Here is a 279,343-nt window from a genome sequence, read left to right as displayed (position 1 = left end):
TGTTGCTCAGGCTCATAGCTCTTGGGATGGAGTTTTTGTAAAAATATTGGGAGCTCCAGCACGTTCTCTGCCTGCACAGCCGGACACCAGGGCACAGCCCCCTCAGGCCCAGAGAAAGCCCTCTGGGCCCCTGGAGGCAGGGACGTGCTCCCTGTGAAGTGAGCGGGACCCTCGGCGCTGGGTGTCCTGCTGGGCCCGCGCTGGGACGCGTGGGACTCGAGAGGTTTCCCAGCAGCCCGTGACTCAGGGGGGAGAAGCTGACAGAAAGGGCACGGAGGGTCGCAGTGCTGACGGATGGCGGGGAGGTACCATGCTCCAGGGGAGACGTCCAGAGAGGGTCGGAGGCAGGGGGCTGCGCCAGTCTCCCCTGTGGTCCCTCCCACCCCCAGCACCTTCCAGGCCGTCCCCTGATTGGATGAGGCCCACCCTTGGGCGGGGGTGGGGGCCACGTGCTTGACTGATTTCCACTGACGTCACAGGCAGCCTCATCCAGAAACAGCCACAGGAACATCGACCGCATGTCTGGGCACACAGCCCCGCCAGGTCGACACGTGAACTGTCCACCAAGACCCTCGCCCGGGTCTGCAGAGGCCACCGCGTCTCAACTCTCTGCCGGGGAGTCCGCACCTGACGGGAAGCACAGGACCGGGAGTCCGGCAGGACGCAGAGGGCACGGCTGCTCCCGGCTCAGGCTGCGGCAGAGCCAGGTCCCGGCAGAGCCATGTCCCCGCGGAGGCCGGCCCCGTGTAGACACGGCTGTAGATGGTGGCGGGAGCCGTGTGGTCGTGTCCCCTGTGGCAGCCCAGCCAGGGCCCTGCTCTCAGCTCAGGGCGGCCCTGGGCCTGCACGTCCACTCACCCCGGGGCACTCAGGTGTGAGCAGTGCGGGCTCCTCCTCCCCCACGAGGACGGCCTCGGGCGTGGGCAGCTGCGTGTCGTTGAAGTAAGCGTCGCTCTCGCGCCTGGAATATAACCTCCGGGAGGGCTGGAGCTTGTCGTTGGGTCACGGCGATGCTCCCAGGGAGGCCACGGTGCCGGCCCAGGTGGGTCCACAGATCCAGATCCAGAGGCTGAATCAACGAGCGAGTGACCGAAGGAACACGTTCCCCTCCCTCCCCTGCCCTCTGCCTGCCTCATGCTGGCGTCACCGGTTCGTGCGCTGCCCCAGCCAGAGCCAGGGCCCGGGCCGGGGCCGGGAGCCGCGCAGCAGGTGCGGTCGGGCTGCCCTGGGCGCGAGGAGCCGCGGCGGGCCGGGTGCCAGGTGCTCAGCGACCCCCGAGCGCGGCCCTAAGGAAACGGGCCGAATCCCCCCAGCACGGACGTGTCCGCACACCTGCAGGGGCGCCGAGGAGCCGCCAGTGAGGTCCGAGCTCGGGAGCCGCCTCTGGCCTCTGCATGTCCAAGGTTTGTGTTAGACGCGGACTGTCCAGCAGGCGCGGCCGGCAGGGGCGGCGATGCCTGAGGCAGGTTCCCCATGAGCGGCAGGAGCGCGCCCCGTGGGGGGCAGGTCCTGACCCCCGGATGTCCACCGGGCAACCCCGGGTCGCTCAGAGCCTCCCGGCGCCGGAGCAGCTGGTGCTTGTTGTAAAGTTTGTGCGACTGCCAGGCGGGTGGGAGCCCTGGAGGGTCAGCCCCAGTGCCCGAGGCCCGCGGCCCGCGGTCACGTGACTGGCAGGTGCAGGTGCCCTCTGCCGGCCCCGGCGTCTGTCCCCGTGTCGGAGCCTCTCCCCCCCTCCTGCGCTGTCCTCATCCGGGTGGACGGGCCCTCCCGGTGCAAGTGTCCATGACGGCGCCGGACGCACCTGCCCTCCCCGCCACCTTCCCCCGGCCCTGATCCTGGAATCCCATCTGCCAGGCCCACCTGGGAGGGTCCCCACCCTGAGCCCCTCCTGTGACCAAGACGTGGAGCACAGGGACTGGCCGGGTGTGGGGTCCCCTGGGGTCCTGGCTGCAGGCCTGGGTGTGCAGACTCCACCCCCTCCTCACCCCCCCGAATGCCTGAGAGTCAGGTGGGAGGGGCTCCTCCCCGGGCGGAGGTGAACCCAGGGAGTCAGCAGATCGGGGGACGGCGGCTGCCCCCCAGTCCCGGGCCAGCAAACAGGGCTGCGCATGGGGCCCAGGCTGGCGGGAAGCAGAGCCAGTCCTCACAGGGCTGCCCGTCTGCCCATCTGCCTGCCCATGTGTCTGCCTGTCTGCCTGCCTGTCTGTCTGCCTGTCTGCCCATCTGCCCGTGTGCCCAATTGCTCATCCTGTCCACCTGTCTGGCTGTCTGGCTGTTTGCCTGTCTGTCTGCCTGTCTGTCCTCCTGTAGGCCCGTCTGCCCATCTGTCTGCCTGTCCACCTGCCTGTCTTGCTGTACACCTGTCTGGCTGTCTGCCCATCTGTCTGTCCGCCAATCCAGCTCTCTGTCTCCCTGTCTGCCTGTCTGTCCATGTGCCTGTCCATCTGCCCATCTGACCACTTGCCCACATGCTCGTCAGCCCTTCTGTCTACCCGTCTGCCCAACTGCCCGCCTGTCCTTCTGCTCGTCTGCCCGTCTGCCCGTCTTTCTGTCCATCTGTCTTCTTGTCTGCCCATCTGCCCGTCTGCCCATCTGTCTGCCAGTCTGCCCGTCTGTCTGTCTGTCTGTCTGTAGGGCCCCCTCCTCACCCCCTGGATGCAGTGGCAGCAGCCGCTCCCCGCGGGGGCCCCGGTGTCCTACTTACTCACTGACATGGAGGCAAAGTCCCGGTACCCTGGTGCGTGCCGGTGCCAGTGAGCACGTCACAGATTAGGAGGAGCCTTGTCTGCAGCTCAGAGACGGTGGCTCCACCTCTGGCCCCGGGGGCAGCGGACGCTCGGCGCCTGGGATGGTGTCGGACCAAGGGCCCGTCCCTCTGTCCCAGCCGGCCCCCTCCCCTCCCTGTCCCCCGTCCTCTCTGGGGAGCCTGCCTCCGAGGGGACACGGTCGTGCAGGAAAGGGTCCCAGCGTGAGGGAGTCGGGAAGCCAGAGCATCTGGAAGCCCTGGATGCCGGGGACGAGGTGCAGACTGAGGACGGGGCAGGAAGGTAAAGGCACAGAGGAATTCCAGACCACACAACGCGCAACAGAGCAGCTACACCAGTACTCACCGAGGGTCGCCCCCACGCGTCCACACTGCTCCCTGGGCGTCACCCAGGTCGTCAGGGCTACCCAGCGTGTGGCTGTGTCCGTGGCTCGGGGGGGCAGGCTGAGAGCCCAGCGCTGGCCTCGTTGCCCGGGGTCCCAGGGCCACCGACCCCTGAGCCTCGCTGTTGGCCTCCTCCTGCCCCAGGCCCGGAGAGGGAAGATGAGGGCCTGCCCCGCCTGCCGCCCCTCGGATTGGGCCCTGCGTGCCAGTGCCCGGGACACACAGAAGCTCCATCAGGAACCGCCCAGGAGCCGCCCCTCCACCCCCACGTCCTCCTGCAGGAAAGGCCTCAGCTGTGGCTCGGGCACCAGGTAGACCAGGGCTCCCAGGTCCTGCCAGGGCGCGCGCTGGAGGATGCTGTTCACGGGCTCCCCACATTCTCTCCTGGGCCAGCGAGGGTCTGAGGATCCCAGAGAGGTCATGCGGGGGTGGGGTGCAGCAGGAGGCCCTGAGTGCCAGGCAGCCTCAGGAAAGGTCACTCTCCACAGCTGGTATTTGAGCTCTTCCTTTTCAGCACTCCTGTCCCTTCTAGTGATAGCCTTCCGTTTGGGGGTGAACCCCTCCCTGCTGTGGGTCCCTCTGGTCTAGGGAGGGCCCTTGCTGTTTCCTACATGTGAATTTTGTGACCTGGATCACAGAATAATTCATAGCAGTCCTGACCACAGTATGGTTTGGGTTTGGGCACATGACCTAATGTGGACCCAGAGTCCTACTAGGGCACTGGCAGGAGCTATTGAAGATGCCCGTGCTTTTTCTTGAGAGCATGTGAGGTTGGAGGTCCTGCAGTCCTGGTGAGGGCACAGTGCGGGGTGGGGGTGTGCGGGGAGGGGGGCCCTGTGTGGCCTGAGGCAGAGGCCCATGCAGAGGAGGGCGAAGCAAAGAAGGAGAGCGGGCAGCTTCCTGATGGCTCACCCAGGCCAGCCAGAGCATGTAGATCCTTCGCAGTGTGCAGCCAGTCCCCTTCACATGCGGACAGGGAGCCAGCCCAACACACTATCCGTGAAGTGCCAACCAGGAGCCTCAGGATGGTGGCACTCCCCGCCCCCGCTCTGCGTCTGACCCCCACAGTCACCGCAGGAATGAAGTCACCAAGAGCAACTACCCCAGCAAATCCCCTCACTTGTCAAAAACCCGAAGTTCCCAAACTTTCCCACTTGGCGATTTATAAATAATTGCTCATGAGACCCCCACATTGGGTCTGAGCAGCAGGACAGAGCCAGGTCCATGTGGGCCTGCCCCTGCCCAGCACAGCCCACCTGTGGGAGGCAGCAGTGTCCCCGGGGGAAGGGCTGGCTCTGCCACAGGCTAAGTTTTGGGTGGGAGCGTAAGTGAGAAGTCTCTTCCCTGAAGGAGGGGTCTTCCCTGGGAGGATCCTGTGCCAAGTCCTCTGTCCTGCTGCCAATGACAAGAGGGAACTCCGTGGGGTGGTGGCGATGACATCACAGCCTGCAGGCAGAGGGGGGCGGGTTCCTGTGTGACCTGGCCGGGCCCTCTTGTAGGTAGATGTGTGCCTGCCAGTTGGCCTGTGCCCGTTTCTAGCACTTTTCACTGAGGAAGCTTGATGGATGCACCCGGGCTTAATCACCGGGAGGCAGGCCACGTGCTCCTGCATGGAGACCACCGGGTAGGCAGCAGGAGGGTCAGTGCGTGAGAGCGCCAACAGGAACAGTTAAGTCCTCGGGTTCACTAAAACCCGCAAACTACATCTATCAACGTGGGTCATCGGGAAGGGAGTCTCCTCCGTCCCTGCAAAGGGGAACACAGGAAACCCCACACCTGGGCATGTCCTCCAGGTCCTTGCTGCCTGGTGAGCATGGAAGCCATGGTCACCTACAGTGCACTTGAAATATAGCTTAGAATGTGTCCAATTGGGAAAATATTTATCCATGATCAAAGAAATGTCACATAAAAATCTGTTCAATCCCAGAAAATGGCTCTGTCCTTGGCACTGACCCCAGAAGGCAGGAGGGCCTGCCCAGAGCAATGGAGCTGTTAGTCTCCATCCTGCTCACTGGTCATTTATTGCTTCCTCCCCTGCCTTTGAGGTCATGTCCTGGTGGGTGGAGGGTGGGGGGTGCTTCCTCCCCTCTGTGTAGAGTCCCTGCCAAGTGATGGCAGAGAGGAGCAGTTTGGGGAGGCGTGGCCACAACCCTACGGGGCCCCATGCCCTTGAACATCAGCACACTGGCCACAGAGGACAGCACAGACAGGGTGGGTGTTCTCTGGAGGGACCTGACAGGGAAGGGTGGAGGGCGGGTCTGGGGACAAGTGGGGTATTTGGGGAGGAGGAGCCTTTCCCTCTGCCTATGCTCAGGCATTGAGCCACTCAGGAGAAGGCCCTGTGACCTCCCCGAGACGGCTCCCCCCTAGGCATGCTGTGACACCCAGAGCCTGGTCTGTGTCCACATCTCATGGTGAGCTAGACACCTCGACCCCCGCCCCACCGTGTCCAGAGGCTGAGGCAGCTCTCACTGGGCGCCCACAGGCAGAGGACACAGAGAGGCACCTGTGGGAGGAGTGGGTGCTGTGGATCTCCCAGGACTCCAGGGAGGCCGGAGGGAACAAGAGGAGAGGTGGGGGGTGGAGCCTGGATGCCCGAAGCAACTGGGAATTAGGACAAGCCATCCCTGGAGGGAACTCAATCCAGAGTTGGAGATCTAAGGCTCATCTGATCTTCTATAAACTCATTAAACTTCCATTTTAGCCACATACAGCAAGTGGTGCTCATGGGCCAGCGTGCTGTGTCCTAGTCCTCCTCCACATTGTCATGCGGCCTCACATCCAGAAACCCACTCACAGGGGACAGAGCAGGGCTTGGCCTCAGTCTCTCTGACCCCAAAGTCACTGATGTGCCACCTCCCTCACGGGGCAGAAAGGAGGGACTGGGCACATGTGTCCATCAGCCCATGAGGACAAGCAGCCAGGGCTCCTGGAGGAACGGCCAACTTGAGGCCTGGGCGGGAAACAGGTGAGTGGGGTGTATCTTGTGGGCCTGGCCGGGCTGGTCGTGTACCCAGGAGGTCAAGATGTGCTCCCCCCATTATGTTTGTATGTTAGCTTATGTTGGGTTTGCTTCCTCCCCAAGTTAAGTCTCCTGGTTATAGAGTCCACGGGACCTGGAGCAGGGACTTTAGCCACCAACCAGCAGTGGTCTGAACATGAACACGCTTACACATCCTCATGTGCATGTGCACATCGTGTTTCTACAGAAGCTGCACGCTTCTAGACATTTCATAAACCTCTCAGTGCCCTTGCTACGGGGGGACAGCAGAGTCCCACTGCACAGACGCCCCACGATTCAGGTGCTTATTTATCAGCCTTTTGTTACAACAAATAAGCCTACGATGGATGTCCTTGCACAGACGTCCTTGTGCACATTGCAGCACTACTTGTAAAGCACGCTTGGAATGCTCTGAGAATACTGCACAACAATTTACTTAAAGGATCCCTATTTTTAAAAATTATCTCCGATTTTTCCACCATTATAAACAACATGGCTATGATCATAAATCTTGCACACACTCCTGGTTACTTCCCTGGGATGAATTTCTAGAAGGAAGCCCTGGAGTGCTTTCAACCTGAAGCTGCTTCCAAACCATATCGCAAGGGATGAGTCAGGGCTGCCCTGCCTGGTAGCACAGGTTGTGCACTGCTCAGGATGCCCCAGGCAGGGGGGTGTGGTGAGGAGGAGCCCATGGCACCCTTGGCAGGTATCTAGGTCCCCTGGAGCAGGTCCTTTTCCTAGTCTGCATGGAGGTGCTGGCAGGGCCCAAGCTGAGTTGTCAGAGGCAGAGTCTGAGGTTACAGGACCCCCCTGACAGAGACCACCCCCCTCGGGCACCAGAGAGCCAGGGGGTGGGTCAGCTCCAAGGACTGTCCAGTCTCATTCAGGTGACTCTGTGCACTGCCCAGGGTGAGAGCAGTGTCACCTCCCCTCTGTCACCATCCCATGGACTGTCCCCCACCAGTCACCAGCTAACTCTTACGCTTCACCGTGAAGGCAGGGCCCATTGGTAGTGACAGTGATCACACGGGCCCACGGAGCAGGTCCTGGTGGGTGAAGACAGGCTTTAGGCAGGGGCTCTTCCAGGACGATGCTCTGGACCCAGGGGCTGCCCAGTCTGCGGGACCGTGGACAAGGCGGTGGAGGCACCCAGAGCCCTGGGCCCCTGTGTTTGGAGACTGGGCGTGCCGACCTCGTGCAACCTCACAGCCCCGTTTGGGTCCGAGGTGGCTCTTTTGAGATGATGGGCTTTTAATGATCACCTTTGGCCCTGACAGCTCAGTGACTAAATCTATGAGCAAGAGAGAGACAGAGACAGACAAGAGAGAGACAGAGATAGAGATGGAGACAGAGAGAAGAGCCAGCACCAGGATTGTCCTCAGGAGGCTCAGGGGGACCTGCCAGTGCCTCTGGCCTGGGGAGGTGGGGCCTGGCAGGCAGATGATCTTGCATTTTCGTACTTCCTTCCTCTGCACAGAGACCAAGGCCAAAGCCAGAGAGAAGGGAGGAGGGAGGGAGGAGAAGCCGCTGGGGGTCTGCTCTAGGGACTCTGAGGCCCTTGGACCAAATGAGGGCATCAGACCCGTGAGAGGTCAGAGTGAGAACCGCTGAGGGGGTAGGCCTGGGATGCAGTCTGCTACCCCCACCACGGACCCCCCCTACACCCAGCTTCCCCAGGGGCTCTGAGCTATCACAGTGGTTAGAGTATAAAGACCTGAAGTATGCCTCTAGCATTTGATAATGGGCACTGCCCCTTGCCCCCTAAGTGCCGTGCACCTGACCTCTCCTGGACTCCTCCAGAGACCCCTCAGGACTTGGCCCAGCAATGCTGAGTGGGGTGACAGGGGGTGGGGGGTAGAGCTGCAGTGTCCACAGGGATAGCCACACCGCTGCCCAGAACAATATCTCCATGCCAGATTCCTATTCTTCAACATAAGTTTCCAAATACGTAAATATTGCTTCAGATTTTTTTTTAAATTCTGTATGGCCTTTGAGCCATCCTAGACTGAATACAAAATTCAGGGAGTTTACAAGTAGACATCTCTACTCTCAAATCCACCCATGTCCATGCCCACAAAATTCTGCAGACCTCCCTTAGAGCTTTGTCAGGTCCCTGGATCCACCAATTTTCTCTATTTACACATCAGGTACCCTGGGGGTTCTGGGTGGGCTGGGTGGAGCCCAGGCACATGAGGACCTGGACCAGGGAGTGCTCAGGTGGGTTTTGTCCCAGTAAATCCCCACTTGCTCAGATGACCCTGACGCCCAGCTTATAGGGAGGCGGGCAGAGCCGTACCAGCCCCGGAGGGGAGGTTTACCCCCAGCATGTAGAAAAAAATGGGATCCAGAGAAGGCTCAACTCTCCGTGAAGAGTGTTTCCTGGGTACTGGTGCAGGAAACAACCCCTATCAGCCATCATTTACATGGTAATCAGCCTCTCAAAGGCGGACACTCTCAGTCCTGCCAGGACCAGCCCCTGCACACCTGCGTCTAGTTCCAGGACAGGAATCCTGCAGGCCCTTGGCAGCCAGATTTTCCTGATTCTGGCCCCGGCCCCATTGCCTCTTTATCTCTTAGGTGGGAGTTGGCCTGTGGTGGGGGATGGGACACCCCTCTTACTGTGGAGCACATCCCTGCAAGGACGCCCTTCTCAGGGGACACCCCAGGACTGTGAGAGGGGCGGGTGCTCAGGTTTTCCTTGGGGTCTGAGAAGTGCAGAGCTCCCCCAGGTCTCTCTGCCAGAGCCCCCACTCTGAAATGCTATTCTGTGGGCTCAACCCCCTTAAAGCACTCAGAGCAGAGGCTGCAAAGTGCTGGCCTGGGGGAAAGGTGCTTTATTTGGTCTACTTCTTCCAACTTAAAAAAAGGTGGGGGGGGGGGTCGCATAAAAACCAGACTTTCGGCTTCTCCCAGAGCTTATGGGCATGACGAGGGTCGTCTTCTAGAGGAAGGCACCATCCGCTCCCAATCCCCCTTCCAGCACCAAGATGTCCCCACGTTCATTGTAGGCCTGGCCCCTGCAGGCCTCTCGGTTTAATACCCCTGACTGAGGGGAGAGGACAATTTGCTGGACTTTAAAAACAATCGGGTTGTTTCAGGAAGATGTAAGGACATAGAGCTCGTCCACAACTGGGCTGTCACATCTGCTCCCTATGGAAGGAAACCGTTCAAGTGTTGGGCTCAGTGTTTCAATGCTTTATTTGTCCCTGGTTTGGAGGAGGGTTTTTTGTGTAGTACGGGCTTGTCTGAGGATGCCCCCAATCACATGCAGTTTGAGGCCACCAAAATTTCAACTGGTCCCCTTCAGGGTCCATTGACAGCAAAGATTGTAACCTGCTACCATGCCATTCTACAAATGTCTTGATTCCCCACACGCTGAGATGGTACTCTGTGGCCCTAAAGTAAACTCCCCAGCAGCATCTGAGGCCAGATGCTCTCTGCAATGGGGCTGCACCCAGAGTCGGCACCGTCATCTCTACACCGACCCTGGGTCTCACCCCATCCCCGGTCCTAGTTTCTGATCTTGACACTTGCCTATGCCGCCACAGCTCCAAGATGACCATGTCAGCTGCCCTGTTCAGCAGCAGGGGCACCTGGGTGCAGCTCCCAACATGTGACTAGGAAGTGCCCAGTGACAGAACAACCTGGTCCAGAACCATGGAAAAGTCTGGCGGTATCTATTCCAGCTGACCACCCTACAGCCCATCCATCCATCTGGAGGCGAATACCAGTATAGCTCTGTGCACCAAAACGCAGGCATAAGCACGGCCATAGCAACGGTACCTGTAATAGCCCCCAAGCGAAAACCAATCAGATGCCCATAAGCAGCACTGTGGATGAATAAAATGACGCTATTATCACAATCAGATATTATTCAGTGGTGAGAATGAATCAACTGGAAAGGAACCTGATATGGATGACACACAAATGTCATAATGAACAAGACACCAGATACGGAAGAGCACATGCTCTTCTATGAATCTATGAATAAGATAATTCCACTTATCTAAAGTATAAAAACAGGCAAAACTTCGCTACCATGAGAAAAACCATGGGAATAATTAACTTTAGGAAGGAAACAAATCAGTATACCACGGTATGTGGAAAATACCATATAATCTTTAAAAGATTTTAATAAATACTTCACCAGAAAATACATCTGGAGGCCTACTAAGCACAGAAAAGATGCTCAGCATCATTCGTCATCGAGGAAACACAAAACAAATCCACAGCACAATACACACCCACTAAAATGGCTAAAACCACCAGGACTGGCCACCGCGCCTGCCATGGGAACGGATGACAGTACAGCCATTTGGAGAGCAGTTTGGCAGTTCCCCAGAAAGTTAAACATGGGGTTACCACACGGATTCATTTTCTAAGGCTGCTGTAACGAATGACCACAAACTCAGTGGCTTAATGCAACACTTAATGCAATATATTTTCTTATAGTTCTGGAGACCAGAGGTCCAAAGTGAGTCCTAAAGGGGCTAAAATCCAGTGTGAGCAGGGCTAGTTCCATCGGGGCCTCTTCTTCTAGAGGCCACGGCATTACCCCAACCTGTTTGCATATTCCCAGGGTCTGCTCCCCTGACTTGGACATTCCCGCCTTCCTTTTTTTTTTTTTTTTCTTAATTTTTTTTATTTGAGAGAGAGAGAGAGCATGCACATGAGCATAAGCAGGGGGAGCAGCAGAGGGAGAAGACGACTTCCCACTCAGTAGGGAGCCCAACACGGGACAGGGCTCAATCCCAGGACCCTGGGATCATGACCTGAGCTGAAGGCAGACACCTCATCGACTGAGCCCCCCAGGTGCCCCTGCCTCCCTATTCTGAGGACCCTTGTGATCACATTGATCCCACCCATATAATCCAGGCTCGTCTCCCCATCTCTAGACCTAACTTCATCACGTCTGCCAAGTCCCCTTGGTGGTCTGAGGCCATGGTCACAGCGCACATGTGCACACCAATACACCAGCATGTTTAACGGGAAAAGATGCAGCAGGAGCTCACAATAGAAGACATGGGGCAGTGATAACCAGGAATCTGTGGACCACACAGAGGTAACCTGAAGTCCCACAGGGCACCTCAGGCCCAGGTAACATCTGACCCCAAATTTATCACGATGGTTCAACTGAAATGCTGGCTCACAAACGATGCCTCAGGTTCAACCCAGATACAAGACCAACACCAACTGGTAGGTGAAATGATGACTGCAACAATTTGGTGAGTAAAATAGTCTCCTATCTTTAAATGGTGAATTTGTGCAGAAGGTGACCAAGGTCTCGGGCGTAACATGGCTGAGCCACACGAAGCCCCAGAGCCACCTACCTGCCACACACCCGAGCCAAGCACCAGCCCAAGCAGGGAAGGGTATGTCTCCTGATCCGCTTATCCACAATGGTCCAGAGACTCTCACTCCAAAAACTAGATTTCAGGAGAACAGAAATCCTAGACCAGGGATACATTAGGGATGAAATGGGCCATTGCGGGGGAAATCGGAGCCTATGATGCTGACCTCGTGGTGGTTTCTGAACTGAGCAAACAGTACTAGTGGAGAGAGAAAAACAGAAAAGAAGGGCGTGTGTTTGGACTTCGGGGTGTTGTCATTCTTGTTTTGAAACAGTCCTTATTCTTCCTGAGCTTTCAAAGCTTCTGGAAAGAACATGAAGGGAGAAGGCTGGGCAAGACAAGCATTGGTTATTAAGGGCTGAGCATGTGACACGTTCTTTGTCTTGACAACAAAACGTCGCCAGCTGATGCACACGCTGCCGTATCGGGCACAACCCTATTCCATCTTCATTCTCGGTGGTTACAATACCTGCTTGAAGATGAGGCTGGATCACACTGCGACCAAGACTCTCCATGCCGCGGTCGTAATGACAGTTTCGGAAGGAGAAAACGTCCTCCGAGAAAGCCCTCCCTCTGCGGTGCGGGTCTCCCAGCTCCATGCCTCCCAGACAGGGCCCCCCTGCTCCCAGCGCCAAGCCTGGCAGCCAAGGCTCGCCACTGTGGGCAGGAGCAAGGCTCGGGGAGGCCGCCCGCAATCTGCAGTGGTGGATGCTCACGAGCGCCATGTGGCACCTCCTTCGTGAGGAGGCTGCTAACAAAATTCAACTGACCAAATTCTTAAAGTCTTTCTGGCTTTACTCAACGATCCATGAATCAGGCAGCATCCCTCCAGCAGACAGGAGCTCGGAGGAGCTTCCACAGGAGCAGGGAGCAGGAACAGGCCATTACACCACACAGAGAAGTGGGTTGGTGGGGCGCCTGGACACTCAGTGGGTTAAGCATCTGACTCTTGATTTCAGTTCAGGTCATGATCTCCCCACGGCAGGCTGTGCACTCAGTGCAGTCTGCTGGGATTTTCTCTGCCCCTGCCGCTCATGTACTCACTCTAAATAAGTAAAATTTTAAAAATATATAAAAACAAATAAAAGTGGGTTGGCTATTGTGACGTCACTCCCCCTCGGGGGCAGGCAGGGGTCTGTGAGACAGATGACCTAACTACAGCCGACCAGATGGGGCCTGACTCACTGGTTGACGATTCCATTTCTGGAGATCTGTCATTGTCCTGGTTTGGGGACCTGAGGCTTAGTGTACATGGCTGTACCCGAGGCCTGTCACCTTCTTTGTAACGGGGCCTCGTAAGGACCAGCTGGGGGACACATGTGCGGGGCAGTTAGTGGGGTGAGGGTGCTGGGGGGTGATGGTGGTGGTGGTGTGCCTACCGGCCTTGGGGTCAGGTTACAAAGGGTACTGCCTGAAGGCTGTCTCCAGGCCCCTATTCCAGCCAATGGAGGCCCTGCGTGGGTGCCGGAGGGTGGGAGGGGGACTGGCTACTGTGTCTCTCCCGCAGGTGTTGAAAGCACCTCTGGGTCCCAGCGTTCCGGAGCCCTCTCTCTCTGTGGTCCCAGCCTCGGGTCCCTGCTAGTGCCCCCACAGACCTGTTCCTCTCCCACAGAGCGTGGCTGGGGCTCTGGGCTGCCTGGGCCAGCTGTTTGCAGCTCTCCCCAGGACTTTATTATTTGTTCAGGTTACTGACTTCTGCTTTCCCGATTGAAACCTGATTGACAAAGAGGCTCCTCAATAATAGGAGCCTCTATTTTTTTAAAAGATTTTATGTATTTATTAGAGACGGGGGTGGGGCGCAGAGAGAGAGAAGCAGGCTCCAAGCAGGGAGCCTGAGAGAGAGAGAGAGAGAGAGAGAGAGGCAGAGACACAGGCAGAGGGAGAAGCAGGCTCCATGCAGGGAGCCCGATGTGGGACTCGATCCCGGGACTCCAGGATCACACCCTGGGCTGAAGGTGATGCTAAACCGCTAAGCCACCGGGACTGCCCAGGAGCCTATATTTTTAAACTGAGCATTTTCAGATTTGCAGATTTAATGCCCCTTTACAGTAATTCTATGTTTATGTGTGTTCTCCTCCCATTTGATTACATATTGAGCAGGAATAATGTAAAACATGGCTGCAGGGGCTCGTTGGGCCTCCCAATACCCATTCTTTGTTAGTAAGAGAATCTTCCTTTTATTCAAGGAGGCAATGCATCTCACTAAAAACACAGCTCTCCACTCCATCCGGCTCCTGGAGGATGCCATGTTTTTTGCCACTGAACAAAATTTCCAACTGACAAAGGGTCATTCATTCTTGTGGACGTTGGGATACAAATCCATGTTTTCTATTACCCAGGAGTTTGGTCCTGCAAAAGGCACGCATGAGCCTGACACATAGTGGGTGCTCAGGCAAGATGGAGTGAGGGATTCACTTTTCATAACCCTGGATCCCAACTGGGACCCATTGCCCATCACCTTGATTTACTGCATTATTCACAGGAACTCAACAAATGTAGAAGATCAGATCACATATAGTTGAAAAGAACAAAACTGCAAGAAAATGGACCTGGAAATCTAGACATATAGACCCGTTTCCTGTAACTATTCACTCCCTGCCTCTGCCTATCACTACAGGTGGTTTTAGGTCAGAGGCATGTGACTAGCTGGCACGCAGACAGGAACTCTACTACCTAGATTCTTAGTCCCACTTGACAGATGAGTAACTGGAGATCAAAGAGCTCATTTGACTGGACGGAGCCAACGTCCACAGCAATGGAAAGGGCTGCTATCCTTCTGCCATCACCTCTGCCAAAACCCACCCTCCCTGTATGACTCTGGGCCAAGCAACGTAGTCCTCGGTAGGTGGGAGGCAGACAGAGAAAATCTCAAGTAGATACCCTGCTAAGCGTAGGGCTCAATCTCACGACCCTGAGATCATGACCTGAGCCAAAACCAAGACTCTGACACTTAACAGAGCCACCCAGGTGCCCCTCATCCATTTTAAAATTATTTTTCTTATTGATTCGTACAAGCTCCTTAAATATTCTGCACTTCTCCCACTATCAACAAGAAAGAATCCTACACAAAATGTTAGCAAATCAAATCCAGCAATGTATATATAGAAAAAAAATCTATGACCAAGGTGAGATGATCTGAGAAATCCAAGGTTATTTTAACATTAGAAAATCAATGTAGGGGTGCCTGGGTGGCTCAGTCAGTGAAGCATCTGCCTTGGCTAAAGTTGTGATTCCAGGGTCCTGGGATCGAGCCCTGCATTAGGCTCCCTGCTCAGCAGGGAGCCTGCTTCTCCCTCTCCCTTTGCTGTTCCCCCTACTTGTGAGCTCTGTGAAAGAACAAATAAATAAAATTTTTTTTGAAAAAGGGAAATCAATGTTAATTCACTTATCAGATTAAAAGAAAAATCAGGGATCCCTGGGTGGCGCAGCAGTTTAGCACCTGCCTTTGGCCAGGGGCATGATCCTGGAGACCCGGGATCGAATCCCACATCGGGCTCCCGGTGCATGGAGCCTGCTTCTCCCTCTGCCTGTGTCTCTGCCTCTCTCTATCATAAATAAATAAATGAATGAATGAATGAATAAATAAATAAATAAATATTTTAAAAAAATATGTTTAAAAGAAAAATCAGGGATCCCTGGGTGGCTCAGCAGTTTAGCACCTGCCTTCGGCCCAGGGCGTGATCCTGGAGTCTCAGGATCAAGTCCCACATCGGGCTCCCTGCATGGAGCCTGCTTTTCCCTCTGCCTGTGTCTCCGCTTCTCTCTCTCTCTCTCTCTCTCTCTCTCTGTCTCTCATGAATAAATAAATAAAAACTTTAAAAAAATCAAATAATCATCTCAATGCAAAAAGGGCATTTGATAAGATTCTACTTCCATGATTGTCTAGGTTAGAAACCCAAACCAACCTGCAGATAAAGAAGAAATAATGAAGCTGGGATGCCTGAGTGGCTCAGCCATTGGACATCTGCCATCGGCTCAGGTTGTGATCCTGGAGTCCTGGGATCAAGTCCTGCATCAGGCTCCCCACAGGGTGCCTGCTTCTCTCTCTGCCTATGTCTCTGCCTCTCTGTGTATCTCATGAATAAAAGAAGAAAGAAAGAAAGAAAGAAAGAAAGAAAGAAAGAAAGAAAGAAAGAAAGAAAGAAAGAAAGAAAGAAAGAAAGAAGAAAGAAAGAGAAAGAAAGAAAGAAAGAAAAAAAGAAAGAAAAAAAGAAAAGAAAAGAAAGAAAAGAAAAGGAAAAAGGAAAGGAAAGGAAAGGAAAGGAAAGGAAAGGAAAGGAAAGGAAAGGAAAGAAAAGGAAAGGAAAGGAAAGAAAAGAAGCCAAGCCAGGCAGCTGAACACAAAATCACGGTTTAAAGACGGTCTTCCCAGCAATCATCAATCTGCAAAGTGGGACTTAAAAGGGATAATGGCACCAAATAGTGACCTATCTAGGAACATATCTAACCTGCTTAAGATTGTTATGGAGAAAAGCGAACACGATGAGACTTTTAAATAGATTTATGCCAGTAAACTAGAGGAGCAAACACTGCGATCCCAGCACCAATGTGTGAAGGCTTCTGGGAAGAAGTGGACAGGCCAACTCTAAGATTCACCTGGAAATGCAGAGAGCCAACTGAGGTTTTTTCTTCCCGTTTTCATGCTGTCATGAGCCCCTAAACTGATCCCACAGGCAGCGGTGGACTGTAGCCCACAGTTCAAACACCACTGAGCCAGTTCAGCACCTGACACCCCCTCCCCCCAACACACACATGCTTCAGTGCTTCCCTGGAAAACGCTTGAGGAGGAACGGACACCCTTGGGTATCAGCTCTAAGGTATCCGGCAGCTTTCTGAAGGACACAGTTGTCTCCCATCCCATCTCCGTTTTACAGAGAAGAGAGGCTCGGAAAGGGATCAGGACTAGCTGAAGCCACAGTTAGGAGCACACCCCAGCTCTTCAAAACCCCATGCCCAGCTGAAAAAGTCATCTGCACAGGGTCTGGAGGTCCGTCCAGAATCCCTGTAAAGTCAGAGGAGCAGTGGAGTTGGGCTCTGAGGGTTAGGCCCTCCCAGTTCCCTGAACTCCAGGAAAAGCTCCAAGCAAACCCAGCATCTCCCCCCCCCCCCCCCCCCCGGCCTGCATGTGCCTGGAGCAATCAGGTGGGGCTTTCCAAGCAGTGGAAGAGCTATGGCCCACCCCGTCAGTGGGAGCAGGGCAGCCCGCCAGAGCCACGTAGGACCGTGGCTTGGTCACGTTTATTCTTCAGATACGAATCCATCCGTAAGCCAACTGTGTGCCAGGCACCATCCCAGGCACTGGGAATGCTCAGGGGACGCCATGAGAACTCTGCTCTCCTGAAGCTAATCCTGGGGTAGGGGAAGGCGGTGCTCCATACAGGACACGCTGTCAAGTGGTGGGGAGTGCTCCAAGGAAGGGCCAAGCAGTGCAGTAAATGCTGCTATCAGGCGGCACACACCCCTCCAGCCAGGCTGACAGAGGGACAGTGGGCACCTGCACGACAGGGACACCTGCCACATAAAAACCCAGAGGGGCAACACAGCCCAGGACATCACAAGAGCAAAGGTCCTCAGGTGGAAAGCGCTTGCGGCTCCGTTTTTAGAGCCTGTTCCATTCTTGCACATCCCCTCACCTGGACCTCACTAGCAGGAAAGTCGGGGTCCTGCGCAGGGATGTGGGCCGGAAACCGCAACTTCAGTGCCAGGTGCCAGCCCAGTGCAGAGAGCGCCCTGGGCCCCAAGACCGTGCTCCTGCCCTCCAGCCACCAGACCGTCAGGCCGGAAACTCCAGGTTGGACGAGGAGGTGCCGCTGCCCTGCGGGAGACACCGGTGGGGAACCACGGCCCAGGGCACCTACTCGGGGGGCAGCACCCCACGTCCAGGTGACCCGTCTAGGGCCAGCCCCCTTCTCTCCCACAGAGGCCCAGGACCCCGGCGCCCGGGGAGGGGGGGACCCCCAGGACCCGAGTTACCAGGGCCCCAGACCCGTGAAGACACTGCCCTGGGCAGGGCCTGGCCCTCCGACCTCCGAGGTCCCCGGCCTCGGGCCCCAGGGCTCCCCAGCCCCACGATCCCCCGGTCTCCCAGGCCCAGCCCCAGAGCTCCCAGGTCCCGACCCCCGGGCCCGGGAAGGTCTCGCCCGGAGCCACCGCACCCGCGCAGACAGGTGGGCCCCCGCGAGCCGCGCACTGGACCTGCGCATCCCCCGCCCTCCTCCTGCCCCCTGCCCCCCCCCGCTCCCCCCGCCCCCGCCCGGCTGGCGCGGTGCACGTAGCGCGCAATCCAGAGCCGCGCTTTCGCCACTGCTCTGGACAACCGTCTGAGAAAACGAACGCTACACTTGCGCCGTCCTCTAATCACACCAGCTCCTACCGTGGCGGCGCCCCCGAATGCAAACAGCAAAAGCCAAAATTCTCTCCGGCGCCTCAAACAGCTGCGAGGAGTAGCGAATCCGCCGAACCCGTTCTCCGGAAGTGGGGCCGCCTCCCGCCGGAAGTTGCGCGTCCTCCATTTTGTTGCCCGCTATGGCGGCGATGTCGAGTTTGGGGCCGGGATTCGGCGCTTTTGACTGAGGGGGTAGGCCAGGCGGAGGCGTTGGGGACATCCGCACGGCGCAGAAGAGGACCAGCCTGGACACCGGCGACGCTGTCATGTACGGCGCGGGCGGAGGCCGTGCCAAAACCGAGAGGAAAAGCGGCACGAAGGAGGAGGCCGGACCCGGCGGTGCCGGTGGTGGGGGGAACAGAGTGGAGTTGCTTGTCTTCGGCTATGCCTGCAAGCTGTTCCGGGATGACGAGCGGGCCCTGGCCCAGGAACAGGGACAGCACCTCATCCCCTGGATGGGGGACCACAAGATCCTCATCGACAGGTCGGTTCCTCCCCCCACCCGTCGGTCCTCCCCTTCCCTCGCCCGCTTAATTTCGTCTGATGTTGACTTGATGGCCAGGACTAAAAAGGGGCACTGCGGAGCCGGCGGGGATCCGGGGGAGCCCTCCCCCGCCCTTACGTCCCCCTGGTTTTGGGGGGAGGGGGACGATGAAACCTGCCCTAAGGCACTGGCTGGAGTTGCGCGCCGCGCCTGTCGCCGGAGGGACCGTCTCTGCTCCTGCAGCCCCTCGCGACCCCTCACCCCTGTCGCTGGTTCCAGTTGGCCCCTCCACGCGGTGGAAGCTGCCCCTGCCCTGGCCTCTCCCGACCGGCGTCCCCACGACTCGTGGGGGGCGCGCTGAGGCCGCGCCGCTGAGAAACCATTGGGACCCTGAGTGTGCCCCCGCGCCCTCCCCCGTGGAGCGCCTGCGTTTTGCCGGCTTGACCTTTGGTTCCGCCTGCCCTCCTCCCCCACCCGGGACGAGCTGACCGACCTGACTTGGTTCAGCCCCCAGGGTCGAGTTGCCAGTCCATGGGAAGCCGGGGGACCTCAGGCAGATGCTGGCTTTCTCTTAGAGGTAGTGTCCTTAGGGCCGGTTTCAATGTCTCTTAAAACCGAAGGGTGGGACGGGGGCGCAGATGTGTTTCTTCTCAAATCAGACATGCTTCAGGTAATCCCCCTGGAGGGTGCTGAGCCACTTTGGGCAGAAGGGTCCCGGAATTGGGGATTTCTAAAGACGTTTGATTTGAAAAGGATGGCATTACATGGTGTAGGTTGTTTGCTCCCCTCCCGTATTTTCAGTTCCCCTTTGCTTCCCCTCCTTGGGGTTTTTGTTGGTTGGTTGGTTGGTTTGGTTTTTTGCCGGCTTGGCAACTCTGCCTCTGGGGCCTGGACTGAAAAGCAAACGATGACCTGCCATTTATCTGTGGAATAGTCTCCCTGAGTGAAGGAGAGAGGACCTGCCATTTGATTAAAGCTGGATTCTACAAAGCCCCCGGAAACATGACCGTAGGGATAACCTCTGAGCTGGCCAGAATGGACGTGTCAATGACCAAACAGGCCTTTTTACACCCCTGACATTTCTGTTTGGAGTTAGATCTAGACAACAGTGACTCTTGTAGGGAGGGTCGCCAGATCAGGCCTGGACCTGACCCCCACGCTCTGCTCAAACATGCTGTGCCTTTAAGTCCCAACTTTCATTGACCGATGCTGCCTGTGTCGTCAGGCAGCTCGCTTTTCCAAAGTGTTACTTGTGATAGTTGCTGTTACTCGAGTTTGGTAAGCAATGGAGTCTGAGCTTTCTATACAGTTTTCCATATCATTCTGTATGTGATTGGAGTTAGGTTTTCCAAAACTAACGGGGAGCAAACGCTACACATGTACATGTACAATATTTTCAAATAATGATCTACATTTGTAAGTTAAGGAGGTTTACATCAAAGTAGAAATAATTTTGAAATTTAATAAAGTGCAATAACTTGGCTACTCTGGAATTCTGGCCTTTTTTCTTTTAATGTCCTTTTTTTTTTTTAGTTAATTTTTCAGCGTCATTACAAAAGTCAGCATTAAAAAAATCAGGCAGACTTTTGTTTGTCTGTGTTTGTTTTTGTTTTCACAGCCTTAAAGTCTGAGTGTTTCTAACTCACTCATTTACTATTTGATATTGCACATTGACAGCAGCTTCACTGAATCTTTATGTCAAAAGCATAACAAAAAGTGCTCTTCTTATTCCTAATTTGGCTAAAGTGCCTATTGGTCCATGCAAGTAGACATGGATGTGTCTTAACGTATGTTATTTTTGGGGGTATAAAGTTTAGAAGAAGATATTTATACTGCACCTTCTAATAGTTTTGCTCTGTTTCCAGTGAACCTCCTTAAACTGCATGTATATGTCACTGTTCCTTTGTATGTGTGTCTCTCTATCACATAACCCAGCACTTATTTCCTCAGCCAAGTGGCTAGGGGGCGAGCCTAGCCAAGATTTTACCTCCAATGGACGCAAGTTTCTTTGGTGAAGATCTCTCCTGAGAGTTCGGGACTAGCAGAAAGAAGCGAGGAAATTTCGACCGTTGGGTTCTTACGGATAGGTATTTATGTATTCGGTTTGTGTGAATGTAAGCTATGATATTTGACTTTTCAGAAATTTTTTTTTATTTTTTATTTTTTTGCAAATGGCATTGAATGGTTGACCAAACCATAAACGGTAAGCACTGCCAGTGAAGTGGGCACCATTTATGCTATTAAAGGATTGTTTACCTTTAATGATAAGTTTTATCATATTATACAAAGGAATTTAGACTTTGTTAAGATAACTTGAGATTAAAAGTAGGTGAGATATGACTAGCCAAATTAAATATAAATCTGAGAAGATTTTTTTATGTTTGTTTTAATATTTTTATTTCTTTATTTTAATCGGTAAGTATGTATATAAAACATCACACACAAACCAACCTAGATGTTAACTTCTTTCCTTTGACCAGTGTGTTCATATTACAGATATGATGGGCGCGGTCACCTGCATGACCTTTCTGAGTACGATGCTGAGTATTCCACATGGAACCGAGATTACCAGCTCTCTGAAGAGGAGGCACGAATAGATGCCCTGTGTGATGAAGAGAGGTATTTAGCCTTGCATACGGACTTGCTTGAGGAGGAGGCAAGGCAAGGTACTGCTCAAGAAAAACTTACTTAAGCAACAAACTTTTTAAAATTTTTTAAGTATTTAAAATTTACTCCCATTCATTTTTTTATACTCACTCTTTCTGATATTATCTTGACAGTACCCAGTGGATTGGAAAAACAGGAGTCTTTGCGTTCTGAGAGGACCTCAGGATAGTTTATATATAGAGCCACAAAGAATTTTCCCAGCTTTTGAGGGCAGACTGGGATTTGAAAAAACAAAAACCAAACTCTTTAACTGTTCTTCTTTAACAGTACCGTATAAACTAAAATTGATGTTCTTGTCTTTGCCTTAACAATCTTTAATACAGTTCTTAATCCCCAAATTTCTCAGCAGGAAGAAATTTTCCACAAAAGACGTGTATTCTGCTATCTGTGGTAAACATGTACTGGCAAAAGTACATATTAATAGATGTGAGGTGTGAATTTTTAAAAAACATTTTTGCCTCAAAAAGAGGTTGAGAAAAGTGTGTTGTATGCTTTACTGATAGCTACAACTTTAGAAATATATAAAATTTTCTCAGTTAATTTCCATTTCTGTTAATAAAATTCTCATTTTTATTCAAGAGGAAGAATACAAGCGATTGAGCGAAGCACTGGCAGAGGATGGAAGCTATAATGCAGTGGGATTCACTTATGGTAGTGATTATTATGACCCCTCAGAACCAACAGAGGAGGAGGAGCCTTCTAAACAGAGAGGTAAGGGAGGAAAGCTGCCCCACAGTGACACACCGTTGGAGGTATACTGCATACATAACAGTGGCGTCTTCAGATTATAAGTGTGGACATTAAGTAATGGTAACGTTGCTGTACACAGAGCATTAGCAGTACTCCTTCTTAGGGTAGAACAAAGCTGGATATTAGAAAACAAAGTGTTTGTGGAGGTGGAAATTGAATGCAGGCTGTTATCTACCTTTCATTTATTTCTCTTTAACTTGGATAACTGGAAATTACTCACTGTGGGTTCTTTGTTTCTTAGCTGGTAATACGTGCATTGGTTCTATAGTAATTTGTTCTTGGGGCATTGAGAAGATAGGTGTTAACTACCCTCGTGTGAACCTGATTCTTCACATCCTCTCCGCAACTAAAATAAAGACAGGGCTCAGTAGAAGGACGCCTTTGGGGTCACCTGCTGATCAACAGAAGAGCACAAGACGTCGTCCCACTTAGGCTTTGTAGGAGCCTTGACATGCACCGTGTCGTACGGTAATATTTATATAAAATTGAAGATTTTAAATTCTTCTCTGGATCGACTCTAGAAACCTTGAATGTGAAAAAAAAAAGTAGTGCTCCCAAAGTATCTGTGTAGTACAGGAATGAATATTCTTAGTCACTTTGGTAAGCTCTGAGAGCACCATTATTATAACCTTGCATAATGATCAGACATTAACTATCAATAATGATAACACGAACCAGAAACTTCAAGGCTAGAGCACTACACTCAGGCATTCTGTTTAAGGGGAAGGAGAACTTTATGGGGCACCTGGTTGGCTCAGTTGGTAGAGCACATAGTCATGTGATCTCAGTCTTGATCTCAGGGTCATGGGTTGTAGCTGTACGTTGGGTGTGGAGCTAACTTAAATAAAAATATTAAAGGAAAGAGAACTTTAGAAACTATTCAGATGTTTAAAATATTAAACTAAAGTCACACATACAGGGATTTCATTTTAGAGCTAACACTCCATTATTTGGGACTTAATTGGTTTCTCCTTAAGTTGCAGACTGGGCAGGTGTCACCTTGACAGGATGTAGGACAGTCTTGGCAGGGGCTTCCTTGTTGTCCTTCCCCTCCTCCTGCTCCTTAGGTCATGGGCAGACATCCCTGCTGTGAAGCTCTGTCCCAGGAACTTGTGAAAAGACTTCTCAAATGTCATTGGAACTATGTTCAGTTAAAGCCTCGTTAAGGCATTTCACACCTTCAGAAGTTAGGACTCAGTGGAGATGTTCTTGCAGGTCCAGCCAGTAAGCACTCCTTCCTTTATCCACAGTGAGTCACCCATGTTAGGGTTCTGGATTGTTGGGAGTCTGTTGTCTAAACAACCACGTACATTATGTCTGTTTTATTTTATTTTTTTATTTTTTTAAAGATTTTATTATTTATTCATGAGAGACAGAGAGAGAGAGAGAGAAGCAGAGACACAGGCAGAGGGAGAAGCGGTCTCCATGCAGGGAGCCCGATGTGGGACTCGATCCCAAGACTCCAGGACCACGCCCTGTGCGGAAGGCAGGCGCTAAACCGCTGCGCCACCCAGGGATTCCCCCTTTATGTCTGTTTTAAATATGTAGTATTTTTGATCAGAAGGAAGGAATACATACTAGAACTTTGTACATGAATCATTGAAATTTTTAAAGGCCAGATGTCTTTTGCAAGATAGAGTGATAATCTTTGGGAAAATCTTAGTATTTCTTAAGAATGTTAAGATAAGGGATCAGCAGACTACCACTGTAGGCCCAACCAGCAGGTTTTTGTAAATGAAGTTTCACAGATGCACAGCCACACTCATTTGTTCACACAGTGTCTGTGCAGCCTTTGTGGCTCAACAGCAGAATTGAATAGTTGGCCCAGAGGCATTGTGGCCAGAGATGCTTACCGTCTGGCCTTGTCCATTGTCCAGAAAGTTGCCAACTTGTTACACGTGTCAGAGTGTCTCAGTGTAATTAAACTTTGTCATAATTACTGCACTTTAAGAATTTCAATGTGACTTAGTTTCTCTTTGAAGTTTTACTATGCTTTCTCTTTACCATAAAGTTCTCTTTAGTGTTTTGTAACTTTTCTCTTCCTATAATCACATTCTCAGTACTTGGCTTTATATGCTGATTAATTTTTTTTGAAGATTTATTTATTTGAGAGAGAAAAAAACGTGAGCAGGGGAAGGGGCAGGAGAGGGAGGATCTGAAGCAGACTCCCTGCTGAGTGTGGAATCCCAAAGTGGGGGTGGATCCCAGGACTCTGTGACCTGAGCTGAAAAGAAGAGCAGGACATTCAACTGACTGAGCCACCCAGGTGCCCTGCTGATTAATTTGCTTTTTTTTTAATAAAAGTTGGGCCCATGTGAAACTTATGTCTTGGCTCATAACAGTTTATGCAAACTTCGATGAAATGCTACGTATATGTGTAAAACACATGTACACACGTGCTTAGTCTTAGAAGTTTGGTGCCTAGTACACTAACAATGAAGTTTTACTTCAGTGTTGCATTACTTTAAAAAAAAAAAAAAGTTTTTTTTTTTGTTTTCCAGTGCCATCAACAGGTCTAAGTATTCCTTAATTTTCAAAGTTACTCTATTGTCTTGGCATGTTTGTACATTTTAAGCTTTGTATTTCAAGCAGGCACTATGGTGCCCTTGCATCTGTGAATCACCCCCTCTTCCTTTTGCATGTCAGAGTCTCTTGATTCTTTTTATCATTATTAAATACCTTTTTTATGAAAAAAAGAAAATTTGAATTTATTTGAATTGCAGTGGTTGTATTTCGTTCTATGCCACTAACAGCATCTTTTCTGTAAATTAAGGTGTGTGTAAGGATGGAGCAGCTGTTTATAACCCACCTGTTCCAAAGAGCTCTTGATTTAGGCGCCTCTACTTCATGAGCAGCGTCACATTACAGAAAGGCTGTTTAAGAGAAAAAATTGCCATCATTCTATCATTTTAGGGAGATACAATAAAGTCGTACTTTCATACATACACCTTTGGCCCCACACCCAAAGAGACTGAAATTCGAAGTTGCTACTTGATGTATTGTAAACTGATGTCTCTGGTGTCCTCTAGTCACACCTTGGCATTTGGTCACTGGAGCTGGACAGTGGGGCTGCTGATCACAGGAAGCTGTTAGGCCCTACTGGATCCCTGGTTCTTAGGGGAGAGTAAGGGTGCATAAGCAGAAACAGGCGGGGCAGGGTTGAGTAATTGTTACTTAGCAGTAATATATAATCTGCCTGTATCTCATCAGATGAGAATACTGAGGTTTTCAGGTACAGTGAAACTTGCTTAGATTAGAATTCCTTCTGGCTTCGTGCAAGAATTAGGTTTGATAGGAACCTTGAAAATTGTTCATCAGGAAACTACATACTTGGTGGAAACATTTGATGATTTAATGTTTACTTAATGTCATTTTTTAACAGAAAAACTTAAGTAGATCTTGAAATGCTAGGTTTTTGTACATTTTACTATGTCCTTGTAAGTAGATAATGACCTGCGTGATTGCAAGGTGATGTGCAGGTCCTGTCTAACAGCCAGCAGACAGGCGTGTGTGGAATGAAGTGTTTATAGATGGAAATGGGAAAGAAGCGTCTGATTAATTGTGGTAGTGAGGTGTAGTTTGTATGAATGGAGGAGTCCTGGCAGATATACTTAAGGACCTGACAACTTAATGGTGAAATTAGCCCACCATCTGGGGATTGAGCACCCGAGCTATGCCTCCCCGCTGGCGATCCCGCAGAAACAGCTTGAGAGGGTCTTTGTGCAGGTTAAACACACATGCAGATCAAACAGCTGGGGGCTGGGCACTGCTCACCATGGTCTAAGTGCCTGCTAGCAGGGCACATTGTAGGGAGACGCCCACTGCCAGGTCTCCTTTTTGGCGGCAGGTGGTAAAATCACTCACCTGGCATGTGCTAGAGTAGAAGAGAAGATGGGAAAGTGTTTGTAATGATGGGAAGGTGAAGAACCAGGTAATGCCACTTGCTGCTGTCCCTCCATAGTTGCTCACTATGGGTGGCTGCCTTCATTCCTGCTCATTGTTCTGAAGTTTTATCTTTTCTTTTTATACAGAAAAAAATGAGGCTGAAAACCTAGAGGAAAACGAGGAGCCTTTCATTGCCCCTTTGGGGCTGAATGTGCCGCCTGACGTGGAGCTGGTATGTATGCTTCCTGTTCACGGTATTGCTGTCGTTATCACTGGGTTGGGGCTCTACTTGTGCAAGAGCCCAGTCGTAGCTATGACAGCTTTGCAAGTTCGTAATGCTTTCAGATGATTTGTGGGGACAAAACCATACCTCACCCACTATTTTCCTCTTATGGGAGGAATTCCAGCAGAATCAGTAGACCAGAGCATCGGGGACTCAAGGAAATGGCTCTTGGAGATCATAGGGTTGAGTGCCCACGTTTAGCAGCATGGAGAAACTGAATCCAAGGTAGCAGTGAGGACCCTGTTAGCCACATTTAGGCATACAAACGGTCTTGATCAAGGCAGCATGGCTTTCAGGGCAATTGCTTTGTCTTGGTTTTGCCAGGGTGGCTTTTGTGGGCACCTACATTAAGTGTCTTAACCTTAGATTTCCTTGGTAGTCTCTCACCGGGACTTCCTGGCCCTTGTGATTAAGGCCCGGCAGCATGTCCAGGCCACCCAGCACTCTGTGAAAACCTGGATGCGACTCCTCTTGGCCTGAGTGCTCTGCCGCTAGAGCCTGGCATAGCTGAGTGGTTCATGCTCCCCTCGCACCAGTACTTGAGCTGCGTGAGGTTGAGGCTGAGTTCTTGGGGGTGGGGGGGGGCCTGTCTCCTACACTCCCCCACTGCGCTAGCTGCTCTGTATCTCCAGTGTCATGTAATGCCCACAGTCCCCATATGATAGCTGCTAGGACCATCCTCCTTTCACAGGCCAGAAGGGAAGACAGTGGCTCTGTGGGTGGCAGGCCAAAGCTCACGCCTGTGGCTGGGCCATTAAGCCTTCAGAGTCCCCGTGCTTCATGGAATGTTTGCATGTTTCTTGGGGACAAGTAGAGTATTTGTGTTGCACATGCACACTCAGGCAGGGGGAGATGTTGGCCCTTGGTGTGGTTCACCTGTGGTGTCTTCCTAACTGAATTTCCAGGGCCATGGATGGGGGGGGGGGGGGCACTCGTGGAAAAGAGCCTCCACCCTGTTTGCATTTATACCCTCAATTTCTCTTTGTGCAAGTACACGTAAGAATGTCTGGGTATTGGGATCCCTGGGTGGCGCAGCGGTTTGGCGCCTGCCTTTGGCCCAGGGCGCGATCCTGGAGACCCGGGATCAAATCCCACATTGGGCTCCCGGTGCATGGAGCCTGCTTCTCCCTCTGCCTGTATCTCTGCCTCTATCTCTCTGTGACTATCATAAATAAATAAATAAATAAATAAATAATTTTAAAAAAAAAAAAAGAATGGGTATTGCTGGAAATTATTTACTGCTTATATATGCTTCCCCCTTTCTAGCATTCAGTTAAATCTGAGGGTGGCATCTGAGCATTTGATATTCTAAGACTTGTGCTAATATACTTTCAGTGTGTTGTTCAGAGTTATATTCCTACTTGTTCTGGAATGCGCTATTTAGTCTACATGGGAGACCCATTAAAATCGGGTTGCTCCGGGCAGCCCCGGTGGTGGTGGCGCAGCGGTTTAGCACCGCCTACAGCCCAGGGCGTGATCCTGGAGACCCTGGATCGAGTCCCTCGTCAGGCTCTCTGTATGATGCCTGCTTCTCCCTCTGCCTGTGTCTCTGCCTCTCTCTCTGTCTCTATAAATAAGTAAAATCTTAAAAAAAAAAAATCGGGTTGCTCCCTTATCTACATTTAATGTTAAAAGTTTTTATTTAAGGTTAATTATATAGAATCTTATCTGTTTTTATGTGAAAATTATTTTTAAACTTTTATGCAGATATAAACATGGAAGTATAATAGATTTTATTGCATTGTTTACTTTGTATTAAAATATTTAATGGCTGTGTATTCTCAGGCAGAGAATCACTAGAGTGTTTAACGGTCTGCTGGAGCTAAAAATAGTCACTACCCATTGGAGAGCAAAATAGTAATTTGCTTCCTTAATGTTCAAGAGTTTCTTGTGATATTATTACAGAGAGGCCTCTTGAGTAGGAAATTGTCTGATTATGTGGAAACTGTCTGAATGCCTGTTGGGGCGCTGGTGTGCAGGCTTCTTTCCTTTGTGCTGTTGTCAGAGCTTGGGGGCAGCAGTTCCTTGTCTGTGATTGACAGAGCGATGTCTGTTATGGTGGGGGTATAGAACACGGGTGCTTGCCTCAGGACTTTTGTGTTGGTGATTAGATGCTGAAATTGCTGGCTTGTAGGTAGAGGGGGGATTGCTGCCTCCATGCTCAGGGGTTGCCCTCACTCGGTAAAGAAAGCAGGCACCTTAGGGAATTCTTAATGTTTAAACTAGGCTTTTGGCTTAGAGCCTGGTGATTACAGGTCTGTGGGGTTTGTGTGAAGAGTACAGAGTAGTTAGAAATCATGGCACTCGGGGAGAATGTTGGCAGGTGCTAGAGATGGGGCACCGCTGGTGCCGTCCTCCTCGATAAGACCCCAGCAGCTCTCCTGACTCCATATCCCACTGGACCCTTCAAGTAACCTCACAGCTTTGTTTTAGCTTTTCACAGTAATTCTGTGTATGTTTTCTTGTTTCACAAGAAGTAAGGACCTGTCTCCCTGTGTAGCCTGGTATCATTTGTCCCAGCATTGTATTTTCAGCCATCTGTTCTCTTCTCAGGCACCTGGATGCCCGTCTTGGTCACCTCCTGAGTTCTACATACGCCTGGTCCCATTTCTGGGTGTCCTGTGCTCTGTGCCAGTTTGTGTTGTGTTGGCATCCTCACACCTGGTGCACACCTGGAGTACCACTAGGAAGGTGGAGGATGTGTCACTCGGCCCCCAAGCCACCGCAGGTGCACCCTATCTGGTCAGCCATGGGACTGGAAGTGCTGCTGCCCCATAGACCCTATTAGAAGTTTTTCTGAGGGAAACATGCTCATTTGAACACACTTGATGAACCAAAGGAAAAGCAGAGAAAGATTCAGTGTGTGATTGCCATCGTGGCAACATTTCTGTCTCTTGGATTAGTAACACCCCACAGGTTTGCTGAATGAGTGCTGTGTACCAGGCCCTGTGCACGGTGGTCTGCTTCTGTTCTCGCTTAGTCCTCATAGCACCTAAGGGAGCAGGTGCCCTCCTTGAGGTTTAGAGAGGTCAGAGTCATTGCCCAGGGTAAGCACGTAAGGCCTGCAGCTCCAGCCCGGGCCTGGCTCCAGAGCTCTAAGCCACAGAGTTAGGCCTGACTGATTGTTGTTCAGATTAGAGTGTTATTTTCATCATAATTCAGAGGTTCTGTTGCCAGAGTTTGGAGGTGGGAAGCAAAAAGAAATGTGACTTATTTCTGCATTCCTGTGGAGTTCTTGCCTCCTCTTTGGGACTCGGAAGGACATCGCCTGTGTGATGAGCATGTCCTGCGTGTGCCATGCATGCTTGTTCTCTAGACGCCTTGTCTTTTAACATCTCTTTGCTCGCAGGATGCAGATCATATTTATGGAGTCATTGTGTATCACTGTATCCCATTGTAGCACCAGGATTTTGAATTTTGTTTTGGAACTCCCTTCCCACCCCTAAGATTTTAAAAATATTTTCCTGTTTCCTACTGTTGTTTATCGTCTTTTTTTTTTCTTTCTTTCTTTACTATTGAATTGTGACTTGATGTGATATTTATTTTGGGCTGTGTGTGAAGTGGGTATTTAATCTCTCCTCCCCTGATCATGGTGGAGAGGGCTGGCCCACCTACTCCAGGTGTTCCTCGCTCATTCACCCTGCCTTGCACTCCTGTGCCACCCTGTCCTGCCCCCTCCCGCCTCTGGGGTCTGAGCTCCAGCATTTTCCAGAGCTCTGAAGAGACCTTAGATTGGAGTGGGCTTTCTCACCTCCTATACTATTCTCCCATTCCCAGCATCTACACAGGTTTTAGAGCTGTGTCAGTGTAATTTGGGAGGACCAAGGAGGCATTAGTCTGCCTTGGGCACAGTCACTTTCTTAAACCAAGGTTTCCCTGTGTAAGTAAGCCAAGCGTTGCCCCCTTATCATCAGTCTAACACGTGTATATATGTATATGTCCTTGAAGTGTCACTTTATAGTGGGGATAAGCGTGATAGTAAATAAAAAAAAAAAATTGGGGATCCCTGGGTGGCGCAGCGGTTTGGCGCCTGCCTTTGGCCCCGGGGCGCTATCCTGGAGACCCGGGATCGAATCCCATGTCGGGCTCCCTGCATGGAGCCTGCTTCTCCCTCTGCCTATGTCTCTGCCTCTCTCTCTCTCTCTCTCTCTCTCTCTCTGTGTGTGTGACTATCATAAATTAAAAAATTAAAAAAAATTTTTAAAAATTATTAAAAAAAAGTAAATAAAAAAATTCATGTAAAAGTCGTGTGATTAAAAAAAAAAAAAAGTGTGATTAAGAGCAAACACTCTTTCCACAGCAGGTGCTTGTATGTTATCCACTTGCTCTGGGAGCAGGTCCAGAAGTATACTTGTCACGTGTTCTGTTTCTCCATGGTAACCAATGCTTAGGAGCTGCTTTTTAGCATTGGTGTTGTATCATAAATAGGCCTCCTTTTAGATTTTAAACCAGCAGGTTAGTTTGGTCAGCAGAGAATGCCTGTCATGGAGGTGATTTTATTTTCCTTTTAAGGTCACTATTCTGAATTCACTGTTAATGATTGATGTGTGCCTGGAACACAGTTTCAAAGATTAATCTTGCTATTAGCCTGAGCCATTGAAAATCTGCCTCAGGATCCATACTCCAGGCACAGTGGGCCTTTGACGTAGAATCTAGTTTATTTTGGGATCAGTAAATTTTTGGAGGGGGGGGGGAATCAGTAAATAACTTTAATTATATGTACTTATCATATTTTAGTGTGAAGGACTTTATTAGTTCAGGAATTAAATTTGAGAATTAAGGTGTTTATATTTATGAGGGATATGGTTCTGGAATTACAGAAAGCATTGTGAATATTTAACCACCCATTTTTAATGAATAATTTCCCACTTTATTTGCCTGTAATTTCCAAGTGTTAATCACTTCGTTATTACTAAAGGCATTTTTCAGAGCATGGCTTCCAGTGTCTGGTCTGACAGGCTCGACTTGTGGGTGGGAAGTGCCAAGCATGTCATGTAGTGGAAGTAACTTAGCAGCAGCATGGACAGGAAACCAGCAGGGTCTGATTCCTATGGTAACCTCATTTGGAGCCAGTGGTATGATTCACTCTGTTCCTGTGAGCAAGCCCCTCCCTATTCTGGCCAGACCACACCTACCTGGTGTGGAGGTGAGTTAGGGGCAGGAGCAGGTGAGAGCAGGTGGCTTTCCTCAGATGTCCAAAAAGGCTATTTTCCAAGCTATGAAAACTAGTCCCAGCTAAGAAGGAAAGAGGAATGATGTGTAGACCATTGAGAAACTAGGTGAACATGTACCCTCTCCCTAGAAAAATGCAGATGTACCTAATTTGCATACAGCTTCTGAGGGTTCACAGCCTCCAGCCACATCACAAAACCTTGCTAGGGACTCGTGTTAACATGGAGGTACAGTGACTTGGTGTAAAAAAGATTGCCTCAAGTCGGTTCTGCTCAAAGCTGCAGTGCCCGGCCTTGGTCCGTGAATTTTCTTGCCATAAAATACTGCAGAATCCAAAAATAGACCCAAGTGTCATGGAACCAGGGGCTATCCCAAGGTCTGTTCAAACTGGGCTATTCTAATTGAAATGTTTCTCTCTCTTTCTCTCTTTTTTAAAGATTCTCCTCACTTATTTGAGAAAGAGAAAGCCCAGGTAGGTGGTGAGCAGAGGGAGAGAGACAAACATAACTCCCCAGTGTGGGGGGCCCAGCGCAGGGCTCGATCCCAGGACCCTGAGATCATGACCTGAGCCAAAAATCGGGAGTCCACTGCTTAACCAACTGAGCCATTCAGGCAGGCACCCCTTGAAATGACTATTTCATATAGTCAGCAGTAAAATCAGAATATTTTTCTGTGTTTCAAGTCATGTGGCCAGTGGAAAGGAGGAAAAATTGATCACGTGAATGTGTGTGTTTTTTCATAGCCACCAACAGCCAAAATGCATGCTATCATTGAGCGCACAGCCAATTTCGTGTGCAAACAGGGAGCACAGTTTGAAATAATGCTGAAAGCCAAGCAGGCCCGAAACTCTCAGTTCGACTTTCTACGTTTTGATCACTACCTCAACCCCTACTACAAATTCATCCAGAAAGCCATGAAAGAAGGACGCTATACGGTGCTGGCAGAAAACAGAAACGAAGAAAAAAAGAGTATGTGAGACTGTGTGTCCTGTGTGGACGCAGGGCCTGTGCGGGATAGCCTCGGGGAGGGAATAGCCTGCACTGCAGGACTTCCAGAATGCTCATGCGGCCCCATCACTACATCATGCTAATTAACTAACCCTGCTGGTGCACCCAGAGGATGGGTAAAGCTCTTCCTGAGTGAGTCTGGAAAGTACACCAGATTCTTAATTAATATTTCCAGAGATAGTGAAATGGAATTAAATATTGATGCTATCAGAACATAATCCTCTGGCTTAGAAATTTTTCCTCTCATTTTGGCTATTTACCATTTCCTGGAGAAAAGAATAATCTCCTGCTCCGTGGGATGGGTGCAGTGGTCCGTGCATGTGGATTTAGGGCCAGGGTTAAGTACATATGCACAAAAATGGAACAGTTAATTTCTCTCTACCTCTTTTATTCATTTCTACATTCAGATTGTTTTTAAACAATATCTAAATATCTAAATTTGGAATTCTTACTACAAAAGCCAGTGAATGATTTTGAATAATGTGCAGGGACGACAGTTTGTAGTACCTGCTGTTGATTTTTTTCTCTTGAGCTGAAACCTGATTTTTCAAATCATTTGTACAAATCTTGCTTACAGATCTCATTTTCTCCACATGTTCGTTTTTTAAACTATCTGTTCCCATTGTCTACCTTTCATCAGTCAGGACTTTTGCCCTTTTTCTAGACAGTTAAAACACAGTGGTTCCAGACTAGGGGTGCCAGAAGGGTGTGCTGGTCAGGCGGAGGGCACGCGCGTTCTTGTGGCCCCTGGTTTCTGCTGAGCGCCTTGGGCCACTGTGCCCGGGAGCTGTTTTCCAGAGGTGCCTTTGGGGCAGATAACCACCAAGTGGTAATCTGCAGCCCTGCCTTTGTCTGCTTCTCAGTATTTACATCATGTATTTGTGCCCTCTCTCTCCCCCACACCAGAATCTTGAAACACGCTTTTGCTTTCCAGAGTCGGGGGTCAGCTCTGATGATGATGATGATGAAGAAGATGGAAGTTACCTGCACCCGTCTCTTTTTGCTTCCAAGAAGTGTAACCGCCTGGAGGAGCTGATGAAGGTTTTGATTCTCTGTGTTTTTTTATGCTGTAACAAAACTTCTGCTAATCTAGTTTTGGGAAATCTTTAAGCGGCCATTCTTTTGTATCTTATCACTGACATCTGTTGTGCATTTTCGTTGTTGACTTGGTGGCTGACACTTTTATTGGTGGCAGTTTAGTCCTGCCCAGCCTTCCTTCCTTTCCTGAGTGGTTACTAGGAAGATGGAAGCCATCTATTCACTCACTTCCTCTGGGAGTGGAGTACAGCACAGTAGTGCAGGCCCTCTGTGTGTGTGTGCCAAGGGTTTCCTGGAGCATGTCCACCGTGCCCTGATATACCATGTTCTGTGGTTGAGTTGAGCCTTCTTGGCCACATTCTCCGTGACTCAGAGAACGGGAATGGTGTGATCATGATCCTCTCTGTCTGCAGCCTTTGAAGGTGGTGGACCCAGATCACCCCCTGGCCATGCTGGTCCGTAAAGCCCAGGCTGACAGCCCCGCTCCTACCCCTGCCACAGCAGACGGCACTGCACAACCCTCCCAGGTGGAGTACGCCACGGACTGTGAGTACCTCTCTGTGCGTCTCCTGGCCTGCAACCAGCTGTAGAGCTCAGCCAGCCGGGCAGCGTGATGGGTATACATGCAGTGCGGGTCTGCTAGAGGTGCTGGGGGGACTCGATCCCTCAGGTCTTCATGTTTAGTCATCTTCGGCGTATGGCCTCATCCTTTAGCTTGTTACCTAATGTTGACAAATGGCTGCTCTGTCTCCAACACCAGCTGTGTCTTCCAGGAAGGATAAAGAAGGGCAAGGGCAGAAAGCAGACTGTGCTCATGACTTTGCCCTTCTTCAAAGGACTCCCCCTTCCCCCCACCCAAGAAGCTATGCCTGGTGCCTCCCTATAACCTTCACAGAAAGGATGGTGTTGTGTGGTCCACCTGGCCTGCACTGGGGACTGGAATTGGCCATGTTGTAGCCCTAACCAGAGTCAAGTTCTGTTAAGAAGCACAAGGAGAGCAGACTTTGGTTGGCTTGGGGTGCTGTCATGGTTGCTTGCCCGCAAAGGCCACAGCTCAAGCTAGCATGTGACATGCACCGTGGAATCACAGCTGATTACACTTCCTGCCTTTTCTGGCTGATTGCTAGCCTTTTGTATTTTTAATTACTGAAAGATTATGGACAGAAGGTAAATCTTGAGGTTCTAGTCAAGTAATCATTTGAAAGTATTTGATCTCAGTCTCGTCCAATCTTTTTTAAATTACTTTACTTAGAAGTTAAACATTGAGCAGGAGAACAGCCTCTAGGATGCCTGCAGGGATTTGTCTGTTGTCCTTCACCTGCAGACCTGATCAGATGATCCATCCATAAAGTCGTCACTGTCAGAAGGCAGAAAATCAGCCCAAAATTAATTCTCTTAGGACGTAGGCTGCTCATTATGGGAGTGTCTGTCAGAAATGGTGCCATGACTCCCCCACCTCTCTCCCAGTGCAGCATGCAGCAGCACATGACTGATGTGCTGAAGTCACATTTGCAGACTTTAAAAGTCAGCTACTGTAGTGAACTTAATGTGCATATCCTGAAAAAGCCTCTTAAGGGACTTGAGGTTTGAAGTGCTCAGACAGGGAGTGCTGTGTGGATGCTCAGCTGCACAGGTGAATTGGGAGTCGTGAGGGAGCAGTGGAAGTTTGCTGAGTGGGATGTCCCTGAGCGTCCTTGTTTTCCTGTTTTAGACCTGTCATTGAATTTTTGCATGTTTAGCGCCTTGTCCGTGTGCATCCAATAGATCCGTGAAGCTATTACTGTCTTGCACGGGAGAGGAGAGGAAATTCAGGGGCAGGGTGACCATTACACAATCATTCTCTCGTTTATCATGGGTGCACATACCTTTAAACTCGAGGGCAGCAGCAATGAGGCGTGTCCCAGCCCCCACAGCACTGGGTGGGAGGAGGGTGCATACCTGCTCTGTGACTCAGGCTCTCTGCAGTGTCCAGAGCCCCATTTACACCAGTCCCTCCATGGACAGACATCAGGTGCACCAGGTTTGACTTCTACCTGGACCCCTGCCCACCTGCCCCCAGAAGTGCTCTGTCAGGGGGTGCCAGTTAGTGACAACTTCTCCTCCGCATGCTGTTGTTTTGACAGCTCTCTGGTACCCCACATAGTGCAAGAGTGATAGGCAAGTGTGCTTGGTGTCACAGCCTCACAGCTGAACTGTCTAACCCAACAGAGACAAAAGAATCCGTGCTGACAGAACCCATGGCTGCATACTCATGGATTGCTACTGTGCCAGAGGCAGGGGCCAGATTGCAGATTTTGCAGAGAAGCAAAAAATGTAAAATGTTTAGGTGAAATGTCTCAATTTACAAGTGTCAGCAATGAATTTGTGTTTTGTAAAAACATAAGGCAGTCAAAGAAAGCACATGACAAAGTCAGTGCTGCTTGTAGGCATCCCCCTGCATCCAGCCTCTGCTGTGCATGTGGAAGGGGGCATGGGCGTGAGGGCAGTGAGGTAGAGGAGTGTCACATAGTTTTTCTGTGGAGACTGCTCAGCAGTGCTCAGTGCTGCATAGAGGCTAGGGAAGGGGGCTATGAGGTGTCCAGATTTCACATAGATACTCGTTACCAGAAGTGAGCACTGTTTCACGGACGTCGGGAAGACAGAGGCTGGACTGCAGTGGGGCAAGAAGGAAACAGAGTATGGAAATGGATGCCTGAGCACAGGCCCTCTGAAGCTTGGCTGTGCAGGGGAAGAGGGGCCATGCCTAATGAGGAGTGAATGTGCCCCTGAGAGCACCAGCCCTGGGGTCACTGCAGCAGCCACGTGTCCAGGGCTCATGGAGTGGGAGGCCTGGATGGTTAGACACATACTGATCCGGTTTCTAGGAAGAACCCCGAGCTTGAACTTTGAATCCAGATCAGAATAGTGCCTGGCCCAACAAGCGCATGAGAAAATGCTCTGCATCACTGACCATCAGGGAAATACAAATCAAAACCACAATGAGATACCACCTCACACCAGTGAGAATGGGGAAAATTTACAAGACAGGAAACAACAAATGTTGGAGAGGATGCGGAGAAAGGGGAACCCTCCTGCACTATTGGTGGGAATGTGAACTGGTGCAGCCACTCTGGGAAACTGTGTGGAGGTTCCTCAAAGAGTTAAAAATAGACCTGCCCTATGACCCAACAATTGCACTGCTGGGGATTTACCCCAAAGATACAGATGCAGTGAACTGCCGGGACACCTGCACCCTGATGTTTATAGCAGCAATGTCCACAATAGCCACACTGTGGAAGGAGCCTCGGTGTCCATCGACAGATGATGGATAAAGAAGATGTGGTCTGTATATTCAGTGGAATATTCCTCAGCCATCAGAAACAACAAATACCCACCATTTGCTTCGACGTGGATGGAACTGGAGGGTATTATGCCGAGTGAAATAAGTCAATCGGAGAAGGACAAACATTATATGGTCTCATTCATTTGGGGAATATAAAAATTAGTGAAAGGGGGGCAGCCCAGGTGGCTCAGCGGTTTAGCGCTGCCTTCGGCCCAGGGCCTGATCCTGGAGACCCGGGATTGAGTCCTACATCGGGCTCCCGGTGCATGGAGCCTGCTTCTCCCTCTGCCTGTGTCTCTGCCTCTCTCTGTGTGTCTTATGAATAAATAAATAAAATCCTTAAAAAAAAATTAGTGAAAGGGAATAAAGGGAAAGGAGAGAAAAAGTGAAAGTATCAATGAGGGTGACAAAACATGAGAGACACCTAACTCTGGGAAATGAACAAGGGGTAGTGGAAGGGGAGGTGGGTGGAGGGTTGGGGCGACTGGGTGATGGGCACTGAGGGGGGCACTTGGCGGAATGAGCACTGGGTGTTATGCTAAATGTTGGCAAATTGTACTCCAATAAAAAAAAAAAAAAAGAATAGTGGCTGGCACAAATAGAGTAGAGCATCTGTCTTCGCGTTTTCAGAGATGTTTGATTTCATCTGTGGGTACATTCTGTGGTTACCTAAGAAAAGCAGCAAGGATGTGAAAAGTTTGAAAAGAAGGCACAGTAAAGGGAAATAAGCGGTAACAGGTAGTAAGTGAAATCTTAGAAGACATCCCAGGGCCTGACTAGTTTAGTTGGTGGTTTAAGCAAAATCTCTGGTAAGAACAGATCTGAAACATCTCGTAACTTAAACACAACGTGTGCTGTTGACTAGTCGCATAACGTGTCTTTACCCATCCTGTGCATCATGCAAAGCTGCCTCTCTGCTCTGGGTGCTGTGCAGTCAGGGGAGTGCTGACGCCCCAGAGCAGACGTTGGGTTGCAGTCTGTGACTTCATGACTCTCACACCCACTTCCCCTCCCTGTTCCACACAGTCTTGTAAGCCGTTGACCTTTTGTCCATTTGCATAAAATTTAATTAAATGTGTGATTACAGAAGTTTAATTGGAAAAAATTTCAGAGAAGAGCTCTGCTGTAAGAGCAAACAGGCCCATCCTGCTGAAGAGGAGCCTCACTGCTGGCGCCCAGCAGGAAAACCAGGAGCATCTTTGGAGGGAATGTGAATGAGAGCCCTGAGGCAAAGGCACGTTTGGAAGCGGGTAGGAAAGGAAACATGGCAAAGTAGCAAGGAATGGAGACTCCAGGAAAGAGCCATGGATCACAGGCCCTGGTAGAGCCTCGCCTTTTACCCTGCAGGACTGTGGCTTCCAGGCAGCGGTGCCGGGTGGGGCAGCGCTCAGCAAAGGAAGGAGACTTTAACTGGTGAAGAACTATCTCCTTTAAGCTCACAGACAACATTATATTCTGCTAATAGAAAAAAAAAAATTTATCAAGCAGAAGAAAAGCCTAACACACCAACAGCTTTTATAGTCAAATGGGGGGGAAAACTCCAGCAGAAACACAGGCTCTACAGTGTGAATAATTCAGAAAGGTACAAATGGCCATGCAGTTTTTTTCAAAGGTTTCCCTTCACTGTTCACCCGAATGGCTTTTTATTTGCTGGCCTTACAGCCTGATTCCTGGAGAGTGTGGGCCAGTGTCGCAGCACACGTGTGAGGGTACACAAGACTGTGTCACAGTCGGGAGGCCCACCCTGGCTGGCACATAAGAACACTTGAGAATTTTATTTTTAAATTTTTATTTTTTTAATTTTTTAAAAAGATTTTTAATTTATCTGTTCACGAGAGACACAGAGAGATAGGCAGAGGGAGGAGCAGGCTCCCTCGGGGAGCCCGATGCAGGACTTAATCCCAGGACACCAGGATCACGACCTGAGCCAAAGGCAGGCGCTCAACCACTGAGCCACCCATGTGCCCCACACTTGAGGATTTTAAATCTTGGGATAAAATCAAGGTTTCTGGATTGTTGAAAATGTTATTCATGTTAAGTTTTAATTTCTTGATAATTACAGAGGTTAAAGGAAAGCAGCACAGGTGGAACCTACCGTGCCATGTGATTTTCAGCTGTGTCACAGGCAGAGAGGGAGAAGGCTGAGAGGCATGCCCTTCCTGCTGGTGGGAGTGTGTGTGGCTGTCAGAACTCAGTATGCACGTGCCTATGGCCCAGGATTTCCTACTGTGATCTGCAAACACGTATGGAAGGAGCTACAGGAATACTCATCACAAGGGAGATTTCTAGTGCTGGTGGGAGACTGAGATCCCCTTGTGCCCTTAGGAGAGAGGACGGAGGGGACAGTGGGGACAGCTGTCCGTCCGCACAAGGCGGGACCAGTTGCAGAGGGGCAGGTGTCAATGGAGACCTTCATGTTGGGTTCGGATGTGGAGGGATAGATGTGGAGGGATATGTCTCCACCTGGTCACGTGAGAGACAGCCTGCAGGAATGGGACTCTGGCAGGGGGGGCCACTCCATCACCTGCCTGTCTGCGCCGCTTGGACCATGTATGTGGGTGACTATCTCTTTCCAGAAAAAGTGCAATCAATGGGATGCTTCTGACACTGCTCAAGTATTCTGAAGCGGCTCTTGGAGGGTTGTGATGTGAACACATGGTTTCAAGACCATCTGTTAGCTACCCCCATCCCAGCTCTTCCCCGAGAGAGCCTGGCACCCGCTGGGGTCACCAAGCTTTTCCAGCTCTTTTTATTAGCGAGTGGTTAAGAATTACCTCAGGATGCACATGGCCATTCTTTGTGATTCTTTCTGATGAGAGATTTTCCTGGATATAGGCAGCCTCAGAAGAAAAGCATGTGTTTAGTTTGAAAGAATTTTTTCTAAAATCTCCTTAAATATAGATGTGTAAAACTAACAGTTTCTTCCTTTTATTAGCCTGATGGTGATTTTTTGTTGCTTGGTTGTCTCCTGCTGTTTGGCTCTAAATCTTTGCCGAAGAGGGTCATAAATGCAGTTAATTATGCAAGAAACCATAATACTGAAATACTGCCCACTGGTAGAGCATGCAGTTTTTTTAAAAATAAAGCGCCAACCCAGTTTTTTAAAATGTTTTATTCTATAAATAGCTGAAGTGAAATCAAATTGTGTCGTGTGGCTAGACTGGATATTTTCTGGCTTCTGCTCTGGTGTTTTTTAAAATGTGATTTTTGCTGCTGTTGTCATGGCATTCCTTTTTTTCTGCAAAATCATGACCTTCAAGCGCTTTGCTTACCTTCTAAACCGCTTTTTAAAAATGTCTTTATTGTAAGTGAAGTAGAAGGAAGAAAGTACAATATTACCCAAGATTGCACCACCTAGAAACAGACATTTTTAGCACTGGGTGAGCATCCCTGACTCAGTGGGAATCACTGACATGATTGAGGAGGCAGTGGAGAGCAGGAAACTCCGGGCCAGGGGTACAAGGTAGTGTTTATGCAGAATAGGGAGTAGAAGGTTGGGTGTACAGATGGAAATATTTGTGTAAAGAAGAAGTCAGCTTTTTAAATTTTACTTGAATTCAGCAGAAGAACCTATAATTAAAAATCAAAGAAAGGTAATTGCTGATTTTCAGATAAAAGTTTCTTCCATACCTCAGGAATTCAGTTCTATAGATTAGAATGTTAAAGATGTTGAGATGATTATTTTTTAAAGCTCTGTTTTTATCCTAGACATCATTAATTAACTGAAACTGGGGGAAATTAAAATACTCATAAGATGCCACCAGTAACTCCTGATTTTTAGGAATTAGTATGTCTGTTGTAAGAGTGTGAGTGATCCTGACGTTGGGTCTATCCCACGCCCCCCCCCCCCCCGCCCCCCGAGCTAGCTGTCCTCCATCCTGGGGGTGAGGGCTATACCAGAGTGCCTCTGCTCCACTCTCGTGGACCTGTGTTGTGAGGCTTCTACTCATGCATCCTTGTGTGCTGGGAAGTGCCTGCCTTCCCCACTGTGCGGAAAGGCGTAAATCTTTCTCTGAGGTGTTTGTAAGCTGCTGTCCAGCCTGGTCTCTCCTGTGCAAAGAAACCTGGCTCGGCCGGCTACTGCCCACGACCAGTTGTGTGGGGCTGCTTGGCTTTCGCTCATTGCTGTTAGGTGCTGTTCGCTGAGCTCCCCCATGTGGGCAAGCACCCAGGTGAACGGTACTGTTAGGCGGTCGCATGCCAGGTTGAGTTCTGGACTTGGCACTTGCTGTGAAGAGGAAGGGGCCACTTCACTTTCCCCGCCCCCACATTCAGGCAGGATGCCTGGTGACCTGGGGTGTTTCCCAGTCATCCTGGGGCATGTCCTGCACCCTTTCAGAAGTTCAGTTCTCATTCTGGGAAACTTTCCTCATGTGCCTCTCGTTGCCAGTTCTCTTCTAGTTGTGAGCTTCTCTGCTTAAAAGATATCAGTGTCCTTTTGTTTCATTTTTCTCTTCTGTACCATTTTCTGTTTTGTTGTACCCTGGTTCTCCTTGGTGTTTGGCGTGTGTCTGTCCATCTTCTTCCGTGTCACTGCTTTCTTAGTCACATTTGTCCGCTGCAGTTTAAAGTGTGTTGGTTCCATAAAAGTGTGGTTTGGGGGCCTCTGTTCTCTCAGGGCTGCAGCGGGCTCTGCAGACTTGCTGGAAGGTCCCGATGACCTGTCAACGCCTCTGCCATTGCAGCTGGACAGGTGTCTTGGACAGGTGGTCTCAAGGGGGTGTGGCCAGGCTGCACGAACACCGAAACTTGAATTTCCCTGAACGTTTATGTCATGAAATGTGTTGTTCCCTCCTGTATAAACATGTCAGACACTCTTTGGGCTCTTCCGGACTGCACAGAGACAGGCATCAAGTGCAGTCACCACACAGCATAGCTCGGCCCCTTCTGTCTCAGTGGTGGCTTTCTTTCCTTTTCTTTGTGCTTGATAGAACTGTCTCACTCGGTTCATCTGTGGCTCCCAAAATTCAAGGTTGCTTGCATTCCGTTTCCATCCAGACTGCGGTCGTGGCTGCCTTGCCTGGCTGTGGGGGCCTGCATGGCTCTGCGCCCTTTCCTGGTCATCTCCCAATCCTTTGCTCTGGGTGCTTCCTCTTTATCCCTGTTCCTGCTGCCTTGGAGATCCTAGAACCTGTGTTTATGTAACAGGCCTCCAAACCTAATACAGTACTAAAAACTTGAAACTTTTTACATGAGTCACTGATAAAGACTTTAAGTAATGGGTAGAGACAGGCCTTCTAAAAGAAGGTTTTATTTGCCAGAAAGAGAGCAATTGCTTTTAAACAGTGGGCTAGTGGGATCCCTGGGTGGCTCAGCGGTTTAGAGCCTGCCTTTGGCCCAGGGCATGATCCTGGAGTCCCTGCATGGGCCTGCTTCTCCCTCTTCCTGTGTCTCTACCTCTCTCTCTCTCTCTGTGTGTCTCTCATGAATAACGAAATAAAATCTTTTAAAAATAAAAAAATAAACACTGGGCTAAAGTCCCTGAGTCCTATATTTGTAGATATAAAACTGATTGGTTTGGGCAGTTTCCCAGCTTTACAGATGACATTCTGCATCACTGCAGAAGCTGTTCAGATTTTCCTAGTCTACTTTGGTGACTGAGACAAGGCTTCTTTTGTGGGAGATTTTTTTTTTTTTTTTTTTTTTTTTTAACGCTGGGTTGTCTGGAGGGAGTAATTAAAAGGTGACTGGGAGGAGCTTTGTGGTAACAAGTAATGAGTTTGGACATATTCAGATACATTGTGAGATGATCCAAATAATAAATGCTTTCAAGTATTTGGGGAGATGGGCAGGGCATTAATACTCTTTTACTTAAAAACTGTCAACTTTGAATCACCTTTTTTTTTTTTTTTTTTTTTTTTTTAAGATTTATGTATTTGAGAGAGAACACAAGCAGGGGGAGGGACAGAGGGGGAAATGCAGACTCCTCACTGAGCAGGGAGCCCAATGCAGGGCTCCATCCCAGGATGCCAGGATCATGACCTGAGCCAAAGGCAGATGTTTAACTAACTGAGCCACCCAGGCACCCAAATCATTATGTTGTACACCTGAAATTAATTTTTAAAAAAATTTTTTACACCTGAAATTAATTTATGTTGTGTGTCAACCGAACTAAAAAATTTGTTTTGCTTTAAAAACACAACTGTAGGGCAGCTCCGGTGGCTCAGCGGTTTAGCACCGCCTGCAGCCCAGGGCGTGATCCTGGAGGCCCCGGGATCGAGTCCCACATCAGGCTCTCTGTATGGAGCCTGCTTCTCCCTCTGCCTGTTTCTCTGCCTCTCTCTCTCTGTCTCTATGAATAAAATAAATAAAGTCTTTTAAAAAAAAAAACACACACAACTGTAGGGGAGGTGGGCAGGGGGTGGGGGTGACTGGGTGACGGGCACTGAGGTGGGCACTTGACGGGATGAGCACTGGGTATTATTCTATATGTTGACAAATTGAACACCAATAAAAAGTAAATTTATTAAAAAAATTAAAAATAAAAACACAACTGTGAACTTAGCATTGTAGGGATTGTTGGCTTGACTGTGGTTTCCCCAGGACATGAGATTCTATATTCTGGAAAGCCAGCAGATCAGCACCCTGCCTGAAACACAGTGGTCACAGGGGCCCTTCAGGAACTCGCACAGATGGTCCAAGTCCATGAGGCAAAGCTGGAAGTCTTGGGGCTGGGGTGAGCAGTCATCGAGTGAATGAGAGGAATACAAACCTCAATAATACTAGAAATCACTGTTGAATTATGTTCTTGGGGCCTAGTGTTTGACTTCTCCTGGAGTAAAGGTCCTCAGTGTGAAGAGAGCATAGCTCTTTTAAGTGTGAGCAGAAGAAAGTCTCCAGTCAAGTAGGCTGCCTGTGAGATTGATACTGACCAGGATCTGAATCTTTAGATGCTGATGAAAACCTTTGTTAAGGTTTATTTTCAGCAGAAGGGATAGTCTTATAGAGTCTTATGTTACATAGTGAAATCACCACGAAAGTGACTTATTCCACTGGTCTGTCAGCAGGTGACTATCCGGGAAGGGCGCTCTGGCTGTGGTCCTGCTGTGGTGGTGAAGAGTGGGGCGTTTACAGGGAAATCAGGCCCTCCCCACCCCAGTGTTCGGGAATATGCATACCATCCTCTCCATGGAATCCACCCGTCAGAAATCTCTCATCATATGGTCACAGAAGGGAAGGGAATACAGGAAAGCTCACATAATGGTGGGGAGTGAGGACCGGTGTTACTCCTGTGACTTTTTCATAGGCTTGAAAATAGTTTTGAAGTTATTAGGCATTGAGGTCGTAAGAGCATCTCTAAACAGCCCTTCAGGAAAGTTTGACTTTTGGAAAACAGAAACATTCCAGTTTGTGGAGAGGAGGGGCTGGCATAGCTAGGGTGACCAGAAGCTGCCAGGTGGGCAGTGCACGGAGTGGGGGGGGACACACTGCATTCTTCATGAAAAGTGCCATTCTTGCCATTCATATACTTGTATTCATCTCCTTCTCCCAAAAACCCACTCAGATATTTTTATTATATTTGTAATTTCATCCAAAATTCATTATAAAATGTCTGGGAATTAGTTTTTTCTTATTCTCTGGGTATCTATATCATGCCCCCACAAACAATAGTAACATACTTACCATCTGGCTCTTTTTGGAAACACCTGCAAGCCCCTGCTCTATCCCAGAGTTGGTGAGAGACTTTACTTGAATATGAATGTCCTCATTTTGTTTTTGTTTTTGTTTTTATAGAAGCCCTACGGGCTTTAAAGTTATAGCAAAGACCAGTTTTGGTAAAATCCAGCTCTTAAATATGTTGTTGTTTGCATTTTTAGGAAATGTTCCCACATCCTGTCAATACAGATCTGCGTCTATAGCCCCAGCCTCCCCGCCTACTTGACATCGTCCCTGGGCTATACGGTGCAGGTCTCGAATCCACACAAATATTTTAGTTCTAGAATGTTTGACAATGCCCTCATTCTGCTCTTGCATATGGTAGGTAGTTTGAACAGGCCTACAATTGTGCACTGAATACTGTCCCTGGGGCTTTGGAAGGTTTGGGACACTAGGACATGGTGGCCCTTGCTGCTGCAGAGAAGCCTTCCACCATTCCACTTCTTATCCTTGTGCATGTAACTCATAGTCACTAGCAGATTGGCATTGTGCTTGTGCCATGCTGGGACAAGGCTCCTTCCATCATGGACATAGTCAGGGAGGTCCTCCAAGCCAGGGGCCTGAGGAGAATGGGACACAGGAGCGGTGGGACAGGAGGCAGGGAACTTGGCTTGGGCGCTGGGTGGGGAGAGATAAGAGGGTTCCAGGCAGGAGCAGCTCTGTCTGGTCCAGGCAGGGCTCCTGGAGCCTTAGAGCAGGGGTCTGGGAGGGAGTGTACAGTGCAGCTGACCCACCAGGAGGAGGCATGGCACAGCCACCTCCTGAGCCAGCAGGTGTGTGATGAGGAGGCAGGGATCCTGATCTGGACCGAGCCCATGTGAATTGTTTAGGAGATGGCCCAGTGGGGGTGTGGAATGGTCAGTTCATTGTGGATAAGTTCAGCTCAGCTAGAGATAGGACTTCTGGAATCCTCAAGCACAGAGAGGACTTAAAGCCATTAAGCTGACGGAAGGTCCCTCAGGTGCATGGGGAGGGCCATTTGCTAGTCCAGTGGAGGCAGCCCAGAGGCCAAGTGCTCACCTGGGCTTGGACAGGTAGGGCAGCAACATGCAGGCCCGGCAGCTGTCTCATTCATGGCTGCCGCTCACAGACGCTCCATTGGTCACATTCCCTCGTTGTGACATCTTTTATGAATAAAATAGATTGTTTTTTTAAGATAAATTGTTTGCTCCACAGCATTTGCTAAAGGCATTTTCATTCTTTTTTTTTTTTTTTTTTGATTTATTTATGATAGTCACACAGAGAGAGAGAGAGAGAGGCAGAGACATAGGCAGAGGGAGAAGCAGGCTCCATGCACCGGGAGCCCGACGTGGGATTCGATCCCGGGTCTCCAGGATCGCGCCCTGGGCCAAAGGCAGGCGCTAAACTGCTGCGCCACCCAGGGATCCCCCGGCATTTTCATTCTTAATACAGACACATATTTGTCTTCTCCAAACTGGCTCTTTACACAGAAGGGATTGCTCACCAGCCCCCTGATGTACGAGAACCCTTTAAACACCAGGATTCCCTTCTTGGAGTTAAATTTATATGAGATTAAGATCGCATGAAATATCAGCAAATTGGCTCTGATTTTTGTGGAAAGCCAGTTGAATAGAAGGGGTTTGGACGGTAATTAGGCATGTTTATCTGACCTTGTGTTACGTCGCTCTGTATGTTTCTGAGCAGGTGCAGAACTGAGAAGGAGGTGCACTCGGATGTGCTTTACACTGAAGCAGCTTGATTTTTTTCATAACAGCTACATTTGCCCTTACAAAAACATAGGTGCCTATTGGAACTTCCTTCTTGGATTCATCTGGAGTAGGTATTTGTGGTGCTCATGATGCCAGTAACGCCATTGGCATTCAACTTTCTTGTAAAACCCACTCATCTTTCAAAAATTCAACCTAAAATCCGGAGTACAGCAACCCTAGTAAGGTGTGTTATGTCACGGAAGCCCAGTGGTAAAGAGAGTGGGAGGAGCCCTTTGGGACTTTGCACCCTGTCATGAAGATGTGATGATGAGCTTAAGGAAGCACAAAACTTGGTGTTCGTGGGAATCTCTGAGTGACTGCACTCTGATGGTCATTTTAAAGGGTCTGTGGCTTCAAGTGCATTCACTCTATAATAAGAGTGAGGAGTCAGTGAGCCCGCATATCTTAGCACAAGGGTGTTTGGGAAGGCTCACAGGCCTTGCTGGCAGCTGGCTTCACTTACTAATGCTGGGCAACTGCCGGCCATACACCGGAAACCTCAGATGCTAGCAGTGCCATGGCACTGCTGTTTGCAGGGGAGCGCCCTGTGCAAGCAGGGGCCCCTGGAATGGACAGACCTTAGGTGGGGGAGGTACTGGCAGTCAAACTTCGGGAGCTGGAGGGGGAGGGGGAGGACACGTCATATAGAAGATACTGTGTGGATGTGCTGGCGTCAAAAGTGAGGGAGCAAGGTGACCCAGAGTGGGAGTGAAGCCTAGAGGCTCTGGGAAAGGCGAGGCATGGGTGACGGGCTGTGGTTCACCGTCACTGTCACACCCGGGCCCCAGAGTAACCCATTGTGCTACCTGCATTTCCATAGCAACAAGTCTGCTGGCCATTGAGCCTCCTCACATCTCACTAGACAGTGACATTGGGTGACTGTCAGCATTGTTTTTTAGATAAATGGAAATTGTGAAATTTCCTGTTTGCCTTTGTGAAGTGTGATGAAGACTCTGCTAGAAGCTCGCTGCATGTCTGTCTGAGAGGGTGGAGTGGGCTGCCTGTGCAGGCCTGCTGGGGATGCCAGGCCAGGGTCTCCCACTGCGTGCAACCTCCTGCTGTGGTCCTGGGGCAGCCTAGGTCTGGGGTGCATTCAGGTTCAGGTGTGCAGTCTTATTTTCATACCTGGCAACAAAGCCTTCTGTTTTTGTAAGCTCAGCACTCAGAGTTTCTGCTCTGTCTTAGCCAGTGCCCCTCAGCCAGTATTCTGAGGGTGGATTCCTGAGATAATCTGCCATCTTGCCAGGAGTGCTGTCTTTAACACTGTTTTGATTTAGCATGATGGTCACTTCAGGAAAGTCCTATGAACTGATGGTTAATCTGCGTATGAATATTTTCAAAGGGACAGTGCTTGGTTTTGAAAACCATTTATTCCGTTACATGAAGAACGCGTTACATTGCAATTGCCTGACATACACTGTTAGTCAAAACCTCTAAGCTGTTTTGTTCTTGTGAGTTCACGCGGCTCACTGGTTGTGGCTGTGATTTAAAGTGTATTCTGGCTTACACAATATCAGACTGACTATCTGGACTGACAGGAGTGGAGTGTCCTTCCACTAAGATGTGACACCCTGGACTAGGCAGTAACAGGAGTCCCACCCCCTCTCCCAGAGACGCTGGACTACATACAGGTTGTTCTCCAAGGCAGGTCAGGGTCAGTATGCTCTGTTCTCACCAAGGCCACATCGTCTCCCTATCTGTGGGGTGGCTCTGCCTAGGGACTGAGAAGAAGGACTCTGGTAGCCTGATTGCTTAAAGGCGGGTACATGGGAACTGCAGTTCCATTCCTACAAGGAGGATGCTGTACGTCACAGGCATAGGCTGTGTGTGAACGCCTCGCTTGGTGAGGAAAAGCTTCCATTGGAACCGGTGCATCCTTCTGTCCATCCGACTAACGCTGCGTGCTACATGCTATAGAGCGAACATACCTTCCCTGCCATCCCCACTGCCTCAGCCTCCGCCTCCAGCCAGCGGCTTCAGGTGGTCCCCGCCCTCCTGCAGCAATGTGATTGAGAACTCTGTGGGGACCTTGTGTCTTACCATAAACTGTCAGGATGCCATTGTGAATATGTAGCCATGGCTGGTATGTGACATTGAGAGAGAACAAGCTGGGAGTTCACACATGCAGGTAACAAGGAGCGAGCTGTTAGCAGCTGTGGGTGGGCCTGCAGCCACTTCACTGGTCCCTGGTTCCAGCCTCAGGTGGTAAGGCTGGGGCCTCGCTGCTCATACTGCTGTCCCACTGCTGTTTGCCAGTGTAGCACACATTATTGGGAGCCAGGGTCAGGGTGAAGCATCTGCTCTTGCTAAACGTTCTTGTTTTAAAGTTAACTAATTGAAAATCAAAATAAAATTCATTAATTGGAAAGATTTTTTCATTCTCCAACAAAAAGGAAATTAAATCTCAATGTAGTCAGAACCATTTGCATATCCACAATTCTTAATTGGATCATTGGTTCTCCCATGATTTAGCTGGTTTTGAATTTTTCCAAAAAAGAAGAACAAATAAGCTTATAGGACTTTTAATTATTGAAACAGTGGGCTACTGCCCTGCAGATACTTGCATGTGCCCAAACTACACAGGAAGCTGTTGTACATTGCTGTCTGTGACGGCAAAGCCACCCAATGACCTATATCCGTGAGGATGTGGTAAATAAACTGCCACGCATTGGGGGGCCAGGATGCTGGTTACAGATGCACGCACACAAGGGAAGTATCACCCAAAGGAAGTGCAGCACCCAGAAGATAACTGGGAAAGGAGCAGAGCGTTATAGCTGCATGCGTGCTCATCGGCACGGTGGCCAGCTGCTGCTGGAGAAGACTTTTCTCCTGTCTGCATGTTTACTGCTATTGTCCCCAGGGGTGTCCCAACATTGCCTGGCTCCTCCACATCACGTGTCCGGTGGGCAGCCTTTCTTGTATCAAAAATATAGAACAGTGTAGTTGCAGATGCACAGAATTGACATTGCACGTGTCTTTCCACAGCGACCGTGGCTGCCATGTATTACAGCTACTACATGCTGCCAGATGGCACCTACTGCCTGGCACCCCCCCCACCGGGGGTCGACGTGGCCACTTACTACAGCACCCTGCCTGCTGGTGTGGCTGTGCCCAGCTCTGCTGGGGTGACGGCCACTGCCCCACCGCCCCCTGGGACCACACCCCCACCGCCGCCAACCACAGCAGAGACGAGTAGTGGGGTGACCTCCACCATCACCACAAGGTACGCTCACTTCTTCCCATCGCCTGGCACTTCTCTACTCTCATTCAGGGTCTTCAGTTTGCGTTTCGTGGAGGGTCTCTGTTTCCTGAGGGTTTAAGTATCCAGATACCCAAGTTACAGAGTTGATGGTGCAACAGAAATTGTCATGACATGAACACTTAGAATTTTAATTCCCAGTCAGCACCCCCATGTCACCCCCTACTCCTGCATCCTCAGCATCCCACTACCACCCATAACCCCCACGTCTTAGCATCCTGCACCCCCCATAATCCCCATGTCCTTAGTGCCCCACAACCCCCATATTACCCCTGCGTCCTTAGCACCCCATGCCGCCTGACCCCCCTACATCTGGGCTTTCTGACGTGCTGATGTCTCAGTTGGGCACTACTGGGTAAAATCAGGGTGAAATGAAGCTGCAGTGACTTGTAGGAAACATAGAATTTTATAAAGTCCATAGAATTGACTCCCAGAAGCCATGGGCAGATGGGGGCTGGCCACCAGACCAGCTGAATGTCGAACAAAAACCACAGTGGGGCAGGGATGGGCCCCAGCATCCAGAGGTCTGTGGGGTAGGTATGTTGTCGACACTTTGTTAGGGGCTCTGGGTGCCTGTGGTTGATATCTGACAGAACACATGGCTGTTCTGCATGGTGACCGTGCTGAGAAAGGGGACATGAGGTGAGGATGTTGAGCTGCACTGCCCACGTTCTCTGTTTTAACGTGAAAAAGAATCAACAAGTAACTTATTCTTGGTTGCTTCTAAGAATTGGCTTATAACTGGAGGGAAACATTAGGGGGAAAATAAACCTGTCTCCACGGTTTTAAGTCTCATTTTTCCATGAAACCCCATTTTCACTGTTGGCAATGATATTTTGGTGCTTGTTCAAGGAACTGACTTTGATGAGCTGTTTGTAGTTGAAGACATGCTCAGAGCCTCCTTGCATGTGTGTGCGTGTATGTGTAGTGTGTGCGCGCGTGCATGTTGGGGTGGCCTGGGACACCCAGAGCCCTCTTGTAGCGTGCTCCACTGGTGCACCTGCTGGCAGTCTCAGGAGGTCCCTGCCTGTGAGTGTGATGAAGCCCTTCTCTGCAGTGCACTTGCTCCCGTGGCGGCCATCATCCCCCCGCCCCCCGACATTCAGCCTGTGATTGACAAGCTCGCAGAATACGTGGCTCGGAATGGCCTTAAGTTTGAGACCAGCGTTCGCGCCAAAAATGACCAAAGGTGAGAACAGAATGTGGGTGTGTGGGTACGCATATGCGTTGTACTAAGCTTGTTTGTAGTCTAGCTACGTAGTTCTTTATCATTTTTACTCCCTGTTTATGTCAGCACAGCTTATATGATGAATTGCTTACAGTTGTGTGGTGTGTTTTTGTTGGTTTTGTTTTGTTGAAGTAAGAATGATGAAGCTATCTAAAACAAGGCTGGGGTTCATGCTTTTCAAGAATCTGCCGTTTGGGGGGGTGGGGACGGGTGAAGCAGGTGATGGGGATGAAGGCGTGCACCTGTTGTGACGAGCACTTGGTGGTATGTGGAAGTGTTCAATCATTACACTGTACCCCTGAAACTAAGATGACACTGTATGTTCACCAAATGAGCTGAAAATAAAAACCTAAATCTGTATGATATATATGTCAGATAGAAAAATAGTTTTAAAAAATAGATATGTGTTTATAAACAAACACAAAACAAAGAAGCAAGGGGAGAAAAGTCTGCCATGTAATCGGCGCTCCATGCATCAGGTATAAGGCATCCAGCAGTTGCATGGATCCCTGTGACCACCAAAAAACGTTTTAACCTCCCCATGCTTCAGTCTCCCTTGCCCAAGGAGTGGGTAGAATCCAGCCATCCTACTGCGCACACAGCTCTTGTGGTAACGGGGCTTGAGTCTGTCATTGGAGAGCGTGTGTACGGTGTCTGCTTGCAGCAAGCTGTCAGTAGTAGCCCTGGTTGCTACTCTTGGCACATGCGTGTCTGCGTTAATGATTTATCCTCATCTCTGCTCCTAGGTTCGAGTTCCTGCAGCCCTGGCACCAGTATAATGCCTACTATGAGTTCAAGAAGCAGTTCTTCCTTCAGAAGGAAGGGGGTGAGAATGCACAGGTATCTGTCTGCAGGGATCTGGGAGACCAGGATCCTCAGTATTGGCTGGTGTATAGGTGTAAGAATAGTTTGTACTTCTTCTCAGGACATAGCAAACAGTTCATTGGTTCTACTCTGTCTTGGAGGGGTGTGCCCAGCAGACGCTCTCCATAACTTTTCGCACTTTTCTCAGAGTTGAAGCCTGGTTTTGGGGTTTATTGAAAATCTTATCCCTATTCATAATTCATTGATGATCAGCATGTTCTAAACAAAGAATCCTATCTCTTTAAGCATTTGATGTTTCGGGGCTATTATTTTTATCTTTAAAATTTTATTTATTCATGGGAGACACAGAGGCAGAGACATAGGCAGAAGGAGAAGCAGAAGCAGAATCCCTGCGAGGAGCCCGATATGAGACTCAATCCCAGGATGCCAGGATCACAACCTGAGCCGAAGGCAGATGCCCATCCACTGAGCCACCCAGGCATCCCTGGTTGGCTATTATTTTTAACAGCTTTTAGTGGAGGCCATGTACCATACTTCTTTTGCATTCAGATATACATCTGTACATAAAATAGAAGTGTGTGTCTCACAACTAACACTGGCGCCGCACAGCGCTGTCCATGGTGTGGCTTTTATCCTGGGGGCAGACCGCCCCCATGCAGCGCTCCCATGTGGGACTCTTAACACCTGCTGGATGCTGCTCCTCCTGTCCTTGTAATACTTTCTCCTGCTCCACTCCCTTCAGGGGCCTGACATTTTGTTCAAACCTATTCTGGTAAATGTTGTAGGCCTTGCTTATCAGTGGCTTTCTTCAGACTGTTATCTGTAATTGCTCAGACTAAATAAAAATGATTCATGTGCAGGCGATGGGCATGATCTGATATTCTGAAAGGATTCTCAGGCATCTGTCTCCAAAGAAAAGACAGTGAGTGGTTGGTCCCCAAGACGGTGTTAGAGCCTTTAGAAGCATTCTGTCCTTCCAGAGGGGAAACCTCCTTGTGCTCCTCTCTGTTGTCTTATATCAGAAGGTGGCAAGCCTGAGTTTCAAAGTGAAGTCTGTGACAGACCCCAGGCAGTTTCTAACAGAGCCATTGATAGTCACGTTTAATCTCTAGGCTGTGTCAGCACCAGAAGAGGCTCCTGCAGAATCTGCTCCCGAAAAGCCAAGTGACGGTGGGGAGGAAGGTGCATGTGAAGATTCATCTGACACAGGAAGAGGCGGCCCCACAGGGAAGAAGGAGGCGTCATCCAGTAAGACTGTCGCAGATGGGAAGCTGGTCAAAGGTACGCCATTGCCCATCTCATCCTCACAGATGTTATGTCAGGTCTTGGAGGAGGGCGCCCCTAACCACAGGAAGCGGAGTTGCCACTTCTGTGAGGTTGCTGTGATAATGCTTCCCTCATGATACTTTCCTAATTTGGAATTTGGGGCCATTTGGATATGAGCTCGTCGTATACCTTTGTCTCATGGTCTGTTCTACCAAGTTTAATGGAAACGTACAACACATTGCACAGGATGTTTCATACCTCCTGGGATGCCTGAAGCCACAGTCATGTGCAGAGTCACCAGTGAGATAGCTGTCTTCCTGTGTCCTGAGGCCCTTGACCAGGCTGTGCTCTGCTGCCTCCACTTTGTCACCTTTTATGTTCTCTGAAGGGGTTTTTCATCTGTTAGGACAGGTATACACAGAAAGAGCCAATACAGTAAAAAAACGGTGGTGGGGATGGGGGAGCTGCCATGGGGCACATTAGCAGGGAAGTCAGTTTGGGTCATACATATGAAGCTGCAGTGAGTCCCACATGGTGGGGATGAGAAACTATGGAGAGGAGTGATGCACGGTGGTATTGAGAGTGTCCCAGACACCCCAAGACAGGGCTGCGATCCCAGGCAGAGCCTGCGCGGCCGGAGCTGCATGCAGGCTCACACAGGAAGTGTGGTCAGAGTAGTAGGGGGGTGGGGGCCTGCAGGGAACAGCCTGGAAGGCAGCCAGGACCAGGTCGTGGGGCTCAGGGTCTTTGGTCCTCTTCAGGTGCCAGGTCAGCGAAGTGACTGTATCCAGCTGGTGACTTTGTGAGGACACCCCACAGAGGACCACCTAGAGTTGTTGCTGGGACTGATGGGAGCACATAGAGCTGTAGGAGAAGGGAGGCAGAGGCAAGCAAGTACAGGGTAGAAGGAGGTAGCGACTGCAGAAGTGCCGGTGCTTTCCATCGAGGGGCCTTGCTTTGTAGGGTGGTGATGTGGAGTAACCAGACCAGCCCCATGGTTGACTGACCTGGGAAACTCTTCAGATCAGAAGACCACAAAAGAATCTTTGAGCCTCCCATTCTGGGACTTAACTAAGCGCACCTATGAAACTCTCACCCTTCCTGGACACTTGCAGACTCTCAATGAAATAAAGGAACATCATAAATAGAGAATAAAATCAGTTGCTGCAGATGTAAGGGAGGTACTTACAATCTGTGTTTGAGAAGAACAGCAGCTCACCTGGAATTTCAGTTGTAGGGAAGAGAAGGACACTTTGGGACTCAGTGGTAGTGACCCCCAAACAGCAACAGAGGGACAGGTGGGAGGCCAGAGCAGCGGGAGCACCCAGGGGGCAGCATGTGGGTTGCCCTTCAGCCAGGGCCACCTCCACACTGCCACAATCATCTGGCAACAACGGCAGCTGAGACAACACAGCCACCTTCCCTCCTGCTCCGCTCAGAGCCTGAGATTTGGCAGCAGCATGCCATCTCGCCTGATCCGGCCTGCGGTTCTGGACAATTGCCACACCTGGGACAGTCCGGAGTTGAACCTCCAAGCACATGGGTGCCTGGGAAACAGCGTGACTGGGTGCCAGGACCTGCAGCTGATAGTCTAACATGTACACAGGTTGCTTAGGAACAGCCTCCAGATGGTCAAATACAGCGAAAGCCTGAAAATCACACCAGATGAGGAGACAAGTTGAAGATTGCTCTCAGATTTCCAGGGGAGGAGATAGAGGTGACGGGGAAGCATCCAGGGAGAAAAATGGGCAGGTTGTCCCCCAGCTGGAGAAAAGGCAGATTGGCAAATCAGACCCACATTTATAGCATAAAGTAGCTATCTATAGTAATAGATAATTAAGGTGTTTCTGAAATTCTGAATGAAAAGTACTCTGGATGCTCTGGGCACAGACATTTACGATGCATCAACATTCCAAAATAATTAGAAAAAGTGAGATTAATGTGTATTTCTCCTCCTCCTCTATTTTATTTTTAAGTAAGCTGTACATGCAACATGAGGTTCGAACTCAACCCTGAGGTCAAGAGTCACACACTTACCTGTTTGGGCTGGCCTGACACTCCAAGTGAGAATATTTCACGTCAAAAAATTATCAAATGCAGTGAAAACAAACAAAAACTTACCTAGCCTTGTATGCTTATGTGTAAAATGCGTCTGAGGAACACAGGAGAGGGTGAACAGCGCATGTCAAAGCAGGAACCAGCAGGGATGTAGGAAGAGGCGTATGGCACATTCTGTGTGCAGCCTGGATCCAGAAAGAAGCACAGGGAAATATATAGCATACAATGGGTGAGGAAAATCAGATTTTCCAAGTCCACGAGCACAATACACATAACCCTAGATTTGTATGATTTTGAAAATAACTGAAAAAATTGGGAAAGTATAAATTGATAAAACTATGTCAGGAAGAGGTAGCGTGACAGATGTTAGGTCTGGAAGAACTTAGCATGCACTGCTCAGCGACATCCTGGGACACAGGAGGCAGGCAGGACTGTGTCGGGTCGAGGTTGTTCCTGAGAGAAAGAGGAGCCCGTGCCACCAAAGCCCCTTGGGAACACAAGGTAGCCTGGGGCCCCAGGCTTAGCAGCAGTCTTTGGGCACCACCCCTGGCAGGAGCAGACAAACCACCCGTCTCTCTAGCAGTGGACATCCAGCAGGCGCCAGTGTGTCTGCAGCATGGGTGGTGAAGCTTCTCCAGGGCAACAGTAACTGGCCCTCCCTTATGGAGGACAAATAAATTCGACTTCTACCTCACACCCGACAACAATAGTTCCAGACAGGTTATGTATTTAAATGTAAAAAGAAACATGAAGGGTCGCCTGGTCTCAGTCAGTTCAACATCCAACTCGATTTCAGCTCAGGTTGTGATCTCAGGGTCCTGGGATTGAGCCCCACATGGGGCTCTGTGCTGAGTGTGTGGTCTGCTTGTCCTCCCCTCTGCTCCTCCCACTGCTCACGATCACTGGTGCGTGCTCGCTCGCGCTCTCTCTCTCTCTCTCAGATAAATAAAATCTTTTTTTAAAAGCCCACAAAGTGGGGATCCCTGGGTAGCTCAGCGATTTAGCGCCTGCCTTTGGCCCAGGGCGTGATCCTGGAGTCCCGGGATTGAGTCGTATGTCGGGCTCCCTGCATGGAGCCTGCTTCTCCCTCTCTCTGCCTCTCATGAATAAAATAAAATCTTTAAAAAATAAAATAAAATAAAAATACCACAAAGATAGAAGAAAATAAAGGTAATTTTTTTTGTAAGAATTGAAGCCATAAATCTCAAGGAAAGAGTAGGAGGTCTGACGGGGGCAGAATCTGAACGAAATTAAATGACGAATGTCAAAATGTTGGTGACTGCTTACATGCAGGAGGAGGGGGAGTGTCCACACTGTAGGAAGAGCTCACTGGCTGATGAGAAAAGACAGTGCAGCAGAAAAGTAGTAGACCCAGGACACAGGAAGATCCCTTACAAAGGAAGAAAGTAAATACAGTTTTAAAGTCTCTTCATTAACAAAATGCTGGGTTTTTGCCTCTCAACTTGGTAAAGTTCAACATAATGCTCAGTGAGGTAGAAGCTCAGGGCAGAGAGGACTCTCACTGTCTTTACAAGCATAGGACGTGGTCCCTAGAAGACTGGCCGCTACACGTGGATGCCCTCGCTCCCAGACCCATGTGGCCCAGCCCGGCGTCCAGCCCAGTACTCACCGCAGGGCTCAAGGACTCCTAGAAATAAACCCTCAGCAATAGTCGTGGAAAACAAATAAATTGGAAGTTACTTGGCCTTGTAGCCTTGGTTCCCAGTCTGCAAGCAGGGAGCCTGACAGCATCCCTGGTGAGGCTGCAGGTTGGGTGAGGTGAGGCCGTGGGTTATCCTGTTAGTCCGTTCCATTACCAAATTGCTTTAGAGTCTGCATCACGTAACTGTTCTTTGGCTTTGTGTTTTGCATAATGCCAAATGTCCATATGGGTGTTGTGTTAGCACAGAACATGTTCAGAAGCTTTCAGAACATGTTCAGAAGCTTTTGTTTTAAATGATGCATTTATTGATGGCTGATTTTTCCAATTTGGAGGAAGAGATGCTTTGAGAATGAGTCAAGTTGTGTTGAGCTATAATACTGTAGCCCCAAATCCGTGAGCTATTTTAATGAACATTTAAGAGAATTTTTTCACCTTTAAGTTCAGTTGATCCTGTATTCATTAAAGAGTTCATATTACTATGAGCAGTAAAGGGTTAATATTAATTATTTTTCCTCATAGAAAATTTGAAGATGTGCAAAAGCAGTGTGCTGTGATGAGCACACTACCCCATTCCACCAGCCAGCCCCAGGACTGAGCTTGAGTCCACCCCCAGAGTCCCCAACCTTGTAGCATTTCATCCGCAGATGTTTCAGTGTATCTGCAGAAGATAGGACTGCTTTTAGCATAAGCGCAGTACAGTGGTTAATGTGGACTCTCCTGACTGTGTTGTGACCCTTGTGTGGTCTCTGGGCAGAGCTTGTTGTGCAGCAGCGCACAACACTGTGCAGGCAATACAGAGCTGATCTTCCATTTGACTTTCCAGCTCTGCCCTTCCCAGCATTTAGCATCTGGGTGTCCCAAGTTTGACCTGATTGTGGACAGACGTCATTGTATGTCAGAGGTCTGGAGTGGGGACCTACTACAAGGCTTGCATGGCTGTGGTGCCATACAGTGCTGATAGTAGGACCCTCGGGGGCCGGCTGGGCCATACCCCTCCCCACATGCGGTCACCCACAGAGCTGCCGTTCTTAGGGACAGTTTCAAGCATGTACAAAAACTGCGTCGTGTGATGAGCACACCTACCCAGAACCTACTTCCTACATTCTGAGTTAGCTGATTTGCGCTGCACTTTAAAATTTCTCTTCGCTATATTTTACTTGAATATCCTTCGTAAACAATAATTCATGGTTTTTAAGAGTAAAATATTGTAATATAATCAATTAGGTATCATTACCAACTACCTTTACCATAGTGTCTATAGGCGTGAGTGACTCAGGAGTGAGTGTTGAGCGGATGAAGGGTTGGGGAAGAAGATTGTTTCCCTTTGGGCCTTTGTATTTCTCTTAAAATTTCCAAATATTCTTGAGAACATGGAACCTCCTAAAAGTTTGTGACAGCCATAAAGTAGTCTGACACGATGCCCCACAGAAGTGGATGCCCCTTAAAATGTTTGCTGAATGAAGGAGTGGATCCTGTAACTTCTCCTTTGTTTGAAAAGAGTATTTACAGAGTTGGGATTTTTTAGAAATATCTTTTCATTAGTGGAGTTGCATCATATGCCTGTTTGACCTATGCAAATTCAGCCATATGCTAAGCCCAGAAAAAGAAGGAAAACCCCAATGAAAATTGACCCTTTACAAATGTAGCAACCCTGACTCGCACTCAGCACCTGTGTCCCTGGCAAGGCTTGCACGGGGTCCCTCAGTGAGCCAGCCCAGCCTTCCTGCATGCAGCGTGCATTTAAAACAACCCATTTCGACAACACAGGTGTTGCTCACTTTCTCTAGAACCTCTGCGTGACATGTGGCTCGCCTCAGGACGTTACCTCGCCAACTGATGATCCTGTGTGTGGTGGCGCCTGTGAGGGTTTCTCCTTTGTGCTTCCACATATTTAAAACTGTATCACCATTTTCACTCTTTTCAGCTTCATTTGCTCCAATAAGCTTTGCAATCAAGGCCAAAGAAAATGATCTGCTTCCCCTGGAAAAAAATCGTGTTAAGCTAGATGATGACAGTGATGATGATGAAGAAGGCAAAGAAGGCCAAGAAAGTTGTAGTAGTACTACAAACACTAACCTGGCGGTCGCCCCACCCTGTGTGGTAATTGAGGAGAAGCGGCCTCAACTTACCCAGGAGGAGCTGGAAGCAAAACAAGGTTTGTCAATACATTTTCACCTTCTTGAAAGAACAACAGAGCGTAAACACAAGATTAACACATTAAGCCAGCAGCACAGGGACTGAACTGGCCCCAGCCTTTGGACATCAGGACCATGGGGGTTCAGGCACAGTTCTCTATTAGAGCAGCGAGCACTGCTCTTCCTTAAGCATCAGATGCCGTGACACTGGCATGTGGTTTCTACAGAAACGAGTCTGCCGAGAGTGCCTTCATCGAGGGTGGGGGGCCTTTGTACTCTGACAGCAGCCTTGGGGGGAGTGCTCAGCGTGTGTTCCTGGCTCAGATCCTGTACCAGACAAGGACATGCCCTTTTGTGAGCCATCAGACCCTGCAAGGTAACACGGGCAGAGGCTGGTTTCCAGGCTGGGTCTCTCCTCATGGGTCCTGGCCAGCCCACCATTTGCCCCCAGCACCACCAGCGGTATGTGCACAGGCGCCCCATAGTCTCCCTCCCCTCCCCCAGAACATATTCTGTTCTGCACTAAAGTAGTTCATTAACTCCCGCCTCAGCCGCTCACGTCTGTTCTCCCTGGGTCTGTATGCTCTTTCTGTATGTGCACGCATGGATGAAGCAGCATTTATAGACGGATGCCTTACTCAGGCCTGGCATTGTGCAGAGTTGCCCTCTCAGCAGGCTCAGCTCTGTGCATGAGTCTAAACTGAGCAGTGTGTCGAATGATCTGGAGTCGACACTTGTAGCACAGCATTCCTTGTCAGAGAGGAGTACTTGTGCCGCATGTTGATGAGCGCCACCCTGAGGTTTCCATGATTCCAGCTCTTCCTGGTATGAAATCCCATCAACCTTCTGACTGATTTTGAAGGTGAAATATTAAAAATACTAATAATATACATTTTGAACTAATTCTCTCAAATTTCACTTTGATTATCCTGAAATTTTAGAACAACTGCATCATATTTCATGACCCTTTTATGCCTGTGAAAATTAAGACAGCAAGGTGTTTATAAAATACCACGTGTTCTAAACCTCACTTTCTTCTGTGTTTATTCCTGAAGCAAAGCAAAAGCTGGAGGACCGACTCGCGGCTGCTGCCAGAGAGAAGCTAGCTCAGGCATCTAAGGAATCCAAGGAGAAACAGCTTCAGGCTGAACGTAAAAGGAAAGCAGCTTTATTTTTACAAACCTTAAAAAATCCTCTGCCAGAAGCAGAAATCGGAAAAGTTGAGGAAAATCCTTTCAATGTAGAGGTGAGTTGAAAATCCACATCAGCATTCCAGGTAAAAGCAAGTGAGGGTGGGTGCCTCTGGCCCAGGTGCAGGATGTTAGCAGGCCCTGCTCTTCCCCCATGGGGCTGGCACGCTTCTCCTGCCCCACGGCAGCCTCTGAGGGCTTCCCTGGAAGGAACGTGCATCCGCCTGGGGACATGCTCTGCCAGAGCACTGATACCTTGGGTCCGTATGAACATCAGTAATTAACTTAAAAAGCAAAGTAAGATGTGTTCACAGGGAAAAAATTTTTTTAAAAAATGTGTTCACGGGGGATCCCTGGGTGGCGCAGCGATTTAGCGCCTGCCTTTGGCCCAGGGCGCAATCCTGGAGACCCGGGATCGAATCCCACGTCGGGCTCCCGGTACGTGGAGCCTGCTTCTCCCTCTGCCTGTGTCTCTGCCTGTCTTTCTCTCTCTCTATCATAAATAAATAAAAATTTAAAAAAAAAAAAAAATGTGTTCACGGCCACATTCTCTGACAAGGAACCAGCCTTCCCAGCTCCTTACTGAGCAAGGGAGTCCACTTAGCCCCATACACGTTTCCTCCCATACCCCTGGGCTCAGGACAGGGCCTCTCCACGGTCCCCAGCTTGCCCTCCAGCTTACTCTTGCCCTGTAACGTAGAAGGGGCTATGCTCTTTCACTTTTGATCACAGTGATGATTCTGAGAGTCTGGGACCATCACTCATTGCAGATTTGGGCTGTAGGTGGCCACTAGGTCTGTTTGTTAGGTAGGAACCAGCACCCTGCATGCCGGGCTCCTGCCTCCTGCTGCAGGCCAAGCTTGCTGTCTCCCATCTCAGGTTGGTCTGGAGCTCCATCAGGGACAGGCAGAGTCAGACACACCTCCAAGGGAATGCTCGTGGCTCCTGGGGGCAGGGGGGCTCTGAGTGGGTGGTGTGTGTCCCTGCACTATTCTGATGCCGTCTGTGCGCTGAGAGGTGTAGGTAGTAGACATCTGCATATGGACGTATGTAACCATTATATTATGTGGTCACATCTGTATTTCCTAACAGTGTTGTGTTTTGTTTTGTTTTTTTAAAGATTTTATTTATTTATTCATGATAGACACAGAGAAAGAAAGAGAGGCAGAGACACAGGCAGAGGGAGAAGCAGGCTCCATGCCAGGAGCCCGATGCGGGACTCGATCCTGGGACTCCAGGATCGCGCCCTGGGCCAAAGGCAGGCGCTAAACCCCTGAGCCACCCAGGGATCTCCAACAGTGTTGTGTTTGAATGAAAACTCGGTCACAACCAGAATTGTTCATCATTAATACGCAGTTTTCCCCAGTCTACTGTGTTACCCCTCACAGCTACCAGAATTATTTCCCTGTAAATATCAGATAGGCTGCAACTTCACTTTTTCCCTGTTGATACGTAGATGGCACCTCCCGTCCTTGTTGGGGTTTTTTTTTTTTTTTAAGATTTTATTTATTTATGAGAGACACAGAGAGAGAGAGAGGCAGAGACACAGGCAAAGGGAGAAGCAGGCTCCATGCAGGGAGCCTGATGTGGGACTCAATCCTGAGACTCTGGGATCACGACCTGAGCCACAGGCAGACACTTAACCGCTGAACTACCCAGGCATCCCACTGTCTTTGTTTTCAGGCATGTGTTCTGAATCTGTAATATGTAGAAATGAGTGTGTATGCTTCTTGTTGAAGTCACTGGATCAGTCTTTTTGCATATATCTAGTGGGAAAGATTGTAGCCCCTAAACTATTTCAACAAAAACACAATAGTAGTTAACAGATGGTAATAAATGTCTTTAATTGCTTGAAACAAAAATACTTTTAATTACTTTGGCAATTGTCATAAATGAGATTCAGCCTCCGAGTATTTTAGCCTAAAGCAGCTTCTGGAGACAGGTTACCCTGCCTTCGTGGAATGTTTTGTGCGCACTTCACTTGCGGGTGTTGAATTCTGGCATGCATGGGGCTGTGAGAGCTTTTGGGGCTCGGCCTCCACGTGCCCAGCATGAGGAAAAGGGGGTCAGTCAGCAGAAATGGGTAACACCCTGGGTCTGTGTGAGCAGCTGTATGTATGGAGGGCAGCGTGGGGACACCCCTCAAAAGGCCTGGCCCAAATCCTGGCAGGACTTGCTGCAGTTCATCTGCCCCAGGGAGCAGCAGTATCTGCTTTCACTTCTGTTAATGCAGCGCATGCACATGATATAAAACGTTCACATGCGAGGGAGAGGCAGTTTTCCCTGTTCTGTTTTACAATTCCTATGGAAATACCAATATTTTACTTATTTTAGGGCTTTATGTGTAAAATAAACATACATACGCTTTATCATTTTAAGCCTTTTTAAGCACATAGTTCAGTGACACTGAATACACTCCCATCATCTGCAGCCACCACCATCCACCTCCAAGACATCTTCATCCTCCCAGTGAGGTGCTGCCCCCTGAATTGCTGATGACCCAGCGCCTGGCGCCCACACCCATGCTATCCATCCAATCAGTCTGGCTGCTCTCAGGGCCCGGTGGATGAGGAGCCTGACAGTATTGGTTCCTCTGGGACCAGCTTACATCACTTCTCACTACATCCTTTAAGCTGAAGAATGCTCCATTGTATGTGAATGCTGCCTTTTATTTCTTGGGTATTCTCAAGGGAAAACCATCAGTTTCTATGGGTAGACTTAAATATCACAATAATAGGATCACATCCTGTGCATTATTCTGGCATACGGGTCTTCTCACCTCCTACAGAGCCCATTCCTATCCATGTTGGCGTTGTGCTTGATGAGTGTTTATTGAGTAAGTAGCTGTCAGCCCTGTGCCAGCCAGTCTGTGGTGGGCATGCAAGCTGTTCCTGGGTCTTAACCACTAGAACCATGCTGCTTTAGTCTGTTCCTGTGTCCTGTGCACTCACTTCAGTGTGTGTGTCCATGTGGTAAATCCCTGACCGTGGAAATGCTTTTAAAATTTCATGCGCTGCTAAATTAGCCCCTAAAACGATTATAGAAGTTTTTGTTTGTCTCTGGGGGGCCATGAAACCCCTACCAGCCACATTTGTCAGCAGCCTTTGATTCTTGTCGGTCTGACAGGTTGAGAAGTTTGGTGATGCCTCTATTTTTAGCTGTTGGTGACACTGACTGACTTCATGGGCTGCATGGCATCCTGGCCCCTGCCCCCCGAGGGCTACCCTCGTAGCCACCCTCACTTCCCCTGGCTGTCTACCTGACTCTCCTGTGACCAGTATCATAGAAGCTTTTCCGCTTTGTCTGTTGTGGCTTATCCCACTTGCAGCTAGTTCAGCTTGAGGAGCATGTACCAAACCACCTGATCCCTCACCTTTACCCTTGTATCAAAAGCTACCTGGCGAATACACCAGCCTCCACCTGCACCTTGACCCTTTCTGTCCTCTCTGCCCACTGTATATGAGGAGAGGGCATCTTATAATCAGGCACAAGCTTATGTGACGCCTTAAAGCGTTTTCATCAACACGGACAGGTACTGACCATACGTTGTTAAGCAGTGTGTGAGATACAGAAAAGCATGTATGCGAGTACTACTTAGAAATCCGTGTACACATTGTGGTTTTGGTGTGTGTTCTTGATCCAAAATGAAGAGAAACCAAAGGTCTTAAATTTGAGCCCTTTTGAGTTATCATGTGGTCATTTGTACAGGAACAGCTCATTTAAAAAAAAATAATAAAAATAAAATAAATAAATAAATAATAAAAAGGAACAGCTCATTTCAGGACACCCTTTAAACACCAGCAATTTGTTGAGGTTAACAGTCCATAACGATGCCAAGTTTATAGGCCCAGCAAGAGTTCGCAAGGAAATGAGAACAAAGATCAGTCTGGCCTCTGTTGTATTTAAGGTGCCAGGACACTTTGGAAGACAAATTAGAAGCCTGTTTCTTATCCAGTGACTACACGATCACATGTGTCCACCAGCATGGTCTTGCAGCACACACAGCAGCTGTGACTAGATGGGAGTGTGGGTGATGCCCTGGGGCCTTGGGAGGTGGAGAGGGGATCTGGGCGGGGCTTTGAGGAACCTTGATAATGCTGAGAGGTGACAAAGTAGAGGGGGCCCTCCAGGGCCAAGGACCTCTGATTGGTGGAAGTGGGCACAGCCCTGTACCCAGGTGTCTGGAGGAGAAGGCACAGTTGGCATGGTGATGCAGCAGCTGTCTGCTGGAACCAGAGTGGGACACAAATGAGGAAGAACATTTCCATAGGAAGACTGCATTCTGTGTGGACATAGATGACTGGGTAAGACCAAGGTGCCCACCCACAGAACATGCAGAGTCGTCTTAGGAAAAGCATGGGCACTCTGCTCCTGGCTGTGGGCTCGCTTCAGAAGAGGAGCTGCCATGCAGGCAGGACACGTTGCTGATGGGCAGTATTAGAGGGTGCGCTTCAAAGTCTGAAATCTCAGACTTCTAGTAAAATCTGGAGACTTATGCAGAACTGCCTCATTTTTATAGTTAATGTAGTGTCATTTCACAAATGAGATTGTGTTTTAAAGTACGTGTTCATCTGCTTTGAGCAATTCATTTTCCCCCAGCAGGCCATAATAGTTGTCAGTTTTGTGCTAATTTGTAGGCAGATACTTCATTGTGATCAAAGGACTGACTAGTGTCATTTCCCAATATCCGTAAGTTAGGGAGAGTAAGTTTTTAAATACTCTCATAATTTTCCAAAATTTTACCTTTGATTTCTCCCAAACGCCACTCAGATCAAGTCTGTGTCCTCCCCTCTCCCGTGGTGGTTTGTACTTTGATCATTTTTGCTGGGATATTAATATTCCATCCCAGAAAGGCAGCTCTGCTCGTTTGGTGCTGGTCAGCATGCACACCAGTGGCTATGCCTCCTGAAGGCATTTCCTTTATTTTGTTTTATTTTTATTTTATTTCATTTCATTTCATTTCATTTCATTTCATCTCATTTCATTTATAAGAGACACACAGAGAGAGAGAGAGAGAGAGAGAGGCAGAGACCCACGCAGAGGGAGAAGCAGGCTCCATGCTGCGAGCCTGATGTGGGACTCAGTCCCGGGACTCCAGGATCATGCCCTGGGCCAGAGGCAGGCACTAAACCACTGATCCCTCCAAAGACATTTCCATCAGCCTCTCATTGATGACAATGTACAGAGGGTTCGGCCAGGTACCTTCAGACACCAGAGCGAGAGGTGTGGAGCCGCAGGCAAACTCTGTCTTCCAGGGTGCTTGTGTGTGCCATTCATGTTAGCAAGGCAGTAGGGACTCTGGTGAAGCCAGAAATAGCATTTATGCGGAGTTGTTTTCAAGGTGCACTGTCCATTATGGTAGCCTCCAGCTATCCATGGTTAATTTAAATGTAACTTAATAAAGATTAAATAGGGGCGCCTGGGTGGCTCATTTGGTTAAATGCCTGCCTTCAGCTCAGGTCATGATATCGGGGTCCTAGGTTCAGCCCCGCATTGGATTGGGTTCCCTGCCCAGTGGGGAGTCTGCTTCTCCCTCTGCCTCTCCCACTCCAGCTTGTGCATTTGCATGCATACTCTTTCTCTCTCTCTAAAATAAATAGGTAAAATCTTTTTTAATTACATAAAATTCAAAATTCAGGTCCTTAGTCATACTAGCCACATTTCAGGTGCCCCAGGAGCCACTTGTGCCCAGTAGCTAACTGCAGTGGACGGACAGCACAGGCACAGAATGCTTCCATTGTTGCCACAAAGTACAGAGTAAATAGTGAATTGGGTATTAATTTTATTTTCTAGTGCTTTGAAAGTCTGGATTGCTGTACTGGTCAGGCTTTGATTTCACAAGTCAGTTTCTGCCCCCACATGGCTTAAGGAAAACCAGTAGAGAGAGGGGCTTACATTCTGAGTTCTGAGGGTGGTATAGCTCACTCGGGGCTCAAAAGGTGTCTCAAGGATTCATCTCCATGCACAGCTTCCCCTGGCCAGCTGTGTCCTCCCACTGTGCTGCCTGCAGCCCCTGACTCCCCTCATCAGCCACTAAGAAGGAAGTCCTGGACAGCTTGCTTCTTCCTGAATGTGGCATGATGACCAGGGAGGTGACACACCCTGGTCTGTCTCCTGCTCAGATAGAGGGCACTTCCTCTGGAATTCATGGATTAATGGGGGAAGACAGGGCCATTGCCCCCACAGATAGTATTTACAAGTAGGGAAGCAGGTTTCCACTGCACTTGTCCAAACATTCTTATTTCCGTTAATAGTTTGGCAGCCCAGTTGTTATGGGTCCACAAGACATACTTCTCTCTATAGTCCTTGAATCCTGTCTTGCCATGTAGCAGGAATCCCTTCAGGGTAGTTGGAGAGGCTGGTGATGCACTCTTGTCCCTTAGTGAGCGATAGGAGCACCTGCCCTTCTGTTCGCATGACTAGAGCCTCAGGCCTCTGCCTAGACCTTCCGAACCACCCCTTCATCACCATCATCCTGTTCATGCAGAACAGCCATGGCCCATAAATCTCTCGAGATGGTGCATCTTTGAGCTTGGTACTAGCACTTGCTTGCAGGGGGAGGCATAACTGTGGCTTAATTCAGCTCCTTCCCAGGCTGCTGGTGACCTGCTTGAGGGTCATGACCAAGCCTACTCCTTCCCTGCAGAACACAGCTCATCGCATGGTGATGTGGCTGTGGGAAGGTCAGGGCCTCTTTACCTTCCCAAGTACGTGGCAGCCACTCAGCTTCAAAAGTGGCAGAGATGTGAGGGGATCCCTGGGTGGCGCAGCGGTTTTGCGCCTGCCTTTGGCCCAGGGCGCGGTCCTGGAGACCCGGGATCGAATCCCACGTCAGGCTCCCGGTGCATGGAGCCTGCTTCTCCCTCTGCCTGTGTCTCTGCCTCTCTCTCTCTCTCTCTCTCGCTCTGTGCGACTATCATAAATTAAAAAAAAAAAAAATTTAAAAAAAAAGTGGCAGAGATGTGGAGGGAGGGCACCAGGCACTTGTGCCCTGGGACTAGCTGCTGGACGGCAGTAACTGGGCAGGTGGTATTTGTTACCTTTTGTTTTGTTTGTTAAGTCTAATTGCTGAATTTTTAAGTATTCTCTTGGTACTTTAAGCTGGGGTCATCACAACCCTTAGTTCATTTGGGGAAAGCCCCCCCCCCATTGTTGCTGATTTTAATCTTTAATGGTGAACAATAATCATCAGAATAAATAGATCCCATGACTCGATTACAATTTCTGTTTTGAAAATGTTGCTTTAGGGACACCTGGGTGGCTCAGTGGTTGAGCATCTGCCTTCAGCTCAGGTCATGAGTCCCGGAATTCCGGGATCGAGCCACATTGGGCTTCTGCATGGAGCCTGCTTCTCCCTCTGCCTAAGTCTCTGCCTCTCTCTGCGTGTCTCTAATGAATAAATAAATAAAATCTTAAAAAAAAAAAAAAAAAGTTGGTTTAATTACCCGTTGCCTCAAATGGAGTACTAAACTTCACCCACTGTGAAGCATCACCAATGACAAGCAGTATGTTGAGATGAAGACAGAGAAGCAGTACTAAGTTCAGAGATGGGAGCTGCCAGGTTGGCAGTAAAAATGTAAAGAGAAATTCAGCCCATGGGGCGCCTGGGTAGCTTCATCGGTGAAGCCTCTGCCTTCAGCTCAGGTCATGATCCTGGGATCGAGACCTGCATCTGGCTCCCTGTTCCCCTTCTCCCTCTGCCCCTCCCCCGCTTGTGCTTGCATGCACACATGCTCTGCCTCTCAAATAAGTGAATAAAATCTTGTTTAAAAAAAAGGAAAGAAACAAACTCAGCTTGAGAGCCACGGCACACACTTTGTGCTTCAGGCTGCACTGCAGCCCTTTTCCTCATTCCAGTGGCCAATAGCCATGTCCCTAGTGAGTGCCATGGTCTGTCCTGTAGAAGTACAGAGGGAGAGTCCTGAGAGACACGCAGCCCTGGGTTTCCCTAAGAGTACCAGGGCCTCCTTTGCTGGTCTCAGGAAGGACCAGAGGTGGCTCCACTGCACTCCTTCCTCTGCCTGTGGTGTCAACACTCACTTGGCTTTCACAGGGGCCTTGTATGCCGTCTCTGGGTGCTGGGTTTGTCCCCAGCTTCAGTCTTGCCTTTCTTGCAACATGAGTCCCTAATTCATTGGGAGTTTTTAAAACTACCCCAAGCTGATTTTCCTGCTGCGCAGCAGCTGAGTTCTCCCTCACTCTGCACACCTGTACCATGCCCACAGCACCAGGGGGGGGCTGGGTGGCCTCCCTTTCCCCAGCCTCTATAAAGCTGCAGAGCTTCCTGCACTGGGTTTGGGTGTCGTGTAATCTGTCACGAACAAGTCTTGACTAGTGCCTGAGCCCAAGTGAGTGTTCTCAGACATGGAGGTCAGTTTCCTGTCTAGGGTTGAGATGGGCACCCTGAGCCAGTTTAGGCCAAGCTTTAGAGACAGGCCCACAGTGCTGCTGCCATGGAAGGTGGGGAGTGAGGACCAGAACAGGTGCCATGCGAGGTCTTTGCCCTCCTCCTGCTGGCTTCCGTTATTGTGTTACCGTAGGTGGAAGAAACTGCTTGGGACAGGGCACTTTGTGAACAGGACATGTTCTCGAGCATCTCAGTCTTGCTGGCTTGTACATATGCCCCCTTTGGGCCTCTGCTCACAGAAGGGCAGGTGGGAGAGAGTGACATGAACATCAGCAGGAAGTGGGGACATGGCCAAGGGGTGAGCACATCTCCATTTGATGAGCACCTTGCTTTTTTTTCTCAAAGCCAAAAAATGTGTAGCTTTAGCAGGAAGCACTGTTCCCTCATCCAGCAGGCCTTGTCCACATGGACCACAGGAACCCAGGGAAAGGAATGCACAATCCCACAGGCACACCCCTCCCTCTGGTTCAGCACCGGCCTTGAGCTATTCCAAATGCAGAGTCTCAGTATGTCTTGCAGTGTGTAGTGTTTAATGGCTGCTGGTAAAGCTCACTTAAAGTGAATTGAGGAGTGACCTTCTCAGAGACAACAGGCAAACAGCATGTGGGGTGGTGTTGGGGGTTCGGGTTTTGGTGGGGTTTGAGGTTTTTTGGTTTTTTGTAAACTCATTATTTTATAATGTGATGTGGGCAAATGTTAATGTCAGTGGAGGTCGGATTACCACCTCATTTTTAAAGGTTGAGCACTCTTTCACTGTCCAGATGCACCCTGTGAAACCGCCTTTGACGGTCATTTGGGTGGTTTGAAGGTCTTGGTCATTACAGAGTAGTGTAGCACAGGACCTCGGGCATGCATCCTGCACACTTTGGATGAATGCTCTTTAGAAGAAATTCTTGGAACTGGCATTGCCCTGGATAATGCTCACAGCTGACCAGCTACCCACCTCTGAGTCTGTGTGCTGGAGTTCCCACTGTGGGGATTCAGGGTGAGCGGCCCCTCTGTGTGTTTCCTGTGGATGAAGGGGTTTATGGTGAACGATCATTGAGTGCAGAAGTGTGCAGTGTGCTAAATCAGCACGTGCAGACTGGGTCGTGGCCATGGACTCACCTAGTTAAGGACTGCCACGTGTGCATTGTTTTCCCTGACGTTACTGAGCTGTGACTGGCGCGCAGCACCATGTGCATGAGATCCACGACACGATTACTTCACTTAGGTGTATTGCAAAGAGATGACCACAGGGTTTAGTTAATATCCCTCAACTCACAGGTACAGGACGGAAAGAAGAAAGGTTTTTCCTTTTGACAAAGTTTTTAAAATCGAACAAGAACCTCTTCTGGTTCAAGGCTTTTTTAAAAAATTATTTTCAGATTGATAGATTCATAAAAGCATAATGCTGGAGGTTTGAAAATGTCTCTATCCCTGGAAAGTCACAATTATTTTTGAAGGAACAAGCACAGCTTTTTTTCCTGACACCGTGTCCCTGGTACCGTGTTTGCTTCATCAGGTCGTGCACTGCCGGCGGGGGAAATCGTCATGTATACTCCTGGTATCTGCAAAGCCACCACTTCTGCAGAGATACGAGGGCAGTATTTTAGAGATGTGGTCCTAAGACACGTTGGTGCATTAAAGTGTGTGAAGGGCCCAAAGTAGAAATTGTATGTACGTGCATTTTAAAATGTCCTATTTTCCCTCTTAATGTTCAGATGTTTGCTTCTGTTCCCAGGAAGCCAGTGTTGTGCCCTGTCCTCTACTGGCTGGAGGCAGACCTCAGCCAGCTTCAGATGTTAAAGCCCCAGAAGGACCCTCCAGCAAAAGTAAAGACCCACCAAGAGAAGAGGAGAAAGAGAGAAAGAAAAAGAAGCATAAAAAGCGTTCTCGAACAAGGTCACGCTCCCCCAAGTACCACTCGTCATCCAAGTCCAGGCCCAGGTCCCACTCAAAAGCAAAGCACTGTCTCCCCAGCGCCTATCGGACAGCACGGCGCTCCAGGTGGGTGTGCAGGACGCCCGTGGCACAGGCCTGATGTGGGTGCTGGGCCCTCCTTCCCCGGCGAGGTGGGGGCAAGTGCAGACCTTGGGAATGCTTGCATGCAGATGCAGCTTGCAGACCCAAATGGCGTCTTTTCAGGTTGTCTTTTATTTTCATTTCATTTCCTTTTTTTCTTATTTATTTATTCATTCATTCATTCATTCATTCATTCATGAGAGACAGAGAGGCAGAGACATAGGCAGAGGGAGAAGCAGGCTCCCTGCGGGGAGCTGATGGAGGACTTGATCCCAGGACCCCCAATCACTCCCTGAACCGAAGGCAGGTACTCAACCACTGAGCCTCACAGGTGTCCCTATTTTCATTTCTAAGGCTCATCAACTATGGTCCAATTTTTTAAAAACGGAATATGTTTTAATAGATCTTAGAGGCAAGTCTAGCACATGTGTTCACTATCTGACTCACAAGGGTGGCATGTCCTGTCTTGTTGGAGTGGCCTTTCCCGTGCACATTCCCTTTACATGCATGCACATTGTGACAGAAGAAAGTGTGACCATGTGGGCTGTGCGCAGCTCCTCTGCACAGTGTCCATGGCAGCACCCACCTGTTCCCTCCATCGATTTCCCCTATGGCCTCCCGTAGGAGCGCTGTTACTGCCCGCCTGAGAGAGCAGATGAAGACTTGAGGCCACAGATACAAACACATCCCCTAAAGGATCACAGAGTTCACTGCTCAGTGAGGCAATTCCATTTTGTTTCAGGTAACTGGCTTGCAGGAGGTTTGAAAAGTAAACATCTGGTTTTAAAACCTGCATCATGCATTGCGATCTATTACTAAGTATTGAGTGTGCTCTGCCGGCTTTCTCTCTGGTGCATCACTTGGACTCCTGGGATCCCGTGTTGCCTCTGTAATTGGTGCTGGTTCCCCTTTCCCTGGGAAAGTGCAGATACCCTGCACTTTCTGTATTTAAAACGCATTCATCTATGAATATATCCTAAAAACAACAAGCTTTCCCTGTTTTTACCCAGACTGGACCTCAAAGGCTTTACAAGTATTGACACTTACCTATCAATAGTGAAATTGGATTTGCCTCCACGTAAAAACACTTGATCCTTGAGTGTCTGCAATTTTAACACTTTAGAAGTTCCATCATGACAGGCACACACCCCACACAGACACATACATGTGCACATACCATACATATGCACATGCAGACACACACCCACACACCTTGCTGTTTTGGGTTTTGTTTTTTTTTTAAGGTTTTATTTATTTATTCATGAGAGACAGAGAGAGAGAGAGAGGCAGAGACACAGGCAGAGGGAGAAGCAGGCTCCATGCAGGGAGCCCTACGTGGGACTCGATCCCGGGTCTCCAGGATCACACCCTGGGCTGAAGGCGTCACTAAACTGCTGAGCCACCGGGGCTGCCCCACCTTGCTGTTTTTTAATTAAATGAACAACTTTGCTGATATAGTTTCAATTTTTGGAAGCTCCCTGGAATTTATATATAAACATCAAAACATTTTAAAGTTTCTTTTTTGATAGTTTCTTACGCTATCATGTAATGGACATAAGTAACATAGGCCCACATGAGCACTCCGAGCAATAACGTGCACAGTAAACTCCAGCCAGCTGTCCTTCACTGCAGGACTCTAGCAAAAGAGACCATAATTCCCTCCTAATCCCTAGTCTGGGGCTTGGCAACGATGAAAGCTCCTCACCTCACATCTTCAGGGGTTCTGTTCTGACATCGATGTTCAACAGGTACAGTGTGAAGTATGGCCCATCCCCAGGGGTGAGGAGGACAGCATACTGGCCACAAACGTTTCCCCATGTTGTTCTCTTTTCAAGTGGAATGCTCGTCTAACACTTGCAATTTTAAGTTTCTAGGTTTTATGTTCTTTTTATTGACTATAACAGAGTAAGTCATTTTATATGTTATTTTAAGACTTTTTAAATAATTGGGGGGGGGGGGTTGTTTGTTTTTTAAGATTTTATTCATGAGAGACACAGAGAGAGAGGCAGATACACAGGCAGAGGGAGAAGCAGGCTCCCTGCAAGGGAGGATCCGGATCCCAGGATCATGCCCTGAGCCAAAGGCAGACGCTCAACCCCTGAGCTACCCAGGTGTCCCTTGTTTTTGTTTTTTGAGAGAGGAAGAGGAGGAACAGAGGGAGAGAGAAAGAGAATCCCAAGCAGCACCGCACCCAGAGCAGGCCCCACAAGGGGCGTGACCTCACAACCCCCTCCCCCATCATGACCTGGGCTGTCAGTATTGACAAATGCCAGAAGCAAAATCCTCATCTTTAGTGTGTAACCTTGAGTTACAAGAAGAAATTAAGTTTAAAATGTTCTGTGTATGAGTTCTGTGGTGGCAAACCGCCAGCTTTACCCTAATTTGACCTACAGTTAAAATTAGCTGTCAGGGAATGGGTGACGGGCACTGAGGGGCGCACTTGACGGGATGAGCACTGGGTGTTATTGTGTATGTTGGTAAATTGAATACCAATAAAAAATAAATTTATTATAAAAAAAATAAAATGAAAAAAAAAATTACCTGTCAGGAGAGCTGAATTTAAAACTCTCAAAGTGTTTCAGTCCCAGGGGCTGACTGTAGTTACGAAAGCTACTTCTCAGTTCACTGGCGGTCAGATCTCCGGTATCCGATGTTGCCGTTCATGTAGGATATCAAGCCAAAGTGCAACTTCATCATAAGATAATAAAAATTATGACACAAACCTTCAAAGTGTTTGGTCTTCCATGATGTTTTTGCCTTGAAAGCTCATATGTAGCGATGCTTTTTGAAGCCAGAGCCTGGGACTGAAAGGAGAAACCAGTTGGCCTTTGGCCCAGTGATGGCTCCTTCTACCGGTCGTGGCTCAGAACAGCACGTCTGCTTTGTTTGGTAACGCTGCTGTTTTCCTAAGCAGCTGTAGACCTGCTTTCTCAGTCTAGGCTCTGCCAGTGCTGATAACTTCCTGGGCCCCAGTGGACTTACCCTGCAGCACGTTCAAACCGAGAGGGGTTGGTATTCTCGGCAAATGAATAGTTGACAGGTGAAAAATGTGGTTTTAACCAAACATTGAAGTTGCTAATGATGCTGTTATAAATTTTTCTTTAACTCTGTCTTTTCAGATAGAATTACCCATTACAGACATAATATGTACATAGGTCCTAATGAGATTTGTTTCTTAGGCCTGACACACAACTTAAATCAATTGTTTTAAAAAAGACTCCTGCCAGCTCCAAGCAAAATGCACATTTGTTAATATTTGTACTTGTAGGGTTCTGTGTTTGAAATGTATATTCTTTTATGTGTTAAATTACTGAAGTGCCCTGTAGGATGTAGAAAGTTAGGGTTAGAACACCCTTTCCTAGCAGAAGTGATCTCTCTGTGAACATAGGTAATGTCTGCGTGTCTGCAGTCCAAGAAGCCAGTTTGTCCTAGGTGTAGGTTGGTGACTCTGGGTCTCCAGAGGTGACCTGGTCATAGAGGAACCTTCAGTTTAGGAATCAGTATGGTGCTTCTCAGAAAGCACAGTGATTACCACACAGTGTTTAGTGTCTTTTAAATCAATATTAAAGTATAAGACTTTTTTTCCTCTGGTTTTTTTTTTCTTTTTTCTTTTTTTTTTTTTGAAGATTAATTTATTAGAACAGACGTGCAAGGCAGGGAGGGGCAGAGAGAGAGGGAGAGAAACTCGCACAGAGCCTGACACAGGGCTCAATCTCATGACCCTGAGATCAGGACTTAAACCAAAATCAAGAATTGAACGTTCAACCTACTGAGCCACCCCAGGGCCCCACTCTGTGTTTTATGTTCTCTCACTAGGTTCTGTGCCATAAATGGAATGAAGTAGTATTTATGCCGTTCGTTATCACCTAAAAATTCAGCTTTAATAGTTCAGGTCTTTTTAAAATCTTGTAAGACTAAAGCTTGAAATTAAGTTTCCATTAAGAATATTTTATAAGGGGATCCCTGGGTGGTGCAGCGGTTTAGCGCCTGCCTTTGGCCGGGGGCACGATCCTGGAGACCTGGGATCGAATCCCACGTCGGGCTCCCGGTGCATGGAGCCTGCTTCTCCCTCTGCCTGTGTCTCTGCCTCTCTCTCTCTCTCTCTCTCTCTGTGACTATCATAAATAAAAAAATATAAATAAATAAAAAAAAAAGAATATTTTATAAGGTCGCGGGCAGCCCCAGTGGCGCAGCGGTTTGGCGCCGCCTGCAGTCTGGAGTGTGATCCTGGAGACCTGGGATCGAGTCCCATGTCGGGCTCTCTGTATGATGCCTGCTCCTCCCTCTGCCTGTGTCTCTGCCTCTCTCTCTCTGTGTGTGTCTATGAATAAATGAAATCTTAAAAAAAAAAAAAAAGAATATTTTATAAGGTCACCTTTGATGTTTGTTTCATTGGCTAGCCAGTGTTTAAGGGGTGTCAAAATGGAGGGAGATTCCAGATAGAATTCTGGCCTCCCCACCCCCCCACCTCGTTTTCAGGATCTGCACAGTCCCCAGCTCCCTCGGGATTTCTGCGTAGGGAGGAGCTGGAGATCAGAATGATGTTTTCTAAGTTATAGTAAACATTCAAAAACAGCTTAAGCCAGCAAAATTGGGGTAATGACCATCATTAATTTAATCTCCTCATCCTACATAAGATTCCCAAGAGGTGATGCTGAGCACTTAGTGTGCTGGTGAGGGCCAACTGTTCTTGTTCTGTGGAGCTGACCCTAACCCAGCCCTGCTGCTGCATGCCCACCAGGTGCTACTCTGGAGTGATAGAGGGGCAGGGATAGAGGAAGTGGGGTGGCTCTGGTGGTTAAATGTTGGAGGGAAGAAGGCTCATTCTGCCTTTATTTGAAAGCAAACTGTTACGATTATTCAATAAAAAGTATCTCTCTCATCATACAGATGATTTACTTATAAAATGAAACTCCTGTTTCTTGCATATGTTGTGGTAGCATTATTAACCACCTAATTAGCAGAATGAAAGCATTATTGCTTCTTTAATTAAAATAAAACTTAAGTATTATTTGATGAAGCTTACAGCTGCCAAAAGTAGAATCAAGATGACCTCAGATCTACTGGTGACAGCCCCTTCACCTCAGAGCCCTTTCATAGTCACTGCAGAGTAATGTTGCATCAGAATTATGAATTTACAGGCCCTAAAAACTTTCACTTTTCCTGATTATCAGATTTATTGTAGAACTCTCCGTGTAAGCATTTCACGGTGTAGAGGTCTGATTAAACAGAGCTTTCTCCCAGGCTCTGGGGACTCTGAGCCTGGAGCTCAGGCTGGGCCATTCACCAGGGGCAACAGAGTTGACTCCCAGAGCTCTTTGCTAAACGTCAAAGTGTCTGACCTCACCCTTATAATTTGTCACATAAATCTTAGGAAAGACCTGGGAAAAAACACACTTGTGCTAGAGAGGACTCTAAGCCAATGATGGTTTACCTGGAGCAGGTTCATTCTGTGGCTGATCTTTTTCAGGAGTGACTCAGGGTTTTCTCTGTGACGCAGAAGCATGGAATATGATGATAAGCTGATCTTTGGAACAACAATGTGTGTTATTTGGGAAGTTTATTATAATTAAAATGATTTGGTGTAGAATTTTTCATGGCAAAATCAAACTGCTCTTTGTATTATTTTTGAGTGGGTTGTCATAGAAACAGAAGGAAAAGAAATTGTTTTTTTGTCAGATTTCTGCTTATTCTACATCTTCCTGAAACAGTAATTTCACAGAGTGAACAAAAAAGAGGAATCCTTTTTTTTTTTTTTAAGAGGAATCCTAAAGTCATCGTTATGGGACCCTCCTTGGAGGGCCTTAACCCCCAGTGGCTGAGGGTCTCAGTTGGGTGGAGCTCTGAGCACTGGAAGCCCTGAATGGACTATATCACTGCATGGATAGAGTGAGGAGGGTCTCCAGGAACATGGAAGGGGAGAATAAAATATTTTAACAGATGGTTTTGCATCCAAAGAATCTCCTAAACTTAAATTCTCATGAGAGATAGCATGTTCTGCATTGACTTGCTACAGCTGGTTGGTCGTTCACACCGAGAATCCGTATGATTAGTATGAACAAGAGAGGCTTCCAGATAGCGCTCTGATTTCATTACGCTTTAGTTTCTTCCTGTCGCCAGCATTCAGAACAAATAGAAATAACTCACTTAGATTTCAGTGCTTTTCCTTATGTCATTTTGATCAAGATGTCAGTGAGCTGAAAATCCTTGAGGGCAGTAAAATGCACTGAGTGTAAGGATGGGAAGCTGCAGGCATGAGTTAACCGTAAATCACCTGGTCAGACCTGGAATCGGGGAGGATTGGTGCCACTGACCATTTGGGCCAACAACATGTAGCCTTAAGTGTGTTGTGCACTAGGTAAGTTTAGCGTTGGTGTGACACGTGTTCCGAAGTGGGAGCAAAGTCTCTATCTCTGCCTCTGAGTCTGGATTCGATTCTGTGTCTAGAGTAGTAAAGCCGGAGGGACCTCCAAAAGGACAGATGTGGCACCTGTCAGCCCACAGACACAGACCAGGCTGATCATTGCCCTGGCATGGAAGTGATAACCTGGCATCCAGATGGAGTAAAACCATCGTCTTCCTCTATCCAGGTCACGATCCCGGTCCCCTCGGAGAAGAGCACACTCTCCTGAGAGACGGAGGGAAGAAAGGAGTGTCCCCACTGCTTACCGGATGAGTAACAGCCCAGGCGTCAGCAGGAAGCGGACCCGGTCCAGGTAGGCATCTGTGAGTTCCTAGACACAGAGTCTGTGCTGTCAGGGAGTGTGAGGATTTGGCACACATATTTCTAAGGAGGGCTGGAGATAACCAGGGGAGCCACCCCCAGCAGATGCTCAGCCCTTAGCAGTTTTTCCATTACTCTTAGAGCTGACAGCACAGGGAGTTCCATCTCAGCAGAATCAGGATGGCATCAGGCAGTGCCCAGCACTAGCCCCTATGTCTGGCTACCCCACTGGACCCACACATACAGCTCCTTACTCTTTACCTGGTGACGGGGAAAGGAAAGGTAGGGATAGGAGACAAGGAAGTCAGAAGTTTGAGTCTTGAGTGAATCTCTGCTACTGCCCTAGTGGCAGAGCCACAGAGTCCTCATGGGGCCTAAGAGCAGAGGCAGGCTCCATCCTCTGACCCCTTGACTGCTGGGACAGACCTGTCTTGGTTGTGGAGAGCTAGAGAGACTGGCTCCCATGTTCATTAAAGTAGGCCTCTCAGCCATGACGCCTGGCCCCCAGGCCTCCCATTCCCAGCCAGCCAGTGTCCTCAGCTCTTCCAGGGAGAGAATGCCAAGGCACCCCACTAAAAGCACTGATACCACACCAACTTGATGGGACATGTCTGGGCCATCTGTGCCTCTCTCGGACCTGCTGGCACCCCTCACCAAGAGCATGGTGGTGGACAGGGCCATAGAAGGGTGTTTCCCTGACAGCTTTACATTACTTAGCTTCTTTGTTTCATTCTCCCCAAAAGGGAGGGGTTCTCATTTCATATGTTCTTGCATGGGAGTTAGCCCAAGCCCCGGCTCTGGTGGGTGGACAAGAAGCATTGTTCTCCCCGTGACTGAGGTGCCCAGAAGAGGCGGGTGGGGTTGTGCACATCTTAGCTTGGGTTTCATAACTGCTGCCGAGTGTGTGCAAGTCAGGACACTCGGGGTTCCTGAGCCTCCCAGATGACAGGCCGAAATGACAAGTGTTAGGGAACCAGCTATCACCTGGTCCTGGCTGTCTGCAGAGGACATGGGCTGAGCAGCCTCCTGGTGCCCTTCTCAGTGGTGGTTATAGCGGTAGCAGCTCTGAAAATATATTCCTAATGAGAAAATGTTCCTGTAATCTGGCAAGTTCTGTGATAGCTCTATTCGTTGGTAAAACGTGATCTTTCTCCTAAAGCCAGAGTCAGCAAAGGAGCTGTGAGGCTGGCAGAGTTGAGCAGATGCGCTGGATGTGCAGGCTCACTCTGCTCGTGTGCAGTCTGTCCTGCCTGCAGTCCTGCCTGAAGCACCCGCCCCCGTGCCGGGATAGCATGATGGAAATCCAAGTCCACTTGAAATCTATTCCTTTACCAAGAAATTATTTAACATTTGAAATTCATCTTCACCTTCGGCGTTTGTAAAGGGCATGGTCTAAAACTAATTCCCTGTGGCAAAAGATCTCTCCCTACAGAAGCATTCTTGCTCTGCCCTCAAATTAACCTTGCATTAAAGAAGCTGTCTCTGGAGAAGATGGTGGTTCTATTAGGAATGGTGGGAACTGGTGTGACCCCATTTAATGAGCTTTAATGAGTCGAACAAAGCAAGTGAAGGCTCTACGGATACAGAGCTGTGCTACCGACCCGAGCAGCAGGATCACCCCAGGAGCCTGACTCTGGGTGTTGGGAGCTGTGCTACATCCAGTGGGGGCCCAAGGGAGGGCATGAGTGTAGGAACGTGGTCCAAGCATGTTAACCCAGCAATCAGCGTGTCCCCTGCAGCCTTCCACTCAGAGCAAGTGTAGGGCCACTGCTGTAATGTGACGGCGGGTGGCTGGTTCTCCTGCCAAGTCCGAGTTGCCCTGATCCTGTCTGATCACCCAGGCCTAGGGGGGAACTGCCTCCCACCAGAGTTGGAGGATCATTTCTACAAGCTGGTCTTTGAGTGCCGCTTTCACTGACTTCTTGTTTTGACATTTTTTTAATTTGCTAGACAATTCTGCACTTTTTTAAAGTCCAAGGAACACCCATATGCATGTAACCACTACCTGAGTTCAGCAGGGTCAGCATGTTTCTATTTGGCTGTCTCTCTTCCCTCCCTCCCTCCCTCCTTCCTTTGCATGTGTATTGGGTGACTGACAAGTCCAGGCCAACCATGTTACAGAGGGTTAAGTTGTCTTACCTTGTTTTCATGGCTGGGTTCGTGCTAAATATTTTGGCAGGAGTGCTGCACGGGTAGTGTGTGACTTACCTTTGTGTCACATGAAGCATCTGTCATCACACAGTGTCCATCTGTCCCATTATCAGTGATGCTGCATTCGATGGTGTGGTCAAGGTTGCGCGCCCCTCACAGGTCATCTGTCTATGGTTCCGTGACACAGCACCAACATCCCACTGCTAGCTAGCCACACTCTCGTTGGCCTAATCATCCACTGATGCTGAATTGGTTCTTATATTGGTGATGGCAGTGTGGTGGCTTTCACATCCCATCCCTTGTTCGCTAAAGGAGACACACACACATACCCCTTTGTTTGGTGTCCCTGTGGACTTTAGGTTTTGGGGTTTTGTTTTTTCATCTGTTGTACACGAATCCGTCACCAGTATTACTCTGATGGCAGCATCCATCTCACTTTTGGCCTTGTTTTTCCCAAAGCACTTTGTTGCTTTTTAGCACAAGATATTTCAGGCTTTGCTAGTGCTTTCCCTGCCCCAACACTAGGGCCAACTGTTTATCCAGCTCTTTATTTTGGAGATCAGGATATGGTTATATTGAACATTATTTGAAGAGTAGAATGCCTGCAAATGTTTGGCCATTTTGTACCACAGTGCACCTCAGCAGGATGTCCGGTTGTTTTGTTACAGTAAATAGTACATCATTGGTCAGAGGTGGTTTGCCATTGGCCACTTTTGGCTCAGCACCACGCCGGGCACAACACAGGTGTCATGTGAATGGATGGGGCTGTGCTGTTATTACAGCCTCTTACACATTAAGTGTTATTGATTTGCAGTAGACTTTGTCAGTGAAGCACACATGTCTTCATTCCCCAGGGCAGCCACTAAAAAGAAAAGGGAGGGGTGCCTGGGTGGCTCAGTGGTTAAGTGTCTGCCTTTGGCTCAAGGTGTGATCTTTTGGTCCTGGGATCGAGTCCCACATCAGGCTTCCGCAGGGAGCCTGCTTCTCCCTCTGCCTATGTCTCTCCTCTCTCTGTGTATCTCATGAATAAATAAATAAAATCTTTTTAGATAAGTAAATAAAAAGAAAAAGGAGGTAAGAGCCAACCAAGAGCAGACATAAGACAGAACCTTAAAATGCTTCACTGGTTGAAAAGAGCAGAAAAGTGGGGAAGGGGAAGAAAAAAAATGAACAGACAACAGAAAACAAGAGGATTGTAGACTCAACACAACCCTTGCAAGTCTGTGTGTTAAGGGCAGCCCTGGTGGCCCAGCGGTTTGGCGCCACCTGGGGTGTGATCCTGGAGACCCGAGATCAAGTCCCATGTTGGGCTCCCTGCATGGAGCCTGCTTCTCCCTCTGCCTGTGTCTCTGCCCAACCCCCGTCATGAATAAATAAATAAAACCTTTAAAAATAAACAAATAAATAAATCTGTGTGTTAAATGCAAGCAGATGAAGGACTGATGATGAGGGAAAGGGTCTAGACAGGATTAAAAAGCAAAAGCTAGTGCTAACCTGCTTATAGAGAGGCTTTCAGTACACAAGTCAGTTAACAATTAGATGGGAAAGGATGATCATGCAATGCTCTGAGCAGCAGGGCAGGTGGCTGCACTGACGGGAGGTGCCACAGAGGATGGCCAGCCTCCAGTGGACATGGCTTCTCCAGGTGGGCACCAGGGGAGAGCACTTTTTAAGGTACTTGAAGCAGGGGGGCACAACAGGTTGAGCGTCCAACTCTTGATTTCAGCTCAGGTCCTGATCTCAGGGTTATGGGATTGAGCCCCATGTTGGGCTCCCTGCTGGGCATAGAGTCTACTTGAGATTCTCCCTCTTCCCCTCCCCCAACTTGTGCACTCATGCGGCACTCTCTTTCTTAAAAAAAGAAGAAATACTTGAAGCAACATGGAGAGAGCTGGCAACAGGCAGACAACAAGACAGTGTGGATGTAGAAACTATACACCTCCACTGCACTAGCTCATCCACCTGCTGTTTGTATAAGGCTCCAGAAGTCCTGGAAGACTCAGATGATGCAGAGTATATCCCCTAACACATGGCAGCAAGTCTAGAAATCTATAAAAAGGTATCTGGAAATCCGCCAAATGTTGGGAAGTTTTTGTCAAAGACAAAATCAAAAGGGAAAGTAGAAAATATTTTTAAATGAATGACAGTGAAAATGTAACATAGTCAAATCTGTAGTGTGTAGGTTTGCCTAGAAGGAAGTACTAGTAGCTTTAAATGTATCTGAGAAGAAGAAAGGTCTAAAAACAATGATCTAATAATCCTCTGTTTTAAGCTACAGAAAGAGCAAACTAAACCCAAAGTAAGTAGAAGCAAGAAAATAATAAAGGTAAGATCAGAAATCAAGAAAATAGAAAATGCAAATAATTTTTAAGTCTATATGGAACCACAAAATGCCCTGAATAGCCAAAGCAATCTTGAAAAAACCAAAGCTGGAGGCATCACAATCCCAGACTTCAAGCTATATTACAAAGCTATAATTATCAAAACACTATGGTACTGGCAGAAAAACAGACACAGAGATCAGTGAAACAGAAGAGAGAACCCAGAAATGGACCCTCTACTCTATGGTCAACTAATCTTTGGCAAAGCAGGAAAGAATATCCAATGGAAAAAAGACAGTCTCTTCAACAAATAGTGCTGGAAAAACTGGACAGCCACATGCAGAAGAATGTAACTGGACCATTTTCTTATACCATACATAAAAATGACTCAAAATGGATGAAAGACCTAAATGTGAGACAGGAATCCATCAAAATCCTAGAGGAGAACACAGGCAGCAACCTTTGTGACCTCCGCTGCAGCAACTTCTAGCTAGCCACGTCTCCAAAGGTAAGGGAAATAAAAGCAATAATGAACTATTGAGACTTAAAAAGCTTCTGCACAGCAAAGGAAACAGTCAACAAAACTAAAAGGCAACCTACAGAATGGGAGAAGATATTCACAAATGACATATCAGATAAAGGGCTTGTATCCAAAATATATAAAGAATCTATCAAACTCAACACCCCAAAAAGAAATAATCAAGCTTAAAAATGGGCAGAAAGTATGCCTGGGTGGCTCAGTTAAACATTTGACGCTTGATCTCAGGGTCCTGAGTTCAAGCCTTGCATGGAGCCTACTTTAAAAAGAGGTGGGGAGAGAAGACAGGAACAGATGTTTTTCCAAAGAAGACACGGGGATAGCCAACAGACACATGAAAAGATGATCAACATCACTGATTATCAGAGAAATACAAATTGAAACCACCATGAGATACCACCTCACACCTGTCATAATGGCTAAAATCAACATTTCAAGAAAAAACAGGTATCGATGAGGATGTGGAGAAAGGAGAACCTTCCTGCATTGTTGGTGGGAATGCAAACTGGTGCAGCCACTCTGGAGAACAGTATGGAAATTCTTCAAGAACTTAAATATAGAACAAAAACCTACAATCAGGTAATCACACTACTGGGTATTTACCCAAAGAAAATGAAGATCCTGTTTGGAAAAGACATATGCATCCCATGTTTATTGCAGCATTATTTACAACAGCCAAACTGGAAATAGCCCCTATCAACAGATGACTAGCTAAAGATGTGGTCTGTATATACACACAGCCATCAGCAATGAATGAAATTTTGCCACTTGCAGTGAAGTGGTTGGAACCAAAGGGTATTGTGCTGAGTTACGTAAGTCAGAGAAAGACAACTATAGGATTTTACTCCTCTGTGGAACTGTAGAAATGAAACAGATGAACAAAGAACAGACCCACAGATACAGAGAAAGAACTGGTGGTTGCTGCCAGGGATGTAGGAGGTCATGGAATGAGGGAGTCCTGGGGACGAGAGGCCCAGAGTCCAGTCACTGGTGTCAGTAACAGATGGCAGCTGGGCCTGTGCGTCACTGTGATTCGCCTGAAACTAGTGTAACACCGTGTGCTATCTGTACTTCTGCTTTTTTTAAGAAAGGAGGGAATAAAATAGGAAACAGCCTAACGGTAAAACTAAAAGATGGTTCTTTGATCAAAAACTGATGTCTTTATTTAGATTTAGGAAGAATGAAAGAGCCTACAGACATAAAAAGAGAATTAGGAAAGAAGTCTTTTTCTAGTGAATTTGACAACTTGGGGGAAATAAATTCCTTGAAAAATACAAGTGACCATACTGACAGCGGAAGAAATAAAAAATCTAAATAACTTTGTCTGCCAAAGAATTTATTTATAACTTAAAACCACAAAACTCCAGGCCCAGATGGCTTTCATCATTGAATTCGAGCAAAGGTTCAAGGAAGAAGAGATACCAGTTTATAGACCATCTCAAAAGAACTTGGGGAGCACTCAGCAGCTCCTGAGGCTCCTGAACAAGACATAGGCTGGTAGGCGTGGGAATATCTGCACGTGTGCACACGGGAGGGGCACGTTTGGAGTGGTGTGTGCATGTGGACAGGGGCATGTGTGTTCTCAACCAGAAACGCTCAGAAACACGGGTGCACAGACCCTACAGAGTCCTGTGACCAGCAGCATATGCAAGGACATGCATCCCAACCAAGCAGATCTGGCTCAGGACTGTGAGCGAGGTTCTTACGTCTGGCAGCAACCCTTGTACTCACTGTATCCACGGAGTAAAGGAGGAACTCATAGGACATCCCAGCAGTTGCTGGAGAACCAACACGATCTCCACCTGTTCACTAAAAGAAAACACTTTTTAAAAAAGTGTTTTTTAACACTTTTTTATTTAAAAGAAAGAGACTAAGCCCTGAGCAAAGGGAGTAGAAGGAGGCATCCGGTGGGGACTGGGGCACACTCGCCACCTCCAAGACCAGCAGATGGGTGGTATTCGCTCTGCCACAGAATGCCTGGCCCAGACAACAAAGCAAGAGGAGGGGGAAAGGACATGTCTGCCTGCACATGCCAGCCTGGGACAGTGGGGAGGCTGACGTGGAACATCGAGAAGTACGGAAAACAATCTCTCTGCACCAAGAGCCACAAACAACTGAGAGAAGAATGCTAAGAATCATCAGTGCACAGAGGCCCTGTGCTTGAGGCTGGGAGCTCAGTGTCACTCGGAGGTCTCTTGACCCCAAGGTGCTCTGTCCATGTGGTGCCACCCCAGCATATTCCACAGGCGTTTTATAGAAACGAGTGGACAAGAACTCTGCCGTCGGCATGGAAACACCAAGGACTTAGAGTAGCCACAGCTACAGAATTAGGGGGCACTTACTGCCAATTCTGGACTCATCAGGTAGCCACCAGGTAAGACCGTGATTGGACACCCTCAAACAGTGCGATTACCAGGCAGTTCCAGAGGAGAGCTTTGCAGCGAAACTTGCTCCGACAGCTGGCTGTGCAGACGGAGGGAAGCAGCCTGTTCTGCAGGCACACAGCTTACCTCAACCCGGGTCAGAGGCTCCCGGCGGAAGGTCCCTGAGCATGCAAAAACCCCACCAGAAGGGTGGAGAGTGCTGAGCGAGGCCTTGCTGAACTCCACTCAGGAGTCACAGCCAGGAGCATGAATAGGCAGGCCACACCCTGGGAACACTCGCGGTGTGTGTCTCCGACAAAGGCCCGTGTCCATTCCAGATGGAAACAGTGAGCGGGTGACTCAAAAGACCATCCATGAAAGAGTACACAGTCGTAGCCCATGGACACGGCCTCCAAAGAGCAGCTGGTGCGCTAGCCTCTGTCGGGTTCAGTGCAGGCTGACCGCCATGGGAGCCTCACATGACACTAAGCACCTGCTCTGCCACCCTGCTGCCCGTCCCAGTGTTCACCCTCCAGGAGCATTTGACCACAAAGCCCCTGACTTGTAACTGCCTCACCTGGCAACAGCACACATGCCTGTTCCGGGAGAGAGCACAGACGTAGTGTAGGTTGCCCCCACTGATACTACAGCAGCAGGAGGAAGTACTCTGGGCACAAGGCTCATTGTGGCGGAGCGACAGGAGCCAGACATGGAAGCGCAGTGCTGTGTGATTCTGCTTCTTGAAGTGTCCATCAGTGGTTCAGAAATCAGAGCACTGGTACCTATGAGGGTGGGGAAGGGGTGGCAGAGCTGGTGCTTACTGTCATATGAGGCTCCCACGGCGGTCAGCCTGCGCTGAACCCCGCATGACGGAGGCAGCAGGGTTGGAACTTTGTAGAAAGATGGGTGGTTTCTGATTGTGAGACTAGTCTGAGTGTCCTGGTGTCTGCACTTGCCAACACGCATCCAACAACACTTAAGACCTTCGTGTTTCTCTGGATGTGAAGTGTACCTCAGTTTTTCTTTAAAAAAAAAAAGGAATGAATGGGATGCCTGGGTGGCTCAGCAGTTAAACATCTGCCTTCTGCTCATGGCGTGATCCTGGAGTCCTGGGATCGACTCCCACATCGGGCTCCCTGCATGGAGCCTGCTTCTCCCTCCGCCTGTGTCTCTGCCTCTCTCTCTCTCTCTCTCTCTCTCTTTCTGTGTGTCTCTCATGAATAAATAAATAAGATCTTTAAAAAGTAAATAAATAATAAAATAAGTTTAAAAATGAAAAAGGAATGAATGACTTAATTCCTGAAGCAAATGCTGAGGCAGGTTTGCCATGTGACACAAGCTGTATTCAGACTGAACCTGATACACAGCCCGTGATTGCTCACCTGCTCCTTAATTCATGAGCATAACCACAGAGACCCAGCCAGATTGGGGGCTTAAACCATTTTGGACTTGTCACAGGCTGTAGAATATTTCATTTCTTTGTCTTTGCAGCTTGCTCTGAAATCCTAGCACAGGTTTACAGACATAAAAACCACACGCCACTTTTGCAGTTGACAAACTAGGTGTGTGGTGTGGTTTCCGTGTCCCTGTGTCCAGTCCTGAGGGCAGCCTCTCCATTTATAGACCTGTTTTCCTCGGTACTGGCTGTCAGGCCACCCGCCGAGACCCAAGCTCCCCGGGGATGCTGCCGCTTGCAGCTGAGGGGCGGCTCCTTGTTAACACAGTGGAGTCAGTGCCCCGAGCTGTGCTGCACTGGCATATCCACTGGCTTCATCAGTGCACATGTGTGCCTTTGCATGAGAGCACTGTGGGGAGCCTGGGGGCAGGGCAAGCTCTCAGCCTAGTCCCCAGGGAGAGGAGGCATGTAGACAGACCGTAGGGTGTCCCCAAGTGGGGGAGGGTCTGTGAGCCGACCTGCATCCCAGAGGTGCCGACAGAGTGGGCTGAGTGGGAATGGCCCAGTACATCATGCTCCCTGAAGACACACACGTTCCCACCATCGTGAGATCTCTCCGCCCACAGGACTCAGATGGGCACACGTGATGGCTTCATGACAGCACTCACTACATTAAGAGTCTCCAGCAAGCACTTGGGTCACCCATAGGTCACCCGTCAGTCACGTGTGATGGGATACAGTTTCCAAACAGCAGGTGACCATCATTTCTGGAGGAAGCAGAGGGGCCGAGAGCAGGGATGCCTGGCACCTGTCTGGGCCACAAGTCGCTCTCACCTCCTGCGTGTGTTCTCCTTCTTAAGTGTTCTTTGAGCAGTCACAGGAGGGTCACAGGGTTCAGTGTGCACTGGAGCTTTGCTTGCTGGGGGGCGAGGGGTGGGCTGGGATCTGGACGGGGACAAGGTGTCGGATGGATGGTCCTGACAGGCAGGTTGGGCAGAGTCAGCTGCTGGGCGAGCAGGGATGGGCTCCACGGTCCCAGGAAGCCAGGTCAGAGAGCAGAAGCCGTTGTGCACATGGCACTCGGCTGTAATACTTCGTCATCCCTGCTGGAAGTCCTCGTCATGTAAGCGGACACACGGTGTGAACAGCACTTGGTTGCTCTCCTTGGGTTGTTTAAATGCAGATAAAGTGCCGACCAGATTTGAGATCCCATAGGCCTCTTGAAGTGGGGATAGGCGTAGAGAGTGGCCTGCCTTCGCTCTGTGGGACTTTTCCTGCATCTGCCAGTTGTGAGTTCAATAAGGAATTAGCATGTATGGACACCTAAACCTGCCAGCTGTCCCTTGAAAAACACTCGAAACTCCTCGTCCAGAGCCCTCTGTGTCTCTGTCTGAAACTACTTTCCTTGCAGAAGCCCCCACGAAAAAAAGAAGAAGAGGCGCTCACGGTCACGGACCGAGTCCAAGGCCGGGTCCCAGTCAGCGTCCCCAAGCAAGCAAGCCACACGTCGGCACACGGCCCACTCAGCCAGCATCTCTCCCGTGGAGAGTCGGGGCTCCAGTCAGGAGCGCTCCAGGTAAGCCCACCTTGACCCCACCCCAGGGCTCCCCACTCCCCACATGCTCCCCACGTCCTGCTCAGGCAGTGAGTAGGAGGTGGACACTGCAGCTGCTCAGAACTGGGGTCGGATCTCAGGTGTGCCAGCCCACCAGCTCCCCCTGGGCCCCACCTCCGGGCAGAGAGAGACCTGGAAAGCCTGCCCTCTTGGTGGCTGTCCCTGGGCTGAACAGAAATGTGAGTAGGGGTGGGGTGGGCCGGCCACCTCCCTCAGGTGCCAACTAGAGGACTTCCCACCATCTGATCCACTGGAAAATCGTGCTTTAGCAGGACAGCAGCTGTTCTGAAACCACCCGACAGTGGTCCTTTGTCCTCAGCAAGGGCTGTGTGCAGTGGGCATGATCGCAGGGGAGGCAGGCACGGGGGTCCACAATGAGTGCGACATAGACTCCCCCCACCCCCACTCCGGTCACACCACTCACCCCACGCCACAGAAGTTGGGTCAAACCAGCACTGCATGACTGGGCAGGCCAGGTGACATCAGAGCGCACTGCCATCACGTGAGTGGCCTGTGGGGCAGCACAGATGTATGTGTTCCCATTGCCCATGGCTGTTAGGGCTTTTTCCAGACACCCCCCCCACCCCCCCACCACCCCCCGCTGCACACCCAGAGCCAGGGGTTCGGAATGAGGCTCACTCACTGGTTACAGACATGCTGCCTTCGTCCATGTGAGTCACAGGCCCGAAACCGTAGCACAGGCTCGTCAGTAGGACAACGCACAGCTCACTGGAGGTGGGCAGAACCTAAGACGTAGCTTGTTTGAAGGTGCAGGTGAGCGATTGTGTGGCGGGGTCCCGGCTCCGTGAGGCCCCGGCTTTCTGCTTCCCCTGTCCTGCCCTGTCCATACGTGCACCTCCTGGGGTGCTCACAGGAGAACGTTGTCTGAATTAGGCTGCATTTTACAAAACACTTCAGGCGTCTGTAACGTGACATGTAAAAGCAAAATAACATATTTATAACGATCTCTTTTTTAAAGACACTAGTAACAAATATGACCTAATGTCTATTTTTTAAGCCTGTGACCTCTCTTTATTCATATTAGGGGAGTTTCTCAGGAAAAAGACGGCCAGATCTCCTCAGCAATTGTCTCCTCTGTGCAGAGCAAAATAACTCAGGTAAAGCGATGGCCCCCCCCTCCTCCTCTGACCCGTAGGGCTGCAAGGTCCCCACGGTGGGCCTTCCTGTGCCTGCAGGCCGCCTTCCAGGTCTGAGCGGGAAGCCACAGGGACCCCGTGCGTCTCTCTGCAGGACCTCATGGCCAAAGTGAGGGCGATGCTCGCTGCTTCCAAGAACATGCAGACCAGTGCCTCCTGAGATGCGGGGGTGCCGCTGGCCCAGCGCCAGGCTGGGGGCCGGAGCGCCGAGCAGCTTCCACGCACAGACCATCGATCGCCGTCCATCCTCCAGGGACTCCTCTGGGCAGTTGGTGGTTTTTGTAAATTAATTTTTGATGACATTTTCAGTTTAAGATTTTTGACCAGCAGTCTCTTACCTGTATATTTGTAAATAATATCATGTTTCTGTGAAAATGTATTATCAAATAAAATGGGAGGAAAACACCTTTTCTAGCCAGCGACTGTGGGCAGTTTCTTCCTTATTTGGCCTGTCAGTGTGTTTTTACCATTTGGCGTCTGTCATTGGATTCCGTCACGTCCTTACATAGGCGGCGACCTGTGGACAGTATCCCCCCAACCCCAGGCAGCAGGAGGAACAGGCACCCGCGATCTGTGCCCCGTGTCCCCCAGTCACAGGGCTGGAGAGCACATCCCCCCTGAGCCCTGCCCAGCTCAGCCCCCTGCTTTCCTGGCACTGGACCAGCATCCCCCTCAGGCAGGAAAACGCAGACTTGCTGCCTTGCCCAGGATCTCAGGCCACATGGGTGCCAGCAGCCCAGATCGCATGGACAGGCTGTTCCTGGCCTGGGTTTTAGTCGAAACACCTCACATGAGGACCTGCCGGCCCTGGCGGTGGTCTGAGGTTGGGAGCCCCATCGCTTCACCAGTCATGCGGCTGGTCCCCACTGGAACATACCAGGATTCAACCCGCAACCCCAGTGACAGGCCTGACCGGCAGAGCGCGTCCCCAGCAGCATGAGGACCCGGCTGCACGAGCTTGGAGTTTGATGGCAAGACCTGCCGCCAGACAGCTCTTCCCAGCTGGGTCTGCGCCCTGGGGCGCCCTCCCCGAGGTGGTGTGAGCTCAGACACTGCTGTCTCTGCTACGTCATCTCTTTAATTAGGAGTGAGATGAGCAGCTTCTCTTTTATGGAAACATCCATTTATACTGTTTTCCGGTGAGCGGACTGTGACCCTTGGCTGGCGGTGACTCTCGAGCATCTTTGCCATGTTGCAGTGCTTTGAATGTCCTGGTGAGCCCTTTTCGGCACAATTTATTTTTAAATAATTTTCTTCCAATTTCTCCCTTACCTTTGGTTGTAGGTTTTTATGTGCAAATATTGCTTTTACAGGTAATTGTTTTTCTCACAGCCTTGGGCAGCCCCAGCTGTGCCTCCGGCAAATCCACTTTGTCCCTTGTTACTTGCTCCCGGCACTGTTTGTGCAGGCAACATTTGGCTGTGTGTCATTTCCACCTGCAGGAGCCAGAAGTGAGTGTGGGCAGGGAGCCGTGATGCTCAGCACGGGGCATGTGTGCCCAGCGGTGCCTGCAGCGGGACCCTGTCTGCATCTGTCTGATACAGCGCCTGGGAACATGGCAGGGCCACCTTGCACCCCAGAGTATGCACAGCTTTGCACAGACACGAACACCCCGGAGAGCCCCCACCCCACCCCAGAGAGGTACGTAGCGTGAGGTTTGTGCTGGGCGCTGCCACACGAGGAGAAGAGTGGAGGACCCCACAAAGGACCTTCCTGGCCCGTGGGATTCTGTGTTGGGCCAGGGAGGCGTCCTCTGTCCGCACAGACAGAGAAGGACACGTACAGGACACCTTCCAGGTCTCCAGCTGAGCTCTGCACACTCACACTTGCTACAAGGGAAAATACTGGCAAACATGACTTTCTGCAGTTGGTGCAGTGCATGTTTGTGTGTACACAAGGCATCCGTCACTCCGTGCCACCAGCGCTGACCCCGAGTGCCAGCCCAGGCTGTTGTGATCTGTGATTACAGGAGAGGCTTTAGGGGTAGCCACAGCACCTCTGCCCTCCCGATCTCTGCCCCTAAGATCCATGTGGGACAGCTTATACGCGGTCTGCCACAAGACCCTGCCGTCGGCATCAGGTCAAGAGTTTTTCCCCTTTAAAAAGATTGTCTCGGGATCCCTGGGTGGCGCAGCGGTTTAGCGCTTGCCTTTGGCCTAGGGCGCGATCCTGGAGACCCGGGATCGAATCCCACGTCGGGCTCCCGGTGCATGGAGCCTGCTTCTCCCTCTGCCTGTGTCTCTGCCCCTCTCTCTCCGTCTCTCCTTGTGACTATCATAAATAAATAAATTTAAAAATAAAATAAAAAGATTGTCTCATGATGAATTCGCAGTATTTTAACTGGATTATTTTTAAGTCTCTTAAATGGGTAATGAAACTGTTCTCCAAAACCTCTTCCCCTGTTTGCAAGGCCAGCTGTTGTGCCCGGGGTCACAAGCTCTCCCTGTGCTGCAGCCTGTGTCTGGCCGTCACGCCACGTGCTCTGCCAGATTCCCAGAACGAGGCCGGAGCTGCCGGGAGGGCCTTTCACCCAATACCAAGCACACGGGCAGGCGGGCAGCGGCTCCAGCAGGCGCTTTTAAGTGACCGTTGGGCGTTGGCGCAAGTGATCAGTTCACACAGTGAAGTATTATTCTCATGACTCCTGTGCGCCCTCCCGGCATCCTTTGCTCAGACGCGGCGGACAGGAGGATCTGCTCTTGGCTGCGCAGCCCCCACGCAGCACAAGGTGTGCGCAAGGCGTCATGCCGCTCGCCAGCGTCCTTGCCTGCTGGCCGTTAACGTGAGCCTTTGAGCCGTTTCATACCTACACGTGGCAAACCCCTTTATTGTCTTAATAAACTTGGTAGAACAGCTGTGGAGCTTTAAAAAAATCAGGACCCCAGTGCAAAGCCCTCTGCCATCAGGGCCCACCTGCAGCGTGGCACTGGTGTCAGGATGGAGGGCCAGAGCCGCTGTGTACCAGGAACTAAGGTCCACGCTGTTCACATGCCTTCCTTTCTACCCGCTCCCCACCTCCAGCGGCATCAGACCAGCAGGGAGAAGCCCGGGTGAAGCAGGTCTTCTCGAGATGGGCCCAGGGGACACCTGCCCCACTGCCCCCACTGGCCCAACCCAGCAGGCCGTGGCAGCTCCATAGGGCAGACGGGCGCCAGCAGCCGCGGGGAGGTGGATGTGGGCCCAGGGCAGCTCCAAGAGGCCTGGGAGCCAGCGGAGCTGGGGAGCTGCAGCCCTTCTTGGGCTTTTCCAACAGGCAGGACTCACACTCCAGCCCAGGCTCACACCGGGCACGGTGCCGCATGCTCCCCCAGCAGGAGAAGATGTAGCTGGTGGGCACAGGCCAGCCCCCACAACAAATCAGGTGCTGCTGCCCGAAAAAGGGGCAGAGGATGCAAGTCTCCAAAAACCAACGGCGTATCCCATCGCCTAAGGAACCAGAAGGTCTCCACAGCTTCTCTGACTTCACAGGGCTTGCCAGGGGACGGCCGACACCGTCTTTCCATCACAAACGTGTGTGGAGCTGGGGTGGGGTGGGCTTTTGTAGACAGGGTGGAGCAGGGGGTATCTCTAAGCAGAGATACAGGAACCTGCTAGAATGCAGTAGGGGAGTGCGCCGCAGGGCTCTGGGCTGTGGGTGCAAAGGTCCCGAGGCAGGAATGTGCCTGAGTGACAGAGGGAGAAGGGGAGGTCAGCAGCTTCAGCCATCTTAGGGGACAGAGGTGGGGACGAGGGGCCTGGGCAGGACCCGCAGGCCCAGCCGGGAGCTGTGATCTGTCTCCCATGTGTAACAGGAGCCCCAGACCTGAGTAAGGCAGGTGGCCCCACCCCCATGCATGTGGGGAAGATGGCCCAGACTCTGATTTAGGGAACAGCCTCCCGCAAGGCAGGGTGTGCAGAGGCCGAGAGGAGGTGTGAGGGTGTCCCGGGCAGCCATCCCAGACCGCAGGGGCTCATCATCTCAGTTCTGGGGTTTGAGGGCCGGGTGTGCACGCATGGTGGCTCCGGCTGCTCCAGCTGCGGGCCGCGTGGCTCCACCTCTGTCTCCCTCTGGTCTCCCTTCTCAGGACGCAGTTCTGGATTCGGGGCCCACCCGGATAGGCCAGGACGGTCTCACCTTGAGATCCCTAACTGTGATCCGTCTGTAGCAGGCCTCCTCCCCAGGAAGCTCACGTTCTCAGGTTTGGGTGGTTGTGAATCTGGAGAAACACCATTTGCTGCACTTCAGGGGCCCTGGAGGGAAACTCCAATAGTGCAAATTGGCCGCGGTAGCTCCCAGGAGCGCTGGGCTGAGTGGGGTGCGATGAGAGACTTGGCCCCAGTCTGCTGCCTTCCCAGCCCGGCTCGGCTCCTCCAGGCACTGGCCAGGAAGAGGGTGTCCCATGGGCCCGGCTCCCCTGCCCCCAGGGGGATGCCCCCGAGCCCAGGTCCCCACCAACGGGATGCCCGCCTGAGGCTCTCCCTATCCGCGCTCTGGGATAGTGGTAAGATGTGTCTCTAGGGCTAGAAAAGCCCTTCCCGTAGCTGGAAACAAAGCACGTCCTGGTTTGCTGGGCAGCACCTCCTCCAGGAAGCCCTGGGAAGTTCCGGTGCCCCTAGGACCGACGGGTACAGAACTTGGCTTTTTTCAGCTTCGCAAGGAGCAGCTGCCAGTCACACAGGGTGCCGGAGTGCGGGGATCAGAAGCTCTGGGGCCTGGAGCTACCCTGATCCCCTAGGGGTGAGCACCACTGAGTGGTGTCAGTAGCTTCATAGAAGAGCACCGCTATCACGACCATTCAGTTCCAGAATATTCCACTTCTCCCAGATGAGCAGTTGCTCCCGACCCCTCCCCACCCCCAGCCCCCCGCAGCTAGTCCACGTGCGGCGCCTGGACGTGCCTGTTGTGCAGGTGCTGCTCGTGGACTCGTGCCGCACGGCCTGTCTCTCCAGCCTGCAGCAAGGGGCACCCCGACACCACCCGCTGTGCACGTGCCACCTCCCGGGCATCCATCCACCAGCCAGTGGTCACAAGGGGTGCTTGCACTTTGCGGCCGCTGTGAATGACACTGCAGGGACACTCGCAGCCAGCTAGCTCTGTGCCAACGTAGGTGCCGCTTCCATGCTGCTTCAACTGGGTGAGGACCGGGCACCCCGCACGGGGCGGCTGCGAGGACCTACCCACGGGGTCTGAGGCCCTGGGAGGACAGACCAGCCAGTGGCGGGGAGGGGATGCTGAGCTCCTGGGGTCATGGCCTGGGCGTGGAGACCAAGGTGCAGCGCAGGCTCGCGGAGCTGGGATCAGTCTCCGAGTGCAACGGGACACCATGGGGACCCTGACTCTCATGGCCACTTTGCCCGCACGAGCCCCCCATGTCAGACCTTCCCGTGACCTCTCACCCTCTGTCTGGGCTGAACTGTGTCCCCCTCACACCCACACAGGGGGCCCTAAGCCCCACAATGCAGGATGTGACTGTGTGTGGAGGTGACAGGTGAAGTGGGGTCACGGGGTGGGCCTGTCCCACAGACTGAGTCCCCGCGGAGAACAGGAGAGGACGCGGGTGCCCATGGGGCACAGACCCAGAGGGCATGGCGGGAAGACGGCTCCTACAGCCCAGGGACAGCCTGGAGAGGAGACAGCCTGCCGCCTGGGACCAGGACCCCACACCGCACCGGACTCAGCGCCGCACCTGGATGGGACCCGGACCCTGTGCCTCAGGAGGGTGGGCAGCACTCGGCCGTGGTGCTTGTCATGCGGTTGCCGGCAGCTGACTGTGGTGGCACGAGCCCCGCTCAGGGGCCCGGATTGCCCTGGGCGCCACCATCCTGCAGGCTCTGCGCCCACTGCTTGGCACCCGAGCAGGACAAAGGCGGGCACTGGGACAGCCCGGTCCTGGCACAGGTCCTGGTGAATCTTGGTCCCAACCCCGTCCCCGCCCCTTCCCGGACTCCCTTCCTCCGGCCTCCCTCCCCCTCCTCCATCCTCGTCCTCCCTCTACCCGCTCCTCTCCCTCCCCTCCCCTCCCCTTCTATCCCTTCCTCCCTCTCCCTTCTTCCCCCTCCCCCTCCCCCTGTCCCTTGCCCTCCCTTCCTCCCTTCCCCCTCCCCCGTCCTGCCACCCCGACCCCTCCTAAGAACTATCTCTCATGACTGAGCAGAGGGATCCAGCAAAGCCCAGTGGGGTCTTTGAAGGCAGCTCAGAGTCACTAGTGAGTCCTTGGGCCCCATCTGTTCACGAAGGCGGACACAAAGGCATGCTCTGTCTCCAGGGGATGGGAGTCCCTCCCTGAGGGCGGGGGGGGGGGGGGGGGTTATAATTTAAGGATGTTTTTTACTTTTTTATTAAAGATCTACGGATTTATTTGAGAGAAAGAGCGCACACGAATGCGGTGTGCACCTGTGCAAGTGCAAGCCAGGTGGGAGCGGGCGGTGCAGAGAGAGGGGCGGAGCATCCCAAGCAGACTCCCCACTGAGCGCCGAGCCCATGAGGGGCTGGACCCCACAACCTGAGATCATGACCTGAGCCTCTCAGGCACCCCTGCAAGGCATGTTTTAAAGTCACCTCCCCCTCTCATTCCACCCCATGGCCTGGAGACTGCCCCAGGGACCTGGCACTGGCCATCCTGCCTTTGCCAAAGTGACTGTCCCCACATAACGCTGCTGCCCGGCCTGTCCCCACTGGCACCCTGTCTGACATAACGCAGGTATTCCTCTCTCACCGCTCCGGAAGCCAGAAGTCGGAAGTCAGCCTTGCTGGGGCGAAAGCAGGTGCTGGCGGGGCTGGTTCCTCTTGGGACTCCAGGGCAGGCTGTGTGGTTCTGCTCGCCCCTCCAGCTTTCAGAGACACCCTGCATCAACGGGCCCCTGGCTGCGTCACTCTGGCCACTGATGCCCTTGGCACAAGACCTGCTCCCCCCAGCTCTGAGCCTCCCCCCCTGCTGTCTGATGACCCTGGGCCCACCAGACTGTCCAGGACCATCCCATCCAGGATCTTTAACCTGACCACATCTGCAAAGCCCCTTTTAGCCACATAAGGGAACATGCTCTCGGATTCCAGGGGTTAGGACTGGGTAGCGCTGGCCGCTGTTCCTCACTGTGCACACTCAACCTGTCTACCCGCCTAGGGCAGCAGCCTCACAAGGGCAGGGGTTCAAGCAGGCAGCCCAAGCCCCGCCCTTCTAGAGTGAAGACACAGGGCCTGGTCTAAGGGCTGCCACCCCCTCGAAACCCTGGTCTCGGAGAAGGGACTGTATTTAAGTCAACCTTCTGTATGCAATACACATAATTATACTTCTTTTGTTCTCATTTTTATTGATTTTCAGTTACACGAGCCAAGTAGAAATAGCTGCTCCTGGTAGGAGTGTGAGACAGGCAGAGAGGCTGAAGGCTGTCACCCCTGCCACATCCTGCTGCCCGCCAGCCCTCACCCAGGTCCCTGGAGCAGACCCCAAGCAGAGGATCTCAGTGAGTGATGGTGACTGATGGTGAACCCCTCAGGGACCCACCCTGGAGGACCCCCCCCCCCCAGGAACTTAGGGATGGGAAGGGCAAGAGGTGCCCGAGCCGGCATCCCTGGATAGCACAGATCACATCTTCCCTGCATTGTCATGAGCCCGGGCTGCCCAGGGGTGGGTGTCCCGAAGCCTGAGCCCCCAGGACAAAGTGACAGGTGCAGGTGGCACAAGGGAGCACCCAGCAGAGGATGAGGTGATGTTCAGGCCCAAGGTTGCTCCCTGCACTCCTGCCTGAAGTCATCACCTGCACTTTAGTGGGTTCCTTCCAGTGCTTTCCCTCTGCTTTTATGCACGCACACACGCATGCACACACACAGCCCAGGAAAGCTGCAGCCCCCGTCCTGCCATCTCAGCAAGCCCAAGCCACAGTCCAGAGCTGTCCCTCATCACAGGATGGGGGCTGTGGGGCCAGCCCTGAGCCAGTCACGTGGCTGGAAGATGGTCAGGAGGGAGGGGCCCATCCTGGCTTCTGTGTTCCAGGTGGCAGGGGCCCGCATCACAAACCCCTGGGCTGACAGGGTCAAAGGGGGATTTTCTAAAGGACGTTGGAGGTGCTGACACCAGAGAAAGGAGCTGGATGGCAGGGCAGGGCTGGACCAAGAGCTCAGATATACATGCTTGTGTGTGTATACATGGCAAAGCCAAGCACATAGTTGTTTTGTGGGGCTTTTCTGATTTCTCACGATTTGTTTTTTTCACTCAACAATACATGTGCATGGCCCCACTGGTGTGTCTGGATCTAGTCCTTTCTGACTTCCAGGTACTGTTCCATCTTTGGGGCAGTCAGTCCAGGGCACCACCAGCTTGCATGGCACCTCACGGTCTTTCTCCAGCAGGACACCCCCCCTCCCCACTCCAGGAATCACAGATCGGAGGGTGCCCGCCCCTGCCTCCCTGGCCACCACAGGCACAGCTGCCTGGGCACACGGCCCTGATTTAGCAGGTCAGCCCCGAGTGGACACTTGGGCACTTCTGATGGTGACCCGGTATGTCCTGTGTTTGCCTTCTCATGCAAAGATGGGAGCATTTTTCTAGACAGAACGCTAGCCAGAAAATGTACTTTTTAAATTTTAATAGCTGCTCCCTGATGGCCTTCCAGTAAGGCTGACCAGCTGGTACCCCCACCCAGGGGCAACAAAGTCCCGCCTTCCCACTTCCTGGGTGCATGATGATATATCACTTTTCCAACATTGCCCATCTGAGGGTAAAAAGTGGCCTCTCACCGGTGCTTGGATTCTGTCCACATTCAAGTATCAGGATTCAGTGGCAGCCCTGAAGTGAAAGCAGCAGGTGTGGTGCAGTGGCCCTGGCATGAAGTGAGTGACAGCCCCCCCAAGTGCACCCCAGCCAAGCATCCTCAGTGCTCGCCGTGGTCTCCAGCCACCATCTGGACCTGCCTGAGGAGAACCACAGTCTGGCCATGCCTATATTTGTGCTGCTGAGGCCTTACTCGCAGCTACGTCTGTCCACCACCATCTGGAATTAGCCTCCCACAGCATCCTGCTCCAAGCCCTCGGATGCAGGAAGAGCTCTTCCACAGGGGTGGACTGCTCCAGCCTCCCTCTGAACTCCTTGATCCAGCCCTGCCTGCCATCCATCTCCCTTACTCCGACTTCAGCACCTCCAGTGTCCTTTAGAAAACCCCCTCCTTGCCCAGGTCTACGCAGGCAGATCAGCTCATTGCCATCCTCTGGCCACATGCTTGGCTCAGAGACAAACACATAATCCACAGCAGCCAGTGAAAGACAGCACAGGGGCTGTGGCTTCCTAAGTGTCGGGATGTTAGCTGTAGCTGCTCTGCCGGAGAAATCTTGCCGGAGGATGAAGCCAACACAGAAATGGAGGGAGGAACTGAATTCTGATCTAGTCCTTTGCAACTTGATCTAGCCTTATCTGACATCAATATGCCCCAGGGCATCCCAGTCTAACAATCTCAACGTCCTTTCCTTGACCAAAACCAGTTTGAGCTGGTTTCTGCCACTGGCAACCGCTTGTTCTGATGCAAAATTTGAGGATGTGCCCGTGAAGGGTCCCTGTGTGCCAGATGCCTGGTCCGTCTGAGCTGTTCTGAAGGAGGCACGGAATCTCCTTGCTGCAGAGGGGGCCACTGAGGCTCCCACAGTAACAGGGAAGGACGGTGCCCAGCCCCTGCCACTCCACGGCCTCCACGGGCGACTGGATACAGCGAGGCGTCTGGGCCTCAGTTTCCCTGTCTGAAGGCAGCAGCAGCCCTGAGCAGCGGGTGTAGGCGCCAGGCTGGGGGGCAGTTGTACACTAGCAGGATGAGGACTCTCACTCGGGTGTAGGGGATTTGCACTGAACCTCGCAGCCCCCCACCCCCCCAACCGCAAGTTGCTTCATTTCTCTGGGCCTCAGTGTCCTTGTTTGAGAAGTGAGAACGGGGATCCCTGGGGGCGCAGCGGTTCGGCGCCGGCCTTTGGCCCAGGGCGCGGTCCTGGAGACCCGGGATCGAGTCCCACGTCGGGCTCCCGGTGCACGGAGCCTGCTTCTCCCTCTGCCTGTGGCTCTGCCTCTCTCTCTCTCTCTCTATCATAAATAAATAAAAAATTCAAAAAAATGAAAAAAAAAAAGAAGTGAGGACGGTCGTTCCCTCTCCTGAGATGCTGATAAAGGCGCAGCGGGGCAGGTGCCCGCGCAGCGACCTCCCGCAGAGCAGCCTGCACACCCCGCCCTGGCGCCCAGGCCCCGGGGACCGCACAGCCCCGCCCCCGCCCGCCCCCGCCCGCCCCCGCCCAGCCTCCACCCTGCTTCCGCGGCTCGCGGGCTCCACCAGGCGGCGGCCGGGCGCGCTGCGACTGCCGTTGGGTGCCCCGCCGGGACCGCGAACCCGGGGCCCAGGGAGCGCGCGGGCGGGGGGGAGCCGGTCAGGGCCCAGGGGGGAACCGGCCCGCGCGCCCTCCCGCCGCCCCCAGGCCGTCCCCCCGCCGCCGCCGCCCGGGGCCGCAGGGGTCCGAGCGCCGCGCGGGACGCGGGGCCTTTAAGGCGGTGGGCGGGGCGAGCGCGGGCGTCATTAGCATATATTAGCATACATTAGCATGCCCCGCCCCGCGGCGGGGGCGGGGCCGGGCTGCGGGGAGCGGCGCGCGGCGGCGGAGCGGGGCGCACGGCCGGTGGGCGCGGGGCGCGGGGCGCGGGGACCTGCACTGCTCGCCGACCGCCCGCCCGCGGGATGGGGCTCCGCGCCGCCCCCGGCCCCGGCCCCGGCCCGCCGCCCCCCTGGCCCCGGCCCCGGCTTCCCCCGCTGCCGTGGCTGCTGCTGGCGCTGGCGGCCCGGGGGGGCTGGGGCGCGCCCGCACCGCGCGCGGAGGACCTGAGCCTGGGAGTGGTGAGTGCGCGGCCGGGGGTGGGGGGGGACCGCTCGGGCCGAGCCCGCGGCCGCCGGAGCCCTGGCCAGCGGCGTGGGACGGCCCCGGGACCGCGGGCGGGCGGGACCGCGGGCGGGCGCTGGGGACGGTGCGCCCCGGGGGCGGGGGGGAGGGCGGGGACCCGGACCTCGGCCCCGTCCGAGAGCGCACGGGCCCCCCGTCCCGCTCAGAGGCAGCCCCGCCGCCTCCCCAGCCCCCGCCGGCGGCCCGAGCGGCCCTAGGACCCGAGGGATGACATCAGGCGTCACGGGCTCGCCCCTTGGGAAGGCCGCGAGGGCGCGGGGGCCGCGGGGCTGGGCCGCTGGGAACGGCGGGGCGGGCGCAGGCGCCGGTGCCCCAGGGGTGCTGCTGCCCGTTGGCGCCCGCGAGCTGCAGGCGGAGTCGAGCAGCCAGGCCGGGCCGGCGGGGGCAGCCGCAGCCCCTGATGAGTTGGCAGGACTCGGCCACAGGCTCCGCGGAGACAGGCCGCCCCCCCCCCCCCCCCCCCCCCGCCAGCTGGCCCAGCCTGGAAGCCGCCCGGAGGGTGCAGCCACGGGCCCTGCTGGGGCGTCCAGACTCCTGCCGCGGTGGGCTCCCTCCCAGCCAAAGGCGCCTGAGACTGGGGCACCTCAGGTCACCCCTCTGGGCCCCTTGTAGCAGGGGCCTCCTGGACCTCCCCCTGCGGAGGTACATGATCAGGAGCAGCGGGGGTCCGGGTCTGGGCAGGAGGTGACAAGACAAGGCTGCTTGCACCGCAGCTCACAGAGGCCCTGCGCCCCCAGCTCTGCCAGGTTCCAGTCTCAGGCCTGGTGCAGTTTGGTTTCTCTCTACCTGCCCAGGCTGGCGGGTCGGATCCAGTGCTCCCAGCTCAGGCCTGGCATCCCGTTCTCTCCCTCCTTAGACTCCCCAGAGTCCCCTGGGGTGTGCGTGTTGGGGGGGGGGGGCGGTGCAGTCACTGCTGGACCCAGTGGCTTGCGCTGGAGGGTGGGAGCGGGGCAGCTGGTCAGCCTGGAACCCCAGAGACAGCTTGGCTTCGGCATCTGGTCCAGTGGGAGGAAACGGAGGGTCCTGCCCCTGACCCAGGAGGTCCTGGAGCCCGGGAAGGCCAGGACCCCCCTCCCCCCCAACCTCCTCCATGCTGAAGCTTCCTGCCTCCTGCCCACGTTTGTGGGTAAAGGGCGGTCTCTGGTGGCCTTTTGCAGAACAACACCTCAGAGCACAGACTGGAGGTGCAGGAAGTCTTGGAGACAGGCAGGATTTAGGGGTTGGGGGTGCCCCTCCCCACCCTCCCCACCCTCGCGTCCACCGCCCGGGGCCCACTGACTCTGCATATTCAGCTCTGGGGTTGCCAGAGAGTAAAAGGGGCCCTTTGTCAGCGTGAGCCAGCTTCTGCCAGAGTGAGCCCAGCGCCGCCTGAGCCCAGCCCAGCTTGACACAGGGACAAAGCCCTGGATTGAGTCCTGCTGTGCGCAGCCAGTGAAGGACTTTGAGGCCGCCTGCAGGACCTCAGAGTAGGCTGTGCCCTCCTGGTGTTGGTGCCTTGAGGCCTTCTGGACCTGAGCTTTTTTAAATTTTATTTCTGGGTAGGTAACACCCTTAGCAAGATATTCAGGCCATCAGGAAGGGTCTGAAGGAGAGATTCCACGTTCTCTCTCCGCCTGCCGCTTTTCTGGAAACCTTCCAGGGTCGTCTGGCCACTCAAAGGGACGTGGGGACCTGGGCCTCTTGTCTTCATGGGTGACAGCCTGCATCCCGCTGCTCCTTGCCCTGCGGTTGTCATGTCCAAGTCTGTCCGAGCACGTTCCATACGGGAATGCCAGGGGCTGCCTGGTGCTTGTGCTCACCCACCCGCTTCTGTGCACAGACGTCACATCCTCCAGCCAACTCTGGGCACGGGGAAGGCGGGCTGCTAATATTTCGCTAAACCAGCAGCGGTGCCAGACACGCTGTAGCCGCAGGTGACCATGTGTGGCCCGGGGCCCTGAGGCCAGGAAGCCTGGTGACAGGCATGAATGGGTCGTGCTGGTGTTGGTAGACCTGCCCACCTGGCCCCTCAAGCTTCTGCTCGGGCTTCTACTTCCAGCAACAAAGTTCCATGGCCCCCAACTACACCACACGCTGGTGGATCTTCTGATCTCTGACACCCAGACAGGTCACTTGCATGTGGCTGAGATGGTATGCAAGGATGACCAAGAACAAGCCAGGCCCTCTCACAGCCTGGGGGTCCCCAGGGATGGGCAGCAGGAGGCCAGACAGTGGCAATGGTGGGTTCAAGCCCTATGTCTCCCTCCTGGGGCAGGGGCAGAGGCAGGCAGGGTGACCGTCACCATCCTCCCCTGGTCTCAACCGGTGGCCCGTGGGTCCCTGCTTCTCTGTGCCAGCACCCAAGGGAGCCTGTGTACCCTGCATGCCCTTGAGACTGATGCCACAGCCCAGGCCTGGGGCCTGGAGTATCCCTGGCATCAGGAAGCTGCAGATATCCAGGCCGGGGCCAGACCGCAAGCCCTCCAGGACGCAGAGCAGGGAAAGGGGACCTGGGAGTGCGTGCTTTTGCCTCGAGCCTTGGCGAGGGAAGACTTGGGGTCCCCTCCCAGTGTCTGTGCGGGAGGCTGACTGTAAATGTGCCCCCACCCCTGAGGCACTTGGTATACTGTGAGTCCTCAGCCTGGAGCACTCCAGCCCCCCCCCCCCCCCAGAGAAGTGTTTATAGTGCTTTTGTCGTGAGAGCCAGTGTGGTGGGGGGAGGGCTGCACCGGGCGCCTGTGCTCTGAGCCCCGGCGTGTGCACTGGCTACACCAGCCAGCCGTGGGCCTGGGATGTGTTTCCCTCTCATGTGGGCCCTTGACGCCGGTGCGGGGGGTGGGGGTGTATACACCAGCCTGCGGGCCCCAGTCTCCTGTCTGTAAACCAGGGCTGTCGGGTCGGGTCGTTCAGGTGAGGCCTCTGAATCACTCGCAGCAGTACCTGGCGGGAAGGTGCTTCTCCCAGAGAAGGCTGGAGGGGGCTCAGGGTTTGGCAGGGGCTTCAGGGCAGCACCTTCCGAGGTTCAGGTGTGCTCCGAGTTTTGCCTCTTGATGGTGATCTGCGTTTCCATGAGATGCTCTGGGTGTAGAGTCTGTGCTTCGCTCGCGGAGGGTGATGCGTCTGTCCCATGTAAGCTGATAGCCCGTCCAGCTCCCTGGAGGGATGGGACAGAGTGGTCTGGCAGGATGCGCGGCGCAGCCGCCCCACGTGCAGGAAATCAGATCCCAGTCCTGGCTGGGTACTGGCTGCCGCCTTCTGCGTACCTCCCTCCTATACTCTGTGGAACTCCCTTCTCTATGGAACATCCCAGGCTGCTTCCTGCCCCAGGGCCTTAGCGTCTGCCATGCCCTGCCCACCTCTGCGACCTCTTGCAGGACTTGTCACCTGACCGGCTTCTCATCTTTCAGGTGCCAGTCCAGCATCACCCCCAGGGGCATTTTCCCTGACCACCACTTATTTACCCCCTGCACGCTGAAACTCACGTCCTCTCATGGCACCGAGGTTACGGGAATGGGCTCTGAATCCAGACACCCCAGGCGCTGGCCCCAGCCCTGCCCCATGCTGGCAAAGTGACTGCGGATACATGTCCTAACCTCTCTGTGCTTTTCTGTCCCCGTCTGTACGATGAAGGTAACAGTGCCTGCCTCTTAAGATTAACTTAGCAGGTACTTAGTGTCACTGCCAACGTGGGTTGAATTCCGTAGGCAGTGCACCGGCTCACGACGCTTTGCCCTGGGGGTGTCACGAGCATGAAGCAAGCTGGTGAACGGAAGAGCACTCGCTAGTTGTTGGCTAGTTGTTCGCTGTTGTGCGTGAAGCGCTCGCGGTCTGGGGTCACTTGGGTGTGTGGTCACCTGCTTATCCACGTTCTTCCCCGGGACGGTGTTGGCTCCCGGAGCCCTGTCTGCAGAAGGGCTCGCCCGGGTCCTCACTGTCCCCAGGGTGCCCAGCACTGCGAGCACTCAGCCTGGGTGTGTTGGGCGGGTGGACAGTGAATGACAGGCTGTCCAAGGGGGCCTAGGAACAGCCCCTGGGGGAGACATGGGGGCAGGGAGCTCTCCATGGTTGCCACCACCAGCTCCCAGAGGGACACAGGCACAGGGGTCCTGCTCTGAGGATCCACCAGCTCATTTCCCTTCAGCGTCGTTAGCAGCCACCACCGGCTGCACACATAACGGCAGCCTCAGTTTCCTGAGCTGTGAGTAGAGGCGCTGGTCACGCGACCCTAGAGGGGTGTGAGGGCAAGCAGTGAGCTGGCGCCGCGTGGGTACGGGCCTGGCTGTGCCACACTGACTAGTAGTGTTTAGGTCCCGAGGGGTGCTCTAAAGCCACCTCTAAAGCCTGCCAGCGCCACATCTCTTGAGCCACATCGTGGGGGCTGGGGTGACCGTCTGCACCCAGCATGGCCCCACGGCTACCTCTGAGCCTGGACCCCCTCCTCTGTGCAGAGGAGCACCTGCTCCCCTGCCCCTCACGAGGCTGGAGGAGTCCGTGGGAGATGGCCCGTGCAGAGGAAGGGACCACCCATGGCCGTGGCCCCCAGCATAGCGGGAGACACCAGGCCAGGGCCAGTCCCAAGGGATTGTGTGTCTCCTGGTCGCCACAAGCTTTAGGCTGTTGCTTGGCACGTGTAAGTGGGGCCGACAGTGCCCGTGCTGTGGGGCCGTGGAGAAGACGTCAGATCCTGCACACAGTGAGCACTTCTCGTGTGCCAGCTTGGTGAAAGCAACAACGCTGCAGCCCAGCCCCCTCCCTCCATGGGGGCTCGCACCCCACTGCTGGGTCCCGTGCCCCCCTTGCTGGGGCTGGGGCTGCCCTTCCCCAGAACACAAGAGTAGGGAGGGGAGTTGCACCTGTTGGTACTGTGAATGGACACCCCCGTACGAACCGGGATGAATGCACAGGGAAAGATAGGAGCCGGGGGCCTGGGGCCTTCGTGGGCGAGCCTGGAAAGTCTGGCCCGATGTGCCGCACCGTGTCCTGCAGTGCTTGCCCTCAGTTTCTCCGTCTGTGGTAACGGCAGCTCAGCGATCCCTGGGAAGAGGGAAAGCACCTCTTCTGGGGCAGTGGGGGCAGCAGGACTGGGGCACCCCTACACCTCTCCTCCTTTCCCCTCCCTCCCCTCCCTCCCTTCCCACCCCTCCCCACGGCCTTCTGGAAGGTTCACCTCCGCTGCTGCTGCCTGGTTGCCCTGGAGACACAGTCGCTGTGGCGATGTGCAGGGCGGGTGGGGTGGGCGTGCAGGGAGGGGCCGGCCTGGCATGTGCCCCAAGGGCTCAGTGTGGCTGGAGGGGGCGAGGGAAGGATACCCCTGGGGCAGGCTCTTGGAGGTGGGTGTCCTCCGGGAGGGCAGGGGAGCAGCATCTGGCCCCTACTGTAGCCTCAACTGAGGACCCCCTCCCGCCTTTCGGCCCGCAGCACTGGACCCCTCGGCTGCCCTGGAAGCAAGGCTGCCCGGCCCTCAGGATCGTGCATGAGTCCTCCGGAGATGGGGATGAGCTCGCTGCAAACAGCGAGCACTGTGTTAGCGCCCCCTCCCTGGTCCCCTCCCCCCTCCAGGGCCCGCAGGCCCTCCCAGCGTGAACCAGGCCATCTGTTCCAGGCAGGCCTGGGCAGGGGCCCATTCCCATCCCCATGGCCACCCAAGGGCCAGCGGCTGCCAGCGCCCCCCAAACCCAGCCAGGCAGCTTGTCCTGTGTCAGACTCCTCCTTAGCATTTCCCCTGCTGGCTGCTGGGTGCTCTCCTCTCCCAGTCTGTACTGTCCGGGAATGGACCTGGCACCCCCCTAGGACTGCAGGGTCTCAGGGGAGGAGAGAGCCACGGGCTTGAGAGGGACAGCACTGTGATGATGTCCGGACGAGTCCATGCTGGGAGCAGGTGGGAGGTGTGGACATGAGTTCCCCCAGCCCAGGCCTGCGGGTGGGGGCCCCCTGGCCAGCTGCTCAAGTCCGGTCCTCTTCTCAGGGTCTTGCACCTGGTGGGGGCTGCCAGCTGCTGTGTCCCGAGAGCCCAGGCAGCCAGGAGTGGCCACTGACCTGGGGGCAGTAGTGCATGTCCCCGGCCACAACTGCGTTCAAGCTGCCCCTTGCTCTGCAGGTTCACACAGGCAGCCACTCAGACTGCGTGAAACCTCCTGCTTTTCAGGATGGCACTTGTCACTTGTAATAACCACCTGGAGTGCTCTTGGGATCAGGGGGCAGGGCTCCTTGGTGAATCCCACAGAGCCCTGTGAGTGGTGAGCGTGGGGCTGCTCAGTGCAGACACCCAGCTGCGACCCCCACCTGCAGACCAGACAGCCCTGGCAGGGTGGGGAGGGTCCTCCCTCGTGTCTCATCCCCAGCCTGCCTGAGCAGCTGACCTGGGTGGGGGAAGGCACCTGCCTGGACAGACCCTTCCCTAGAAGGTGGGGCTGGCATCCTTGTCTGGCATCCTGTGCATCTGAGGAAATCCCAGAGGGCTTCCTAGAGGAGGCAGCCTTGAGGTGCCGAGAGGCAGGGCTGTAATCTGTTTTTGACACTCAGAAAGAAAACCGCAAAATCACAACTTTCAAGAAAACGTTTCCCAAAAACGTGTGTAGCCCCAAGTATACATGCTTTGTCCAGAATACCCACTTGAGTATCTCCAGTGCCCAGCCAGGGTCATGGCATGTTTCTCCTGTCCCTACACTTTATCGCGTTCCAAGCGATGTGAAAGGGGGGGTCCTCCCAAAAGATGAGAGGTGCTCAGACGGCAAAGATCCTAAGCCTGAGAAGGGCCTGTCCCAGCTGATGGCCCCGCGTCTGAGCACAGGCCCTGCTAACCAGAGTGTCCCCTTGGAAGGTGTCTGGGTCGCTGTCCATCGAGGACCAAGTCACTTCCACTGCTCTCCAGTCCTGTTCAGCACCCTCAGAGGGCCCCAGTCATACACACGCTCCCTGGGGGGTCTCCAGGCAGGACTGGGGGGCCTGGGCCAGTAAGGGCTTGAGGGGGGTAAAGGAAGAGAAACCCCAGGAAAGACTCTGTTTCCCCAGAAAGGGAGGAATCTAGCTGGTTCTCTGCGGGAGAATGCAAAGTACACGTCAATCATCAAGGTGGCCCCTCCTGGCCAACTGAAGCTCCTAAGAGTTCCAGGAGGATAGACCCCCTCCCACCAAGCACCTGCTGTGCCCCCCGTCGGGGCAGATCCCCCAGGGCAGGGGTCCTATGACGGGGGCTACAAACACGGAAGCTTCTGGGGGCCCTGTGGATGACGTAAACGAATCAAGGAGTTTCTTGAACGTCCACTAAAAAACAAATAGGTCTGCAGGTTGCTACCTTTTGGGGAGCCAGGCCTGGGAGATAAGGGGCTCGTGGAATTCCTGCAACCTTGCCCCCCACTCACCTGCGAGTCCTCCGTCACTGCTGAGCCCAGCCACTGTCCACATGGCCTGGGGCTTTCATGGGACTGTCACACAGCCCAGGGAGTGGGCGTGAGCACTGACCATTTCGTGGTTGGAGAAAACAAAGCTAAGGCTGTCCCCAAAGGACGGTGTCAGCACTGCCGTCTGTCCCGGGCCCCCCCCCAGAGGAAAGGGGCTTGGGAAGGGTCATCTTTCAGTCCTCCTTCCTGGGGGACCCCAGACGTCCCCTGACCACGCCACACGTGCCTCCTAGAGCACCTGTGTCAGGTGCCAATGGGAGGGAGCATTGTCCACATGCTAACTCCTGCTTTCCTCGTACCCGCAGGCAAGGACATGGCCCAGAGGGGTGGAGGGACTTGTCCTGGTTGCACAGCAAGTAGGTGCCAAGTGGGATTGGCACCCGGGCAGGGCAGCTCAGGGCCTGAATTTGGCACTTGTTGCGTGTAATAAGAACCTTTTTAAAATTCCACTTTCGCTCGTGGCTCAGGAGAAGTGAGGTAGGGCAGGTGAGCACTTGCTGTGAGCACCTGCACGGATTGTACACTGCTTGAGCTAACCCCTGCTAAGGGACCAGGGTTTATTGAAATGGGTCTCCAGCACCTGCCTATAGAGTAGCTTAAAGAAGGGGGCGCGAGGTGCCGTGTGGGCCCCTGGGGGGCTGGGGCTAGTGGTGACCAGAGCCAGAAGAGGCCTGCCCCTCCCCTCAAGGGCAGGCAGCTCTTCCTGTAGCCGAGCCCCCCACCTGCACGCCTCATGCTGCTCTCTGCTTTCAGGAGTGGCTGAGCAGATTCGGCTACCTGCCCCCAGCAGACTCCACGACTGGGCAGCTGCAGACACAGGAGGAACTGTCCAAGGCCATTGCTGCCATGCAGCGGTTTGGAGGTCTGGAGGCCACCGGCATCCTGGGTCAGTCGTCCAGGTGGCAGGACATGGGTGCTCCCCACTCCACGACCAGGGAAACCTGGTCTCCCCCAACTCCCCCACCCCCACCCCGACTGCTCTCTGGGGCCCTTTGCCCTATCCAGCTTGTTCATGGGGGATGGGGTGAGGGCTAGGCCTGGTGTCCCTGGGGCCCAAGGGTTCCCGCCACATAGGGTCCCATCAGCATGCTCCCCAACCCAGGGGTGGTCACAGTGGGGGTGGGGGGTGCCAGCTGTGCCCAGATCCATCTCCACACCATACAGCAGGGTCTCAAGCCTTTGTGCCCATGGAGGTCCCGGTTGATTCTTGTCCCGTGGAAGTGGCAGATCTGTGCTGCCAAAACCTGCAGCTTTCCACTGGAAACCAGAAATCTGGGGTGTTTATGTGAGCACCCCACCTTTTACACATTGGCAACAAGTCCAGGTTTGTAGAGACCTCCCTGTGGGCTGATGAAGCACGTCTGTCCCCAGGCCTTGGAAGAGTTGTGTGTCTTGTGAACTCCAGGAAGAATTGGCAGCGCTGGCTGCAGGTTGTGGCCCTGCTGCTCCCGGTGGCCAGGGCCCCACCCATGACCACTCTGGCCCAGGCCCTGCTGTAGTTAGTAAATGCTTTGAATGACCCTTGTCCTGATGGTGGCCATACCCATAGCAGTGAGGCCTGGCGTGCCTGGAGCCCTGGGCCTGGTCTCCACCAGATCTGGGGTGGGGATCGGGGCACAGGGCTGGAGCCTGGTGCCAGCTCTAGGGGACCTGACCACCCCCGCACCCCTGTAGATGTGGCTACCCTGGCGCTGATGAAGACCCCTCGGTGTTCCCTCCCTGACCTCCCGGCCGCGGCCCCAGCTCGAAGGAGGCGCCAGGCTCCAGCTCCAACCACGTGGCACAAGAGGAGCTTGTCCTGGAGGTGGGTGGGCGGGCTGCACCTGCAGGCATTATGTGTCTGGCTTTTTCTCAGGCCAGAGTACCCCTCCGGCCTCTGTGCGTGGAGTGCACTGGCAGCCTCTGATCCACTGCTGCAGTCCCTGCGTCCACCCTCACATAGCCGCCTCTGTGTCCCCTGCTGTGTCCTCCGAGGACACCTTACCCCACTCAGGAGGCCTCCTCTCAAACCTTAACTGCATCCCCCAAACCCCCTTTCCCAATAAGGCCCTTGAGGGAGACCCCGGGGAGGGATGTGCCCAGGAGCACAGGGCAGCCTGGGGCGGGGACACAGCCTGCGCCGGGTGGGCAGACCTCACACCCTGACACCACTCCGTAGGGTCCGCACATTCCCTCGGGACTCACCCCTGGGCCCGGACACGGTGCGGGCACTCATGCACTACGCCCTCAAAGTCTGGAGTGACATCACGCCCCTCAACTTCCATGAGGTGGCAGGCAGTGCGGCGGATATCCAGATCGACTTCTCCAAGGCTGACCACAATGACGCCTACCCTTTCGATGGCCCAGGCGGCACGGTGGCCCATGCCTTCTTCCCTGGCGACCACCACACTGCGGGGGATGCCCACTTCGATGATGATGAGTCCTGGGCCTTCCGCTCGTCAGGTGTGTCGGCTGCTACGGAGTCACAGGGCCACTCCAGCCCCGCAGGATGAAGAACCCGCATGGCCTTGCCTGGGATGAGAGCTGCCATGGCTCCAGGTGTTCCCCCTGCAGGGCTGAGCCAGGCTCGTCCTCACCCTGCTCCCGGGAGGCCTCTGCAGGCCTTCACACCCTCGCGCCCTCATTCACTGGTCGCGAAGCCACGCCCCTGGGCCCAAAGCATGGATGTGGGCCAGAGACGGGGGCCCGTGTGGGGTCACTCCACACTCCAGCCCGGGGAGCCCATTCCAGCCTGAGGAGCCAGCAGTGACCCCGCAGAGCCTCTAGGCCCTTTGCCATGGGGGGACCCCAGGGTCCAAGAAGCTCTCGTAGACCCCATAGGGACCTTGGCAGGAAGTGGACAGCCCTGAGTGACCACACAGAATCCGTCTGTCTAGGACCAGGGCCTCCGAGGTGACCAGGGCAGTATAGCCATACCCATCATACCTCCCTCCCTGTGGGTGCCCCAGCCTGTGTGCCTGGCCAGCTGTGGTCCCTCCCTTGACCCATTGGCCCCCTGTGTTCCCAGATGCCCATGACATGGACCTGTTCGCGGTGGCCGTGCACGAGTTCGGCCATGCCATCGGGCTGAGCCACGTGGCAGCCACAAGCTCTATCATGCAGCCCTACTACCAGGGCCCAGTGGGCGATCCGCTGCACTACAGGCTCCCCTATGAGGACAGGGTGCGCATCTGGCAGCTGTACGGTGAGTCTTTCCCCTCAAAGTCAGGCACAGTCACCCCGAGGCTGGGGACAGATCCTGGGGGAAAAGGGCGTTTCCTGTCTTGTTCACCTTAGCGCTCAGCATCTAGACCCTGCATGGCACACCTTAGCTACCCCATAATGTGCGGGGTGAATAGGTGGTCTGTCCCAGGATCCCTGGATGCTGGCCCCGCAGGCCTTTTAGCAGATCTTGCCCCAGAGCCTCCAATCCCAGGCGGCCCCAGATAGCCTCAGGCTATGACCGCTGGTGTGGACAGCGCCCTGGGCCTGTGCAAAGCCTGCGCGCGTGCAGGCATCCAGTCTTTACACCATGAGGGGACCTGCCTTCCCCACCCAGAGATGGGAAAGTCGGGGCGGGATGACCCGTGGCAGCCGCAGAGCCAGGACCGACCCCGGAGCCCGCCTCAGGGATGTCCTCGGCTGGGATCACGTCAGGGACTTGCCCAGGAGGAGGCAGTGGACACAGGCCTCTGCAGAGGTTGGGGTCACATCCCCGTGTGTGGCTTCAGCCTCCTAGCCCCAGCACGGCCCCCACAGTGGCCACAGTTAACCCACGTGGCAGCCCACACCCTACCCCCACGAGCTCCCCAGCACCCACCACCTTCTGCCACCTGTGGGCTCTTCTTGCCATAGAAGAACTTACCACATTGACCACTCCGAGGGTGCGGGTCAGTGGCATTTACCGTATTCACAGTGGCCCATCCGCCACTCTCACCCGGTTCCAGAACATCCTTCTCCCCCACCCCGTCCCCCAGCAGCCATCGTCCACCTTTCTGTTTGTCTCCATGGTGAGCCTCTTTGGACTTGTCACGCAAATGGGATTGCACACCGAGTGGCCTTCTGTGTCTGGCTTTTGTCACCAAGTGCCCTGTTCCGAGGCTGCCACGTCCTGCCCATGTCCCATGGCTGTTCTTCCTTCCTCTCTGTGGGAGCAGTTTTATCTGCCTGCCCATCTGGTGGACACCGGGCGCATCCCACCTTTTGGCTGCTGTGCAAAGTCCTGTTCACAGTCACAGACAAGCTTTGGTTGGGTCGCCTGTTTGGTTTTTGGGGTTGGGGGAGGGGGGCAACCTCATTTAACGCCTGCAGGTCAAGGGGGGATCGTGGCCTGTGTCCCCTCCCTGTGCGGCAGTGCTCTGGCTGTAGGACATGTGGACGTCCTGGCACCCAGTGGCCATAGTTCCACGTTGGGGGTCCCAGGGAGGCTGGGGGGATTGGCCGGGGGGCCCGTCCACACGCCCAGTGCAGCCTACCTCTGTCTCCACAGGTGTGCGGGAGTCTGTGTCCCCCACGGCGCAGCCGGACACCCCAGAGCCCAAGGAGCCCCCGCTCCTGCCAGAGCCCCCCAACAACCGTTCTAGCACCCTGTAAGCCACGGGCCCTGGTCTGCACGTGCCCCCCCCCCCCCCCCAGGGGCTCAGAGCCTCCATGCTCTTCTGAGGAAGGCATGGCTCTGGGCTGAGTCCTGAGTCCGACTTCCTTTACCCCCCACCCACCCAGGCCGCGGAGGGCCACCAGCTCCCCCACCCACCCAGGCCACGGAGGGCCACCAGCTCCCCCGCCCACCCAGGCCGCGGAGGGCCACCAGCTCCCCTGCCCACCCAGGCCGTGGAGGGCCACCTGCTCTCCCGCCCACCCAGGCCGTGGAGGGCCACCTGCTCTCCCGCCCACCCAGGCCGTGGAGGGCCACCAGCTCCCCCACCCACCCAGGCCGTGGAGGGGCACCTGCTTCCCTGGCCCATGCAGGCCGCGGAGGGGCACCTGCTTCCCTGGCCCGGGCTGGGAAGCTACGGATTCCTCTCGTCCTTTGTCCCACACACCGCCGTGTGACGCTCCCTGACGCTCCACTCCCTCCACGCTGCCTCGGCCACCCTGGGCTGTGGGAGAGGCACTCGGGCTTTTGATTTTTGTCCTGTAATAGAAGTAGGGTTGGCTGACAGGAAGGGCCTCCTAATTCACCTGCGTCCGTGGCCCTGCAGCTCTGAACTTGCAGGCAGGGACGTGGGGGCTCCTTCCGTGCTTTCGTGAAGCACAGCTCCTCACAGCGACTTGTGGGGGGCCCCTCCCAGCCCCTGGGTCTCTGCCTCAGCTTCCATCTCTCTCTGCCCCCAGGCCCAGGAAGGATGTGCCTCACCGATGTAGTACCGACTTCGACGCAGTGGCCCAGATCCGCGGCGAGGCCTTTTTTTTCAAAGGTAATGCCCACCCGGCCCGGGAGCCACTAATGCCGGAAGGGCAGCCCCCTCTGGGCCGCAGGCCGGCCCCCTGCAGCCGCACCCCCTCTCTGTTCCCCCAGGAAAGTACTTCTGGCGGCTGACCCGGGATGGGCACCTGGTGTCACTGCAGCCGGCGCAGATGCACCGCTTCTGGCGGGGCCTGCCGCTGCAGCTGGACAGCGTGGACGCTGTGTACGAGCGCACCAGTGACCACAAGATCGTCTTCTTCAAAGGTGGGCAGCCCCCCGGGCGCTCCAGCTATATCGCTGACGCTGGGGCCTCAGCCTACCCACCCTGGGCCCCCTTCAGCACGCCTCTGCCCTGGAGTCCAGTCTGGTTTGCTCCAAGCCCAGAACACAGGGCAGCTCACTCATCTGTGTGCTCCACCAGCGTGTATTTATTGAGCACCTACTGTGTCCTTGGACCATGGCAGGCATTGTGGGCACACAGTGGGCAACATGGGCAAAAATTCCTGCCCTCATTCCCATAGGAGCCACGGCTCGCACTTGCGTGTAGTGAGGGAGTCGGTTTCAGACAGAGGGAACTGCCCGTGCAGAGGTGCTAGGCCAGACAGGCTTGCGGAGGGCCAAGAGCCTCAAGGAGGGCATGAGGTGGGTTTGACAGGTCCGTTGGTCACAGGGCATCATTCCACCCTCCACACCCTGCACTGTTCCTGCACTGGGCCAGAGGAGACACTTCCTGCTCTTGGGGAGCTGGCAGGATGCGGAGCCTGCAGCAGGAGACAGAGGGGCGCTGAGCCCTGCAGGTTTCAGGGGCCGTGAGCCTCCCCTCACTGTGTTTTGGGGCGACTGAGTCTTCAACTCCCCAGTGAAGCCACTGTCCTGCCCTGACTTGTGCGGGGTCTGGAGGCTGACCCCTTCTCACGGTGGGACCCCCAGGAGCCACGCACTGTGCCTCCCCCACCACAGCAGGATCACTGCCTCCCAGGCCTGCTGCCCGAGGCTGTGGGCATGGGAGTGGGCCCTGCAAGGCAGGGTCTTCTAGATTTGGGTTCTTTCTCAACATTTGAAAACTGTAAGGCCCCATGGCTCCAGCATGGACTTTTGCAGAGGGCATGGTACTTGGGGCCTGTGCTGTTTGCACGCCAGGGGCTGCTGGAGCAGGTTGGGCCACCCCGTCTCATGTCCCCGGAGCTGGCGCCTGGCAGCCCTTCCCGTGCCTACGTCCCATCAGGTGGGGGGGGAGAGAAGCTGGCATGAGACAATGGGGTTTATTCTCTCCCAGCCTAGAGACCTGAGGCCCCAGACCCAGGTGCCACAGGGCTGGTTCCTTCTGAGCAAGGGAGACTGTCCCCCTGCCTCCAGCCAGCCTGTGACACCCCCCCCCCACCGGGCTGCTTCCCTCTGTGTGTCTCAACATGTGCGTGTCCTCGTCCTAGTAAGGACCCCACTAGCGGATGTGGGGCCCACCCTGCTGCAGCATGATTTCTTAACTAATTTCACGTGCAAAGATCCTCTTTCTACATGAGTCCGATTCCAAGGTCCAAGTGGATGTGAGTCTGGGGCACATGTGTAACCCGCCACAGCAGCTCTTTGAACCAACACAGTGGACCCTGTTTCTTTGAGGAGGTCGAGATTATTCCTCGTGTTTCTTGTGTTCATTCACGTCACCTGCCAGCCCCTGCTCAGGGTCAGGCACCTGTCCGCTGTGAGCTGGCGAGATGACCAGTCATCACCACTGGTGCCAGTGGGTCTGGTCCCCGTCCCTGGGGCATCAGGAACCTGACACACGGGGGCTCCCCAGACATGGCAGCTGTTATTTCAACCTTCAAAAAAGCAAAACTAGAAGAATGGCACACATTCTGACAGATATTTTGTTTGGACTCTCATGCCGTGTGCTTGACATCGGCCTCCCCCAATGGGGCAGTGCGTCTTGGAAAGAAGGTGCGCACAGGCGGGCCGGTACACCCCTGCACTCGAGAGAGCTGGGAGCCGGTTCCACGTCACTGCATAAAGAGCTGCCTCCTTCCTCAAACCTTTATCCTGAAGAGTCAATTCTGACTCGCAGGAAAACTGCAAAAACCCGTCACCCAGCTTCACCCCTTGTTCACACTTTGCTACATTTGCTTCCTTCTTTCCCGTGGACGGTTCCAGGCCTGTGTCTTCCTCAACTGGCTCCAAGGTAGTGGCCACCGCCGGGACCCTTTGCCAGCATCTGGCCTCCCTGGGCGTGTTGGCAGCGTCCAGGCCAGCACACCTTGGGCAGGTGCCCCAGCGGCTTCTCCCGAGCGACTTCTGCTCTTGCACATTCAGCAGCAATGCCGAGGAGGGACGTGTCCCGAGCCGCCCTGCCCCGGGCAGGAGCTGTCTGGCACCGTTCCCTGTGCTCACCTGGGCAGTGGACCTGCCAGATTTCTCAGGTTCTCACCATCGCGGGGCAGGCTCAATACCTCCTGCCCTTTGGGTTCTGGGCACCACCAGCCTCCTCACCCTTGGCTGTTCGGGGGTCCCCGTCCGGGTGTGCCGCCGCTTGCTTCCCACCCACTGGGGCATTCCAGTCCTTTCCTGTCTCTGGCAAAGGATTTCTAACAATTATGTTTACTTTTAATTGTGGTTAAAAAAAAAAAAAACAGCATGAAAATGTGCTCTCTTAATCACTTCTCAGCGTGTAGTTCAGGGGCATAAAGCACATCCGCGCTGTGTGGTGCTGCCGCCGCCGTCTACCTCCAAGATGTGTCCCTTGTTCCAAATGGAAACTGTCTCCAGTCAACACCGAGCCCCCGGGCTGTGGCACCCACCATCTACTCTCTGTGGATTGGGCTGGGGGCCTCGTAGACATGGAAACATGCGGCACATGTCCTGGGATGGCTCAGTCTCCTTGACATCGCGTCCCCGACATTCGTCCACGTTGTGACCAGCATCCCGGCGTCCTGCGCTCCAGAGACTGAATCCTCTCACACAGATGGACCCCCCCGGCCTGTGCACCGCCTGCCGGCAGACACCTGCCGCTCCTGCCACTTGGCTCTTGTGAATGCTGCTGCTGTGAACGCGGTGCTAGTAGCCCTTTAAGACCTGCCTTCGGGTCTTCTGTGTGTCTGCCCCCAAGTGGGTTCACTGGATCCTGTGTCTGGTATTTTCAGGACCGTCCAGACTTCTCCACAGCAGCCACCCCGCTTTACATCCCCGCTATGGAGACCTCCCCGTATCCTTGCCAACACTTGGCCTCATCGGGGGTTTTGGTAGTGGCCGTTCTAGTGGGTGTGAAGTGATGATATCTCGTTGCGATTCCCTGGTTAGGGACATTGGGCATCACGCATGTTGCCTGTTGGCCATTTGAGTGTCTTCTTGGAGAAATGTTTGTTCAATCCTTAGTCGGCAAAAGATCTTTAAGGTTTTCTGCCTCCTCTCCCCCTCCCCTCCCTCCTCCTCCCCTTTCCCTCCCCCTCCCCTCCCCTTCTACCCTCCCGTTCTCCCCACTGCCCCTCTCTCCCGCTCCACACCCCCCTCCCCTCTCTCTCCCAGTCCCCTGTCTGACCGGCTGCTCCTCGTCCCACCACAGGGGAGGATGTGATGCCACGTGCGGCAACTTAGGTCGCAGATCAGTGTAGTGATGTTTGCAGGGCGCAGCCAAGGATCTTACCCCATTGTTGTTTGTTTTTTTTTACCTTACATACGAGTTTGATGTTCTTGTAATTTCTGAATATTCGCTTCTGTGTAAAAGCTGACAAAGGCGTGGATGTGCCCGTCGCTTCAGGCCCTGGCGAGTGCCTTTCCTGCCTCCGCCTTGTGGCAGCAGTGGGTGAGGCAGAGCAGCACAGCGGCCTCCCGGGGGCCTGGCACCCGCTCCCCTGCCTCGTCGGAACGTGGGTTCTCAGGCTGCTGGCTGAGGGCTGACCCCATGCCAGGCCCAGAGCAGGTGCTCAGTAAATACACGTGAGGCCCCGGGGTTCCGCGGGGCTGGGGTGACGGCACTGGGTGGCTGACGGAGAGGAATGGCTGGAGCCTCTGCCCTGCAGGTGGGCTGAGCTCTGGCCCACGGCGCTCTCTCTCACCCCCAGGAGACAGATACTGGGTATTTAAGGACAATAACGTAGAGGAAGGATACCCGCGGCCCGTTTCAGACTTCGGCCTCCCGCCAGGCGGCGTCGACGCGGCCTTCTCCTGGTCCCACAATGACAAGACTTATTTCTTTAAGGACCAGCTGTACTGGCGCTTTGATGAGCACACACGGCGCATGGACCCCGGCCACCCCGCCCGCAGCCCCCCGTGGAGGGGCGTCCCCAGCACGCTCGATGACGCCATGTGCTGGTCCGACGGTGAGCCCCACGCCACCTGAGTCTCCCCACCTGTGGAATGGGGGTCAAAGCAGACTGATTGGGAGGACCCAGGAGCCGCTGTACGCACCTGTGCCCCTCCCTGCCACTGACATGCGGGGTCACCACTGTGTGTGGCCTCCGGCTGCCTCATGTGCCCTGGGCCTTTGCACCTGCCCTGCATCCCTCAGACACAGCCAGACATCTGCATGGCCCGTCCCTCACCTGCTTCAGGCCCAAATGGTGCAGCCCCACCTGGAAGAGGGAAGAATACGCCTCCCTCCCCCAGGGCAGGTGATGGGGGCCACATGTCTCTTTTCTGTTTTCAAAAACTCCATCCCCAACTCTTAAAACAGCCTGGCACATAGTAGCCCCTCAGTAAATATCCTGTAATAGAGAAACCGAGAGGTCATCTCATCCAACCTCCAGCCTCCTGGCAGCCCCCCCAAGCTTGCCCAGGACTGGGAGGCCCCCGGGGCCCACAGATGGCTCCCTGGGGCTGAGACAGACTGACTTTGGTATAAGCTGTTCTACTTCCCTGCTGGCCCACACCCTGCTCCCTCCTGCCCCTGCTAGCCAGCCTGCCCGCAGCTCACGCCCTCTTCTCTCCCAGGTGCTGCTTACTTCTTCCGCGGCAAGGAGTACTGGAAAGTGCTGGACAGCGAGCTGGAGGTGGCGCCCGGGTACCCACAGTCCACAGCGCGGGACTGGCTGGTCTGCAGAGACCCGCAGGCAGACCCAGAGGGTGCAGGCGGAGAGGCTGGGGCCCACGCCCGGCCGGGACAGCACAGCCAGAGCCGCCCAGAGGACAGTTTCGAGGTCTGCTCCTGCACTTCCCCTGCCTCTCCTCCTCCAAAGGCCTCAGGCCCGCTGCTGGCAGCCACACTGCTACTGCCCACGAGCACCCTGTGGACAGTGGCCTGGGCCCTGGTGCTCTGACAGCCGCCGGCATGTGACAGAGCAGACGGGTCACAGCTGGGGCCTCACAGGACAAGAACAAGTGTTCCTGCCCCTCCGGTGCCGCCGCCGCTCCAGTGCGAGACCCAGGGTTCCTGCAGCGACACACCGGCCTTGCAGAGGACACACTGCCATCCCTGAGCAGACTGCCTGGTCGTGCCCCCGCAGGCTGGAGAGAGGCCAGCAGAGGACGCTGCCATCTAGCTGTTCAGCCACAGAGGAGCAGCCACCTGTCTTGTCTTTTCTGGCTCAGAGGTGGCCTGACTGCCAGCTGTGAGCTGGGAAGACTTCATCAAGGCCCAGCTGGGGACAGGAGCTGTCCTTCCCGCCTGTGAGCAGCTGGATCACGCAGAACTCAACTGCTGAGCCAGCAAGGCAGGGCTGGGAGGGCGTCCGGTGGGCCACACTGCCCACAGCCTCGCGGCCCTGGGAATGACAGCCTGCACCGAGCCCACCAGCGGCACCATCAAGCCCATCTCATACCCACACTGCTGCCCCTGGTGCTTCCGCCCATCCCAGGGGCCTATGCCCCACCCCTACCTATGGGCCTGTGGTTGCCTTGCTCAGAGCAGCCTCTGACTCACAGAGGAGTCCCCCGAGCTGGGGCTAAGGTCGGCCCCCCCATGATGTGTTTCAGACAAACATGACCTCTCCCTGCTTCCTAACGGCTCTGTCTGGGCTCACTGATGCACTGCAGGTGGCCCTGGGGGGAGGCGTGCCAACTGGGCCCAGGCCCTTCTGCTCTTCGGAAGGCCTGTGTGGTGCTCACTCCCTCCCCTGGTCTCTGACACGTTCCTGTCCAGCACCTCCTGACCCTCCCTGTCCTCCTGTCCTTACACCCGTTTCCAGTTTCCTAGGTGGGGGAGCTGAGGCCCACCCTGGGAAACAAGACTGCTTCCTGCAGGTAGGGGCCAGGTGCTCTGGCACATTTGCCCTGTGCTCACTGATGGTCCCTCCCTGCGTGCACACGCTTCTCCCGTGGCTGGTGCCCATTCTCAGTGAAGCAACTGGGACACCAGCTGCCAAAATCAGGGAGCCACCCAACAGGAAGTACGGGAGGCAGCTGGGCAGCCAGTCTAGGGACTGCCCTCCCACCTGGAGAAGCAGAGAGGAGCAACTGCACCCCTCATGCAGGAGAGACGCCGGTGGCTGCCCCCAGATGCTCCACCCTTCCTGACGGAAGCCCACTGTGGCTCTAGATGTGAGGTCCTGCCCCAGCCCCAGGGGTTGAGGGGGTGGTGGTTCCTCTGATTCCAGAGATTCCCAGAGGCCCTAAGGTGAGTGCACAGACTGCCTGGAGGGGCCTTGTTAGAACAAGCGTCCCCCAACAGCATCGGCATCACCTGGACCTGGTAGCAATTCAGATTTTCAGCCCTGCCCTGCCAACGGAGCACAGTGGGGCCGCCATGTGCGCCAGCCCCCACCTCGGTCAGTGTGATGCATGGCATCCAGAAAGGCTGCCCTGAGCAGGACAGGAACAAAGGGAGGAGCTGGTCATGCAGTCAGACGTAAGAGGCAGGCCAGGGAGGGAGCAGCAGGGGTGGGGAGACCCAGAACGGCCTGGCCAGCCCATGGGGGATTCCCTGCTGGTAAAACATTCATCCAGCCCCCACTTCCCTGCCACTGGCTCCAGGGAGAGGTGGAAATGTTCCCAGAGGAGAGCACAGTCTCCTAGGACTTCATGCCCCGTCCCTCCCTGACACCCAGACAGCAATGGCAGGTCCAGAGCCCACCCTGGATGTGGACATGAGTCTGCCACCAGTGGGCGGGCAGGCTCCAGAGCCAGGCCGCATGCCCCGTCTGTCTGCCATCTGGTGCTTGGGGCTGGGAGGGGTCTCTGCCTATCAGACCTGACAAGACGGACAGGCCTCCCTGGGGGACAGGCTGCTTCCTGCCCACCGAGGATGCCCCCTGTGTGGCCCCACTTCCTTCTGCAGCTTTGGGGAAGCCCACCCAAGACCCATGTGCAGTTGGGGAAATGGCCCAGAGAGCATCTGCCAGTCCCCGGGGCGCACAGCTGGCAGGGACCAGGCCTGCAAGGACCAGGGCTCTGGATGTGGGAGGTGGTCTGGTGCTGTGTTCAAGCCAAATGCTCTTTCCTAAAACTTCCCCACCAGTTCGGTGCCATGTGAAGAAGAAAATGGCAGGAACGTCCCAGAATGATGCGACCCACACTGTCTTTCAGTTTTCACTGAGTCACCCTTTAGACACGCACTTTGAGTTCTGGATTTTCAGCCCAACCTCTGCTGGCTCTGCTGGGAGAGGCTGTGCCCCCGGGGGACCAGCAGCCATGGGGCAGAGCTAGAGATCCCACCCCCGAGGGAGGCCGGAGACAGGCCCACACCTGTGAGGACAAGGCGCCCACCTGCAGCACACACCAGGCCCAGGCGCCGGCTGCACACGCACACCTCTGTGTGCTCGGGAGCAGGTTTTCAAACACTCCCGCACGGGGGGCCCCAGGTGAGAACGCAGCCACTCCGGCCCCCACCTTGCATGTGGGGAAACTGTCTCACCGGCTTAGCTCAGGCCCTGGAGGCACCACAGAGGGGCCACACAGCAGACACTGCTCTGCAGCCTGAAGTCGGCCGTCAGGTGCTGCTAAGGTCAGTGCCAGGGAGAGCCGAGTCCCTGCTGTGTTCACTCGGGAAATCGTGAGCCCTGATCTCCGCATGGGGACACAGGTCCCGTGGGGGCCCCACTTCCATGACCTCATCATATCCAACTGCCTAGAAGCCCCCCCAGTGCCATCCCACCGGGGTGGGGCCTCCACCTGCAGACTTAGGGGTGGGGGGTGGAAACACACCACACTTGGGGCACGGCACCCCAAGACCAGACTCAGATCTCAGCCGCGCCCCGGCCTCTCCGCCTCCACCCCTGGGAGCAGCTTGGGGGCTTGGGGGGCTCTGGGGCACTCATCACCCCAGGGAATCATCACAGTGATGCGGCTGTTCTGCACTTTACAAATACAAACTCTTGGATCCGCTCAGTGTCACGAAGGAGGGGAATGTCGCATCTGTTTTCCAGGTGAGGAAGCTTGGGCACCTAGAGGGGCAGTGAGCTGCCAAGGGTGGGTTCTGCGGGCACAGGGCCTGGGAGTGGAATCCAGGGGGCCAAACTCTCCTGTGGTTCTCCCCGTGTCCGGGGGGTGTGAGTATGGAGGCAGCCACCTGACGATGCACATGGGATCCCCAAAGATGGTGAGCGGACGTTCCTCCACGCTCTGGGGACCGAACAGCAGCAACACGGGTGACAGCCACAGCCATAGCCGGCCGGCTTCTCCCAGCAACGCGTGCCTGCAGCCACTGTCCCCAGATAGAAATCGGCCCCTGGCTGGCTCTGCCATCCCTCCCTGAGCCTACAAAGGGTGGCAGGACCGTGGTACCTCTGGAGGAATGAGAGGAAGCCAAGGCACACAGACCATGGGGCCAACTGCCCGCTCTCCCTGGGCATCTGCCAGACACTGTGACAGGTCACCAAAAGCTTATGGCTTACAGCAGCGACAGTGATCTACTACTGTCCCGTGTCTGGGCTTTCCCAGGCTCGGCCACATGGCTCTCCCCTGGCGGCTGCCAGGACCTGCAGCCAGGTCGTAGCCTAGCCCAGGGGGTGGTGGTACTGGCTCTGGAGGGGCCTCACTCGCATGCCTGGGTGTCCTCACGTGGCAGCCAGTGGGACAAACTGCACCGCTGCTGCGACCTCATCTCAGACACCAGGTGGGCCGGCTCCTGCCAAGGTCTTGGGCTGGCCTGAGCCACGGGAGGGGACAGACCCAACCTCTCCGGATGACGGAGCATCAGTCCACATTCCAAGAAAACCACACGAGACGTGAGGTCTTGTGGTGCCCGGCCTGGAAAATCTGACCGGCCACACAGCGCCAACTTCCCAAGGGAAAGAGCGGGCCCCTGAGGGCCCCCAGAGCTGCTTGTTCTGGGCACAGACTCCATGCCGCTGTCCACTTACTCCATACTCCTCTCCCAGTCCCCGCCCCACCTTCCACACACACCCAGCAAGGCCCCATCAGCTCTGCCTGGAACATTCCAGCAGCCCCCCGACTGGTCCCCTGTACTACCCCAGAAGCCTCTGGGATGATCTCCACGTGGCAGCCACAGGGTCCCATGGAATACCCCCCAGACCAGGCTCCTGCCCCGACCCCCGAGTCCTCACTGCGGCCCTGCCCTCCACCCCCCCATCTGTGTCCTCTACGCACACAGGTCTGTCTCCACACCACCTGCTCAGCAACGGCCTTCACCCGTCGGACCCGCCGGTTTGTAGAATCCGTCTGGGTTTTGCTGGTTGTCTCTCTTCCTCACTGGCGTCCAAAGATTTGGCCTCTTTTGTTCCGTGTTGTGGCCATAAAACCGTGCCTGACTCCGCCAACGTTTGTTGATGAACGAACAGGTAACAGAGGCCATGGGCACACTCAGCCACACGCAGGCTTCCGGCCCAGGATGTGGCATCAGGGACTGCAACCACCTGATTATTAATTGATTTATCGTCCGGACCGGGACACTTCTGGGAGGGAAAGCAGGTGTTGGGAATTCTGGGTGGCCTCGCACAGGGGCCTTAAATGTGTCTCTGTTGACTGTGGCGGGAGAGGTCAGCGCCCGTAGTCAGGGAGGTGCAGGGGAGAGGCTGCCGCAGGGAGAGAGCAGAGCTCGGCACAGAACGGGCCCGGGAGCCCGCTGTGTAGGAGCTTCCTTTAGAGCCGAGTGGCCGCCGCCAGACACAGCCCGGTGTGCTGGAGCCAGAGTCCCTGCCCCTGAGACTGGGCGGCCACGGATGGGGGACATGGCCTCTCGGCCTCACCAAGGCCCTGGCGGGCACATGGATGAGCCACACGGGTGCATATTTGTCATGGTGCTCTCTTCTGAAGCCAGGTGACCTGCAGGAATTAGGGTGGCAGTGGGGACTGTGAATAAACAGCGAAGGGCACAGCATGCTGTGGCCAGAACCAGACCCGGGACGCGTCCCAGAAGGAACAGAGCCCCCAGGGGTCTGCACAGGCGGCCAGGGCTGAGAGCTGTCTCAAGACGTTTGTGTGTCCGTGGTCGTGGGGTCTGTGGCTCTGGGGCTGCCCCTTGTCGCTGCTGGGGAGGTGGCCAGTGTTAGGTCGCCACAGGGAGGAGCTCCAGGCCACAGCAATGTGGACCCCAAGGCGATCCCCTCCGGCCATGCCCCACGCCGCACCCCTAGACAGCCTCAGCCTTTCCTTGCCTCCCAGAGAGGCGTCCGCTGCATGCCCTCTGGCCAGGCCCCTGTTGGCATCAGCTTTGCACCGGGGGTGGCACGCTCCCCTGATCCTGTCCCCAGCCCCATGCAGCCCCTTCCTCCCCGTGCACCTGCTCAGTTTATGCACCTGCCTCTTGGCTGTCATTTCGTGTCTGCCTTCTGCCCGACCCGTCTCCAAGGCTCCTGAATCTGAGCTTCGTTCCTTGTTGGGGCTGAGAACGACGCCCCTGGATGGCTGGGCCTCGTCCTGTCCTGTTCATCCGCACATCAGCGGGGTGCTCCTGCCCACTGGCCGCAGTGACTGTGAACACCCGCACTCGTTCTTGCTGAGACCCATTTCACTGTCGGGTGTGCACGCGGGAGCGGGCAGCTGGCTTCCCTTAGGAGCCGTGGGGCACTTGTCATCTGTTTACACCCCTGCGTCATCTGCCACTGGGGAGGTTGTGCCCATAGTGGGTGAGGGTTGGGCACATGCTGTGGCCTCCAGGGTGGAGCAGAGGAGCCCAGCACCCCCACCCTCCACCCCGCACCCCCTACCCCTGCCTGTGTCTGTCATTCAAAAGCATGAACCCATCTAACGTCTCTGCCTCTGCTTCTGCAGTTCCCTGCGTTCTCCCTGGTCCTACAGGGGCCCCTGCCGTGCTCTGGAGGCTGTGGGTTCCAGAGGTCTACAGGCCTGTCTTGGTCCAGGCCTGGGGCGGGGGCTCCCACGAAGGCCCAGTGGGCAGGTCCTGGGGGGTGAGTATCTGCGACCCTGTCCTGGGTTCGTCCAGGGTTGCCCAGGTGTGGACTCAGCAGTGAGGCTGGGCTGAGGCCGGGGTCTAAGGGTGAGAGCTACCCCCAGGAGCTCGGCAGACACCTGCACGGGCGGGGGGGAGTCTTGGTGATCAGCCCTGTGGAAGCCACGTCTCTGACACATTGATTAGGAGCAGATGCCAAAGCGAGCACTTGTCAGCAAGGGAAAAGAAGGATGCTTCTGGGGGTTTGGAGAACGTGGTTTAGCGGCTTGACAAGCAGCTCATTTTACCTCATGCAGCCCTATAATCGGTGGGCAGGTGACACCAGTACAGGGGTGACCCAGGACCCTCATCCCCAGATGCCAGCCAGAGACACAGTAGCAGTAGCGCATCTCAGCAAACCAGCCCAAGGCTGTGGAGCATCCCCCAACTCAGCACAGCAGCAGGGGCTGGCCACCTCCGAGACACCCCCAACCAGGAGATCTGATTTCCAGCCTCCTCATCCAAAGGCACCGAGGGACCAATGTGAGTGGCTCGTGAGCTTCCCTCCTGGACACGACAAAAGGACCAGGAGAGGGTGGAACAGATGTGGGAAGGACAGGACTTCTGTCCTTGCATCCCCCACCCAGTCTGGAGATGTGTGGCAGCCCAGGGCCCCTCAGCTTTTAGGCCCTCCCCATCCAGTGCAGAGCAAAGATCCTGTGGCCTCAGAAAGAGCTGGCTGCATGCCTTCAGCACACACACCTCCTCCACACATTCATCCATTATCCAGGTGTCTGTAGGGCACCCACTCTATTCCAGGTGCTGTTCCAGGCGATCCTCATAGCTGGAGCGGGGGGGTCGGCTCCTCCTTCCTCAGGGCCTGGCCTGGTGAGACATGAGCAGGCATGTCCCAAATAGGAAACAAGTGGCACCCAGCTGGAAAAGCAGCCATCTGAGGCGGCGGAGATGGGCTCTTTGACATCAGCATCTGTGCCCTGTTCAGGGTGTCCCAGGCCAGTGCTGGCAAGGAGCAAGGAATGGGTCAAGGGGAGCTCTGGGGGTGTGCCAATCTCTGCACCCCCTGGGAGATGTTTTATAATGCCAATTCCCTGGCAAATCCACCCCCCGACACGTCCCAGAGGAACTCATGTGAGGAAAGAGAAGTGAGAACGTTTGCGGCAGCCTGATGTTAGCAGCAGAAGTCCAGAACCAGCCTACGGGCTTGAGGTCAGAATGTCCAGTGGGCTCGGAGCAGAGCTGGCGGGCAGCAGTGGGGAGCCAGCTCATTCCGGGGCACAGAGAATGAGGAAAGCAGGCACAACACACCCCCTATGCTGTTGTTAAAAGATAGTCAAAACAGGGAAAGTCATGATTCACAGAGCTATAAAAATGAAGAGGTGTTAAAGACTTTGCTCAGGAGGGAACCAGGCAGATGTTAGAAAGTTGAGAAAAAAAAATGAAAAGACACCCTTATGGATGAGAAACAGTGATATGACTAAGTGAATGGAAGAAAACCCGGATTTCTCCATGGGATGGAGGGGAGATGACGGAAGCTCGGTGGGTGAGACCTTGCACGACTGCCCATTATGCACAAGTCACACAGGGTTTGTAAAACAGCTTGGCGGGGGGGGGGGGGGGGGGGGGGGCGGTTGCTGATGCACCTGTGCCCCTGGAGTCCCCAGGGCAGTCCGCAGACTCCCCAGAGCGCGTCTCTCCTGGGCTGCCAGCCGCGGGCCCCAGATCTCAGGAGGTGGCTAGGGCAGCGTGCAGTTACTTGGCTCTGGGTTTTTCATCCGGCCAGCGTGTCCCCACTCGAGAGGCGTTTAGCCCACTTACATTGATGGGTCTATGGTGGCGTCCCACCAAAGCAGTTTTAAAGTAAAATACAGACATTGTGACATGTTACTCCTCAGTGCTTTGTATGTCTTGTTAAGGACATTTGGGACGCCTGGGGGGCTCAGTGGTTGAGTGTCTGCCTTCAGCTCAGGTCCTGATCCCGGGGTCCCAGGATCGACTCCTGCATCAGGCTCCCCAGAGGGAGCCTGCTTCTCCCTCTGCCTGTGTCTCTGCCTCTCTCCCTGTGTGTCTCATGAATAAATCAAATAAAATATTTAAAAAAAAAGAATAAGGACATTTTCAGGGGCCCCTGAGTGGCTCAGTCAGTGAAGCTTCTGCCTTTGGCTCAGGTCATGATCCCAGGAGCCTGGGAACCTGCTTCTCCCTCTTCCCCTGCTCATGCTCTCTCTCTCTCTCAAATAAATAAGTAAACTCTTGGGATCCCTGGGTGGCTCAGCGGTTTGGTGCCTGCCTTCGGCCCAGGGCGTGATCCTGGAGACTCGGGAATGAGTCCCACATCGGCTCCGGGCATGGAGCCTGCTTGTGTCTCTGCCTCTCTCTGTCTCTTAAATAAAGTCTTTAAAAAAAAAAAAAGAACTCCAAACTGAAACTATCAAAAATGATTTAAAAATAAATAAGTAAGTAAGTAAACTCTTAAAAAAAAAAAAAAGAATAAGGACACTTCCTACCAGACAACTAACTGTCACATTTCCTGATATTAACCACGATGCCCTAATGTCATTCGTTCCATCCACAATCAAATCTGCCCCCTTGGTCCCTCCCAGTGTCTCTACAGTAAATTGGTTCAATCAAGGGCCCAGCCCCTCCTTTTCCCATGCCTTTAATCTGGTGACTCACCTCCGGTGACCAGTCCTATAGGTCAAGGAGGACAGGGTCACCTGTTGGAGATCCAGTGGCTCGGGTGGGAGGAGGGAGTCTGGGCTGTGTCCCCAGAAGCGGCAGGTGGAGCTCTGGAGCTCTGGGGAGAGCCTGCCAGCAGGAGGGCCTGCCCGAGGAGGAGCCCAGGCCTGCATGGGCAGGGCTGAGAGGGACGGCAGCAGGTGACGGCCGGGCGGGCATCGGAGCCAGGTCACCACGCTGCTGAGTGAACTCATCAGGCACAGACTTCGGGGCTGGACGCCCCGCCTGACTCCGTGAATCATCCGTCGGGAATGTGCTGGGCGCTGTATGCTCAGCTCCTTGATCCTCAGACAGCCTGTGACTCCCTGCCTGTGGGTCAGGACAGGCCAAGTCACCAGCAATAACAAACAGCACCTCAGAACACAGTGACTCAAAACCATACGGATTTACTCCTTGTTCCCCCTACGTGCTCATTACAGGATGGCCACGGGGGGTAGGTGTGGGGGGCTCTCCGGGGTCCAGGTCCCCTGGTGATGAGTATTTGGCTGTTTCAGAGACCAGGGTAAAGGGCTCAGGAGGAGCCGTTAGAGCTCCATTCCGGATGCAAAAGCATTGCTTCTACTGACAACCTGCCAGCCTGAACTGATTACGGGACTCGAGCCCCCAGAAGGCAGGAGGAGGCTGTGGCCACTGAGTGCCCAGGAGCTGGGGAGCTGGTGGCACCCTAGTAGATAATGGGCCCCATTTTACAGAGAAGAAAGCAATTAAGCAAGGATAAAAGCAGATTGCCCAAGGTCTCAGCCCTGGTTCTTGGGAAGGCAGGCAGGCTGGCCCCAGGCGCGAGGAAGAAGATGGGTATGCTGGGTGTGGCTGTCCGGGCCTGAGCCCCCGCCCAGGACACCCTACCAAGAGTGTTGCCCTCTGTGTCAGAAGGCGGGAGTCTGTGCCCAGACACTTGCTCCTTACCTGGAGGCCCCCGAGTCCCTGGGGGAGCCGTGCCGTTGGTGATGCGGGCCTGGACCAGGGCCTGGGGGCTCTGCCTGAGCCCAGCTCTGCCCTAGCCTCTGTTTTGTCCCTGGAGACAGATGTCCTGTGCCATCTCTGTGTCCGGATACCCAGACCTGTGAATGGCAGGCCAGGTTCTACCAGTTCCCGGAAGCTGGTCCCTTCTCCTGGACTTGGCCAATCAGAGGCCCAGGCTGGAGGAGCCCCTGGACCCCCTTTGGCTGCCCTCCCAACACTGTGTCCTACAACCAGGGCTCCTGCTTGGTGCCCCCCTCCCACACCCCGTGTCCCAGCCCCACCCTGCAGGCACTGCAAGGCCCCAGCTCCCTGCACCCAGCTTCTCCAGTAAGGTCCAGGGAAGCTCTTGGGAGTAGAGCTGTTTCCCACCAGGACGCTGACTGATGCAGGGGTAATCATCATGGTTCCTCCATCGGGTCTGGGAGCTTCGGCAGGGACAGTGCATGTAACTATTCACACAACAAATACCCACTGAGGGCTTCCTGAGGGCAGCTACCAATTTAGGTCTGGCGAATCCCTTGTCTTAGAGTCCTTGCTCCAGTGAGGGAGACAGATAACAGACACCATAATAAATAAAACATAAACTGTTAGATGATGAAAGGTGCCCTGGAGGTCAGGACCTGAGGGGAAGATCTGGGGCAGAACAGGTCCCTCCTGGCAGAGTAAGCAGCTAGTGCAAAGGCCTTGGGGCAGGAGAGATGCCCCCATGCAATCGGGAAGAGCACTGAGATCAGAGGAGGGAAGCTCACGGCATCTGGTGGGAGGGAGCACAGAGATGTGCCTCCTACTCTGGGTGAACTGTGGGTTGTTGGAAATGGTGACCCCTGCTTGCTAGACTGCCAGCCCGGCCTAAGGCCAGCAGGGAACCGCCAAGACGCCCCAGGCACAGGCCTCTCAGTGGGCAGAAATCCCTATCCCCTGACAGGCCAGGCCCCAACCTAACGACAGGTGGCCAGGCCTGGAACTGGTGGAGACCGCTGGGGCAGGGACAAACTGGGCTTCTCCTCAGATGCCTCCTGGGCCCTCTCTTCTTCCCCAAATAGGAGCCCCCGGGCCCTGGTGCTGGCCGGTCCCCCTGACCAGGCCACATTGCCACCAGCTCCCAAGAACATTGGCGCTTTGGCTCTGCCCTGGGCCTCTTTCCTCACCTGAACTCCAGAAGGATGGCCTGTAGGAGTCATGAAGGACGGTTGGAAGAGAGGTAGGGGTGCCCCACCCTGCCCTAAGAGGAAGGCACCCTGGAAGGACCTCCACCCTTACCCACGTGACGGATGGGAAGAGCCTGATGGGATGACAGGTACGAGATTGTGAATCAGATTAAAACACCCTGCCGATAACCCTGTAAAAACCCCTAGACTTAGAAACTGATGGCCACGCTCTGGGCCCCTCCCTCGAATAAGCCTGGCTTTGTGGTCCCCCCCTTCCTCTGCATTCTTTGAAGTGATGCATCCAAGGACCATGGGCATTAAAGGAAGAAAATTTGGTAACTAGCATTTTTCATCCGACAAAGGTAAAAAAAAACAAATAACAACAACAAAAAAAACCCAAATATCCATCAACTGACTGTTAAAAGCAAGAGATTCTTTCCACCAAGTGGATTGTTACTCAGCAGCAGCAAGGGATGAGCTGCCACATATAGATGGACGCTGTAAACATCACGCTGTGTGCAATAAGCGGACACATACCCTACGGTGTATGATTCCACAAAGTGCGCAGAATGGGAAGATCCAGAGACAGAAGGAAAGTTGGTGGCTGTCAGAGGTGCTATTCATGGGACTGGGGTGCTCCTGTTGGGGGGATGAAAACGTTTTGGAATGAGTAGTGGTGATGGCTGCACAACTGAATACTAAAGCCACTGAATTACATGCTTTAGAATTGTGAATTTTACGGTATATGAATTTATTTTAATTAGAAGAAAATGGAGTGCAAGCTAACCAGCCTGCCTCTGGATGGGGCCCCACCAGAAGGGAGGCACCTGACAGGTGCTGGGTGGCACCCTTCCCCGTGGCGCCCATGCTGGGCTCACGTCTACACTCCACACCACCAGCCAGAGACCCTGGGCCAGTCGGGCCCTGGCTTTCTCACCTGTGAAATGGGGAGGGTGGCAGGACCACCACTCAGAGCAGAGCCCCAAGAGCCCTCCCCCAGCCCTCAGAGCACCTCCCTCCTAGCCAGACCCCCTCACCCCCCACCCCCACTCAGGACTTCCCTGGGTTTTTTGGAGGGAGGTCCGCACGGCACTAGACTACCCGTTTGCTGAACATGCCACCTCTGCCTGCTTCCAGGACATGCTTGTCACCCCAAAATAAAGCCCTCGGCCCATTAGCAGTCACTCTGCACTGGCTGTCCCCTCAGACCTGGCAACCAGCAACCTGTCTGCAGTTCCTTATCCTAGATACGCCGCATAAACGGACCATGCCGCAAGTGACCTTTGACTTCCTGTCGTTTCAGGCTGCCCGTGTACACGAAAACAAACATCTGTCTCTGCACAGTTACATAAGCTGTCCTTTGTAAAAACTTTTTTTTTTAGATTTTTATTTATTTATGATAGTCACAGAGAGAGAGAGAAAGGCAGAGACACAGGCAGGGGGAGAAGCAGGCTCCATGCACCGGGAGCCCGATGTGGGACTCGATCCCGGGTCTCCAGGATCGCGCCCTGGGCCAAGGGCAGGCGCCAAACCGCTGCACCACCCAAGGATCCCCCTTTGTAAAAAATTCTAACCAAACTTCGATGTGCTGCCTGGATGTGTCTTGGATTGCGGTGCTTTGTCATCATCAGCCTGACGTCAGCCGTATTTATACTTTGACAGTCCATGAATTCGTCAGCCCCCTTAGGAGCCGGTTTTAACAGTAGCTCCCACCTGCTCCTCTGCCCCTTCTTCTAGCCCCTGTGGGGGACGCAGGGCCTGCAGCGCAGAGTAGGGGCACGGGAGCAGCAAGGCTGAGGGGCGCCTGGGGGTGTGCCAGGCTTGTGCCAGCATCTGGTGGGGGGGAGGAGACAGGAGGGACATTGGGCAGCATCCTGAAGACACCCCTGAGGGCTAGAGAGGGAACAGCTCTGTCCAGCTGGGAGAATTGTGGAGCTGGGCCTCAGGGCTTATGGAGGGAGCTCTGAGGAAGGCTTAGCCCCTGTCCCTGGCCTGTCCCTATCCGAGCCTGTGGTGACTCAGGTCACCAGGGCTGCTGCATGCCTTAAAGATGTCCTGCAAGGCTCGTGACTTTATCCTACATTAGCAGGGTGGCTATAGTTCGAGTCAGGCTGAGTCACTGACCAGCAGGGTGCAAACGCCCCAGGTGCCCCGCTGAGGCCTTCTGCAGGGCAGGAATCTCCCAGGCTTCCTTCAGGAGCTGCTGTAGGGCAAGCACAGGATCCCCCTGTGGCTGGGAAGATGTCACGTAATGCTTGGCATCCAGGGACCCAAAGTGGCTCTCTCCTTTTCCCTCGGGCCCCGGGAGACGTTGGCACCAGACTTGCCTCTGAGGGTTCCCCGCCCACCGGCCCCCAGCATGGTGCCCACAAGTGGGTGGGAGACCTCCATCGCAAGCACTCCCTCCCCGGCCCCCCCAGCCCCTACCAACTGTCACCCTGCTATCCATCTCTGGATTTGCCCTGTCTGAACGTCTCACACAAATGGAGTCCTCCAAGGTGTGATCCCTGGGATCTGGCTTCTCTCACTTCCCAGAATGCATTCCAGGCTCATCCATGTGGCACCATGGGTCACTGCCAACCTTTTAGTGAACTTCGAGGGGTTTAATTCATATATGATGAAACATACATAATTCAGTGTGTGTGTGTGTGTGTGTGTGTGTGTGTGTTTAAGATTTTTATTTATTTATTCATGAGAGAGAGAGAGAGAGAGGCAGAGACACAGGCAGAGGGAGAAGCAGGCTCCATGCAGGAAGCCTGATGTGGGACTCAATCCCCGGACCCTAGGATCACACCCTGGGCCGAAGGCAGACGCTCACCGCTGAGCCACCCATAAGGTGTCCCATAAAGAAGAATTTTCTAATAATCAGTTATTGTTTTTCTTTGTAAAGATTTTATTTATTTATATGACAGAAAGAAAGAGAATGCACGTAAGCACAAGCAGGGGTGTGAGCGGAGGGCGAAGGGAGAGGGAGAGCAGACTCCTCGCTGAGCAGAGTCCCATGTGGGGCTGTATCCCAGGACCCTGGGATCATGAACTGAACTAAAGGCGGACACTTAACCAACTGAGCCACCCAGGCGCCTCTCAGTGCAGTTTATAAAAATATTTTATTCAAGAGAGCGAGAGCCCAAGCAGGGGGAGGGGAGAGGGAGAGAAGAGGGAGAATCTCAGACAGACTCCCCACTGAGCAGGGAGCCCAATGTGGGGCTCAACCCCAGGACCCCGGGATTATGACCTGAGCCGGAGGCAGACACTGAACCTGCCAAGCCACCCAGATGCCCCCGTTCAGTGTGTTTTGATCATTGTATGAAGCTGTGTGTTCAGCACCACCCAGGTCACCACAGGACCCTTCCATCGCCCCCAGGGTGCCCCCCCATCCTTTCCCATGGATCCTCCGCCTGCCCCAGGGCAGCAATCCGGCTTCTACCGCCAGCACCAGGGAGGGCTGAGCCATGCCTCCTGGTGGATGCTGCGTCCCATGGGGCTCTTGGCACCTGGCTGCTCGTGCTGTGCACGGAGTGTCCGCACTGTGCCGGGCCACACCTCTGTCTGATCCTTCTGGCTGCCAAGAACTATGCCTGCAATTTGCTTCTCCTTTGCCTGGGAATGGACTTTCGCGTCCAACTCTGAGCTATTGGCTGCAGTGAATGGATATTTCCCATTCAGGACTTTGTGTACCTCAAGACTAGGATTGCTGGGTTGTAGGGGAAGTTTATGTTTTGAGTTATATAATACTACCAATTTTCTCTGCCTAGAGGGATGAAGGTGTAGCCCTTCCCCCGGGCTTGGATTGAAACCGGCCCAGAGCCTCCAGGGAAGCCCTCGGGCTGGCACCCTCCCCATCGAGGGAGCATATGCCCACGTCCACCTGCCCATGTCTCCTGGTGCTCAGTACCGGTGCAGAGGCGGCGGGATACCCTTCCTCTCAGAGCCTGTGCTCTGAGAAACTGCCTAAGTTCTCCTTTCCAGAAGGAGCTCTGGCCTCAGGGGTGCCTCCTGGGGGCAAGCTCTAGGGCTGGAGTCAGACTGGGGCCCGCGGGCAGGGAGGCATCCTGTCCTTTTGAAGGACTCCTCCAGAAGAAGCCAGCTCATCGACATTGTTCTGCTTAATCCTCTTTGGGACCTCTCCCATTTTCCAGGGAGGTTATTCAGCTGTCAGCACAGTGCTGGGGGGAGGGGGTCAGGAGTGGGGGAGGGGACACTGGCCCCAGGCCCACCTCCCTGCCAGAGGTCACATCTGAAGAGTGGACCCGCCCTAGGAGTTGTGGTGGCGGTGACAGGGACAGGAATTGACTGGAATTCCTGGGTTTCTTTTCTTTTCTTTTTTTTAAGATTTTATTTATTTATTCATGAGAGACACAGAGAGAGAGAGAGAGAGAGAGAGGCAGAGGCACAGGCAGAGGGAGAAGCAGGCTCCATGCAGGAAGCCCGACGTGGGACTGGATCCCAGGTCTCCAGGATCACGCCCTGGGCTGAAGGCAGCACTGAGCCACCCGGGGTTCCCGGAATTCCTGGGTTTCTGCTTGGGGAAATGACCCACAGCTGGTAAGAAAGGACCATGGCATGGCCTCTCTTTGCTGTGCCGCAGGGTCCCTTACCAGGCCCAGGCGAGGTGGGCAAACCGTTCCGTAAAGAGTCAGGTGGAAATAGGGCTTTGCAGGCCACACAGGCCACGCAGTTGCTCGGCTCTGCAGGTGCAGCTCCAACGCAGCTACACACAATAAATAGGCAGTGGACATGGCTAGGTTTTATCCAGAATCTATAAAGAACTGCAACTACAGCAACCTGATTAAAAACTGGTCAAAGGTTTGAATGGACATGTCTCTGGAGAAGACAAATGAATGCCCAACACTCATGAGAAGATGCTCAGCCTCACCCATCACCAGGGAAATGCAAATCAATGCCACAGTGAGAAGCCACTTCCCACCCACTTGGATGTCTATTTTTAAAAAGTCAAAAAATCACTAGTGTTGGCAAGGATGTGGAGAAACTGGAACCCTCTTGCCCAGGTGATGGGAATGTAAAACAGGGCAGCCACTGTGGGAAACAGTATGGAGTTTCCTCATACAGTTAAAAATAGAACTACCGTATGGTCCAACAACAATTCCACTTCTGTGTACATGCCCCAAAGACTTGCAAGTAGGATCTCAGGGAGATAGTTGCACACCCGTGTTCGTAGCAGCGTTGTTCACAGTGGCTAAAATGTGGAAGTGACCCCAGGATCCATCGATGAGTGGACAATCAAAACAGGGTCCGTCCATATAGTGGACTATTGTTTGGCCTCAGAAGGAAGGAACTTCTGACACCTGCCACAACCCAGATGAGCCCTGAGGACATGAAGCTGAGGGAGTGAACTGGTCATCAGCAGACACTGCTTGACTCCACTGACCTGGGGGCCTCAGAGCCAGGGACTCACAGACACGGGGTAGATGGTGGGCGCCAGGGTGTGGGGCAGGGGCAGGGTTTAGTGGGGACAGAGTGTCCAATTGGGAAAACGCTAGAGTCCTGGAGGTGGACGGTGGTGGTGGCTGAGAGCGGTGTGGATGTGCTTAACACCCCTGAACTGCACACTTAAAAATGGTTAAGATGGTAAGTTTCAAATTTATTTTATCCCAATAAAAAAAAGGAAAAGAAGAAAGCCAAGAGAAGGGCTGGATTGGGCCCCTTAGACGTAGTTTGCGAATCCTCTCATGTCCAAGTTTCTGCTGACCATTGGAGGCTCCGGGCCTGTGATATTATCTCCATGTGAACTCGTAGGTCAAATGATCCCTTTGCAGTGGGAAAGATAATCACAGGTTAATGGTTTGCCCCTGAGAACAATAAACAGTTTTGTATCTGACCAACAGATCTACCCTAACAGTCTTCAAATCTCTATAAATGACCAAGTCTTAGGGATCCCTGGGTGGCAGAGGTTTAGTGCCTGCCTTCGGCCCAGGGCATGATCCTGGAGTTCTGGGATCAAGTCCCACATCGGGCTCCCTGCATGGAGCCTGCTTCTCCCTCTGCCTATGTCTCTGCCTCTCTCTCTGTGTCAAGAATAAATAAATAAAATCTTACAAAAAAAAAAAGTTTTTAACTTTTAGGAAGTTTGACACCCTTGAAGACACAGCGATACAAGAATGTGGGCTTCCGTCTGTTTGAAGGCACGCAAACCACCCCACTCGCCAGTGTCTGCAGATGTTACTAGTTGATCACAGACCCCCTCCTAGCACTTGCCTTTCACCTTAAGTCTCTTGGGAGTCACGGCCAGGACCTTTGAAATGACACCATTCCTGTTGTAGAAGGTGGAAGTGGCATGGGGGCCATCTGGTGGGTGGTGGGTGGTGGGTTTTTGGATGTTGAGTGAGGAGGTCTTAAAGTTCATTCAACCTCCTTTCAAAGTTTGCTTATTGCTTGCTAGGCCTTGGGCTGAGCTCCGGGGGTCAGGGATGCATAGGCGCAGTCCTTGCCTTGGGGACCCAGGAGGATGGGGACCCAGGAGGAGCAAGCGAGTGCAGTGGAACCAGACTGGTGGTTCAAACCCAAGAGCAGCCACTTAGCAGTGTGACCTTGGGCTGCCCCAAGGTAGCTTCTCTGGCACTCAGTGTCTGCTCCCATGAGGAGCGAGTAGGGACCAGGGCTGACCTCCCAGGGTCAACGTGGGCATAAGGGCACCCTCCTATAGAGGGTGCTGTGACACACAGCCTTTACAGCTGGTTCTTGGTCATGGTACCTGTACTGTGCAAACAAGGAACATGGAACTAGTGGGACGCTACGCCCCAGGGGAGATACGGGGTGCGGTTCCTGCCAGCCTCTGGTCACTGTGTCTTTGTCAAATGTTTTATACGTAATCTGTTTTATGTGGGTTTCTGTTTAAAGACACCTTAGTTAGCACATGTTGTTGATCAATAACATCAAACCTGGTGGCCAACGAGGCGGTTACTGCCCCCAGACAGAGCTCATCTGACCCTCAGCTGGGAATGTGCGCCCAGGGAAGCATGTGAGCACCCAGATTTGCAGCTGTGAATCATGAGGACATAAGCATTGACCAGGAGACAGAGGGGGGCAGGAGCCTGGCAGTGACCAGCAGGGCCCACAGGATAAAGAGTTGGGAACTGGGCACACCCAGCCTCCCTAGGGGAGCCTCTCCTCCCCCTGGAGGCCCAGGAACCTCTTCCAGACGCAAATCCCACCTCCACCCACCTGCTCCAACTTCACTGTGGAGTTGAGGTGGGAGATCTCCTTCCCAGGGTGGTCTGGGCTCCTGCCCCAAGGGACCTGCACCCTCTGGCAACCTTGCACCCCCACCTTCTGCCAGCCTGCTCTTCACACTTACCTCAGTTGCAATGTCATGACCTGTTGTGCAATTACTGCCCTCTTGTGTCCCCTCCCCCAAGCCATTCTGAAGGCGGGTGCTCTCTCTGTGCTGCAGCAGCCCCCAGTGAACATAACTGGAGAACTGAGGGATAGAAACCAACCTGACAGGTGCCATGGTTGACCTCAACCCGGGGGACCCTACCCCTGAAAAACAAGGCACTTGGCCAGGAGACCTCTTGTCCCTCGCAGCTCTGGTGGCCTCTGGCCTCAGTTCAGGGCTGGGAGCCTGAAAAGAGGCTTCTGGGGGATTGTGAGTGGGGTGGCCCCAGGGCAGCAGGCAGTGTAGGCACTGGGAGGGCCCTGGCTGCAGAGCCTGCAGCAAGCATTCAGGGCGTGATTGCGGCGGGGGTGGGGGTGGGGGGGCAGAGAGGAGGACTATTGACCCTCTGTATTGATGGAAGCAGTCCTCCAATGGGTGGCGGTAAGAATCATTCACGTGAGTATGTGGGGTGTACAGCAAAAAGCACTGGCTCTTCCCAAACAGCCACTTAACGGTTTCTTGTGTGAGGATCTGGCTCCTTGCCTGCTTGCTGTGTGACTTTGGGTACATTTCTCTGGGCCTCGGTTTTTTCATCTATAAAATGGTGATATAAAACAAGTATCTCATGGAGTCCCTGGGAGGAACAACAAATGAGTCAATACAGAGAAAGGCTGGCATATGGAGAGCCCCGGGAGAGGCGTTACACCTTATACGGGAAACACATAGCCTAGCGCTGTGAATACCCTGACCTGCACGTGTATCATGGCAGTGGTTTGCTCTCAGGGTCTTGTACATGCACCCCTCCGGGGACTTTAAAATGAACACCAGTAGCACAGTCACTGTTGGGCCTCTTTTTTTTTTTTAATTTTTTTATTTATTTATGATAGTCACAGAGAGAGAGAGAGAGAGAGAGACAGAGACACAGGCAGAGGGAGAAGCAGGCTCCATGCACCAGGACCCGGACGTGGGATTCGATCCTGGGTCTCCAGGATCGCGCCCTGGGCCAAAGGCAGGCGCTAAACCGCTGCGCCACCCAGGGATCCCACTGTTGGGCCTCTTAATTATAAACTTTGGAGCACTTTACGCCTGAGAGTCTATTTAACACTGTGTCTGAGAACCTGCTGCGTATCATCCCAATGGAATGATTTACAGAAGCTTTCCCTCTGATTTCCCGTGTTTAGGTTCCATGGGGCAGACGGTTCGTTACCACTGGACACATCCCGGCAACTGGGGGGCTCAGTCGTTAGGCCTCCGACTCCTGATTTCCTCTCTGCTCATGATCTCAGGGTCTGAGATGGAGCCACGCACTTGGGCTCTCGAGGGTGTGTGCAGCCTACTAAAAAATGAATGAATAGGGATCCCTGGGTGGCGCAGCTGTTTGGCACCTGCCTTTGGCCCAGGGTGCGATCCTGGAGGCCCGGGATCGAATCCCATGTCGGGCTCCCGGTGCATGGAGCCTGCCTCTCCCTCTGCCTGTGTCTCTGCCTCTCTCTCTATCTGTGTGTGACTATCATAAATAAATAAAAATTAAAAAAAAATAAAATAAAATTTCCATTTTAGGGATCCCTGGGTGGCGCAGCGGTTTGGTGCCTGCCTTTGGCCCAGGGCCTGAACCTGGAGACCCAGGATTGAATCCCATGTCGGGCTCCCGGTGCATGGAGCCTGCTTCTCCCTCTGCCTGTGTCTCTGCCTCTCTCTCTCTCTCTCTCTCTGTGTGACTATCATAAATAAATAAATAAAAATTAAAAAAAAAGAAAGAATGAATAAAATGCAGCACCTCTACAGCAGCCCGGTCTATCCTGTGCGGTCCCTAACCCTGGGGTACACAGGCCACATCCAGGCAGTGATGCGGCTGCGTAGACAGGAGGAAGCAGAGAGGGGACACGGGGCACGGTCGCGGTGGAGAGCCTCCCGGGTCAGGTCCCCCAGGGGGCGAGCCCAGTGCTGGCCCCGCCCCTCCGGCCCGGCCCCGCCCACAGGCCCCGCCCCCGCCGGCCCCGCCCCCGCGCCCGGCCGCCCCGCCAGGCCCCGCCCCCGCCCCGCCCCCGCCGCGCACTGCGCCTGCGCCGGTGTCTCGGGCTCTGGGCCCCTGCGGCCGCGGCTCTTTTGTTTCCCGCTAGAGTCGGAGCCGGACCCCGACCGCGGCCCTCACCGCCCCCGCGGAGCCACCCGGCCCGGCCGCCCGGGCTGCCAGCGCGCCCCGAGCGGCCCGCGGGGCTGGAGGCGGGCCCTGCCTGCCCGATGGGGCGCGCCCCCCGCCCGCCGCCCCCGGCCCGCGCCGCCGCCTGAGCCGCCCGCCCGCGCCATGGAGCCCGGCCGCGGCGGCCTGGAGGCCGTGGGCAAGTTCGAGTTCTCGCGCAAGGACCTCATCGGGCACGGGGCCTTCGCCGTGGTCTTCAAGGGCCGCCACCGGGAGGTGAGGGCGCCCGCGGCCGGGACAAGCCCCGGGGGCTCCTCGCCGCGCCCCGCCCCCACCCCCCTCCCCCACCCCGCCCCCGCCCCCATCCCTGCCCCGTTGGGGCCCTCACCTGGGACTCCCCCCCCCCCCCCCCCCGGCCCTGCCCTCACACCTGCCCACCCCCATCCGCTCCCTGGCCCAGGGAAGCCGTCCCTGCCCCGCGCCCCGGACCCTCACCCCCTCCATCCCCGCACCACACCCAGAGGCTCACGCTCAGCCCCGCCATGGGAGCCCCGTCCCCGCATCCCAGACCCCACCGCACCTCCTCTGGACGCCTCTTTCCCACTCCACACCCCAGGCCTTGCGACTGGCACCGGACCCCCCCCCCCCCCCACACACACACACACTCCCAGGTGCTTACCTGGCCTGGCGGTGGCCCTGTCGGGGTGCCTGGGTTCTGGGCCCCGAGGAACATCCCGCTTGGTTTTCAGAAGCACGACCTGGAGGTCGCGGTCAAGTGCATTAACAAGAAGAACCTGGCCAAGTCCCAGACGCTGCTGGGGAAAGAGATCAAGATCCTCAAGGTGAGCGGGCGCTGGACGCTGTAGGGGAGCGGGGTGGTGGGCGAGCCAGCCTTGGTCCTAAGAGACTTGGGTTTCTGTCCTAGGAACTGAAACATGAAAATATCGTGGCTTTGTATGACTTTCAGGTAAGCTTTGGGGCTGTGCTGGTGGCGGTGGTGGCGGGGGGGTGTTCGTGACCTCCCAGGCTGGCCGGTGCTTAGCCTCAGGCCGCGGCAGCTGGGTCCCAGGCCGGCCGGGGTCTCGTGTTGGGAGGGGGTAGCTCTCTGGCCTGCCCATTCGAGAGGCCTGACCAGAGCCCTGGAGACTTCTTTCTCGGCCCAGTTCAGGCCCAGCTTCCTCCGGGCATGTGGGGAGAGTCCTGCCATCCCCGCCTGGCTGCCCCAGGCACCCACAGGGCCGCAGGGACCTACTGAGGTCTGGCCAGCTGCGGTGCAGGCCCTGGTTGTCTGACCCAATGGCCCTGACCGAGGGGTCCTGTCCCCAGCGCTGGCGGGCGGCAGGGTGGTGCTGCCACTTGTTTGTTGACACTGCTCTGGCCTAGCATTGGCCGGTCCCTCCCTGCGTCAGGCTGGGGGGAGGGGAGGGGCCCAGGGAGATTCCTTCTCCCTGGCAGTTGGGGTGCGACAGCCCAGGCCGGAGGGAAGAAGGGAGGGAGGCAGTTGCTCAGTCTGATGAGTCCACTTCAGGCCCAGGGCCGGCATGGGAGGCCCCAGCCTGGTCGCCTCCCCACCCCTGGGGCCTCCGGTGGGGCCAGGCAGTGAGGGTCCCAGACCCTGGAGAGCCAGTTTGGGGATTGGGAACCTGAGGCAGCAGATCTGCAGGCCGAAGTGCTGACTAATGGTTTTGAAACCTGTTTACTGAGGCCACGGGACCAGCCCCTGGCTGAGGGGAAGTTCCCAGCCGGGCTGTCTGTGTGTTGGTGGCCTCCTCCCTCCCCCTGCAGGGCCAGGCTGTGGCCTTGGGGGCTGTGGCATGATGTGAGATGACATGGGCAGGGCACAGTTCCAGTGTCCCGGCGAGTACCTGGAAGCCGGGCACTAGGCTACTGAGACACAGTGTCCCGGGGCCAGGAGGGTGGCCCCACTGCTCCCTCTCTCCCCTCCCTGTCGCACCTTACCTGTCCTCCCCTGCTTGGGTCCCTGGCACTCCCTCCTTCCCCATCCTGACCACACCTGGCTGTGGGCAGTGCTACTTCCTCTAGTGTGGGCGGTTGTTCAGCCTCCCCTGCCTGGAGGAAGTGTTTAGAGGCCAGTATGGCCTCTCTGCTCTGAGGGCCCTGCCTCTCTGCTGGGGCTCTGGGCCCTCAGCCCTGGGGCCTGGGGTGCTCCCCCGGTCCTTAGACTCCTCTGAGACATATGGGACCCAGGAAAAATGGCTTTTTAAACTAGGTAAGAAGGAACTTGGCTAAAGAAAAATGGATTATAAAAGGGGACTTGGGAAAAGGAGACCCCTTTCCCTGCTGGGCCCTGTCTTGCCCCCAGAGGCACCCACACCGACATGGGCAGTTTCTGGATCTCTCCAGGGGCAGGAGCGTGTCCTTATAGACCACTTGGCCACATACCATCTGCTTCTGCACCTAAAGGGCTTTTCCGTTTGGGCCTGTATCTTGGGGAAGGATCTGTCACTGCACACCGCTGTCTCTGTTCGTCCGTAAGACACTACAGCCCTCTCCCGGGAAGGTCGCCACCCCTTAAGCACAGTGGTTTAGAGCCCGACTCTGAAGCTAGGTCACCTAGTTCCAATCCTGGCTCCAAAGGTAGCTCCAAACTTGAACTAGCCATGTGTCCTCGGGCAAGTATCCTCCCCTGTCTGTGCCTCCGTATCTTCCTGTGGTAGAGACCGTGGAGCCGTTGGGTGGTGCACCCTGTGTGCCCTCCTCGCTGTTGTCACGGTGTGGCTGTGGGTGTTGTGTGTGGTTGTACTGGGTTCCATTGCCCCATGTTCCAGAGCAGACCTGCCAGTCCCCCCCTGATGGCGTTCTGACATGGCAGCAGCATGGTGGGGACTGTCCTTGCGCTCGGGTTGGCCGTGTGTGTATCTGCAGCATACGTCCCTAGACAGGAATCCCTGGGTAAAAGGGATGCGTGTTTCTAGTTGGGACAGTGGCCAAAGTGTGGTCCCCAGGGGCTGGACTGGACAACGCAGCAGGGCTGCGCACGGAAGGGCCGGTCTCCCCACATCCTTGCCAGGAGGCTACTTATCGGACTTCCATCGTGGTGGAAATGACCTCTTGGTGTTTTTCACTCGCTGTGATTGAGGCTTCTCATCTGTGTGTGAGCAAATTGAGCATCTCGTGATGTGTGTGTATTAGGAATGCCACCTGCCCTCAGCATGATTCCTGTTGGACTTTTTATTTTTTTAATTTTTGAAGATTTTATTTATTCCTGAGAGACACACAGAGAGGCAGAGACACAGGCAGAGGGAGAAGCGGGCTCCCTGCACGGAACCCAGTGAGGGACTCGATCCCAGGGCCCCAGGATCATGACTTGAGCCAAAGGCAGACGCTCAACCACTGAGCCACCCGGGTGCTTCACATTACTGCTGTTTTATCTATCTTTATAACTTAAATTTTTTCACTTAAAATGTTGAAGTGTAATACGTGCTGGACAGTGGGGAACGCAGATCGCGAAATGCTGTGTTAAGCCCTTTGGGGAGGTCAGGAGGGGGACGCAGCTTGCCCCAGGGGCTCAGCCCTCCAGTTTCTCTGTGCCCATAGGACCCGGGGCTCTGCCGTCTATGGGGACTTCTCTCTGCAGGTCCCCCCACTCTGAGCCCTGGACTCCCACAGCTCTGCTGCCTATTTTGGTGCCCTTGACACCACACCGGGGGTACGGGGTCCGTGTCGCCGTGGGTGCCCCATCGTCAGTGTCCTCCCAACAGAGCAGCCGCGGGCACATGTGTGGGTTGGGTCTGTGGTGTCACTGTGGTGTGCGGCAGCTTGGGCCTGCCGGGTCTCTGGGAGGAGCGTGTGGCTTCTGTTTTCTGAGGGCTTGTACCAGCTCACGCCCCGCCCTGCCCTGAGAGTCTCCCCTGTATTTCCTGAGCCGGGCAGACCTACCTACAGGCAGTGCCAGGAGGCTCCCCTGAGGAAGTGGGGTGGGGCCAGGCACCCTTATCTGGTGGGAGCTGGCCGCAGGAGCCCAGCGCGGGGTGGGGAGCAGCCCCGCTCCCGTGGGCAGCTGTGCTCTGGCCCCCACTGGGGCTTCTGCCACCTTCCTGAGCCAAGAGCGCCAGTGTCCGAGGAGTTAAGTAGGTCAGTGCCTGCCCACCCACCAGGCCTGGCCCAGGCAGGCAGTGGGATCCTATTAAGCAAAGCACCTTAGCGCCCCATGGCGGGGTGGCCTCCTACGTGCCTGGATGCCCGTGCCAGGCCGCCCAGCACACCTGGCTGTGACGCTCAGGCCAGCCCTATCCCCAGGGCCTCTGGGCACCCTGCCAGGGGATGGAGAGGGCTCCATGTCCTCTCCTTGTAAAGGCTTTGCTTTGTCCACCTTGGGGACACAAGCTGGGATTCATCATCCCCTTTCTTGGGCTGCGTGGTGGGGTGGTCTCCACTGAGGCTTCCCTGCCCAGCCCCGCCCCTCCCTTGCCAGCTGTCTGACTGGGGCAGAATGACAGGACCTCCGTGTGTCCTATTTCCTCCTTGGGTAGCCTGTGACAGGAACAGACCTGCCCTGTCCTAGGGCAACGGGGCGTGTGGGTAGCTGGCCATGGAGCAGCGAGGGCAGCCCTGTGCATTCCCCATAGGACATGGCACCTGGCGGCCTGTGCCTAGGCCACGGGTATGTTTCTGCACTGACCTTATAATGAGCTCCAAGAACCTGCCAGTGGTTCCCCTCTGCCTCCTGCGGGAGGTGAGCTCCTTGGGATCTGACGCTTCTCTGGAGCCCTGCAAGCAGTCCTGACAACTTCAAGTGTGTAGACTGAATCTAGACTGACCCCAGGGAGGTGCCTCGGTGCCTGGAGCCTATGTGGCCCCTGCTCACTCCCAAGGGAGCTTGTGAAAACCAAGTTTAGCATGTGTGGAGGCCAGCAGAAGTGGGTCTGAAGCCATTTGGGTTGTGGTGGTAGGTGGTGAGCTGACCACCTGAGAGGGGTGGGGGACACCCGGGAGTGGCCCCAGCAGAGGGGCTCGGGCACAGAGCCTTTCTGGAAGAGTGCCCCACCTAGGGGCCTGCACCTTCTCCCAGTCCCCGTCAGGGTGGGCCACAGTGAGGCCAGGCTGCTTTGGGACCTGGCTTGGTGTTGGCACGGGGGCAGGCTTGAGGACACACTGGAGCTGGCTTCTGCTTCCCAGGCCTGGGCATGCTTCTTGACCTCACCTGGGAGATGGCTCAGCTTCTGCGAGCCAGTGGAGTTAAGGGTGTCACCGTGGGGAGACAGATGCAGGAAGGGGCTGGTCTGAAGCTGTCCTCTGGCCCCAGGGTGGTGGGAGACCCCGATTTGGCTCTCTTGGGTCAGCCTCAGCCCTGCCGTGCTCTTTCCCTGCTAGCACTCCGCTCCCTGCCCCGGAGGGCCCACTGCAGGGTGGAGCTGATCCTAGGCCACAGGGACAGAGGTCAGAGTGGAGAGGAAGAGCCCCCACATAGCCCCAGCGGCACCCTGGCCTGTCACTCACGGACTTGGGGAGGCTTCAGTGTGGTCTTAGGGCAGGAGGCCTTTGGGGAGGCGATAAGCTGTGACCTCCTGTTGGGGGCAGGGAGGCCTGGAGTGTGCTATGAACAGTGGGCCAGTGGGGATGGGAGATGCGCAGGGCTGGGCAGGGGCCCTGGGGGCCTGTAGAGTGGGGTCTTTGGAGGGAGGGTGTCTGCCATCACATTCTCACACCTGGAAGTCTGCTGTGGCTGGGATGTGAGGATTGGGGTGGGAGTAGGGTCCAGGCTGTGTTCAGGGTCCTGTGGGTTCTTGAGTACAAAGGGGACTCTGTGGTCACTTCTGCTGTGGGGGCCTTCTTTACAGGGTGGGTTGTTGTGGGGTCTGGGGCCTCCCAGATTTGGGGTGAGGGAGGCTCCCAGGCTCTGGACTCAGGCTCCCACACAGCCCTTGTGTCCGTGCCAGTCTTGGTAGGTCAGTCCTTGAGAACACTCGGTGGGGAGGAGATGCCCCATCTGTCTCCGTATTGCCTGTCACTTTGGCCCTGCCTGTCCTGGCTCGGCAGGGTGGGTTTGGGGCTCTTCTGGACGTGCCTGGGCCTGAGTCTCAGCTCTGCTTCTCTGCTGTGTGTCCCAGAGCAAGGGACTTAGCTTCTCTGGGCCACTGCAGACCAGAAAGCTCATAGCATTCCTTGGAGCTCATGGTGAGGAGTGATTGTGCCGCAAGCAGCATGCCCAGCAAACAGCAGAAGTGGCTGTGGCAGGGCGGTGGCAAGTGACCCATGTGCTGCCTCTCCTAAGTTATTCCTGGGTTCTTCTCTCTTGCCCCACCCCCTGCTGGATCCGGCCCCTGCCTCCCCCGCCTCTGAGGCCTGTTCTCTTTCTGTTTGTCTCTCTCTCTCTCTCTCTCTCTCTCTCTTTCTTGCCCCTCTGGGCCAGGCCCGCCCCCAGGGGACTCTCCTGGAGCTGCCCCTGTGTTATCTCTCCCCTACAGCTGGCACGGAAGGACCAGTGATGGGCCTAGGAATGCAGGGTGGGGGCATACAGGCACAAGCATGCCAGCCCTGGGCTCCCACACCCTGAGAGCCCACCCCACGACTCAGCCTGCTCCCCAGGTTGTCCTTGTCCCGGACATAGGTCCTCTGTTGGTGGAGCCCTGGTGGGTACTGACACTTAAACATGGGGTATCCCCAGTACCAATTCATGTCCTAGCTCCAGGTCCCTATCTGGAGACAGGCGGGGGTCAAAAGCATCCCTGAGACCTGAGTAGGGCTGGAAGGTAGTGGCCCACTGCTGGAGGTCAGGCCTTGGTGGATCAGCCTGAGGTGGCCTCCCCCAGTGACTGGAGAAAGGTCCCTCCTGGGGTCCCTTCCCTGCCCCTTTCCTAGGGGCCCCCTAGCCTCCCCGCACATGCTTTGAGAGTGTTGGGGCCAGTTCACGGGCTCGCCCCCTCGCACAGTGCAGAGCAGAGACGGCTCCTGCCCTGGTGGTGTGCTGACACTGAAGGTCCTTGCTTTCAGAGCCACTTCCTGGGGCAGAGCTGAGGGACCATCTATCTGTAGGACAGTAGAGGATAACAGAGACCCTGTCAGCAGATGAAGCATGCTGGTAGCACAGGGCCGTATGGATGCTGGCATTTGGTGGGTGGGGGTGTGTCGTGGCCTGGCCTCGGGCTCCTCTGTCTCGGGGGGTGCACACAGCCAAGAATGCCAGTGGCACCTGGGGCCTTGCGTGGCTGAGCCGGAAGCTGGCCCAGCTGCCGTTGCTGGCCTGTAGCGGGCTGGCGCTGCCTAGCTGTAATTCTGCTGGCATCTTTGATCCTGGAGTTAGGCGTGGTTTCTGAGGTCTGGCGTCAAGGCACTCCTGCTTGGGCTGGGTCCTTCCTTGGGACCTGGGTCTTCCCCTGGAGGGTGGCGCACGAAGGGGAGCCCTGTTGAAACTTCAGGGTGGGGCTGACCCTGATCCTGACGGAGACGGGGGCAGTGAAGGTAGTTGAAGGTGCTCTTCGGAGGCAGAGTCCACGTCTACCGCAGACACCTCTCCTGGGACCTCGGCCTCTTCCCCTACCTGGCAGCATCCGCATTCTCTGATTGGCTGCTGCCCCTCTCATTCAAGCCCACTCGGCTGTCAGAGGGGCTCAACTGGCCACCACCCAGCTGGCTAGGTGCTGGTACAGGGGGCCGTGGGGCTCTCCAGGCCCGTTGGTGTCTGTGCTCACTGGCCTCGCTTGTAGCCCGGGTGGCATGGTGAGGGCATGGGTGCTGAGCGCCTACGTCATGCTGAGGCTGAGAGGAGTGGGGGCAGGGGAGTGTTCCTCTGCACTTCTCACTGCTACTTCTGTGTCCTGCAGGAAATGGCCAATTCCGTGTATCTGGTCATGGAGGTGAGTCTTGTGGGCCCAGCTTGTGAGGGCAGGGAAGGCTCTCCTGGTCTCCTTGTCATCCGTGGGCTGAGGGCCCACCCCATCAGGAGCCCTGGCGGCCGTGGCACGTGCTTGAGGGGTGATTGCGAGGGACATCTGCCCCAGGAAGGCCAGGAGCAGGGGAGCAGGTGTAGGGTGGTGGGGAAATCCAGGAAGGGCCGGAGGGTTTGCCTTGACCGCTGACCGGGTGTTCCAATGGTCTGTTGCAGTACTGTAATGGCGGGGACCTGGCTGACTACCTGCACAGTGAGTGGACGCCCCTTGGCCAGGTGGGCTGCATGCCCAGTCTCACCCTGACCCAGCCTGCAAGGTAGTCTGACACGAATCAGGGCCCCGGAGGGTCCTCCTGTCTCCCCTGGCACTTGCTAGGGAAGATGGACAGGGCAGTGGAGCCATCAGGGACAGCCTCCCTGGACAGATCGGTCAGGGAGGCCCCTTGTGAGCAGGGCCCTAAGTGGTTTGTGGGGATGTGGTGCCCCCTGGCCCTACGGGGTCCCTGAAGCACCTGGCTGGCTTCTCTGCTGGGGGCTGGTCTGTTCCGAGCACTCTGGGCCCAGTAAGGCCTGGCTCACCACAGAGGGGTGGGCCTCCCCGGGACCCTGCCACAGGTGGGGGGGTAGGTGCCCTCCGGGTCGTGGCCCTGGCATCGGTGTGTTCATCCCCTCTATCCCTGAGGGCAGGTCTTGGGGCTCCTCTCCAGTGGTGGGCAGAGGTGGCTCCGGAGAATGATGGTAACTGGGGAAGGGTGCTTCAGGGCACCACATGTTGTGGGGGGTGGTGCTGGGCAGTGTGGGAGGAAGATGCCAGCCGCCCGCAGTGGAAGGGTCCGTGCCCAGCTGCTGCAGGGTGGGGGTGGGAACGTGAAGGAGTGCGTGTGGGAGCAGCGCTGAGCGTGAAGCCTCCGGGAGGGCTGGGTGCCCGGTGAGCCGCCCCATCTCCCTGCAGCCATGCGGACACTGAGTGAGGACACCATCCGGCTCTTCCTGCAGCAGATTGCAGGCGCCATGCGTCTGCTGCACAGCAAGGGCATCATCCACCGTGACCTGAAGCCCCAGAACATCCTGCTGTCCAACCCTGGTGGGCGCCGCGCCAACCCCAACAACATCCGCGTTAAGATTGGTAAGGCCGGGGCTGGTGAGGGGAGGGTGCCAGGGAGGCTCGAGAGCTTCGGCTGGCCGCCTCACGCGCTTCTCCTCTTCAGCCGACTTCGGTTTTGCTCGGTACCTGCAGAGCAACATGATGGCGGCCACGCTCTGCGGCTCCCCCATGTACATGGTAGGTGAGCCACCCCTGCCCTGCTGCCCCGGGAAGAGTGTCAGGGGCTCCCATGCCTCTCCCGCGAGGCTGCACCCCTGTCGTCTGCCACATGGTGTTGCAGTCGTCTGGTGTGGCGTCTGTCTGTTAATGCCCCATAGGCCCCTGAGGTCATCATGTCCCAGCACTACGACGGGAAGGCAGACCTCTGGAGCATCGGCACCATCGTGTACCAGTGCCTGACGGGGAAGGCGCCCTTCCAGGTGAGCAAGTCTGGGTCAGGTAGGCGCTGGCCGCCACTCCAGCACTCGGCTCTGGGTCCCAGCTCGGCCGCTGAGCACTGCGGGCCTGCAGCCCTTGCTCACGAGAGTCAGGTGGTCTCGTGGCTCCCACCACGCAGGCATGTGGGGCCCTGCCCTCCTCCAGGCCACGGTGGGGTCCGAGGGCTCTTGAGCACATTGGCATGTGCCTGTGTGTGTGTCAGAAGCAAGTCTATGTCCTCCCATCCATGCCACGAGGCCCAGTTGCTTTCAGGCATGGGGGCGGAGGGGGGCATCACATTTGAAAAGCAGTGGCCTGCTAGCAGCGGGATTCCAGAGGGCTGGGGGCTCCAAGCCCCCCGTGCTGGGCTGCGCATCCCGTGTCGACTTTCTGGCCTGATTACGCAGCTGTCAGCTATTGCCAGCTTGCCCCTTACCTTCCGTGACTGCCCAGTGACCTCGGCTGGCCCCCTAGCTCCCTGTGCCCCTCCTCATCTGCCGTGTCCCCCTGCCTGAGCAGGTGGAGGGCCATCTCTCACTGTCAGCCCCGGGAAGGAGAGATGCTCTCTTGGTCTTGGCCAGCTGCCAGCCCTGGGAACGACATGTCACACAGCAGTGTGCATGAGCAGTGACCAGCCACATGCGTGCCTGCCAGGTGCTCCCCATGGGGTATAGCGCCCCCTGGAAGGGGAAAGATTTTGGGATCTTCCGCTGGGGTGAGGTGCATGGACTGTCGTTTCCTCACAAGAAGCACACATTCAGACATCCAGTGTGTACCCTGACCAGTCTGCCCTAAGCGGGAGGGAGGCCTGGCCGCCTGGCTTCTGGGCCACCTGACCACCCTGTGTGGTCCCCCTGGTCTGGAGGCTAGATGGGGGAGGAGGGAGGCCCATCCCCAGAAGCATAGAGGGCACGTGGTGCTTGGTCCAGGGCCACGAGTTCTGGCCGGCAGTTATGGCCAGGGACCAGGGACCTTGGACAGGGCTTGGAGGCTGTGGGGGGAGCAGCTGGTGTAGTGGGGGCATTCACGCTGCCATCCCCTGCCAGGCCAGCAGCCCCCAGGACCTCCGCCTCTTCTACGAGAGGAACAAGACACTGGTACCCACGTAAGTGCCTGGGTCCTGGCCTCACCCGCCCCCTGCATCCCAGCTGACCCGGGGCTGATCACGTCATGTTGTGTTTGCACTGCCCAGTATCCCCAGGGAGACATCTGCCCCACTGAGACAGCTGCTGCTGGCGCTGCTGCAGCGTAACCACAAGGACCGCATGGACTTCGGTGAGCAGGCCCCGCCACCAGCCCACTCCTCCTGTCCTCTCCTGCCGGCTCCCTGGTTTGGGGCTTGGCCCTCCTGGCTGGGAGCCCTCCACCCTTGTCTCCTGGTTGCCCACACCTGCTTTCCCAGAAATATGGGCTGTGAAAACCCCAGTTTTGCGATGGGAAGTGCTGCTGGGAACAGGTATTAGGTGGGTGGGGAGGCCCAGCCTTGGCCAGACGTGGTGAAGAGCCAGCAGCTGGGGCTGTCTCCCTCTCTCCCTCCACTCCTGGTGTGATGCTGGCTGGAACGGGTGCCAGGATTGCTGGAGCTTGGGCCCCAGGGGCCGTGGATGGAGGTGAACACCATCTTTCCTGCTGGGACCCTGGAGTCAGGGCTCTTCATCCTTTCTCCCACAGATGACTTCTTCCATCACCCTTTCCTCGATGCCAGCGCCACTGTGAAGAAGTGTGAGTCCCCTGAGGATCTTGGGGCCCCCACAGCCACAGTGGGGCTTGGGCTTGGCTGACATGGTGCTGTAGGTTGAGGAGAATAGGGCTGGGGGCTGTCCCTTCCCCACCAGCATGTGAGTCCTCTGGGTGGGCAGCTGCAGCTTCTGCTCAGTGTGCTGCACAGTCCTTTTGCACCTGCCTGGGGACCAGGATGCCACACTTGCTGCTGACAGGCTAGCCCGTAACTTGGGGGGGGGGGGGGGGACGGTGTTCCATGGAAACAGCTGGAGCTAGCATCTGTCTGTAGCATGGGGTCAGTGCCAAGTGGGGGGGTCTGTAGGGCCAGGGAGGAGTGCCTGTGAGCTGACCACTGCCCCCCGCCAGCCCCTCCTGTGCCTGTGCCCTCGTACCCAAGCTCGGGGTCCGGCAGCAGCTCCAGCAGCAGCTCCACCTCACACCTGGCCTCCCCGCCGGTGAGTCACTTGCTGGGGCTCGGGCCTTGGGCTTCTCTCCTGGGATGTGTCCTGTGTGGACAGCACACTGCTGCCAGGAGACCGTCAGGACACCTGCCTTTGATTCTGTGACTTTGTCTGATTCACTCACACTAACTGCAGACAGACCCATCCTGATTGTGAAATGTTGAAGCGTGACAAGTTGGCAAAACCGCTTTTAGCCCCCCCACCGCAGCCTTCCTGTCTCAGAGGCTGACCTGCTAGGTGTGGGTCCGTGTGTGCTGGTGTGCACACATGTGGGTGTGGAAACGGGGACGGGATGGCCCTGTGTCCTGGAGACCACCCTGCAGTGTGTGTCTCTGGCACCTCAGCATGGGTGGGCACGGAGCTGGGGCGCCAGGGCCAGTGTGAGGACAAGTCTTGCCCATGTGGAAAGCTGGTGTTGGACGCTGTACGTCCTAAGCGTGGAGTGGCCGCCCTTTCAGGCCTTTGCAGGACTGATGGGAGACATGGGAAGTCTCCCTGGGAGCTCTGCGGGAGCTGGGTGGCTCCGTCTGGTGACTGCTGCTGCGGAGCCCTGCCGGCTGTGGAGCTTGCAGAAACCAGTGGGGAGGAGGGCAGGCTGAGCCCTCTGTCAGCGCCAGCAGCTCTGGCTTCACCCAGGCCCTGAGTGAGCTTCAGTGGCCCTCCCTCTGACCCCTAGTCCCTGGGAGAGATGCACCAGCAGCTCCAGAAGACGCTGACGTCCCCGGCCGACGCTGCTGGCTTCCTGCAGGGCTCCCGAGGCTCCGGCGGCAGCAGCAAGGACTCGTCCTGTGATACAGATGACTTCGTCATGGTCCCAGCCCAGTTTCCAGGTCTAGGACCGGGGTTGCTTTGGTGTGAGCGTGTGAGAGAGAGAGAGAGAGAGAGAGAGAGAGAGTGTGTGTGTGTGTGTGGTGTGCACATGTGTGGGTGTGGAAATGGGGACCGGGTGGCCATTGCAGGTTTGTCATTGCAAACTTGTCTCTACCTGTGCGCCCTCAGGATGGTCCTGGGAGCTTCTGTATCAGGTCAGCTTGGCTACAGAGTCTAAGCCAAGTGGTCCCGGTGCCCCGTGGCTGGTCCACGGACTGAGTCCCTGAGCTCAGGTCCTGTTCTCCAGTCTCCCCACCCTCCAGAGTGCCTGCTCCCAGGGAGGGAGCTGCTGCTAGCTTAGTGTCTGTTGAGCACAGGTGCTCAGGCCTCTGGGACAGGCCCAGCCCCTCCCAAAACTCTGTCCTGGGGTATTAAGTTCTTCTTGAGATCCTGGGTGTGGACACTTCTTTCCCTTTCGCTGCCCCTGACCATCCCATGACTCCTGAGACAGGGCTGGGTTGGAGTGGCCCTGGGCCTACAGGGCAGGGCAGCAAGCAGGAAGACAGGGCCGTGAACAAGGGTGATGGGGCAGGTCCGAGACCCAGGGTCCCAGAGGAGGGGTCCAGCCCAGATTGGGAGCCTTGGTCGCCTGCAAGGTGGCTGAAGGCTCTGGGGTATGGAGGGCACCTTCAGAGCCCTGAGGTCTGGTCAGGTAAGGTGATGGAAGTGGGGACTTGGGAGCACTGCCACTTCCCCCTGCCTGGAGCCTCCCCCTGCTGTCTGGAGTTGAGCTGTGGTGGGGGAGGTGGCCCAGGAGCGTGGAGTGGACGCTTGTTCTGATGTGAGAGGTACCCAGGCCCAGCATCACCCGTCTCCTGTCCACAGGTGACCTGGTGGCCGAGGCGGCTGGTGCCAAGCCCCCACCGGATAGCCTGATGTGTAGCGGGTAAGCTCTCTGTCCTGCCCCCTCCTGGCATGGGGAGCATCTCGCGCCTCCTGTTGTCCTCTTGCTCTGCCTGGGTCAGGTCCACCCGAACATGTCCCTCCATGCTCTGTCCCCACCAGGAGCTCCCTGGTGGCTTCAGCTGGCCTGGAGAGCCGTGGCCGGACCCCGTCTCCTTCTCCGCCATGCAGCAGCAGCTCTCCAAGCCCATCAGGGTGAGCAGGGGTGGGGTGGGGTAGGCTTGGGTGGCCCCCAGCCCCAGGTCCGGTTTTGTAGGCAGCACTTTGTGTCCACAGGTCCTGTCCTGGTTCAGGCCTCGCAGGCCCCCTGGCTTCTATGGGTGCCTGTGGTGGGAGGGACGTAGTCCCCAGAGGGTGGGGGAGGGGGAGCTGAGGGACCAGCGCTGCCACCACCCCTAGCCTGCAGCGCCAAGCCGGGGACCAGGCCCAGCCTCATTGTCCTGAGGCTGGCCACCGACCACATGACCCAGTGGCTGGTCCCAGCCAGATGCCCCTTGGGCACAGGGCACGGGGTGAGCAGGATGTCAGCAGGCCTGCTGCCTGAAGGGTGGCAGCAGCCTTGGTGGCCTCTGCCCCAGGATGTTTTGGGGCCCGGGGTTCAGCCCAGCACACTGTTTCCATTGACACCCCTCTGTACCTCCTGCCTCTCTTCCTGCCACAGCCGGGCCGGCCCGTTCAGTAGCAGATGTGGCGTGTCGGTCCCTATACCTGTCCCCACCCAGGTGCACAACTACCAGCGCATTGAGCAGAACCTCCAGTCACCCACCCAGTACCAGACCACACGGTGAGTGTAGTCACCCTCACCTCCCACCACCGCCACCTCCCATGGCTATAGGGGTGCCCCTGTTGGCAAAAGGCATGCCCTGGAGAACGATAGTGAGAACCCCCTACAGGCTCCTCGGACTGGGGCGCTGTTGTGCCGCACGTACGGTTGTACAGGCTGTAAGTTGTGTAAGTCTCGCTGCCACCATTTACGGATGCATGGAAATTCTGGGTTTTTTTTTTTTTTAATTCTGTTTTTTTTAGGACAACTTTTTGGTGGTTGTGTATCTTGAATTTACAAAACCTAGTATCTTTTTTTTTTTTTTTAAGATTTTGTTTATTCATGAGAGAGAGCGAGAGAGACAGACCTATGCAGGGGGAGAAGCAGGCTTCCCGTGGGGAGCCTGATGTGGGATCCCATCCCAGAATCCTGGGATTATGACCTGAGCCAAAGGCAGATGCTCAGCCGCTGAGCCACCCAGGCGTCCCCCCAGTATCAATTTTTGACAAATTTCAACAAACAGTGGGGGAGGCCCCCTTTTTTGTAATTCACAGAAGGTTCTGTTTGCTAGTGACTGTCCTGGCAGGGACTGTGACCTCAGGTCTGAGGATGCCCAGGGGAAATGCTGGGGTTCTTCACTCCCTCGTTACAGCTCTGGGCAGGAGGGCGAGTTGTCCCGTCTTCCCGAGGGCTCCTGAGTGAGGCCTGTTACATGAATGGAGGGGAACGAGCTATCTCGTACGGCTGTGACCCACACTGTGTATGGCTGGGGCCTCACCTCATCCTGCCTGCTTGTGTCCCCAGGTCCTCCGCCATCCGTAGGTCTGGCAGCACCAGTCCCCTGGGCTTTGCCCGGGCTAGTCCGTCACCCCCATCCCACACCGAGCACGGAGCTGCCCTGGCCAGAAAGCTGTCTCTGGGTGGGGGCCGGCCCTACACCCCGTCTCCACAAGGTGAACCTGCATGCCCCTGGTGGACACGTCTGAAGTGGGACTGGGCCTCTCCCCGGGCTGGGACAGTGTGGGAGGAGACTTGCTCTCCCTGTCAGGGCATGACCCTGATGACTCCTCTCTCTGCTCAAGTTGGAATCATCCCCGAGCGGCCGGGCTGGAGCGGGGCACCCTCCCCCCAGGGAGCCGAGATGCGGGGTGGCCGATCCCCTCGTCCAGGTAGGCGCAGCCCTGGCTTAGGGCAGGAGCCAGCTTCCCGCTCTCGTAGCGGTCACGTTACAAGGGAAGGAAGGTGCTATGACACTGTCCACAGCTCAGGTCTTAGCCTGTAGAGGAGCTCTCGGGGCTTCTGTGTGCGCCCGCCTGGTGCGTGACCTGTGCCTGTTTGCTCAGGTACACCACGGAGCAGCTGGGGTGGGGGGAGTGGTTCTGACTTGAGGGTCTCCCACACACTCCCCTTGCTGGTGGTGGGGGCTGGGCCACGCTGGGCAAGCCCCACCCGGCAGTGACCAGGTCTTGTCCCATCCGGCCTCAGGTTCCTCTGTGCCCGAGCCCTCTCCTCACACTGCTGGGCTGGGCTACCGCCTGCACAGCGCTCCTAACCTGTCCGACCTGCACGTCGTCCGTCCCAAGTTGCCCAAGCCCCCCACAGACCCTCTGGGGACGGCGTTTGGTCACCCACAGTCCAGCCCCCCTCAGCCAGCCCATGGGCTGCAATCCTGCCGGCCCCTGCGAGGCTCGCCCAAGCTGCCCGACTTCCTGCAGCGCAACCCCCTGCCCCCCATCCTGGGCTCCCCCACCAAGGTAACCAGGCCCCGGGGCTGGGGCAGGGCAGAGGGGTGGGAGGAAGTGGCCAGGCCTGCATGAGGTGTGTGGTGGCTCTGTACTGAGGACCCCTCCCCATCCGCCTGCCCAGGATGTCAGCCACCTGCCCGGCAGGATTCCTGTGGGACATGGGCCTGGGAATGGGGCGCTTCAGGCCCCAGAGTGTGCTCTGCTCCAGGCACATTGCTTAGCTTAGCCCTCGCTGTGCTATTCTCGTGGGTGATGTGAGGACACACCTGTAGCCACGCATGTGGGGTTTCTGAGGGCACATGTTTGTGTGGTGGGTGTGCGGGTGCTCAGTGCCCTCCTGCAGTGAACGAGGTCTGGTGGCGGCAGCGTGGTGCTGTACAGGCGCCGGCATCAGGCTTTTAGCACACTTGAAGCATGCGTCTCAGTGCCCCCCTGCTCCTCCTAGGCCTTGCCCGCCTTCGACTTCCCCAAGAACCCCAGCTCCCAGAACTTGCTGACCCTCCTGGCCCGGCAGGGTGTAGTCATGACCCCACCTCGGAACCGGACTCTGCCAGACCTCTCAGAGGCAGGACCGTTCCAGGGGCAGCAGCTGGGCCCTGGCCTGCGGCCCACTGAGGACAAGAGCCCCTTCGGCAGGTGTGTGGGCAGGGCCTCCTTGACCAGAGCGTGCGCTTGCTTTCTGGGAGAGGCCGGGAGCAGACCTGGTCTCCCCAAGTCAGGGCCCAGTCTGTACCTCCTCCCACTGTGACCCCTTCTGAGCCGCACTTTGTGTGTCCCTTCAACGGGGGACAGTACCTGCATCTGGGGGCGGGCGAGGGGGGCGGGAGACTGCATGGCCAGCACACGTGAAGTGCCTGTGTGCCTGGTGTGCAGCGGTTTGGGGCAGGGTGGGGAGCCCCCCTGGCTGGGCTGAGCACGGACCCTGGCTGGGCGGTGGGGAGGCTGGGAGATTCAGGTCCAGGCCTGGTGCCTGCTCCTCACTGCTCCTCACCTAGCAGGTCCCTTAGTACCGGCCGCCTCACAGACCTGCTCCTTAAGGCTGCGTTCGGGACCCAGGCCCCTGACTCAGGGAGCACAGACAGCCTGCAGGAGAAGCCCATGGACATCGGTGGGCCAACCGGGGCATCCCTGGGGCATCCCTGGAGCGGGATGGGGGGGGCTGACCACCAGGCCCTGAGCGCCCCCTGCTCTTGCAGCGCCCTCTGCTGGCCTTGGAGGGAACCTGCACCCGGGAGCTCGTGCTGGGGGTGCCAGCAGCCCATCTCCTGTGGTGTTCACTGTGGGCTCGCCCCCCAGTGGGACCACGCCACCCCAGGGTCCTCGTACTAGGATGTTCTCAGGTGAGGACTGCACATGTTCCTCCAGGCTGTAGGGGGTACGTGGCAGTGCAGATGGGTCAGGATGGTTCAGGAAGCGTGAGGTCGTGTCCTTACGTGTGGTCGGGGTAATGCTCACAGCACCTGCTTTTGCAGCTGCCTGGGAGGGCTGTTCTGTTTGGGTCAGGAGTCCTGCGCTCAGGGCACAGGTGCGCCCACAGCTCCAGCCTCTGGACTGGAGGACCCCTGCAGTGGGCAGGACCAGGAGGGATGGGGCTTCTGCAGTGGACTCTGCTTAGGGTGGCAGAAGAGGAGTGTAACCTGAGGTGTCCAGATGGCTGGGGAGGGGGTTTGCATCAGAGAGTTATGAGGGACAAGCAGGACTAGGGCTGCTGCCCGCTGGCCTCTCCCCACAGTGGGCTCCTCAAGCTCCCTTGGCTCAGCGGGCTCCTCCTCTGCCCGGCACCTGGCACCCGGAGCCTGTAGTGAGGCTGCCCCGGAGGTCCCGGCCCCTAGCCACTGCTGTAGCTTTGCTGACCCCATGACCGCCAACCTGGAGGGGGCTGTGACCTTCGAGGCCCCGGACCTCCCTGAGGAGACACTGATGGAGGTGAGCCGAGCCCCCACCCCTGTACCGCCCCCCCCACCATGTGCAGCAGGTCCCGGGGCAGCAGGGGTGCAGCCACAGCCACTGCCTCAGCTGCCCTACGTCTGCGCAGCAAGAGCACACGGAGATCCTGCACAGCCTGCGCTTCACGCTCGTCTTCGTCCAGCACGTCCTGGACATTGCAGCCCTGAGGGGCAGTGCCAGCAACACAGCCGGGGGACCTGAGTACCAGCTGCAGGAGAGCGTCGTGGCCGACCAGATCAGCCTACTGAGCCGCGAGTGGGGGTGTGTGTGCCCCACGGGGCCAATGTGGGGAGGCGGCCTGGGGTCCCTGGCCTTCGGGCCATCTGACACATCTGTTCCGCTGTAGCTTCGCGGAGCAGCTGGTGCTTTACCTGAAGGTGGCTGAGCTGCTGTCCTCAGGCCTGCAGACCGCCATTGACCAGATCCGGGCTGGCAAGCTGTGCCTGTCGTCCACCGTAAAGCAGGGTGAGCTCTGCACCCCCAGGGGCATCGATGGAGGCCACAGACGGTGGACAGATAGAGAGGGTGGGGGGAGGGGTGATGAGGGGTCACCTGGGGCAGGGCCAGCCTGGGTGGGGAGCAGCCAGGGCTCCCGGGCATTCAAGGGCAGCCTGAGCTGATGGCGGCTGCACGTCCGCCCCGGCCCCTGCCCCCTGCCACAGTGGTGCGTAAGCTGAACGAACTGTACAAGGCCAGTGTGGTGTCCTGCCAAGGCCTGAGCCTACGGTTGCAACGCTTCTTCCTGGACAAGCAGCGGCTCCTGGATCGTATCCAGAGTGTCACAGCCGAGAAGCTCATCTTCAGCCATGCCGTGCAGACGGTAGGCGGGAATGGCAGGTGGGACCTTGGTGGTGGGGGCTACAGTGGGGGGCGGGGAGGTGTTGTCTACAGCTCGCTGGACCTGAGGCTGAGGTGTGACTCCTGCCACCCCACAGCCAGCGCTGACTCCGGGGCCCTCCAGGCCCAGCTCAGGGTGGGGAGCCCGCCTGGCTCTACTGCACGGGCTCCCTGGCCCACAGGTATTCCTGGCCACAGCCCTCGGGTCCCCCCACTGGGAAGCAGGCGGCCTGGTTCGCAAGCCCAGTAGGGGGCGAGTGTTCTCCGGGAGAGGCCAGTTGCAGGTAGCCCGGCTTCAGCTGTGCAGCTCGTTAACGGGGGGGTGGGGGGACACCACACGACCTTCTCTGCTTCTGTGGCTTGGGGGTCTTCCTGCCTGAAGACAGTTGGCTCTGAGGAGTGGCTGTTTTCGAGAACATTCATCCGTGTAGCATTCCTGTGCTGTCAGAGCAAACGTTCGGGGGACAGCCTGCCTCCTCCCCAAGGGTGACCACTGGTGACTTGGGCCATCTCTGTAGCGACCCTATGTGCCAGAGGGGCGGTGGGGGCCGGCTGGTTGCCCATGGCCTCAGCAGTCCTCACCGTGTGCCATGCCATCTTCAGTGCCCCTGTGTGTGCCGTGACAGTCAGTGTCTGGTCCCTGTGTGCCTGGTGTGGGGTTCCCGGGTAGCTGGGCTCAGCCCCTCGCCCCCCCTCGAGCAGGTGCAGTCGGCTGCCTTGGACGAGATGTTCCACCGCCGGGAGGACTGTGTCCAGCGCTACCACAAGGCTCTGCTGCTCATGGAGGGGCTGCAGCACATCCTCACTGACCAGGCAGACGTGGAGAACATTGCGAAGTGTGAGTGCCACTGGGCCAGCTGGGGGGTGGGGGGCAGGAGGGACGGGTGTCTAGCAGGATCCCCCTCATGCTGCTATCCCGTGCCACAGGCAAGCTGTGCATCGAGCGGAGACTCTCGGCGCTGCTGACCGGCATCTCTGCCTGACCCGCGGAGTACCTGGCTCACTGTCCAATGGCTGGATCTCCTCTGCCAATCCCACAGGCTTGAGGGGCGGCCGGCTGGCCAGGCTTGAAGGGACAAGCCTGTGGCCTTGGTGCTGCTTAGTGGTGGTAGGGAGAGAGAGGGTGGGTCCCCCCTGAGCTGCAGGCCTGAGCTATGCTGCGGTGGGCTTCAGGGCGCTGGGATCTGAATCCAGGCCAGACCTCTGGCCTCACTGATGGGCAGAGCTCCTGCCTGGCGATCACAACTATCCTCGGCCACTTTGGAGGCGAGTGGGCACAGGTAGCCGGTCCCCTATCCCAGCCAGACCCCAGGGCAGCCCTCATGCCTGCTGACGTGCTGAGGACACGCAGAGGCCCCGAGACTGCTCTGCCCAGGGAAAGGTGTGGCCTCCTGGTCCCCTTCCTTGCCGAAGACCACCCACCCAGCTTTGTGAATCATGGAGCACTTTATGCAGGCAGACCTGAAGCAGGACCGCCCGCGCAGTCCCGCCTGTTGTACTACGGGGCGTGTGTACATACCTATATACATATATACATATATAAATAGTCATGCGAGCGTGTGCAAGCGTGTGTGCTGTGCCTACCGCCTGGGACCCTCTCAGGTGGACACAGACATCTTATTTAAATGTTCTTTTAGGGACGGACAGTACGAAGCACCAAGCTTTCTGAACCCAGAACAGACGTTGAAGTCTATTACACTTTACTCCTGAAATGTGTCTTATTTTTCTGCAGCTCTTTTTTAACAAAAGAAGAAAATTTGTAGGAGTTTAGGATATTGGTTTTGGAAGGGTAGATCCTCAGCATCGTGTGGGGATGCAGGTGGAGGTGGTGATGCCTGTTAGAGCAGCCCTGCCCCTGCCACGAAGTAGTGGGCAGGTGAGGGCATTTGGTGCGAAGCCTCACATCCAGCTTTCACAATGGGTTTTGATGCCAAAGTCGTGTCCGCGTCCTTGTCCTTGTTCTTCTCCCTCTCCCTGCCCCGCAGGCTGGGTCCTGGCTGCCTTGGAGGGGCTGGTGGGGTGGGGAGACTTCTGTCCTGGAGAGGGCAGAGGGAGCTTGCCTGAGTCCGGGTGTCCTGGGCAAGGGCTGTAAGGTCTTACACCAAGACATAGACATCTTTGTGTTTCTTTGCAATACTTGAAATACTGCCACTGTGCTTGGACTTCAAGGCAGCCCTGTCATATGTTCCCTCAACACCCAGTGACTTCGTTCCTTGCTGCACGGAATGTGTGCATATTTATTGCTTTACAGTCGGCTGAGGTCCAGGGCCACCAGGAGGCTGGTGCCACGGGAGGGGACTCGGGCAGCTTCCCGCCCCTCGTGGGTGCCCCTGTGGGCTGCCGTGCTGCCCACCTCCCAGCGTGTGTGCTGCCAGCTGATTCTGTTCTCCACGATTCAGCGCCCCACCCTGGGTGTACTTTAAAAGGAGTTTTGTGTGATTCTCCCAACCCCTTCATTTGCGTTACATTGTGTAATACTGATTTAAGGAAATAAACCTTTGGAATTGAGTGAGTGTAGCTGATGGCTGGTTTGTCACCATTTCTAGTGTGTCACACTGGGTCCCCACCTGGAGTCAGCCTGCGTGTGCTGGGTGCCAGGCTTCGTGCAGGACACGGACCCGCAGGGCATGGCTCTGGTGCTCAGATGTGATTTTGCTGTTGCATCTGTCCCTCTGCCACCAGGTCCTGGTCTTAGTCCTTGGGGGCACACCCAGCAGGGGGTGTGTGTTGAGGGGAACCCGCTCCAAACTGCGCAGTGGCAGTGCCATGTCCACCCTGTCTGTGATGCAGCAGGGCTGTGGTTCTGTCGTAATTCTGGCTGTGCTGATCTGATCGCCAGCATCCTTTCGTGAGCTTGCTGGCCATTTCTAGGTCGGTCGGGTTGTAGAATTTGCATTTTCAAAACTACATACTGTTTCTGTGGGTTTTAAAAATAACTCCTGACCAAAAAGGCTAACCACAGTATTATACGAAAGTACACAGACAGACAGAGTGTGAGGCCTGGGGAGGCGGGCCGGGGGTCTGCTCCTGTCTGGCTTCCTGCAGTGTGTGTGCGCGGTCCCTGCAGATGGGAAGGGCTGTGCTGGTGGGGAACCCGGCAGGGGGGTGGAACCCCTTCCACTCTGTGGGGCCCCTCATGTGTCTGTAAGTGGAAGAAATGCCCAAAGGATTAAGACAATCGTGGCATTTGTTGCTACATTAATAGACTTCAGAGTTGTATATACTCCTCCTCCCCCTGCTGTCCCTCTATTTCTCTGATTGTCAATAGCTGCATCAGTGTGGGATGTGGGTCACAGTCTGCGAGCCCACCCGGGCGTATGCCGTCACTCCCGGTCATGGTCGTTGCTGTCCATCGCTGGGCTGGACACCTGTCGGATGATGCATGTCCCTCATCAGCGGCACCGAGGCAGCCTCACCGCCCCTGATCCTCTGTTCTGCCCATTCCTTTCCCTCCCCCACCCCCTGGCAAGCCCTGGTCTTTTCTAGAGTGTCATAGAGCTGGAATCAGACGGTGTGCAGCCTTTTCAGCTTCTTTGACATAAGACGGAGCTAAGGTTTCTCTGTGTCTTTTCCAAAGCTCGTTTTCCTTCTAGCTCTGAGTGTACTGTATTGTTTGGATGGGTCACTTTGTTTATCCAGTTACCCACCGAAGGATACCTTGGTGCTTCCATTTTGGGGCAATTATGGCTGAAACTGCTATAAACGTCACAATGTCGCTGTGCCAGAACCTGGTGGTCAGGGGCAGGCCCAGGAGGGCTAGGCCTGGGCTGGGACAACTCTGCAGGAGGTCTATTCCCTGGCACATTCCAGGCACATACACAGGGGCCCAGGCAGGAGGACCAAGCTCAGGCCAGCCACCTAGCTGGCGGGGTCTGAGGAGGGAACAGGTGTGCTGGCCTAGTCCCCACACAACAGGTCACGGGGGGCTTCTGTCAGCTGGCAGTGGGCAGTTCTGACCTACCACGGTGCTGACCTTCCTGCTTGTTTCACACCCACCAACACCCCGGAGCAGGCCTCTGGCAGGGATACGTGCCTCCATCCTTCCTGCCTCATGGCCTGGCTGGGAGCTCCCCAGTCAGGGGCTGCACTCGGTACAGCCTGGGGTCTTGGGCTTGCCCCTGACAGGGCCCCCCCCCCCCCCCCCCCCCCCCCCCCCCCCGCCTGCTTTGGGTCTCTGTTCCAGCACCGGAGAACCCTTAGCTCAGGTGGCAGGAGGGAGAGGCTCTGCCCCAGGGGCACAGCTTGAAGCCTCTGCATCACGCCCACTCCCCCTCACCCCCACCCCCCACCCCCCCCCACCCCCCGCTCCGTGGCTGGGTTAGTCTTCTGCCCACCTGGAGCCATCCCAGTTGTCTTGGTCCTGGACTCCTGCAGGTGCCCTCAGCCTGGGGCCCCATGTCCAGCTCCCTGTGCCAAGGTGAGCCATGACCTCAGAGCGAGTGCTGGGGTGGGGAGGGCTCATTCTCCACAGCAGGAGTCTAAGGAAGGAGGGTGGGGGGCCCTGTGCCAAGGTCAGGTGCTCTTTGCAACCGTAGCCCAAGACAGGGTTGTTTTTTTAAAAATATTTTATTTATTCATGAGAGACACAGAGGCAGAGACCCAGGCAGAGGGAGGAGCAGGCTCCGTGCAGGGAGCCAGACGCGGGACTCGATCCCGGGACCCGGGGTCACACCTTGAGCCAAAGGCGGATGATCCACCGCGGAGCCACCGGCGTCCCAGGGCCCAGGACGTCCTAAGCTGCTGAGCCCCCACTCCCAGGTCACCCCGACCTGCTCCCTGCCCCCTGGGCCCGGGGAGGGCAGGGCCGTCCTGAGGGGCCGTCCCGGCCCGCCTGCCTGAGCTCCTCCTCCTCCATCCCCGCACCTGAGCTCAGCGCCCGGCCAGCAGCCCTGGGCCCCCCCAGCCGCACCCCCTCCGGCTGCCCGGCGCCGCCGTCCGGTCCCTCCGGGCCGACGCTCCCCAGGCCCCCCCCTCCCGGTCAGCGGCGCGCGGGGGCCCGGGGCCCTTGGGGCTTTGCGGTGCCGGCTCTCCCCGCGCTGGATGTGGTCACTGGGCGCCCGCCTCCCGCCCCGCGGGCCGCGCTCCTGGGCCGCCCCTGGGGACCTTCCCGGACACCCCGCGGGGCCCCTCCGGCCGCCCCACGCCCTCCGCGTCGCTCGCCCGCCCCGGCCCCGCGGCCCCGCGGCCCCGCGCGAGGCTTTCCCGAGGGCCGCGCGTCGCCAGGTGTCTCGAGAGCGAGCGCGTGGGCGCCTCGGATCCAGGGGACGCCGAGTCTGGGCAGGCGGGAGGCGGGAGGCGCCGGGGAGCGCGGCCACGGCCCGGGGAGCCTCGGAACTGGGCCCGCGGCGCCCGCTCCGCGGAGCACCTGTTCCCCCGGCTCGCGACCCGCGCCGAGCCCCGCCCCGCGCAAGCCCCGCCCCGCGCAAGCCCCGCCCCGCGCAAGCCCCGCCCCCGCGCCGAGCCCCGCCCCGCGCAAGCCCCGCCCCCGCGGCTTCTGTCCTCGCCCGGCCGCCGTCCGCCGCGCATTCCACTTCCGCCCGCGGCCACGTGGTCCCGCTCCGTCCGCTGCGCCGTGAGTGGGTGCGGGTGAGAGCTCGTCCCCGTGGCCCGGCGACGGCAGCCTCCCGAGGGGAAGCCGGGCGGGCGGGGGGGGCGAGGGCCGGGCGGGCGGGGGCCGCGGGAGGGCCCGGGGAGGGTCCGGGGCGGGGGCCGGGCGCGTGCCCTCCCCCGCCCCCGCGCCCCGCCGCGCATGGCGGCCTCCAGTCTGCGGGCGGCGGCCGGGGCCCTGCGGAGAGTCTGCGGACCGTGGAGCCCGCGCCCGGGACGGCACCTGCTCGGGTAACCGCGGCGCGCCGGCCGGGCCCCCGCCCCCGCCCCCAGGCCCCGCGCCCCGCCCGCGGCGCTCACCGCCGTGTCCTTGCAGCTGCCGCCCCATGGCCGGGGACGTGCGGGCCGCCGCCCTCGTGAGCGCCGCGCTGGAGCAGGACCGCAAGGCCCGCGGCGGCTGGCAGGGCGGGGCCCGGGCCTGGGAGGACGCCGAGCAGCAGGCCAAGAAGCGCAGGGCCGGCCCGGACGCGGAGCCGCACCGGAAGCTGCCCAAGCGGAAGATCGTGCTGCTCGTGGCCTACTCCGGGAAGGGCTACCACGGCATGCAGGCGAGGCCGGCGGCGGCGGCGGGCGGGCGGCGGGCCCCAGGACTCGCCCAGGCCCGCCCCGGGGGGAAGGGGGCGCTGACCTCTGGGCTCCCTCCCCTGCGGACCACTGTGGGGCCCAGGCTGCGACTTCCGGGTAACATCTGTGCAGCGAGGCCGTTCAGGGAACAGGGTGTCGCTCTTCACCTGGTTCTCCGCGAGATGCCGCATCGCTTGGGGCAGCGCCCAGCCCGGAGTCCCAGCAGCCCTGAGCATTGCTCTGGTCCCAGGAGGTGCCCCTGGGGCTTTCACGACTGTCCTCGGAGCCAGGGGACCGGCCTGTGGCTGTGGGCAGGGGACTGAGACTCCTGGGCTCCTGTCTCCTGAGGCCGAGGGGCTGGGCGGGCGCTGCGGGTGTTCATCAGAAGCTGGAGGCCCAGGCTGTGTGCGAGCAGAACGCCCTGTGCCGTCCTGACAGGCCGCAGGTGCCCCACAGGTGCAGGAAGGCTCTTGTCCCTGTCATCAGCCCCGAAACCTCGGTTGTCTGTTCTCTGATCTCGGTGAAGCTTGAGTCAGTAGGAAACTCGGTGCCATGCCTGGAGCGTCCAGCTGCAGCAAGTTTAATACGCCTGTGCCTGCTCTCCCAGGGCGTGATAATGTTCACCATGAGTCGTGGGAGTAGGAAGTGGACTTCAGGTCGGGTCGCACCCGGAAAACTGATTTTGTGATGTTGGGTCCCCTGTGCCAACAGGGCCAGGGGATGTAGCCTTGGGAATGCACGGACCACCCCAGCCGCTGCGTGTGGGCAGTCAGCTGCTTTTCTGAGAGGGATTTTGATGAGGTGCATTTTGCCTTAGGCACGTCTTCAGAACCTTGCTGTGTCTCCACGGCTTCTGCTTGCCCCAGTTTTCCTTTTAGGGAAGTGAGGGGTGGAGAGTTGACAGTGGCAACTCCATCCCAGAGTTGATGGAAGGACAGATGGAGAGACTGCCCCTCGGCCACCTTCCCCACTGCCCCAGCTCTGTCCATGTGTGTTGGTGTCTGAGGAGCATTTATGACTCAGTGCGTGCAGGGAGACGGTCAGACCTCAGGAAGAACTTCCCACTCTGTTGAGTCTCAGCGGACAAAGTGTTCGGGGGCCCCCTCATGTCCCTGCTGTGGGGAATGTTTTCTTTGAGAAGCATCAGGTGGTCACGTGAAGGTGACCTGGAGGCCCTGGGTTATGGTTAGGGCACGCTGAGAAGGGGTACTGTTATTAGGAGGTTCTAGAAGTGGTGGGTGTCCCTCCCTGCTGTGCATCAGTCCCAAGTAGTCGTACAGGCTGCTCACGCGAGCTGAAGGGTTTGTGAGAAGCCAGGGATGCCGGGTCTAGCCCTAGCATCCTGGAGTGGGTTTCCTGCCCACTGTGCTGCTAAGGGCGGGGGGCGGGGGGTGTCCCTCTGCAGCCAACAGCTGCTGACCACAGTCGGCTCTGTGGCAGGAGGGGCGCTGCTTTCAGATCTGACTGGGTGGGAGGGATTCGTGTCCTGGGTGACACCCTCTGTCAGCTTCTCACCTGGCTGCCCAGGGTGGGGAGTTTCTAGAGATGGGATACTCTCAGGTACCTGTCCTAGTTGCCATAGGGTCGGGGAAGAGCCACATTGTGTCCCTAGGGCCGCAGGTGTGGGCACAGCACTCAGGTGCCCTACGGGGAGCGGCCCAGGCTCAGGGTTCCCATTTGTGGGCAGTGACTGAGTGAAAAAAATTGGTTTTCTACTCTTTTCTTCAGAGGAATGTTGGATCCTCACAATTCAAGACCATTGAAGATGACTTAGTGTCTGCCCTGGTCCAGTCTGGTTGTATTCCTGAAAACCATGGTGAAGACATGAGGAAGATGTCCTTCCAGCGGTGCGCCCGCACAGATAAGGTAGGTGCCGCCTCTGTGTACCCCCTGCAGGTTCTAGCAGCACCTGAAGCTGCCAGTGTGTGTGTCCTCCGCAGCACTCGGCAGCGTCTGGACACAATGTCCACCGCCTTGGGCCCACGCAGCTCAGGCATGCCAGGTGCATAGGATGGGATGTCCCGTTTTCCAAGAGGGGAAAGGAAGCAGGTAGCTTTGGGGTTAGTCATTGGTTTTATTTAACTTAGTTTATCCAAGATAGTCTTTTTTCACCACATAATCAATGTAAATACAGCCAGCAAAGCACAGTTCCCATTGTTTGCATGTGTGCACGTGTCACAGCAGTGCGCTGTGTGCTCCACGCTCACAGCATGTCACCACCACAGGGGCCACGACTCATAGACTGGGCAGCCTCAGTGGCTGTGGCCGATGCTGTCTGCTCAGTCCCAAGACTGAGTCCCACTACGCTGGCTCACTGCCTCACACACCTGTCCTGGGCTCCGCCGTGGCCGGTGTGGCAGCTATGCCGGGTGGTCTTGCCGAGTTGTGCTCCTGGGTATGGGACCAGCATGGGCAGGAGCTCCCCAGAGGAGGATGGAGGGATGCTGGGCAGGCGGGTGGGGCACAGCTCACAGCATGTCTTCTGCCCCAGCCCTGAGATGCCTCTGTGCCTGTTTGATGTCCCTGGGATTCTGACACAGTCATGGGCAGGTTAGGATCCTGAGCAGCTGAAGAACACCCGGTTCCAGAGGTACCCAATCCCGGGCTTCGTGTGCCAGGTGATGCAGTAAGCTTTCTTGTGGTGCAGGCTAGGGTCCTGTGCTTCCTTAAGTCTTCCTTTACTCTTTAATTGTTCTAATTACAGCTCTCTGGTTGTTCCCAGGGCAGGAGAAAAGCAGCTATTTGCCTGAGCTAATGGAGAGAGAGTTTCAGAGCATGGTGCTTAATTTCCACTGTTGTCAGAGATTGTTCCATTCCAACATGTTTTCCTCCTACAGTTTGGGGAACCTGAAGACACAGGAAACTTCTGATACTAACGTCCCAGCAGTCATGTGTTCAGCCCATTGGAAGAATAAATGATAGCTTTTTTGTTTGTTTATTTCAGACTCCTTAAAAAGTAGCTTTGTTGAAATATGATTCACCCCTTCCAGGTTGCCCACTTGTGTTATTCAGTGGATTCTGATGTGTTTGCAGAGTTGTGGCGCTGTCCCTGCAGCAGGTCTGAGGACACTTTCATCTTCCAGGTCCCTTAGCGGTCTCTCCTGCTCCACCAGCACATACAGAATGTTCTCATTGACACATATGAGGGATACTGAAACATAGCAGTGCCATCTATTTTCATTCCTTTTTTTTTTTTTTTTTTTTTTTTAAGATTTAAAAAAAAGATTTTATTTATTTGAGAGAGAGGAGCAGAGGGAGAGAGGGAGAAGCAGACTCCCCGCTGAGCAGGGAGCCCAATGTGGGACTCGATCCCAGAACCCTGGATCATGACCTGAGCTCAGGGCAGACACTCAATCGCTGAGCCACCCAGGCACCCCAAGATTTTGTTTTTTAAAGTAACCTCTACACCCAGCTTGGGGCTCAAATTCACAACTCACATCAAGAGTTGCACATTTCACTGACCAAGCCAGGCAGGTGCCCTTTTTCGTTCGTTTTTTTGTTGTTGTTGTTTTTTTATCTAACTGTTTGAAATCCATTGTGTATTTCCCACTCATGGAGTGGCTGTCTGATGCCCTCTGTGGCTGTGTGTGGCCAGATGCTCTGTATGAGAGAATGTGGACCTGGGGGCAGTGGACTTAGTCTGGGTAGCATCTTCATTGTTCATTTTTTGTTCTTTTCCTCAATCTCTCCAATTGTTTTTTAGAGAGCAAGGAGGAGGGAGAGACTTAGATGGCACAGTGGTCGCCCCCTGGTTTGTGGGGGACACATTCCAGATCCCTGGTGGATGCCTGCACTGTCATTGGTGCTGAACACCCATGATATGGTGCTCAAAAACGTGGCCCAGGGAGAGACGGCAGCAGTAGCTCAGGGCAAACCAGGACATTACAGCCATGTGCTGGCCTGGAAGTTCTGTGAGTGGGGGATCTCTCAAAGGCTTTCTGGGCTGTATCCACTGTCCCCTCAACGAGGGGAGGAGATGAGATGTGCCCATGTGATCAGATGGGTGCAGATGGCATGGGCTTGTGCTGGAGTGTCAGCAGCACGGGTGACCACGGGCACCTGGAGTGGGGACAGCAAAGCCGTGGTTGAGGCTGGACAACCGCTCTTCCTTGCTTGGCCGGTGGTTTCCTGACTAAAATGCGTGCTCTTTTTCCCTATGTGGTGTGGAGCACGTATGAGGGGGCCTTTATTTCCCACCTGCCTGGTGTGCTGTGTTCCACTGGGCTCTGCAGCCACCAGTGATCCTTAGCGATTGTGCTGTGCCTGGCCCCTTGGTGTGCGGAGCGCCGTCCTCATGTATCGCCAGCCCTTCAGATGGGCTCCTAAACCCAGATCTTGTGCAGGAAATGATGCGGCGTTGGCGTGGTCCTTAAGGAAACCACCTCATGGAGGGGTGTGCCTGACCCTTCTGCTTCCTTTGCAGGGTGTGTCTGCGGCTGGCCAGGTCGTGTCCTTGAAGGTGTGGCTGATTGATGACATTTTAGAAAAGATCAACAGCCACCTTCCACCTCACATTCGGATACTGGGTAAGAATACTGGGTAAGCGTTGCAAGGCCGAGTGCTGCATGGTGGCTGGGCCTGCAGGAACGTGAATCCTCAGACTGCCCTGGTGCAGAATTAGGACACTGGGGCGATTGCGTAGTGGTTGGTAGAAGTGGTGGTTAGTCCCCAAAGGGATGAGCTGGATAGACACTTGGAACCTCCCTTTGTGGCAGCACCTTGTTTCAGCTAAACACTGGACATGAACATCCAGGTTTGGTAAAGTTAAAATTGGGGTGATAATTAACCTCTTAAAAGCAGCCTGTTAAATGGGAGTTTTAGGTCTTTGTTGAGACAGTCCTGTCCAGTTGATTTTCTGCTTTTGAGTGGCGTGTCCAGGCCATTAGTGTTTCTGTGCTTTTGGCTTGGTTGGTTGGTGTAGAGCTCGCCATTGGTTTCTTTTTGTCTTTTCTGTTCTGTGTTCTCCTTTTTCTGTTTTCTTTTGGATTAATGAATGTTTTTCCTAATTCCATCTAATTATCACCTTGGTTGCCTTGTTAGCTGTACCTCACTGTGGTTTTTGTGTTTGCTTTGAGGGTTAAAGCAGGAATTGGTAGATCCTCTGTAGCAGGCCAGGCCATGTGGCCACCTGACCTTGTCTCGGCTCCACGCCCATCTGCCTCTTCACGCACCGGCTGTTAGGCAGCCACGGTGGCTCTCTGTTAGAACGTCCTTCTCTAATATCCACTCACCCCACTTCTCAAAGTGTCTGAAGACGACAGCAGCACCCCTGCATTAGTCCCCTTGGCCCTGGTGCTGATGGGCATGTATCATATGGCCACTTGTGCTACTAACCCATGCAGCGTGGTTTTTTTTAGGCAGCCACTTGAGAAAACCTTAAATGGAGATTTAATTGATATATACTGCAGGCTGTATTTAAGTGTAGGGTTTAGATGCGCGCACACACCTGTGGAACCATCCAGGGTAGGGCTGCGAACCCCTCTACCTCCTACCCCTCCTCACTGGCTGCCACTCATCTGCATTCTGCTGCGGATTAGTTTGAGCCCGAAGTGTTTTATGTGAACGGAAATCAGATCGTACGTCTGGCTTCTTTCACAGAGCCGGGTGTGCACGGGCCCTGTCATGTGGGCGTGCCACACATTGTTTCTCCGTGTGCCTACCAGGGGTGCTAGGCTTCCGTGCCATCATGGACAAAGCTGCCCCGGGTGTTTGGTGCAAGTAAAGGGGTTCTTTCCACGAAGGTGGTAACGCTTATTGGTTACTTTGCCTACTACTGAATGTCTGTGTTTCAATGTAGCGTGGTTTTTGTTTGCTTTGCTGTGGTCCTTCTGTGCCTCTGGGGGAGGGTCCCCTCCCGAGACTCTCCTCACGTAGAACCAGCGTTTGCACGGGAAGCTCTTTAGTGTAGTCCCTAGATCAGCCCCAGTTTTGCTGAAACAGCTCCGAATCCTGTACAGTTACCACAATAGTCGGCACTCCCACTGCAGTGTGACGTGGGGGCAGGCAGTTTCCCTCAGTGTAGCCCTGGGGCCTGGCCGTTGGGCAGCCTGGACCCTGATCCCGGCAGACAACTGCCTGCACGATGTGCCCTGGTGATGCTCCGTGTGGACAAAGTGAATTTTTTTTTTTAAGATTTATTCATGACAGATTGAGAGAGAGAGAGAAGCAGAGACATAGGCAGAGGGCTCCTCGTAGGGAGCCCAATGCAGGACTCGATCCCACATCCTGGGATCACGACCTGAGCCAGAGGCAGGCACCCAACCGCTGAGCCACCCAGGCGTCCCTGAAAGTGAATTTTTAATGCCAGGCAAAAAAGAAAACTTAAAACTACCTTCAAATCAAATAGGACAGTAGAGCGAGAGCAAGGAGGGCAGGAGCCCCAGGGCCAGGCTGGCTGGAGGCGCCTGGCCACTTGTGCGGTGTGGGCCCAGACTGACCCCTGAAGGCCCAAGCACTGCTCAGGCAGAGGAGGGCAGGGGGCTGCCTGGTCCTCCCCAGTACTTTGTCCTCAGGGAAATTCTCTGTCTGCACATGTACAATTCTGTGCTGCTCACAACTGGAGACCTTCGCACAGCACACACTTCATTCTGTCTTCATCCTTTCCTTGAAGTTTGTGTGTTGTGTGTCTGCTGGGTCTGTCAGCTCTCCAAGTGTGGGGCCTCACATCCTGCAGACCTGCCTTCCTGTGTTTCGGGGACTGCCTTCTGCTTCATCCTGCCAAAGGTCTAGAACGCGTTTGAACGTTTTTCTCTTTCTCAGTTGGCTCTAGTTTTTTGTTTTGTTTTGTTTTTGCTGTTAGATGTGCTGCTGCCTGTAGCCTCCCGTAGAACAACTTGTAGGGCATGGTTTCAGGTCTGCAATGTATTCTGTGGACAGTGGCAGAGGGCAAGCATGCACCTGCCTGCACCTCAGCAAACCCTGGGGTTTTAACACCCCTGGTGTTTCCACTGAGTCAGTTTGCATAACTGCAGTTGAGCATCAGGTACGCGTGGGTTCAGTGCCTAGAAGCTGTCTGTCCAGGTGCTCATTTGCTCATTGGCAGGGAAGTGTTGTCCTCACTTGCCTCCTCTCCCCTCAAGGACTGAAGAGGGTCACAGGCGGCTTCAACTCCAAGAACAAATGTGATGCCAGGACCTACTTCTACATGCTGCCCACATTTGCCTTCGCCCATAAGGACCACGATGTGCAGGATGAGAGCTATCGGCTGAGTGCCGAGACGCTGCAGCGTGTGAATGGGCTCCTCGCCTGCTATAAGGGCACACACAACTTCCACAACTTTACGTCGCAGAAGGGGCCCCAGGAGGCCAGCGCTCGGCGGTACATCCTGGATATGTTCTGCGAGGAGCCTTTTGTACGGGAGGGCATGGAGTTCGCGGTAATCAAGGTCAAGGGACAGAGCTTCATGACGCACCAGATCAGGAAGATGGTTGGCCTGCTAGTGGCCATTGTCAAGGGCTATGCCCCCGAGAGTGTGCTGGAGCGCAGCTGGGGGGATGCGAAGGTGGATGTGCCCAAGGCGCCAGGGCTTGGCCTGGTCCTGGAGCGCGTGCACTTTGAGAAGTATAACCAGCGCTTTGGCAACGATGGGCTGCACGAGCCACTGGACTGGACACGGGAGGAGGCGGGGGTCACGGCATTCAAGGAGCAGCACATCTACCCCACCATCATCAGCACTGAGCGCCACGAAAGGTCCATGGCCCAGTGGCTGAGCACCCTGCCCGTGCATGACTTCAATGCCACTGCCCACATGGCAGTGGGCGCAGGCACCAAGGTGGGGGCTGTGGCTATGGGGCTGGAGGCCAGGGTTCGGGGGCTGCCACAGGCCCTCCCTCTCGGGAGCTCGGCCAAGCTTCTAACCTGCTGTGCACTGGTGTTGTGTCTACTATGCAGATAAGCAAGCTCAGGCACAGAGTGGTGTGTCAGGTCCTCAGGGTCACACAGCAGCGGATAAGCAGGGCTAGGGCATTGGACTGGGTGGCTGGTGACCCCAAAATGCTGCTTGTGCTTGTTCCCCACTGTTTAGTGACCTTGGACAGAGGCTGTGCTCTGTGGTCTGCCTTTCCGTTTGTGGGTTGGAGGTGTCAGGTCAAGTGCTTCTGGGGCTGGCATGGCTGGGTCCTCAGCACATCACTGTTGTCCTACTTGTTCCGAGACTTGGGGTTCCTAGAGAGAGGCACACAAGATGCTTACCACCTGCTTTGGGTGGGCTGTTGTCTGGCCCTTCGTCCTGGGGTCAATGTATTCGATCCTGCTAGGGTCACGGCTCTAGAGCGGCTCATCCCTGTGGGTTGTGTTTTAGGAGGAGGGCATCTGGGGCCCTGGAGCTAAGCATCATCTATGGCTTGAGTTCTTTCCCTGGGGCGGGAGATGTCCCTGAGCTGTGTGCTTCGGGGGCCCAGCCACTCTCCAAGGATGATGCTTACCTGGAGTGCTGGGAGAGTGCTTCTTGTCGTCTGCACACCCAGAAAGGCACTGTCCTTCCTCCACACCTGGGCTTGTAAACTTAAGCATGCAGGTAAGGTAGGCAAGGTGTGGAAAAGCAGGTGTGCAGGTGAGATGACAAGTGGCAGGGGTGTCAAGTGATGGGGATTGGACATGGCAAGCAGAAGTGCTCCTGGTCTGTCTCACTGCCACCAGGCTGGCACGTTGTGGGGAGTACCACGTTGGGAGAGCTTAAGTTTTTCCAAGAGAAACAGGCATTCCAGAATCACGTTAAATCTTCCACTCTTTCTGTGTTGATGGTGACCAGTTCTCCCCAACAGTGTGAGGCCAGATGGAGCATGTGTACACATTGGAGCAGGGGGCCAGACTTGCCCCCTGCTTGACTCCTGCTGGGCCAGGCTTCCACTGCCTGCTGTCTGTAGATAAGGGAGGGCCTGCGATTGTGCAGTTTGGAGTAGCCCTCCTTTCTCTGCCCTGGGGGCACTGCATCCTGTGGGGATCCTGTGGAGCCTGATGAAGACCCCCTTGGCCCCAGCCCTGCCTCTCCCTGAGCAGATTGGGTTCTTGAACTGTAAGCATAGAGACCAGGAGTCGGGCTGAGACCCAGGGCTTGCACTTGTCCCCGATGATAGGGCAGGCTGGGGGCAGGCCCTGATGCTGAGCTTCCCCACAGACAGCACCCCGACAATTCTGCTCTTGTTCTGCAGGTGCCCAGCCCTCCAGAAGACAGTGACTGAGGTGGAGGCTGCCTTAAGAGTGCCTTGGGGTCGCCCACAGGTGCAAGGAGCCGCCGCGGCGGGCTGTCCTTGCCACCATAGGAGAGCCACACTGCGGCACTGCCACCTCAGGGTCGTGAGACCTGCATCATGTTGGGTTTCATCACAGGAGGACCTGTTGCGAGTGTGTTCTTAGCTGTCATTAACTGTATACACCTCAGAGTGTAAAGACACTATTTTTTTAAAGAAGGAATTTTCTTATTAAATAAGACAAACTTTGTTTAAATCACTCTGGTTTGTACGTTTCACCTAGTCTTTCCTGTGTTGTTTGCCTCCAGAGAGGGAGGAAGTGCTGTGTGCTGTTAGGAACAACGTAGCGCTGGTGGGTAGAGGCCAGGGCAGATGGGCGCTCCTGGCAAGCCCTTCAGATGGGGCTCGGTGGTGGCTGTACAGAAGCCAGACAGCCCAGACAGGGTGATCCCTGACCCCGAGCAGGGCTCCTCTGTCCATTTGGCCCTTTCCGCACTTGGCCTTCACCGTCTCATCCACCCCACCCCTGCCCACGTCCAGGTGTGAGGAGCGGGACAGGAGAGGGGACAGAATGTGCCCCTCCGAGCTCTCCAAACAGAAGACCCATCAGTAGCTTTTTCCCTCATGGGTCAAGGGCATGTCACACGGTCCTGTCTAGCTGCAAGGGATGCTGGGAGATGCACTTGGGAGAACAAGTGGTACATGATGCACCACAGAATAAAAGTGACCTGTTAGGAAGGAAGGGGGGCAGGTGATGGGCAGGCAGTGGGCAAGTCTGTGGAAGGCATGGATAGTTTCAGGTAGAGAAGTGGTGTGATTGTGCAGGTGCTGGTGTACCTGCACAGGTGTGTGAGTACACATGATGATGTGTGCATGCAGACGATGGCATATGTACCCATGCATACGCATGTGTGATTTTGTGTATGCTGGTGTACCTGCACAGGTGTGCGAGTACACACCTGATGCATGCATGCGGAAGATGTATGGCATATATACCCATGTATGCATGTGATTGTGGGCATGCTGGTGTACCTGCACAGGTGTGCGAGTACACGTGATGTGTGCATGCAGACGATGCCATAAGTACCCATGCATATGCACATGCGATTGTGTGCTGGTGTACCTGCCTGTATGCATGTGCTATGTGCATGCATGTGGCATGTAGTGTGTATGGGCATACCTGTGTATGCACTAGGGCTGGGCAGGTATCTTCGAGGGCTTCTTCCAGGTGGACAGATGAGGTGTCATGAGTATAATCATGAAGACTGGATGCTGGTGGTGACCTGGGGGAGGCCCATGAGCAGAGGGTGAGTGAAGTAGGTGTATGCAGCCAGAAAAGCAGTTGGACTTCCTGATGCCAGGTGGTTGGAGGTGAGTACAAGAGGGAGGATTTAAGGGTGACGTGGGCCTTATGCTTGAACTGATGAGCTGGGGCCACCGGGGAAGGGTGTGTTGGGAGAAGATAGGTTGGTGTTAGGCTGATGTGCCCATGATAGTCAGGGCTCTTTATTAAGTCATTTCTGAGGACAGAAATTAGTTGAATAACTGCTGGGACTGTGGGTTCTCCCATGAAAGGCTGCAAGGTCTTGGTCTGAAGACCAGTCAAACCTCTAGAGTAGATAACTCCCAGTTGTGGCTGTTAAAGTAATGAATGGATAACCTGTTTAAGTCACCTTGGAGGATCCCTGGGTGTGTGGCATGTTAAAGTAATGAATATACTTGAGCATTCCTAGGGCCTCCAGAGGTTTGTGGCTTCTCCCAGTGAGCCCTTTGTGTATATTGAACCCCATCTGGTCCCCCCTTCACAGTGGCTTACAACACACTGGCCTATCTCAACATAGCATGGCTTTGCAGCCCCAAAAGTCTTCATTGTTCTTGCTGGTGGCTCATTGTGTAGATGGTCTGCCCTGTCCAGCCTGCTGCCAGGCATTTGTCCAGACCATCCTTATACATCCTTGTTCACATGTGTGAGTAGCCCTGGACGCAGAATCAGCAGTTTGATGGGTTTCTAGTGGCCACTTGATTTTGACAGCTCTTGCCCTCTGCGGAGCCCTGCCTCTCACTCCCTCCAGAACCTCAGGGGAGCAAGCCTGACTTTGGGGCCAGCCCCAAAAGTCCTCCATTGTATGATCCTTCCCTGAGTGTGGAAGGCCATACAAAGTTAGGGCGAGGATCTGCATAGTCAGGGGGCCAGAGGCCAGAAAGCAGTGTTATCCCAAGGACACAGGAGGGCAAGACCCCGCACCTCCTTTCCCTGCCCTGGCCCCTGGACAAGGGAGGAGCTCAGCTGCCTGCCAGGTCCCCACAGTGGCCAGCATGTAAGATGTGCACCTGAGCCAGCCACCTGGGAAATGAGGAAATGGTGTGAGTTGCTCTCATCTGTGTGTACTGAGACCACACAGGTTCCTGAGAGAGCTGTCACTGGTTCTGTGTATAGTTGGACATTTTCTTCAGGAAATTTGGAGTTTACAGATTGTTGGGGGTGGGGGGCTCAAGGACCTGGTTTTGGACTGGACCAGATGCCTGGAGTGACTCCTAGAACAATACAGAACTGGCCCACTGAGACATCAATTCCTCATGCTGCCTCTGGAGCTGGGGGGATGGGAGGACCCAGAGCTCCCCCACCCAGAGCTGCTGACCTGCTGCCTAGAGCTGTGGTGCAGGGGGAGGGGCTCATGCCAAGAAGCTCAAAGTTGATGGCCATCCAGCATTGGGCCTCCCTTGCAGGAGAGAATTGTCAGCCCTGCTTTCAGGCAGGAAGTGAGCCAGGAGCAGTAGGAAGGTGGCGGCCACCTCCCATGCACCTCCAGTCTTGCACAAATGCCCCAAACCGAAGGGCATAACGCAGCTGGGATGCTGGCACGTAATGCTTTTAACTTTCCAGCTTCACCAAGGAGCCGGGCCACCCAGGCAGTTCTGTAGGAGGGAGAACGTTCTTGGGAACACGGCGAAGTGCAGCTGCCCACTCCTGCCTCCTTTTTACAGCCAGGATTTATTATTATTATTATTTTAAAATTTCAGTTTAACATCCAAAGGCATTTGCACCTGCACTTTGCCAAGATGCTTATCCTGTTAGCCTTCTTTCAATTTTTTAAGATTCAAAGAAATTTTTAAAGTCATCTCCATACCCAGCGTGGGGCTCGGACATTGAGATCGAGAGTCATGCTCTGCCGACTTATCCACTCAGGTGTCCCTGACCTTCGTTTCCTTTTTAAGTGAATTTTGTAATGAGCTGGAACTCGTCCGGCATGGCCGTGTCCTTCAACGTGCACAATTCAGTGGTTCCTGTACATCCACAGGGTTGGCCGGCACTACCCGGTCTCACATTTTCATCAGCCCCTAAAGGAATCCCACCCCGCTGGCAGTCGCTGACCTGTTCTGCTCTTCCATGAAGGCCTTTGCCTGGTCTTCCCAGGACCACCGCATTCCAGGGCTCACCTGCGTCCCGGCAGGTGCCGACGGGGCGGCCACCCCACAGCGGGCGGAGGCCCGCCCGTCGCCCACAGCCGCCCCGCTCTCCGGTTCATCAGCTGCCGCATCGGGGGTTCCTGTTCCGCGACTCCAAGGGCGGCGCCAGGAGCGCGTGTGGCTGCAGGCGGCGGGCGGGGGCCTGGGGGCCTGGGGGCGCGCCCCCCGCCCCTTTCCCTGGGTCGCGCAGCGCGTGCGCACTCGGGGGCTCACCCACATTTCGCCGCTTGAGAGCCCCCGGGTCCCGGAGCGCCGCCGCGGGGCCTCTCTGCGAGCCGGTGCTTCGGGCGGTGCCCGCCGCGCCCCCGCTATGCCCACGCGGGGCCGACTGCTCTCGGCGCCGCGCTCCCCGAGGAGCCGGCCCTGCCCAGCCGGACGCCGCCGCCCCGCCCCGCCCCGCCCCGCGCGGCCGCTCTAGCCCTCCGCGCGTCTCGACGCCTCTCGCGACGTCACTTCCGGCTCGCGGCCGCGGGCGCGCCGCCGCTTCCTCTGTCCGCGGCCCCGGATGCGCCGACCGGAGCGGCCCCGCCTCGACCCCCGCCCCCAGCCCTCGGCCCGAAGCGGCGGGACTGTGGTCCAGGCCCGGGTAGGTGGGGCTCGGGGTGGCGGGAGTCGGCGGGTCGGGGTCGGGAGTCGTGCGGCCCGCGTCCCCGGCCTTCCCCCACCAAGCGGGGCGCGTCGTCGGGGCCCGCGGGCGTGGGGGCGCTGCCGGGGAGGGGGCCCGCGGCTGTGGGGGGGGAGGGGCGCCGGCGCGGGGACGCGGCCCGGTGCTGCGGCCGTGGCCGTGGCTGGGGGCGGAGACGCGCCCGCCGGACCCCAGCGCCGGGAGGGGCGCTCTGCCCGCGCGGGGCTCTCTGGGCCTGGCTCCCGGGTGTGCGCCGCCGGCCCTTGGGCAGGGAAGGCCTCCGCTCTGCGGTGGGCCCGGCGCGGTGCCACCTGCGCGGCTGCGGGGACGGACTCAGCGACGCGGACCCGCGCGGGCCGGGCGGCGAGGGGCAGCGGGGAGGCCAGACCCAGCCCGGCCCGACGCGGCTGGCCCTGACGTAGTGGAGTCGGGGCGTGCGGGCGCCCCGCCACCGGCCTAGCCCTCGCCTCCCGCGGACCCCGGGCCTCCGCGCCGGCCTTGTCTCGCCCCCAGCACTTGCCCACGGAGACGCGTTGTCCTTCGCCCTTCGCTCCCGTCCCTGTTGGAGGAGGACAGCGCCGTGGGACGCTAGTACTGCTGTCCCGCTGTGGTACCTGTCGGAGGCTTCCTGTGTTTTCTGGCTGATTTCTGAAGTCACGTATGCAGCACACTGGTTTGGGTGACTTTTGTTTTTAGTGGGACCAATAACAGATGTGGTCCCTGAACGGTTGCCAGAAATGCAGGGATTATTTTGGAACTAGATCATTCTACCCCACGAAGATTAGCGCAGTTAATGCTTCTACAGCCTCTTGTTCTATTCATGCAATTTTTCTTGCTTCTTTCTCTTCCCTTCTTTCTTTTCTTTTCTTTTCTGTTTTTCCTTCTTTTTTTTTTTATTTTTATTTTTTATTTTTTATGATAGTCACAGAGAGAGAGAGAGAGGCAGAGACACAGACAGAGGGAGAAGCAGGCTCCATGCAGGGAGCCTGACGTGGGATTCGATCCCGGGTCTCCAGGATCGCGCCCTGGGCCAAAGGCAGGCGCCAAACCGCTGCGCCACCGAGGGATCCCTCCTTCTTTCTTTTTAAGGATTTTATTTATTTATTGAGAGACACAGAGAGAGAGGCAGAGACACAGGCAGAGCGAGAAGCAGGGTCCCCACAAGGAGCCTGATGCGGGACTGGATCCCAGGACGCCAGGAGGACCCCGGGATCACACCCTTGAGCCAAAGGCAGGTGCTCAACCACTGAGCTACCCAGGCGTCCCCATGTAATTTTTCTTTTATAATTGAGATTGTATAATGTAATTTTATGTGTTTTTAAAAACAGTATGATCACATGTTGTGAAGTCTGGTACAATAATTGCTGTTAGCACTGTAGTATCTGCAAACCATTATTTGGTTTCTTCTATCGGACCCACAATTTCTTGCCTACCGTAGGCCGTGGCTTTAATATTCACGTCTTGTTTTCAGTTTATCTTCTTTCCGAAGTATCTTTTTAAAGATGTCATTGTTTATTAGTCAGAGAGACCAGAGAGAGGCAGAGACACGGGCAGAGGCAAAAACGGGCTCCTTGCGGGGAGCCTGATGCGGGACTCAATCCCAGGACCCCAGGATCACGACCTGAGCCGAAGGCAGATGCTCAACCACTGAGCCACCCAGGTGCCCCTCTCTAAATATAGGAAAAAATCATGTGCTCCGTGTCACCATTTTCTCCTCTCATTTCCCTTGAACCAACTTCAGTTAAACTTTTGACCCCACCTCTTCTCTGAAAACCACTTCTCTTGGGGTCATCAATGCTGTTATATTGCCAAGGCCACCCATGGCTTCCTTGAAACATTATCTCCTTATGGCACTGAGATACCACACTATTGATTCTCCTTTTACTTTGCTGGATGCTCCCTCTAGTTTCTGTGCTGGTTCCTTATGCTCTCCTTTCCCCGTAAGTATAAGGATTCTAATGCCTCAGAGCAGTCCTCAGACCTCTCTGGTGTGTACACCCAGGTGATCTCATCCTGTGTCATGACTGTAGGTCACATGTCAACATATCCTGAATGTGTATCTCCCAGCTGGATCTTCCTGTTCCAAGTTCCAAATCTTACTTTAACTTGTGGGGAATCTGCTGCTTACACTCTGTTGCATTTCACTTGGACACAGCTCCATGTTTGTAGTTGCTCAGGTCAGAACTGTCCTGTGTCAACACTTTCAAAACCAGATTTAGACCTGACTGCTCCTCAGTGTCTTCTCATCCATGGCTGTCCTTCACTCCCCCTCCCCACCCATCTCTTACCTGGGTTATTCCAATGCCCTCCTCCCAGCTCTACCTGTTCACCCTATCTCTTCTGCACTTGAATCTCAACACAGCAGCTGGCTGATGTTTTTAAAACAAATCATGTTGTGCACTTCTTTGCCCAAAGCTCTCCGTAGTTCTTATCTCCGGAAAAAAACAAAGTCTTTAAGGCAATTTATGAAGCCCTTCAGGACCAGGTCCTTACTGCCCCTGTTACCTCATGTCCCTGCACCTCAGTCCTCATCCCCTGGCTCAGTCACACCTGGCTCAGGGCCTGGGCACACCCTGGCTGTGTGTGGAATGTTGGGTCCTACATGCCATGGTCTGACTCTCTTCAAAAGCCCCTCTTCAGAGAGGCTGTAGAACTCGACACCTTGCCCACATTGCTCACTGTCTCTACCTCATCTTGCCAGAGCTCTGCCATTGCACTTCCTGTGTATCACTTGACTGCCCTCCTTCTGGGGGCGGGAACCATGCTGTGTTCACTCTTGTGTCCCCAGTGCTTCAAAATAGTGCCTGATGGAGTAAGTGCTCAATAAATAGTTATTGAGTAAATATAACAATGAACAAATTCTTTTCTAAAGCAGGTGGATTTTTTTTTTTAAGATTTTATTTGTTTGAGAGAGAGTGAGCATGAAAGAGAGCAAGAAAGAGCCCGAGTGGTGTGGGAGGAGGGGGAGAAGCAGGCTCCCCACTAAGCAGGGAGCCCGAGGTGGGGCTCGATCCCAGGACCCCAAGATCATGACCTGAGCTGGCAGGCGTTTCACCTACTGAGCCACCCAGGTCCCCTAAAGCAGGTGGATTTGGTAGGGACCTAGGCATACAGGGATAATCAATGATTCTAGGGGATGCTGAAGAATAAAATTCGCATGCTTAGTTAGAAGAGGGAAGCTGGCTCTCCCAAGAGGAAGACCCATGCCGGAGGTGAGGAGGTGAGGTTTGACGTGGTTGGCGATGAAAGGGAGTCAGCTTGGAGGGTGGGAAGCCATTCAAGGAAGGGGGCAGTCTCTAGACCTTGCATTCCACATGAGGTTGGGTGTGGTTTCTCCACCTGTGTCATCTGTGGGGCCTTTGTACTGGCAGTGAATTCTCTCTGTCCACCCCCTCCCCCCCATGTTCATGTCTCAGTACACCTCTTGGGTGGGAGGGAAGCTGCTCTTCCCTAGCAGGGGTTTGTGGCTGTGCAGCACTGTAGTTCCCACTGGAACTGGGTCTTCCAGTGCCTGAAATTTTGTGGTCCCACTGTGGAAGTAGTCTCTACTTGGCTGGTCTGCTCCTTTCTTGGGAGCCTCGGGCAAGTGGCTTTGCTCCTCAGCCACCTGGAGAGGGACCATGTGCCCACTGCCTTCAGGAGTCACCTCTGGCCCTCTGTTTTCTTCTGGGCAGAGCATCTAACCTTTGCGCCTGTATTCTCAGCTCCACCTCCCCATGGTTCTTTATTTCTAGTTAGTGGAAATTTTTATCTTGTTTTGGTGCATTATTGTAGAAATAAATTTTAAAAATAATTTGTGTACTGAGTAAAGGGAAGGCCTTTGCATAACCTCATGTTACTTAGCTTTTTTTTTTTTTTAACTTTACACATCATAGTATTCACTTTTCTTGGTATAGAATTCTGACAATATTGATAGACATTGTGTAATTTCTATGACAATCAGGATTCAGAACAGTTCCTGGGGTGCTTGGGTGGCTTGGTCAGTTAAGCATCCAACTCTTGATTTCAGCTTAGGTCTGATCTCAGGGTCGTGAGATCAAGCCCCATATTGGGTTACTTGCTCTGCAGGGATCTGCTTGAGATTCCTTCCTTCTCCCTCTCTTCTCACTCATGCACACACTCTCTCTAAAAATGCCAATCTTGGGCAGCCTGGGTGGCTCAGTGGTTTAGCGCCATCTTCGGCCCGGGTTGTAATCCTGGAGACCCAGGATTGAGTCCCATGTCGGGCTCCCTGCATGGAGCCTGCTTCTCCCTCTGCCTGTATCTTTGCCTCTCTCTCTCTCTCTCTCTCTCTCTCTCTCTGTGTGTGTGTCTCTCATGAACAAATAAAATCTCAAAAAAAAATTAAAAATAATTAAAAATAAAAATGCCAGTTGCTTCACCCCCAACAATTCTCTAGCACCCTCACTCTCCTGAGCTCCTCCCTCTATAGCCACTGATCTGTCACTGATCTGTGCACGTGGCACAGTGAAACCCACAGAGTTTTAAACTCAGTTTGGCCCAGTTCATGTCATTTGGAATGTACGTATTTTAGGAATGAGCATGGAGCCTGCCTGATGTACTCTGAGGGGAGAAGAATGTGTATTTTGTTGGTAAATGGGACTTTTATTGCACCCTTTAATTTGTTAAGGAATGTTTGGTATTGCTCTCTTATGTGGAAAATCTTTTTTCCTGTAATTTTTTAAAGGTTTTTAAATATTTTATTTTTTAATATTTTAAAAGATTATTTATTTATTTATTTATCTATTCATGAGAGGCACAGAGAGAGAGAGAGGCAGAGACATAGGCAGAGGGAAAAGCAGGCTCCCTGCAGGAAGCATGATGTGAGACTCGATCCTGGGACTCCAGGATCACATCCTGGGCCGAAGGCAGACATTCAACAGCTGAGCCACCCAGGTGTCCCTATGAGTTCCTTTTTTGTAAAAGTAAGCAGCTATTTACAGGATATCAGTGTTTGTAGACTGTTGTAGTGAACATAACTAGGAAATACATTTTTTTGAGAAAAAATTAAGTATATAACAGATTTATGTACATATCCTTTTTTTTTGTAGAAAACAATGCAGGCAAGATGTATCTATTTATACATCTGCCTATCTTTTCCTTTTAGCAAGGGTAGTGTCCCACATAGAATCTTTTGTGTTTTATTTGACTTCATGTGACATTTCTGGAAATTGCTCTGTACGAGTTCACAGAGAGCTTTCTTATTTGTACAGCTGCGTAGAGCTCCATTGAGTGGATATACCAAATAAAGTCAACCAGTCTGTGAAATGTGGATGTGTAGTTTATTTTTATTTTAAAGATGTTTTTTTTATTCATTCATGAGAGACACAGGGAGAGAGAGAGAGAGTGAGGCAGAGACACAGGCAGAGGGAGAAGCAGGCTCCATGCAGGGAGCCCGACATGGGACTTGATCCCAGGTCTCCAGGATCAGGCCCTGGGCTCAAGGTGGCGCTAAACTGCTGAGCCCAATTATTTTTAATGTGTGTGTTTACAAATAATGCTGCAGTGACTGAACTCTGTGCTTATGTGTTTTTGTACCAGAGGTGGCTATTCAGGGTGAGTTTGTAGTGGAACTGCAGGGTCCAGCATGTGGACCAGCACATGCGGTTTTATGAAGTGGTGCCAGGTCCTTGGGTCGGGTCGGACAGCACTATAGCAGAGCTGAGTGGACCTGACTTCTCCCAGCCTCACCAGCAGTATGTCTGGCTTCTGAATTGTGCATTCTGATAGATGAAAAATGGCATTTCAGTTTAGTTTTAATTGCAATTCTTTTATTAAGAGAGATGATTTATAAGTTAATATGCTTGAAAGAATTCAACTTCAGGTCTTGGAGTTCTACTTTGTTGTACTGATTTCTGTAACAGGAAATGTCATTTCGTAAGTGAGGAGGTCTGGGAGTGAGTGACTGAGTCGCATTTAGCCTGTTGCTTGTGAGCAGCCTTGTAGAGATACTTTGTTGGTTCATGAGGGCCAAATCTGCGCTCTGGGTTTTGCATAGGCCAGAGTTACGGACTGGTCCTTATTTTCAGCAGGCTGGACTGTCTCTGACACCTCCATGTCTGCCGCTGTGTGTTTCCTCACGGCCTGCTGGGGTTCTTTGGGCCATGAGCTGTGTACTGGACACGGGTGGTGTGGATGTGCAGAAGCACTTCCCTGTGGTGACAGCAGTGGCCCTGTGTGATGAACAGTGCCCAGGCCTTGCCTTTGGCTTCGAGGGTGCCCCGTGACTATGGTGACAACATTGCAAAACTCCCTGAAGCAGGGGAGACGGTCCTGGCTGGGTCTGGGGAAGTGTGGGGGCAGAGAGGGGGGTGAGTTTGGGAAGGGAGCAAGGCTCATGGCCTGAGCTCCCTACTTGGGGAGGGGGAATAAGAGAGCTCCTGATCCCTAGCTGCCTGATCTGGCAGCTCCTAGATAGGACACCAGGAATGGTGGGTGGGCAGCAGGAGCAATTTGAGGCTTCAGCAGTGGGGCTGGGAGCAGCTGCTGGGGGTGTCCAGTCTCTCAAGCCATCCATCCCTCCCTCTCATGGGTTCTGACCCAGGGACCCCTGCCCTGCACAGAACAGGGCCCAGATTAGTGTTCCTTAGAGTGGCATTTTCCTGGCATCTGGAAGTGCCCCTTTATGATGTCACTGTCGCCCAGACAGAGCAGCAGCAGGGATGTGGGCCTGTGGCTGGCATCCTGCTGCCAGTGGCACTAGGGAGCATTGCACACAGTGACCTGAGGGCCTGTACACTGCCTCTTGCCAGGCTGCATCCATGCTCTACCATGGTGCCCCAACCTAAGCCTCATCCTGAGCAGTACCTGCGTGGGACTGTGAGCTTAAGGGTTGGCTCCAGCTCTTTCTGTTGGGCCTTGAAAGTAGAAACAGCTACTACCAAAAAAAATTGTTTCGCCATTGGTGGTAGTTTTGCTTTCCATTGGGGTGACCGTGGCACATATTTAGGGAATGCTGCTCTAGATAAGCGGTTTCTTTATATCATTGTTGATTGGGTTTATTTCTCTACCTGACTGTAAGCTCACTGAAATCAGGATTTACTTTAAAAAGTTGAGGTATAATTTACTTTAAAAAGTTGAGGTATAATGTTCAAAGTTCATGCTTTAGTGTGTGACTGTGACTTTGGACAAACACATTAGTAACCACTTTCACACATTTAGTGGAAGAGTGGGTCCACCCCCCAGATTCTCTCTGCTGCTCCCGAGTCAGCCCCTCCCCCACCTCCAGCCCTCAGCATCTGTCTAATCTCTGTCCCTCTGGTTTTGCCTGTTCCAGAATATCATGTCATGTCAGTGACCTGCGCAGTGTGATCCTTGCGTCTGGCTCTGCTCCTTGGCATCTTGCAACTCATCGTGGTGTGAGTGCTTGGTAGCTTGGTAGCTTGGTCCTCATATCGCCAAGGAGTGCTCTATCCCTTCTCCAGGTGAAGGTCAGTATTCATATTTTGATATATTTCAGTGGCTAGCTATTTATATCTTTAACAGAGTAGTGGCTATATCATATAATTGGTATCCTGCTTCTTTCATGGTAATATGTCTGCACATTTTTCATTTTTATTAGAGCCTCCATCTAGAACTACTTGGGCACTGGATAGTTCCGGTTACTTTTTTTTTTTTTTTTTTTTTTTTTTTTTTTGAACTCTTACTGTATTCTGCAATAAATATTTTTATGCACAATTTAAAAAAAAATAGGTGAATTTCCTCAGGAGAGATTTCCAGAGCTAGTCTTACTAGGTCAAAGGTAATGGGTCAGGTGGGTTGCTTCTGCTTTCCTAGCACTGTCGCCCACCTTGTCAGGCATGTCCTGGCCTCTGAGCTCTTTGAGATCTCTGCCCTGTGTTCCTACCTGCCTCTCAACCCTCCACTAGATGTGGGGTTGGCAGGGTGCCAGTCGTGTGATATAGTATCTTGGCTAAGTGGATCTGGGAGATACTTATTTCAGTCTGTATTACTTTATAAGCGGTGAAGTTGGACATTTCCCTTCCAGCTAGTTAAATAGATGTTTTTCTTTTGTAAACTGTCTGTTGTCCTTAATTCATTTTTCTGTGGGATTTCAGTGATTTCCACTTTATATGAGTACTTTCTATAGTGTAGTGATAGCCCTATCATAACTAATGATTATCATAACAAATGATCATCATAACTAATGATCATAACTAATGATCATAACTAATGATCATCATAACAAATAGTCATGATTTTGATGATTTATTTTTGAATTTTAAACATTTTAAAATTTTGCATGTCTTCAAATCCATCTGTCTTTTCAGATACAACTTTACTGTTTTAAGTTTAGGAACTTGAATTCCGCTTCAGAGCTTTAGTAAGTATTCATTTTTGTATTCTCTATGTATTTCTATTTTGACTCTTTTACAATTGGTATAAAACTTGGGATGTTACCTTATGAAAATGCTCCATTTATTTTGGTGAATGATTTGTGGTGAGAATTGAAATAGGATTTTCACTCTGTCAGTGGTCATGACATATTTCCTCCTAAGTCTTAGCTTCCCCTGGTTTTGTGAATTGTTATATGTGAGCGAGCTCATTTATGGCTTTTGTTCTCTCTCTTTGCTCACTTTTGATGTTGTGAGAATGTATTCTAAGGAAATAATCCTAAATATGCCCTTGTGTTTATCACATTTGTTCTATTTTTGTGCCAGTTCCACACATGTCTCCTCATAATGCTTATTTACAAGGCTCAGGAGCAAGAGCTCGTTCTGAAAGCAGGAGGTGTGCTGAGGCCCCCGGCCCTGAGCCACCATGGGAGGCTTCTGCTCAGGGGCGAAGGCAGGAACATGCTGGTGGGCTGCTCATTATGGCTGTTTTTCACTGTGACCATGATCTCCTGTGAGACATGTGTGTTGCAGCTTGCCTGTGATCTTGGACTCTCTTTAGCAGTAGCCTTCAGAGCAGAAACTATCTTTTCTGTTGTTTAAATAGGCACCAATTTTCGTGTTTTCCCAACCTTTACTGGCATACCCATACATTCTGTAGCTTCTAATTCTGCATACCATCTATCTTGGCCAGGGTTCCACGTGTAGTTGTATTTTTGCATTGTAACTTTTGTAGCTTCTGGTTTCTGATGTTTTTACCCCTGTCCTCTGAGATAATTTGTGATGCCCTGTGGATGACGAGACCGGCCCTATTGCTTGTTTTGAGTGGCAGGGTGGAAAGAACACCAAGAAATGGGGAGCTCAGTGTGTCGGTTAAGACTTGAGAATTTCCAGTGGTGAAAGGCTATTTCTGTGCCTGTGACCCTGTTGTAGTGGGGAGCAGACACCTGGGGCAGGGGGCTTTGGAGGACATCATGTCCCCAGTGGGGTCGTATCCCTCGCAGACACTGAGACTCTAGCTGGATCTGACTTGGGAGCATTCTGGGGTCCTGAGAGCTGACCCCCAGCACATGTCTTCTACTCTCCCAGTATCTCCCTGGTCCTCTGCACAAAGCTGTTTGGGCTAGGAGCCCCTTTGAAGCTGTGGTACCAGCTCCAGAGAGTTTGCATATGTCTGAGGGAGACTCTCCCAGAGTATGGGCCCAAGTCCCACCATTCTTCCTCTCTCTCTGAAGTTTGAGGTGCCTTCTTGTTTTGTCCTGGCTTCTACAACAGTTCTAAGGTGAGGCTCTGGCCCCCAGGCCTGGGCCCTCTTCTTCAGGAGCTTAGGATCTGAAATGAAATGGTTGCTCTCTGTGTTTGCAGTTGATGTAGTCCAGAAGTTGGTGGGGTGTTCTGTTCTGGTGATAGGGTGATGGCAGTAGACCGCAGACAGCTGATGCAGTCACTGACTGCCTCCTGGGTGCCTGGCGTTGAGCAGGGGGCTGTCCTTCTACCAGGAGAGACAGGCCGACAGCCCTCCCGCATGTGGAAATGGAGAGGAACCGCTAGCTAGGAGGCGGCTTCTGGGAAGAAATGTATTAGGCACAAGTGCCAGTGCCAAGTTCAGATCCTGCCTGGCCTTGAGCTAGCGATGCTGGTTACCTTCCATGGTAGTTAACTGGGATTATCCACCTGCAGGTCCCAGCAGTGACCCAGAAGGACCTGTCCCTCATCTGTGTTGAGGGACATTGTCTTTAGTGCCATCTTTTTCATGGCTTGATAAGAATTAATAAGACTCATTTGCATCAGATGCCCCTGGGAACATACCAGACTATCTTTCCAGTGCTGCTAAATGGTACTTGTAGTAAGTGCTGATCAGATGCAGATGCTTACATTTGTCTTCAAGTAACTTGATATTAACTTTGATTTTTCAGGAGAACGTTAAGTTGGATTAAAAAGGGGGGCGATAATGCACCATGGCAGCGGCCCTCAGAGTGTCCAGCACCAGCTGCAGAGGTCTAGGGCCTTCACCAGCAGCGAAGGAGAAGAGCAGCAGGCCCACCCAAATCCTCCCCAGTCCCCTGCCACGCCCTTTGCGCCATCGGCCAGCCCGTCTGCACCTCAGTCTCCTGGTTACCAAGTTCAGCAGTTGATGAACAGGAGTCCCGTGACCGGGCAGAACGTGAACATCGCCCTACAGAGCGTCGGACCCGTGGTGGGAGGAAACCCACAGATCACGCTCGCTCCTCTGCCACTCCCCAGCCCTACTTCTCCAGGTTTCCAGTTCAGCGCCCAGCAGAGGCGCTTTGAGCATGGGTCTCCATCGTACATCCAGGTCACCTCGCCACTGTCCCAACAGGTGCAGACTCAGAGCCCCACCCAGCCCAGTCCTGGGCCAGGGCCGGGCCTGCAGAGCATGCGGACAGGCACCCCTGGCCCTGGCCTGGGCCTTTGCAGCAGCAGTCCCACCGGGGGCTTTGTGGACGCCAGCGTGCTAGTGAGGCAAATGAGCTTGAGCCCGTCTAGTGGTGGGCACTTTGTGTTTCAGGAGAGCTCGGGCCTTGCCCAGATGGCTCCAGGCACCCAGGTGCAGCTGCAGCACACAGGGGCTCCCATCGCAGTCCGAGAACGGAGACTGTCACAGCCCCATGCACAGTCTGGGGGCACCGTCCACCACCTGGGACCACAGAGTCCTGCGGCTGCAGGTGCAGCCAGCCTGCAGCCCCTGGCCAGCCCTGGTCACATCACCACAGCGAGCTTGCCACCCCAGATCAGCAGCATCATCCAGGGCCAGCTGGTCCAGCAGCAGCAGGTGCTGCAGGGGCCGCCATTGACCAGACCCCTGCTGCCCGGGGTCGGGGTTGGGGTCGGGGGGGCCTCGGCCTTTGGGATGACGTCCCCACCACCCCCCACCAGCCCCTCCAGGACTGCGGTGCCCCCGGGCCTCTCCAGCCTTCCTCTCACATCTGCGGGGAGTGCAGGGGTACGAAAGGCCCCCAAGAAGTTGGAGGAGATCCCCCCAGCATCTCAGGAGCTGGCCCAGATGAGGAAGCAGTGCCTGGAGTACCATTACAGAGAGATGGAGGCGCTAAAGGAGGCCTTCAGGGAGTACTTGGTCGAACTGTTCTTCCTGCAGCACCTTCAAGGGAACATGATGGACTTCCTGGCTTTCAAGAAGAAGCACTATGCCCCGTTGCAAGCTTATCTTAGGCAGAATGATTTGGATCTGGAAGAGGAGGAGGAGGAGGAGGAGGAAGAAGAGGAGGAGGAAGAAAAATCTGAGGTTATCAATGATGAGGTGAGAAATAGCACTTTAATTAGAGTACCATGCTATGCAAATTTGAGTCTAGGCAACTGTAAATAAAACATAGCCTTTGAGCCTGGGATGTTTCTAGGATGTGGTTTCATGAGGATTTGATCCAGGAGTAAAATTGAAGATGTGTTTTGCTCTTTCCCTGCATGGTGGGGAGGAGCTGCTCTGGACATTGGGAAGAAGATGCAGGATGACCCTGTGAGCAGTGCTGGTCCAGGCCTGCACATGTTCTTGCAGAGCTAGGTCATCTAGTTTCTGAAGGCTGGCCTGGCATGACCCAGCCGTCTCCCGTAGTCAGTTGTGGGTCTTGTCCAGCTCTGAGGCTGGAGATGTGGATGCCTTCTGGCTACTTGCATAGATTTTGCATTTTACCTACACTGGTCTACCATTAAAAACACCACAAAAGTTTTTAAACAAGGGGTTTGAATCAGTAACTGTACAGTCATGATTTCACATCACCAGGTAGGTCTGTATGGTGTCTTCATGATGAAGATACCATTGTGATAGCAAAGCTTGGAGAAATTTTCAATTTTTAGATGTGAAAGTCTTTAATTTGAGGTTTTTTAAACTCATGTGTGCAAATACCTATTGAGTGATATTTAACACAGAATCTTTTATAGGGAGTGAAATATTTTGGGGTGCTTGGAACAGGTCTTTCGTAAATCCCCCAGTTGAGTTTTATCAGTACCATAGTGATTCCTAAGATCGTTCTACTTGTATTTACTGAAAGAGGAGCTAATGAAAACAGAGCAGTGGTGAGAATGGTGAGGGATACTGTAACGCACTGTATTTTGTGCCATTGTGTTGTGTAGTGTACAGTATGTTGGTGGAGCTTATTTTGTTTTATGATACAGCTAAAGTAATTTGGCTCTTTGTCAGCTCTTCTCCTGCAAAGAAATCAGCCTTTGCTGAGCAAAAGCTGACCTCTTTGCTTTGCCGTCCTCATTGAGATTTCTGGACATATCTGTGTGGCTTTGCCATTTTGTGTTTTCTTTAACACCCTTTCCAGAAAGGACTATTTTTATTTTCTAAAAGGTCAATATGATTATTTTGAGGATTACACCTCTTTGCCATGAAACAGCGAAATTCAGTTCTCTGTTTGTATTTCAATGCTGTCTGTAGGCTCCGTCCCCCTCATCTGTGCTAATGAGGAGGCATGACTCCTCCCTTTTTTGCACCTTCCTACTGAGATAGGCCCACACAACAGCAGGCAGTGGGGTGGCTGCTGTACAGATGGCCTGTGAGGGCACTAGGGCTTTGCTGCTCAGAGACTGCCTGCCGTTCCCTTGCTTACGGTTTGAAGTTGCAGAATCTGAGGATGTTGCACTGTGTTCAAATTGGAGTTCCTGCAAGATTCGCACTAGAGTTAGGTTGTTCTGTTGTAAATCCACCGTAAGTCAGGTATCCTTTTACAAGATTTCATGCAAAAACATTCCATTTTAAACACCAAACATCACTGAGCTATCAGCAATAAAATTCTGACAAAATTTTGAGCAGTCTTAAAAATTATGTTGCCTTTTTTTCTCAAAATATTTCCTCTCAGGTAAAGGTTGTGACAGGAAAGGATGGGCAGACTGGTACTCCCGTTGCTATAGCAACCCAGCTTCCGCCAAATGTTTCTGCTGCTTTTTCATCCCAGCAGCAACCGCTTCAGGTACTTTTCGATGGTTCTCAAATGTAGCCTCATCCCAAACTTCCCTTCATCCAGATATTTTAACCTTCAATTTTACTATTTGCTCTCCAACATTTTTTTCCAGAGCCCATTCCTTATTTTTTAAAAATTAAAAAGTCTTCCTGTATATAAAAATGATAAAATTAAGTTGCATGAGTAAATGACAGCACGGATCTTAATGCATTATTATTTTTTCTGTGTTGAGTGTGACGCAGTAGTAGCTTTAGCATGCATGTCACCTAATACAGTCTTGTTGAATGTGTACTCAGGATTCCTTGTGTGCTGTGTTTTAAATGTTGGTTCTTTCTTGTGTCTTCTATCTGTATTTTTAAGAACAGTGCAAAACAGAACAAGAAAAAAAAAAGATTTAAGCAGCTGGTAACTTGGTATTTTCCGAACTGGAAGAAATGCTGAAGTCAGGACCTTAGGCCCCATTCAGGTGTCCACCAGGTGCAGACTGATTAGTGTGTTTGGAAACCAAATCACTCAGTGTTAACATCAGTGATGCCCAGAACCTGAAAGGTTAGGTCAGATTCTCGCAATAGGGAATAATGGATGGTTCTTGCTTCAGAGAGTAGTTTCATCTTTGTGGTGATACATTTTTTTTAAAAAACTTTTTTTTTATTTTTAATTTTGCTATCATTTCAAACATATGTGAAAAGTTGCAAAAACAGTTTTCCAAAGAATTTCCTATGTGTCCTTTACCTGGACTCAGCAATGTGCACTCTTTGCCCCTCTGTAGTGTTTTCACTCCCTTGTATGTGTCTGCACACATATTTCCCCCGAACTGGGCAAGCGGCAGTTGCGGGTACTGTGGCAGGCCCTTTTATGCTGATATTCAGCACATAGCGGGTGAGAGTGTTCTCTTACCCAGCACAGTACAAGTCATGTCAGGATTACAACTAAGCCAGGGGCTCATATGTGGTTTTTTGTCTTTTGCCCTGACGGCGTCCTTTATAGAGTTGACCCTTAAACAGTGTAGGGGCACCATCCCCGCACGGTGGAACCTCCGCGTAGAGCTTTTGACCTCCCAAAACTTAACTACTATTAGCCTGCCATTGACTGGAAGCCTTACTGATAACCTAGTCAGCACGTACTCTGTCACATGTTTTATATGCTGTATTCTTATAGTAAAGTGAGCTGGAAAGAGGGAAATCATAAAGAAGAAGAGAAAATACATTTACTGTACCGTATGGGAAAAACATCTGTGCGTAAGTGGACCTGCACAGTTCAACCTTGCCTTGCTCAAGGGTCGGCCACAGTGTTTTTCCTGTAGTCTGGGGTCACCAGCTGTGCTTGGTTGTCATGCCTGCTTGGTCTTCTTTAATCTGGGCTGACTCCTTGGTCTTTCATGACCTTCACGTTGTTTGAGTTTAGACTGCTTATTTTGTAGAATGTCCTTAGATACTGGATTGTGAGACGTTTCCTTGTGTCTGACTTGGGCCATGTATTTTTGAGAGGAATACCACTGAGGTGACAGTGTGTGCAGCTCGCTGTGCCATAGTAGGAAGCCATGAGATCAGTGGTCCTGCGACTGGTGATGCTCACCTTGACCACTTGTGAGACTGGGGTCCACCAGGCTTTTGTAGTGGAAGGTTCTTATTTTCTCTTTGGTAAATGATAAGCGATTTGGGGAAGATACTTTGAGACTATGTAAATAATCCAGTATCTCATTAAACTTTCAGCCACTAATTCCACCATTGGGACAGAATCCATTTTTACCTTAAAGATTGGGAAATGGATTTTTCTAGCCCAGTCATCCCTAATGCATTTATCAATTGGCATTCCGCTGTTAACAGTGGGCTTTCCTTTTTCTCCGTTTACATATTCATATGTGGATTTCTTTTTCAGCCAGTGGGTAATGTCACTAATAATACTATTCATTTACTTAGACTGACTTAATTCAGTAAAACTCACTCTTTTTTGTCTGTAGTTCTGTTGAGTTTTGCCAAACCCATAGAGTTGTGTGGCCATCACTGTGGTCCAGAAACAGAGCTCTATCATCCTCCTGAAATCTTTGCTCTCTGCCTCTGTGATTTTGCCTTTTCCGGAATGAAATCTAGGTGGATCCTACAACATGTGGCTTCTGTCCCTGAGCGGCCACGCTGTGCCATTTACCATAGTCTTCTCTCTTTGCTAAGTAAGCAGTGTTCAATGGCATGAGTTCCTTGGGTTTGTTTCTTCACTCATCCTTCGGAGGACACTTGGATTGTTTGCTTAGGGGTAAGGCTGCTGTCAGCATTCAAATACAGTTTTGTGTGAACCTAGGCCTTTGTGTTGTGCGGGAACATGCCTTGGAGGCTGACTGCCCGCTTGTTTACTATCTGTATGTTCCATTTAGCAAGAAATTGTCAAAGTTGCTGCAGTGGCTGTGCCTTGCTGCACTCCTGCCGCCCCTTGGAGGGGAGGCCCTGCTGTGTCCTCCGCCTCTTCATCTCTAGTTGTCACAATGCGCTTGAAGTGGTCGTGGTTTGGGGGCTCATTGGTGGTTGGTTGGTGTATGTTCTTTGGGAAAGTCTGAGTCCTATATGTTACTGTTAGATTTGAGAATTCTTTGTATGAATGCAAGTTTCTTGGCAGATACAAATTTGGAAATGTTTTTCTCCCATTCTAAAGCTTATCTTTCAAAAAAAAAATAAAGCTTATCTTTCTCTCTTACACTGTTTTTTCAGAGCAAATGTTTTATGTTTTGATGCAGTGTATTTTATCTTTTTTTTTTTTTTTTTTTTTTTAATAGATTGTGCCTTTGGCACCCTATCTAAAAACTCTTCACTTACCCCGAGGTCACAGAAACCTCCTGTATTTTCTTCTGGAAGTTGTATTTCTGTGTTTTACATTTAGCTCCATGACCCTCTTTGAGTCAAGTTTTGTATTACGTGGCAACCATGTAGATGTTCATTTTTCTGCATATTGATTTCCAGTTGTTTCAGCACCATTTTTTTTTTCCAGCACCATTTCTTAAAAAGACTGTTCCATTTCCCTTATATTGACCTTGCAACTTTGCTGAAAGTGAGCTGATTCCTGACTGTGTGGGTCTCTTTCTAGACTCTCCAGAATTCCCTTCATCTGTGTGTCTTGCTAACACCACAGTCTACATCACTGTAGCTTTGTAGTTAGTCTTGAAATCAACGTGAGTTCAACCTTTTTTTTTTTTTTTATTGTTTTGGTCATTCTAGTTCTTTTCCATTTTCATAGAAATTTTAGAATCTGTTTCTGTCGATATCTATAGAATTTTGATTTAGATTACATTGAATCTGTTAACCAGTTTGGAGAGGAGTGTTATCTTGACAGTATTGAATCTTCCAGTCCAGGAATATGGTATATCTCTCCCTTTATTTTGGTCGTCCTTTTTTTTTTTTTTTTTTTTTTAAAGATTATATTTATTTTTAAATATTTTATTTATTTATTCATGAGAGACAGAGAGAGAAAGAGAGAGGGAGAGGGAGAGAGAGGCAGAGACACAGGCAGAGGGAGAACCAGGCACCATGCAGGGAGCCCGATGTGGGACTCGATCCCAGGACTCCAGGATCACACCCTGGGCTGAAGGCGGCGCTAAACTGCTGAGCCACCCAGGCTGCCCAGATTTTATGTATTTATTCATGAGAGACACAGAGAAAGAGAATAGCAGAGACACAGGCAGAGGGGAGAAGTAGGCTCCCCACGGGGAGACCGATGTGGGACTCGATCCTGGGACTCTGGGATCACATCCTGCACCAAAGGCAGATGCTCAACCGCTGAGCCACCCAGGTGTCCCAGTTTTGGTTGTCTTTGACCAGAGTTTCATCAGTATTTTTGTAGTTTTCAGGTTGCCGATTTTGTACATATTTTGTTAGATACATGCTTGGGCGTTCCAGTTTTTCTGTGGTATTGTAAGTGGTAATTTTAAAAAAATGGAGATATTCATCGTAGGTATTTAGGAATACAGGTGATTATTTGAATCTATACTCTGCAGTCTTGCTAAACTCATTTGTTAGTTTTAGGAGCATTTTTGTAGATTCCATGGGATTTTTCTACATAGAGAATCATGTCTGTCAAGAAAGCAAGTTTTATTTTTCTTATCTAGAAGCCTTTTGTTTATTTTTATTTTTTGGCCTTATTGCACTGGCAAGGACTTCCAAATATGCTAAATGGAGTGGTCAGAATACTTATTCTTACTCATTCTCATGTTTTGCTGTCAGATATGATAGTAGCTACAGATTCTGTAGATGTCCTTTACTAGGTAAAAGAGATTTCTTTAATTCTAGTGTTATGAATGGGTATTTTGTCAAATGCTATTTCTGCATTTATTTGCATGATCATGTGATTTTTCTTCTTGGGCCTATAAAGCAGGTGGGTTCTGTCACATGAGATATATTTTATTGGTGGGGAAGGCACAGATCCTAAGTGTTACAGTTTGTGGAATTTGTCAGGTGCCCGTGTAACCCACTCCCATCAGGTCTTGTGCCCCTGCCATCGCTACGCAGCGGCCTCATCCCCTTATCTTACTGTGTGTTTTGATGGTCAGATTACCTGTAATTTGACCCAGTGGAGACCTTTAAGCTGATCCTCTTGCACTGTTAATGTTTCCTTGTCATTCTCTGAGCCCTTTCTTACTTGCTGGCACCTTTAAGGTTCATCTTGGGTATTCCTGAATCCAAACTAGAATTGGTCATTTTTGCAAGGGGCCTGGTCCCCTTTGGTGGTGAAGAATAATTTCAATCTGATATTCAGATGCTTCTTATGATGAGTTTGATGCAGTTGAATATAAGCTTTTTTACCTTTGAGATTGTGAGAACATTTCTTAGTAGGGCATCTTTCCTGTAATGCTTTGTGGAATGTAATGCACTACTGTGTTTCTAGACCACTTTAATAAGTATTTGCCTGAGGACAGTGGAGTAGTGAAAGGCAGGGAGTGCCCATCAGCTTATGAAACAGACGTGTGGCCTCCATGGTAACACAGATTAAACCACTGTGATTTGCCATCACACTTGCCAGATCACCAGAAACTAAATTGGGTGGAATCTGCTGATGTAGGTCAGCGGGAGTCTCATCGACTTTTGATGGAGGGTAGCTTGGAGATATTTGCAAACCTTTTGCATGACCTGGAAGAGGTGAGCATGGGCAGACCAGACCCTCTGTCTCGACAGTGTGTTTTAAGAAATTCTTGAATGTCTCTGCTACAAACCAGGTATAGTAGTGTTCCTAGTGGCGCTAGTTATAACTGGGAAGAACCAAATGTACACTGGCAAGGAGAACAGGTTAGTGGATGGTGCACATTCATACAGAAGAATGTTGATGAGAGCCATCAGTAGAGAAGAGGTGGTCACAGTGCCAAAATGTGTGGGTATGTCTGTGCTCAGCCACACCTTGTGGGACAGAGGACTTATAGGGAATTCTCTAGGAAGCAAAGCTGGAGAAGATACTGTTTGGAGAGGAGTCTGTAGGTGACAGTATCATGAGATGTTCACATACCGCTCAGGTAGTGGGCACCTTCATGGTGCCCAGGGTCGGTGAGGCACAAGCTGCAGTCTGTTTCCTGAGCATTGTGATGAGTGCTTTATTTTTATTTTTATTTTTTAAAGATTATTTGAGAGAGTGTGTATAAGTGGGAGGGGCAGAAAGAGAGAGAGATTCTGAAGTAGACTCCCTGCTGAGCGTGGATTCCCAACCCAGGGCTCCATTTCATGGCCCTGAGACCAGACCTGAGCCAAAATCAAGAGTCAGATGCTTAACCAACTGCGCCACCCAGGTGCCACCCCAGGTGATTGCTTTATTATTACTCTTTTAAACTGTGTATTTATTTTTCTACTTTCCTTTTCCACATTTTTATATGGAGGATTTCAAACAGAAAAGTTGAACAGTGTGTTCAGTGAACAACTCTGTTCCACTATTTAAATTCTAATAATTTGGGATCCCTGGCTGGTGCAGCGGTTTAGCGCCTGCCTTTGGCCCAGGGCGTGATCCTGGAGACCCGGGATCAAATCCCACGTCGGGCCCCCGGTGCATGGAGCCTGCTTCTCCCTCTGCCTATGTCTCTGCCTCTGTCTCTCTCTCTCTATCATAAATAAATAAAAATTTAAAAAAATTAAAAAAAAATTCTAATAATTTTACCATGCATTTAAGATCACATACATGGGGCACCTGGGTGGCTCAGTCAGTGAGGCGTCTGCCTTCAGCTTAGGTCATGATTCCAGGGTCCTGGAACCGAGCCTTGCATCGGGCTCCCTGCTCAGTGGGGAGTCTCCTTCTCCCTCTGCTGCTGCCCCACTTGTGTGTGCCCCCTCGCTCACTCTTTGTGTCAAATAAATGGACAAAATCTTTTTTAAAAAATCCCATACATATGTTTGTTGTTGTTTTTAAATTTTTTTTTTTTATTCATTCATAAGAGACACACAGAGAGGGGCAGAGATACAGGCAGAGGGAGAAGCAGGCCCCCCGCAAGGAGCCTGGTATGGGACTTGATCCCAGATAATGGGATCCCGCCCTGAGCCAAAGGCAGACTTCCAACTGCTGAGCCACCCAGGCATCCCTCCATACATATGTTTTATAATTTTCTTGGCATACATGATGATATAGTCCATAATCATATATTTAAGAGGCTAAAAGAGGAAGAAGAAGGAGTCTCCAGTTTGAATTCTACATTTTTTTTTTTTTTTAAATTCCTGAAAGAGATAGAGAGGCAGAGACACAGGCAGAGGGACAAGCAGGCTCCATGCAGGGAACCCGATGTGGGACTCGATCCCAGGTCTCCAGGATCACGCCCTGGGCTGAAGGTGGCATGAAACCGCTGAGCCACCCGGGCTGCTCAGTTGTAGAATTTTTTTTTTTTAAGATTTTATTTATTTATTCATAAGAGAGACAGAGAGAAAGAGAGGCAGAGACACAGGCTGAGGGAGAAGCAGGCTCCATGCAGGGAGCCCGATGTGGGACTTGATCCCAGGTCTCCAGGATCACGGCCTGGGCTGAAGGCAGGTGCTAAACCGCTTGAGCCACCTGGGCTGCCCCAGGTGTAGAATTTTTATATTGACTAATATGTATTGACTAACAAAATGCTAGAAATAATTTAAGAATTTTTGTATTACAGATAAGTTAATTTCTGTCTGCTCCCAGAGGATTTTGAGGTAGTGCTACTGAGTGCAGGGGTCCTATGTAAAATAATGTGTGTCTACGTATACATACATATGAATATATGTTTATTTGTAAGAAAACCCATCATAAGTAGTGACTTTCAGTGATTTTTCTGTTAGAGAAAATGAATAGTTATCCATAATTCCATCCTTCTAATGCAAATATTTTTGTTTTGTTTTATTTTGTTTTTAAGTCATCTCCACACTCAACATGGGGCCTGAACTGACAATCTTGAGATCAGGAGTCATGTGTTCCAGTGACTGAGCTAGCTGGGCACCCCAGAGATTTATTTTATATTACATCTGTTTTGGTTGGCTGAGTATACTTTTTAAAAATGTATTTTCATTTAACAAATACTCCTTAGGTTTTATTCACTTTTATTTATTTATTTTTTAATTTTATTCAATTATCCATGAGAGAAACAGAGAGAGAGTGAGCCAGAGACACAGGCAGAGGGAGAAGCAGGCTCCATGCAAGGAGCCCAATGTGGGACTCGATTCTGTCCCGGGACTCCAGGATCACACCCTGGGCCAAAGGCAGGTGTCAAACCGCTGAGCCACCCAGGGATCCCCGGTTTTATTCACTTTTAGCAGTTCTCATTCTAGCAACTCCTAATCTGCCATCATTTTGTGGAAGTGCAATTCAGTAAACTATTTTTCTAATTTTAGGTGATTTTTCTATTTAGAAAACACTCACAGGAGTGGCATTAGTGAATCAAGGAAGTCTGTGTATCTTTATGGTACTTGCCATATATCATCACTTTGTTTTTAGCTAAAAGTGCTGGTAGAAATATACAAGTGCCCCCCCCCCCCCCCCCCCGGTTTTATTTTGTCCTGGTCAGCAATGTTGAACCTTCTAAACAGTTTAAGACATATTCTCAGGATGAATTTCATTATTTGCCACCAGTTAAAGGGTTTTTATAAGAAATTAATTGGTGCCTAATTAAGCTCTACAAATAAATACAGAATTCTCAGTTCATGTGTGTATTACTTCGCTTCTAAAAGCATTTGAGGGCAGCCCAGGTGGCTCAGCAGTTTAGCACCTGCCTTCAGCCCAGGGCCTGATCCTGGAGACCTGGGATCGAGTCCCATGTCAGGCTCCTTGCATGGAGCCTGTTTCTCTCTTTGCCTGTGTCTCTGCCTCTCTCTCTGGGTCTCTCATGAATAAATAAATAAATAAAATCTTTAAAAAAATAAAATAAATAAAATAAAAGCATTTAAGGTGGTTTTCTACTAGAGTGCAGTTGTATATGACATAACTATTTTGTTATTTAGATTTTAAAAAGCATCCTCAGTGGAGATTATTTTTCGATGATTATCACATTAGAAGAAATGGACAATTGTAGCTCTGTGACCTTACCCTGCTATTGGCTGTCTTATTCTTACATGTGTTCATACTTTGTATATTGTTACGAGCTTGTGGGTGTAGATTAGGCAGAGGTGGGCAGCTCAGTTTGTTGTAATAGGCATGCTATTACCGTGAGTCCTTTTTCTGTTTCTGCTGGTCTGTTTTCCTGCCCCAAGGTGAGCCCAGGAGACCACCCGTAGAACCTTGAGCTGAGTTACGGTGCACTGTCCACTCCACAGCTGTCTGCGTTTGCAAGCCCTTCTGACCCCAGTCTGACTGCACGCCTAGCCTTATGAACCACAGACCCAGTTAGTTTATAGTTGGTTTGTGGGTTGCTTTATTTAAATCGGTCAGAGGGGATCCCTGGGTGCCTCGGCGGTTTGGCCCCTGCCTTCAGCCCAGGGCGTGATCCTGGAGTCCCGGAATCAAGTCCCACATCAGGCTCCCTGCATAGAGCCTGCTTCTCCCTCTGCCTGTGTCTCTGCCTCTCTCTCTCTGCGTCTCTCATGAATAAATAAATAAAATCTAAATAAACAAACAAACAAATAAATAAATAAATAAATCAGAAATTTACCCCCTGGTAACTGCTAGCTGTAATGACTGAATTTCTTTGTCTAGAATAACTTACATCTGTTCCTCATTCAGGTGTCAGGCTGTCTTCTGTGAGCTGCACCCCCAGTTCTCTCAACTGTTCTTTTTCCTGGTGTAGCTTTAGACTCCCTGTAAATTAGTAACACTGTCTTCCATGGATAAAGTCTGTTTTGGTATTCTCTCTTAAAGTGGTCACTTAGAATTCAGTTCCCATTAGAGAATCTCTATTTTCTGATGTTGAGTTGTTGTTGTTTTTTTTTAAATTGAAATCAAACTTGAATTTTAAAGGCCGCAGCATCTTTCCCAGTAGAATACTCATGAAGACAGTGTAAGGGAATAATTCTGAAGGTGAGAGTCAGGGCTGTGAGGAGGCCTAGAGAAGAGAGGCCAGCCCTCCCCCTTCTTGCCCTTGATGAGCGCAAGTTTATTTCAGTGGTGTCCAGAGTTTCGACATTTTCCTGTGGGTGACCAGTCCCCCAGCACTGTTTTAGGAAGACTTTCCATCCCTTTTTGGTGCTGTATGAGTGAGTGTCCCCTGGGCTTGGTGCAGCTTTTGTCATCTGCCCATGTGTATGCAGCACAGCACTGCCCTGCCCCGCCCCGCCCCGGTGGCCCAACTCTGTCCACAAGTGCCACTCTGTTCCTTTTCCTCTTCTCTCAACACTGTGTGTTCAGCTCACAGACCTCTGCTTCCCACTCTTGTATCCAGTGAATTTGTATTCCATAGAGTTTATTTTTCGGTTCTGGCATCTGCATTTGATTCTCTCAGTAGTTTCTTCTTTTTGGTCACGATTCTCTCTTGTTTTTTATTATACTATGTTTTCTTTATGTCCCCGGGCATACTTAGTAGACCCGTTGTAAAATCCTTGCTGCTAAATCAGCATTTGTGTTGCGTGGATTTGTGTCCCTGAACTGCTCTAAATATGGCTCATGTTTTCCTGTGGCTTTGTGCTTGGGAGCGATTTGGGTGTCATGAATGAGAGAGAGACTCTGGTTTCTGCAGTCTCCTGAAGAGTATTGATCGTTTCTGCTTTCATAATTAATTAATGTGATTGAATTTTAACTGTGAACTGTGTGTCCTGAGTCAGGGCACCTGAAATCTCAGTGTGGTTTTGTTGGCCTGGGCTTGGAGTCTTTGTGTGCCTGCTTTAGGAGACAGAGATTAGGGAGAGAACTTGGAGCCTCCCTGTGTCCTGCCATGTCTGGGGTGAGTCCTCCTTCCTTTTGCTGTGGTTTCACGCTCTCTATCCTAGTGGTCTTCAAGCCAGTGAGGTTGTGTGTCTGATTCTGAGCTGGTCCACATAGCACAGGCTGGGGCCTGCCCTCATGTCTTAAACCTCCGCTTGTTCCATTCCCTTCTTGCAGGCGTCCAGTCCAGTCCTCCAGAGTTTATGTCTGTCTAGAGTATGGGGAGTCTGATAGGAAGCAGTTGGCCACTACTGGACATAGAACCCTTTATCAGTTTCTTTTTTTTTTTTTTAAGTCTTTTGATTATAAAAGTAGGATGTGTTCATTGTAGAGGTTTGGAAGATTTAGAAAAGTGCACACACACAAATGATAACTTACCTCTGATTCTGTCCCCAGATAACTACTGTTCATATACCATGTGCTTTTTTAAATCATTCTTTTCTTTCCTCCCTCCTTTACCCCCCCTCCTTCCTCCCTCCATCTTCACTGAACATAAATAGTGGTGCTTACTTCTCCCTTGTCAATTACTGCACTTGTCCCCATGGGGGACACCTGCAGCATGGCTGGTGCTAGGGCATGGCCCCCGCAGCCCGGCAGCCCTCACAGACCCTTGTGGAGCACATACCCTGTGTAGGCATGTGTAACTGGCATTTCAGATGCTTGGCTAGGTAGAGTGGACAGAGTTGGATCATTCAAACAATTAGCAAATAGTGATTGATAAACGTCATCCTTAGCATTTAGCAGCACTACAAGGATGGTACAGAGATGTAAAAGGTATGGGGCACCCAGACTTGGCTAGTTTCTGATTTTGTTTTCATTGAAACATTCTGAATCACCTGTATACATTTTACCCAGCTATGTAGGGTGCTAACTTGGAAAAGTCCACTGTGAAGACCCAATTGTATCAGATTTTTGTCTGTCAAGTAGAGTTTTGATGTCATTTTCCAAGAGGAAGAAATTTTCAGCCTTTCTTGTTATTATTCAGCTTTTGTGTTTTGGGGGGTGGGGGGAGTAAGTGATGATAGACAGCATGACTGCCAGGGAGGCTCAGATGTGGGATTGATGGTGTTTCCTACCACCAGCCAGTGCTCTGCCATCACTGTTGCTTTCTGAGGCATTGTAGATTATGTGCATTAATTATTCATTGATAGGAAACTCAGAATAAGATCTTTCACAAGTCCTTTTTTTCCCCTCCAGAGGTAAGTTAGAACTTTAAGTGCCTGATGATATGTGAACATATATTACATGCATTGGGCAGATAACATTTCTCCAGTTAGAGAGTAGGGAGGCCAGTATGTGGATTAATTACGATAGTTTAGTTCATATCCATTCTTGTAAGGTACCTCCGTGATCAGAGCCTCATGTTTTCATTTTCTCTTTCAGCAGCAAGCTCTCACAGGGGCCCTTGTGGCGGGGGCCGGAAGTGCGGGAGAGACGGACCCCTTTAAGAGGCAGCAGGCGGGGACCCCGGCAGGTATGTTTTGGAGCACTGGCTCAGGTGGCTGGCCTGAGGGGACATACAGCATCACAGCCACATGAACACTGGAGCACTTAGTTTTGGTGACTTTCATTTTACTTTGAGAGTTAATTTTTTAACTCTCTTCAGCTGACTCATCAGCTGTATGTATATACTGAAGTTAAAAGTTTGCTCATTGAGTGCAGTGTGTTCTATTTTGGTTTCCTGTGTGCTGGCATGCTCTTAGTCCTCATGATGGGATTGAGAGTAAAACCGTCTTATTTTTCAAGTTGTCACTCATTTTTTTTAACTGAATTTTTTCTTCAAATTATAAAAACACACATTTTATATGAAAGATTTGGATAGTCAAGGAGGGTGTGAGTCGAGTCTCTCTCTGGTTTGGTGTTCCCACCCTGAGCCCCAGCCCTAGAGAGGTTGCTGCTGGAGATGTGTGTGTGTGTAAGGGACCTCCTGCCCACATGCTCGCTTGGTGGTGATGCTATTCTGAGGCAGTGGGAGTGCACTCTCTGTGCACTGTTCTCTCGCCAGCATTAACTTCCTAGGCCACCTTGCCTGCTCAGGACCACACTCTCTGATGACTGTGCACTCCTTGGGTACGTGGGGGTCCTTCCCTCATCACACCCTTGGTAGTGTTCCTTTTTATTACCACCTTTTTCTGTTATGGTAAACGTGGGATGGAACATCTCCCAAATTTCTTTTGACGTGTTTGTCACTTTATCTACGGGAGAAGCTCCCGGAAATGGAAATGCTCTGTCAGAGCACGTGAGTGATGCACGTGGTCCTGCAGCAGGATCAGCCCTTGTTCGGTTTCTGGTGCTCTCACGTTTTGGCCAATTTATGAAGCATGATCACTCCTCTGGTCTTTGTTGATGTGATGGGTGAACACAAGTCTTCTGTTGTGCTATGCAACTCTTCAGTTTTGGTGAGGTTGCGTGGTAGCTTGCCATGTTATTAACTGTGACACTGTCCCTCTGCTCAACTCTTTCTGATCTTTGCCCGTTCTGTGTGTCTGGTTGCTGGCATTTCTCACATGAACTTAGAAGAGCTTCCCACATGGCAGCCCCGCCAGTGTCTTGCCTACATGCATGCTGCAGACACCACGGTCTCCTGGGGTGTCACGCACCCTTTTGTATGAGGCTGCTTCTTACACTGGCAAAATGTTAATGGCAAGAAATTCTATTTATCAACCTTAGTTTTTCTGGCTTTTGGATTTTGGTTGATATATGGAAAGGCTCCCTGTTCAAAGATTATAACACTGACACATGTTTTTTTTCTACTACTTCTATGGTTTTGTTTTTATATCAAACTGCACCTTTTCTGAAAACTATTCTAGAGCAGTCTAAGCGGCCTCGGCTTGAAGTGGGCCACCAGGGGGCAGTTTTCCAGCACCCAGGGGCGAACACAGGGGTTCCTCTTCAGCAGCTAATGCCGACAGCTCAAGGTAAGGCCCAGCGCCAACAGTGGCTCTTCTGGCTCAGAAAGAGCACATGCAGTGAGAGATCTTGCAGTCCAGCATCTGGCTAAGACTCGTACAATCTTGGCAGCGCAGTTAAAATGGTTTCTAGGGCTGGGACATGGCTCTGAGCCCCAGTCCAAGTGGTAAGAGGGCCTCTGCCAGCATGCTCTCATCCCTGAGGGAGCCACGCCACTCCGTGTCCTCAGGCTCTTTACTTAGCATGCCTGTGTCTTCCTTGGTTGTTGCTGCCATAGGGGCACTGGTTGCCATATCTATTCTGCTTGACACTAAGTTGCAGAGGTCAAGCTCCTTTCTTTCCTTTTTAGTGTGCTGGTTTATAACATAAGAGTTAATGTAATAGAAGTTTCCACCAGCGAAACTTCCCATGGGAGTGTGTGATGGCTCTGAGTGACAGGCCTGTGATGAACACCGAGACGTGAAATCTTCCACGTGGTAAGATGCTCTCGACTCCAGAGTCAGCACCACTGGGGCCATTCCTTTCTTGCAGGAGGAATGCCTCCTGCCCCTCAGGCCGCTCAACTCACCGGACAGAAGCAAAGCCAGCAGCAGTATGACCCATCCACGGGGCCTCCGGTGCAGAACGCTGCCAGCCTACACACCCCCCCACCGCAGCTCCCTGGCAGGCTGCCGCCGGCTGGCCTCCCTGCTGCGCCTCTCCCACCAGCGCTGCACTTTTCTCAGCAGCCGCAGGTGGTGGAGCCTCATGCACAGCTCCAAGTCCCAGCGAAGACGCAGCAGCCAAATGCCCCTGTCCCTGTTCCCCAACCCAGCCAGCTGCCCGCTCCACCACCACAGCCTGTGCCACAGGGCCTGCATGCCTCGATGCCTGGGAAAGCTCAGATGCAGGCCGCTCCACTCTCGACCCAGCCACAGGTACTTAGTGGGTGCCTATCCTGTTCCTTAGAAATGGAAGAAAAGCCGAGGTGTGAGATGTGCACTGTAGGGCATTTGCAGGGTGTGCGCACCTCACCTAGTGGCTTCTTGTGCTGCTTGGAATCAGTGGGTCGCTCAACATTACTTTATCCAGATCTGTAGCCACAATTATGTTATGGAAGCACTAGAGAACCAGTACAGGTTTAGTTACTGCTTGCGGTTCAGTCATGGAGAGAGCGGTATGGTCATCGTCCTGGCTGATATGTCCAATGATGCGGTGGGGCAGGTGGCGGGCACCCTCCCACCAGTGTGCAAGGGGCTATGGCAGTGCGGGGCTTCTCTAGGCTGCGTGTGCCCACACCGAGCCAACTGCTGGGCCTCCCACGGATGCCTTCCCCTTCTGGGTGCTCTGCACTCTGAAGGCATGAGGCCTTCCTTACCTGGGTTTCTTTTTTTTTTTTTTTTTTTTTTTTATTTATGATAGTCACACAGAGAGAGAGAGAGAGGCAGAGACACAGGCAGAGGGAGAAGCAGGCTCCATGCACCGGGAGCCTGATGTGGGATTCGATCCCGGGTCTCCAGGATCGCGCCCTGGGCCAAAGGCAGGCGCCAAACCGCTGCGCCACCCAGGGATCCCCCTTACCTGGGTTTCTACCTTGGTATCCTTCCTCCCCTACTGATGGCTGTCACTCAGAACCTTCTTTTTGAAAAGTGTACAGTGCACTGCTTGCCGTTCTTAAGGAGCAGTTAGTCCCTGAAAGTGAGTGTGAACCCCCAGGAGCCCTGAACCCCCAGGAGCCCTGAGGGACAGCAGGTGGTGGTCTCAGAGAATCGTCTGAGCATGTATGATTGAGTTGCCTGGGAAGCCTTCCCCTCCCTTTTGCTGTTTCCCTCACGAACAAGGAGGTTTCCTTAAGGGGGCTTTCAGTTCAAGTGCTTTATGGTTATTTGAGCTTGATAGCGAGGTTTGATCTGTATGCTGTCGGAGTAACAGCAGTCATAGCTGCTTTGTGCTCACCACCTGCTGGACATGAGGCACTGTCGGGAGCCTTTACTGGCACTATTTTTTTTCTCTGCCCGGCAACCCTAGGATACAGAATCTTTTATCCCCGTTTTACCATAAGACCTGAGAGGCTTAAGTAACTTGTCAGGGTCACTCTGCCAGTGGCTAGAGGAGTTGTGATCTGCACCCCATGGATTCTGGAGCCTTTTGTACAGATCTGCATTGCAGCTTTCTGCATAGCCTAGGGAGGAGAACACTGCCCCCAGGGCACCCGAACCTCTCTGGGCCTCTGCTTTTGTGAGATTTTTATGGAAACGGAGTCTCTGTTTCAAGTATTTTGTCTCATTGAGCTACCTGCTGACTTCAGGCAGCTCTGGGGTTTTGCTTGGATTCCTTTACCTGCCATTGTTTTTGAAAGGATCAGTTCCTTACAAAACCCATGGAAACCTGGCCCTCCTAAATTGGGTAGGGCTGGCAGACTTTTCCTGTGAAGGGCCACAAAGAGGGAAGGTGAAAACACCTAAGGCCTGTGGGCCACATGGTTTCCACCATAGTCAGTGAGCTCTGCTGTTGATGGCAAGTAACCTCGGAGCACAGAGAGGAGGGCTGTGCCTGGGTGCCCCTAGAGGTTTCTCTACAAGAGCATGCGGCTGGCCGCAATCTCAGGAGACTAGGTGAGATGGAAAGACAAATTGCACACCGGCCTGGTACAGAGTGCGCTTGAGTTGGTTTTCTCCCTGTACGCCAGGTCGTAAGTGTGCTGTGCTCTGCAACCATCCACCCTCGGCCCTCTTAACGTTGTGGCAGCACCTGGCCTGCTTGCTGTTCCCCCCAGAATGCCATCCTCAGACAGGGAGGGGCAGAGAAGATACAAGAGGAGCATTGGGTTATTTTTCAGTGAGGAAGGAGCTTATATAAATCCAAATTCTAAAAAGTAACGTACATAGAAATGGTTATAAAAAAACAAAAAATCAGAAGAGAAAGCTCCTAGGAAATAAAACAGTGTGTGAAAGCTGAGTTTGTGCTGCGGCCTTAGCATAGCTTTGTAGAGCAAAAGGATGCACCTGGGGGCCTGGCTTGGCTGCAGTGTGAGTGGGCTGGGTATTTGTGACTCGTTTGCACTGCTGGGAGGGGGAGGGTGTGCGAGGAACGTGGGCTCTGGTGTGTGGCTGCACTGGGGGGCTGAGGTCTCCTGCTCACTGCTGGCCTGTTTTCTGCCTGCCAGACGGCGTCAACAAGACCATCGGTGGACCTTGCCCAGCCCTGTCAGCGGCCCCCGCCAGCCACCTCTTCTACCTCGTCCATAGCTCCTGCCAGTGGCTCGGGCCTGTCACCAGCACGGGTCTCCGCAGGGAATAGACCCTCCTCGGCAGCCAATAAGTCACTGTCTCCAGTCACCTCCCGGTCACCGGGAGCAGCCGTGTCAGCACCCCCAAAACCACAGAGCCCAGCTCAGAATGCTGCCCCGCCCCAAGACAGCTCTCAGGATAAGCTGGTAGAACAGATAGCACTGGTAAGTGCACTTAGAACATCAAGAAGGCTGTAAAACATGTTCTAGTTTGTGAATCGCATTTGATTTCAATTTTCAAGGATTCAATAGTTTAAAACCGAGCACTCGGTAGTGAGGACAGTCAAACGTGGTTTCTGATCAGTTAGAAAACAAGGTTAGAACCAGGAAGCGTGACCTGTCCTGGTGGAAGTAGGCTGGTGGGGGAAAGGTCCTTTGTGTACTAACCTCACAGGCTGAGCTCATCATGGGCTTCAGAGGAGGGCCGTGGCTCAGCACCCAGTTAGCACTTGCTGTTTGGAGGGAGTGGTTTCTAAGCAGTTGTTTTCTGAAAGCTCATTGGGGGAATTAAACATACCAGAATTGGTAGGATGTCACAACCCCAGCATTTCCTGCTGTCCGGTGTTAAGTCACTGAAAACATGTGGCTAGTCTTAGGTGATCTGTCCCTACCCTTCCCAGTGGTTTTGGAGCAAGAGCCAGGCATGTGTTGTTGCCCTTGTAAGTACTCTGGTGTGAACATTAGCCAGTGTATTCTGTCTGTGTTTCTGACACAGGAGGACAGAACTATTGCTTCACCTGCTTCTGGGGAGGATTGCATGCCTGCTGACCTCTCCAGGGCTACTTTTGACCTCTGTGTCCAGTCCTGTCTTTGTTACTGAGGCTTCTTGAATTCGGGGCCTGAATTAGTGGAACACACTAATTAGGTACTGGACACATCCCACCCCCACGCTCCTTGCAGGAAAACCAGATTCATCAGCGAATAGCAGATTTAAGGAAAGAAGGCCTGTGGTCCCTCAGGCGGTTGCCCAAACTACAGGAGGCTCCTCGCCCCAAATCACACTGGGACTATCTGCTGGAGGAGATGCAGTGGATGGCCACAGACTTTGCCCAGGAGAGGAGGTGGAAGATGGCTGCAGCCAGGAAGGTAGGTGAGGCACAGATGTCGGTGCTTCCTGGTGTGCATGTGGTGGGCAGGAGCTTCCTGACACCTGTACTGGGGAGTCTCCAGACCAATTCTGAGGGGTTTAGCTCCAAAATATGAAGAATGTTTTGCCACTGTTCAGGAAGTAAGTGTGCTGTGTGATTTACTTGTGGGGGCTGTCTTCAGACCCCCAGTATGGATCACTGGGGACAGATAAGTCTGCTCTTGTTGCAGCTCCAGCAGGGGATTTAGGTTTCTCTCCTTGCCAGTATCTCCTGGTGCTTGGGATACCTGTGGCCCCCAGACCCAAGCTGGTGCCTGGAGGTGTTTTGAGGTGGGAGTTGAGGAGGCTCAGGGTTGGGAGGGGGCAGAGGCTGGTCGGCTGATGGGCAGCTTGGGGCTTTATCCTGGGTTTTCAGGCTGCCCACAGCTCTCCACTGCCATAGCTCTGGTCATCTGGTCCAGCGTTCCCCGCCACCCCATTTGTGGCTGAGGATTGGTTTCTTTCTCACTGGTCCCAAAACAGACACCTAGTCCTGGGGAGTCTCTAGCAGTTGGCAGTGCCAGTACTAGGAACGTGGAAAGGGACAGATTTCCAGAAACCTTAGGCCTCAGAGTATGAAGCAGCTGTCCTTATGTACATATAAATGGTCTGGGCCCTGCTTCTCTGATGTCACTGCACCACCGTCTGTTCCTTGGGACAGAACTGCTCTCTTTTTATTTCCCATGCTCTCAGGCCTGGGGTGTGGTCCTGTGTGCCCTGCTGTCTACCTCCCTCCCCCAAACTCTGCTTTCCCCATGTAGGCTTGGTAGAGAAAATACAAGAGCTTTAGAAGCAGTGGGGTCTGAGTGTAAAGGGTCTTAAATCAGATTCGTGGAATCTGGAAAAACCTGATTGCTCCTTTGGCACACATTTTTTCATAAAGAAGGATGGTCCAAGTAGGCAAGGCAGGGCAGCAAGCTGCTGAACGGTGGGCTGTGGCCACATACTGCCCCCTCCTGGGAGAAACTGCAGACTCTGAGCTGGAGGCTTTGTGCCAGTGACGTGATTGGACCAAGATAAGACCCCGAGGAGTCTAGGAGCAGGGGGCCGTCCACAGGGTCCAAGCGGCCCCCAGCGGGCTTCTCCTCTCACCTTGGAGGCACCCGGCTGGGCATGCTCAGGCACATAATGCATCTGTTTCCAAGTTCCTCTTCAGCACCTTTTTGAGGACTGCTGGTGGGATATAAGAGCATAGATCCTGGAAAGCAGTTGGAGATTTAATATTATATTTTTTTATTTATTTATGATAGTCACAGAGAGAGAGAGAGAGAGGGGGGCAGAGACACAGGCAGAGGGAGAAGCAGGCTCCATGCACCGGGAGCCCGACATGGGATTCGATCCCTGGTCTCCAGGATCACGCCCTGGGCCAAAGGCAGGCGCCAAACCGCTGCGCCACCCAGGGATCCCCGCAGTTGGAGATTTAAAGCAAAAGTCTTGAAATATATGAGCCATCCCACCCTGACATTTTTCATGCTTAGCAGTTAAATGCATCTTGCTACATTCCTGCAGTGCAAGTGATGTGTATTCAAAGTGTTACTCTGTTTGATGAAAACATGTTTATCATATATCAAGGAAAGAAGATTATAACACAATATGGCTTGCTTTTTGGAGAAAAAGAAGTGTATTTAGTAAGATAACACTTTGTAGAAAGTCAAGCAGGGTGTTAGTGGTGGTTTTGCCAGCATGGGCATGTTTCCTGCATCATCAGAGCAGACAGAGGCGTGTCTCCCTGCCAGGCTGTGTACTTGCGGCTCAGGAGCGCTGTGCACCTGCCTGCTGCAGTGTGACATCAAGTCCTCCACCTTTTATTTACTAGCTCATCAGGACTGTGGTGCGTCATCACGAGGAAAAGAAGCTTCGTGAGGAGAGGGGAAGGAAAGAGGAGCAGAACCGACTGAGACGAATCGCTGCTTCAACTGCCAGAGAAATAGAGTGTTTTTGGTCAAATATTGAACAGGTAAATCCTGAAATTTAAACAGGGTCCTGAAAGCATAGACTGTGTCTTCTGAACGTGCCTGAACTGACGTGGAGACACAGGCAAGTAGCGCCTGAGGCATCACTGGGAAAGGTGTGAGCGTGCAACATTCTGCCCACGCTTGTGTTTGTGCCTGGGAGCCCATGCACACGTGGCTGAGTGCTTCTTGCTGTTGGGAAAGGGCCTTCTAGTGTTGCCTTCAGTGCCGGTCATGGAAGGTGGCTTGTGTCCCGTTCTAGGACACATTTACCTCTGCCTTGGGACTGCCCCCCCTGCCTTGGGACTTGGGCAGCATGTAGTTGCAAAACACCTGACCAAGTACCAAACTGAGTTTGGTCAAGTGACTTGAAATGACGTTGAGACAACTGCGCTTTCAGGCTTGTGTGCAAGTTTTAACGTCCTATGCAGAGCTTCCGTAACTTCCATCCTTAACAACCTCCAGATTTCACTCTTTGCTCAGGTTGTGGAGATAAAATTACAAGTGGAATTGGAAGAAAAAAGGAAGAAGGCCTTAACTTTACAGAAGGTTCCCCGGAGAGGTAGGATATGTTTTAAAAGCCTTCACTTCCTGACAGCACTTTGTTCGGACTCCCTTCTTGCCCACAGTTGGCTGCTGTGGTGGTGCCTGGAGCACTTGCTTACCAGTCTGAGCTCATGCTCTGCCTGATGTTATACTTCTCTCTGTGTAGCTGCCTATTTCAGCTCACTCAGGTTTGCTGGCACAAGTCAGCACCCCTAGGCTCATTGGTCAGCTTTGGGACACTCTCAGGATTGAAGTTCTGAGCCTGTCCCCTGTGGTCAGTGCCGGACACTATGGTGAACTCCCCTCGTGGGGCATCTCTGTGTTCGGTGCATGGCCTCCACAGTGCTCTGAAGCAACTGCCTCATTATTGGACACTATGATGCATGCCAGGCCCTGGCGGAAGCAGCTGTCACTGGGTGGGGACAGGGACCGTGATGGCTCTCATTCTGTTGATGAGGAAATCAAGTCAAGGCGGTGGACTCTGCTCAGAGTCCTACAAACGTAAGATTATAGAGATAGAAAACATGCATTGTCATTTAGCTCCTTGGTTCCCCTCCAAATCAGAGATGTCTAGAGAGTTGCCAGCATACTTTGTAGATAGAGAGGTGTGGGCTGGTGCTGCATGGCCACCCTGGTCCCCAGAAGGAAGGAGGCAGAGCTCACTCTTGCTGTCTTCCTCCTGTGTGGAGGTGCCAGCGACATGCGGTCTACACAGGCAGCTTCAGTGAAAGCAAATCATGTTCCCTGTCTCTAGGAAAAGAGTCAAGGCCCAAGGGGCTTGATGCATTGCCAGAAGCTTTCCTGGTAAGTTGAGGGCTGCTGCTGTACTGGGTAAGGGCGTGGAAGTGGTGTGGAGAAGGCACGGTGCCTGATAGAACAGAGTCCCTTTTTCTGTCTGGAGAAACATATATGTTCTCCGTAGTATTCCCTCTCATCATAGAGTCCATTTATTTTGGGGAAGAAGACTGGTCCTCCTTACTGTAGGCTCCCATGGGGTGTCGATCTGGGGATATGGTAAGACAGTGACTGTGGATTTAGTCCTGTCTGCTGCCCAGCGCCTTTCCTGTATCTGGCAGCAGCAGAGGCTGACCTATTTGTCCTGCGCTCACCACTGTCTTCCCAGGAGCATGTGAAGTAGACGTTTCTGTTTTGGTTTCCCATTCTATGTTTGCAAATTTTATTCTGTGTTTCAGGAGTCAGGATTGTCTGGAAGGAAGAGGAAAGCTAGCACATCTCTGACTGATGATGAAGGTCTGTTCCCTGGTACTCTCTTGTGTCATCTGTAGGATGGGCTCTCTGAAACTGCTGACCAAGTGCTTCCTCAGTGCTGTCAGGGTGCCTGGTAGCCCAGTGACTTGTATCGTTGGGGACCAGGTGCATTAGGGGTTGGGAGGGAGTCTGTAGAATTGAGCCAGACTCTGGAGCAGGGAGAGTGCAGAACTACCCATAGACATTTTGTTTGCATAGAGGAGCCAGCAGGGAAGGGCAGAGGCTGGTGGGAGAGAAGGTGTAGTCTAGTGGCAGGGCCCTAGGCAGTAAGGGCTCGTGCTCAGATGGAGGGTAGGCTGTAGCTGGGCCAGCTCAGGGTGCCAGTTGGTCCTTGTCCAGAGCCAGGTCTCTCCTGGAAGTGAGGTACAGGGTGCGGGGCCAACCTGGTTTTAAGGTGGTGGTTGCACAGGACAGGAGCCCAGCGGAGGGGATGTCATGCTGAGCAATGGCTGGGTTCCCTGACTTGGGCGATAACAAAGTCGTGATCCCAGACAGCATTCTTGTGGGTTTTTCTATTGTGGGGTCAGCAGGTGGATGAGAAGTTTGACATCACTCTGAGTTTTGCTAGGGGAGGTCTGTCGTGTAATAAGGTACCAGGCCGTGTTTCACACCCTGCTCACTTAGCCTGGACTTCCAAATTTAACCTGAGAAATGAAAATGCCTAGTTTAGGTCTCTCATAGCTGTGCGAGACACTGTTGGTGCCTGATAGTGTTTCATGAGCAGTTGAGAAGATGTAGTAAGGTCTGTGTCTCTGATACTGGTGCTGACCATTTCAGTGGAGGACGAGGAGGAGACCATAGAAGAGGAAGAAGCAAACGAGGGGGCTGTGGACCACCAGGCAGAGCTGTCCAATTTAGCCAAAGAAGGTAGGCTGTGAGCGTCTTGCTGGAGGTGATTTTAGGAAACATTAAATATGCACAAAAGAACGTGTGAAAAACGTGTGACATCTTAAAAACCGAACAGATACATCAAGAGCCAGTGTCAGGGCCATGCCATGCAGCATGGGACAGAGTGCCTGAGTACCACGTGCTAGCTGCTGAACTGCCCTGGTGGCTCATGGTGTCCGCTTTGAGTGCCCTGCCAGGTGGCATGGCCCGGCGCCCCACTGGGCTCACTCGGGGGAACTGCATCTAAACAGCACTGTGCCCTGGCCTTAGCCCTTCTCCCTTGGCTCTCATGTCCCTGAGCTTTGTCTAGTGGTTGTATGTTGCTGCAGTTCTATTAGCCCTCACTACTGAACCAAGTTTGGGACGTGAGCATGCCAGAGGCTCCCTCTTGTGCCACTGTTGCGTGTTCAGGTTTTCCCCTATCTCGCCCTCAGTGCACTGCAGGAGTGCCTCAGTGGCCAGTGGCCTAGGACACACACGTGTCCCAGAGTGGAAGAGTTGGGGAGGGGGGCATGGCACTGAGCGAGGCTGCCCAGGCTGGGGCTGCAGGGCTCATTCCAAGCCCCATGCATCAGGGCAGTGCTGCCGACCTGGTTGGGGAGAGACGGTGTCTCACTGTGTCTGTGGTGGCACTTCTCTAAGAACTGACAAGGTGTGGCATCTCTTCAGGGCTTCCTTTTCCATTGTGGTTTTGAGCCTGCTTTTCCACATTGGCTTGCTGGCACGTTTTCTGTATCCCACAGGTGGTTGCTTTGTTGGCTATGTGTGTCACGGTGTCCTTCCCCTGCTTGTGTTGGGTCTTTCTGTCCTTCTGGGACCTTCTGATGAATGGGCATTCTTCATTTTAGTGTATGTGGGATTTATCTGTCTTGTTTTAAAACACCCATTTTTTAATTTCAGGTTCATGAGGATGTCTTCCTGTTTGTCCACAAATTTTTTATTTTACTCACATATCAAGGTCTCTGTTCAATCAAGAATAGTTTTGGTCTGTAGTGTGAAATGAGAGTGCAGTTTCTTTTTTTTTTCTCCCTGAATGGATTCCAGTCATCTTGGCACCATTTGAAAGGCTGGTTTTTGGCCCTGGCGGGCCTGGCCAGCTCAAACAGCAGGCGAATTTCCAGAGCGCAGGCTCTTGGTGGACCTCTGTTGTGCTTGGGGCCGCCTGCTTGTCCTTGGGCTCTGTGCTCATTTCTGAGAGCTGGCTGGGGGCAACCTTTCACCTTCTTCTTCTCAGGATGGCCTTAGCTGCTTCGGGATCTTCTCATCCACTTTCAGGCATGTCTGTGGGGACTTGGGGCCTGGATGCAGTGGAGTCAGAGGATGATTGTCAACATCCTGTGTCTTGATGAAGCTGAGCTTTTCCAGTCTGTGATCATTCACAGAGGTCCTCTGCAGGAGCTTCCAGGGACACTTAATGATTGCGTATTTTTTGTAAGATTGGTTTTTAGGGGCCTCATCTGTTTCTCAGTTGTAGTTGTAGTAAGTAGCATGTTTGCCGAGGTCGGGAATGCAGCTGCCTGGTGGAGTTCACGTGCACCAAGTGGGCACAGCCTCTTCACCTCAAGAGAGGGCCCACTCTTCCTGCCTAGTCCTGGTCCTCTCACTGCCGTCCTCATGGGGGCAGCTGAAGTTAGATGTACTGGCACCGGGCGCTGGCCTGTGCATGGTCTGGAAGGGAGTACCTGCTCCTGCAGTGGCGGTGTGTGGCGGCCTGTCGTGGCTGCTCGTTCTGCTGCTCTGGTGCTCCTCATGGCCTCCTTGGTGCTCTGTTTGCATTCTTGCTGCCACGGCTTCCAAGAACAATGGGGGCCTCCAACAGGTCAGAGTCTGAGCTGGCGCCTCTGCCACCTTCTGCAGGTGAGGGAGTCACTGGAGCAGCCTGGCTGGGGGCCCAGTAGGGCAAGCTCTTTCTGCAGGAGGGATCCTAGCTTTTTTATGTGCTTCTTACAGCACTTTTCTGTTTTATATTTGTTTGACTGTTATTTGATGTTTCCTATTTGTCATATCACCAAATTATTTCCTATCATCAGTGTTTATTAGATTATGGGTTTTACTGTTCGTTTATGAGATCGTTTTAGACATTTAAAAATTCTTTTATGAACAAAAATTGAGTTTATGTCATTCCAAAGATTCTCATATTTATAAAGAAAGTGCCTTAGACCTGGTATCATAATGGGCAATAATTACTTTTTGGAAAAAATTAACTGCAGGAGAGCGTCAGCTGTTTTTTCTTCCCAGCTGACTGCCACTCCTGGTACAAACTAACCCCCTTTCTTCCTGTGACCCTTTCCAGCTGAATTGCCCTTAATCGATCTGATGAAGTTATATGAAGGAGCTTTTCTGCCCAGTTTCCAGTGGCCACAACCTAAACCTGACAGTGAAGAGGCCAGTGAAGAAGAAGGTCTGTGTTGACATCTTTAAAGAGCTCAGCTGTTAGGGTGCCTCGGGTGCTAAGGTAGTGAGGCATCTCCCTTCGGCCCAGGTCACGATCTCATGGTCCTGGGATGGAGTCCCACATCAGGCTCCCTGCTCAGTGGGGAGTCTCCTTCTCCCTCTGCTGCTCCCCCTTTTCTCACCATCTCTCTCTCTTTCTCTCTCTCTCTCTCTCATAAAGATTAAAAACAAATAAACAAACAAAAAAACTCAACCTTAAAACAAAAGCCAAAATATGCAGAGGGAGGGTGTTTACAGTAGAATTGAAGTCACCTTCATTTCCTTTTAGTCTGATGGGAAAAAAAAGATGGGAACAAGTATGTGGGGGCGCCTGAGGGGTCCAGTCAGTTGAGTGTCTGACTTTGATCTCAGCTCAGGTCTTGATCTCAGGGTTGTGAGATCAAGGCACATGTTGGGCTCCATGCTCAGTGTGGAACCTACTTAAAAAAACAAATTAAAATACAAAGATGCTACATGTTTAACATGCTACATACATGCTACAAGTATGTTTAACGTGTAATTTTACATTGATAGTGTTTTGTTAAATTCTGTGCTTTTTATTTTTATTTATTAACCTGGCACAATTATCAGAGTATTTGACTCAAGTATAAACAATACAGACATTTTTTTCCAGGTTTGTAAAAGTCATTGTTTTATAGTTTTAGATTTTTATCATGTATATTTAGGGTAGGCTGTGTTTGTTTAATGTGCTAGTTTTGAGGAGTTTATTTTACATTTGTTGGCTGGTCTAAACAAATACAAAGACCACACCCCAAAAGTCTACTTTTCCTTGTTTTCCATTCCATTTGTTCTGATCATTAGACACAGATCCTGAGCAGAGAAGCTAAGGGAAGGCAGGGCTAGAGGATGGGATGGGGGGGCCCTCCTTGTGACTGTCCTCTGTCCTGGTGGCAGAGGTGAGGTCACTAAGCCCCTAGATTCCTATACATCTATTGGTAAGACCGGCTCTGGTCACTGTTAACAGATTCTCCATCTTTACTTGAGGGCTTTCCAGAGCACTCCTACGTTTGATAGTTTCGTAGGAGCTTATACCCATTGGTCTGCTTATGTTAGGTATATAAAGTGGATTAAAAACAAATTTCTTGGGCAGCCCCAGTGGCACAGCGGTTTCATGCTGCCTGCAGCCCAGGGTGTGATCCTGGAGACCCTGGTTCGAGTCCCACATCAGGCTCTCTGTATGATGCCTGCTTCTCCCTCTGCCTCTCTCTCTCTCTGTCTCTATGAATAAATAAATAAATCTTTAAAAAATAAAAATAAATAAAAATAAATTTCTTGGGATCCCTGGGTGGCTCAGCAGTTTAGCGCCTGCCTTCTGCCCAGGGTGTGGTCCTGGAGACCCGGGATCGAGTCCCACATCGGGCTCCCTGCATGGAGGCTGCTTCTCCCTCTGCCTGTGTCTTTGCCTGCCTCTCTCTCTCTCTCTCTCTCTCTCTCTCGTGAATAAAAAAATCTTATAAAAAAAAAATTTCTGCATTTGAAGTATTTGGATTCTGTCAGCTTTTCCTTTTATTTGTTTTGATAAATGATAAGTAGACTCATAAAATTTTGCAGCCACCACAAATCGTTTTTCTCTTGTTCACAGATGTGGAAGACTGCCCAGGTGACCAAGAGAGCCGGAAAGATGTGGTTCTCATAGACTCACTGTTCATCATGGACCAGTTTAAAGCTGCAGAGAGAATGAGTATCGGGAACCCTCACACAAAGGACATTGCAGAGGTGACCGCTGTGGCCGAAGCTTTGCTGCCCAAGGGCAGCGCCCGGGTCAGCCCCACGGTGAGACACTGAGCTACCCTGGGGGGTGGGGGGCAGTGTCTTTGTGAGGCCATGAAAAGGCTTAATACTTCCTCACAGCTCTGTTCCAGGGGCAGAAGTTGTCAGGAGGAGCCAATACCAAATGGTCTTATTTGTCCTGTCCTCTCTTTATCTTTTCCTCGGTGCTCTTTTAGGCTCGCCATCTGACAGATTTGACTTCCCATTGCAGAAAAGCTTTTTGTGATTGTTCTGAAAAGTGCTTATTAGGCATGTGTGTTGCTGCAGGTGAAGTTGACTGCCCCATCTCTGTTGTATGGTGCGCTCAGAGATTACCAGAAGATTGGCCTCGACTGGCTGGCCAAACTCTACCGGAAGAACCTCAATGGCATATTGGCAGATGAAGCTGGGCTTGGTAAAACAGTACAGATCATTGCTTTTTTTGCCCACCTCGCTTGCAATGAAGGTAAGAGCTTGTTTTTTTTCAGGAGTATGTAGTTGCTAAGACTGATCTTAGGTGGTACATCTGGCGTGAGGGTGGGAAGTGGCCTTCCTTCCTGTTCCTCTGCCTCGTGCTCTGGTGTAAGACTCAAGAGAATAGGGCTCAGAGACTCTTCTTGTTCACTGTTAACACTAGGTCAAGCACCTCACTGTTCCAAGTCTAGTACACTGTGAGGCAGGCCCTCCAGGCTGTGACCAGGCTGTAGGAGCAGTGTCCCCTGCCAGCCAAGACCTGTGTGCACAGCAGGTCTCACCATGCGTTGGTCTTAACTTTGCTGCCGTGGCTGGCACCCTCTTTCCTTCCAGCCAGGCTCCACTATCTAGCAACACTTCTCTGCTGCTTGGGTTCTGTAGGGAGCACTGTCTAGGCTCCCTTGCAGCAGGCTTCCACTCTGACTGCTTCCTCCCCCCACACTGCCTGAACTTACTCGCCAATGGTCCAGGCCCCACAGCCTCCGTGTTGGCGTGCTCCGGGATCAGCGCCCACTCACTGCCCTGCCCTCGTCCTACGGCTCAGTTGCCTACCTTGTCTCCTGCTCTGTGCCTTTGAGGGTTGTAGAAGGCCATGCGCTGTGTGTCTCTAACACAGGACAGCGTCTTACCTACAGATGACCCTTGAACAGCATGGTGGTCATGGGCACTGACCTCCCACACAGACAAAAATCCACACATGACTTTTGACTTCCTCAAAACCTAACTATCGATAGTGAACTGTTGACCAGAAGCTGTACTGATCACATGAACAGGTGACTAACATGTTTTGTGTGTTCTATGTATTATTTAGTGTGTTCTAAAAGTTAACTAGGGAAAAGAAAACATCACTAAGAATATCACAAGGAGGGGCGCTTGGGTGGTTCAGGAGTTGAGCATCTGCCTTTGGCTCAGGGTGTGGTCCCAGAGTCCCGGAATCGAGTCCCACATCGGGCTTCCTGCATGGAGCCTGCTTCTCCCTCTGTCTACTTTTCTGCTTCTCTTTCTCTGTGTCTATCATGAATAAATAAATAAATAAATCTTAAAAAAAAAGAATATCGCAAGGAAGAGAAAATACAGTACCGTACATATTGAAAAACATCTGTGTGTGCTTACATGTACCTGTGTGATTCACACTCACATTGTTCATGGATTAGGTATAGTGTTTCTTTTGCAAAGGGAATATTCCAGATGCAGACTGACTGGGCTCTGGATAACTGATAGAAGAACAAATGTTCTCTTTCTCTTCCTGGAGTTTCAGAAGCCAGAAAGGGACTCTTTAAATTAGGAACGTGGCATCCAGCCGTAGGTCACATGGAAACTGCTGATGTTCAGCAGACCTGTGAGATGGGGTTGTGTAGAGGGTGGTGGTTACTTGGGGCAGCTTCTTCCTCCCTCCTCCCTAGCTTGGTGTGCCCTTCCCTCACCATCACTAGTAAATACCTTTCTTTGCCCTCTGTGTGAAAAGCTTCATCAATCTTAGTTTTTTAAAATATTTTATTTTTTTTTAAGATTTTATTTTTGAGAGAGAGAGATCATGAGTGGAGGAGGAGGCAGGAGGGAGAGGGAGAAGCAGACTTCTGCTTAGCAGGGAACTTGACAGACATGGAACTTGATCCCAGGACCCTGAGATCATAACCTGAGCCAAAGGCAGACACTTCACTGATTGAGCTACCCAGGCGCCCCTCAGGGTTTTTTTTTTTTTTTTTTTTTTTTTTACAATTTTATTTATTCATGAGCGACACAGAGAGAGAGAGAGAGAGAGAGAGAGAGGCAGAGACCCAGGCAGAGGGAGAAGCAGGCTCCATGCAGGGAGCCTGATGTGTGACTCGATCCCGGGTCTCCAGGATCACACCCTGGGCTGCAGGCGGTGCTAAACCGCTGGGCCACCGGGGCTGCCCACCCCTCAGTTTTTAAATACAAATGGATCGACACCAAGACTCCTTATTTTCTTGTATTAATTTGTTTTTTTTTTTTTGACCCAGTGATATAAAATCTTCATTGTTGTACTTTAAAAATGGTTTTGGTAGAGGTTTTTTTTTTTTTTTTTTTAGATATAGTTATTTTAAGAATACTACCTTGCTTTACTATTGAGGTAGAAAAATTATTCATTATTGTATTTATAATAGTAAGAAATGGGAAGTAGCCTACACTTCCAAAAATAGGAGCTTTTCGTTCATCAGTTGAACAAATGAATGAATGACTTTCTCAAACCTTGGCACCTATGGTGCTCTAGACACTGGTCTAGTAGGCATGAGGGTGTAGCTATGAGCAGAACGGAGCCACTCAGGAGGACCACATTGGGCCCCAGCAGTAAGTCTGGAATGAGGGGCCTTGCAGAAACCCAAAAGTGGGATGGTGTTCTAAATGCTGGTTTTTATTTAGTTTATTTTTTAAAAAATTTTATTTATTAGAGTGAATGTGTGCACATGCACACAGGGGAGAGGGGCAGAGGGAGAACCAGACTCCCCGCTGAACAGGGAGCCTGACGTGGGGCTTGATCCCAGGACCCTGGGATCATCTCTTGAGCTGAAGGTGGACACTTCACTGGCTGAGCCACCCAGATGCCCCCAAATGCTAGTTTTTAAAAAAATCATGGTTTTATTAGTGAGGGAAAGGGCTAATTAGTGAGGGAAAGGGGTTAATTTGCATCTCTTCTCATGGGATGGGCCTTTTTTTTTTTTTTTTTTAAGATTTTATTTATTTATTCATGAGAGACACAGAGAAAGAGGCAGAGACACAGGCAGAGGGAGAAGCAGGCTCCATGCAGGGAGCCCGATGTGGGACTCGATCCCGGGACTCCAGGACCATGCCCTGGACTGAAGGCAGGCACTAAACGGCTGAGCCATCCAGGGATCCCATGGGGTGGGCTTTCTAATGAGTTTTTGTCCTCTTGTATTTCTTTTTATCCTTGTTCACTTTGCTCTTGGGTGGTTCTTCTGGAAGCAGTGCCTTGCACAGGACCTGTACTATCTGTGACCGTGTGTTCTGATAGTCTTTCCAAGCCTGCTATTGCTATCTCAGTGTGCTATTGTTTCATTTATAGCACAGAAGTGGAAATTTGTTATGTGTGTATTATTCTAATAATTTAAAACATTTGTTAAAAAAATTTTAAAACATTTGTTTTTGGAGGACTGAGGTTGAAACTGTATTTTGGGGTGGCGTGGGTGTATTCTGACTGGAGCCTGGGAATGTGTGCTGTGCTCAAGCCGGAGCCAACTTGCCTCCCTCGGCAGGTCCTACGGCCCTGTCAGCATGCTTTCTTCACTTTCTGGGCACTATTCCTTGTAGATGAGGACTCTTTCCCAGGCTCACAGTGGGGTTCACTGTGTTTGTAATAAATGTTCACTTTTTTCAGTCCCCTTTCAGCAGCTCTCTGTTGAGTGCCTCTTGTGTGTCAGGCCTCCAGCCCCTCCTGCATAGGTCACATGGTCAGGAGGATGCCTCTGCATCACACCCGGGACTTCCCACGTGTACCTGCCATGCTTCTCTGGTCAGCACAGCACCAGATGTCTGGACTTGACTGGATGGTTTTCGTTAAAGAGGAAAGTTCTGTCTCTTCTCTCCTTTGTAGGCAACTGGGGTCCTCATCTTGTGGTTGTGAGAGGCTGTAACATCCTCAAGTGGGAGCTTGAGCTGAAGCGTTGGTGCCCTGGGCTCAAAACCCTCTTATATGTTGGCAGCCACAGAGAACTGAAAGCAAAGAGACAGGTATTTTATTTTAAATGTGAAATAAAAACCCGACAGAAATGGTCTTCATCTGTATAGGAGACAGATTTCAGAACGAGTTGTGTTTGTGTAGTTGTTGTAAATCCCTTGTTTGTGAGATGCTAGATCTTCAGGTGGTTTCTAGGTTTGGAGCCCCTTGAAAGCACACGCTGCTCTTGCCAGGAGAGGCCCGTGGCCCCTCCCATGCTTGGGCCATGGCCGCCTTCCTTCCAGAGCTCCCATCCCCCCACCCACGGGCCCGGCAGGCGCACATGCATCCACAGGAACGTATGGTGTGCCCTGAGTTCTGAGTGGTGAACTCCTACACTGACTCCCATGGGAACAGGCCTAGGTGACAGACAAGGAGGCCATGGGAACAAAGCTGGACAGGCTTTCTTCTTTCCACCCAGTCTCATCCAGCAGCAGGTTCTGAGTGAAAGTATACTAGAAGCCACAAGTTTTCATTGTAGATGAAACTTTGCCGTATTGCTAGACTATTCTGTTCAGTATTTACTGGAAAAGTACCTGGAGATGTATTTTCCATTTCCCTATTTCTGGTTATTTATTTGTTTTTTGTAAGCTTACAGAGCAGTCACTTGAAGCACACGTGCTGCTCCTTCTGTCACCTTCTCAGTACAGTTTCGCTGCTCGGGTTCCATCCCATCAAAGTTGGCTCCCTCATGACACTGTGGTGAGATGTTTCCCAGAAGCAGTAGTTAATGCTCAGAGCAGCTTCTTGGTTTGTGTTCTGGAGCAGTGTAGACTCCTATTAGACAAAATCCTAACGATACTGGAGGCAGGGAGCCCGCAGGGAGCAAGCTGGCACGGGCTAAGGGTGTGTAGGGTCCCTGGCGGGGGCAGGCTATACACCGGGAGGTGAGGCTGCTGTAGGTGAAGTCTATCATGTGTGCTGCAGGAGTGGACGGAGCCCAACAGCTTCAACGTGTGCATTGCACCCTACAAGCAGTTCTTCAGGGGCTACGCGTCCTTCATGCGTGTGCGCTGGCGGTGCCTGGTCATTGATGAGATGCAGCGCGTCCGAGGCATGACTGAGAGGCACTGGGAGGCCGTGTTCACCCTGAGGAGGTCTGACCCGCACCCCCCTCTTGGGGTTTTGGATGTGGCTGGCAGAGGAGTGTGTGTGACCAAACTGCCTCTCAGCAACACAGCTCACTTCCCTTTGCTCTGTGCATGGAGGCCACAGGTCCCCCCCATGTTCAGGCATCTTGGTCCCCTTCCGGGAGGCGTGTGTGTGCTCACGTCAGTTCTTTAAGCCCATTATCCCTGTCCTTAAACATCTGCAGAGGAAGTGCGCCCACTGCCAGCTTTCCGGGTGCGCCATGTCTGCTGTCGCTTCTCTCTCACAGCCAGCAGCGCCTGCTCCTGATCGATGCTCCCCTGCACAACACCTTCCTGGAGCTGTGGACCATGGTGCACTTCCTCATCCCCGGCATCTCCCGGCCTTACCTACACCTGCCGCTGAAGGCCCCGAACGACGAGAACCAGGACTACTACCACAAAGTGGTCATCCGGCTGCACCGGGTACTGCGGGCTGCTGCTGTGGTGCCATGTGTGCGGTGGGTGTGGTGTCTTGGAAAGTGGACCATGCACACTCATCTTTTTTTTTCAGGTGACACAGCCCTTTATCTTGAGGAGAACTAAGAGAGATGTGGAGAAGCAGCTGACGAAGAAGTATGAGCATGTGCTGAAGTGCCGCCTGTCGAGTCGGCAGAAGGCCTTGTATGAGGACGTAATCCTGCAGCCCGGGTAAGCGGGCTTGGTGCCTGTGGGTGCTGCCCAGCTGGGAGGCACTGGGCCTCTGGGGATGGAGTCTGGAGCCTGCGCTGTGCTCTGGGTTTGTGCTTGCCCCAGGCTCCCTGTGTTTCTGCCCAGAATTGGCCTGGTGCCTGTCCTGCTCCCTGGTTCATTGGTGAGGCTCATGGTGTTTCAGGTGAGGCTCACACAGGATGCATGTCCCACCCAAGTGGCTCAGTTGGTTACAGCCTCATAGGCTGCTTGCCTCCTCCCGGGGAGCTGCCCTGAGGCGGCACGTGCTGGTCTTGGCTGGGGCTCCACTAGCCTGCGGAGGCCTTGGCACCAGCCCATCATGAGATGAGAGCAGGCACTGTGCCATCGTGTGCATCATGCCCTCACATTCATAAAGTCAGGATCACATCTGCATGTCGCAAGCCTTCAGGAAACAGTTTTGCCATTCACACTTGCTGTTTTAGTTAGTTTTAGAAAATTTTAGAATAGAATGTAAGCGTGCATTCTTACTCCCTGATACGGTGTCTTAGGCCCTGACAGATGGCATCAGTGATGCTGCAGTGGGCCGATTGTTCCAGGGGAGAAGAGGGGCCTCAGTGTCCTTCCCCAGCAGTGCTCTCCCTCCGCGTTGGGCTAGTGTGCGGTGCAAGCAGGCTGTAGTGCTGGGGCAGGGTGGGCGATTGGGCAGCTCTTTCTTTAGGTGCTGACTTCCTCTGGGTGCTTCATGAAGAGCAGGGTTCATGGAGGGTGCTCCTGCTCCCACAGAAGGAGGCCCATGCTTGTTGGCAGGCTCCCCTGAGTTTCTTCACCAGGAGCAGACCATGCTCTCAGGAGGTTGGGATTGTGGACATGCTGGGCTTGCCCTGGCAGTGAGAGGGTGCCACTGTCAGTCCTGTCTATGGATGTGGGTGCTGGTGACCGTACACCTGGGCTGCCGTGTGGCTTCTGCTTCTGGTGGAAGTGACTCTCTGTCTTCCTATCTGTGGGCCTATTTTTCCCGAACTTGTCAAGTCAAATGGGAAGCGTTGAGCACTCCTATACCTTTCCGTACATTAGTTTGTGATAATCGACATTCTTTGTTGCATATTGATGTGATGGTCTGGGGTCATCAGTGGGCTCTGAGCTTCCCTTTGGTCACTGTGTGGTGGCGTGGCTCATGTTCTTGCCGTCTTAAGGTCCACTCTCTTCTCGGCAGACCCCAGGCCTCCCTCCTTCCTGGGGCCCTGCAGACCTGCCTGTGTGAGCCTCTTCCCATCCAGGAAGTTGTTACCAGGTCTTGGGTCTCACTTGTGCTTCAGCCTTTTTTCCTGAAATGTGTCCTTGTATAGACAGGTGTGATTTTAAATACCTTCCTCTTTCCTCTCTGTTCTCAGAGCTGGGCTTGCAGACTGTGTGCTTGTCTGCACCCTGTTTACGCTCTGTGCCATGGCTGAGAACTGCCTGTGTGGGGTTCTGCTGGCTTCCAGCACAGCCTGCCTGCCACTGGGCTCCGTGCTGAGCTCCTGGTTGCCCACACTTTCCTGTGGCTGCTTGGCTGTCTCTTGAAGACGCTGCAGACCTCTCAAGAGGGCGTCCCCAGAGCACTTGCTCCCTAGGCTTTCCTGTTCTCAGGCACAGTAGCCCATTGTCTTGCTGCTCATTTGGAAGCCTGGCCATCCTCCCTGCCTCCTCCTGTCCCTCTATTCCATTGCTGCTGCTCCCGGGTGTCCTGCCCTCCATGCTGTCCTGCATGGCTCCTTCCCTGACCTGTTGGGGACACTGTGCCTTCTCCCTCATCTGAAGACCTTGGAATTCTCTGCTTGGACTGTGTTTTCTCCCCAGTCCTGGCTACGCATGTGGGTGGCCTGTGTGTCTGCCTTTATCATGGCTGCAGGGCTGGTATCCCACCGAAGGGGCTTTTCCTCCTTCAGATCAGGTGTTCTCACCCTGGTGCCCACTCCTGCTTCACAGCCCTCATCACTGTGGGGTGGAAATCCATTACTGCTGCCATGTGGTCCTCTCCTGGGAGGGGAGGCTTGGAGAGCTACGTGCCCATCTGACCCTCACTCCTGGCTCTCTGGCCTCCTGGCCTGTTTCCGGGGGATAAGAACTGAGTCTAAGAGTCATAATCACCTGAAGGGCAGTTTGGATGTGAATGTCCTGATGGAACTAATTATAAACCAGAACTAGGGGGAATGTGCCACTTTTATGTGGTGGCATACACGATACATATACAGATGACAGTACTGGTGTTTCTTTCTGAGAGCAGAACCCAGGAAGCGCTGAAGAGTGGGCACTTTGTGGATGTGCTGAGCATCCTGCTGAGGCTGCAGAGGATCTGCAACCATCCTGGGTTGGTGGAGCCCCGGCTCCCGGAGTCGTCGTACACAGCTGGGCCGCTCCAGTACTGCTCTGCCTCCCTCATCCTCAAGGCGCTCGACAGAGACTCTTGGAAGGTATGTGTCCCCCTGAAGTTGGCTCCAGACACATTCAAGGTACCATGGCTCTAGGAGGTTGCTTTCCATACTCTCATCCTGTGTTTTGGAATTGCCTGATGCTGAGCAGCCATGGATGACATTTGTGCCATGCCTTCTCCTGACAGTGTCTGCATCTGCAGTTGGCCTGAGGAAGACAAGGCCTGGCTTGAAAATTGCAGGGCAGGGGTTCCTAGCATTATGTGTGCTGTTGGAACATGGGCAACAGCACAGCATGTGGAGTGTTTGAAGGGGAGTTTGGGTCACCACTGCCATGAGCCCTGTGGACATGCAGGTGTCTCTCAGGACTGTTATGGTGGTCGCTCTCATGTTTTTGGTGAGGTCCTGCTCCTGGTTGTGTGTGTTTGTGGGTCCTTGCTGTGTGCTATGGCCCAGTGTTCTTATGCCCCCCCCCCCACCCCCGCCCTCCCCAAACTTCGCACTGGCTAGGGAGCTTTGGGCTGAAACCTCTCAGGACAGGGATAATCCTGCACTTCCACTACTGTGTGTGTTGAATCTATAGGAAGAACCTTACATGTGCCTGGTCTCCAAGAGCTCAGTGTATGTTACATTGCGTTGTTTTCTCTAGTTTGTTCAGCAGGCGTTGAGGTGTGCTACGGTTCCGAAGCTTTTCTAGCCACTAGAATAGTAGCGATTGAGACAACTGTAAATGGCTGCGTTGATCACCACTGATTGTGGAATATTTTGTCATTGCCAGGAGAGGACCCACAGACATGAGCTACCTCTCCTGTTCCCTTCCCTCCCTGCCCCAGGCAGCTGTGCACCTGAACTGCCTCATGAGTCCACTTGTTCTGGATTTTGCATATAGATAGAGTCACTCAAGCGTGGTCTTTGTGTTTTGCTTACTTCCCTGAGCATAATGCTTTCGAAGTTCATCCAGGTTGTGGTATGTGTCCCAGGCTCCCTTTTTTTTTTTTCTTAAAGATTTTATTTATTTATTCATGAGAGACAGAGAGGCAGAGACACAGGCAGAGGGAGAAACAGGCTCCATGCAGGGAGCCTGACGTGGGACTCGATCCTGGGTCTCCAGGATCATGCCCTGGGTTGAAGGTGACACTAAACCGCTGAGCCACCTGGGCTGCCCGTTTCCTTCCTTTTTAAGGCTTGAGTTCTATTCCCTGGTGTGGATGGACCACATTTTGTCGAGCTGGTCATCAGTTAATGGACATTTGGGTTGCTTCCACGTTTTGGCTCTTGTGAATAACGTTACTGTGGACATTGACAGACCAGCTTTGTGTGGATGTAGGTTTCATGTTTCTCATGCACATGGAATTCTAGGCGTGGAATTGCAGGGTCATGTACTTACTCCACATTTAACTTTTTGAGCGCCAGGCGGTTTTCACATCCCCATGCGTGTACGAGAGCGTGGGAGGAGGGCTTGCCAGCACCTGCTGTTGTCCTCTTTGATGCTCAGAGTTGTGGTGGGAATGCGGCTGCACGTTCTCATCAGAGAAGCACAGGTGGGGGGTGCCAGGCATGCAGGCAATCTGCTCCAGCTGGGGATTTGGGCAGTATGTCCTGCCTATGGAATGCGTGTCCCCAGGGATTTTGCCTGAGTGCCATGTCCTGTGCCTGCCTCTGCTTCCCCAGCATGCGTGAGTCTCTCCCCTAGAGTACCCTTTGTCAACATGACCTGGCACCCATGCGTCTGGACCCCCACCCATCTCTGTCAAGTCCATTCTCTCTACGTATTGCCTTCTCCATTCATACTGCTGCTTGGGGTACTCTAAATGATGGAGACACTTGAGGCATGCTGCACAAGCCCCAGAATGGCTTCAGGGCATGTCCTGGGGAGTGTGGCTATGTGGGGCCTGGCTGTCCTGTTGAGGATGTGCTTGGGTCCCAGTCATTTCCCTCCTGACTCCCAGAGCAAAATTTCTCTTTTTCTCCTTAGGAAACGGATCTCTCTATATTTGATCTCATCAGCTTAGAGAATAAAATGACTCGCCACGAAGCAGAATTGCTGTGTAAGAAGAAGGTAACACGGAAACTCATGGAGGAGCTGTTCACTGCGCCACCCCCATCAGGCAGGCCAGCAGCCCTTAGACTAAAACCCAACAGGTGCGTGGTGTGGAGCGTTGCATCCTGCTCCCTCAAGTTTCTGGCTGGCTCTTGGTTGGCCCTAACTCAGCCAAGGGGTCAGTGACGTTCCCCTTCTTGGAAGGGCCCAGCCCCATAGCGCCTCAGGGAAGCCTGGGATGTGTGGTGGGAGTTCACATGAGTACCTGACTGCGGCAGAGGGGGAGAAATGGTCAAGTCTCTCCCTAGTTTGCCCTGGCATCCTTCTTGTCTGTGGAGGTAGCTCATTGCATGTGGCTGGTGTGGGCAGGCTGCACCCCTGGGTGGGGCGGTGGTGGTGGTGGTTAAACAGCTTTGTGATGTGGGAAGGGTCTGTGCGGGGGAGGAATTCAGGCTGATCTGCCCAGTGCATGCTCTGGTGGCCGCTGTCTTGGACAGAGAGGGTGCACTGTGGGTGGTGGTGGGGCCCAAAGGTGGGCAGCGGGCTCCACCTCTGACGGCAGCACAAGGACTTCTGAAGGACATCGGAGTTGATTTTGTAGGTGCCACATGGCTGAGAGTGGCACAGCATGTTAAATGACCAAGTGGAAATAAGCAATAAAATAGGTTAAACCCAGCAAGTTAGAAATACGCAAAGTTTCACATGTAGATTGAAAACGAGAAAGAAACAAGAAAATAGGAGTTTATAAACAAGAGAATGGGACCAGTTCTGCAGATTGGCAGTCATTCCCATTGCATGTTCTGCACAAGACCTTGCTGAGACCTTGGGAGCCAGCCACCTTCTGCCAGATGTTCACAGGGGCCTAAAGCCCTCCATTAGGTCCACACGTGGGCCAGGGGAGCTGCGGTTCTCTAGGGCTGGCGCGGCCTCCTGTCTCCAGCTGGTGCTTGCACAGGGATTTGAAAATATAGAATTCCCACCATTATGATTTTTCAGGGAACACATTGAGGTGTGGTAACACCTGGAACAGTGGCTGTGGACTGGGTCTCTGTGGTTTTACCCGTTGCCTCCAAGGCGCCTGTACACTTCTATTGTGACCTGTGGTGCCATATCACTTGATTGTTGGAGGTGGCTTCCTGTCCACTCCACTTGCATTCTACATAGTGTCATGGCCTGTGAGTGTCAGAACAGATGCACATGTTCACCCTGTGTCCCCCAGCTTGGGGATAGACATCGCTACTTTGTATCCTGAGGGTGGGCAGCCACCTCCCTCAGACCAGTGCTGAGCTTCTCAGTGCATCATTTGGAACACCCACCCCTCTTTGAGCCACACTGGGAGTAGGGATCCTCACCATCTCTGGGTGGCCTGAGCCCCCGTGTCTCAGTGGTGCACATGCCTTCTTGCCAGGTTGTTTCAGCCCGTGCAGTATGGCCAGAAGCCTGAGGGTCGCACTGTGGCTTTCCCCAGCACACACCCGCCCCGGACAGCAGCCTCTGCCACAGCCACAGCCAATCCGCAGGGCCACATGCGAGGACGTCCGCCTATTGCCACATTCTCTGCAAATCCAGATACGAAAGGTATGCCTCATGTGCCGGTGTGCCCTCGGGGTTACCGAGGGTCTTTACAGATGGAGCTCCTTATGCTTCCCCTGCCCCTCTGGGCGGGCAACCGTTGCTTTGAGCAGGAGCGGGCCACCTGCTCTGGCTCTGCTGAACACACCTCATGTAGCGCGCCCAGGAGTTTCTGGCCTTTTAGTTTCTTAAAATTGGAGTTTTTCCCAAGCAAGACATCACAGTCTTGATTGAGCTGCTCTTGGCGTGCTAATGAAGCTGTGCGTCGGTGAAGGCTCTTTTATGCAGGGAAGTGCGTTTCAGAGTTGTGTACAAAACCTCAGGAAGGCTGCTTTCACATTTGGGACCACCACTCACGCATAGCCTGACTGTCACTGTGAAGAAGGGTAGTGCTGACTGGCAGAAGGTAACAGGACAGTGTTCTAGCCTTTATCACCGGGTCCTCTGCTTCCGGCCCGCATGCCCGTGCAGCGCCGCCCACAGCATGTGGGTGGGGCGCGGCTCCTGGGATGGGCCTGCGCTCTGTGTCCTGCAGCAGCAACTCTGTGGCCTGCTGACGAACTCCAGGAACACCACACAGCAGATAGAAAGTTCTCTCTCTCACACCCTACAGAGCACACCTTCCACCCTTTTTGTAAAGAGGGCTTCTCATTTGAGAGACTTTAATGAAATGTTTGTTTTGTTTCTTTGAAATTCGGGTTTAAAATACTGCATTTCGTGAAGAACCTCTAACAGCTTTGCACAAACAAACCTTATCGATTGCAGTGGCGGCAGCCCCGTTTCAGACCTCCCAGGCCTCCACCAGTGCTCCCGCTCCGAGACAGCCGCCGGCAGCGACCTCCAGCACAGCACCTAGCCCAGCCCATCCTGCGAAACCGCGGGCCCCGCCCCCGCCCCCGCCCCAGGCCCCCTCGCACCCGGCCGGGCAGAGCGCGCTGCCTCAGGGGCTGGTGCTCACCTCGCAGGCTCAGGCGCGCCTGCCCAGTAAGTGGCCTCGCCCCTCCTGGTTCTGCCACGTCTTTGCCACGGGAAGTTGTGTTCCGATCAGCGTGTGTGAAGAGCCTTGCTGTCCACTCCCCTTTGTCTCCCTAACCTCATACCCGGGCGCTGCCTTTTGCCACGCTGTCGTTTCTGGCTCTAAGTGTGCAGAGGGATGCACTCTGCAGGGCCAACACCCAGGCCCTGTCCTCCTCTGCCCTTTCTCCTGATCCCTTGGGCATCAGCTCCACTTTCCTCCCGCGCATGCTCTGCTGACATGCTGATGGCCTCGCTTTTCCTAAGCGTGCCAGAGACTTGCTCCATCGGCCACTGGGCTCAGCCCTGGGAGCAAGTAGCACTCAGGCGAGAGTGCATAACATCCTCACCAGCGAGGGAACTGGTGATGGTTGTTAAAAAAAAAAACATGACTTGTTTTTACTCTCTTACCTATTATCACACTTAAGCCTGGTATGAATTCTGCTCAGCTGAGACATCTCCTAGTAATTTGGTGATGAAAACATCACAGTATTAAGTTTTCTTAGAACTTTTTACTGTGATCTGTCATTAGCATATTTGCCTATCTTACATGTGTCCCTGTTGATTCAGCTGTGGGAAGAGATGGGCATAGGCACCACTGTTTCTCAAATGCCCCTTTGAGCACTTTGTTTATGGGCATGACCGGTGTGTGGAGGTCTCTCTGGGAAGCTGGGGAGGGTGTGTCATGAGGAGACCCCAAGTTCAGGCTAGTCTCTCATGATGAAGCCTCACTTCCATTGCCAATGAGTGGAATAATAGTCCCAGTTAGCTGCTGGGGGCAGGGAAGCCCTGCACGGGTGACCTATCTGTTTGCCAGGGACAGGTATTGTGGGGGCCGTGCCATGGGAGCTGAGCTTGGGCAGTGACCCCCACTGCCCTTCACTCCGTGTTCATGGGGCAGGGGCAGGGCTGTCCGTCCACACACACTTCTCTGCGCCTCCTCTTGTCGTTCCCTCCTGTTCACAGCTTCTGTGGGCAGGACCTCTGGATATTTTCTTGGTCTTCTGCTACCTGTTCTCTGTATGGTGTCACTAATCATTCTGGCATGGATTTCCTTGGGAGGGGGGGGACATTTAGGCTCCATTATCAACCCTGGCGATCAATGGGGTGACAAATGTCACAGCCAGATCGCCCTCACATCCATAGGCTCCATTATCAACCAGTGAGGGACAGAACCCTATGTCCTGGTGTTCACTTATAGCCTGCAGGTAGTACCTCTCTGAGTCGGGTGCACAGGACTCCATCTCAGTTATATATTCACAAACGATGTGTTAAGCAACGTCACGTCTGGCATTTCTTCAGTCAGTGTTCTTGATCAAGTCCTGTAGTCTAGTTGAAGCTAGTATGAAGTTTTACATCCAAAAGCTATGCTCATGTGATGTATTTATACTAGTTACCTGTTCTCTTACACTTAAAGGGGTATAATCTCACGTACCTCTATGCACTGAATCGGACATGTATTTTTTCACATTTTGAAAGCTCTCTAAAGAGGTTGATACTAGAGTTCCAAAGTGTATCACAAATTGATTTCTGCTATATTTGATGTTTGCTGCTTTTCCATTAGTTGGAGAGAAAAGTAAAGTATTCATTGGTAGTTTGGTTAATGATATTAATATCTGATATCTAGAATCTTTACCAGTTATAATTAAGTAAATTAACCATTAAAAATCCAACATTAATTTTCTTTTTCCTATTTAAGTAATTATTTCCTGGAAGCATTAGAAAGCAATACCTAAGAAACGTTTTTGTGACACTTCAGGTTACCACAGGTGGTCATTCTGGGTGACAGACGGTCGTCATTAGAACAGTTGCAAACTTCTCCCAAAAGTTTTAATCCCCCTTTCCTCTGCATTTCCACAGGTGGGGAGGTGGTCAAAATAGCCCAGCTAGCTTCCCTGGCAGGGCCACAGAGCCGAGTCGCCCAGCCAGAAACCCCAGTGACGCTGCAGTTCCAGGGGAACAAGTTCACCTTGTCCCACAGCCAGCTCCGGCAGCTCACTGCTGGCCAGCCCTTGCAACTGCAAGGTAAGGGGCAGCTGCCCAGGGCCCTGCTATGGTCCTGGCTTCCCTGCTGCTGTTGGGGCTTGGGCATGTCTGGCAGGTCCCATCAGCTCAGATGCTTCATCTGTGAACAGCCTTCATGAGTCTTCCATTGGGTGTTCAGAGGGCTGGCCAGGTAACACATAAAGCACCTGCTTGCCTATGGTTGAGGCATGCTACATAGCTGATGCTGGTTTTGATAAAATGTGCTCTTTGGAAATGTTCCTTATTACCATATTTTTTTACTTTCATAACACTCTTTTAAGTAAGTTCTACACCCTGCGTGGGGCTTGAACTTTTGACTCCCAAGGTCAGGAGTCACATGCTCCACTGAGCCAGGTAGACACCCCAAATGTTCCCTATTTTTAAAATAAAAATAGAAATATTTGATATTTTTTAATTTCTACTGTGAAATAAATTGTCTTAAAAACACCAAAGGAGGGATCCCTGGGTGGTGCAGCGGTTTGGCGCCTGCCTTTGGCCCAGGGCGCGATCCTGGAGACCCGGGATCGAATCCCACGTCAGGCTCCCGGTGCATGGAGCCTGCTTCTCCCTCTGCCTGTGTCTCTGCCTCTCTCTCTCTCTCTCTCTCTCTCTCTCTCTGTATGACTATTATAAATAAGTAATAAAATAAAATTTAAAAAAAATATATTAAAAATAAAAAACACCAAAGGACTAGCAGATTACACAGGAGTTCTTTCATACATGGATTTTACAGCATTGACTCCTAGGCCAGAGCTTCCTAGGCCTTTGAGCATGACATGTTCTTTTAGTAACTACTTTGTGCAGAGGACAAGTAGTCCAAGGTGCGTGCTAGGATTAGCCCTAAGTGACCAAGTGGCAGCGGCTCTGAGTTTGAGTTCCCCCTGGCTGTGGGCCTGGGCCACAGGTGGTGCCCACAGCAGCCTCCCTGGGATGAGGTGTGTGCAGCACTTAGCCAGGGTTGGGATACTGCACAGGTGCTGGAAGGTCACACACAGGTTCGCAAAGCAAGGCCCCAGGAAGTCTTCAACAAAGACAGCTTTTAATTTGGCGTGATTCCCTGTTCCTTCAGCTTTCTGGCCAAAGGGGCAAAGCCATCTGTTTATATCTCCAGTAGGCCCTAGTTTGTGCAGAGCCCAGCATGGGAACATTCCTCCAGAGTAAAAGACATCAGAAAGACTTTACACACAAGGCTGAATGGGGCAAGCTCCTTAAACGGTGTGAGGAGAGCTGCAACTTTCGGGCTAGAAACAGTTTTTAGATTATTTTTTTCATTGAGCTTTATGGGTCAGCCAGCACCAACATGTGATTCCAAAGCTGGGATTCTTTCCCTGGGAGTGACTTGGTGCTGTAGGCAGTCATGATAGACCAGTCCTGGGCACCCACCACAATGCCTGAAGTCCGGAATGGCAAAGAATAGATGAGTGTTTTCTTGACTTTAAGCAAAAACAACTCTGTTCCTTATGCTTTTCATTTATTGGAAATGAAACGTGCATTTTTTCCCCAAGTAACTGAACTCCACGCTGCCACGTTGGAGTAAGTGTGATTTCAGATTTTCAGTTTATTGCTTCATTTGCTCATGTACATTTGGAAGTGAGTGTAGCAGGTAGGAGGAGGTGCATGCGGCCCATGAGTGACACCTCTTGGTGCTTGTGTGATTGCAGGCAGCGTTCTTCAGATCGTATCTGCCCCTGGGCAGTCCTACCTGCGACCGCCAGGCCCTGTGGTGATGCAGACTATGTCTCAGGCAGGCGCCCTCAATGCCCTGGGAAGCAAACCCCCCGCCGGCAGCTCAGTGCCAGTGACTGCACCAGGTAGAGTGCTTTGAGTGGGAACACTTGACTTTTGAAGCTTTTTTCTGTGTGACTTTGCTTCTAAGGTAATGGGAAGATGTTTATGATTTGTGCCTGTGGTACCTCAGAACCCAAAAGTCCTGCTGTGACAGTCTCCAGTTTCCACAGGCAGGCCACTGTCAGCTGGTTTGTTTTCTTTCTCTTTCCTCTCAGAGATACTGCTTAAATATGACTGGTCTTCACTCACTTAGATTCTTGTTTTCTTTTTGTTCTAACGAGAAGCTTGAAATCATGAGAAATTTGACTTGCATTTAGCGAGCATGCTAGAATTTCCCCTAGGCCAGGTAATAGAGTGGGATTTGGGCCCTTTTCTGGCTTGCCTGTGGCCTGCTTCCCACCAGGGTCCTACCTCCCCGGACATGCCCAGCATCCTGTGGTCTGCTGAGAAGGCTGAGTGGGCGGTCGATTGGAGTTCATGGTTAGAAGCAGCAGGGAGCCCCCTGACCCAAAACCCTTTTCCCTGCTCAGCCTGGGCCCTGTGTTGTCTGTGGCAAGACTGGGCGGGCCCTGCTGTGGGTCTGGAGAAGTCTGTGTCCCAGCCATGGCTGGTTCTGTTTTCCAGGCCTCCTTCTACCCCCACCCCCAAAGCCCACTCTGTGCCCACAGGAGGCACCTGTCTCCCCAGGACATCTTACCCGAGGCCCCTTTCAGTTCTCAGTCAGGATGTATGGTGTGGCCTGGCTGATGGGGGTGGGCCGCTGGGATGCAGTGACCACTCTGTCCTCTGGAGGGCAAGGGCAGTGCTAAGTCCCTACTGGGGGCAGGGGAATGGGATGAAGCCCCAGGGGCTCTGTGGCTGCTGTGCTGGGTGATGGTAGTGAGGGTGACCACAGGCTTCCTCTGAGCACGTGAGAGAGAGACAGACCCATGGCATTCGGCCAAGACGACAGCCAGAGCATAGAGTGCTTCGAGGGCGGTCCTGAGTGATTACTTGAGTTATGTGTTCCGGGAGCGAGCTGCCAGAGGACAGGCTCTGCAGAGTCACTGTTAGCTTCACTTTCCAGCTCTTCCCTCTTGCTTTGTAGTTGGTGTGCCTGGGCGAGTGGCAGTCAATCCCCTGGCTGCAGGAGAACCTGGAATGGCCTCCAAACCAGCCTCTCCTGTTGGAGGGCCAACCCAGGTATGGCGCCGTCCATGTCCCCCACAACGGCACATGGGGGCATGTGCCCTGGACCACTCCTTCACCTTCAGAAGTTGTTTCTCAGAAGCTACTTGTGCGGGACAGTTGTGATATTTAATGGTGTTGTCAATGTACGTGCCTTTGAAAGCACATCATCTCTCTGAATCCCAGAACTTGACTTTAAAAACTCTTTTCATAACAAAACCGGGCTTTGTGATTTTTGGAATCCCTTTTCATGTTTTTTACTTTCTTGTATCCGTTTTCCGGGTGTTAGAAATCTCACCAGGTCTGGAGAAATACTTTTCAGTCAGAGACACATACCCATTTTGTCCACCTTCTTTCTGTGACTTGTCTGCTGGGACGTGAATGTCTCAGGATTGCTGTGTGTGATGGATGCCATGGGGCTTGGTGAGACCAGGCCCTGGGCCTGCTGTTCCTCAGTGACCATTTTCAACACTGTTTTCCATGAAGGAGGAGAAGACTAGACTCCTGAGAGAGCGACTGGACCAAATCTACTTTGTCAACGAACGGCGCTGCTCTCGAGCCCCTATGTACGGCAGAGATTTGTTGCGGATTTGTTCTGTGGTTGGCAGAGAACAGACACCTTGGCCTGGGGCTTCTGATAGCAGTCAGCCGAAGGGGACCGGGCCAGCGAGCAGTTACACGTCACCCTCAAATGGTCAGAAGGACCTGATTTTGACGCTGACCCAGCGGCAAGCCTGCCTGCAGGATATCATCGACAGGTAGGGTGCCCTTGTGTGTGCATGCACCTAGTGCTCCTTCCTGGCCTTCCCACAGGCCTCCGGCAGCACTTGTCCTATCACAAAGGTTTGTTCCTGTCCCGTTTCTCCTTGTTCCTTGGAAGTCTGTTTTTAATCATTTCCAGGGTCTTCAGCTTTGGCACCAGCTGGTCTTTCCAACCTCCGAGAAGGCTATGTGTCCTTGGGTTGATTTCTTTTCTGTTGGGTACTGTTCCCGGGGCAGTGCTTGGGTGAACGTTGGCTGGCCTGGGTGCAGGGCCACAACAGCCATGTTAATTCTGGCTACACAGAATAAACCACTGTGTAGCTTTAGAAGAGAAGACAAAAACCTAGTTGCCATTGGGCCCAGGGCCAGCCCAGCCCCCCACCTGCCAAGTGTGTGTCTTTGCTTCATCTTTGCCCTACCGAGTGCATGGACTATTGTTGCACTCCATTCCCTTTGAGTGCAGGTTCGGTCCAGGCTGAGAATGGGTCTCCTCTATCTACTCTGTACACCCAGCCAAGTACATCTCGTGGTCAGTCCTTGTTGATGGTGGGGACCCAGCAGTGTTCCTGTGGCCTGGCTCATGTGCACTGTGTTAGCACACAGAGTCTTCTCACTGCCCTAAATCCCCTATTGCTCTGCCTGTTGGCCTCTCCCCATGAAACCCTGACAGCCACCCACCTCTTTAATGTCTCTGTAGCTGTGCCTTTTTCAGAGTATCCCATCCTTGGAACTGTATAGGATACAGGCTCCAGACGGGCTCCTTTCTCTTAGTGAGATGCTGCGAAGGTCCTGTGCTGCTTTTCATGACTTGACAGCTCCCAATAATATTTCCCTGTCTGGATGGGCCAGTGTATCCATCACCTACTGAAGAACATCTTGGTTGCTTGCCAAGTTTTGGCTGTCACAGATGAAGCTGCTATAAACATCCACGTGCAGATTGTGGTGTGAACGTAAATTTCAGTTCATTTGAGTAAATCCCAAGAAGCATGATCGTCAAATCTCCTGGTGGGAGCATGTTTCGCTTTGTCAGAAAATGTCAAGCAGACTAGCCAAGTGGCTGCCCCATTCTGCATTCCCAGCAGCAGTGAGAGCAAGCTTCTGCTGCCTCTTGTCCTCGTCATGCCGCTGAGGTGTGGTTGTGAGTTCTGGCCATTCTGAGAGGTATGCAGTGGTGTCTCATGGCTATTAACATCTGCATTTCCCTGAGGACATATGATGCTGAGCCTCTTTCGGTTTTTTGCCGCGTGTGTCTTTTCTGTGGAGATGCGTCTATCAAGGTCTTTGACCCATTTTTTAAATGGGTTGTTTGTTTTCTCGTTGCATTTTAAGAGTTCTTCGTATGTTTTGGATGACAGTCCTTTATCAGAGGTGTCTTGTCTGTGGCTTGTCTCTTCATGACTTTGGTTTTCATGGGACGGTAGTGTTTAGGTTGAGTGAAGTCCGGCTGTCCGTCCTCTCATGAGCTGTGCATTTGGGATTAGACCTGGAAAATTATCGCCACCCCCTGGTCACCCGGGCTTTTCCCTGTGTTTTCTAGGAGTTTCCTTGTCTGTATTTCACTTTAGATCTAAGGCTCATTTTGAATGGATGTTTGTGAGGGGACTAGATCTTCATCTAGATTAATTTTCTCCCATTTAAAGAGTCCTGTATTGTGGAAAATGTTCAAACATATGCAAGCAGAATAATGCAGTGAATCCCAGTGTACCCAGAGCCCGTCTTCAGCACTTACTGGCTCTTAGCCAGTCTCGTTTCATCTGTTTACTACCCCAAAGCACAGACTGTTTTGCAATGAGTTCCAGACAAACATGGTTCCTATATAAGATTTCATCGTGCTCAGAAAGAAACAGTCACTGTACTATTATCACATCTAAAAAAAGAACAGTTTTTAACATCATTAAGTGTCTATTCCGCATGCACATTTTTGATTGACTCATAAATATATTTTTTAAAGACTTTATTTATGCATGAGAGACACAGAGAGAAAGGCAGAGACATAGAGGGCGAAGCAAGCTCCTTACAGGGAGCCCGGAGCGGAACTCAATCACAGGACCAGGGATCACACTCTGAGCCAAAGGCAAACGTTCTCAACCACTGAGCCACCCAGGCGTCCGTGTGTCATAAATATTTTTATGGTTCCAATCAAAATCACAGTAATGTAGATATGTAGCAGTTGACGGATACGTCTGTCACGTATATCCTAATCTGTAGGTTGTGCTTCTAGGTCACTTTTTTTTCCCTTGCAGTTTATTTGTTGAGGAAACCTGATGGTTTGCCCTGTAGAATTTCTCACAATTGGGATTTGCTGATTGATTCTTCAAGATATAATCTGACACGTTACTTTGTTCACTGTATTGTCTATAAATTGCTGGATTCAAAGGCTTGATCAAATTTATGTTGGCTGTTATTTTGGGTTTTTTTGCAAGAATGGGGTTTTTTTTGCCCTGCCTTGTCTTGATCACTGTGGCTGTGCAGCAGGACAGTGTTGGGCAGTGTTCTTCCTCCAGCTGTGTTCTCGTTCAGTGCTCTGTGAGCATTTCTGGTCTGTGGCTTTTCCACATCAGCCTTAGGTTTGGTATGTTGCTAATCTACAGAATAACTGGCTAAGATTGGGATTGGGATTGTGCCAAATCTTTAGTTAGATTGGGAACAGACACATTGGCCATGTGGACTCTTCGGATCAGTGAATGTGGAGTTGTTCTCCATTTATTCAGTGCTTTAATTTTGTCCACCAGAGTTTACATGCAGTTGGTAGCAAGTCAGGGAAACCCAGCTTGAGCTGACCTCTGGAGTGAGGTTCTTCTGGTGTGGGTGGCGTCCAGAGGTCTGGAGGTGGTGTCATGCGGCTATAATGGCCCATCTGAGTGGTCATTGTGTTCCTCTCAGCAGGGCCTCTTCCTGCTAAGTCTGGCTTCCCTCCTGGTGGCATGGTTGGCTATACCAGTTCTGGGGTTCACACATTCTCCCCCCAGACCATCATGGTGACAAAGCACCTGCACCCTCAGATTCCCATCAGAACATATGCACTTCATAGGGAATGGGCATCTGTGCCCTTTCCTGCACTCTGGACAGAGGGGGGGTGTGCCCCGTGCTTGTTGTTTCCATCCGGGTGGCCCTCAGTAGCCAGCATTGGTGAGACCCACTCCCATAGTTGCTGTGACCGATGGTGTGGGCCAGCAGCCACATCACCCATGTGGTAATTGTAATTAGGCATCCTGGCTCCTCTGGCAACTCTGCCTTTGGAAGGTTCTGCCTACTTCCTTCTTAAGCCTTTGCTTCCTGGGATAGAGGTGCTGCTGGTGGAGATGCCGTGGGCAGTGTGTGTGACATAGGTGCTTTCTTCTCAGGGTGGTATGTGTGATCCCTCCGGTGGTGGCCGCACCCCCTTCCTTGTGGGTGGCGAGGCCGCCATCCCTCTATAGCCACAGGATGAGGATCTTGAGGCACCGCCTGAAAGAGCACATAGCTCCCTACGCACAGCAGCTGCAGCGGATGACGGCCCTACGCTCCCTACGATTTCCTGAGCTCAGATTGGTCCAGTTTGACTCAGGTACGACAGGGGCCCCCATCTGCACTGGCCTTGAGATTGCCTCTCCTTGCTCAGATTACAAGAGACTTGATGTTGTTCATTCCATAGGAAAGCTCGAAGCTTTAGCCATCTTACTGCAGAAGTTGAAATCTGAAGGACGTCGAGTGCTGATCTTGTCACAGATGGTTCTCATGCTGGATATTTTAGAAATGTTCTTGAACTTCCATTATCTCACATACATCAGGATCGATGAAAATGCCAACAGTGAGCAACGGCAGGTAAGGAAGAGGTTTCCTTTGTTACAGTTGATGGTTCAGTGTTGTTCATGTGAGTCACCGCTTTCTGCTGTGGTTTCTCAGAACTGTGTAAGTGCAGGGCTGTGGCGGTCCTTCAAGACAAGGGGAGGAGCTACTCCACGTCCCCGGGCTCTAACAGGTCTTCGGTTTGTGTGTCCTGTTACTGGGGCGTGCGCAGCTGGCTGCTGTCTCCACATTGAGCTTGGTGGCCTGCGGCCATGAGGAGCAGGTCGGTGTGCTTCAGATGCAGCCAGGGCAGGTGGGGGGTTAGGGGGGAGAGTGAGCACAGTCCACATGAGGCGCCTTGCAAGAAACATAAGTTCACACAGCGTGCCCCTTTGTCACTTGTCAGATTGGCTAAAGGTGTATTGCTTTGGTCAGCGCAGCAAGACAGGTGTTCTCACACATTGCTAGCAGGCGTGAAGCTGCACAGCTTTCTAGGAGATGGGTTGATAAGTGTGGGTCATGGATGTGCACAGGCTTGAGTGACTGTGCATGGAGGGCTCAGCGTGTCTGCAGCACCTCTGCTCCTCCCTGGAACAGCACATGCGTCCAGCAGCAGAATATGTCCATAGGTTATGCGTGTACCGTGCTGCTTGGTGGCACTGTCCCAAGTGTCTGTGGGCTGAACTACGAGGTGGTCATCAGAGCATTTGGGACGGGATCAGGAACACAGCAGAACGCTCCCATGCCGGAAGCAGGCTGCCAGAGTGTAGACCGTGTCAGCCTCTTGGTGTGATCCCACACACGTGTGACTTTTCACCTGAGTACATACGCACAGAGAAGGGCCTGGAAAGAGATGCAGCACAGGGCTAACAAAATTTTCTGGGTAGTGATGTAATAGGTGGCGTGTGGACTCTCTGGGAAGAAAAGGGTCAGTGTCACAGTCTCGTTTGGTGCTGAAATTATTGCAGAGGGCAGTGTTCACAGGAGGCTGAGAGCCTCTCTCCAGCCTGTTTCCCTGCTCCCTCAGCCTTACTCCCGGGCCTTTTGCTGTGAAGTGCCCCGGCATTGCCTGAGGGTACAGGACCGAGCACACGTCCCTCCCCAGGAAGACTCTGTGTTCTCGTGGGGCCTACGAGTTGAGCTGACAGTCCATGTCAGGTGGAGTCTGACATTTTCCTTTTGTCTCTGTGGCCTGCAATGTGCAGAGCGTGTGGGGATGTCTGTGATCAGTAAGCGAGTGATGGTGCGGATGCGTGCATAAAAGCCAGGACAGCTGGACGTTTGTTCGTAACTGGGAGCTGTCCCAGGGTTTACCAGAGGAGCTAACCCAAGGGATTTCCTTCATCTCAGGAACTGATGAGGAGTTTCAACAGAGACAGGAGGATTTTCTGCGCCATTCTGTCAACCCATAGCCGTGCCACAGGCGTGAGCCTGGTGGAGGCTGATGCCGTGGTGTTCTATGACAATGACCTGAACCCCGTGATGGATGCCAAGGCCCAGGAGTGGTGCGAACGGATTGGGAGGCGCAAGGATGTCCACATATACAGGTGAGAGTGGTGGGTGTGACAGTGAGTCCACGGAGGCACCACATGGAACTCAAATATACGCTGCAATTCGTTCCAGAAGTTCCTGCTGTGTCGTTTGTTTTTTCTGAGGCAGACTTCTGTTCTTGTTTCTGGCCCGGCATTTGCTTGGTTTATAATTAGTTTGCTTGAAATTGTGATCGAGTTATGTTGCTTAGACATAACTTGCTGTGCATCTGACGCATATCTTTTGTGCCTCTTTTAGAGGACCTGCCCCTTCAAAAGGGCAGTTTATGTTTCAGAGTGTCTCAGTTACTATCAGATAGAAGTTGTCTGTTAGTAAGATGATGACTGAAAGAACTCAAATCTGTGTACACTGCCTTCAGATACAAACTAGCTGGCCCTGTATATAGCTGAGAAAGTGGAGGAGGCGCTCCTGTGTATTTCTGAGCTTCCAGAAGTATTTACTATAGTAGTGTAATAACCGTGGGTTTCTGGTGTGTGCTAGCGCTTGATGGTCCCTGTTTGGTACCCGACCACCTGTGTGCTGGTGTGTGTGCAGTGCTGGCAGCTGGGAGCGCGAGGCCCAGCCTGTGTGTGTGACCATTCACTCCTTCCACTGAGGCGGAGTCCTCCAAAGGCCGACTTTAAGTAGCTGTATTACTGCCTCTCTGAGGTTCACGGACCAGGTAATACGTTTATAGTGAAGTATCCCTCAGAGATAGCAATTGGTGACATTTTGCTGTATATCTTTCCAGGCGTCTTTCTAATTTTTTAGACGGCTCATGCTGAAAGTCTTATTTGTTAATCCCTTTTGCTTTCAATGGTATGTGGAGAATGTGTCTTGTTACCAGTAGCTGTAAGTCTAGTGTGCCATGTAAGTTGTATGAGCAACGTTTTCCTGAGTGATCCTCTCAGCAGTTGCGAGCCAGAAATGGGAAAACTATTTTATTCTCAGCAACTATGATCCACAAACACTCAGGAACAGTCTTGGCAGTAAAGGTACAGGATGCGTAGGAAACGAGGATAAAATTGTGCAAAACATAGTGAGACCTGAGTAGGAGGCTGTGCTGTGTTCTGGGGACGGGAAGACCTGGTACATAGAAATGTGCTTTCCCCCAAAGCGATGTTAATATGTAGAATGGTTTTAACGAAAGCCATAATTGTGGGTATTTGTGTAGGTGTACCTGTGTACACTTGTGATTGGAAAAAGTGGTTTTTACTCTTTTTTTTTTTTTTTAAGATTTTATTTATTTGAGAGAGTGAGCATACACACAAGCATGAGTGGAGGAAGAGAGAGAAGCAGGCTTTCTGCTGAACAGGGAACCCGATGTGGGGCTCTGACATGAGGCTTGCTCCCAGGACCCTGGGATCATGACCTGAGCTGAAGGCAAGATGCTCAACTGATAGCCATCCAGGCGCTCCTGGATAAAGTGGTTTTTAAAAGTGTATTTGGAGTGAAGGGTAGCTGATAATGGCGTACAGAAATACTGACAAGGGTTGCAGCAGAGAGGCTCGGGGGAAGGCATGTGAGGATCTGCCATCAGAGGGAGAGTAGTGACCAGTTGGGTGGGCTTCCAGCTTCATTGGAGTGCAGGTAATTTAGCGTGTGGTGCCAACACAGCAGACCATGAGGAAGAGCTGAGATCAGAGTGCTGTGCCCTCGTTATGGCCAGAATGCCGGCCCTAGGTTAAGCATGCAGGTATAGAAACAAATCAGTGGTCTTAGTGTAGTATTGAAGAGATGATACCTGTGGCTTGAAGGCATCACTTTAGCCAGGCAGAAAGCTTGGAGGGAAGGCAAGGCAGACATACCTGACTGCAATAAAATGAAAATTTAAGTTTTGGTTTGCAAAAAGAAACCAAAAGCAAAGCTGATGCACAAATAATAGATTGGGAAAAGTATTTGCAGTTCTCACAACAAACAGAGGGTCAGATAGCTCTTACAAGTTGAGGAGAAAGATAGATGAGCCCTTCTTTGAGAAAGGGGGAAGGAAGCTGAGAATCTGAATAGGCCATCCCACCTGCTCACACTTGTGGTACACCCAGGCTTGGTAGGTAAAGGGTAGGAGGCTGCATGTGTAGTGGCCTTGCTTAGATACTGGGACACGGGACAGCAGCAGCCACAGCTGCTGGTGGTGCCAGTGGTGTTGGCCAAGGGAGCTCCTACCCCTAACTGGGGATGTGAGTGTGGCATTATTTTGACATCAGTTTAGTGGAGTCTGCTGAACTGAAAACTATGCCTGTCCTTTGTCCCCAGCACTACCCTCTGTGGGGCCCAGCCCATGGTATCCCTGGTTCTTGTAGCTTGTTTACAAGGCACAAAGCAGGAACCAGAGAGTGCCCATGCTTGGGTGAGGTATTGCCATACCTTGGGCATTGAGCAGCCACTGAAACCATTTGGGGGAGTAGGAGTCTTTGCAGCACACCACTCAGTAAGAAAGCAAAATGCAGATAAGTGTGTGGTGAAGCAGATGCTGTCCACCATTATGTTTAAGCGTGACCATTTGAAAATGAGGGGTATGTTATGTGTGCGTTGCAGGCTGTCAGCACTGGGGACAGCAGCTGCTCCACATAGGGAGTCCTCCTGGAGGACCCAGTAGGACATTTATAGGTGGGGACCAGTGGAGGGAAAGATGGCAGAATCGATCATGACCACAGAGGCATGGGACAGAGTGCAGTAAGGGAAGGTGGCGGTGGCTAGAGCTAGAGTGGGAGAGGTGGCCCTGACCGCCACGGAGGGGACTGCCCCATGTATACGTAGCCTCGTGGCTCCTGCCCAAGGGTCCAGGGTGCTGTGCCACCAGGCCCCTGCCCCCTGAACCGCTCATGGCATCGTGCCCCCCAGGTGACCCAGCTGTCATTGTACATGACATGTCTGTTTTGTAGGCTTGTGAGTGGTAACTCCATTGAAGAGAAGCTGTTGAAAAATGGAACCAAAGACTTGATCCGGGAAGTAGCTGCTCAGGGCAATGACTACTCCATGGCGTTCCTGACGCAGGTACTTGTCAATGGTGTGCAGTCCTCAAGGTTGCTGTGTGGTGATGGGGTTGGGGGTGGGTAAAGGGGTCACGCAGTTTAATGCACGCAGATGAGGAGTGGCTTGGCGGTTTCCCTGGTGTTGCAGTTTGATGGTCAGGTCAGCACTGACCTGTTTCTGGCTAGACACTGATGTGCATTTTGTGTGCAGCGGACCATCCAGGAGCTGTTTGAGGTGTGCTCTCCAACAGATGACGCCGGCTTTCCAGTGAAGGCAGAGGAATTTGTGGTCCTTTCTCAAGAGCCTTCTGCCACAGAAATCATTGCACCCAAAATTGCAAGACCTTTCATTGAGGTGAGGACAGATTGCTTGCCCTGGAGGTCATAGAGGATTTGCCGCACCTGCTATTGGTCCTGAGCTCCCTGCTTGCTGTGCAGGCCCCTATTGCTCCACTCTGGCACACCCCTCCTGCCTGCTTTCATTCTGTTACGGGCATTCTCGTCTGGACAAGCAGGTAAAGGAGCAGTGGAAAGTCTGGGGGCTCCAGGCACCTGCTGCCCAGTTCAGCAGTCATCTCTGTCTTCATTGGTTCTTCCTGAGCCCCACTGCCTCCCCTGAGCCATAGCTGGCAACTAGTGGTTTGGAGTGCCTTGTCTGTCCTATGACCTACTTTGCCCACCCTGCCCTACCCTGCCCGTCCCCATGGTTCACTGTCTCAGCTCCTGTCCGAGAGGAGCCCTGTGTGTGAGTGTAAAATGCACACCCAATTCTGAGAACAGTACAAAGGAGAACTTAAATGATCTTGTTAATATTTTATGTTGGTTACTTGTTGAAATAATGATTGGATATATTGGGTTAAATAAAATACTGTCTTTTATACTTTTTAACACGTGAGAGATGTTAGAGTACTCACATGGCTTGTGTGCTGCTCCTTTTGGGTAGTGCTGCTGTGTAGACACACTGTGGACCCACTCTTGGGGAGTGGCCTAGCTGCAGCTCCCCCAGGACTTCCCCCTTCACCTTGGCCCACCTCACAGGGTTGCCCCCTCCTTCCCCTCCTTCCTGGGTGTCGGTTTCTGGGCTCTTGGCTGTGGAGGGACCCTCGTGTTCTGGGCCTCTTCCCATGCCCTTGCCCGTGGTAGAAGGCTCCCCTGGCTCCCCTGCAGTGCTGCTCACCCCCTTCCCTGTCCTCACACCCTTGTTGAAGAGGACTTGCCTGTAGCCTTGGCTGTTTTAAAAGTTCTCATTTGGTGGAACAGTAATAAATGTGTATGACAAAACTTTCAAGAATTTATAATGAAGAGCAAGTGTCCCACACCAGACCCTCCTTCTCTGCTAGGGACCACCCGTTAATGTGGGTCCTCATGCCTCCTTCCAGAAGTTTCCTGTGTATGATGTCCCCGGTCCCCCCCCCCCCCACACACACACAGAGATACCTTATGGTTCTTTCTGCATCTGGAGAGACAGATACATCAGCCCCATTCTTTTAAAGACGTATGCATAATGGGCAGCCTGGGTGGCTTAGCAGTTTAGCGCTGCCTTCAGTCCAGGGCATGATCCTGGAGACCCAGGATCGAGTTCCACGTCAGGCTCCCTGCATGGAGCCTGCTTCTCCCTCTACCTGTGTCTCTGCCTCTCTCTCTCTCTCTCTTTCTCTCTCTGTGTGTCTCTCATGAATAAATAAATAACCTTTAAAAAAAAAGATGTATGCGTGAGGTCAAAAAAAAAAACACCTAAAAGAAAGTGGATTCTCAGAAAAAATGATTTCACCATTGCAAGTCTTGCATGTGTCCTAGGAGAGAAATGAGAGGTGGGAGGGCATTTGCATGAGAAATGCATTGTTCTGTGTGCAGTTGTCTCAGGGACGTGTGTACCACACAGAGCAGCACATAGGTGCTGTGAAGTGTAGGCATGTTGTTGGCAGGAAAGACCTAGCATCGAATGGAAGATGTAGTCTCCCCCACCCCCTACCATTAAGCTTCCATCCCAGTAAGAGGAGGCCTGTAAACCAGCAAGGGAGTAGAACACGGACTCTCCTGCAGAGGGTGGGCGATGTCCAGCAGGGGGGTGCTATGGGCAGAGGGACGGTACAGATGGCAGAGGATTAGGAGGGAGTGAGGGGTGAGTGTAGTGGGCCTGGCCACATTTTAAAAAATAGCCCTCTTGGGCAGCCCCGGTGGCGCAGCGGTTTAGCGCCGCCTGCAGCTCAGGGCATGATCCTGGAGACCCTGGATCGAGTCCCGCGTCGGGCTCTCTGCATGGGGCCTGCTTCTCCTTCTGCCTGTGTCTCTGCCTCTCATTCTCTCTCTGTGTCTCTATGAATAAATAAATAAAAAGTCTAAAAAAAAAAAAAAGCCCTCTGGCTCTGTGCTGAGTCTAAATTGTGGGGGCTGGAGCAGAGGCCAGCAGTAGGGGTGCAGTTGCGTGGCAGCAGCATGGCCAGGTGAGAGCAGGAGAGACTGGAGAGGTCTTTTGAAGGTGAAGTGAATGTGGGAGCCTGAGGGCAGTGCTGGCCAGCAGTGCCCTGAGGATCGGGTCTCAGGATTACTTCCAGATGCCCAAGTAGCCCGGGAGTCTCCAGCAGGAGCGATGCTCTTCAGAAGACCCATGCAGGAAGATGGCTTTTTTTTGAAGTTTTTTTGAAGCATGAGAGCCTCCTGAGAAGTACACGTCATAGAGAATCAGCATGAGAGGGCACTATAGGAAACCCCTTCCCCCCCACCAAAACCGCCTGCCTTCCTTACCACTCCTGCCCCTGAGGGCTGCTCCTGTGCCTCCTGACCACATGGCTGCCTGTGAGGATCTGGCTTCTGGTTCAGGGTCATGGTGCTTCTCATGGCAGTACAACACTATAGTCTGTGTGGTGTTGTAATTTCTTTATTGGGCCACAGTCTGTGTTTTGAGCCATGTATCTCTGAATATTTTGTGTGTCTCTTGGCAGATGCATGTGTGTATCTGCTAACCACCACCACCCCCTTTTTTTCTCTCTCTCTGCTAACTTTTAGGCAGCACACCTTGGGGTGGGACCCCTGCATCATCGTTGAGCGTGTGTGTGATGGGCAGGGCTGTCAGGCAGTTTTGCGAACTGTTCGAACCAGCATGGTGGTGGATGTGGGCCATGTCTCTGGTTTAATTTGCCCATTGCTGTCCACCCATGAATTTGTGCACCTCACATGTTCCCTGGCAGAGTGGGTACTTTCTTGTGAAGTGTTTGCCCATGTCTTTCCCCCCTTTTTTGGTTACCTGGGCTGTTTATTTTTCTCAGTTGTTGGCATTCCTTCTGTGTTCTGGGTGCATGGTGTAGAAAACCTCCCTGCATTTTGCAGTCTGCCAGTGAGCAGGAACTCTGGGTCCTGAATCCCCCCAGCAGCCCATCTTTATCACGGTTGTTGCTCATGTTCTGCTCAAAAGACATTCTCCTGACTCTGGGTGGTCAGGACATCCTTCCTCCTTTGTTTTCTTCTGGGTGCTTCAGTGTTTAACTTTGGCCTGAGACATGCGGTCAGTGTGGAAGAATTTATAGTGTATAGTGTGAGGTCAGGTTACATCTTAAGCTGCAGGTTTTGCCAAATTGCCAAGAAAGAGAGGTTGCACAGCTCCTAACTGATACCTGGTAACCAGAAACCATTAGTTCGCCTGATGTGTGAAGGTGCACCCCTGCAGTACACGTGCCTATCAGGCAGGAGCTCCTGGCTGTTGGGAAGGCGCCTCCTTCCTTTCTCTGGTGTTTCCTGATCTGTTGTCCACAGGTTTGGTTCTGGCTCCTAGGGCTCTGGGTCGTTTGTCTTCTGTGAATGCTGTGGACTGTGGCCCCTGTCTCATGCACTAGGAAGAATTGTTCTCCTCTGTCAGAGCCGTGGCCGTGGGGCATGTTGGGTGTAAGGTTGAATGGGATGTCCTGTCCCTTTCTGTTCTTGGGGTCAGGTGACACGTGACTCTTGCCTGGAGTTTGGTGTCCAGTGAGGCTGGGAGCCACTCCCACGCCTTCTCTGTCACCCTTAGGGCTTTGTTCTTCGTATCCAAGTGGGTCTCAGATGCGCGAGAGCATGTCCACGGGGAGGCTGTATGTGCAGTGAATGGAGGCGTTTCCGTGGCTTTATGTGGGGTGACTCCTTTTCAAAACCCCATAATTTAAAACTATGAAAGTAACATAAATCTGTTATTTCTTTAGGCCCTCAAGAGCATTGAGTATCTGGAAGAAGATGCCCAGAAACCTGAGGAGGAAGCTGTGCCAGGGTCACCCGGCACCAACAGCCCGAGGTGGAGTGAAGAGCCGTCTCAGCTGGAGGAGTTAGCTGACTTCATGGAACAGGTTTGAGAGCTTTTTTCTCTTCTGCGCTTCAGCTTAATTTTTTTCCAGATACCTCGGTATTTTAAATTTGACTCTTCCATGAAATTTTCCTTGGTCCCTTTGAGTAAAAATAATCATTCTTTTGATTCAAGTGTTGGGGTGTTATATGGGGACTTAACTTTTGTTAATTTGCTGTTAACCCTGTTCAAAACAATGATTTTTGGAACAGCTTACACCTATTGAGAAATATGCTCTGAATTACCTGGAATTATTCCACACGCCAACTGGCCCAGAGAAAGAGGGCAGCAGCGAGGTAAGGATAGACTTCTGGTTTGCGTAGTTTGTGAGGGCCTCAGCCTTCAGATTCACATTTGGCCTGAAGTAAATGTGACTTGTGTGGAATTAAAGGAATAAAAAGCAACCCACCAGTGTAGAAACAAATTAAAAATGAAGTCTGGAGAAACCCTAGGGAACGATTCTCATTCAATTGGGCACAGCTTGGTGCTTGATGGAGGGATATGTGTTGGAGGAGGGAAGGGGTCCAGAGCCCGTAGCTGGGACAGGGTGGAGCTGGGGTGTGGGGTGCCGGGCCTGCTGTAGCCATATCTCAGAGCCCCTCTCTGTGGTCTTCTCACCAGGATGCTGTGTTGACCGCTGTGAGGGAGTGGGAGGCCCAGAACGTGAGGGCCCTGCAAGAGCGGGAGGCACGGGCGCTGCAGGAGCAAGAGCAGGAGCAGCTTCTCACCTATACGAGGGAGGATGCCTACAATGTGGTATGCGGGGCTCCGGATCCAGTGTGTTTCTGAGAGATGAAGCCCATCTCCATGTCTGGCAGCCCGTTGTGTGATGCTTGACCCTTGGTTGGACATTTCTGGTTACACATAGGCTTTTCCCCAAATGTGGTTGTTAAAATGTGTCATAGGTGCTTTGAAGACCTACTAAGCATGCAGGTAAATAGTTGGTGGCTTGTAGTGTTCGTCTGAGATTGTGACACTGAAACGTGGCCCTTCCCTGCAGGAATACGTCTGTGAAGGCGCCGATGGGCAAGTAGAAGTCATGCCAGTGAGTGCCCGTCTCCCTGTGTGTTGGGGTGGCTGCATTCCCCTATTCATACGGCTCATGGCTCTCCTTTGTCCCCACAGCTCTGGACGCCGCCCACACCCCCCCAGGATGACAACGACATCTATGTGGACCCGGTCCTGTGTCTCACGTATGAGAGCACTCCCATCCCAGAGTCCAAGCTGCCTCCCGTGTACGTGAGGAAGGAGCGCAGGCGGCACCGCACGGACCCCTCAGGTGCACACCCCATCGCCAGGCTTCCATGTCTGCTTGCTTTGCACTTGCGGGCTGTTAAGGAACCTTTACACTTACAGTCCTGCTTGGCGTATAAGCAAGGGAGTGGGTTTGTCTCTACAGAGGCTCCTTAGTGACAGGCGTCTTCCGTTGTCCTTCTTGTTCCCGTTTCCTCTGCGAAGGCAGTGTCTTCTCATTAGCTACGTCACTGAGAAAGGCTCTCTGTCCAGTTGCAGGCAGGAAGAAGAAGCAGCGCCACGGGGAGCCAGTAGTCCCTCCTCGCTCACTGTTTGACCGTGCGACACCTGGCATGTTGAAAATGCGACGGGAAGGGAAAGAGCAGAAGAAGAACATTCTGTTGAAGCAACAAACACAGTTTGCCAAGCCTTTGCCAACTTTTGCCAAGCCAACAGCTGAGTCGGGCCCAGACAATCCCGAGTGGCTCATCAGCGAGGACTGGGCACTGCTGCAGGTGAGCACAGCCCTCAGTCCACGTCCCGTCCTCTCCTGTCCATGTCCTTTGGTGTAGTCCTTGGGAGCGCGCGTGCACCTGCTGATGCAGTTCTCTGACCTCTGGTGCCTGAAACCTGGTCCTGCAGGCTGTGAAGCAGCTCCTGGAACTGCCCCTGAATCTCACGATTGTGTCCCCGGCCCACACGCCCAACTGGGACCTTGTCAGTGACGTCGTCAACTCCTGCAGCCGCATCTACCGCTCTTCCAAGCAGTGCCGGAGCCGCTACGAGAACGTGCTCATTCCGAGGGAAGAGGGGAAGGTGAGGGCAGACCCCCTTCCACTCACACATCAGCGGAACTCCAGCCCCAGGGCTGAGTGGAAGCTGGCGAGGCAGGAGGCCCGTGTGGCACCTGGCATGCCTGGAAAATTCTGTGTGCCATGTGGAGGCTCCATGCCACCCAAGGGCTCGGTCCTACCTTCATTTCTTTCCTCTTTCTTTTCTCCTTTGAGAAGGCATGAGGTGAATGAAAGAGCCTTTGTTTGGCTCCATTGGCTTATTTGAAGAGAAGTTTGTTTATGCATCCTATGCCTTTGCTGCTGGTCTCCCGCCAGGAGCCCCAGCCATGGGACTGGTCTGGACCCTGGTCCCGGCTGACTGTGTGCCTTGCACATGCTCTGCAGACAGAGGCTGGGTATTCCGTGTCTTTCCCAGGAAGCCCATGGTGGCAGTGGCTGCCCCCACCCCCACCCCCCAAGAGAGCCAGCACTGCTGGCGAGTGCATCTGCCCTGCACTTTCCACCTTTCCACCTGCATACCTCTTGTTGTTTTGAGCCAAGAGGGTCTCTTTCTGTTTCTCCATCTGCTGGCTTTGCCACTTCCCCTTCTTGTCAACCGCCCATCCACTCTGGAGAGTGTCCAAGGTCTGAGCACAAAAGGGGCGCCCACGTGGCATGCTGCCAGCCTTGACAAAGGGTCCCGTGCCTGCGAGTCATGGTCCTCCCCACTACGTGTGACAGCACGGGGCAGATGCGGCAGAGGCACACATGGGACCCTGACGCAGTATGGAAACCATTGTTTCTACCGTCGTTTCTGTTTTCATTTTCCTGAAAACATTTGCCTTAAAGCCTTTGTTTGCTTTTTGTTTAAGAACAAAAAAAGCAGGTATTCCTTAACAATACTATGTGTGGTATCTTCACCACCAAGACGTCATGAGGTCTTATGTTTGATCTGTCTTGTGTTGGAAGCACTTCTAATGACGGCCGTAATGTTAACGTGGAAAAGCATAAAGCTGAAGCTCTGTTTTTCTGTTTTATAGCTCACATGAGAAGTTGATCTAGAAAAAAAGGCAAAAATGCGTTTATTGGATGTGACAGTGACATTGTGAATAAATTGGCAAGCACCTGTGCAGAGGGCCATTTGATGAAGTTCAGAACCAGCCAGGAGGGGAAGCTGGTGCCTGCAGACATGTGCTGGCAGCAGTGTGTTGGGTGGGGCAGGGCAGGAGCCCCCTTACAGCCTGCCACAACCTGGGCTCGCTGTTGGGTGTTCGTGTAACGTACCTGATCTTATTCTTGCTCTGCCTTTTCTCCCTTGTTTTTCTGTGGCACGGGAATGCTCACAGACGTGGACTCATTTTCAGGACCCTCCCATGCTGATCTTGTGGTCCTGAGTTTCCTCTGGTGTGGCTCTTCTAGATGTAAAGCTTCACTTAGCACAGAGGACACGTATGCATGGCTCTCCCGTGAGCGGTTCTTACTTTGTGTCGCAGTCTCCATCCTGTTCACTATGTACAGGTACAGGGTGATCAGAGCCTGTAGACACAGGGGAGGGTCCCTGGGAGCCCTATGGCCCGGTCCTGTCTTGGTTGCTTACAAGTGTGCTGGTTTTACACAAGCTGTGTAACGAGACTGGAGTTTTCACTCTGGCATCGGGTTGTTCTGAAGTTCTGTGGGACAATGAGGTGTCTTGGGAGCTAGCAGTGCTTGGTTTAACTGTAGGATTTATGCTGGAGAGATTACCAGGAATAGGTGATGCTGTGAATGAATGCCCCCGAGAGCAGATTCACATACCAGCTGGCACCTCTCCTCTTCCCTGTGCACTGCAACAGAGGCTTGCAGGGAGGGCAGCCACTCGGTCTCATTTGCTGTGTGACCTTGGGCACTTGGCCTAGCGGTCATTTTTCCCTGCAAAGGCAGGGTGTCCTGCTCTGGGTGATTGTGGAGCTTGCGTGAGGGGACGTGTGGAGAGGAATGGCGTTTGCAGGCAGTGGGTGGTCAGGTGGTATGCTCACGTCTGTGTTGAAGGTTGTGAAGGAGGAACTCTGTTTAACCTGGGAGATTCCAAGTCAGGTCTCCAGATCAGCCACCATCTATCTGATGCACTGCCATTGGTTTTGTCTCAGAGTAAGAACAACCGACCCCTGCGCACAGGACAGCTGTACGCCCAGGACGAGAATGCCACGCACACGCAGCTGTACACAAGCCACTTTGACCTGATGAAGATGACGGCCGGCAAGAGAAGTCCCCCCATCAAGCCTCTGTATGCTTCCCGTGTCCTTACCGCCCCTCCCCTGTGATGAGCTGGTGTGGGGACACCGGCTTGCACAGCGTGTTGGTGATACTTCCTTCTTCAGCAGGTGTTTCTTGTTGAGTAACTCTTGTCTTCTTTTTTTGTGTGGCAGGCTTGGCATGAATCCCTTTCAGAAAAACCCCAAGCATGCCTCCGTGTTGGCAGAAAGGTATTTTTGTATTTTCTACTGGATGAAATAATCTCTTTTTAGTGTTTTCTTAAACCCTGTGGGGTCAGTAAATTGTTCAAACGGTGTGTCCAGGCAGCAGCTGGGGATAGTGGTGTGGCCGGCTGGGAGCTGGCAAATGTGCACATGGCATTCCCATGATGAGGGTCTGTCCCTGCCTACAGGCTTCGGAGGATACTGGTGGATGTGACTTGGCCGTGGGAGAGGCTTTTCCTTTCTTGGCCGTGCTTGCCTCTAATTTGGCACGTGTCTTTTGATTCTGCCTTTAAAATATATCCAGCATAGAGGTGAGAGTAATTGTTTTGAAGCTGAACAAAAGAGAGAAAAGGACCAACGAAAGGATGGGCAGGGAAATGTGTGGCTGTGGGTGAGCAGGTATGGCAGGGCAACCTAGGAGCCAAGTGCCAGCTATCAGGGTGTTCTCTGCACACTCCCTGTGCTTTCCAGATGTCTCTTTTACAATGAGGTGGTAGGAAGCACATGTCTAAGTAAAGCCCAGGTGCTAGTCTGGCTCAGGCCTTTGTGGTTGCTCAGATGAGTGTCTGCCATACACCAAGGGTTCTCACCTTACCTGTTCTCAGTGTGGCCACCAGCTGGGCACTTCTTTGCCAAGACCCCTGACAGACTCTCCTGGCTGCTCCTGAGGCCTGGCCTCCATCAGATGCTCCCTACCTCATGGCTGTGACCTGCTGCTCATGCCTAGGGCAGTCTTCCTGGACTCGAGCCCAGGACCCCCTTACACGTTATCTTCTATACAGTCGCATCGTGGCCCTGTGTTTTCCTTCACAGGATGAACCATCTTCACATTCTCTACTTGAGTTGTGGTGTTTGTGTGCCTGTGGATGTAGGGCTTCTGAATCTGGAAGCAAAGAGCAGGCGTTCTGTGTACATTTGTGGACTAAATTAGCAGATCGTTTCATGCGGCTGACATTTATGGACAAGGTGTGTGCCTAGCTCTGTGCTGGGCCAAGCCGTTCAGTAGCGAGCAGGACACGTTTTTGTCCTCGTATTGGTGAGACGCAAACTCAGAGCAGTCTTACAGGGGTTGAGGATCCATCCTGCAGGTGATTGGAATAGCCCAGCAGGACCGAGGGTGAGGGAAGCCTGGGGGGAGGAGACCAGGGGGTGTTCCTCCTGAATGTCACCCCAACACGAGGCGATATTGGGTTGGCTGTCGTGGTATGCAGTGCATGGGGTCAAAGGAGGGCTACAAGGCAGGTCCATAGGCTACGCACAAGAGGGCCCGGGGTGACACCTCCAGGGCAAGAAGAAGGCAAGCAGGGCGAGTGCCCTGGGCACCTCAGTGGGAATAGGTCCAGTGTGAAGCCCAGCTGGTTGGTTGGAGACCATGAGGTGAGCACAGGCCTACAGTGTCTTGGGGGCTCAGGTGGGTGTCTGTTTGGCTCAGATCAGAGGGATGGATCCCATGTGGGCCGGTGGACAGGACCAAAGGTTGACAGGGTGAGGTGAGAGGAGAACTCGACACCTGGCCCACAGCTGGGTGGGGACTCGGCCTTCCACAGGATCTGGAGGTGTTAGCCACAGGGGTGCATCCATAAGGAGTCAGGCCAGGCCATGTGCCAAGGAAGAGGAAGTGATGCCGTGTGACCTGGCTGGGGGGCCTTGCAGAGGGTGGGTTTCCCTTGTCAGTGGAGATACTTGGACCCTACCTGAAGCTGGCAGACTGGGGGAGCATAGCATGGCTTTAGCTTTGCCAGGTGTAATAAAGAGGGGTGGGGAGAAGGCCTGGATATTCATGTGAGAGTGGGAATGTGATGGCGGATCTGGGCAGACCTGTGTTGTTGAGGTCAGAGAATGGGTAAGAAGTCACTGAGCCAGCTGGGGTGAGCGACAGGGTGGGAGGGGCTGACATGCAGGGGGAACAGACAGATGTGGCCCCACCTGGGCCCTGCAGAGTAGGGGTGGGGGAAGCTAGGAAATGGGGAAGGCATGCACAAAGTGTTAAGCAAAGCCAAGCTCTCTGTGGCAGAGCGAGTCAAAGAGGTGGAGAGGTCATAGTACTTGAGTGGAAGAGACCCCTGGAGCAAGGGTTCTGTGAGATGGTGGGGAGGCCTGTGGGACCTCCCCCTCCCTGGGCTTTGCTGGTCAGTCTCTGTGCCTGGGGAGCGGGGTGTCATGGGAGGTTGGGAATGTTCATGCAGCCTGGGCCCTGACCTCAGTTTTCATGGACACATGGGCTTCTGGCAGGCCAGAGTGGGACCTGGGGACACAGGCTACGGACAGCTCCTCGGAGGAGGGCTGATGCTCCATTGGGAAGAGAGGGGAGGCCTAAGCTGAAGCAGGGCCGCAGTTTGGTAGGCTGGGTTGGAGGGGCAGGCAGTTCACCGTGAGGTGCACCCTCACACATTTCCGGGGCACCTGATATCCACATAGTACCGTGTATTACTATGGTGGCCCAGGCCTGTTTTCTGGAAGGTTTTGTGTCAAAAGGGAATGGGAGACATGGTCTTGGATGACCCATGCAGCTTTTTTTCTTTTGCGAGGGAGCTTGATTGGAGCTGCCTCCTACCACCTGGCAGCTTGGGAGGCAAGAGCTTTGGGTTTCTCGAGTGTTCGTCTTCCTTAGACTGTGTCCATTTATTTTCTGTCTCTGCTGTTGTCTTTCAGCGGGATCAACTACGACAAACCACTGCCTCCCATTCAGGTTGCATCTCTCCGAGCAGAGCGAATTGCCAAAGAGAAAAAGGTGTAGTAGGAGCTAGGGCCTCCTGGACGTGGCTGGGGTGGTGGGCGTGGTGGGCTTGTCCCCATAGCCCCTCTCCTCTCTGCTTCTGTAGGCTCTGGCCGATCAGCAGAAGGCGCAGCAGCCACCCGTGGCACAGCCCCCACCACCCCCACCACAGCCGCAGCCCCCGCCGCCCCAGCAGCCTCCCCCACCTCTGCCCCAGTCTCAGGCGGCAGGCAGCCAGCAGCCTGCAGGACCACCAGCCGTCCAACCACAGGCCCAGGCGCAGCCCCAGGCGCAGCCCACACAGCCCCCACCGAAGGTGCCTCCCGCGATCACAACAGTGGGCAGCGCCGCTGTGCTGGTAAGAAGGTGCCTCTCCTGGGCGCGGACACCTGCGGGGACACGGGTGGGAGGATTTGTTCAGACGCCAGTATGTCTTCCTCAGAGACCACAGAAGGCCAAGACTTTCCCTGGTGGGGGAGTGAGTGAGCAAAGGGGCGCCCTCACCTGCTTTGGCTGCTCTAGGCAGGCCAGGTTGGTTAGTGGAGGTTTGGGAGGTGGAGGGACCCAGGAAGTTTGGAGTTAGGTGGGATTTGTGAGATGTCAGTGTCAACGTCACCCTGCAGAGGTGCAGAGCTGATACTGTTTGTGCCAACGTGCAAGCTTCCCTTCTCCTGACTCTTGCACTCGCGTGTGCATACATCTTTAGTGCCCATCAGAGAAGATGGGTTAAAAACACACAGGAAAGGGGAAGAAAGGGAGACTTGTGATCTCATGCAGCCTGTGCTGCGGCTATCATGCCCCGGTATACTCCCTTGCTCTGTGTGCCCATGTCTGTGTGACGCGGATGTCGCAGTCACCTGTGGGGAGGATGCCTGGCACTGCCAGCCAGGTGTGGGAGTGGTCCAGCCTCGTTTATGGTTCTGTTGGCCATGGTGGGTGGGATTGCTGCGTCAGCCTGGGCAGTTTAGCTCTTTGGTCAGAAAGCACGCTCCCTCAGCCCCAGCTCCCATGGCCTGTGGGTGGAGTGGTGGGTGGTTAGGGAGGGATTCTGTGCGGGGCCTCCTGGCCCTGGGCTGTGGCCTGAATGATGGTGGTCCATCGGTAGAGAGCCCCAGCAGTAAGACCAGAGGCCCCAAGCTTGAGGGGCGGGGGCGGGGTCAGGAGGGCAGGTGAGGCCAGAGCTCTGTGACTAAGGGACAGAACTGGCATGGGGCATGGGGGCAGGGAATGGTGGGGGGCCCGTGTGGCCGTGTAGTCAGGCAGGAGTGTGGACGTGATTCTGACGAAGTGGAAACATTTGGAGGTTTTGTGAAGGGGCGAGCTTGTGCTCCAATTCAAATGCTTTTCTCTTTCCAGCAGGCCGGAGCCATTAAAACATCTGTCACGGGGACAAGCATGCCAACGGGTAAGAAGCCTGGGATGCCCCCATCAGAAATCAGTGTTTTCCTGTGCTCCTGCCTCACAGGTCTCTCCCTGCAGGCACAGTGAGCGGAAATGTCATCGTCAACACTATCGCTGGGGTCCCTGCTGCCACCTTCCAGTCCATTAACAAGCGCCTTGCTTCGCCTGTGGCACCAGGAGCCTTGACCGTGAGTCATCCCTGCCCCTGGGCACTTTCGGTAGCCTGCGTGACCTAGGACTCCATTGTTTTCTAATTTAAAAAATTTTTCTTAAGTAATCTCAACACCCAACATGGGGCTCAAACTCATGATCAAGAGTCATATGCTCTTCCAACGGAGCCTACTGGGTATCCAGGAAGTTGTTTGCTTTGTAGAGAAATATCCCAGCAATGCAGGAAGTACTGACACAGCTTGAATTTCCTAAGATAATGTGAACATTCAGGGGTTCAGGAAATGGCTCACATGGTGCTCTTGCTAAGGGAGTGTGTGGTATGGAAATCCCTACCTACAGCGATTCTAGGAGGAGAAAGGCAGGGTTGAGGGTATGCCGCTGACTCTACTGCTAGGATTCCTCATGTACAGCGTGACAGGTTTACTCTTGCGGGATACGGGGGTGCAGAGATGGGCGCTCTTTGGGAAACTGGACCGGAGGAGGGCATGGTACCACACCAGGTGCCATCGCATGATTGCCAGAGTGTGTAGGGGCCAGGTGGAGCACAAGAGGGATGGTCCAGACCCATGTGTGGGAAGCAGGGAGGTGTCAAACCTGGGCATCAGGACAGCCCTGTCAGACCCTCAGAGCACAGAACCAGCGGAAACCTTGCACTCATCCACAGATGCAGCCCATGTCCTTGCCTCCAGTGCTTCACTATAAACAGCAGAAATAAACAACTGAGATTGAAGAGATTAAATTTGTGTCTCCTTTTTCAGGTTAGGTACACTTCCAAGGGCAACATGTGCCCTGCCTGAGCACTGTTCTGTTAAGTAGAAGGGTGGCCCTGTCGGGTTCTGAAAAGTGTCTTTTCTGTAAAGGTCAGTTGTTGTAGTAATCCAGACAGGGTGGCCTTGGCAAAGGGACAGACATAGCTCCACAGAATAGGATACAAGGCCCAGAAATAAACCCCCATGTATGTAGTCAACTGATTTTCATTAAGAATGCCAAAGGGATACAAGGAGAAAGGGTAGTCTTTCCAATAAGTGGTACTGGAAGAGCTGCGTAGCCATGTGCAAGACCATGGGCCTGTAGCCTACGCTAGGTATGAAAAGTCCATCAAGATGGATCATTGACCTAAGTGTAAAATACAAAATGATAAGACTTTTTGATGAAAATCACAGGACAACATCTTTGCTCCCTTAGTTTAGGCAGAGATGTCCTAGGATCCCAAAGCCTGTGAATCATGAAAGAAAAATTAAGTGGTCGTCATCAAAAATCAGCGACACATGTTGTTTGAAAAATATGAAGACAGTGGAGAGCATGGGAAATATTTGTAGGACACATGATAAAGGACCAGTTTGCAGATTAAATGAGGATTCTTCAGTAATATGAAAATACACTGTAATGTTCTCATTCATTTGGGGAATATAAATAATAGTGAAAGGGAATATAAAGGAAGGGAGAAGAAATGTGTGGGAAATATCAGGAAGGGAGACAGAACATAAAGACTCCTAACTCTGGGAAACGAACTAGGGGTGGTGGAAGGGGAGGAGGGCGGGGGCTGGGGGTGAATGGGTGACGGGCACTGAGGGGGGCACTTGACGGGATGAGCACTGGGTGTTATTCTGTATGTTGGTAAATTGAACACCAATAAAAAATTAATTTATTATTAAAAAAAAAAGAAAGAAAATACACTGTAAAACATGGATAAAGATTTAAGTGGTTATCTCACCAAAGAAGCAACAGGGATAGCAAACAAATGTGAAGAGATATTCAATGTTAGCATCAGGAGAGTCGTGGGAAAACCACAGTGAGATAGGACCTTGGGGGGCTCAGTCAGGAGAGCGTCCGACTATTCCAGCTCAGGTCGTGAACTGAATCATGGGATTGGGCTCTGTGCTGGGCATGGCGCCTGCTTATGATCCCTTCCCTTTCCCTCTGCGCCTGCCCCCAGTGAAAAACTAACCACAGTGAAATGCCACCACACATTTCTGGGCTTTAGAAACAAAAACCTGGTTGTAGCAAACACTGGCAGTGAAGCAACCTGACTGGAGCCCACAGTCAGCACACAGAATATTAGCATCAAGTGGGAAATTGGCCACTTCTGATAAAATGAAATGTACACTTACTGTACAACATAGCACTTCCACACCTAGATTTTCCCTCAGGGGAAGTAAAAACATACATCTGCACAAAAAAATCTGAGCATGAGTGTGTACAGTAGCTTTATTTATAATTATACTTACTGAAAAAGAGTAAGTATAATTGGTAAGAAAGAAACCCAGACAGCCTTTGGTAGATACATGGGCACTATCTAGGACTACCCAACGATAAAGAGAGTGAGCTGCTGGGCCAGACAATGAGGTGGGCGACTCTAAAACACATTATACTGTGAGGACAGTTTCAAAAAACCTCGTATGCTTCATGATTCCATTTAACGTGGAAAAGGCAAAATCATAGAGACAGGAAACAGAATATGTTCTGTGTCTGGATTGTGGTGGTACCATAGGTTCGTATACCTGAAGTGGGTAAATTGTACTGTATGTAAATTATACTTCAATAAATCTTGCTCAAAAAAATTAGAATATTCTCTAACACAACATGTATTAAAAGTTTTTCTAGAGTGTGGCTTAGATTTATTTTATTTATTTTTCTTTAACCTTTGCAATAAACCACTTGTGATTCAGCCATCTTAATAAATAACAAAGGCTATTAGGTAGGCATGTGGCATTAAAACCATTCTCTGTGACCGATACCATTCCTCATATGAGAGTGCAATGCTCAAGTCATTGCACTTCATGTTTTATTTTGAATAAGACCTAATGCTATGTGTGGTATTTTTGGAAGATAAAGTAGTTCACCCATGATGTATTTTTTGAGTAGATCTTACAAACAATATACTCTTCCTTGTGATATAGGAATAGAAATTGGAGTCAGACACAGGGCATGCTTTCCTAGGGCTCTTCTAGTCCTGGAGCTGGACCATGAAGGGTACAGATGACAGGGGGGGCCTTCTGGGCTCCCAAGAGCAGGACAGTGTCATCCACACACATGGTTCTTCAGCCCAGAAAGGTGTGATGTGTTCAAGGCACATCAAGTAGGTCTGTTTAAAGGGGGCACAAACAAATGTATTAACAGAGAAGCAGTGGCTCCTGCACCCACTGGGAAGCTCTGCATGGCTGTGTGTGCTTGGCACCATGAGTGGTCGTAGAGTTTGGATATCTGGCTAAAGAATATGAATTTTGTTCACTAGGCAGCTGGGAGCCCTTGATAGTCTCTGAGCAGAGATGTGACGGGTGTGTAGTAGACGGGATTCAGGCAGAGTAAAAACCACTTTGGAAGTCCAGGAATGAATTTCTGTTTATGGTAATAAGGTGAAGTGAGTTATTTATACTGTTCTCTAAATGAAACAAACTAAAATTGGATAGAAACATGTTTATTAATCTTTTTAAAAGTTTTAAGGAGCTGACAAAATAATAATTATTAAGGCAAAATCTAAGAGAAGAAAGCCAGAATAATAGCGCAGTGAGGCAGAGTCTGCTGCAGAGCACATTTTACCTCGTGGGACAGGCGACTCTAGCTGGCCCATTCCAGGGGAGAGACTGAAGGGAGGTGCTGAGCTAGGAGTCAGAGCCTGAGCCCTTGGGGCAGGGCTGGAGCAGAAGTAAACCCCGCCTGCCCTCCACCCTGCCGTTAGCTGAGGGTCTGGACAGGCTGGATGGGACAAGCCTGCAGAGCTGCAGCCACACACCAGCCTTCTGTCAGTTTGCAGCTAGAGCAGACGTGGCATTCAAAGGGTGCCCACACCCCTTGCAGCCCGTGAAGTGGACCTGGGTGGGCAGTGCTCCAGGGTAGGTGGCCAGAGCAGGTGCAGGTGCTCTGGAGCAACTTGCCTTCTCTCTAGATTCCCTAGAACCTCTGCAGGTGATTCTCCAGTGTAGCGAGTGGCACGTGGTAGAAAATAACCAAGCACAGGAGGAAAGAGTGACTCCAGTGGAAGCAACAGATGGTGGGCAGACATTCCCACCTGAGATAGTGGAGTCCGTGGGCATCGATTGCAAAAGAGCTATGCATTCTTTCTTTCTTTTTTTTCTTTTTTTTTTTTTTTAAGTAGGCTTCGTGCCAAGTGTGGAGCCCAATGCAAGGCTCGAACTCATGACCCCGAGACCAGGAGCCCCACACTCCTCTGACGGCGCCAGGGGCCGTTCTGGTTTCTTGTCTCTAGCTTCACTTACTGTAAGAATGCAGCATGTAACACACGCAGCATATGAAGTATGTGTTCCTAAGGCCTCCAGTCAGCAGTAGGCTATTAGCAGTTAAGGTTCTGGGGTGTCAAAAAACTTGTATGTGGATTTTCAACTGTGCAGAGGGCTTGGCACCTGTTACCCCCACAGTGTTCAAGGATTGACTATAAAGGACTTCTGGAAAAAAAATAAAATAAAATAAAGGACTTCTGGAAATGAAAAGTATGGTTATCAGAATTGGGGGAAAAAACTCTGGTAATGGGCTGTGTTTATACACCATTGAGAGAATGAGTGAACCAGGGATAAGTCAGGAGATGCCATCCTGAATGCAGTGCAGGGTGACAGCAAGGGCTGCACAGAAGGGTGCATGTGAGGCCGCAGAAGGCCAGCTCAGAGTTCAGTTGGGGAGGAGGGCGGCCAAAGGCAGTATGGAAGATGTGAGAGTTTTCCAGAACTGAGCAGTGACACTGAGCAGTGTATATAGAAATTCCCACTAAGCCTGACCCAGGACGGTGGAAAGGAGCCCACGCCTGCACAGTGTGGACAGCAGAGAGGATCCAGAGCAGCCAGAGACACAGCAGCCTCCTTCTCAGAGCCTCTGCAATGACATCTGTGTGCTAATGAAAGAAAGTCACACCTGACCCTGGTACTCTGCCTCTTTTGAAAACAGCGAAAGAGCACAGAGCTAGCAGCAGGTGGGTCTGTACTAGAGGACAAGCCGAGGCAGAGGGAGTAAGCGCATGGACAGTCAAGGTGGAGACTGATTTCACAGCAGCCGAAAGTCCCTGCAGGGCTGATACAACCAGTGTGCTACACAGGAACAGTGGTCTGTAGTGAGCCAAGGCCCAAGGTGCTGAGATGCTCTGAACTCTTCTTGTTCAGGAAAAATGTGAGATGTTGATGTGACTTTGGCAAGTACTCATGGTATAATTTTTTTAATTATTTGAGAGAGAGCACGCGAGAGAGCTTCAGTGTGGGGGAGGGGCAGAGGAAGAGGGAGAAGCAGACTCCCTGCTGAGCAGAGGCTGATCCCAGGACCCTGAGATCATGACATGAGCCACCCAGGTGGTATAATTTTTAGGTGAGTCACCAAAAGAATAAAAAGTGTAACTTCCAAACTTTGGGAGGGAAAAGTGGGAGGAGGAAAAAAAATGCTGTGAACGAAGGCAGGAAAGGAGATTGAAGACACATGGAGCCAGGTGGGTTGAATAGGAAACACAGCTTGTGATATTGGCGTTAGCTAAACACAGGAGTAGGGACATGTGGAAGGGCTGGGAGTGAGCTGCACAGTCTGGAAGAATGTCCTGACCGCCCAAACTGAGGGGCCAGCAGAGGCAAGTGCCATGTTCATGGGCCGTCTCAGAGGTGGAATCAGTGGGGTCTGTGGTGGGACTGGTGTGGCTGTGGCTCCAAGGGTCAGTGTGGGGCACAGGAGGCAGCAGGGCTGCTCAAAAGAAGCCTTAAGTGGGAGAAAGGGCAGTGGGAAAGGGGCAGTGGTGGCGAGCAAGACCTTACACTGTGTGTTTGGGGAAGTGAGCACAGGCATCTGGAGGATAGTCAGAACCTCACACTGTTCCTGGGGACCAGACTCTTTCAAGTCACAACAGAGGGACAGGGCAGCCTTTTAGAATGGGAATAGGAGCGTTGCCATCTGAAACGGCTTTTCTGTGGTGACTGACCCACTTTGAAGCTCAAGGCACAGGTGCAGCGTCCTCCCTCCATCATTCAGTTTGTGAAAGCACTGAGCTCTGGAGAGTGCTTCCTTTTCCTCAGGTGTAGAGATGGGTGTCCTCTTGTGTTCTCTGGTACACACGGAAGCCTTGAAGGATAGCGTGGAGTGACCTGACGGCTTCCCTGTTGCTTCTTGCAGACCTCTGGAGGCTCTGCTCCTGCCCAGGTAGTCCACACCCAGCCTCGAGCGGTTGGCTCCCCGGCCACAGCCACATCCGACCTTGTGTCGCTGGCACCAACCCAGGGTGTTCGAGCAGTTACTTCTGTGACAGCCTCAGCTGTGGTCACTACCAGCCTGACTCCAGTACAGACTCCAACCCGGTCTTTGGTGACTCAGGTGTCCCAAGGTAAGGGCAGGTGGGATTTTCCTGTGTGACCCGTCTTAACGTTTGAACTGGTGAGGACACGAGCATGCGTCTGTTGTGGGAGAAGGGGCAGGCCATGTGCGTGCGCCGAGTAACAGAGCACCCTCTCCCAGCCACAGGAGTGCAGCTGCCTGGGAAGGCCATCACACCTGCACACTTCCAGCTTCTCCGTCAGCAGCAGCAGCAGCCCCCACCGCCACCGCCATCTCAGGTGCAGGTCCCGCAGATTCAGGGCCAGGCCCCGTCACCCGCACAGATCAAAGCTGTCGGCAAGTTGACCCCGGTGAGTATCTTGTAGGAAACCACACACTCACTGCCCGAGGCGTCACGTGTCACCTAGTTGGAAGTGTATTTTGCACAGGTCTGCTGTTGTCTTTGTGGGAAGTGTGCTTGTATTGTCCCTAAAAATGACTTTCCACACAGTGCCACTTCATGGTCGCGTGGCCTATTGACAGCGCTCTGGAGACTTGTCTTTCTGCTTGCTGTCTGGTGCTCTGAGCAGCGGTTCAGGCTCCCGAGAAGTAGAAGGCAGCTTGGTTCCATTCCCAGCTGGAGAACATGCTGGTGGGAAATGACGGTCTCAGAGATGAAGTGTTGCATACTTGGTTTCTTCATGTGTAGTTCATTTGCGGTGCTGAGTACAGACAGTCCCGACTGTTGCCACCCTCTGCACGACCTGTGCAGCTATGTATGTAAATGAATTCATTTTGAAAGGAAATACTGTATTCCTGCCAGCATGGAGAAGTATTCTTGCTTGGTATGGAAAGTGAGTGGACAAACATGTAGACATGAGACAGTATTGTAGAGCTCCATCTAGTTGCCGGGCCTGCCACAGTAAGTACCTGACCTTGGGCCTGCTCCTTCTCCATTACAGAGGGGACAGGGGGCGTGCTGGAGGGCTGTGAGGGCGTGTAGGCCCTGAGCTGAGACTTGACTAGTGAGGCCCTGGGATGTGCGCGAGAGGAAGGAAATGCAACCAAGTAAACCATTCACCCCCTCCGTTGCACCAGCCACATTTCAAGGGTGCAGTGGCCACGTGTGGCTGTGGCTAGCATATTGTACAGGCCAGATCTAGAACATGCCTGTCACCGTGGAAGTCTGAGAGACAGCGCTGAATTTTAAACTTACTGGCCCAGCACCTACCCCCCACACACACACACAACACGTATGGCCTGTCCTCCCCTTCCTGCTTCTCCCCAGGATATGAGAGCTGGCTCGTGCCCTTGCATGCCCTCCTTCAGCTGCCAGAGCCCCACTTAGCCGCTTGTTTGCCTGTGCCTGGATTCTCCACTCTGCCCTCTCCTCAGTTTCAGAGTCCTTACTATTTTCAGCATGTCGAGAGAGATCTGGTAGTCATGAACTACCCAGTAGTTTTCTAAAAAGAAAATTGATTCCTTGAAATATTTTTGAGCTATTTTGACATCTTGATGTTTTCACTTCTTTTAAAGACATGAGTTTTTTGTTTTTTGTTTTTTGTTTTTTTATTCATGAGAGACACAGAGAGAGAGGAAGAGACAGGCAGAGGAAGACGCAGGCTCCATACAGGGAGCCCGATGCGGGACTCGATCCCAGGTCTCCGGGATCACACCCCGAGCTGAAGGCAGATGCTCAACCACTGAGCCACCCAGGTGTCTCAAGACAAGATTTATTTACCATCTAAGTATTCATTTGGAAACGAATAGAATAAAAAGTTGAGAGCTGATACACATCTTATAAATTTTAAAAATTCAGGAAGGACCATGATTTTAAGACTTTCTAAAATTTTATAGTGCTACAGACTTAAATCAACTTGTTTGTAAGTGAGAAAAACTGAGAAATTTTGCTATGAATTTACTGACCTGTCAGAATCACCATTTCTGGTTATCATCAGTGATATGCTAGTTTTTAATAAAGGAACATTTGAAAATGTCAGAAAGCTTCTGGAGGATGGTTTGCATATTGTGTGTTAGCAACTGTCTACCTTGGTATTTAATGGATAGTACAATAGTAACTTAAAACCAAGATTTATAAGAAATGGAACGCAGTTAATATTGATGAAAAGCTACTTTATCTGGGTTTTAGGAACATCTGATCAAAATGCAGAAGCAGAAACTGCAGCTGCCCCAGCAGGCCCCCCCACCGCAGGCCCCGCCAGGGCCCCCACAGCCCGCTACACAAGTGCAAGTGCAGGCCCCGCCACCCACGCCGCAGCAGAGCCCCCAGCTGGCCACGGTCACGGCCCCGCGGCCCGGAGCCCTGCTCACGGGCACCACCGTGGCCAACCTCCAGGTGGCCCGGCTCGTAAGTTCCAGTTGATACATTTGTTTTTCCAAAGCTATGTCTTTTAACATTTAATTGAATGTTACTGCTTGCTGAGGACCGTGTTAGGTGTTCTGGCAGACCTACAAGGAAAGTAGAAGATGTGCGCTTTCCCCCAAGAGCTTAAGTTGTCCTCAGAGAGGATGAAACACGACACGTGGGGGCACTTATGTCATCCTGCTTCCCAGGACGTGAGCATCACAGAGCTCATGGCGGGCTGGGCAGCTGGAGGAGGTGGGGGCGGGCTGGGCTGTGCAGAAGGGCGAGGTTTCTATGGGGGTGAGGCCCATGCAGTTGGAGCGTAGGTTATGGTGAATGGGACCTGTGTAGGGAGGTGGGTGAGGCCTGAACACCAGGCTCTAGTATCACTGTTCTGTAGGCAGAGAGGCTCGAGGTTTGTGAACAAGAGCAGAATGTCACGGTGAAAATAGTGTCTGGGAGGATCAGTTAAACTCAACAAGTATAAGTCAAATGTCCTGTGGGCCAGACACTGCCCTGCTGGGGGAGCCCCTGTCCTGGCACTAGGGATGGCCGATGCCAGGGCCCCTGCTCCAGGCCAGGCACTTCCCTAGGCTCTGTATTTCTCATGTCGTCAGTGCTCACAGACTGCTGCTGAAGCCAGCATGGGCATGTTCACATAAACTCCAGTGTGTAGTAGGTGCAGAAACTGAGGCAGTCAAGTAAGTAACTTGCCCGAATCCGATAGCTAGTACCCTACAGCTTGCACAGGGTGCTCAGGCTTGGCTTCATGTGTGCCTCACCCCCACTTCATGTCTGTAAGAAGCAGGGTAGAAGCGGACAGGAACTGGGAAAGCAAGTTTGGTTTCATCTGTGTTCACGAGAAATGCAAATTCAAAGGAGAAGGGTGTCGACCCTGTGTGCCAACCAAGGCATGGGGAAGGCATGCTCCTCATGTGAGATTGGCCAGATGGGTGGCTTCTCCTCTGGGAGGGCTTCTAGTCACTGAGCTACAAAGTGCAGTCACCGCTTTACCTAGCGGTCCTGTTTCCATTCTCACATGAAGTAGAGAACGAATCCAATGAGATGGAGGCGCAGTCCTGCTGTTTCAGTTGTGTTAGAGGAGACAGGTCCCCATTAGCTAGAGTTGTCTGAACAGCGGTGAACATCCACACATTGGGCTAGCATGCAACTTTGGAGAAGGATTGTTGTAAAAGGCAGAGAAACAGACTACAGGATATTTGTGAGTCCCACCATAGCAAGCGACACAGGTAAGAACAGCATCTGATGGGCTAAATACCGGTTTTCACATTCATGTGCGGGTAGTTTTAGGGCTAGGGGTTCTTTTACTTCTCTGTGTTGTCTCAGGTAGTCTCAGTGCTTGCTTATACAGGTAAGACGGGTCTGTTTTCCTTTCTGAAGCATAACTTCAGGAAACGAGTGTTTGGTGGCATTGTGGAGACTGAGTAGCACAAAGCGGTGCCGGCAGGCGGTGGTCACTAGCAGTGGTTGAGGGTGGGACGGTAGGCTGACCTTCAGGCGCAGCCAGAGGAGTGGGTGTCTGTAGGACATGTGGCTATCGATAGGGCCTCTCTGAGGTCCAAGAGCCAGAAGGAGGAACAGTGGAGACCAGTGCCACATAGCAGGGTCTGAGCCTCAGTGTGAACAAGCAGATGTGGGTCTTGCTAAGCCCTCTTCCCGGCATTCACCAGTGGTGGGTTAGGCATAGAGCAGCCCTCAATGAAATGTGTCCCTTCAGTTGACAGCCACTTCTCACCTTTGTGAATCTGTAAATTTCTCACTGTTTGACCTCTTGTGGGGGAATGTTTGCAAAGACACATAGTATCCCAAATATCTCTGGACTCTCCCATTATTTTCACTGTTTAGACCCGGGTTCCCCCTTCGCAGCTGCAGGCGCAAGGGCAGATGCAGGCTCAGGCGCCCCAGCCCGCTCAGGTGGCGCTGGCGAAGCCTCCAGTGGTGTCCGTGCCTGCGGCCGTGGTCTCCTCGCCAGGTGTGACAACCCTGCCCATGAACGTCGCTGGGATCAGTGTGGCCATTGGGCAGCCACAGAAAGCCACAGGTGCCTATCATGTGCAGCTCCTTCCCTCCCCCACTTGCCCCACTGAGAGCCTTGAGCAAGGCTGGCTGACTGTGCCAGATGCCCACCCTGCTGGCTTCTGTGCCAGATGCCCCTTTCAGTTATGTCAGGGCACCTTCTGGCCAGTACAAGTTTCAGCCCTTGATCTAATCTGTTGACATTTGGAACAAACACCTTTGTTTGAACGTCCCAATGGGCTCACAGACGTTTTAAGTATACCTGCAAAACGGCTGTTTTGTGTTCACGTAGTTCCAGAAAGTAGTCCGTGGGAACAACTCAGTGGGTCTGGGAGGTGGAGGGAGCTTCAGGGAGGTTGAGGGAGCTTCAGGGAGGTTTGAGACCCTTGTTTCCACTGAGCTCTGTGACTAAAGATGGGCTCACTATTCACAGGACAGACCGTCGTGGCTCAGCCTGTACATGTCCAGCAGCTGCTGAAGCTCAAGCAACAAGCTGTGCAGCAGCAGAAAGCCATCCAGCCGCAGGCCGCTCCGGGCCCTGCGGCAGTCCAGCAGAAGGTACCGGCTGTCTACATGTGGTTCTCCCGTTGTACTGTCTTCAGGCCGAGCCAGGCCCTCCTGCTGGGCGCATGGACAAGAGAGTGCTGCACGGGAGCCACACACGACCCTATGCTTGTGCACTTGGCTTACAGAGCTCTTGGGGTGGGAGCTGCTAAAAGGCCCTGCAGGGAGAAGGTGGTCACAGGAGCTCATGGGGGAGCTGTGAAGTCAGCTGTGGAATTGCATGGCTGGGAACGGCCAGAGGGGGTCCAGGGGTGCAGGTGTAGCTCGCCGCGTGTGACTGCCTGGGCTCTAGATGTGCACACACAGATAGGACCTGGCCAGGAGCTGGGTGGGGACTAACATTCTTACCTGTTTGTACGTGCAGGGCAGAGAGGGGAAGCAAGGGGAGAGGGGCCTGATGTGAAGTCCTGTCAGTGTCCCGCTGACTCTGACATTTGAGCATTAGCTCTGAGCTGTTGCAGGTGTCCAGGCGGAGCCTCCTGTAGGCCCGTGTGTTCAGGTTGTGCCCTGTGCGGATGCTGTACTGACATACAGGAGCAGAGTGTGAGGTGCCCTGTCATCCAGAACTTCTGCTTTGTGTACTTCCTGGTAGTATACGGCCCAGCATGCAGATGATGACGTTTGGTGCTTGCACTGAGTGTTGTACCTGCTGTTTGTGAACTGGAGCTGGACACACAGGCTGAGGGTGGAGCAGCTATCACTCCCTGTGTGTGCTGGGAGCTCTGAGGGCATCTGCTGCCAGTTTTCAGAGCACGGCTGCATGTTACTTTAAGGAAACTGAGGCTCAGAGTCGCAGAGCTGATCATCGCATGTGGGGCACGGTACAGTGTCCCACAAGAGTCGGACAGCTCTTCCCTGAGCGTCGCTGCTCCTGCTTGCAGGAGCTGAGCTCAGATCTGGTGGGGGCTGAGATACTGCCAGTCCCTGACACCACTGTGCTTTGTGGGGACAGAGGAACAGTCAAAAGTTGAGCGGTCCTCGGCAGCCTTGGGTGAGTTGAGCACTAGGAGGGCATGGCAGCGTGAGCAAGGAAGGCAGTGAGGCAAGGAGGGCAGAACCACTTGGGACATGGTAGAGCAGCGTAGGATGGGGCCCAGAGAAGCGCTGTCCTGGCAGCAGCCCACCATGCCGGATGTGTACCCTTCAGATACTTTCCTCCTCTCTTCCGGAGAGAGCCACAGCCAGGAAGAAAGGTATGTCTCCTCTGATGGAAGAGAGTGGTCAGTACCCTCGTCTCTGGGAGCCACTTTCTCCCTGATGGCAGACAGTTCCAGGAGGGATACACCACATCCTTGGGCTTTGGGGCTTTTAGGGATGCAGGACAGCTCACAGATCTGGCCATGCTGGAGGCATTACGACAGGAGGGCAAGGGTGCCAGCAGTGGGGCCTGGGTAATTGAGAAGGCTTAGCTTCCTGCCAGGAGAGAAATGGAAGACCTTTAGCTATAGCATTGGTCTGATGTTCACAGGATTTGAAAGAAAACTTCTGAGACATTAGGAAGATATTTGTGTGTAGCGGTGGCTTCACAAACCACACAGACCGTGTATGCATGGCCTTCTGAATAGGATTTGCATTCTTCCAGCAAAGAAAACTAGAAATCAGGCTAAACATGCAAAGCTTGTGCGTAGAGGTTTGTTATCCCTTTTGTTAAGTATTTTAAAGTATGCCCAGATCTTAAAATTAGATTCAGGAAAGTGCATGTGCATGGTTTTTGTATTCTGGTCAAGTTCACTCACGTGATGAGCAGACACCTCACCACGTGTGCGGAGGATGTAGAGACAAACTCCAGCCTGGTCTCTGAGGGAGCTTCCCGACAGAGGAGGCCAGGCACACTGGTGGGGCAGCTTCAGGAATGGGTGAAAGGCAGGCAGTGTTGGGGGTGGGAGGTGGTCATGCTGTGGCCATGAGGGCCATGGGGGCCCACAGGGAGGCCCTGTTCTGAGAAGGGGTCACAGCCTCACCTGGCTCTAACCTGGGGCAATTTTTCTTCCTTCAGATCACCGCACAGCAGATTGCTGCTCAAGGCCAACCACAGAAGGTCACCTATGCCACCCAGCCAGCCCTTAAAACCCAGTTCCTTACCACACCCATCTCCCAGGCCCAGAAATTGGCCGGGACCCAGCAGGTGCAGACGCAGATCCAGGTAAGCACACCTGAGCATAAGGTGGGTCACAGAACAGGAGGTGCCTGGGAAAGTGAGTAATTAGCATATGGGCTACAGAGAATAAGGACGGGCAGACTCCTATGAAACCAGCACCCCATTAATGGAGCTCCTCAAAGATGGCTGGCCCCCTGACGTTCCTCGCTGGCTTTGCTGCCTCTGGATTGCAGCAGTGTGGCTGGGGGGCCGTGCCGAGGTCTGTCTCTGAGGGGTGTCCTCCATGTCTGGATGTCTTCCTGGAGTTAGTGAGTCAACACAGTCCGTTGCTGTGCTGCTGATGGCTGCGTGGGCTGCTCCTGGCTTTGCTCCTGGCCTGGGGATACTTAGAGAAGGTACAGGGAGCAGCAGAGACGCATGCTGTGGGACAGGACCCACCTCTCGGCAGCAGTGTGACTGCTTCATGCGTGTGAGCGGTGCTGTGAGCATGTGCACGTCTGTTGGGCTTCTGCAGTGGCGCCAGCCCTGCCAGCCTCCACCCAGCCTCGCCCTCCACCAGCGTGTCCTGGCGACTCCTGCAGTCCTGCTGTGCATGACTCTGCTGTCGGTTGGGTTCCTCTTCTGTGAAGCGCCTGTTGAGTGTCACAGCGCTGTTCCCATTCTGGGTGTTAGCCTTAAGGTCTCAGTCCTGTTCACAGGCTTCTCCTCGCTCATGGCCTGTCTTCTTCGCACTGAACTGTGTGGTGTCTGCACGAACAGAAGTTAGTAGTTTTAACATATCGGAATTTGTCAGTCTGTTTCTGATTAGTGTTTTTGTGTCTTGCATAAAAATCCTTCCAGAGGTCTTGATGTTCTCGTCTTCTAAAAACTTTGTAATTTCTTTTACACTGAGGTTTCTGACAATCTTGGAATGGGCTTTTCCAGACAATATAAAACAGAATTCAATTTATTTTTCCCATTAGAATACCCTGTTGTTTTCTACGCTCCTTTCTTCTGATCCATAGCCCGACACTAGCATAAATCGTGCGTAGTTGTGCATGGTGCTTTCTTTAGCACCGTGGTGTCTGCATGTCCGTCCCATTGGCCATGTAGTGAGACTTGGCCCATGGGGCATGCCCGCCTCGGACTGTCAGGAACATCCTGCTGTCCCTGGCTGTCTGCACTTCCTGTTAGTTTCCAGTCAGCTTGTTAAGCTCTCACCAGGAACAGAACTGTTGGGATTCCTACCAGGACTGCTAGGACTACGAGGCTTGGGCGGCACGTTGCTGGAGTTTGCACCCCCTCTGGGTATCTGGGGGAGGCTGTGTCTTTGCAGTTTGAGTGCAGACTCATCAGTGCCATGCATCCTTGGTTGTTTGGCTCCTTCAGTGCCCTCTGACCAGGTTTTTTGAATTTTTTCCAGGAAGGTCTTAGCCCTTGTACTGGATTGGTTCCTCAGTACTTAGTGTTTCCTGACACTTCTGTCATAGTGTGTTTCTGAGTTTCTGTGTGACGTCTGCGCCTTTCTCTTTGCACCTTGGCTTTTGAATCTGGCTGCCTTGATCAGCCCTGTTCCTTTGACAGTTGGTCTGTGGCCCCCAGTGCATCCTTGGTACCTGGACAGGTGGCCTGTGCCGAGTGGTGGCTGGCATCTTCCTCTTCCCTTGCCCCTTTCTTCCTGCTTTACCACACTGGCAAGGCCTGCAGGCCCCTGGCGGAGCGGCACGCACAGGCACTTATCTGTATCACTGTCACTCTGGTCACTGTGCAGGGTCCAATGTTTAGAATCAGCCTTCAGTAGAGTAAGAAGATCCCCTTCTTCACCTTGTTTGCTGGGAGTGTTTGTTCCTTTGTGTCTTCCCCAGTCTCAAGGCTGCCATCAGTCTCTGTGCTGATGACTCCAGGCTCATCCCTGTGGCTGATGGCTACACAGTCTCTTCCATGTCCTTCTGTGTCATTCACTAACAGACATAACGTTAGAATCTCTCCGCTCTCATTTTGCGTTTGTTTCTCATAATTTTTTCTATTTGTGTTATTTTTATGTTAGATTCCTTATTATTGGCTACATTTAAATTAAGGGTTTTATGTCCTTGCTGTTGTTGCCTCAGAAACTGTTTGTATTTATAGTGGTTATTTTCTTGGAAGCCAGTTCTCCTTGAAGCCTGCCGTGGGATTGCTTCGAGGTCTGGGTTGAAGGCTGATTCCTGCTTCTGCTGGGGCGCCCATGGGCACTACCAGGGCCAGTCAGTTGTGGCAGGAGGGCTGGTGTCTCTCGGGTAGTGTCAGTTCAGTTCTGAAGCCATGTCCCCTCCCCCAGCAGCACCAGAGCCTCAGGCAGTTGACATCCTCACAGCTTCCCCCAGGTAATAGAACCACAGCTATAGCTCATCGCTGACAGTGGGTTTGAACTTGGCCTCTTGTCTGGCGCACCCTGCATGACCTAGAGAGTCATGTGCTCTCAGGGTGAAAGCTGCTGTAGCGCCTCAGTTCCCAGCTCTGGGCTCCCACCTCTGCTTAGGTTGGGAGTTGAGATGTCTTAGTTTCACCCACAGGTGTCTGTGGTTATCCTGCCGTGTGCAGGTGGGGCCCTGATCTCGCTCACCGAGTCTTTGTTTCCCGCCAGTGCTCAGAGCACTCAGGCGGGGGTTCTTTTTCTCTTAGCAAATTCTGTTTACAATTTTTATCAATTTTTATTTTAGTTACAATGAGCTAGTAAGTGCCTTCCGATGATTTCAGAGTTTATAGTGAGTACTAACATTTACTTGGAGCTCTTTCATTTAAAAGTACATCTTGTAATTTGACATTTTCTCCAGAATTATTTTGGTAAGACTTATTTTCGTCCCTGCTCTGTGAGTTAGAGACCCAGGTGGGAGGTGTCCTGGCCCCCAGCAGCTGCTACTTGGGAGCCTAGTTTGCTCTGAACCTACACCCTGGGTAGACACCAGTTGCCTGAATTGTCCCACTGCATCGAGACAACCACATATGTGTGGGATGATGTGTTTGCAGAAGGCAGCACAGGGTGGAAAGTTTTATCAGGAACAAAGATCTTGGGCAGCCCGGGTGGCTCAGCGGTTTAGCGCCGGTGTGATCCTGGAGACCCGGGATGGAGTCCCATGTCGGGCTCCCTGCATGGAGCCTGCTTCTCCCTCTGCCTGTGTCTCTGCCTCTCTCTGTCTCTCTTATGAATAAATAAAATCTAAAAAAAAAAAAAAAAAAAAAAAGAAAGAAAAGAATGAAGATCTCAGTAACAAGGAAAATATTAAAAGATGATACAATAACTAGTTCTAGTTTAAAACGTTGAACGTTGAGACATGTTTGAAATGGACCCCAGCTGGTCCAGATCACTTCATGGTGTAGGCAACCTCCTAGAACAGCGCCTGGACTTGGCGAATGGACTCTCATGAGCGCTGATGAAATGCCAAAACATTTCATTCTGTCTTCAGTTTAATTATCTTATATAAACTTGGAACAGTTGTTAGTAAAAGAAAAACCATGACTGAAGTGTGAGCCCAAGATAAGCCAGCTGTTGGTTACACACAGATGAAGGAGGCAGGCTCTGCGTGAGCCATGATAACTGGCTGCAGGTGAGCAAACCGAGAATTGCTCTTTGGTGTCATCTGGCCCCTGTGTTCTTTTTACTTTTGCATTAAGAACTGAGAAGGAAAGAAAAGAGTAAAAGGTCTCTGTGTGTACACATTCTCTTGAATTCTACATTTGGCTTTTTTGTTTTGATTTGTCAAGGTCGCAAAACTCCCTCAAGTCGTCCAACAGCAGACACCTGTGGCCAGCATCCAGCAGGTGGCCTCTGCTTCCCAGCAGGTAGGACCTGCAGACGCCCACTCCTCTGGGGAGAGTCCCATGGACTTTGAGTAAAACTTCATGTTTCCTGCTAGGAGAGTTCTTGGTTTTCATTCTGGAAAGTAGAATATTAACTCTCAGAAAATCACTGTTGATTGTCTTAATTCAGCAAAGATTAATTCTGGGGACATCTTCTGATCCTTAATCTAGCAGGACACAAACTCAACACCCATATTCAGACTCAGTGTTGAACGTATAAAAGGAGCCCATTTGTAGGATCCTCCCTTCAGCCAGCAAGTGCAAGTGCATCCTACAAGCTGAAACCCCCATAGCTTAGTTTATGGAAACACAGGAAACAGAATCTGCTTACAGTGACCTTGGTCCTAGAAGTATAAGTACTACTGAGGACAGCAGTGACCATTGTCACCAAACCGTCAGGCTTCCACCTTTTTATTTGCTGCTGCAAAATGTGGCCTTGTCAAGCAGCGCTTTAACAAAATACTTCAAAATCACAGTGGTATGTAGATTTCAAGGAACTAAACAGCACTAAAATCTGAATGCCACCACCAGGCGCCAGCTGTCAGCCTGTGCCAACAGTGGTTGCGTTCAGTGGCTTTTTCCTGTTCCTGTGTGGTCAGAAACCAGAGGTCAGACTTTGATACATCACCATAGTTCTCACGTTTCACAAAAGCATTTGTGCTGAGGAGGTTTCTAAAACCCCCCTCCCCGTCTTTCAAGTAACATTTAATTGACTGTGTCACTAGATCTGTGTTTTCTAACCATTCTGGCTCAGGCTTCCCCGCAAACGGTGACCCTCACTCAGGCAACAGCAGCCGGGCAACAGGTGCAGATGATCCCCACAGTGACGGCGACAGCACAGGTGGTGCAGCAAAAGCTCATGCAACAGCAAGTTGTGCCAACCGCAGCGGGCCAGCTGCAGAGCCCTGGAGTCCCCAACCCCGCCCAGGTGCCGGCCAGTTCCGACAGCCCCAGCCAGCAGCCCAAGCTACAAATGAGAGTCCCTGCCGTCCGCTTGAAGACACCCACCAAACCTCCGTGCCCCTAGGCACAGCAGCAGGTTGGCCTCGGGATGGGCCACCGTGCACTCTACCACCTAGCCAAAAGTGGGTAGATTTTATTTATTGTTGAACCGTGGGACAGTGTCATTTGAGGTGTTCACCTGGGAAGTTATAATGGAAACAAAGTAGTGTCATTGTTTTATTATCCTGCCTCCTCCACCACGGGGGTTGGGGGGTGACCTGCGTTAAGCACCCCCTTTTCTGTATTAGGTGACCAATGGAGGAAGTGATGTTGGCCGTTGAAGCTCTTCACCTCTCCCCCAGAGCAGTAGCGCAGGGTCCTGAAAGGCATGTAGAGTATCTCCTAAGGTTAGTGTGCAGTGTTCCACCTATCACCACATGGAGTGTGCAGTGAGTCATAAAATGGACTTCCTGAAGCTCAGACGTGGTCTTTGGCAGCATCCACCTCTGCCCAGTTCCGTATCCCTCACTGAAAACGTGTTCTGGTCCTTGGGGAGGAGAGAATATCTGAGGAAGCCAATGTGATTTCTTCTTTCCCTCCTAAAGTGGGACTTGTTTGAGCAGACGTCTGAAGGAGGTATTTAGTAGTGACACCCATCCAGGCACACTCATGACCTGCTCCCGGCCGTGGTGAAGGCTTACCGTCCCCGATTGAATTGTCATTCCAAAGAGCAGCCAGTGGGGCTGCCCCCAGGCCCTCCATACAGTATGACTGCTGTCTACCCCCGCATATCCGGGATATTCTCCCAGCTTTTGGATGAAGCTTGTGTTTGAATGTAGTGCACTGAAGCCACTCCAGAGAACTTTGTGGAGCTCCTGTCTCAGGCGGGTTTGGGGCCCCAACTGCTGTGTGAGGGGCGCGGTGCCGGTGAGAGTAGGATGCCTGTCACCGCCCCCTCGCTGTCCTGCCCATCCCAGGCACGATCTGCTGATGGGAGAGAAACCTCCATGTACAGAGTATTTATGAACCTGCAAGTATCACCTACAGAAATGGGCATAGTGAGCTCTTCAGCATAGACTGGTAATGCCAGATTTCTGTTTCTTGTGATGCCTGTGTCTTATATGTGAGCAGATGTGTTCCCTCATGGTTCTGTGTAAAGTGGGGAACCTGTGCAGTATTTGGGAGTGAGAGGGTGGTGCGGTTGAGGGGCAAAGAGGAGGTTCCATGTTCGCCTGTTTTATCTTTTCACTATGGCAGGCTAATCTAGAAGTGTTTGCAGTGGGCGTGATGGGCAGATGATGTCTGCTTACCTGGATGCTCACACCCGGGCAGACGTGCATGTCCAGTGACCCCCTCTGTTCTGTCTCTGTCCCTCTCAGATTACTTGGTCCAGAAGATCAGCTTGTGTTGGGTCTGTGTGGGCATTCTGAGAGTGAATTTTAGCTGTTAATTTTATCTGTCCTCTCCCATGTACCACTTTAAGTGCCACAAAGGGACCCGGACTGTAGTTTTGGTTCCCCATCGATTTCATCAGCAGCAATATCATGGCATTTACTGAAGCAGCTAGGCAGCTCATTATTGAGCTCTGGGTGAGAAATTTGGAAACAAGTAAAAATCAGATGTTGAGAAGATGGAAGGGACTTAACATTTTAGTCAACTTGAATATGTCGAAACAGTACCGTGACCTGTTCCCACACCAACACTGGTTGGTTCTGGCATGGCCAGTGCTGTCCCGAGGACAGAGTGCACAGGAAGGCTATGTGCGCGCTCAGGGGACTCCTGCTCTCTTTTACCCCCAAACCTGCGGAGCTGCAATGTGGAAGGATGCTCGTGTTTCAGCTTCTTGGGATTTGTGCACCCTGTTCTTCTGCCCTTCGTCCTTGCTGGGGCACTGGCAGCTTGCTCTGAGGAGGAAGAGATGCTGGCTGCGCCTGCTTTAGAGCACCCTGCACGGAGCTGCTAGATGGAGCCTTCCCTTTGTCTGGAACCCCAGGAGGGAGTGTAGCGCATCTGTCAGAACTTATCTGGGGTGGCAGGGTGTGTGGCATGGGGGGTGAGACAGTGAGAGCCCCTCGTGTCCCAGGGTGTGTCCTTCATTGGCTCCCTGATGCAGAACACGGAGCAGTTGTGTGACTTGTGTCCTTCCTGCAGGCTCTGGTAGGTGCTCCAGGAAACCTCCTCCTCCCTGGGTGTGGTTTTCTCGGTCTTCTGTTGTCAAGAGTACACTGTCCACGTTTCAGAGATGAGCACAAGCCTGGAGGTTGTGCATGCCTCCTCATTGGTCCTGTCAGCAGAGTCCTGCATCGCCCAAGAACCGGTGTTCCTGCCAGGACAGCGGGGGAGGTCTGGAAGTCACAGTGGCCGCCAGAACACTGTCTGACTGCACCTGGCTGTGTGGAGCACTGGCACCTGTCCTTCTCTACTCAGGTCTTGGCTCTAACTAAGATGAGGCTGTTTTGGGGGCACTCCTGGAGAGCAAGAAGCTGAACCTGCACATGCAGGAGCATGGGGCCATGTGAGGCAGGGCTCACCTGTGTGCGTCTTCACCACTTTCTGTGCCAGACAGTTGTTGGGTTTAAATATAAAGGAAGAAGACTGAAGCTGTACATACTTTGTAAACATACCCATTTGTACTTGAACAGTAGGCTTTTAAAGAGGGCACGGATACCCGCCAAACAAAAGGTATAATAAAATGACCTTTTTATATGTTTTTTCGTTTCTCTTTCATAGAACACTAGTATTCAAATTAAAATAAGATGCTAGTTGCATTTATTTGATTTGTGTGAAGGAAAAACAAAGGGAACACACGCAGGGTTGGAGGCAGATGCCTGCTTCTCCTGGCCCACCCCCTTGGTGCCATGGGAGTGGAGCGTGCTTGGTGGTTCTCAGTGAAAGCCACTCTCTCCCTGCTGAGACTGCGCCTCCCCACCCAGCCTTCATGCTCCAAATACGTGGAGGAAAACCTGGTGCATTTGGATGCCACAGCAGTGGCTACCCTTTTCTCCCGTCACCTGCCACCTCCAGACACCCCACATGGTGGAGGGCCAGGTGGAGCCTCACAGGCTCTCTACCCAACACTCCTCAAAGCAGGTGGCCTGCAAGTGTTACTTTTCTTTGTCACCTCTTTTGCTCTTAGATTACTTTTACTTTTGTTAAAAAAAAAAAAAAAAGTTGCTGGGGGTCCCTGGGTGGCTCAGTTGGCTCAGCCTTTGACCCTTGGTTTCAGCTCAGGTCAGGATCTCTGGGTACTGGGATCAAGCCCTGCATCAGGCTCCCTGCGTGGGGCCTGCTTCTCCCTCTGCCTGTCTCTGCCTCTCTGTATCTCATGAATAAATTAAAAAAATATATATATATTCTCTTTTATTTTTAAAAAAATATTTTATTTATTTGTGAGAGACACAAAGAGAGAGAGAGAGAGAGAGGCAGAGAGACAGGTAGAGGGAGAAGCAGGCTCCACGCAGGGAGCCCAATGTGGGACTCCATCCCGGGTCTCCAGGATCAGGCCGTGGGCTGAAGGCGGCCCTAGACCGCTGAGCCACCCGGGCTGCCCCACAATATATATATATACTCAGTGGAGAAGATCGTGTGTCCTCCAAACCCTTCCATCACCATGACCATCTGATCGTGTCCTCAGCAAGCCCAAGGCTGTGTTTCTGTGTATACATTCGAGGTGGGGCAGGGGCCACTGAAGTGATTCTGCTGTCTGGCTGCAGTGGGGAGCACCTCTGAACCCATGGGTCCGTTTGCCACCACCTCCAGTACGTAGGAGCATCCAAATTCAGTTTCACATAAACCATGCCCTGTAGGGCTCACCCACAGGCCACTTGACTACCACTGGCTTTAGAGGTCTCACTTAGATCTGTTAACCATCTCTCTGGGGGTTAAATCTGGTGTCAGTCTCTGCAGCGTGCTCTCCATTCTCCAGATTAGGGGCTGTGATTTCAGTGGCCCTTGGGAGAAAAGAGGGGAACTCCTGCCATCCTTTCTCTCTCCTTGGCCTGCATTTATACCCTAAATATGCCCTAAAATATTTATACCCTAAAATAATCTTACAAAGGCCCCATCTTACTGGATACATTATGGTATGTATGTGCAGTGAACTAGAGCATAGCTACTAAGAACAAGGTAGAGCTATATAATCTGGAATGGGAAGGTTCAGTAAATAGAAACTTGCAGAATTGTGTGGGATGCTCTCAGAGTGGAGCTACATGTACGCTTGGATGTGCACAGAATAGCCTAGAAAGTGGTGTGTCCACTGCCTCTGGGGAGGGCGACAGGGCAGGGGTTGCTCAGGGATCAAGGGGTGTTTACTGTTGGGCATACCCTTTTAATTACTTAAGCAGTTTGCCAAGTACACAAAATATTTGGTTTTGGTTCTCAAAATAGTGTGTTGATCACGTGCTCTCCCTGCCCAGGAACGCGTATGGGGTCAGGTTCCAACACAGGCGCAGCTGCCTCCCCTCCAAGCACAGCATCCCCTTCTGCTCCAGCACAGCCCTGGTCTCCCCAGCCCCGGCTTTCCCTGCTGTTTGCCCTGGGCTCTGTTGCAGTCCTCATCTTCTCTGAGGGCCTGGTGCGTGGCCTGGTGCGTGGCCTGGTGCGTGGCCTGGTCGTGGCCTGGTCGTGGCCTGGTCGTGGCCTGGTGCGCGGCCTGGTCGTGGCCTGGTGCGTGGCCTGGTCGTGGCCTGGTGCGTGGCCTGGTGCGTGGCTGGTGCGTGGCCTGGTCGTGGCCTGGTGCGCGGGCTGGTCGTGGCCTGGTGCGTGGCTGTCCTCCAGAATGCGGCCCGGCAGGACCTGCACCGGTGGTCGTCCTTGCTCTCTTGTCTGTTCAGGGAGCACTTACTGAAGCATATGCACCACGTGTACACACGTACCAGCTTGATCACTCGGCGTAGGCTTTTTTTTTTTTTTTTTTTAATGGTCAACACTTGGCTTTTTCCTTCAAGAAAATGAAAGCTAATGAGACAGATGGATAAGCTGCCGGTTTGTTTGGATCATGACTTTCAGGGATGGCCCAGAGGAGGTGCCACACATCCAACTGGGAGAATGAAATGTGCTGAAGTGCTGGCCAGTCCCCTAAAGATTTCTGTGCCCCCCACTGTGTGGGCAGTGGGGAAGGGGGACAGTGCTCGCTCAGCCAGCACCCGGTGTGGGGGCTTCCAGGGGCGGGCAGCCGGTCCACTCTGCTCCCTGGGTGCTTCAGTCCTGCTGCCGCACAAATACCGTCATTTCTTGGGGCACATGGGTGGCTCAGCAGTGGAGCGCCTGCCTTCCACCCAGGGCCTGATCCTGGACCCTCAGGATCGAGTCCCACGTCGGGCTCCCTGCATGGAGCCTGCCTCTCCCTCTGCCTGGGTCTCTGCCTCTCTCAGTGTGTGTCTCTTGTGAATAAATAAAATCTTTTAAAAAAATAGTCACTTCTAGCTTCTGCTTTCACTACTTGTAGCTTCAAGACACTCTGGAAAACTTTGATTGCCAAAGCGATTCCCTTTTTTGTACCTTAGAATGAGGCATACCTTTAGGTTAGCTTTTAAGTATTACAGGACACGTCCTCGTAGAAAGAACTCAAACAATATGGAAAAATCAGACCTCTCCGTGCTCCGTCCTCCTCCCTCCTCGCACCCGGTCTTGTTTCTGTCTGCCTCTGGCACCCACTCAGATCAGGACATAGGTGCACAGCAGCCCACTGCAAGGGGGTGCTGCGTTGGTCCACTCATGCCCCGACGGACAGCATTTCACTGTGTCTGTCCTGGGCCACCACCACTCACACTGGCCTAATGAATGAGTCAAAGGGGAAACGTACGTAAAATCTTCATTTTAGTCGGTGTCTCCCAGAATGTGGTAGCAGTTTACGTTCCTAGAAGACACAAGGGTTTTGCCATCAAAAGGGTGAGGGCATCCTGCGGCTGCTGTTGCCCACGGGCAGCCCCTGTCCTGTGAATATCCCTGTGTTTGTCCCCTTTACTTGGGGAGTTGTTTTGGTTTTGTAGCTCTTTGTATATTAAGGATATTTCCCTCCTTTGCAGCGAGGCCTGATGAGTCTTTGCCTTGTTACTTTGTTTTGTTTTGTTTCTTTTTTTAAGA

At 52.9% G+C, this 279,343-nt stretch overlaps 5 protein-coding genes, 3 long non-coding RNA genes and 1 other non-coding gene across 52 annotated transcripts in view; 6 read left to right on the top strand and 3 right to left on the bottom strand.

Annotated features, from left to right (window-relative positions):
- The window catches only part of LOC140594126 (uncharacterized), a 15,066-nt gene extending 126 nt beyond the window's left edge, over window positions 1-14,940 (bottom strand). The window contains exons 1-2 of the long non-coding RNA XR_011994618.1: window positions 859-14,940; window positions 1-627 (exon numbers count right to left, since the gene is read on the bottom strand). The exon at window positions 1-627 is cut by the window's left edge and continues 126 nt beyond it. This is a non-coding gene — a long non-coding RNA (uncharacterized lncRNA). The remainder of the gene's footprint in view (window positions 628-858) is intronic.
- Window positions 14,941-15,988: 1,048 nt separating this feature from the next.
- LOC112912436 (uncharacterized) lies at window positions 15,989-17,697 on the bottom strand. Of its 2 annotated transcripts, none has more exons than XR_003233510.2 (2): window positions 17,137-17,697; window positions 15,989-16,505 (listed from the first exon to the last, which is right to left on the bottom strand). It is a non-coding gene; the product is annotated as an uncharacterized lncRNA (long non-coding RNA). The 2 variants fall into 2 exon arrangements; XR_003233509.2 differs by having other exon boundaries at window positions 15,989-16,099.
- Window positions 17,698-17,995: 298 nt separating this feature from the next.
- SFSWAP (splicing factor SWAP) lies at window positions 17,996-88,601 on the top strand. Of its 3 annotated transcripts, none has more exons than XM_025989136.2 (18): window positions 17,996-18,372; window positions 20,869-21,038; window positions 21,619-21,750; window positions 25,821-25,906; window positions 31,872-32,097; window positions 33,071-33,177; window positions 33,588-33,720; window positions 48,868-49,105; window positions 50,199-50,330; window positions 51,116-51,209; window positions 52,307-52,475; window positions 58,106-58,336; window positions 59,372-59,562; window positions 69,637-69,902; window positions 76,508-76,633; window positions 86,822-86,986; window positions 88,071-88,143; window positions 88,277-88,601. In XM_025989136.2, exons 1-18 carry the CDS (start codon window positions 18,155-18,157, stop codon window positions 88,340-88,342), a joined length of 2,823 nt encoding a protein of 940 aa, XP_025844921.1. In that variant the 5' UTR covers window positions 17,996-18,154; the 3' UTR covers window positions 88,343-88,601. The 3 variants fall into 3 exon arrangements, with proteins under 3 accessions (XP_025844921.1, XP_025844923.1, XP_025844922.1); XM_025989138.2 differs by having other exon boundaries at window positions 18,003-18,372; window positions 20,869-20,991; XM_025989137.2 differs by lacking the exon at window positions 17,996-18,372 and having other exon boundaries at window positions 18,525-20,991.
- Window positions 88,602-98,768: 10,167 nt separating this feature from the next.
- On the top strand, window positions 98,769-117,773 carry MMP17 (matrix metallopeptidase 17). The gene is made up of 10 exons (XM_072722601.1): window positions 98,769-99,018; window positions 107,215-107,347; window positions 108,136-108,265; window positions 108,620-108,903; window positions 109,469-109,645; window positions 110,930-111,029; window positions 111,775-111,857; window positions 111,959-112,111; window positions 115,897-116,154; window positions 116,765-117,773. The coding sequence occupies exons 1-10, from the start codon at window positions 98,863-98,865 to the stop codon at window positions 117,088-117,090; spliced, it is 1,800 nt and encodes a 599-aa protein (XP_072578702.1). The 5' UTR covers window positions 98,769-98,862; the 3' UTR covers window positions 117,091-117,773.
- Window positions 117,774-133,502: 15,729 nt separating this feature from the next.
- On the bottom strand, window positions 133,503-138,217 carry LOC140594124 (uncharacterized). Its single transcript, XR_011994617.1, has 2 exons — window positions 138,080-138,217; window positions 133,503-133,693 (listed from the first exon to the last, which is right to left on the bottom strand). It is a non-coding gene; the product is annotated as an uncharacterized lncRNA (long non-coding RNA).
- On the top strand, window positions 137,372-158,527 carry ULK1 (unc-51 like autophagy activating kinase 1). 4 transcript variants are annotated; one of them, XM_072722597.1, is made up of 28 exons: window positions 137,372-137,676; window positions 138,150-138,242; window positions 138,326-138,367; window positions 145,185-145,217; window positions 145,466-145,502; window positions 146,202-146,375; window positions 146,458-146,531; window positions 146,672-146,773; window positions 147,818-147,876; window positions 147,964-148,046; window positions 148,443-148,493; window positions 148,860-148,948; window positions 149,631-149,784; window positions 150,650-150,710; window positions 150,830-150,922; window positions 151,389-151,511; window positions 152,295-152,443; window positions 152,573-152,659; window positions 152,976-153,244; window positions 153,681-153,871; window positions 154,234-154,343; window positions 154,432-154,575; window positions 154,968-155,161; window positions 155,271-155,443; window positions 155,529-155,647; window positions 155,845-156,002; window positions 156,722-156,857; window positions 156,947-158,527. In XM_072722597.1, exons 1-28 carry the CDS (start codon window positions 137,566-137,568, stop codon window positions 157,000-157,002), a joined length of 3,165 nt encoding a protein of 1,054 aa, XP_072578698.1. In that variant the 5' UTR covers window positions 137,372-137,565; the 3' UTR covers window positions 157,003-158,527. The 4 variants fall into 4 exon arrangements, with proteins under 4 accessions (XP_072578698.1, XP_072578696.1, XP_072578695.1 ...); XM_072722595.1 differs by lacking the exon at window positions 137,372-137,676 and having other exon boundaries at window positions 145,466-145,525; XM_072722594.1 differs by lacking the exon at window positions 137,372-137,676 and having other exon boundaries at window positions 138,156-138,242; window positions 146,246-146,375.
- Window positions 158,528-161,538: 3,011 nt separating this feature from the next.
- Window positions 161,539-171,637, top strand: PUS1 (pseudouridine synthase 1). Of its 3 annotated transcripts, none has more exons than XM_072722600.1 (6): window positions 161,539-161,605; window positions 161,943-162,174; window positions 163,919-164,056; window positions 166,614-166,716; window positions 169,270-169,961; window positions 171,340-171,637. In XM_072722600.1, the coding sequence occupies exons 2-6, from the start codon at window positions 161,953-161,955 to the stop codon at window positions 171,367-171,369; spliced, it is 1,185 nt and encodes a 394-aa protein (XP_072578701.1). In that variant the 5' UTR covers window positions 161,539-161,605; window positions 161,943-161,952; the 3' UTR covers window positions 171,370-171,637. The 3 variants fall into 3 exon arrangements, with proteins under 3 accessions (XP_072578701.1, XP_072578699.1, XP_072578700.1); XM_072722598.1 differs by having other exon boundaries at window positions 161,573-161,591; XM_072722599.1 differs by lacking the exon at window positions 161,539-161,605 and adding an exon at window positions 161,646-161,857.
- A 3,625-nt stretch (window positions 171,638-175,262) lies between these two features.
- Window positions 175,263-275,965, top strand: EP400 (E1A binding protein p400). Of its 36 annotated transcripts, none has more exons than XM_072722580.1 (56): window positions 175,263-175,432; window positions 182,748-182,901; window positions 183,742-183,794; window positions 185,721-187,084; window positions 200,388-200,478; window positions 201,815-201,922; window positions 202,446-202,831; window positions 205,060-205,347; window positions 206,083-206,268; window positions 208,125-208,265; window positions 208,744-208,822; window positions 209,561-209,610; window positions 210,000-210,057; window positions 210,853-210,942; window positions 213,257-213,364; window positions 215,000-215,190; window positions 215,455-215,632; window positions 219,212-219,348; window positions 220,262-220,431; window positions 220,713-220,887; window positions 220,976-221,112; window positions 223,361-223,547; window positions 225,481-225,647; window positions 226,955-227,124; window positions 227,884-228,102; window positions 229,993-230,157; window positions 231,819-231,968; window positions 233,033-233,127; window positions 233,599-233,870; window positions 237,219-237,421; window positions 237,509-237,678; window positions 238,993-239,189; window positions 242,055-242,166; window positions 242,356-242,499; window positions 246,317-246,457; window positions 246,666-246,749; window positions 247,075-247,209; window positions 247,454-247,498; window positions 247,579-247,732; window positions 247,960-248,201; window positions 248,329-248,502; window positions 250,586-250,722; window positions 250,865-250,921; window positions 253,568-253,646; window positions 253,738-253,989; window positions 254,988-255,036; window positions 255,111-255,220; window positions 261,300-261,507; window positions 261,639-261,808; window positions 263,587-263,805; window positions 265,690-265,864; window positions 266,273-266,397; window positions 268,400-268,546; window positions 272,222-272,299; window positions 273,072-273,356; window positions 273,568-275,965. In XM_072722580.1, the coding sequence occupies exons 4-55, from the start codon at window positions 185,756-185,758 to the stop codon at window positions 273,342-273,344; spliced, it is 9,207 nt and encodes a 3,068-aa protein (XP_072578681.1). In that variant the 5' UTR covers window positions 175,263-175,432; window positions 182,748-182,901; window positions 183,742-183,794; window positions 185,721-185,755; the 3' UTR covers window positions 273,345-273,356; window positions 273,568-275,965. The 36 variants fall into 36 exon arrangements, with proteins under 36 accessions (XP_072578681.1, XP_072578680.1, XP_072578678.1 ...); XM_072722565.1 differs by adding an exon at window positions 188,643-188,753 and having other exon boundaries at window positions 175,309-175,432; window positions 254,991-255,036; window positions 265,669-265,864; window positions 273,072-275,965; XM_072722568.1 differs by adding an exon at window positions 188,643-188,753 and having other exon boundaries at window positions 175,309-175,432; window positions 273,072-275,965.
- On the top strand, window positions 238,661-238,791 carry LOC112911616 (small nucleolar RNA SNORA49). The gene has a single exon (XR_003233398.1). It is a non-coding gene; the product is annotated as a small nucleolar RNA SNORA49 (small nucleolar RNA).
- Window positions 275,966-279,343: the final 3,378 nt, after the last annotated feature.

This window comes from Vulpes vulpes, chromosome 10 (assembly GCF_048418805.1).
Source record: "Vulpes vulpes isolate BD-2025 chromosome 10, VulVul3, whole genome shotgun sequence".
Taxonomy (NCBI): domain Eukaryota; kingdom Metazoa; phylum Chordata; class Mammalia; order Carnivora; family Canidae; genus Vulpes; species Vulpes vulpes.
Note: the sequence above shows the minus strand (reverse complement) of the source record. Positions and strands in the feature narration are given on the sequence as shown.

Bases quoted from the DNA above. Each gene is read 5' to 3' on its own strand.
- SFSWAP (XM_025989136.2), top strand. From the start codon at position 18,155: ATGTACGGCGCGGGCGGAGGCCGTGCCAAAACCGAGAGGAAAAGCGGC. The intron at 21,751-25,820 runs GTAAGGGAGGAA...CTTTTTATACAG, and splicing joins GGAGCCTTCTAAACAGAGAG to AAAAAAATGAGGCTGAAAAC. The intron at 88,144-88,276 runs GTAAAGCGATGG...GTCTCTCTGCAG, and splicing joins TGCAGAGCAAAATAACTCAG to GACCTCATGGCCAAAGTGAG.
- MMP17 (XM_072722601.1), top strand. From the start codon at position 98,863: ATGGGGCTCCGCGCCGCCCCCGGCCCCGGCCCCGGCCCGCCGCCCCCC. The intron at 99,019-107,214 runs GTGAGTGCGCGG...CTCTGCTTTCAG, and splicing joins AGGACCTGAGCCTGGGAGTG to GAGTGGCTGAGCAGATTCGG. The intron at 112,112-115,896 runs GTGGGCAGCCCC...TCTCACCCCCAG, and splicing joins CAAGATCGTCTTCTTCAAAG to GAGACAGATACTGGGTATTT.
- ULK1 (XM_072722597.1), top strand. From the start codon at position 137,566: ATGGAGCCCGGCCGCGGCGGCCTGGAGGCCGTGGGCAAGTTCGAGTTC. The intron at 146,774-147,817 runs GTGAGCAAGTCT...ATCCCCTGCCAG, and splicing joins CGGGGAAGGCGCCCTTCCAG to GCCAGCAGCCCCCAGGACCT. The intron at 153,872-154,233 runs GTGTGTGGGCAG...CTCACCTAGCAG, and splicing joins GACAAGAGCCCCTTCGGCAG to GTCCCTTAGTACCGGCCGCC.
- PUS1 (XM_072722599.1), top strand. From the start codon at position 161,769: ATGGCGGCCTCCAGTCTGCGGGCGGCGGCCGGGGCCCTGCGGAGAGTC. The intron at 164,057-166,613 runs GTAGGTGCCGCC...CTTCCTTTGCAG, and splicing joins GGTGCGCCCGCACAGATAAG to GGTGTGTCTGCGGCTGGCCA. The intron at 169,962-171,339 runs GTGGGGGCTGTG...CTTGTTCTGCAG, and splicing joins CAGTGGGCGCAGGCACCAAG to GTGCCCAGCCCTCCAGAAGA.
- EP400 (XM_072722558.1), top strand. From the start codon at position 185,756: ATGCACCATGGCAGCGGCCCTCAGAGTGTCCAGCACCAGCTGCAGAGG. The intron at 231,969-233,032 runs GTAGAGTGCTTT...CTTGCTTTGTAG, and splicing joins AGTGCCAGTGACTGCACCAG to TTGGTGTGCCTGGGCGAGTG. The intron at 242,500-246,316 runs GTGAGGACAGAT...TTATTTCTTTAG, and splicing joins TTGCAAGACCTTTCATTGAG to GCCCTCAAGAGCATTGAGTA.